This window comes from Phaseolus vulgaris, chromosome 5 (genome assembly GCF_051622355.1).
Source record: "Phaseolus vulgaris cultivar YP4 chromosome 5, ASM5162235v1, whole genome shotgun sequence".
NCBI lineage: Eukaryota > Viridiplantae > Streptophyta > Magnoliopsida > Fabales > Fabaceae > Phaseolus > Phaseolus vulgaris.
Genome location: NC_143502.1, coordinates 41,102,906 through 41,350,786, shown reverse-complemented (window position 1 = coordinate 41,350,786; position 247,881 = coordinate 41,102,906). Strand labels below are relative to the sequence as shown.

The 247,881-nt window shown below is 31.3% G+C and overlaps 29 protein-coding genes, 3 non-coding genes and 1 pseudogene across 92 annotated transcripts; 21 read left to right on the top strand and 12 right to left on the bottom strand.

The window, feature by feature from the left end:
- The first annotated feature begins 10,559 nt into the window (after positions 1 to 10,559).
- Positions 10,560 to 25,957, top strand: LOC137835810 (rab GTPase-activating protein 22). 19 transcript variants are annotated; one of them, XM_090302390.1, is made up of 13 exons: positions 10,560 to 10,873; positions 10,972 to 11,290; positions 11,869 to 11,967; positions 13,660 to 13,763; positions 14,124 to 14,905; positions 15,039 to 15,161; positions 15,280 to 15,368; positions 15,449 to 15,649; positions 16,551 to 16,988; positions 18,028 to 18,111; positions 18,703 to 18,950; positions 21,833 to 21,932; positions 22,550 to 22,891. In XM_090302390.1, the coding sequence occupies exons 2-11, from the start codon at positions 11,168 to 11,170 to the stop codon at positions 18,742 to 18,744; spliced, it is 2,085 nt and encodes a 694-aa protein (XP_090158516.1). In that variant the 5' UTR covers positions 10,560 to 10,873; positions 10,972 to 11,167; the 3' UTR covers positions 18,745 to 18,950; positions 21,833 to 21,932; positions 22,550 to 22,891. The 19 variants fall into 19 exon arrangements, with proteins under 19 accessions (XP_090158516.1, XP_068500609.1, XP_068500608.1 ...); XM_090302391.1 differs by having other exon boundaries at positions 10,566 to 10,873; positions 10,975 to 11,290; XM_068644500.2 differs by having other exon boundaries at positions 10,566 to 10,873; positions 10,972 to 11,302.
- Positions 22,866 to 24,862, bottom strand: LOC137835811 (putative peroxidase 61). The gene is made up of 4 exons (XM_068644513.2): positions 24,309 to 24,862; positions 23,757 to 23,939; positions 23,489 to 23,648; positions 22,866 to 23,397 (listed from the first exon to the last, which is right to left on the bottom strand). Exons 1-4 carry the CDS (start codon positions 24,555 to 24,557, stop codon positions 22,976 to 22,978), a joined length of 1,014 nt encoding a protein of 337 aa, XP_068500614.1. The 5' UTR covers positions 24,558 to 24,862; the 3' UTR covers positions 22,866 to 22,975.
- A 3,572-nt stretch (positions 25,958 to 29,529) lies between the features above and the next one.
- LOC137835809 (uncharacterized) lies at positions 29,530 to 35,104 on the top strand. The gene is made up of 7 exons (XM_068644493.2): positions 29,530 to 30,073; positions 31,134 to 31,233; positions 31,926 to 31,991; positions 33,207 to 33,321; positions 33,522 to 33,604; positions 34,537 to 34,598; positions 34,683 to 35,104. The coding sequence occupies exons 1-7, from the start codon at positions 29,919 to 29,921 to the stop codon at positions 34,795 to 34,797; spliced, it is 696 nt and encodes a 231-aa protein (XP_068500594.1). The 5' UTR covers positions 29,530 to 29,918; the 3' UTR covers positions 34,798 to 35,104.
- Positions 35,105 to 41,227: 6,123 nt separating this feature from the next.
- On the top strand, positions 41,228 to 46,423 carry LOC137835808 (uncharacterized). Its single transcript, XM_068644492.2, has 11 exons — positions 41,228 to 41,734; positions 42,047 to 42,162; positions 42,770 to 42,882; positions 42,964 to 43,163; positions 43,673 to 43,954; positions 44,044 to 44,102; positions 44,243 to 44,279; positions 44,369 to 44,440; positions 44,543 to 44,693; positions 45,529 to 45,672; positions 45,753 to 46,423. The coding sequence occupies exons 2-11, from the start codon at positions 42,054 to 42,056 to the stop codon at positions 46,149 to 46,151; spliced, it is 1,566 nt and encodes a 521-aa protein (XP_068500593.2). The 5' UTR covers positions 41,228 to 41,734; positions 42,047 to 42,053; the 3' UTR covers positions 46,152 to 46,423.
- A 2,843-nt stretch (positions 46,424 to 49,266) lies between these two features.
- Positions 49,267 to 53,949, top strand: LOC137835806 (RNA-binding ASCH domain protein). 8 transcript variants are annotated; one of them, XR_011085155.2, is made up of 12 exons: positions 49,290 to 49,569; positions 49,691 to 49,887; positions 49,972 to 50,032; positions 50,273 to 50,321; positions 50,991 to 51,045; positions 51,138 to 51,225; positions 51,448 to 51,566; positions 51,911 to 52,036; positions 52,198 to 52,285; positions 52,989 to 53,073; positions 53,156 to 53,310; positions 53,602 to 53,949. XR_011085155.2 is itself a non-coding variant. In XM_068644488.2 (11 exons), the coding sequence occupies exons 1-11, from the start codon at positions 49,377 to 49,379 to the stop codon at positions 53,659 to 53,661; spliced, it is 1,191 nt and encodes a 396-aa protein (XP_068500589.2). In that variant the 5' UTR covers positions 49,267 to 49,376; the 3' UTR covers positions 53,662 to 53,949. The 8 variants fall into 8 exon arrangements, 5 of the variants coding, with proteins under 5 accessions (XP_068500589.2, XP_090158224.1, XP_068500588.2 ...); XR_016520834.1 differs by having other exon boundaries at positions 53,156 to 53,366; XM_068644488.2 differs by lacking the exon at positions 52,989 to 53,073 and having other exon boundaries at positions 49,267 to 49,569.
- Positions 53,950 to 60,429: 6,480 nt separating this feature from the next.
- Positions 60,430 to 62,024, top strand: LOC137835805 (protein SHORT-ROOT). Its single transcript, XM_068644486.2, has one exon. The coding sequence runs from the start codon at positions 60,639 to 60,641 to the stop codon at positions 61,965 to 61,967; it is 1,329 nt and encodes a 442-aa protein (XP_068500587.2). The 5' UTR covers positions 60,430 to 60,638; the 3' UTR covers positions 61,968 to 62,024.
- Positions 62,025 to 69,122: 7,098 nt separating this feature from the next.
- LOC137835807 (Ribosomal L38e protein family) lies at positions 69,123 to 70,466 on the top strand. The gene is made up of 3 exons (XM_068644491.2): positions 69,123 to 69,273; positions 69,804 to 69,987; positions 70,244 to 70,466. Exons 1-3 carry the CDS (start codon positions 69,271 to 69,273, stop codon positions 70,264 to 70,266), a joined length of 210 nt encoding a protein of 69 aa, XP_068500592.1. The 5' UTR covers positions 69,123 to 69,270; the 3' UTR covers positions 70,267 to 70,466.
- A 5,532-nt stretch (positions 70,467 to 75,998) lies between these two features.
- LOC150027652 (uncharacterized) lies at positions 75,999 to 78,612 on the top strand (annotated as a pseudogene).
- An 8,726-nt stretch (positions 78,613 to 87,338) lies between these two features.
- Positions 87,339 to 91,931, top strand: LOC137835803 (protein CORTICAL MICROTUBULE DISORDERING 2). Of its 2 annotated transcripts, XM_068644485.2 has the most exons (5): positions 87,416 to 88,405; positions 88,485 to 89,226; positions 89,450 to 89,752; positions 90,147 to 90,238; positions 90,760 to 91,931. In XM_068644485.2, exons 2-5 carry the CDS (start codon positions 88,684 to 88,686, stop codon positions 91,625 to 91,627), a joined length of 1,806 nt encoding a protein of 601 aa, XP_068500586.2. In that variant the 5' UTR covers positions 87,416 to 88,405; positions 88,485 to 88,683; the 3' UTR covers positions 91,628 to 91,931. The 2 variants fall into 2 exon arrangements, with proteins under 2 accessions (XP_068500585.2, XP_068500586.2); XM_068644484.2 differs by having other exon boundaries at positions 87,339 to 89,226.
- Positions 91,932 to 93,705: 1,774 nt separating this feature from the next.
- Positions 93,706 to 94,010, bottom strand: LOC150027651 (signal recognition particle RNA). Its single transcript, XR_016521287.1, has one exon.
- Positions 94,011 to 97,625: 3,615 nt separating this feature from the next.
- On the top strand, positions 97,626 to 100,563 carry LOC137835802 (putative hydroxyacylglutathione hydrolase 2, chloroplastic). 2 transcript variants are annotated; one of them, XM_090302097.1, is made up of 9 exons: positions 97,696 to 98,133; positions 98,254 to 98,391; positions 98,671 to 98,853; positions 98,975 to 99,178; positions 99,305 to 99,428; positions 99,553 to 99,653; positions 99,826 to 99,900; positions 99,997 to 100,095; positions 100,280 to 100,563. In XM_090302097.1, exons 2-9 carry the CDS (start codon positions 98,377 to 98,379, stop codon positions 100,424 to 100,426), a joined length of 948 nt encoding a protein of 315 aa, XP_090158223.1. In that variant the 5' UTR covers positions 97,696 to 98,133; positions 98,254 to 98,376; the 3' UTR covers positions 100,427 to 100,563. The 2 variants fall into 2 exon arrangements, with proteins under 2 accessions (XP_068500584.2, XP_090158223.1); XM_068644483.2 differs by lacking the exon at positions 98,254 to 98,391 and having other exon boundaries at positions 97,626 to 98,133.
- A 4,526-nt stretch (positions 100,564 to 105,089) lies between these two features.
- Positions 105,090 to 119,712, top strand: LOC137835801 (flowering time control protein FPA). 9 transcript variants are annotated; one of them, XR_011085153.2, is made up of 8 exons: positions 105,109 to 105,573; positions 105,700 to 105,945; positions 106,664 to 106,705; positions 106,907 to 107,880; positions 108,483 to 109,809; positions 116,662 to 116,787; positions 118,440 to 118,497; positions 119,404 to 119,712. XR_011085153.2 is itself a non-coding variant. In XM_068644480.2 (6 exons), exons 1-5 carry the CDS (start codon positions 105,304 to 105,306, stop codon positions 109,795 to 109,797), a joined length of 2,847 nt encoding a protein of 948 aa, XP_068500581.2. In that variant the 5' UTR covers positions 105,109 to 105,303; the 3' UTR covers positions 109,798 to 109,809; positions 116,662 to 117,949. The 9 variants fall into 9 exon arrangements, 3 of the variants coding, with proteins under 3 accessions (XP_068500581.2, XP_090158222.1, XP_068500583.2); XR_011085154.2 differs by lacking the exon at positions 119,404 to 119,712 and adding an exon at positions 118,594 to 118,872; XR_011085152.2 differs by lacking the exon at positions 119,404 to 119,712 and having other exon boundaries at positions 105,090 to 105,573; positions 118,440 to 118,872.
- A 1,910-nt stretch (positions 119,713 to 121,622) lies between these two features.
- On the top strand, positions 121,623 to 125,049 carry LOC137835800 (Basic-leucine zipper (bZIP) transcription factor family protein). Its single transcript, XM_068644475.2, has 5 exons — positions 121,623 to 121,802; positions 121,893 to 122,614; positions 123,746 to 123,878; positions 123,973 to 124,057; positions 124,399 to 125,049. The coding sequence occupies exons 2-5, from the start codon at positions 121,956 to 121,958 to the stop codon at positions 124,809 to 124,811; spliced, it is 1,290 nt and encodes a 429-aa protein (XP_068500576.2). The 5' UTR covers positions 121,623 to 121,802; positions 121,893 to 121,955; the 3' UTR covers positions 124,812 to 125,049.
- An 899-nt stretch (positions 125,050 to 125,948) lies between these two features.
- On the bottom strand, positions 125,949 to 134,874 carry ETFQO (electron-transfer flavoprotein:ubiquinone oxidoreductase). Of its 4 annotated transcripts, none has more exons than XR_016520830.1 (18): positions 134,177 to 134,788; positions 133,982 to 134,058; positions 133,774 to 133,880; positions 133,113 to 133,194; positions 132,934 to 133,042; positions 132,556 to 132,602; positions 132,390 to 132,464; positions 132,090 to 132,206; positions 131,831 to 131,899; positions 131,121 to 131,213; positions 130,402 to 130,515; positions 129,917 to 130,041; positions 128,827 to 128,876; positions 128,644 to 128,710; positions 128,071 to 128,150; positions 127,269 to 127,397; positions 127,113 to 127,179; positions 125,949 to 126,167 (listed from the first exon to the last, which is right to left on the bottom strand). XR_016520830.1 is itself a non-coding variant. In XM_068644474.2 (18 exons), the coding sequence occupies exons 1-18, from the start codon at positions 134,562 to 134,564 to the stop codon at positions 126,084 to 126,086; spliced, it is 1,869 nt and encodes a 622-aa protein (XP_068500575.2). In that variant the 5' UTR covers positions 134,565 to 134,874; the 3' UTR covers positions 125,949 to 126,083. The 4 variants fall into 4 exon arrangements, 2 of the variants coding, with proteins under 2 accessions (XP_068500575.2, XP_090158220.1); XR_016520831.1 differs by having other exon boundaries at positions 130,402 to 130,488; XM_068644474.2 differs by having other exon boundaries at positions 130,402 to 130,504; positions 134,177 to 134,874.
- A 957-nt stretch (positions 134,875 to 135,831) lies between these two features.
- Positions 135,832 to 138,514, bottom strand: LAP3 (Calcium-dependent phosphotriesterase superfamily protein). The gene is made up of 4 exons (XM_068642563.2): positions 138,042 to 138,514; positions 137,193 to 137,477; positions 136,748 to 136,915; positions 135,832 to 136,370 (listed from the first exon to the last, which is right to left on the bottom strand). Exons 1-4 carry the CDS (start codon positions 138,419 to 138,421, stop codon positions 135,971 to 135,973), a joined length of 1,233 nt encoding a protein of 410 aa, XP_068498664.2. The 5' UTR covers positions 138,422 to 138,514; the 3' UTR covers positions 135,832 to 135,970.
- A 2,059-nt stretch (positions 138,515 to 140,573) lies between these two features.
- LOC137835796 (ENHANCED DISEASE RESISTANCE-like protein (DUF1336)) lies at positions 140,574 to 143,097 on the top strand. Of its 2 annotated transcripts, XM_090302095.1 has the most exons (4): positions 140,574 to 140,786; positions 141,402 to 141,520; positions 141,591 to 142,544; positions 142,891 to 143,097. In XM_090302095.1, coding segments are annotated over exons 2-4 (1,032 nt in total). In that variant the 5' UTR covers positions 140,574 to 140,786; positions 141,402 to 141,443; the 3' UTR covers positions 142,892 to 143,097. The 2 variants fall into 2 exon arrangements, with proteins under 2 accessions (XP_090158221.1, XP_068500568.2); XM_068644467.2 differs by lacking the exon at positions 141,402 to 141,520 and having other exon boundaries at positions 140,578 to 140,786.
- A 2,438-nt stretch (positions 143,098 to 145,535) lies between these two features.
- LOC137835795 (B-box zinc finger protein 24) lies at positions 145,536 to 148,119 on the top strand. The gene is made up of 3 exons (XM_068644465.2): positions 145,536 to 146,059; positions 146,778 to 147,077; positions 147,604 to 148,119. Exons 1-3 carry the CDS (start codon positions 145,877 to 145,879, stop codon positions 147,844 to 147,846), a joined length of 726 nt encoding a protein of 241 aa, XP_068500566.2. The 5' UTR covers positions 145,536 to 145,876; the 3' UTR covers positions 147,847 to 148,119.
- A 967-nt stretch (positions 148,120 to 149,086) lies between these two features.
- On the top strand, positions 149,087 to 152,642 carry LOC137835798 (uncharacterized). Of its 2 annotated transcripts, XM_068644472.2 has the most exons (7): positions 149,087 to 149,339; positions 149,420 to 149,529; positions 149,607 to 149,756; positions 149,830 to 150,071; positions 150,933 to 151,043; positions 151,283 to 151,327; positions 152,187 to 152,642. In XM_068644472.2, exons 1-7 carry the CDS (start codon positions 149,237 to 149,239, stop codon positions 152,344 to 152,346), a joined length of 921 nt encoding a protein of 306 aa, XP_068500573.2. In that variant the 5' UTR covers positions 149,087 to 149,236; the 3' UTR covers positions 152,347 to 152,642. The 2 variants fall into 2 exon arrangements, with proteins under 2 accessions (XP_068500573.2, XP_068500574.2); XM_068644473.2 differs by lacking the exon at positions 150,933 to 151,043.
- Positions 152,643 to 152,943: 301 nt separating this feature from the next.
- On the bottom strand, positions 152,944 to 156,241 carry LOC137835797 (putative fructokinase-4). Its single transcript, XM_068644471.2, has 4 exons — positions 155,634 to 156,241; positions 154,091 to 154,423; positions 153,377 to 153,493; positions 152,944 to 153,294 (listed from the first exon to the last, which is right to left on the bottom strand). The coding sequence occupies exons 1-4, from the start codon at positions 156,045 to 156,047 to the stop codon at positions 153,166 to 153,168; spliced, it is 993 nt and encodes a 330-aa protein (XP_068500572.2). The 5' UTR covers positions 156,048 to 156,241; the 3' UTR covers positions 152,944 to 153,165.
- Positions 156,242 to 164,314: 8,073 nt separating this feature from the next.
- On the top strand, positions 164,315 to 167,394 carry LOC137835793 (protein FAR1-RELATED SEQUENCE 6). 2 transcript variants are annotated; one of them, XM_068644463.2, is made up of 3 exons: positions 164,315 to 164,500; positions 165,716 to 166,284; positions 166,753 to 167,394. In XM_068644463.2, exons 1-3 carry the CDS (start codon positions 164,398 to 164,400, stop codon positions 166,945 to 166,947), a joined length of 867 nt encoding a protein of 288 aa, XP_068500564.2. In that variant the 5' UTR covers positions 164,315 to 164,397; the 3' UTR covers positions 166,948 to 167,394. The 2 variants fall into 2 exon arrangements, with proteins under 2 accessions (XP_068500564.2, XP_068500565.2); XM_068644464.2 differs by lacking the exon at positions 164,315 to 164,500 and adding an exon at positions 164,543 to 164,785.
- Positions 167,395 to 168,404: 1,010 nt separating this feature from the next.
- On the bottom strand, positions 168,405 to 171,869 carry LOC137835792 (serine/threonine-protein kinase-like protein ACR4). The gene has a single exon (XM_068644462.2). It carries the CDS (start codon positions 171,273 to 171,275, stop codon positions 168,555 to 168,557), a length of 2,721 nt encoding a protein of 906 aa, XP_068500563.2. The 5' UTR covers positions 171,276 to 171,869; the 3' UTR covers positions 168,405 to 168,554.
- A 2,295-nt stretch (positions 171,870 to 174,164) lies between these two features.
- Positions 174,165 to 176,846, bottom strand: LOC137835791 (uncharacterized). Of its 4 annotated transcripts, none has more exons than XM_068644460.2 (5): positions 175,820 to 176,641; positions 175,333 to 175,370; positions 175,056 to 175,245; positions 174,801 to 174,850; positions 174,165 to 174,686 (listed from the first exon to the last, which is right to left on the bottom strand). In XM_068644460.2, the coding sequence occupies exons 1-4, from the start codon at positions 176,489 to 176,491 to the stop codon at positions 174,836 to 174,838; spliced, it is 915 nt and encodes a 304-aa protein (XP_068500561.2). In that variant the 5' UTR covers positions 176,492 to 176,641; the 3' UTR covers positions 174,165 to 174,686; positions 174,801 to 174,835. The 4 variants fall into 4 exon arrangements, with proteins under 4 accessions (XP_068500561.2, XP_090158118.1, XP_090158117.1 ...); XM_090301992.1 differs by having other exon boundaries at positions 174,339 to 174,686; positions 174,992 to 175,259; positions 175,820 to 176,846; XM_090301991.1 differs by having other exon boundaries at positions 174,601 to 174,686; positions 175,056 to 175,259.
- A 299-nt stretch (positions 176,847 to 177,145) lies between these two features.
- On the top strand, positions 177,146 to 177,227 carry TRNAS-GCU (transfer RNA serine (anticodon GCU)). Its single transcript has one exon. It is a non-coding gene; the product is annotated as a tRNA-Ser (tRNA).
- Positions 177,228 to 182,983: 5,756 nt separating this feature from the next.
- LOC137835790 (calmodulin-like protein 3) lies at positions 182,984 to 184,277 on the top strand. The gene has a single exon (XM_068644458.2). It carries the CDS (start codon positions 183,062 to 183,064, stop codon positions 183,692 to 183,694), a length of 633 nt encoding a protein of 210 aa, XP_068500559.2. The 5' UTR covers positions 182,984 to 183,061; the 3' UTR covers positions 183,695 to 184,277.
- A 372-nt stretch (positions 184,278 to 184,649) lies between these two features.
- LOC137835789 (protein FAR-RED ELONGATED HYPOCOTYL 3) lies at positions 184,650 to 189,015 on the bottom strand. 4 transcript variants are annotated; one of them, XM_090302228.1, is made up of 5 exons: positions 188,830 to 188,993; positions 188,697 to 188,733; positions 188,533 to 188,593; positions 186,221 to 186,776; positions 184,650 to 185,231 (listed from the first exon to the last, which is right to left on the bottom strand). In XM_090302228.1, exons 4-5 carry the CDS (start codon positions 186,770 to 186,772, stop codon positions 185,019 to 185,021), a joined length of 765 nt encoding a protein of 254 aa, XP_090158354.1. In that variant the 5' UTR covers positions 186,773 to 186,776; positions 188,533 to 188,593; positions 188,697 to 188,733; positions 188,830 to 188,993; the 3' UTR covers positions 184,650 to 185,018. The 4 variants fall into 4 exon arrangements, with proteins under 4 accessions (XP_090158354.1, XP_090158353.1, XP_068500558.2 ...); XM_090302227.1 differs by having other exon boundaries at positions 186,221 to 186,779; positions 188,830 to 188,991; XM_068644457.2 differs by lacking the exon at positions 188,697 to 188,733 and having other exon boundaries at positions 188,830 to 189,015.
- Positions 189,016 to 190,114: 1,099 nt separating this feature from the next.
- On the top strand, positions 190,115 to 190,715 carry LOC137835788 (Ribosomal L18p/L5e family protein). Its single transcript, XM_068644455.2, has one exon. The coding sequence runs from the start codon at positions 190,169 to 190,171 to the stop codon at positions 190,538 to 190,540; it is 372 nt and encodes a 123-aa protein (XP_068500556.1). The 5' UTR covers positions 190,115 to 190,168; the 3' UTR covers positions 190,541 to 190,715.
- A 2,661-nt stretch (positions 190,716 to 193,376) lies between these two features.
- On the top strand, positions 193,377 to 203,579 carry LOC137835786 (protein SEMI-ROLLED LEAF 2). Of its 5 annotated transcripts, none has more exons than XM_068644451.2 (22): positions 193,377 to 193,622; positions 193,745 to 193,806; positions 194,061 to 194,221; positions 194,576 to 194,650; positions 195,505 to 195,620; positions 196,080 to 196,194; positions 196,429 to 196,557; positions 197,083 to 197,130; positions 197,305 to 197,492; positions 197,587 to 197,783; positions 197,878 to 198,170; positions 198,335 to 198,484; positions 198,574 to 198,894; positions 199,138 to 199,287; positions 200,038 to 200,113; positions 200,344 to 200,471; positions 200,638 to 200,832; positions 201,575 to 201,715; positions 201,793 to 201,921; positions 202,018 to 202,224; positions 202,834 to 203,111; positions 203,244 to 203,579. In XM_068644451.2, exons 3-21 carry the CDS (start codon positions 194,087 to 194,089, stop codon positions 202,981 to 202,983), a joined length of 2,943 nt encoding a protein of 980 aa, XP_068500552.2. In that variant the 5' UTR covers positions 193,377 to 193,622; positions 193,745 to 193,806; positions 194,061 to 194,086; the 3' UTR covers positions 202,984 to 203,111; positions 203,244 to 203,579. The 5 variants fall into 5 exon arrangements, with proteins under 5 accessions (XP_068500552.2, XP_068500553.2, XP_090158303.1 ...); XM_068644452.2 differs by having other exon boundaries at positions 193,483 to 193,622; positions 193,745 to 193,801; XM_090302177.1 differs by having other exon boundaries at positions 193,511 to 193,622; positions 193,701 to 193,801.
- Positions 203,580 to 205,540: 1,961 nt separating this feature from the next.
- LOC137835785 (endonuclease III homolog 1, chloroplastic) lies at positions 205,541 to 209,717 on the top strand. 5 transcript variants are annotated; one of them, XR_016520922.1, is made up of 10 exons: positions 205,541 to 205,873; positions 205,944 to 206,029; positions 206,217 to 206,253; positions 206,328 to 206,434; positions 206,917 to 206,983; positions 207,388 to 207,479; positions 207,679 to 207,816; positions 208,177 to 208,522; positions 208,825 to 208,908; positions 209,326 to 209,717. XR_016520922.1 is itself a non-coding variant. In XM_068644450.2 (10 exons), exons 1-10 carry the CDS (start codon positions 205,783 to 205,785, stop codon positions 209,384 to 209,386), a joined length of 864 nt encoding a protein of 287 aa, XP_068500551.2. In that variant the 5' UTR covers positions 205,541 to 205,782; the 3' UTR covers positions 209,387 to 209,717. The 5 variants fall into 5 exon arrangements, 4 of the variants coding, with proteins under 4 accessions (XP_068500551.2, XP_068500547.2, XP_090158351.1 ...); XM_068644450.2 differs by having other exon boundaries at positions 208,177 to 208,281; positions 209,330 to 209,717; XM_068644446.2 differs by having other exon boundaries at positions 208,177 to 208,281.
- A 381-nt stretch (positions 209,718 to 210,098) lies between these two features.
- Positions 210,099 to 210,170, top strand: TRNAP-AGG (transfer RNA proline (anticodon AGG)). The gene has a single exon. It is a non-coding gene; the product is annotated as a tRNA-Pro (tRNA).
- A 1,503-nt stretch (positions 210,171 to 211,673) lies between these two features.
- On the bottom strand, positions 211,674 to 215,088 carry FTA (farnesyltransferase A). 2 transcript variants are annotated; one of them, XM_068644440.2, is made up of 5 exons: positions 214,713 to 215,088; positions 214,403 to 214,512; positions 213,563 to 213,683; positions 213,356 to 213,451; positions 211,674 to 212,344 (listed from the first exon to the last, which is right to left on the bottom strand). In XM_068644440.2, the coding sequence occupies exons 1-5, from the start codon at positions 214,965 to 214,967 to the stop codon at positions 211,880 to 211,882; spliced, it is 1,047 nt and encodes a 348-aa protein (XP_068500541.2). In that variant the 5' UTR covers positions 214,968 to 215,088; the 3' UTR covers positions 211,674 to 211,879. The 2 variants fall into 2 exon arrangements, with proteins under 2 accessions (XP_068500541.2, XP_090158349.1); XM_090302223.1 differs by having other exon boundaries at positions 213,563 to 213,694; positions 214,713 to 215,060.
- A 594-nt stretch (positions 215,089 to 215,682) lies between these two features.
- LOC137835784 (S-adenosyl-L-methionine-dependent methyltransferases superfamily protein) lies at positions 215,683 to 219,524 on the bottom strand. 4 transcript variants are annotated; one of them, XM_068644441.2, is made up of 8 exons: positions 219,355 to 219,524; positions 218,660 to 218,816; positions 218,500 to 218,547; positions 217,948 to 218,014; positions 217,508 to 217,608; positions 217,169 to 217,213; positions 216,313 to 216,783; positions 215,683 to 215,962 (listed from the first exon to the last, which is right to left on the bottom strand). In XM_068644441.2, exons 2-8 carry the CDS (start codon positions 218,792 to 218,794, stop codon positions 215,789 to 215,791), a joined length of 1,041 nt encoding a protein of 346 aa, XP_068500542.2. In that variant the 5' UTR covers positions 218,795 to 218,816; positions 219,355 to 219,524; the 3' UTR covers positions 215,683 to 215,788. The 4 variants fall into 4 exon arrangements, with proteins under 4 accessions (XP_068500542.2, XP_068500544.2, XP_068500543.2 ...); XM_068644443.2 differs by having other exon boundaries at positions 218,660 to 218,841; positions 219,355 to 219,484; XM_068644442.2 differs by having other exon boundaries at positions 218,660 to 218,819; positions 219,355 to 219,480.
- A 3,886-nt stretch (positions 219,525 to 223,410) lies between these two features.
- On the bottom strand, positions 223,411 to 227,339 carry LOC137835782 (uncharacterized). Its single transcript, XM_068644438.2, has 3 exons — positions 227,235 to 227,339; positions 226,974 to 227,043; positions 223,411 to 225,953 (listed from the first exon to the last, which is right to left on the bottom strand). Exon 3 carries the CDS (start codon positions 225,934 to 225,936, stop codon positions 223,789 to 223,791), a length of 2,148 nt encoding a protein of 715 aa, XP_068500539.2. The 5' UTR covers positions 225,937 to 225,953; positions 226,974 to 227,043; positions 227,235 to 227,339; the 3' UTR covers positions 223,411 to 223,788.
- Positions 227,340 to 235,898: 8,559 nt separating this feature from the next.
- Positions 235,899 to 243,370, bottom strand: LOC137835781 (putative E3 ubiquitin-protein ligase ARI7). Of its 2 annotated transcripts, XR_011085144.2 has the most exons (16): positions 242,984 to 243,370; positions 242,297 to 242,421; positions 242,038 to 242,143; positions 241,820 to 241,910; positions 241,471 to 241,643; positions 241,033 to 241,137; positions 240,854 to 240,942; positions 238,536 to 238,643; positions 238,362 to 238,452; positions 238,147 to 238,236; positions 237,955 to 238,002; positions 237,347 to 237,418; positions 236,879 to 236,978; positions 236,668 to 236,794; positions 236,069 to 236,500; positions 235,899 to 235,979 (listed from the first exon to the last, which is right to left on the bottom strand). XR_011085144.2 is itself a non-coding variant. In XM_068644437.2 (15 exons), the coding sequence occupies exons 1-15, from the start codon at positions 243,158 to 243,160 to the stop codon at positions 236,230 to 236,232; spliced, it is 1,773 nt and encodes a 590-aa protein (XP_068500538.1). In that variant the 5' UTR covers positions 243,161 to 243,370; the 3' UTR covers positions 235,899 to 236,229. The 2 variants fall into 2 exon arrangements, 1 of the variants encoding a protein (XP_068500538.1); XM_068644437.2 differs by having other exon boundaries at positions 235,899 to 236,500.
- Between the last annotated feature and the right edge of the window lie 4,511 nt (positions 243,371 to 247,881).

The window sequence follows — 247,881 nt, the reverse complement described above, 5'->3', positions numbered from 1 at the left end:
TTAATTTTTTATAATTTTACTTATAAATTATGTAAATATTTAATTAAAAATTTCTTTAATTAGATATTTATATAATTGGTGAATTAATTGATGTGTATTTTGAAAATTCTAAATTTTGATATTATTTGATTGTGCAAATTTAGATATTATGAGTTGGCATGTTAACTAGATATTACTAACTTTTTATTTTATTAAATATGAGTAAAATTAGGGATATTATAGTATGATATAACAATACTACGTTAATGATGATAAAAGAAAAGGTTAAATAATAAATAGTATATGAAATTATTTCACCTTTTATAACTTATACTAACTATTTATTGAATTGTTTTAATTGAAACTTTTACTCATAACGTTTATTATGGAATTAAAAATTCATTTATAGAGATATATTAAAAAAATTATATTAATCTGAAATTGTGTTATATCTTATAATTGATGCAACATATATTTCTTAAAATATACGCAAATAAATTATTTAACACGCGTAATATATGATATAAAAATTTAAACTTAAGATTCTACAATCACATCAATTAAAATTATATTATGCAGAATATATTATGATGATTTACATAAGTTATAGTTAGTTCATTCCACTTCTAAATAGATTATAGAATGTTCATCCAAATTGAAAGATCAATGCAAAAACATCTTTACTTTACTTTTATTTTAATCAAATTTATTAAAGTACTTGCTTTAGAAAAATGTGGTAGATAGAAAATCGTATCATAATAATAATTTTTTAAAAAGAGACAGATATGAATTTTTGTTTTGACCTTTTTAATTATGGCAAGAAGGCATCTTAAGTCAACTTATAATTAATAATTTAAACAAAATATCTGTTCAAACTATTTTAATTGCATGTATTACATTTGTTCTGTATAATTCATAGTTTTTTATTCGTGAACATATTTACTTATAATAAAACATAATAATAGTTTTATTATGTTTCAGAATATATAGGTATATTATAAAAGTATAAAATATCGTCAAAAAATTGGTTTTTGAATTTTCTTAAAGTACTTTACTTTTTTTCACAAATAAGGTGAAATAAAACCATTTTTTTAAACATAAAATTATATTTTACACATATAATATAATATTTCCATAATATTTCCAGTTGAATGAATTTTAAGAGTTATTGCATATTCAAAATTATAAAAGAGATATTGAATAGTTTTTTTTTTTTTTTAAATAAAAGTTTTCATATTAGGTATCACTATGCCACTTAAGATCTCAGCTAGGCTGACACCTAAGATATTGAATAGTTATTTGAAATATGATTTATTTTTTAGAGGTAAGGTCTTAGTTTATGATTTATTAAAAATAAATATTTTTTTATAATCACTCAAAATTAACATATAGAAAATAAGTTATAAATGTGTAAGTAAATTATATTTTATAAAAATACAATATTATACCTAAATTATTGGATAAAAAATTATATCTATATTTTTATATATAATTTTGAAAGTTGTAATCCCTGGTCATAAAATATTAAAAAAAATAGTATATAAATTACAATTTTTTTTTTATAAAATTTAGTTAAATTTAAAATATTTAAAAATCTATCGTATTAAAAATTTCTTAAGTTCATTATATCACTCACTATTGAATTACTATAAGATTATTCATAAGTTGATTTTCTTGACATCTAAAATACAAGACATTATATTTATTATTTTAAAATTTTGATGTTAGATAGAGATCTTAGGTCCTTTGTTTGTCTGAATTGTTGACTATGCTAATTTTTTAAAAATTCAATAAAATATCCTTTTGAAATTATTCATATATTCAGAGTTGAAAATGAATTATGTTAAAAATTCAATAAAATATCATTTTGAAAATTTTCATATCTTCATAGAGTTGAAAGTCAACCATGAATGATGTGATTGTGCTTACAAAATGCCCTCTTTTTTTCATATTAGGGCACCTGCATTATGAGGGTGCATGTGATGTTGAGATTAATGCATTTTTAATTTTTATTTTCTATAAACATCAGTATCTTACGGCGTAAATGTTTGACAAAAAGAAGCTTCGTGTTTGAAGAAGCTACTTCACATATTGGGATTCACAATTATGGGATTCAATAAATATTCACTTACACCATCACAACTTTTTATAATAATATTTTTAACTTAAAAAATAAAATAAATATATTTATATAGATAAAGGGATCTAAATAGTATTTGAATTTAGTTGTATAGTTATTTACGTGTCCGATCATCCGAACATTTCTCACTTTAAATCTTTTTCTTTAATTTATTAGTATTCCATCAGAAATTTGACGGAAAAAGGATAATCTAACAATCAAGGTTTTTTTTTTTCACTAAATTCGACAATAAATAAGTAAATGGTTTGTCAAATATATATTAAAAATTGATTAAAAACATATCTTACATATACGTAAATTTAGTTATACTAATTTGTACAATTAATTTATTGAATTGTTGTATTTTTAAAATATTAATGTTCTATCTCGTTTTCTTCTCTGCGTCACTTGGCCACCCCAAACAGAGTTGTCAAAACAGGGGAAAGTTGAATGTTTAACGTTGTCACGATTTGTTTTGGTTGGAACAATATTTTTGCTTCAACAAAATTAGCTAATAAATAATGCTCTTCTTTAGTTTCTGATATTTTTTTTTCAGATATCTATAATATTTTATGTGTGGTTTTAATTTTTATTATATATTCAAAGAAGTATCTTGATTATTACTCAACTCCGACGCCATTGACGAATAACGAGACATGAAAAAGGTAATTTGATATATAGATATATTTGTCTTTATTTGAAAAACTCAACTTCTCGTGTGTGTCAAATTATTTCAATATCTTACATTTTTAATGTTTTTTAGACATTCATATATTAAAGAAAATTGTATTTGTTTTATCGTAAAAAAAAAAAGGTAAATGACAATTACACTAGTATAAACGAGAGAATTTTTACTTAATGTGTTGAGATAAACTTTATGAAACAACAAACGCAGATACGTGATAAAAATATTAACATTCTCAGAGTATTTTTGGTTTATTTTGTAAAACTTGTTTTTTGCAAAAACATTAGATCGCATAAATGTTTTTCATTAATTAATAGTAAAGAAATAATGGTTTATAAAATATAAATTCTTCCTACTAGGGAGATGAGATCTAAATAACTATTAAAGCCTTTGTCTTCTTCCTAAAGTCGGGCAGGTTGTTGGGTGATGAACTGGGATTCTTCTCGTCTCCGTGTTTCTCCTTCGGCTCTCGGTCTCGGATGAACATCAGATAGGGGTACTTGCGGAAGGCACTCCGACGCCCAAGTCAATAAAGCGGGTGATGGATACTATACAGTAATAAATGACGTACATTTCTCATTGGGATGTGTGCTATTTATATTATTTTAATGGACTTACCTTATTGGGCCTGATTAGCGGAATGGATATCGCTTAGAGTTGCATTACCTGATTCTTAATGACGGATTAGCTTCACTGACCTTGGTTTGAGCATTGACGATAGTATGGGTCAGCCGGCCAGGCCGACCGTGACGATTCCCCTCGTCTCGGCCAAGCTTTCATGGTCTCGACCAAGTATCTTAGGTCTCGGTTGTCTCAATCAAGTCTCTCGGGTCTCGGTTGTCTCGGTCAAGTCTCTCAGGTCTCGGTCAGGTAGATCAATATCAGTCAGGTAGATCAGATATCGGGCATCCAGGTGGGTCTAAGTTAGGGAGACCAAGTGTTGATCTCGTCCATACCGATACATAAATTGTTACTATTCGAAAGTATTATTTCCAAGTAAAAAGCTTGTAATAACTTTTTTCTCCATCATACTTCTCTCTTAGTATCTTGAGTTTTATGTTGGTTTTGGTCATCTTTAATGTCACAAGAAAAATATTATTTATTTATTAGTTTAAATGTGTACTAGTGTGTTCTTTGTAAACAGAATTATTGGAGCAAGTTATAAATTCTTAACCCTTCTCAATTCGTGATAGTTCCTTGAATATTTTCATTGAATTAACTTTGGTTAATTAGACATTTTATTATAAGTAAGTTGTGGGTTAGATAACTAAAAATAGTTATTGTTAACTTGGTTTTGGGTTGATTGAATGAAATTGACATGTAATTATTTTGAGGTGGATTGATTATTGAATTGTGTGGTGAAAGTAAGTTTTTTTGTGTTATGTTTTGGAAAAAAAAACATGTTTATGTTGATTTATATGTCTTAAGAAATATTTTTAATTTAAATAAATTTTGTCTTGACTGGATTGAAAAGAAAACATGTTCAATGACATTTAAGTAAGTTGTTTTAATAATGTGTTGTTCGATTATTCAACACATTATGTAATAATATTATTTATTTGTTAGTTTTATGTTCGTTTATTCATAATATTATTATATATCTCGTGGATTATGGTTATATGAATGGTTGATGAGAATAATAAAGTATTTTGTGATGTGATGAATTTTTGTGATATGAATAATTATATTTTAATATTAATTTAGAGATTGTTGGAAATCCCACGTCGACTAGAGATTAGAGCCTTTCATAATATATAAGTGGGTGCAAACCTCACCTCATTGAGCCGGTTTTATGAGGTTGGGTTAGGCTTAAAGCCCACTTCTTAACATGGTATCAGAGCCTATCCTAGCAAGCATTTGTTGGGTTTATCAGGCCACCCGCCATCGGGCCGTTATCGGACCACCCATAACATATATCTCCACGCACGAGTTGGTAGCCTCGGCGTGATATAAGTGGGTGCAAACTTCACCTCATTGAGAGAACCTTACCTCGTTGAGAGGTTGAGTTAGGCTTAAAGCTCACTTCTTAACAGAGATTTCAATGAAATATACATAGTTTTATATAATTAAAGTCATACTAACAACAAAATAATAAAAGATAATGCATATTTTTTACCATCTAGTTTGATAAAAATATATACAAAATTGTCACATCATATGAAATTATTGGATTAGATATCCAATAAAGTAAATAAGATTTGTATCAACATTTGAATCAGAATTTCATAAGAGTTATTTTTAATTCATTAATTCTAAATTTTGAATTCATGTTTTGAATCATTAGATTGGAAAAAAAAATTCACTGACTTGTATTTTGTTAAATCATCTATTTGAATTTTTATGATTAATTTATCCCTATTTTCTTTGTATGTTATACGAATTGTGGCAAATTCAATTTTGGATTGTAGTGGTAAGCAAGTTGTGGAAGCATAGGAACAATGTAATTTTTAATAAGGGTGTGGTTGATGTTTAAGAAGTTTTTGTCTTTGTTCAATTAAAGGCTTGGTTGTGGGTCACTGTCAAGTTTCATGTTACACTTTTCTCATTTTCTAACTGGTGTCTTGATCTTGTGATCTGTATGAGTATGATTTGTTGATGTTTTTTTCGAGGAGTTTGTTCTTTTATATGGGATCTCTAGGTCCAGTTAGGTGAATTGGTTTTAGAAATATGGTGGAACGATTTGGATTTGGGTGATAAAGGTTTGAGGCGAGTTTTTTTGTATACGGATTGAACCACTTTTAAAGTGGTTCACATTTATTGATTTTTTATTACCGGTAATTTTTATTTTTTTTTTCACAAATGATGTTTGTAATGTATAACAAGCATGTATAAATGCACTTCATGGAATAACTAAAGAGATGTTTTTATTCATGTAGGTGGAAGCAACTACTATTGTGTCTCACAATAGTAAAAGGTAAGTAATATACTTAAAAAAAAGTTGATATAACCATTATTACAATAAAAAACAATTACCAAAATATAAAAAGTAGAATTTTAATCAAATACATACACAAATATATAATCATACAAGTAATTTAATTTCTGTTCATTATTTTAATTATATAATAGAAACATGTTTTTTTCTTTACTTGTATTATGGGTAATTTCGTGTCTATCATACAAATTAAGAATAGATTAATAAAAACAAAGATGTAAAAAATATATATATATATATATATATATATATATAAAGATTTATTTTATTTGATTATAACGAGATTGTTAAGCATTTTTTTTTTATATTCCAATAAAAAAAATCGATATACTATGTTACTACAATTATTACTATTATAGTCAATACTTTACACTTTGCAATTAGGAATGACAAAACGAGTAAGTTCGGTCAAAAGCAAGAGTAAGCAGGCTGGTTGTCAAGGTTGTGTAGACTGAAAATAATAATCCGCTCTATCATAGGAGGGTTGATGGATTGGTTCGTCACTTTTCAATTTGTTTAATTTCATTTTGTAATTTTTTTTTGTTTTATATTTATTTACTTTGTTATAATCATTGATATATTTTTGGACAATAAAAATATAAACACCAATAAAATTAAATCAAATTTTAATATTCTAATGATATAAGATTTAATATCTAACAAACTAAAATAAATATCAACAATACTTCAATAAATCAAATGATGTATAAAAAAAATAATGTAAATAAAATTTTATATAAAATATTGATATCACTAACAATCTTTTTATATATAATAGTTTACGATGGAATAATAATATAAAAATATTATAATCAATACATAGTCAATTTTCTCATTTTGTATTCTTTCAATAATTAAGACAAACAAGTTTAGATCAATACGAGACTTTGCATTAGAGTTTCCCAAGTCTTGGTTTGTCTTATATTTTGGTTGGGTGACATACTTTTTTCAATTTTTTTAATTTAATATATATATATATATATTAAATCACAACTAATGTGTAGATATTTTCTAAGTTTTTAATTAATTAATTAATATTTCTAATTGACTTAATTAAAATTTATATTTAAAATTTTATCATTATAATTAATAATCATAATTTAATCAGTAAATATTAACAATTTAAATTATATATATTATTTTAATAAATATAATATAAATAATATCATAAATCAATTCAACATTATCATTCTAAAATTTAAAGTAAAAAAAAAAAACACAATCCAAAATTATATTGAGTTGTTCAACTGCATTAATGTTTTTTTAATCATGTAGCAGCAAACAATATGTTTGCTGAATTATATTTTATTTGAATTACCAAAATTTGCAATGCTTTGTAGCTTAATTACTTAAAATCAAATCCATGATAAACCAGATTAGTACATTGACCTATCAAAATAATAAAAAATGAAAGTGAATTATATAATGATGATAAGTTAATAGACGCTTATGTGTATAATCAAGAATCTTAACAAAAATTAGAAATTAATATTTAAATATATGTAAGTTTTCTGATATGGATATAGAAAATATATGCATACTACAATTAGTTATGTTTTATTTTTAAAACTATTTTTTATGACTATTTAAAATATTATTTTATTAGTTCTGTATTTAAAAGAACATAAATTGTTAAATAAAATAGGATCACAGATATTTAGATGAATATATAAATACAGTAGTTTTAATAGTGTTTCCTACATATACATATAGTAATCTTATATAGATATCAAATGGAAAGTTATAATTGAAGGTGGAATATATATTTGGAAATTCATCACAGTTTTAATTTTACAAGATGTATTAGATAATTAAGAAAAAAAATATATTTAAAGTATTTTTGTCTTGACTTTTAAATAATGTAAACTATTACGTATTAGATAATTAAAAAAAGAAATATATTTAAAATGTTTTTGTCTCAATTTTTAAATATCGTAGAACTATTGAAGGTACTAAAATAATTCTAAACTTTTTCATTTGAAATTATAAAGTCTATAAATATTGAACAATATTTAAAAGAATTGTGAATTTTACAACTTTTAGTAAAAGATCTAATTTTTTAAAACCAGAGTCTTGCAACAAAACAATATAGCTCTTGCAATATTTTTAAATTTTTTTAAAATGATAAGTTAAACCATTTCTTAAGACAATTAGTACTAACTTTATTATAAATAAAGACTACGTTTTTCTTTTAAAATAATGTGAGTAAATATATTAAATTTAATGAACGACTGACGAAATTATAGATATTAAGTATATTAAACACAAGTCAATAATAGATATTAAAATGTTTCGTTATTCTTTCTTATTTGGAGGGTTACTATTTATTTTTTTTGCTAAATGCATATACTTTCATACTCAATATAATTTAAAGATAATAAAGTGAACTAAATTGATATTTTGAATCTAAAACAAACACAAACACAAACACTCACACAAAGACCGATACCACTAACACAAACACATAATACGTATAATCTAAAAAAATTAGGACATTGGGTATGAATCTATATATTATATAATTATGAATTATATAAATTGACAATAAAAATTTATGTTCACTAAGCATGTTTTTGTTTTTTAGTAGAAAAATATTTTTCATGGCTGGTTCAACAAAATTTGTTCCTTATTTTTATAATCATAATAAAAATGTATACAATAAATTTGAGTGTTTAGGAAATTAATGTATGTTTCCTTTTAAAAATTGTGTTAGACCCATGCTATAATTATTAGAAAGTCAACAAATATTTTTTTAATTAGACATTTCACACGTCTTACGAGTGTTGGTGTTCGATATGTGTGTTCGACACAGACACTCGAACACTCCATTTAGACACTCCATTTTAAAATGAGTGTTTGAGCTTCATAACTCAGTCTAATTTTCAACATCGTAAATTACAGATTTGGACTAAATCACTCCTCCATTTTTTAAATAAAAATATAATTTAAAAGAATATAAATATAGATAATTTAAATTATTAATATTTTCTAATTAAATTGTGATTATTAATTATAATGGAAAAAAATTAAAATATAAATTTTAATTAAGCCAATTAGAAATATTAATTAATCAATTAAAAAACTTAGAAAATATCTACACATTAATTGTGATTTATGATATTATTTATATTATAGTTAAATATTATTTAGGATTACTATTTAGTGTTCATGTTTGACATTCATATAATTATGATATTTAAAATTATCATATAATTTTGTCCTTGATATACATATTAGTATGATATTTAAAATTATTATTAACAAATATTATATATATATATTAAATTAAGTGAATATAGTTCTTTTACCTACCAACTAGTAGTAGGTACAATTAATTTTTTTAAATTCACTTATAAATGAATTAAGTTGAATTGATTATCTAAATAACCAATTTTTAATGGATTAAAAGTAGGGTTGGATAACCTTTTTTTACTATATACTATTTTGAATGCTATAACTATTTTTCTTAACCTGTTTTCTTTGATAAATTCATTTATCTTCCCTCACTTAATTAAAGTAATAACTAAGTTCTGATTTAATTTCAAGAAATAACATAAATCAAACCAATTACAACTGTCATACACATTTTTTACTCTTGTTATTTTTTCATAAAATCAAAACCAAATTAACCTGTTTAAAAATAAATTGGCTCAGTTCAAAACTTTTGGTAGAATATTATTATAATATAACTGAAAAATTGTTTTAAAATTTAAAATATTTAAAAACCCAGTAAATCAAACCCAGAATTAAAGAAACATTTAAAATAAGTATGTCTTGTATTTATTTTAGACTATAACATTTTAAAAATTTGCTAATTTATGATTTATTTATAAATAATATTTTTACTGGTATAATAGACTATCGTATAATTATTTTAAGAATTTTTTATGAATGGATATAGTACACCTATCTATTTTTGTTAATATGAGTTTTGATTAGTTATTCTGTATTTTTATATTTTTTTTCTTTTTTTATGTGGTGACAAATGATTGTTGTTACTTGTGGTGATGTCAAATTGTACATTGATGTCTAACATAATTTTTTATTTATTTAACTTTTTTAGATATTTATGTTTATATTTAAATTTAAAAAAAATTGTAATCATGATTTTGATTATATTAAATATTATGAAAAAGTATTCATGCTTCACTAGTACAATACAACGATACATATAATCTTTTAAAATATAGATATATTGAATTAAAATATAGATATATTGATAGAAATTTATATATTATACAATTATAAATTATATAGTAATAAATTGATAATAAAAATTTATATATAAGTATGTTTTCATTTGTTTAAAAAAAATATTTTTTATGATTCACTTAAAATAATTTATTTTTTATTTTTATAATATAATAAAAATTTATATAATAAATTTAAATTTTTATAAAAATAATATATATTTTATTTCTAAATTTATGATATAACCGTATTAGAATTATCCAAAACTCAATAAATATTTTTTTAATTAAATACTTCATCAAAATACGTGTCATTCATACTTGACAGATAAACATTATTTAAGAGTATTTAAGAGACGTGTAACTTTATGCCCCTATGATAATTAATCTAATAACTTATTTTTTAAATATATATATATATATATATATATATATATATATGTGTGAATCTATAAAAAAAGAAAAAAAATGTTAAGTAAGATATAATATATTATTAACAAAACTACAAAACTTTATTCAATTCATCACGCGTTTTTGTGGGTGGTTTTGAAGCGGTGATTAATGGCTGCGTAGTTGTTTACTTTGTTTGAAAACTCTTAAACACGGTATTATTATTCATAATTATCAATTAAAGTAATTATTAACTCCTTTGAACGTACTTAGCATTTGTCCCAAAGCAGTGAGAAGAGATTGATCCTCAAATTATCGAAAGTATTTTACGGGGAAATGAAAACAAAACCGTCTTTTCACCTTTTCTCGTTGTTTTTCGAGCAAACGACGATGCACGCACGGAGGAGGTTCTCCTCAACCTGAACTTCAACCTCCACTCACTCCATCACTTCATCACTCTCTCTCTCTCTCATCGCAACTCAAACCCTTTCCGTTACGATCAATCAATCAATCCGTTTCACCGTCGTTTTCGATCTCTCTCTCGTTTCCCTCTCGATTCCACTGCTTGCATTTCGGTATGATTGCGATTCATGATTAGATTTTTTTTTCTCGCACTCTTTCTTCAGCGTGTTTTTCTGACCGTAGACTATTGCTTGTTCAATCTCTGCAAAAGAAGGAATATCTGTAGTCGTGGATTGCACCGTTCGTGGATCGAATTTTGAAATTGAAACGATAATGATAGTAGCAGCGTCAATAGTAATGTAACATTGAAGGTTTTCGTTCGGCATGCAATTAGGGGTTTGTTATGTGTGTAGTTAGATATTGACATTGCTGTGATTGGCGATTGCGGTGGAAGGTGAGTGGGTGTGATGTATTGTGGCGAGGAAGACAAGCAATGGAAATGTGGAAAAGCCGGGGCTGTCAGTTTTCGAAAAGTGACTTCCATCGTGCGCGACATTGGGGATCCCTGCCTTTTTCACTCGCCTGTAAAGGTTGTTGTAACTGTAAGACTACAACTCTACCGCGTTTTATTAATTGCATTGCTTATGCTCAAGTTCTGTCGATCGCATCATCGTACTCAGAGTGCTTGCACTGCACTTAATCTTTTGTATTTTTATACAAGACTAATGGTAGGCAGCATTTTGTTATTTGTTGGACGATTTTTTAGGTTTCTTTGTCAACATTGTTTATATTGTTAAGGATTGATGTCGGGGCTGTTTTGAATGCTATCCTTTGTGTAAAATGGGTATAGGATGATCAGTCCAAAGCAACTTTTGTAATTTGACGCTAGTTCATCAATTGACAATGCCCTAAAACTTCAGGATTGATTGCACTTTACACGGTTTTTTTTTAGCGGAATACATATTGTGATTTGATAACCCTCAAAATCCCCCTTTTCAATCATATATGTATATATGTGTATGTATGTATTAGTGGGGATTGCTCTATGTTTTTCATTTGAACAGTTGGGCATCTAAGGAGATCTTGTTGTTTATTATAGATATATAATCTTCTTGTAAGGTATTAAGGTGGCTTTTTTTTAATGATTTTATTAATCTTTATGGAACAGGTAAAGAGAATGCTAAAGCCAGACAAATGGCAAGCCATGTCAGATAGTGAAGGAAAGGTGTCTGGTTTCCGGAAGGCTCTAAAATTGATTGTGCTGGGGGTATGTTGTCATTAAGCCGTGATTATTTTTCTTCTTTTACTTGCCTGCACCATTATCCTTGTCATAACCTGTTCACCATAATCATCTTCTTTCAGTTTAGGATGATGCATGCTCATGAATTTGGTACACCCATTCAGTTTAGGATGATGCATGCTCATGAATTTGGTACACCCATTCAGTTTAGGATGATGCATGGTCATGAATTGGAGTAATAGATTTGAACAACCATGCCTAACTTTATGTAATATGTAGTTAACTTTTTACTGTCGGTAAGGTCGTCAATGTTTTTAGGTTTATGGTGTTCTTTTTCAGGGGTTGTCGTTGACCTGTTTTTCTCTAATTTTAATTTCAATTCCAAAGGTGCAAATTGCCAATTTGGCATAGGAGATTAATTTACATTAGGGTGCAAAAGTAAGAGAGTAGGGATAAATTTTGGGCATGGCACAAGGCAGAGTGATATTTTTATTGAAGCCATATTCTTGGGAATCAGGTCTCAACTTAAGGGCGGATTTATTTATTTATTACTTTTATGAAATCATGGATGTTGCTCACAACTCAAAGGTGGATATCTCTCTCTTTTTTTAATGAAATCATGAGGTTTCATGATGCCACAACTTGTTAATTTATTAGATGTGAAAGTCGTTTTAGTATATATAATAACTGGAAAAATAAGCTACAGGCATTTTGTCTTTATTGTTTTGCAAATGTGATAAAAAAGGGGTTTTCCTTAATTTTTACCTTCAAATTTCTAATGAGCTGGATGGTTTGAACCTAGTCTACATTCACTGTGCTGCATTCAATGTTTTCTTCCCATTGTCAACAAAAAGAGTTAGTTCAATTGCTAAATTTTCTGTTTTCACCATGGCATTATGGGGAAGTCTCGTGTTCCCTTGAATACTGATTTATGAACATAGCAAAATTGATATTCATATGACCATAACACCTTTGTTCATCATAGGGTGAGTTTGTTTTGCATTTGGGATACCATTGAGCCATTCTGCTGCCTTCAGATGATCTGCTCATGATGACAGAACCCTGGCTGTTTTAATTAAATGCTGAAAGCCTAATAAAATGCATTATGTTCATCATATTCACAAAACATATATAAAATGAATTTTATTTATTTTTCTCATTACTATATATAATGTACACCAGTGTCTTGCACATGTACTATTTAACAAATAGTTTATAAGTAATCCACAATTTCATTAAAATAGAAAAGAACTGCCTTAAGTCATGGTCTAGTGGCACAACTTCAAAAAATCCTATGTCGTGCGCTCAACTGACTCCATTCATTATCCATTTTACATCATACTAGGAATTAATCTCTAATTTATACCAAATTGGTAATATGCAAATCAGTTTGCATATATGGGATAAAATGTTGTTTCTCTTCTGTACTATTATTCCCACATATGTGTTTTTATTTATCAATACATCATACAAAGCTTCAAGTTATTTTTCCGAGTCTACCAATCTGGTTACTTTCTTGATGTGTTCTGAATATATTTACCGTAGATTACTTGATGTTTACTAAAATTTGTAATTTAATTTCTTTTTTCATCAATATGAATGTATAGATATGTACTCTAGAAGCATCAAACATTTGGGTTTCAAATATCCTAAATTTGAGCTAATTAATGAATTGTTGGTCTTCCTGATCTGTTACACCTTTTTACACATTTTTGTTAGGGTGTAGATCCATCAATAAGACCTGAAGTTTGGGAGTTTTTACTAGGTTGTTATACACTGAGCAGCACTACTGAGTATCGAAGAAGGTTGAGAGCGGCTAGGAGGTGTGGATCCTTCCACTTCCTTTTACTTTTTTCCTCTCATTTTGGGATCTTGTATGATATTTTTTCACATAATGAATATTGAATCTATGATCTTTAGCCAGGAGTGTCACAACTTAGAACTTGCTAAATTCAATATTTCTATCATGGATAACTGTAACCATATGGCAATGCATGTGTATCTACCTTCCTTTGGCAACTGGTTACTATCTGTGCAATTGTGTCAATGTTTGGAAGTGTTATTTGTAAAATGACTTTGGCATTCAATGGCCATATGATTTGTTTCAACTAGGGTAGCATATTTGTTGTATTCTTAATATGCAATTATTATTTATTGACTTCCACAAGGATCTGTCCTTGCAGGGAGCATTATAGTGACCTGATTAAGCAATGCCAAACAATGCATTCTAGTGTAGGTACTGGTTCATTGGCATATGTTGTTGGATCCAAAGTAATGGATATGCGCACTTTTTCCAAAGATCGACAGAAATTACAAGATGATACAGAAGAATCCACTTGTTATGATAATAACGTTGAAGTAGAAAAATGTTGTGATAGGAGCAATATCTGTACAGAGGAAAAAGCAAGCCATTGGAAAAGCTCTGATAATGGGGTTGACCTAGTTGATTTGAGAGTAAGCTACAATGCTGCATATGATTCTTCTGGTCAACGAAACTCCAGTTCCCCAAAGTTAGGGAGAGAAGAAGAGGAATCTGATTATGTAAGTGACAGTAGTTTGGATTTTTCTCATTCATCTGTCACTAACATGTTTGGGAATAGTGGTAAAGATAGACAGTCAGGCACAGAGCACAGGGATAAACTTCCTGTGCCAGAACAATCAAGATTTGAAGATGACAGTATGCATAGCTTTCGAATTAATAACAATGTAGATTTAGTTATTGAATCAAATAGCAAACAACCTCTTCCGACCTTACATCCCATGGACTCTGAAATTGGAATTGCTTCACCTGATGCGAAAGAACTGGAACTTCTGTCTAAGAATCAAGTTTATCAAGCACAGATGGTAAATCAACTAAAAATATCAGATGTACCTCAGCCAGCAATGATAAGATCCTCACTTTCTCAAGCATGGCCTGTCAGTGAAGAGAGAGTATCAGAATGGCTTTGGACCTTGCATAGGATAGGTACCTAAGTTGTATAGAGTGTTTCCCTCTTCCCCCTAGTTAAACATGGAGTGAGAGTTTATCTTCTCTTTTTGGTGACAGCATATATTTTGTCCTGATCTTCTTTCTAGCTAACGAGATTACTCCTTTTCAGTTGTTGATGTTGTGAGGACTGACAGTCATCTTGAATTCTATGAGGACACGAGAAATTTAGCTAGAATGTCAGATATTCTTGCTGTCTATGCTTGGGTTGATCCTGCTACAGGGTATTGCCAAGGTTATGCTTTTTCCTTTGTATTTCTTGACTTCTTACTGACGATTCTGTTCTATTAAGAGTCCTATCTCACTGACTCTGGATGCCAAAACTTATCTTTTCACTGAAAATTGGATTTTAGGTATGAGCGATTTGCTGTCTCCCTTTGTTGTAATATTTGAGGATAATGCAGATGCGTTTTGGTGTTTTGAGATGCTTTTAAGGAGAATGGTATTCGCAAACTTTGCTAAGTTTTCAACTATGTAAGTTATTTTGTGGTGACTGACTTGTTTTGTTTCACATATCTCTAGAGAGAAAATTTTCAAATGGAAGGCCCAACTAGAGTGTTGAAGCAGTTGCGAGCATTATGGCATATTCTTGAACTGTTAGACAAAGAAATGTTTGCCCACCTGTCAAAAATCGGAGCTGAAAGCCTTCATTTTGCATTTCGCATGTTGCTAGTTCTTTTTCGAAGAGAGTTGTCTTTCAATGAGGCTCTTTCAATGTGGGAGGTTTGTGATTCATTCCCCCCCACCATCTTCAAAAAAGAACCAATTAATTCAATAGCTACTTTTTTGGGGAACTATTTTTTTGCTTGTCTGCTTCTACTTCAACAGAAAGTCTAAAGATTATTGGATTACTGGAAAACATTGAAATGAATTTTAAAGGCCAATAACGATATATTTATGGGAAGGGATTAGTTTACATTGCTATATGTTATACTTTTATATAACTCAACGATGCTGATAAAAAAAATAAAAGTATAACTCAATGATTTTTTATCAGATAATTTTATTTTTAAGAAATCTAATGTTAGATTGAATGTTCTTGTCGTATATATATTGTATTTATAAAATCTTATTCCTCTAAAATTATTTCTTACTCTATTCATATACATCAAAATTAATGTAATATATATTTTTAAAATATATAAAACATAAAAACTCTCATTACATGCTTATAGGTGTGCAATTTTGAGAGAATTTGACAAAAAGAATTAAAATAAGAGGTTGCATTGGCAATGGAAAACAGTTTTACATGGTCATCCAATCATAAATCATCATGTATGGTAATTTTGTTATCTTTTACATTAACTACCTTCAAAATCATATCGTCAGTTATTTTTTATTTGTTGACCGTGTGGAACCGTTTTAAATTGTTAGTGTATAAACATTACACTCAAAATAATATATAACTATAACTCAAGGGTTGGATTAATGAAAACCATAGCGTTTATGAAGTTATTGATAATATAGTAGTTTGTGTACCTTATAACAATGTATGTGTGTATTTATAAGAATGTTGCCTGTAATTTTAAATTGACAATATTTTGTGCCATTTTTTAATCATCCTTTTCATACATCAATGATTTGGTCTGTCGGTACATGATCACAATATTCTTGTTTAGTTCAGATGATGTGGGCAGCTGACTTTGATGAATCCTTGGCTTATGACTTAGAAGAGAATTGCCTGGAAGCATTGGAGTTACATCTTCCTAGAGACTCAAGCAATGATATGAGAGAAGTAATTGCAGATAGCGATGATGGTAGTGTGAAGGGTAGGTCACAGTCAAATCATAATGAAAATGACAACACAAAAGCCAGCCCACATTCGAATCTTGAAAGAACTTATACCTCTGGATACAGAATCAAATTGAAGACGTTCTCATCCCATTCCTTTTGTGGCTTGGCAAGGAATATGTGGCAAAAAAATGATCGAGCTCAAATGAGCAGTGTTTCCTCTACAATGAAAGCAAATAATGAGTTGGCCATATTCTGTGTTGCAGCAATTCTGGTTTTAAACCGCCAGAAGATCCTTCGAGAAGCTCACTCCTTTGATGATATAATAAAGGCATGTGCTTTAATCTTTTGTTTTTATTTTTTATTCGGCATTTAGTTGCTGTTTCAAAAGTTATAACTATTTTACCATTCTTACTTTGTCTTCTATTTTATGCTTATAATGTTTGATTTTGGGTACCTTTGTTTGGATAATGGTTTTTGAAATTGCAGAAATTTCTATTTCTGGAAACGTGTATTCTTCCATGGACTTTGTACCTTCGTGACATTTTCAAACTAACGTTCAATAATTGCATCAGTGTTATTATTTAATGATGTCTGATGTACTCTGTTGAGAAAAGTTAAAGGAGCTTGTACCTATTTGATGGCTTTCTTTTCTTGCATCAACTTATGCCTGGTTCTGGTGTTACTGTATATTACTAAAACCCTATTGTCAATATATTTTTAGGCTTAAAGAGCTTTTTAGTCCCCATGACTAAAAGGTTGTTTTGTTTTAATTCTCTTACTTTTTCTCCTGTTTGGCCCTTGTCTTCAAGTGATGTTGTGGCTAACATAGATTAGAATACAGGCCTGATGATTCATAAACAATAGAGATTAAAATGAAAATTTTCACCATAATATTTCAAAAGTTTACGATTTTATTGGAAAATAAAACAATAACATTAAGGGCTTAAACGAAATATAATTGTTTAAAGGCACCCACCCAAGCAGGAAAAATTAGGAGGGACACAATAACAAAAAAAACATATATTATAGGGACCAGAAAGTTAAATAAAACTCTTCTTTTTCATTTATTTTATCATTTGACCATGGTTTGTTTAGGTTATTTTATTGCATCAAATTTTAAGTCCTTTTGTGATTTTCCATAATCATTTCTTGAAAGTTGAAACGAATTTATATACGTTCTTAATGAGATCTGTTTTTAACTGTGTTTTTCCTTCCTCAACCAATTTCTTTACCAAATGAGATCTGCATTCATGTTATAACTTAGTGTTCCTTCCTCAGGTGGTTCATTCAATTCATATATACCAAATTGAATCATTATTGATTATTGTGCGTTCTCTAACTTTATATACCAAATTTATATTTCATAGATCTTCAATGACAAGATGTTAAAGATCAATGTGAAAAGATGCGTAACAACTGCAATCAAACTCCAAAAGAAATATTTTAACAAGGTAAATCCTAAGTTCGTTATGTTCCTCTATGTGTTACTCATAGTTGAGGTATTAACTGCTTTTGCTAACCTTGTGTCATTTTTTATTTGGTGAATGCTTAATCATTGTTTTAGTTTGTTGGAGATTCTATATCGATTATTAGTTGTATATGACCGGAATAATGTATTTAAGTAGAATAGAAGATAACTCTCATCAGCTTATTTTTGGAGTTGAGTTAGGCGTAAGTCCAAATTGTAAGATGATATCAAAGTGCATCCTAGTAGTTGTTAGGTCTATAGTTCAGCAGTTCTTGAACCATCCGTCTATGTTCAATTTTGTGGTATGGAGAAAATAGTACATATAAGTGGTGGACAACTATCGTCTCCTGCTTTAGCTTTTTGGGTTGAGTTAGTCCTAAAAACTTGCATTCAAAGATAATCTCTTAAGGATAAAATTTTGTGGAAATATAGCTGGAATTTGCTATTCTAGTTCATTTCATTTTGATGCACTTTACTTGATACAAGATGGATTAAGTAATACTTAAAAAATGTATTTATTCCTTATATATTTCTAATATTTTGTTTTTGAAATTAAAATCTCATCTCTCGATAGGTAATGAAGAAAATGAACAATAGTGAGGAGAATGTGGACTAAGGTTGCCAATACTTGAGACAGAAGCTCTGAATCACAATAACTATCTCACGTATATGGCTCTGCATTTCCAAACGGGAGTTTGGTGTTAAAACTTTAGTCATTACTTGTCCACTTTGGATGGAAGACTTTGCAGCTTGAAGCGGTTTAGCTCTTGGAGGTTCATTCAGCTGCTGTATGTCGATTGTCTTCATTACTCTTTTAATGAGGTAATATCAATTTATTCTGAATTACATTTTATTAGTATGCTTGACTTTTTAAGGTTTCTATTTTGATTCCTGGATGGTCTTTTACCAAGGCATTTCTTCAGAGTGGTGCACTCAAAACTCTTTTCCCTTCCACTGGAAATTTTATGCAAGAATTATTAATGACCAAAAAATATTTTTGCCGGGTAGCAGCGAATACTTTGGGTATAACTTTTGTGGAATGATCAAAAGGAGAAGTTAATTGTCATCAAAAGCAACAAATATGTAGGGAATCAAATATAGGAGCAATGTCTTGTATATTTATATATGTGTGTATCTGTATGTTATTGCTTCTATTTCTTTAAAATTTATCGCTGCGAAAGTAAGACTGAGCAACGTAGAAGGTATTTTTGCTTTTATAGTTTCTACCATATGAAGAAAATTACATCCTGTAAAAGGACTCTAGGCATCAAAAAGATGCTTATGGGTCTAATAATATACTGAAAGGCCTAGATTATGGTAGGTCTACTCTAGGAAAAAGGGACTGGGCCCAGTAGTAGATGTTTATGGGCATAATATACAGAAAGATCTAGAATATGACAGGTCTACACTAGAAGAAAGAGAGTGGGGCAGGACTCTTTCTTCAGCACCTCCGTATGTTTTTCTGACATCCCGTACAAAATATGAAAATACTTTTTTATCCTTCTTGTCTCACTTTCATATTTCGGAGTACATAATCCATAATAGTATTCTGGATTATATAATCCAGAAGAGTATTATGGATTATATAATCCGGAAGTCTGAATTTGATAGTAGCTTCTAGATTATATAATCTGAATACGCATTTGAAAAAAAGCATCCAGATTACATAATCCGAAAGCTAGAAAAGATTTCTGGATTATGTAATCCAGAAACTAATCATGCATCTGAAAAAAGACTTCCGGATTATGTAATCTGGAAGTTAATTATGAATTTGGAGAATGACTTCCAGATTACATAATCCAGAATATTACATAGGGACATTTTTTAAAATATGAAAATTTATGGAAGTGGGAGGGAAAAGAACATATAGAGGTGAGGAAGGAAGAGTCTCTGGGGCAGGAGGAGTTAAAAGAAGGAAAGTTAGTTAAGTAAGGGGTGAGGTGTCATGAGGGATGTGTAGCTATGAAGCATAGATATACGGACAAAGGCACGGGATAAAGTTAAATTAAAGATTATAGGACTTGGGACATATATATATTAATTATATTATTTTAGGTTATTTTATATTTTATAGTATAATATATTATATATGTTATATTTGTTTAAGGTTATTTTATATATTTTTCATTTTAATTTGATTATTATAACAATTATTATCTTTAATATTTTACTTTTTTCTTGAGTAAAAATTTGATAAAAGCTTAATATTATCTTAAAATATTATTCTTTAATAAAACTTTAATTTATTATTTAAAAATAAATTTAAATTTTTAAAAATAATTTTATGTTTGTAATCTAAAAATAGAGTAAAATAAAAATATAATATTTAAATTATAAAAAAATACATAATATTATATAATTAAATAATAAATCGTATTTAAATTTAAATTGAAAAATATAAATTAAATAATAGTATTAAATTCAAAATTAAAAGTATGACTTTGGTAGGATCTCTCATCCTCTTTGTCCTGTCCCTCCCCTCTAGCCGCTGTCACCACAACCACAAAACTCCCATCCGCCACAACGCCACCTTTCATCTCCAAGGAAATTCTGGAGATCGTTCATGTTCCACCACTTTTGAAGGCGGAAGCCCATGCTGTCGTTGTATTGTACTCTAGTGGGGAGAGTAGGGGAACTGTGAGATTGTGTGAAACGACGTCGTCACTGCAACTCACGACGTGGTCTTTTCTTTTCTCGCTAGTTTTTTATGTGACAAACATGTCCAAGGAGGTGGACCGTGTCATATTCGGCGTGTCCAAAAGCTAGGCCGTGTTCGACCCAAGGAAGTGTCTCCGACACCGTGTCATGCATGTATCAGATACGCATGCGTCCGGAGTGCGGAAGCGGGGCTTCTTAGCTGTGTCGGAGCTTTATAAACGTGTTGTGGAGTTGGTATTTGAGGAGAGAGAGAGGAGAGTCAGGAGAATCAGGCTGGAGTATTTGGAGTATTGTTAGAAATCTGTAGGAGATAGGGATGGCAATGCATGCCGGTCCGTGTTTGGCCCACAAAAAGTGGGTTGGGTTAGCCTTTGGCCCGCAAAATTGGTCCCGCAAAATGTGGGTTGGGTTAGCTCTCTGAGTTTGGCTCACAAAAGTGGGTTGGGTTGGCCTGCAATAAGTGCAGATTTCTTTTAGTGACCTGCACTGAGGTAACTCGCGGGCCAATCCACAAAAGAAAAATATATTATTTTTCAAAAATTAAAATTTCATTAATTATAAAAAAATTTTATTCCTGGTGCTGAAAAATTAAAATTGTATCACTGTTACAATTCACTAAATTAAGATAAAAATATGAATTCAAGTATGATTTGTTTTGCATCTATTTTTCTTATATATGTATGTAAATATATGAGAGTATCTTGTCAAAATTTTGTTACAAAATATTTTAATGAAAATGACTAATTTTTTAACTATTTTATTGAAATCTCCCTTCTTAATATTATTTTTTTATTAATAAATTTTAAATATAAAACTTACTTAAAACTAAATTCATTATCACTCTTAATATTAACTCCTTTAGATGATTAAAATAAAATATTTTTTTTAGTACATTAGATATAATTTTTTTAAAATAAAATAAAAGAAAGATCACACTGGAATAATGCGTGAGTGAGGTATGATTTTTTATATATAATAAAATTTTATTTTTTTATTTATGTGAGCCCGCGGGCTAACCCGCCTCGTCTCTATGTTGGTTTGGACAGACACTGCAGGTTATGCGGGACGGGCCTAATTGGGTCAGCAGGCCGGCCCGCATGGTTCACCTGCACTGTCACCCCTATTAGGAGAGTATTCTTCATTCTGGTAAGAGTCTTGGACACGTCTTTTCCTAGAGTCACTGAGCTCACCGAGTTTTCAAATTAATAATATTATAGCCTCTCATATTCCTTTATCTATCAGGGTTCTAAGACTTAATTTACTTATTTCATATCTTGTAAGGGATTCTTTTTTTCTGCGCACTTGTGTGCTTTTGTTGTTTGTAAATAGTTTTTTTGTAATTAACACATGCAATATATCATTTGAGGATGCACGGGCTTCATTTCATTAGCACGGTTGATTATTGAGGAGCGGCCTCAGATAATTGATTACTAGAATTTTCAATATAAATTTGATTTTTAGTTATGTCATTTTTAAAGTGCTACAATTGATTATAAAATTGAACAAAGTGGATTACATGTAACATACTATACATACGTTTTTTTTTAAATATTCCTATTTAGCTTTTCTTGTCTATTAGGAGTTTGTTCCGTCAGCAATGCATTTGATTTTCTGAAGATCATATTAAAGATTGCTTTCCTTTTATTTTAGTATATGATTTTTTTTTCATTCCTTATATTGTATTAATATATTCTCTCTACTATCATCCTCTTGAAGCCACTAAAAAGATTGAAAGGGAACTTTTCATCTCTGGTTGCTCCCAGGTTGATCAATTTATATCATGGACAAGTGCACAGGTTATGCAAACAATTTATTTCTTTTGGATTTTTGGTTCAACTCATTTCTGGAGAAAATTGTACAAAAGTTTGTTACTACCCAGAGAATTTGGAGTACGGAAAGAGCACACGCTTACCAGTAGAAATAGAAGGTGGATATGTCATAGGAAGGATTGTTGAAAGATATGGGAACATGCAGTCAATTTTTGTGATGGTTTTAATTGACAGAAAGGGTTATGTTTATGTTTTATACATGCTATACCAAGATGATTTTTTTAGTGATTTGAATAATGAAACTCACAAGTTATAAAAGACAGAGGGCATTATTCATGTATTATTCTTTACCTTCAAAACACAAACAAATCCGTTTCAACTGGGCATATCTTAGTCCATCTAAACATCTGATTTCGCCTCCTACTTATTTGTGTATCGACAATTTTTGCGTATTTCACCTTGGTTTCCCGTTAAAACCTTGAAATTCCCCATCTGGTACATAGATACAGCAAAAGTTTTCCGAAAATCTTCAAATCCAATGCCAAACTCCTCGGCTGTCTGTTTAGTGTTTTCACCATTTTTTAATTGTTGATCAACTCCTAGGACAGCTTCGTTGGATAGGATCCTGCTGTAGTATGACTCTGTGAAGTTGTAATGTGATCCTGATTCTGGGTTTAGGTATACCAGAGGGTCTGTCTGTCCCTTCTTCCTTGGTGGGCAAAGTTTTCTCAATGACCCTAGTAGAGTGGCATTCATACTTGGATCAGGTTTTCCGGACCCACTGTAGTTGTATAGACGATCAACAATGTAGCTACAATGTGTGCGGCCCATTGTGTGTGCTCCTGTGTTGATTTGTGGCAAACACATTCATTCCGACCAAAAATTAGGAATATTATAGTATGTAATGTCTAGTGGAATGTAGGTTTTCCTTACCTAAAAGTGTTGTCATGTGTACTTCATTCAAGTTCCTCGATTTGAAATATTCTATAAGTTTCTGCAGCGAGATGGATGGTGATGGAAGGTCTACCGATGTAGCATCTGATATACCACCGTCCTTTCTTCCTGTAAAAACTGGGTAAGCTGGTCCACCTGCCTGTAGACATCAGTCCTCAAATCGGTTACTTTTACCCCTGCTTAAGTCATATACGAAGGGGCCAGTGGAAAGTATGCTTCTATATAGAAGTGGGTGTTGAGAGAGTACCAGATGAACAGCATCTCTGGTGGCGAGGTGGAGTATATCAGCACAAGAGACTTTTCCAGGGCATCGTGATTCGACAACAGCTTTGATCTTGTCAATGGCTACAAATCCTCCAAGCCCCCGGTTTTGTGCTGCATTTTTCTCTGGATTTGGTCCTTCGTCAAGCAGAATGGACCCATCACATCCCTAGGCCACAAAATATGATTTAAGGTTTAGAGGGGAAAAAGAACAAATGCATCCTTTCATCTGAAAGGTTTGTAAAAACAAATTATGCATTACGTAACTGTCATCGTATGCTTTAAACTCTAATTTATTAAACTCCATCTACCTAAATCAACAAAGTGATTTGGTTATTTTAGACTTTTGACAACACTACCTTTCTATGCCTCCTTACTAGGCAAAGTCTGGCTATTTTGTCATCCCTGCCTAAAGAGTCAAGTATTCGGCTGCTAAACCAGCAAGTTTTCCCTTGTGTTGGAAAGTTGAGAAGTGTGTAGAGAAGAAAAATTTCAAGCAGTACCAGAATAAATAAGGTAGAAAGTTAAGAGTACATACAGTGATAAAACAGTCCGAATAAACCAAGCGTAGAAGCTTTGGCGTAATGCTTCTATCATTATCCCAAAACAGTTTAACTTCGTGCCGGACATACTCCTCCACGTCGCGGCATGTATTGGTGATCTTGTAATAATGCCACTTCAAATATGTCGTCGGAGGTTTCACCTCTGCTGCATCTGCCATCCCATAACACATGTTCGCCACTGCAAAAACTACTAGTGGCAAAGCCACACACATAATTCTCTTCATTTTGAGTCACTACCACTTCCGTCTTACTCTTGCTCTTTGCATAAAACTATGTTTGTTTGTCTGCGGTACTGCCAGTAACGTGTACCCTCTTGCTGCTTATATAGCACACTGTCATAGTGGCATAACCGACCACAACATCATAGTGGAATATAAAATAAATAATCAAAATGATAGAAACTCATAGAATAATGAGTTTCTAATTCCATTTACCCCCAAATTTGAAATCTAATAATCCAAGCATTGCGGCACCGTGTGGCGGAAGAGTGAGGCATAGAGCAGCTGTTCACATGCACCAAGGCGTTTTCAACATCCTTCATTCCTTCTAAAGCTATTTAATGCTCTGACGTGGGTAGTAAGTAACGTGCTTTGCATGTGACCACGACTTCGATTTGGGGTCTCTAATGGTTCTTTTGTTGATCCAATATTTCCTACAAATCGATAAAACTGCAGTTTTCTAAGTGAACGATGACTATTATTATGGATTCCAGATGCTGCATGTGCTATCTTACCCTTATCTCATCGCAGTCAGGGTGGATCTGGTTAATTCTATTATTTTTGTGATGTTGAAACCAAAACCATATGCACTGAATAAACTCCAAATGTTCACTGAAACAACTCAATAATAGGCCATTTTTGGTATTACCCGCAGAGAAAAATAATCTATCATTCCTAGTCAAATGGAAACAAATAGGAGGTAAACGTAGCTTAGTTATTTTATGAATAATAATGGGTTTGTTCCTTCTTTAAACATACTTTACTATGCTTGCCTTAACGCAACTTGATTATAAAGCATTTGACTGTTTAATATGGAAAACACTTCAAGTTGGATCACACATTTGCAGGTGATAAAAGTAAACACTAGGAGGGGAAGGAAACACGTTAACATGTGAATTTGGGCTATGATCCTCGTATAAGCAGAGTAAGCAAAGTTGGAGCTGGTTTTTGTCGGCAAGAAAAAAAGATAAGTGTTTAAAATTTTGACAATAGAGGAAGTATAAATTATAAAACGAGCTTAATTGCATTTCAGCAGGCGAAAGCAAGCTTTGTTAAAGAGGCTTTTAATTTATATGTCAAGTAAATACTACTTCACCCTATAACATTTCCATCGCATAAACGTTTAACTGAGCATGCAATCATTCTTTTTTTTTCTTGTGAATGTGCTCTAAACACCGTGTAATGACAGTGATGAGTGGTATTAAAGCCAGGTCGCAGCTTGCAATATGCAACGCAAGAGGACAAACACAAACACGTTGTCTTGAGTTTAAGTAAGAACTCTGCTTGAGTGAATACGAAGTTAATTAGTTCGTAATAAAGGTTTATGATTTTGTTGTTAAGTTATTCAACATCAACTCTTTTTTATTTAATCTTCAAATGACGAGAATAATATTATAGTACAATACTCATACCCTTCTAAAATGAAAATACTTAATTTTCATTATCCTATCCATTAACTACTAATATGCTCATAATTACAATTATTATTCTCAACTTCACTGATGCATATGATTTTAAAAATATTTATTGTTCTTATCTTGTGGTGAGGATCTTGGTATTCTTCTGTGTGTGCATTTTCAGTTGGTCTACAAATAAAGAATGAAGTTCACCTAAAAAAGATAAGATTATTCAATGCTTAAGTCACTAAGAGCACACCAGTGTCAAATATGAGTATATAAGTGTATTAAATAAGATAAAATGTACTTAGGGAGAGTTTACATTTATAAATCCTTTAAATATCCTTTAGATAGTAGTCCTTAACCTGAAGTTATGATAGTCATTATAGTTTATAAATAACCGCTCAACAACAATTATAACTCATTGAATTGAGTGTTCAACTCATGATCTGATAACTAGAGTCCAATTAGGTGTAGTCATTCTCGACTTTTAAGTATATTAATTACAACTTAGTATTCTAAATTAAAAAACAATAATTTTTATATCATTTGATTATAATCATACAAGTAACATTAGGAATAGAGACATTCTTAAATATATATTGTAACTCAGCCTCGATTCCTTTAAGAAAATGAATAACAGACGAAATTAATAATATCGTTTGATAATTAAATGAATAAATAATCATATATGCATAAAAAAATTCCATATATAAGATATTTTATTTAAACAGTTAAATTATATTTGTATTGGCAGAGTGGATACGAGGCTGAATGATACTATGGTGCCTATATTTTCATCCCTTCCTATTAAATTCAATAGCTCAGTTTCAGTCTCAACTTATTTCCATTCAGCGAATATGTATCATATCTTATTGATAACATTATTAAGTTATGGGCATTATATATTTTCATTTTAAATAAAATATTATATTTTACATGACATATATTTTTTAAAAATTTCATTGATACTAATATCAGCTTAAATCTCATTATTAAAAGGTTAAATTTTAATTTTGGACTTATTGTCTTTATTATCTCTCATCAAATATTTTAAATTTTCTTCTTTCAGTTCTAATAATTTATTTTTTCAATTTTTTAGTCTTTAATTTACTCTTCGTATTTTATTTCAACACGCAACTTCCATGACAGTTTTTTTTCAACGCATTCTCTTTTTCTTTTTCTTTTTTATTCTTTACAGCGTTCTCTTTCTCTTCTTTTTTTCAGCGGTGATGTAGTGTAGTGTGAGAGAGAATATTTTAGTCTTTGTCTATTAGTAGTGAGGTGTATTTAACAATGATGGGTGCAGGAAGCAAGAGCCTTTCCTTAACTCAAAATTTTTTTTTTTTCATCTTTTGGGCCAATTTGTTGGGCCTGTTTTGTCCTCAGCATAGGCCCATGACTGTAACCACCGCCATTTACTTGGACATCCATAGAACATTACTGTATATAGTTTTACTTTTTCTATTTAATTTAAATTTCCTTAAATTTACACAAAATCTTAAATTCAAATTTCACAAATAGAAAATATGATTAAAACCAATTATATTTTTTTACAGAAATTAATCATTAATAAAGTCAATAAATACTACCTATAAAATCAATAATGTAATTTTAAATATGTAAATTTTCTTAATTTTAAATATATATATTATTTCCATTATGAAAAACATAAGAAAAAACAACTTTATTATATCCTTTTCAATAATTGTGAAGAAAACGACTTCTCTTATTTTTTTTATTCAAATAAACTCAAAAGCGTCTTTAGTTCTGTGATTTTATTAATTATTACGTTGAAAAAAAGGGTTTTGCTATGAAAAGCACTATGACCCAATAAAAGAAACACAATTTACGTAAGCTTTTTTTTTTGTATGAACTTTCATTTTAATTCACAAAATTAATTTTAATAGTTCATTTTGTTAGAAAAAGACATCATTTTTTTAACATTATAAATTAAGTTATGAAAATATAAATCGATCAGAAAAATTCCGTAACTTGTTATGTTAAATTAACAATGTTTATTATTTATTTGTAATATTTAATTACAAATGTAATTTTAGGGATTTGAATTGTTGAATGGAAATTAATGGTATCTGTTTCTTGGTTTTTTTCCCTCCCAAGTTCGTGTTCATGTTCTAATGCACTGTTGTGTTTTTTTTTTTTTTCTAGTCAGCATTTTTATTTTTATTTTCAAACCCAGAGATTTACTAAAAAAAGTTTTCTTTTATAATATTTTTATTCTAATTCCTGTTTCTCATTTTTTTATACATTTTTACATTTGAATAATACTAATAAAAAACAAAAAAGAAATGCCATTTCGATAAAAAAGAATCTAGACAATATTATAATGCGATGACGATTTATTTATTCGACAAAAGTGTCATGCGGCCGACAAATTATTACAAGATAAATATAAAAAATAAATAATATGTATTAATTGCGTAAGTTGTTTTATGTGAAAATTATTAATGGATAACAGTATAAAAATAATCATAAAAACTAAAAATATTTATTATCATTTGATTCAAAATTGTAATATGCAATAAATTTATCAACTGTTTAAGAAAATAAATTTAAGGAATTTTTGTTTACATTTATTCTTTTAATTAATACATCTAAAAATCATTTATTTTATTTCTTATTTATACAATTTTTTAGTTCGTATAACCTTAGATGGAAGGAACTAAAAAGATTAAAATAACATATCTGAAGATTAAAATAATTAAAATAACTTTTAACGATAAAAGCCAATTAATAAAGTTTGTATAGTTATATAGAAGTTAAATGAATAATTAAAGATGAAACTTGTCTGTAATTAATTTTTCTTTTGACTATAAAAGCCAATTAATAAAGTTTGTATAGTTATATAAAACTTAAATGAATAATTAAATAATTACATAAAACTTAAATGAATAATTAAATAATTATATAAAACTTAAATGAATAATTAAATAATTATATAAAAACTTAAATGAATAATTAAATAATTAAAGATGAAACTTGTATGTAATTAATGTTTTTTTTAACTATAAAAGCCAATTAATAAAGTTTGTATAATTATATAATAATTAAAGATGAAACTTGTCTGTAATTAATGTTTTAAGCTATGTAAGATAACTATAATTTTTAAAATATAAATACAAATCTATATATTATATAATTATAAAAATTTGTAATAAAAATTTATGTTCATTATGATTTAATTTTTATTAGATGTTTTTCTTGATTGATTTAAAATATTTATTTCTTATTTTTATAATCATAATAAAAATTTATATAATAAATTTAAGTTTTTAAAAAATTAATGTATTTATTTTTTTTTAAATTATGTCAGAGTTGTGTTAGAATTGTAAAAAATTTAACAAATAACTTTTGAATTGGAAACTTTATCAATATGTTTCCTACAAGTGTGTCATACATATTCGATACGTCTATCATATGTGTCTGACACAGATACACCATTTAAGAGACATGTTCGACCTCGTTTGAAGGGAATTACAAAGTAAATAGAAGGGTAAAAGTGACATTTTGCGCGTAGCATGAGAGTTCTTCCCGTACAAATTCTATGTATAGTGGCCCAGTGGGTAATGAGTTGCAGAAAATCTTAATTCCTTAAAAGGCAACTTTTTTTTTTCTTTTTTCTTCATTTTTTTTTTCAAAAAAAAGTTTAATACTCTCTCTCTCTCTCTGCAGTTTCATTCAATTCCACCTTCAATCAAAACCCCTCTCTGCTTTCGCTCTCTTATCTCTTCCATTTCCTTCCTTCAATCTCACCACTATCGCTTTCATCTCTTTCTCTCTCTGCCTTCGATTTTGATTGTGCCTTTTTTCCCCCTTTTTTTCATTTGGGTCGATGCTGTTTCGTGTGTGACGGTAATTGGCGGGAATTAACCGTCAATTCCGATAAGCCATAGGTGGAAAGTTTGAAACTTGAGGCGTTTGAAGAAAAGGGGTTATCGTTTCGTCGTCGATGGCGAACCCATCTGGGAACCATCAAGAGCACACGCACGTGTCGTCTTCTGCTCCAGAGACGTCCGGTGCGGCTCTCGCCATGAAGCACAACCCTGGTATCTCACTCGATTGGACTGCCGAAGAACAAGCCATTCTCGAAGATGGACTCTCCAAGTGAGTATATCTTTTTCTTTTCTTTTGTGTTCGGTTTTTTGAGGTTGTTTTGTTGAGTGTTTTTTTTTGGGGGTGTTTTTTGGTACCCTTCATATGCAATTGCTAAATCTTATCTTTGTGGTTTCATGTGATTGGAAGTGGGGTTTGATGGCTTTCTATGCTAGCTCAAGTTCATAAACAAATCGAAGCCGTTTTCCTTTTCTGAAACGAGTTGAATAAACTAATTTCCACCTTTAGTTTAAACATTAACTGAGTTTAATATTTTAGCCTCAATTCTACTATGTTCCGCCTTGTCACTTCAATTAATTAAGATTTCCTTTTTTTCACGATTCAGTCAAATTCAAAATTTAAATACTTAAATAAAAAATATTATTGCTATTATAATGTTTACTACTACTAGTACTACTACTGCTATTATTGTTAATTATAATAAAAAAATGGTGACAAGCTAACGAGTCTAATGTGAACTGAAAAGCTAAAGCTTGTTTGCAACGAGCCAAAATGCAAGCTGTCTCATGAATTCAGTAAACTGACTTCCAATTCGACTCATGGATGATCCTGTCAGCCTATGTTTTAAGTTTAATTGTAGAGTATAAAGAGGTCCTAATCCAATTTGAGATCTGGGTGTTCAGAGCTTTATTCATAAAATGATGTATTTTTTTTGTTATCATCTTGTAAATGGCTGCTTACTTCTGTTTGCACAAAGAATTACTGGAAACTAGGACAATCCAAAACTGAATTGTATCATATGTATCAGTGGAGATATCTTCTTTAAGTGGATTGTCGTCTCGTTGTGGTTGTGATGGCAGTTTGAAATCATTACAACATAGGAAACTCACCTTTTGAAATTAATATCATTGTCAAAATCTTTATCAGTAGTGATATTTAATTAATTGCTTAAATAAAAAGCTTGATTTGCTATGTAGTTAGATTGCATGGTAAATTCTTTTTTGTTGTCGTACTGTTTGATTCCTCCTTGATGAGAAAGTGGTATTTATGAAGTTCTATACGGGTAGTGTTAGTCATTAAATTAATGAAGATTTCAAATTTCTCCTCTTAGGTATGCCTCAGAATCCAACATAGTACGCTATGCGAAGATTGCCCTACAGTTACAGCATAAAACAGTTCGTGATGTAGCACTGCGAGTCAGGTGGATGAATGTAAGTTAAAACTTGTTGGTTGCTTTCTTGAGTTGTTTATGACATTCTGAAAACATATTCCCCCCAAGTTGATAAGGGTGATGTTACATCAGGCATAAGTGTATCTATGTGTATGTTCATCAATTTCTTATCTATTTGGATCATATATCTACAAGGTTGGAGGCTATCACTTATCATGATTCCTTTTTTAGAAGATTGCCATAAAAGTGTTCAAAAGTTTAATGAGCGTAGCTCATGCTTGTGCTAATTTCTTGTTTGATAGAGACGTCAAAATCTTTTCTTTGATATGTTGTTGCATGATAGATATCAACTAAATATTGGAACTATGCATTTATAAATTTGATCAAGTTTTGGCCTCTTATGCTTGCCCTTGTGAGTTCCTCATGACCTGTTCTTCAGCTTAGATGAAAAATTCTTAATTGGGTTTATTGAATTACCTAAGATACCTGATAAAATTCGTTAGGACTAACCATAATTTTGCTTTTGTAAAAGAAAAAAGTAAGTGATGACTGGATCCACCATTAGTATGGTGTGAGATATCTTTTTTGATAAGTTCTTAAAGACTGATTGCTCACCACCCTTTATATAATGCAAAAAGAAATAAAGAAGCTTACTGTTATTTTTGGAATTGCTTTATACTTAGTTTCTGTGATCACTTATTATAATGACTTTTATTTTTCATTTTCACGCAGAAGAAAGAAAATAGCAAGAGAAGGAAGGATGATCATAATTTAGCTCGGAAAAGTAAAGATAAAAAGGTACTGTTTTCATTAGTTGCATACTTTTATAATTATTGTATACATTTTTAGATTGTTTTGCGTTTCACTCTTTTTCATGCCTATAGTGATGCCTTTTTAAATGTCTTCTTCTAATCTATGAATGTTGGTTGTGTTTAAAATTTAAATCTATCTATGTGGATGAATATATCAAATTCTTGGTTTCTTTTGCTTGCTTATGCTGGGACCCTGGGACTCCTAATTTCAAGTTTCAAAATATACATATTTAAGTGAGAAATTTGTCTTTAATAGCCTACTTCTATGGTAAATTCTCTTGATAGTCTTCAGATTGGTGCATCCTTTTGCTATGTGGATCAAGAGCTGAGCTCTGGACACTTTCTTCTGTAGATTGCTTATGACTGTGGAGAATCCCTTTCCTTAGTTCATAATATGTCAAACAAATCATCTCTTCACCTGAGGCTGTCTGGCCTCCTATTTTCATTTCGTTTTCTCCTTGTATTATTTTTTCTAAAAACGGATGATGACAAACTCTTAGAATTCATATACGAACATATACACTTCATTACAAATTATTAGTTATTACTTTTTTTTATTTGTGTGGTGAGACAATTATCAGGCTTTTGAAATTTGTAAAGCTTATAAACTTATCTAGAAGCTCCTTTTCCCAAAAGCTCAAGAGAACAAAAAGAAGCTTTGCTGCATGTCATGATGACAACAAAGTGATATACTCCACTTCTTTTTACAAAACATTGTTAGCTTCTATCAAAATAATATCCCCTATTTTCCAAATCTGAATATTCAAAAAAGTATTTAAGCATTAGGTATTCTTGCACCTTCTATTGCTGGATTTCAAAATGTTTCATTTTTTAAGGACAAAATGTTGCATGAATATTCCTTTTAAACACGTGATGATTGCTCAACAAATTGCATGATGATGGTTATTATTATTGTTTTAGTTTTGGAATAGACAGTGTATTGTATGTGTTAAATATTGTAACCAGGAATGATATTGAATGGGATTTTGTCCCCTCATTTCTTTTGACTTTTAGGTGATGATTAAGCATCTTGGCTGTTTGAAATAATAAGAAAGTGGAACTAAAGAAAAGTAAAAAGGAAGAAAACTAACTAAGTGTTATTGGATTTGTGAAATACTGGAAACTCTAGGTTCTTTCTTTATTGTCTCTATGCATGTTGAATTGGACTTTAGATGCTTATCGAGTCTTATTTGGTTTCCAGGAAAGGGTTTCTGATCCTGCAGTGAAGTCATCCAGCTTTGCTGCTCGGTCCAATGTCTCTCCTTATGCTCCACCAATGATTACAATGGACAACGATGATGGCATCTCTTATACAGGTTCAGTGACTTAGTTTAATACCTTGTGAATTTTTTCTTATATTTGGATGTGGTGATTTACACCATGCAAAGATGACAATGGAGGCTTCTCTGTCTCAATGTCTTATATAGGCACTTCTTTCACCTTTGAAAAATTACTGGACTCCAGTTTTTTTTTAAATGTTCAAACTTCTGTTTTTGAATTTGGATTTTTTTTGCAGCAATTGGTGGTCCCACCGGTGAGCTATTAGAGCAAAATGCACAGGCCTTGAATCAAATCTCCACAAATCTTTCTGCTTTCCAGGTGAATTGAGAACAATTTTAACTGATTTTCCCTGTTGTGTGGCTGTCATAAATTGAATTCTGAATCAGACTTCTTATTAAAGATTTTGTATTCATTTTGTGGCTGTCAGTCTTATGCAATTTATTTTATCCTAGTTCTCTTGTGATATATTTTCTCTTCACACCCTTGTTTTAAATTCATTTCAAATTTGTGTTTTCTTGTCTTCGTCAAGAATTCTTAGACCTAGGATGTTGTCAGAAGCACTGGAAGCCATACTTGAGGTTTTGGTATGACTAGACTAGTGCGAAAAACCTGTGCTCAGGTTATAATAGAAAAGAATTACAGTCAAGAGTCGGGTTTCTTCAATTATAACTTGAAAGGCAATAAAACAAAGGGAAAATATATATGAACAATGATATACTTGAGTTATTTTTCTAATTGTATAACAATCAATGTATATTTTCTTCACGTGTCTACACAAATCAATAACTGAAGCAAAATTTATGAACCTGCCTTAATTCTGAAAGCAAGATCACAGATCCAAGTTAAAATACCAAATACAGAGAATGAAGTATTAATATCTTATATTAGCAGAGTGAGAACAATATTTCTATGCTTTATGTTATGGCTGTTTACGTAAATGCAAGTAATTGCACTCTGAGTATTTTTTTTTTATAAAAGCTCTCGTGTTAGGCATCTTTCCCAGGTGTGTAGATAGACTCTGAGTATGTTTGTTTAAATATATTCGCTGAAAATTTCTCTAATGTGTTTGTTGTTTCTTATCTTGTGTTAATTTAATCAACAATCTGGCATGATTGGTGTTCCAGTGTTTTTTTTTTATCTATTTTTGGATCCGTAAATGGTGTTCTAGTTTATTGTTGTTGGTATGGCTTCCATTCTAAGGGATATTTTTTGTGGTTTTAAAGCAACCTGTTAATGATTTTTGTTTCCAGGTACAGGAGAACATCAATCTTTTCTGCCAAACTAGAGACAACATCCTTAAAATTGTGAACGAGTGAGTTGTAATTTTTTGTTCATTTCTATGATTTTAGTCCAATTTGATTTGATGTAAAAAGCTTACTATTGTGTTTGTTTTCAGGTTAAATGATTCACCAGAGGTGATGAAGCAAATGCCACCTCTTCCTGTGAAGGTGAATGAAGAGCTAGCCAATTCCATACTTCCAAGAACAGCTCTCCCTCCACAATCATCATAAGCAAAATTCATTGGAGAATAACTTCCAAACGTCAATCAAGTTGACCCAAAATATTTACTTTTGGAAAAAAAAAAAAGCAAGAATGAATAATTGTTGATAATCATCAAGTTGAATTAGTTTCAAAATATTTTATTTTATTTTATTTTTCTATTGTTGATTTTCCTGCTTTTTGTTCCCTTGTTGGCCTAACTTAGCTATACTATAGGAATTATTTAGTATTCTTGGTATTAATTGAGTTAAATTTAGGCAATTAGGTCAATAAGTTGTGGTATAATTTTATTTATCGTTAGTTATTTCTGTTGGTACATTTCACTATGCATATTTTATTATATTCTTGTTAATAATGGTCTTATGAGAATCGGTTGTGAAATTAATAAATATAGGATTGTATTACAAATTATTTTGCGACTTCGGAGTTCATTATGAACATTGTATTATTAAATGATATTTTTTTTTAAATTTTAGTAGATTGACTTTCTCATTTTGGATGAATGTTTATGGTTTAAATGTGATTCTGTCTTGGTTTGTAATATATAAGGTTATATAAGGTTATGACTAATGTTTATTAGATGTTTTGTAATAGGTGAAACATGTTTTAGTTAATATCGAAAAATTAAATTTAGAGTTTTTCACATTTTTTTTTTAAAAAATGCTTGTATTGATAAACTTGTTAATTTAGGTTTTATTTTATTTATATAAAATATTTTCATAGATATAATAGATTTTTATTTAATTTTTTTTATAATTTTTTGATTAATAGGTATAGATCACCTATGTACCATTTTTGTTAATATTATATATTTTGGTTTAATTTTTTTATTTATTTTTTTTAATAATATTTTTTAGATAATTATTGTTACTTAATATTTCAATTTAGGTCTTCGTTTAGGCGAGTTTAATCGAGATGTCAAGTTTTGAGAGTTTTCATTAAAAAAAAAAGTGTCAAGTTTTGAGAGTTTTCATTAAAAAAAATGTGTAAAATGTAAGTTTGGTTTTCTATTGTAATAATTAATATATGAGGGGACATGGTAGCAAGTTGTATTGTCTCATTCTTCTTCTTTTCACTTTCTTTTTTATATACTCTTAGATTTTAATGTTTTGTGTGTTTGCCAAGTCCAAATTATACACAATTTTATTTAGTTACGTCTACTAAACTAATTTACAAAACTGCATGGTTAAGAAAATTATAATCTAAAGCAAATTAGACTTTTTTGTCGTTCAATTTAAATAAATTTTAACTTAGTACACTTTGAAAAATATTCATTATATTTAAAAAAAATAAAATATTTTTTAAGACATATTAATGTATTATAATTTATATATTAAATTATTATATGATAGATTTAAGCTTAAAAGCAATTGGTATTAAATTTGTCCTGTATAAGTCCAAACCAAGTAAGCCCATTACTAAGTGATTGCCAAATGAATTATGGATTATCATATCATATTATAACGGTCAAGTTGATAATGTGGACTTCCCAATAGTTAAATTTTTAAAAATATATATTTAATTTTTTTGTGTATTTAAAGTTATTCTTCAAATTTAATATAGAATTAGACCACGCTAAAAAAATATAATTTATTTTGAAAATGAACTATAATCCCATATAATTTTTCTATACATGCTTCACAATTAATTATATTACAGAGGAATCAAATTATTTTGAATTACTTAAATTTTAATAATCTAATAAATTTAAATAATTGAATTATTGTTAAAAAATGTTGTTTTTCTTAAAATATAATATTTTTATTTTTATTTTAATAACTTGTTTGATTTTTGTGCAAATGAAATGTATGTCATTATGTTTATGTCTTCTCTTCTCTAACTCACTCTCTAACTCGCTAATAAACAAAGGCCCAATTTGATTAGTAAATTAAATTAAATTAAATGTAACTGTTTGTACCAGATAAATCATATTACTCGGTTTTAATGATTAATGATTACGTCATTCATAACAAGATCAAACAACAAGGTAATTAAAAAATAAAATAAAAATATTTTAAATATTTAATATAATTTCTTAATAAAAAAATTAAATAAAATTAATTAAGTATTTATAGTATACTCAAAACCTGTAACAATTTGCAAGAAATTGTATTGGCTTTAAAATATAAACAAGGTTTGATTCTAGACAGCAATGTTTTGAAGGTTTGGAGATTGTTTTAGTCATACTAATAAATTAGCAATTAATGTTGCCTAACTGTAAATGCAATGGAGTTAGCAGTTTTATGTCATTTTCAGCAAAATTCTACAATTCTCATTTTTATTTAATAAATATTTAGTAAAACCAATATTTCTTTTACTTTCAATATAATCTCACATCGATTTGTTTAAGAATTTAGACAGATAAAAAAATAAAGTTGAGACTACAAACCATTTGTATATTTTTTTCTCCTTTAACCACTAAGATGTTTTTTAAAGACAAAATCGTGATAGAACTTCAACCTTCAAAACAAACAATACATCTAGTTGATTATATTCTAATGAAGATATTTCTTATATTTGTTTTTAGGTTTGGTTTAAGATTTAATATTGATTTTATTATAATTTATAATAAAAATTTAATGATACTCTTATCATTTTGATATTTTTTTCTGTTTGTATTTTTCTTTGTGACTTTTACATCTTCCTTATTTAAAAAATATAATGTATTTATTGATTAATGGGAAGCTAGATGAAAAGGTGAAATATAGTAAATTATTAATAATCGACTAATACAAGCAGCGGTCCACTTAAACTTCCATAAAAAAATAATTTAATTATCTTTAATATTTTCAAAAATAAAATATAATTGATAAAAAAAATAATTAATGCAGTCTTAAACTTTACAAACCAGAAATATTAAGGAACACCTTTTTCTCCTCCGGACACTAAAAACAAAATAGAGGAAGTAAAAAAAATCCTTATGATTAAATCTATATACTATCTTCATATTATTATTATTTTTACATTATACATGCATCTCTTTTAAGTTCTAAAAGCATTATATTTACATTTCTTAATAAAAGAGACTATTATAAAAGCAAAAAAGAGTAGATATAATTTTTAAAAAATTGAGAGCTATTATTGTAATATGTATTATGTTCCTACTAGGGAGATTAAACCTAGAAAACTATTGAAGTCTTCATCTTCCTCTTTCTTTTGGGCAGGTTGCTAGGGCTGTTTGAGATCCTTCTCGCCTTCGTGCTACTCTTTCGGCTCTATGGGGAAGGTACTTGCAGAAGACACTCCGACGCTCAAGTCAGTAAAGGATGTTCGGTACTCGGGTAGGTGTACAGAAATAATGACGTACCTTGCTTCTTGAAATGTGTGTTATTTATATTATTTTAATAGACTTACCTCATTGATCATGATTAGTGGAATGAATCACACTTATGGTTGCATTATCTAATTCTTAATGGTAGTTTAGCTTCAATGACATTGGTTTGAGCATTAATGGTTATATGTGTCGGTCGGCCTGACCGTGCGTGGTGTCTCAGCCAGCTCGATCAGAAAGAACGAATCACATCAGAGTGTGTCTTAGTCAACTCAGTCAAAGAGACCGAACCACGTCAGCGTGTCGGTTCATACATATTCTAAATTTAAACTTTAAAATAGAACATAAATTCTCAATTTAGAAACGGAATTAAAATTATTTTTTTTCTAATTTGTTTGTACATAATTAATCCGACAAACGCACTTCTGGTCTGAAATAAAGCACTTTCCGTGGAAGTCACTTTGATTGATTCTTTGTTTAAAGTTGATCTTTCATAGTTGCATAAACCATCTTCCACTTTGGCAGAGTTTAAATATAAAAAGAAAGAAAAAACACAATAAGGGTCCAAAAGCAAACACAGCCTCCACAATAGCAGTAACAATTTACAATAAATAATAAAGAGTTGAAGTGTTGAGGTTGTCCATCTTCGATGCTTTCACTTTTCCTATATTTCTGTCCATTTCCCACGTCACCATTGGTGTCTGCGTTTATAACTTTTTTTATTTTTTATTTGTCAAAAATCTTAATTTGACGGCAAAATAAATTATAGGTTTTACGGTTTAGGATTTAGTGTTAAAAACGTTAATTTGCCAAGAAATTTTACCTGTACTTCCGTATCTTTTTTTTATATATTTTTTAACTTGTTTGGAAGCTACAAAATCCAGAAAAAAATCCAATGATGTGTAAAAATGGAGTATAAAACTAAAAATAAATTATATTTGTCCTGAAGAACGAATACAACGATTTTTCTTGCTAACCCTCTCATACATTTCCCCGAACACAACTCACAACTTTCATTGTAATGTGCTCTTCAAAGAACAACTCTTCTCAAAATCTCAAAAGGTGTTGAGTTAGAATCTAATTCTAACTGAGAATTATTGTGGTTTCGAGAGATCCAGTTACACGAGAACCAGGAACAGAGAGCTTCGCCCGCCCTCTTTTTTTTTGCCTGACTCTTTGTCCTTAAGAATATAGTTTTTAAGAATGAGTGATTGTCCTTCTCTCACCCTTACTATTTAACCTGAGAGCGACTAAAAGATGATGGAACTACTTTCCTAAATGTGAAAGTGTAGCTGAAATTATTTAAAACAATAAGATTATATTTTATTTAAAGTTATTTATTTTTAAAAAAAAAAAAGTTAAAATCGACTTTTCATTAACATACATATGAGTAATTTTATTTAGTCAATGAATCATTACAGTTTATGTTCAGATAAAAATATAGAGAAATTATAAACAGTTTTTTTGTTGCCTTGTTTGACCCTTCATGAATGGTGCCATTTATTTCAGGGAGGCTTTTTCTTCCTTCATTTTTGACTTTTAAAATACCACTTTTAATTTCTCTAGTTTTTTCAATACTCAAACCTTGACCCTTATATAAGAGAGAAAATGTTATTTTTAGGAGCTAAAGTTTGGGTGCTATTTAAAAAAAATAAGAGACAAGAACTATTAATTTTGAAAATCATACATAACAATCGTATTTGATTTTTTTTAAGGATGAAAAATATCGTTTATTCGAAGGCAGAAAGTTTGGTATATTACTGCGGTTTTGGTAAATAAATAAATAAATAAAAATTAATTAAAGACTTTAATTAGTTTAATTATGGGTGTAAATTTTTATACTGTTAATTAATTAAAATTACGTTTATTTTAACTTTTAAATTAGTTACCAAAATAAACAAATTTACCTTAAAAGGTGGTTTACGATTAGGCGATAATATGAATAACTTTAACCCAATCCTTAAATCATATCACGTACGTGAAGTTATCAACTTTTGTAAAAAAAAAAAAAAAAAACTTATTTAAAGGACACGTTTAAAACGAATTCGTCGTTATTTAAAGATTATTAACTCACTATCAGAAGTATTTTACTTTACATCTGATGTATTTTTAATGAAAAGTTATATTTTTAATTTTGTAACTTTTACCTTATTTGAGGAGGTATATATATACCTCTTCAATTCCTAGTGATAACAAAAATAGTAAAAAAAAATAATTAATTGAAAAATTTATTTATATTAAAAATTTCTTAAAAAGTTGATATTAAACTTAACTCAACCACGTGAGATGTTTAACACAATCTTCATAGAAGACTCTTGCGTGAGACTATATATTTATAGATGTTTCGATAATGATCAAGTCAACTAGAAATACATTAATTTTTTTAAAACTTAAACTTATTGTATAAATTTGTATTATAATTATAAAAAAAAACAAATTCCTCTGAATTAATTATGAGAAACATCTTTCTGTTATGTTACAAAAATAAAAAGATACTTGTGCACATAAATTTTTATTGTCAATTTATATAATTTATAATTATATAATATATAAATCTATGTTTTCATATCTTACATTTTAAAGATTATACATATCTCCGTATCCGTGTATAAATAATCACAAAAAAATCATTAAAATAATAAAAAAATACATTTTAAAAATTATACGTATCTTCGTTCCGTGTATAATTAATCACAAAAATAATAAAAAAATTACATTTTAAAGAGTCTGTGTATAACTAATCACAAAAACGATCTATCAGACTCAAAAACGGTAAAAAAGAGAAAAGAAAGCGTGTGTCAAACGATGACATCAGGTGGCATGGTACCTTGACCAGAAAGTCATGCCTTTGCCATCTTTTGACTTTATGTGGGAAAACAAAGAGAAAACAAGGTTTGGGTCCAAACGCATTGTTTCAGCTTCATGGTTTAGACAAACTACAGTATCATTCGGTAACACATGTCACATATTTTTTTTCAAATCTTTAATTTGAAGTAGTTGTCTGTCAGGTCAGAGGTGGATTAGGTACAAAATTTTGACACTTTCTACTACTCTAAGCAAGTGTTTCACACGCTTTTCTTCACCCTTCTCAATTCACTAACCCATTTTTAACAATAATGATAAATCAAAAGTGCTCTAACCTCATTAGTTGCTGTTTTACTTTATCACTCATTTTTGGAGATTTTTTTATTAAGCAATTTGCTTATTAGGTAATTACTTTTACACACGATGGTTCATGAGCGTGTGTTAGCACCCGAAAAAGTTAACGTGTGAACTGCAAACTTCAAATGGGTGAAAAGAATGATCCAATTAATGCATAAACATTTGGCTAAAGAAACCAACCCATCCACGCTCTTATTTTGTTTTTTTCTGTCTTGAGAATTAGTTAAAGAGAGATAACAAAGATCCCATAGTGTTTCTGTTGAGGTTGGATTTGGCTTCTTCCTTCTTAAGAATGCCATTTGACTAGTCTGAATTGTTGTGATCCTACATATAAATATCCACACTTTTGTGCACCCAAATGTGGCTATTCAAGCTGAATCTGTTTTTGTTGGAGAGGATTTGAAAAGGAAGATTATTTGCCAATAAAAGGATTTCGGGTATGCTCAGGAACCAGTGAAGCTTCTTGCAGGGTTTTGGAGTGAATTTTCAGCACCTTTCGTATCTCAGATTATCGAGTAAGTTGTTTGGAAATGACCACATGCACTTCCACAGTCAAAAAATGTTCTTTCCTTGTACCCAACTCATTCTATGTGAAAGGAAAACTTTAAAAAGTTCCAAGCAATTGCACCACAGAAAACTGAAGAAGATTGCTTCTTCTTTGTATCTAACATGCATGTCCATATTATATCGTGAACATTTATTAGAAACTTCTTTCCTCTACCCTGGTTGATTGCGTATGTTTTACTTCTAGTTCAGTTACAGAACACAATGCTCAGAGTTGGATTTAAGCAGAATATGTGAACATTTCTTGGTTCTTGATTTTGCAGGTTAAAGATGGTCAAAGCTAACACCACCAACACCCTAGTATCTACTATAGTTATTGCAGTCTTGATTTCCCCATATGTAGCATCACAAGCCCTCTCACCCAGTGATTCTGTTGCAGGTAAGATTTGGTTTGCTCATAGATTCAATATATTGCCTCAGATTTTTTTCAAATTGCCATGCACTTAAGGGTATTCGGGTATATGTTGATTCTGAAAAGATTAGGGATATATGAACTTGTTAATGCTAATGATATGATTGGAAAATCAGTTCCTTGTCAAATCTCATGAATTGCCCAATTGGGTAAGAACTAAATAACGTACACGACTAACAGACGTAAGATGGAAAGCAACAACCTTAAATTGAATGCATGCATTTAAGGGAAAAATCAATTGGAAATTAGTCTATTTGATATGAATATGATATTCATTAACGTTTTTGTACCATTAATTATGTTGTCCTTCACGCTTTAAAAAGCCATTAAGAGCAGGTCCCCTACTGATATAGTAATTTTAAATAATCTATTACCTATTATAGAATAAACGTAGAGAACGCATGTATAGTGTTGTATTTGATGCTCCAAAGTCAATGATTATGCTTATCTTGCAGAAAATATGATACTTAATTTTGCCATTAAGTGACTGATAGATATAAGGTACAGATTCCACTTGTTCTGCTATTATCTGTGTTATTGACAATGAGAATTATGATGTTCATGCTTGATGCAGATAATGTGTCAGATACCATTAGACAATCGGATAATACTGTTAGAGTGGATCCTTTACATAATTTCGAAAAATACAGAGGAGGGTTTAACATCACCAACAAGCATTATTGGAGTGTAAATATCTCATTTTTTTCTTTTATGAATGTAATTTGTAACATCAAAGATGTTGTTAACATGTCCTTAACATTTTTGCAGTCGGTGATCTTCACTGGAGTATATGGATATGCAATTGGGGTGCTCTGCCTTTTGTGTGGAATTGTATATGGAAGCTTTTTGTTAATAACCTTGGTTTGCCAAAACAATGACAGAAGAAGGATTAAGAAGGTCTTTCCTTGTAATTACAAGAGTTGTGGTCTTTCAATTCCTTCGGCAATGTTACTCGCCACTTTTTCTATGTAAGTGATTCATCCTTGTCTCTCTAACCTTAGTAACAATGTTACTCCTGAATAGGAGCATTTTTTTATTTCCTTTCCTTCCAAACCTCAAAGGGTATAAACCAGTCCACATAACAGTAGTGAAAGGCTTATTTTAAAGGTTTTAATTAGTTAATAATGCAGAAAATTGTGGACAAATTGCAGCCGTGAAGACTCCAAAAGCCTTGAAAGTGACCTTTTTTAAAACTTTAGGCAAGAACTAAAATAGTCTTCCAAATTGAAACGTAATTTTCTTTAGCTTGAATTTACTACACACTAGTCTGTTATTTAAAACCACAACTTGAACACATTGGACTTTGTAATTCAAAGAAAGGCATGAACTTTGTAAATTAGTTCCATAAATTTAGTTTTGAAAGTAATAATGAAAATAACAAACTACAATAACTTGATTACTCATTGGAGATTGTTCCATCTCAAACTCCTGGTTTTTCCACAAGTGATGTATGTATGCATGGCTCTTGTTTCTGCAGAGCTGCAACTGGGCTAGTTCTTGCTGGGAGTGCAAGATTCCATTCTGAAGCTAAGACTGCTGTTAATATTATAATCAAGACAGCGAATGAGGCATCAGAAACGATACAAAACACAACAGGAGCATTAAAAGACATGGAAAGTAACTTTATGGAAGCCAATGTCACTGCTGAGACTACAGTAAATCTTGACTCCACCACTGAGAAACTTGATGATGCCTCTGCAAACATTGCAAAACAAGCCATGAAGAATAGGCGCCTTATTGACAAGGGCTTAAAACTAGTGTAAGATTCCCCTTTATCTCTCCTATTCCTGATGAATTGTAAAATGAATAAAGCATTTCGTGATGATAAGGGAAATCTTTTGATTGCAGGTTTGTTACTACCACAGTGATCATAAGCATGAACTTGGCTGCTGTAATAGCTCTATCAGGTATTTTCAGTTGTTCTATATGCTCAACATCAATGACTTGTATCTTTAGATCAATGACAAATTCAAATCTGGACATCTTGTTGTGATTTTCTACAGATGATGCATAATTCTCATAAAATGTTGGAAATTTTTGTGAACAGTTTCTGGAGTACTGAGGATACGGCGAGCAGTATACCTGTAAGCAAGTGTATTTATTTATGTATACATATATTTTTTGTGTTGCAGATATAAAATTGTGTTATTGTTTTCCTCTTCTTTTTTCACAGGCTTGTCATATTATGCTGGTTGATGACAGTGATATGCTGGCTATTCTTTGGAGTCTATTTCTTCTTAGAAAAGTAAAGAATTACATATTAAGAGTAAATTATTTTCCTGCAATAAATATGTTTAAAAGATGGAAGTTTCAGTTAAATATTAAGAGTTCTTTTTTTTTGTCATAGATTTTCTGGTGATGCATGCACAGCTCTTGACAACTTTCAAGAAAATCCCTATAACAACAGCCTAAGTTCAATCCTCCCTTGTGATGAATTGCTCTCTGCAAAATCAGTTCTATCTGATGTCAGTGCGGGGATCTACAACCTTGTTAATAAGGTAACTTTTACAAAATCACAATTCACAAACATCAGCTCCCTCCTCCCTCTTCTACATGATCATATAAATAAGAGTAAACATCTCAAATGACACAACCAATCAATTTGATAAAAAACAAGTCTAGTTCCTAACATAAACAAGTTGGTCAATTTCATCCTAGCACACACTAATCTCAAGAACCAAATTGACTAACCAACACTAATGTTACTACAAAAAATCGTGTAGTGGCAATTTTAATATGTTAGTTATTAAAAACTGTCACAATTATCTGTATAATACGACAATTTAATAACCGCCACAATTCTCCTTCAAAACGTGTCATTTTGAACCATCACAATTCTCTTTCGAAATATAGACCCTCCTGCGTTTTTGTTCTCTTTATACCATCCTCTTTCCCAATTTTGACTTGTTCTCTCTATACCATCTCTTTCCCAATTTTGACTGACATTAATTACATACAAAAAGCGCCACTTTATATAAAACGTTAAATGGCGGGTGTTGCAATGAGTCACATAAGAGTGTCATATTAAACTTTGTGACGGTCAGTTCTATGGCAATTTGACGAACCGTCACACGCGTATATTATGACGTTTATAAATGTCATTTTATACGAAAATAACCACTACCACATACATGTTTTTTTGTTTTTGTAGTGTGTTAAGTGCCCAATTGTCTTAAATGTTGCTAAGATGGATTTTCTCACAAATCAAGGACTTATAGTTGGTGTTGGAATCCTACGATTGCACTGTATTATTATTTATACAATGTTGGTGTTGAATCCAACGTAGCCAGCTGATGAAGGAGGACTAATGTTTTGGTTTTGGTCATTGTCCAGGTGAATGCAAACATATCAGCCATGCAGGCAACATCAGATGTGAATCTTGTTCATGTCTGCAACCCCTTCTCAGGTCCACCCAAGTACTTATACCAGCCAGAGAACTGCCCTAAGAACACTATAAGAATAGGAGACATCCCAAAGGTAACATTGTCTTCATGACTTCTATTTCTGCCCTTAATTACCAGACCAAGATATGCTAACACCTTCATTTCCCTGTCAAGGCACTGAAACCATTCACTTGTTTGAATGGCATTGATGGAAGCTGTGACAACTTGTACTACATAACAGGCAGCCAGTACACGAGAGTTGAGGCTTACACAAATTCAATTCAGGAAGTACTGAATGTGTATCCAAGTGTGGAACACTTGTTGGAATGCAAACTGGTAAAAGAAGCATTTTCTCAAGTCCTTGTCAACCACTGCAAGCCTTTGAAGAAATATGCTGAGATGGTGTGGCTAGGAATGCTGCTTCTTGCAGTGATCATGGTGTTGTTAATTGTGTTGTGGACTGTGAAAACTCGCCATGAGCATCGGTGCAATCTTTCAGATGGTTCTGTGGAGCCTCATTTTGCACCAACCGAAGCCTTGGAAAAAAGAACAGTTAAAGAGATCCAGATTTGACAGCATCTGAATTCATCAATAGTCAATTATTTGATTAGATTTGGTCCAAAAGAACTTAGGAACAGGGTACTAGAATGCAAATGCGCAAGCAGCTTCTGATAATCCTGTGTAGTGCAACATTTGTAGTTTGTACATAGACAATACACACACAACTCAAAACATAGACCAAAGGTGTCTAGAATGTCCTTTGAGGATTTCGATGTACAACAATCATCGTACAATAAATGAATGAATATTTTTTTTTAGAAGTGATATATTAACAATTTCTAACAGTCTATAACCTTGTTTTTTTTTTTAAATTTCAATTTTTGTTATGAAATAACAGAAATACCTTTTTTTTTATATCATGAATCAGAGATTTTATACTGCATCATTTGTCAATGTATTATTACTGTGTTTTTTCAATGAAAGGATCTTTTAGCTTTCAAATCATATAAATAGAAGTCATGTGATGTTATATGGATCATTTTAAGAATGACAACAAATTTTTCTATACTTTTTTATAACTGTTAAAAAGTTTTGATGATATTCAAAATATAAAAATTTCGGTGGATTAATTTTTAGGAAAGCTTTTTTGTAGATTTTTTGTTTTTTAGTATTTTTTGCAAATGACATATTTCTATGGTTGTACTATTTAAGAAAGACGAAATAAGAGAATATAGGATGGTTTGAATATGTTGATTATGTGTAGAAAGATGTAGGGTTTACCAATAGCTCTTTCGTTACTTAAGAAATGCGATTTGCCAAAAAAAACGTATTTAACAAATTCATATGGATTAATTGCTACATAATTGATTATGCATATGTTATAATAATGGTAGTGATTTTTTTCCTTGAAAATCACTTCTTTTAATGAGCTATAATTGTATTTTCTAGGCAACTTAACAGACTCAAATATATAGGTGTGTTTAAAAAATATTAGGTGCAAAAAGAAAAGACTCAAGCAGTTTCTAAGCCCAATAAGAGAGCATTATAAATAGATGTTCAACCCAAGAGGTAAGTAGAGTGAATTTATCTGATAATTATACAAAAATGATTTTGATTTGGCATAGGAGTGCATTGTAGATAGACCGAGAGACTCGGTTGATCCAGTCCAGTTAAATGAGTTTACCAGTCATCCAAACTCAATCCCAAGTCAAAGGAAGAGTAGACTGAAAGCCCAACCTAAGAGAGGAGACTGAGAGGATCAGGAAGACCGAGAAGTCAACACATTTTAAAGAAATGAGTTTTGTTTCTAGGCCCTTGTAAGAACAATAATAATTGTGACTATAAAATAATTAATTATACATATATATGTATTGTATAATGCTGAAATGTTCTAAACAAGGTCGTTAACTTTTCGGATATCTGGATCGAATATCACTCTAACTCTCTCGTTAAGTATACCTCAACAGGTTAGAGTTAAGATGATTTAAGCACAAGATTAACAATGAACTTGTATCTCATGTGAGACAAAGATAAATATTAACTTAGATATCCGTGTTAATTTAACCTCATTATCACGAGAGTCCAATTTATATATATAAATAGGTTGATCAATATCAAATCAATGTATAATAACATTTATTACCTCAACCATCAAATTTTGAATATTAACTTAAATGTCAAACGTTCTTTTACAGATATCCTACTAAATAGAAATTCGAGAACCACAAACACTAAAGAGTCCAAAAATTACGAGTGACGTGGAGAACAAAACCTTTTTGCTCTATACAACAATAGTTTATGATAAATCCAATAAAAAAATCAATTTTATTATAATCATTTTCTTTTTCTTTATAAATATTCGTACGCATGCCTTTCATTTCTTTATAATGTTGTGCTAATGAAATTCTAATAAAATTAACCAACGAATATACATTTTCATTTTACTAGATAACAAAAATCATAATTTTGAATTTATTGTTGAAACCTAAAAAAATAAACTAGAGAATTAGTATGAGAGATACGAAGTTTGAATTAATTAACTATTAAAATATTAAAAAATACACTGGTTTTACCTTTTTTTATCCCAACCTTATCAATTTGTTTTTATTTTTGTCAACTCTAGTATTTTTTTTCATCTTTTCCCTTTCTTTGATTTTGCATTTTTCAATTACTCCCTTCATCGAATTTGGAAATATATTTTTGAATTTCAAAATCTAAAAGTGAAAAAATAATTCCATTATTAAATCCAAAATAAATTTTCGGATTGTTGAAAGTGAAAAATTTAATTTCAAATTATATAATCTGAAATATATTTTAACTTTCACAATTTGAAAATGTATTATAAACTGTAACATCTAAAGTAAAAAATTCCACTTATAGTTTGTGAAATTTGTAATACAACACCTATTTTTTTAACTTTCTAACATATACAATCTAAGAAACTTTTGGATCATTCAGTCTAGAATTTTTCCAATTGAATTGTACAAAATAGTACTTTTGTCGTTTTTCATGTGTATTAAGGTGTAAAAAGAAAACATGGAAGTGCAAGAAACAATGCTTTACTATAAATTAGGCCGTCTAAAAATATATTGGATTGTACACTACTATATAGACTATGAAGTATAAACATTGATACTGGATACACGAATACGAAAATATGTATAATTTATAAAATGTAGAATATGTGAATACATATCTATATATTATATAATTATAAATGATATAAATTGACAATAAAGATTTATGTGCACAAATATGTTTCAGTTTTTGTTAGCAGAAGATGTTTAGTTCAAAATGATTTGTTCGTTATTTTTATAATTATAATAAAAATTTAAACAATAAATTTAATTTTCTAAAAAAATAATATATTTATTCTTTTTAGAATCGTGTTGGAATTGTCAGAAATTCAATAAATATTTTTTTTAATTGAACACTTCACCAATACATATTGTAAGAATGTCGATGTTCGATACATATATCCGACACAAACACACAATTTAAGAGACGTGTCTGAGTTTAGGGTTTAGGGTTTAGGTTATCGGTTGTAGATAATGTATAATATATTTTTGGATTCCAAAATATATTTTGAATATATTTGTATATTATGAAATCCAAAATATATTAGTAAGTCTGTAATTGAAAATCTAAAATAAATTTCTAAATATGCAATTTACATTGTTTATAATTTATGGATAATTTGGACTTTCTGTCAAACAGTAGGAAGGTAGTACGAGTTTGTAAAAATGAATTCCATGAAATAGAACACATAATCATTAATGTAATAGAATTGAGAGGAAAATGGAGAAGAATGATAGTGTTTACGATGAAAATGGTGATGGTGATGAGTGTTCGTTTCCGGTGAAGCTGGGTGATTGCTTAGAGGAACTTGTAAGGTTCAGTCTCAGTTCTCGCTCTCACCATCTCAATCTTTCTTCCCAATTCTGCTCCACCCTTCTCAAAGATGACCCAACACACCCATCATCCTTACATGGTACTTACATACTATTCTGTTTTCTATGATTTTGATTTGAAAATGTTGTTCTTTATGTCTGTATCCTCAAATAACCATCCAATCCAAGACAACCCATATGCATATTTTAACTGTTTTGCAGATTCTTTGGAAGGGGTGCCACCGTATCCCTTGTACAAGTGTCTGGCCTCAGCTCTGTTGAGGTGTATGCATTCTGAAACGTTTTGTAGAACAGGCGCCAATTTAGCCATGTGCCATGAATTTGAAGATTCTTCCGCACAGCAGAAACAACAAGAGTGGCACAAATTGATTCTGGAAAAGGGGTTTGAAATAGTAAATGTAAATAATGATGTGTTGACTCATCCATTTGTCCACTTATTTGACTGCATAAGCTGATTTCGTTGTAGTGTTTTGTTTCAACAGATTTTGAAGGGTGTTTCCTTTGAACTCCACGTCCAAGAGCCTTTCTTTTCGCAGCTAACCGGTATTTGTCAGTCTGTACTTTATTTGAATATGATGAAGTTCAATGTAATCAGGTCTGGAAATTATGTGCTTTTGCTTAACCGTGTTGCTGGGTAGAAAAATCATCTATTGCCACTTAAAGAAAGAATGAAAACTACACCCAAAGTACCTTGATTATCAGAATATGACATTTTCACTCCTACTGTGATTCATGTAATCCATGTGTACTAAGCCTTATGGAGTATGATTTTATCTCCTGCAGATGGCCTAAAAACAATTGAAGGGAGGTGTGCTAGTGGGAAGTACAATAGGTTCAATTTATTTACTTTTAATTAAAAATATATTCTTAGATATGCACATTTCCTCCACTATAACAGAGTGGCACACTATCATGCATGTGATTCAAATTGAGTTAGAGTTAGACCTCAAATTAAAGGTTGTGGTCTGAATTTTGGAACTGAGTCTTCTAGATGTAAAATACATATGAAAGTAGCATTGGGTAATCAATTGGAGGCAAACTTAACCAACTGAACAAACAGCTGGCTTATTTGTGATTTTTCATGTCAAGAAAAAAATTCGAAAGGGTTTGTGACTTCAACTAATATGGGCTGAATTCTTTAAGATTTGGTTGTGAACACGTGAAAGGTTTGATTCTCCCTTGGGCTACATATACCATCTAGGTGCTAGTCCTTCCAATATAACAAAAGCAAAGTGGAATCAAATGCCTTTCTCACCTGTCTAGGGAGCGAAATTATGTGATTTTGTTTCATTTTTTCTAAGTTCTATCAAAATAAGCTGCATAACAAAGTCCATAAATGCATTTAATACAATATTATATCATAGTCTCTGGAGCCATATCATATAGACTGTCCTTGGATATTATCTCTCAATATTTTTCTACCAATCTACTATGAACTATAGAAGGCCATTTTACTTTTAATTTTTTGATTTATCCTTTTAACCCCTAATTTGGTTTCCAGGATTAAATCAGGAAATCTGATTCTCTTTAACAAGTCTGTGGTGTTCGAAGTTCAGGTACTGCTTTGTGTGGTTAATAATATTGCTTCATTCTGTAATGGATTTGATTTGCATTTCTCTCTTAACTGCATCAATGCTTTACTGTGTAGGGAGTAAGACGGTATCCAACATTCTTTGCCATGTTAGAGGCAGAAAGCCTTGGAAAAGTTCTTCCAGGAGTTGAAAGTGCAGAAGAAGGTACTGAATATCCTTATTATATTGTATCTACTAGACAAATAGCCATTCTGAGAGTTATTCAATTCCAAATGAACAAACTATGTACTTGAAGTGGTTATTTGTTCTCAACATTGTGCTATAATCCAAAAAGGTTTTAAGATGAAAGAATCACCATTTATTCTGTGTTAATCAATTCCAGATTTATGTGGACTCTTCCAGAATAACACTTGGATAGCATTACAGGTGTAAAAGTCTACCGGAGGTTCTACACAGAGGAGCAGGAACATGAAAATGGTGTTCTTGCAATCATTGTTTCAAAATTCACCCATCAACCATACGATTCTTTGGCTAGCTTATTCTGTGTGGGTTCAATTTCCTTTGATACCATATTAACTTTTCTCTTATTGGATTTGAAAATCATCTACAACTCCTTTAAAAAGGCTGCTTCCACCTTGTTGTATACATGATTAACTATTGGTTTGATGTTGTCTTTGATTTGTAAAAGTTGAATACTAAACCCATGATCATAGTATTTATTTCATATGCAGAATAACAATGGTTAACTTAGTAATTAGTAATTATTCATTGATTTGTTGTACAGGAGTGACAGAAGTATTTGTATGCGTTCATGGTAACACCCAAGTGTTCTCATATAGAAATTCTCTAGTATAGTTTCTGACTATTGTGTTGTCCTACTTTTGTGTAGGGATTAAGCTATGAGGGTGTTCAAGGCCTTCTAGGCCTGATGCAGACCACAGGGACAATTTCTGATGCACTTCCTCCGCCAATATCAACTCTATTAGCCTCTTTTAATTTTCCCTGCAATCCAAATGTAAGAACCTTAAGAGCAACACTGCTCCACATTAACAAGTGTTAAGATCTGCAGAACTTTTCACTGTTTTCACTATAATAATTTTTTCTTGGTCTCTATAGGATGATGCTATGATGCTCTTTGTCAAATTATATATCTGCACTTATATGATCATTATTCAGGAAAATGGCTTGACTTATGGAGCTCGTGCGTTGGCCAAGCATGCTTGTAGGAGTATAGGTAGTTATTGGGGTTCTATAAATGGAAATGGTAAGGATTCTTTTTGTGAATTGAAATATTTCAGATATATGTTTGTGATTTCCTTTTGATTTCGATTCTGCCTTGGTTGTCTAGGTTTGTTGGCACATGGAATCTGTTTCCCATAGAAGAATCTGATAGGTTTAAAACTGGAACTTAATGTAATTCTATAGTACCCACAAATTTGGTAGATGAACTATCCAACCAGCCTTATCCAAGGCTCTTCTCTGAGAAAACAATTCTCAGCTCTGATTAGCAGAAAAACAAAATAAGCATGAGATATTGTTAATCATGTTTGGAAAACTCCCAACCAAAGGATTGATAATAGGAACATATACAATGAAAAGAAAATGATAGACACAACATTGGTTCGACACCTCTTGCCTATGACTATTTAAACACTCCAGTGAAAGTATCCTCTATGTCAAGAAGATTTTAAGTTTTGTGAAAACTTGAAAACCTTCCCTGAGTGTGTATTATCACCCTACTCACCTGAGTATCTCTTCACTCAAGAGTTAAACGGGATGATAAATAATCACTTCCTACTGTCAAATAGAAAAACAAAACATACTTTCTGTAACTACACCACATTCAATTAGTTAACTACAACATGATTATCCCACCTATTTCTAATTTTGGCCTGCAATTTTCTTATTTCTCCAATAGAGTACAAAATTCATGTTTTGAGCTTGCTCTTGTCTTGATCCAAAACCAGGCAGACATATTGACTTTGAGCTCTAACAGAATTTGTCTGAAGATGTTTTTCTGAGTTAGCTTCACTGTGTCTGCTGGAATGTTTAGTGAGTATATTAATAGTGTGTACTGCTTTCAAATAAATGGATCATGTTTTCACTGATCCTGTCCTTTTCAATGTTCTTATAGATTCTAATAAAAATATGCTTGCAAAGGATGCCATTAACCGCTTAATATCACATTGTTGTTGGCTGAATGTGCATACTGTCCCACCACATGGAGTTGTCTTTGAAATAAGGGTTGCTGATGGATATGGTGCACGCTGGAATGAAGATGGAAGTAAGGTGTGTGGATACCCACCAAATTCTGCTATTTTTCTGCTTCCATTACTGCTCAAAGCGTGGTATACCGTCCTATCTTGTCTCATAATTTGAAGTATGACATTATGTTCAACCTAAAGCATTTTGATGTAACCACTGTTGGACTCATCTAATATTCAATGGCTGGGAGTAAGGTTTAAACCTGGAGTATAGTTTTTACTTTTCAACTTCCAGGATTCATTTTTATCAAGCACTTGTCAATTTAAAATAAATTCTCAACGTACTTCTCTTCAATGTTTTTTCTTTTATTTTCAGTTTATTGGATTTTTAGAGCCTTACATGCAAGATGGTCACTCAAAGGGATGGAAGCACTAGTTATGCTAGCTAGACCACAGCTACTGCACCTTTGTAATTGAACGTCACAACTTTTCCTTTTTTTATCTTTTGATGGAGCTGTGTTATTGTATTGTATTTGATTTTTTATCTCCTGACTATAGCTAACACTCATATCTATATCTCAGAGTAATCTACTTAAGCAAACTTCTGTATATAGATAGATGATGGAGTCAGTATGAAATGTTACTTGTTTCATAGTGTACTTTTCAGAAAGAAGTGTCTGTTCAGCTCAGCTTGATCATTAAAAGTTTCTGACAAGTTCCATTATGACTCCTTCTTATTGGGTCCGTAAGCTCCTTTTTATCTTTATCCATATGACCTCTAGTAGTTTTGGGTCCTTGACATTGCCATATTGGGGCTTCATGGTCGGTTTCATATCCTGTGTCTTTTATTCCTTTTCTTGTCGGCGTTTGCATGAGCACGTGTTGTGAAACATTTAAAACAACGAAAGCCATCATTTCACTAGGTAGAGGTGGGTAAATAGATGAATTTTTTTCATTAAGCTCCATCAAAATCCAAAATTTTTACCCCCCTCTAAAAAACAGAACCTTTGATTTCCAATTAACTATTTTTCTGGGAATGAGATTCTTAGGAATAAGATTTTAGATCAAATTTATAAGTTGTATTTGACTATTATTCAACTCTGTTAATAGTAATATATTTACCGTTAATTACTTAGAGAAAGTTTATTAAAGGTGGGAAATTATATTCCCTTATTCATACATTAGCATTGCCAAGATTTGTTTTGATTTCTAAGTAGTGCATGACTTGTGCTTGAAAAGCATTGGTGCTGGTTGTGGTGGCAATTACTAAGGCACATGTTAAATCATTAGTTCATCCCAATCCATCAAGACACCAAATGAAAAAACCATGGCCTATGTTTGAAGCATTGGCATAACACAACAGCTGCAACCAATCAATTTGTGTTGTTCCAAACCTGTCACCATCATTACCTTTAACTCTGCCGTGGCTCACCCATTGTCCTGCCACTCCAGTGAATTACAGTTATACACAAGACACCACCTTCTGTTTCCTGCTTAAGGTTGTCATGCCTACAACTCTGCATAGGGTTGCACGGTTGTTGCAGTACAAGTTGGGAGGTAAACTAAGTTGTAGTTGTCTCTCTTTGTTTGCATGCATTTATGTGTATTTGTGTGAGGTTAGTTAAACTGTCTGTAGTGCTCTAGCTCCATGCATATAGACATCTGAATGAGGCATGAAATCGATGTCTTCTATTCTGAAATTATCACACTTCAGTGTCCTATGTGGTCGTGTTTAACTGGAGATTCTTGGAAATAATAAAAAAAGAAACAAAAGTGTGCAGTGAAATTAGAAAAGATTAAGGTAATTGTTGTGCATAAAGAATCAAGAGGAAAATAAAATTAGATTTGGAGACATCCCATTCTTGGATGTATCAATCAATGTTTGGGGGAAGTTAGTGGAGGCATGTAACGTCAGCCTCCTCAAAGTGCTGCCTCCATCTGCCAATCTTTGAAACAAGTCATGTGACTCCAATTTTCCATCAGCTTATGTAAATTATTGCTTGCATATGAAGCTAGAAGACTTTGATATGATATATTAAAGGTGTGATTCATAAAAGTTATTTTCAAAAATATTTCTTTGCATAAGTTCTATTGGGTAGCACATGGGTCACGGAAATTCATAGGGAAAAAAAATGAGTTTTGGGTGATCAAAAGTAATTTATTCATGGAATATAAAGGAAATTTTGTTGAGTGCGAAGTAAGAACAACCGTGGATGTAGGTTGCAGATTGGCGACCGAATCACGTTAAATTTTATGTTGTTTATTTTATGCAGTTGATTCGTGATTATGTGTGTTACTTTCGCGTGTGTTTTCCATCAAATTTTACATAACATGAGTAATCTCATGATTTGTTACGAAAATGGATAAAAATATATATTTTAAATATAGATAAATTGTACCAACCAGACATGATTTCTTTTCGTTAAAATCGTGTAAAGCTGAAATGATTTTATTTTGATAAAAATAAAGTTGTGTGAGGATAAAACGAATTTGGTTACCCATTGAAGTTCTATAGGATTAAGATGAATTTAATTAATATTTAAATAAAGTTTGAGAGATAAAAATGATTTTAATGCACTTAATTATGTTAATGACAAATATATTACTATTTTAATTGCTAATTGTTACTAATATAGTAATTTTTTATTTTTAAAAATATATTAAATATGCTTAATTAAATGATTCTTATGTGCATTTTACCTTTGAAGATTTATTACAACTTATACTTCGTAGATGACAATTGAATCAGATGGATGATCGATTTTTTGTCCAAAGTTAGAAATTTGTATGAGATGAAGTGTTACATAAGATCTTCAAAGCATGTGCAGTTAGTTAATGGCAGTTGATGAAATATTACATTTTTTAGAAGAAAAAAAAGTTTATGCTGATGCAAAAAATTTCTTTGTAGATTTTCCCCTTTTCTGTTCCAACACGAAAACATGGGAGCGAAGAAGCACAAAAAAAAAAAATCAAAGTATTAAAATACGAAAAACAATACAAAACTTGTTCTTAATTTTTCCTGCTAATATACGAAAAAAAGTTTTAATAACTACCCATAATCAATTATCATCAAAGAGATAATTAATTATATATACCAATTATGTTAAAATAAATATAGTAAAATATTTACTTTAAAATTGTAATATAATAAATAATTAAAATAAATAATATTATTATAATAAAAAAAAATTTAATTTTAATGTTTAATAATTAATTTGTAAGAACAAAATTTAATTAATTAATTCTTTATATATTTTAAATTGATGTGTGACATATAATGATTAAATATTTATAATATATTTTTATTACTATAATAAAATGAATAATTAAATTAAAATAATTAAATAATAAATAAAATAAATATTATTTAAATTTTGATATTTTTTTAAATAAAATATTTATCAATTACAAACTTTTTCTTTCCTTTCTACTCACTTTTCCTAACTCCAAATAATCTCCCAGTCTCTTTTTCTTTCTTTCCTTTTCCCACTTTATCTAAGTCCAAACACAGCCAAAAAAACTGATTGGTTTTTAGTGAGAAAAACAATTTCCAAACCCTTGAATTCGCTAATTATTTTGTTAGAGATTATACAATAATTAAGTTTAATTAGTCAAAATTAAACAGTGAATGACGAAATCATATGATCAACATTACGTACAAAACTGGAATTTACGAAGGTTAAGTTGAAAAATGATGTGATAAAGTATTTTACTTTACAGATTTGTGAGATAATTAAGTTGTAGAATATGATGAATAAGTGGACAAGGAAAAGTTGGAAAATCATGGACCACCATCAATAGGATCGCCCATAAACCCTTTTAACAAAGTTAAATAATTATTAAGAAAGGGATTAAGCTATGCCAAACACATTTTCTCCAATGATTAGATGGTAAGAGCTTTTCTCAACCTTGTCTTCTTCCCTAATCATTGCTGGGGAATCACTTCCATTTGATACCATTTTATTTTCAGCTATTGTTAAATGCTACTTCATGTATACACGCAAGGATGCTAAACTTTCTTATTAATTATAGGGTTAAATATGTTTTTCCTATAACACGAAATTGGTTTTCGTTCGTATCCAAATTTTAGATCATTCAGGTACTTGTAATATGAAAATGATTGAAATATGTGGTTCTTTATTCAACTTGAAGTTTTTTTTTATATATATATAAAAGCTTTCATGTTAGATATGTTTGATATCTCAGCTAGGTTGACACCTCAAGTAACAACAATCATCTACCATCACATGAAAACTTATATGTTAACAAAAACGATATCTAGGTAAACTATACCTATTAATTTGAAGTTCTACTTCATCATTGAAAGTATTTATAATAGGTATCTGCAATCAAAACAACGACGAATTTTGAAAAAAAAACTAACAATTACTTTAAATACCCATTATAATATTTTTATACCTAGGTTATAGGTAAACGATGATCTAAAGTTTAAATCAAAAACCAAAAATTTCATTTCATGTTACAGTGACGAAAAACATATTCAACCCGAAATTATAGGTATGAGATGTGTGGTTCTGAGTACTTTTTATCAGGAGTTTTTTAAAACAAGTGATAATTTTTCCTTGAAAAGCATAATAATTGTATTGTATGTCTCCTAAAGTTTACAGTTGAAGCTTTTTGAAAAGGATCTAAGTTCAGTACATAAAGAAACAACACATGTCCTCTTTTCTGTCTTCTGGCTTCTGATATTTAGTAAAAGGTTATGCAGAAAAAATTATGCAGCAATAACTTATTTGGTGTTCTGGAGTAGAATTAAGACGATGAAAAGATGAGTAATTTTTTATGCATGCAATAATAACTTGTTTTTGATATCTGAACTTTACAAGGTGACATAAACCCTCAAGCAGGAGGAAGGTCATCATCAGGCATCTATGTCGTTATCATCATCTTCTTATGCTTAATTTTGTTAATTAGTGAGCAATTCACAATACATATATAATAAGAACATATATGTATGAAAAAAAAAATCAAAACAAAACATTTCTTAAAAAAGAGAGAGACAATAAGAGAAGACACAATTAATCTGACAGCCATGGATTATGTACATATTTATGAGCAATTTAAGATTAATAGCAAAGTCAACAGAGTTTAAAATGTCTAAGAACAAACCATTATAAAAATGTTATATATATATATATATGTAAATGTATATATATAGTATTGATCTATATCCTTTATCATCATCTATTTGTTTGCATTCAGTAAAGAAAAATGTTGTTTGTTATTTTTCTTTTAGAATGATCTGATTGCCTTATTGAGTGATTGAGGATTCCTAACCCACATATTTTATATGTTGGAATTTATGTTCTTTCCCTTCCAAACCAACTTCAGGAATTAAACTAGACACTACCATGTCAATGAATTGATGGCTTCCTTTCCACATCTTAATTTATGCAAATTCCTGATAAATTTGTGATTATTTTCGTACAATTTTTGTTATCAGTAAGAAAAGATATATAAATAAGAACCATTTAAGAGATGATCCAACCTTTATATAAAAAAATTCAGAACTACCAGACATCACAAAACCTTCCAAACTATTACATATCAAACCCCATCCAACTAACACCGACACAAACAAGCTAAATCGAAAATAGACAAACCAAATGATCAAGACACCAATCAGAATAAGAGAAGTAAGTAGAGGAAAATTTAGAAGTAATTCAATACCAACTCTTCAAGTGAGTCAAGGAGAAAATTTCTGCATGATCCAACACGCCATCTTTAAAAATGATCTTATTCTTGTGACACCAAATCTTACTTATCACCCTTCTTAAATTTGTTTTATTATTGCCTGAAGTTAATTTCTCTCATGCTGCCTCCATTAATAGATATACTCAGATCATTTAATTAAGTAGAGTTTTATTTAATTAATTATGTTGCCACTGCCCTAACAGTGGTTATTTTCTATCATCAGGTTGAATTAACAGCGATTGATAGCAGCAATTTTCTGTTGCCCACAGATAATTTCTGTTTTGTTTTTCTTCTAATCTGCAAGTTCTTTCTTAAAATGATTTTAACATTATCTACAAAACTCTACTGTAGAAAACTATGTGGTCGTTTATATCACTTCACCCATCAAACACAAATGGAATTAACATGATTAAAATTATAAATATAACTTGCTATATTTTAATTTGTTCACCTAATCAATGATTTATTTGTTTCAATCATTAAGCTTCTTTTCTTAATTTTGCTCAAATAAGATATAAGATAAATATTCTATCACATAACTAATATATATATCTCATTGTTTTAGAAATGTTTGTAATTTTCTTACTTTTTTATATTTATAAAAAATTTGCCATACATCAAATAAAAAAAAGACTCTTTTTTAAACGATAATCAATTAAATTGTCAAATATTATATAAAAAATTAGAATAAAATAAGTTTACTTCCAATCGAACTAAAGGGCTTAAAGTTTACTTTTAACCCTTATAAAATATTTTGTTCTCCAAAAAAAATCTCAACTATTTTGTATTAACATCATTATTCAATAGAAAATCTTGATGTGATTATACGATAATAACACCAACAATAAAAACAAATAAAAAGAATATTAAGCTAAAATAAAATGTAATAACGGGTATTAAATCTTAGAAAACATATATCATCATACATACATAACCACATAATAAAGACAGCTGCTCAAAGTCAAAAAAGAAAAAACACAGCTGCCACATACACATGTATTAATTATAGAAACTATTTTCCAGAAAAGGCAAATAATCAAACAATAAATAAATATATATATATATATATATATTTAAAAAATTATTAAATAGAAACTAATTTTAGAGATAAAAAGTCATTAGTTTTTATATTGATTAAACTAGATACTATTTTATATAGACTAAAATTTTATTGATTTATTATGGATAAATAGTTTCTAAATTGGTATCTACTTAACTATCAAGACTTTTGCTACAAAATTGAAATTTAGAACTTAAATAATTTATAGTTAAAACATCAGTAGCTAATTAAATACTAATATAGAAACTATTTATTCATAATAAAAAGTAATTTAAAAACTAATAATTTTGTTAGTATCTAAAATAATATCTAATTTAATCAATATAATAACTAATTATTTTTAGTTTTTAAAATTAGTTTTTATTTAATCATATGTATATATACATATTCAGGTAACAAGAAAGAAGGAAGTGGCTGTAGTTGAAGAATATAGTGAGTATATGATTTATAATTAGCAGAAAGATATAGAGAGATGGAAAGTGATTAAAATAGTAGGAAGAAGCTATGACAAGTTGTGAAAAGGACCCTTTATATGGTTTTGTGTTGCCCATTTGAGCACAAAAGAGATTGGAATTAGCATCTCATAGATCCACCTTTTCACTTAGTCAAACAACTTCAACAACAACACCTTACACAATATGCACTTAACTCCTTACACCACCACCACCACTCCAAAGAAGCCATCACCACAATCCAACCACCACCACCACCATAATAACAACATTCTTCATGAACCACCACCATTAGATAACAACAACAACACCACCATGCATCGCAGCAACCAGAGCCACACTTCCACCAGCCGTTCTTCCGACTCCACCGAGCCCAACGATGATGGAAAATGGGCACCCAAGCTTCTCAGAGAGTGCGCAAAAGCAATATCAGACCGAGACTCCACCAAAACGCACCACCTTCTCTGGATGCTCAACGAGCTCGCTTCCCCCTACGGCGACTGCGATCAGAAACTCGCCTCTTACTTCCTCCAAGCCTTGTTCTGCAGAGCCACCGACTCCGGCCAGAGATGCTACAAGACGCTCTCCTCCGTCGCCGAGAAGAGCCACTCCTTCGACTCCGCCAGGAGGTTGATTCTCAAGTTCCAGGAGGTCAGCCCGTGGACCACCTTCGGACACGTGGCCTCCAACGGCGCCATCTTGGAGGCCTTGGAGGGAGAGCCCAAGCTCCACATCATCGATCTCAGCAACACGCTTTGCACGCAGTGGCCTACTCTGCTGGAAGCGTTGGCCACGCGGAACGACGAGACGCCGCACCTCAAACTCACCGTGGTGGCGCTGGCGGGGTCGGTGATGAAGGAGGTCGGCCAACGGATGGAGAAGTTCGCGAGGCTCATGGGCGTGCCGTTTGAATTCAACGTGATAAGCGGCTTCAGGGATCTCACGAAAGAAGGGTTGGGGGTTCAGGAAGACGAAGCGATCGCCGTGAATTGCGTGGGGGCGTTGAGAAGAGTGGAGGTTGAAGAGAGGGAGAACTTGATTCGCGTGTTCAAGTCGCTCGGTCCGAAAGTGGTGACCGTTGTTGAGGAAGAAGCTGATTTCTGCAGCTGGAGGGAGGATTTGGTGAAGTGCTTGGAGGAGTGTCTGAGGTTCTACTCTCTGTACTTCGAGATGCTGGAGGAGAGTTTTCCGGCGACGAGCAACGAGAGGTTGATGTTGGAGAGGGAGTGTTCGAGGAGCATAGTTAGGGTTTTGGCGTGCTGTGATGATTTGGAAGATGATGGTGGAGAGTGTTGTGAGAGGAGGGAGAGAGGAACGCAGTGGTGTGAGAGGCTGAGGAATGCGTTTTCGCCGGTGGGATTCAGCGATGATGTGGTGGATGATGTGAAAGCATTGCTGAAGAGGTACCAACCAGGGTGGTCACTGGTGGTGTCTCAGGGTGATGATCATCTCTCAGGGATTTACTTGACATGGAAGGAGGAACCAGTGGTTTGGGCTTCAGCATGGAAACCCTAGAATATCATACTATACTACTTAAATGTACTTCAATTCAATCAATAAATCAATCAACATGTATGTTCTATCTATAATTATTATATATATATATGTTTGTTACCATTACTATATATATATATGAAATGATAAATGATATATTGACCACCTATTCTAGTATAGTACTCTATTCAGTTTTTGCATGAAATGATGAAAATATAATTTCATCATATCATGCAAAAACTGAAATTTTCGACAAAGAAATGGAGTTGTATTTTGAAGCAGGTTGTCAATTTCTTCATATCATGCAAAAATTGAATTTTAAGGAATTGTATATTCGAGCAGGTTGTCAGTATATCATTTCTCTATTTATAGAGTAGATAGATAAAAGGTTATTAAAACTCATGGAGTGAAGAGAAGATGAGTGAAAATTAAGGTGCATGGTTGTGAGGATATATAGCAATAGGAAGTATGAATGAGATGGAGTTTATAGCAATGGATTTTTCTTTTAACTTTGTCTTGTGATTCTTGCATGTTTTGTAATCTTTCTCCTGTCAAACTCTCCTTTAAAGGGGTAGCTTTTTTGCTTGGGAGTTTGTGTTGTTAGACTTTAAACTTTTGTTATGATGATGAAGTTCAATTCATTGCTTCCTTTCTCTTGTTTGAAGGTGTTTGCACTTGTGCTCTTTTTATGAATTCCATGCCATGCTTCCTTCTCCTTTTTCTACATGGATTGTTTCTCTCAGCTTCTTTTCTTTCACTCTGCATTGGTACACCATGTCAGATTTCAATCAATAATGTTCTCTGCACAACTTATTTTATGCACATATATACAAACTTTTTGAAATTCAACATACTTGTATGTATGGAGAGATAAAAGAAAAAGAAAAATGAATGTTGGTGATGGAGTTATATTTTGTACATTCTGTTAGAAGTTTTGTCCATGGAACTACATTAATGGTGTTCATATGTATAACTACAACAATACTAATGTCACATACAATGTCAAAGCAGAGTAATTTCTTTTGAGTGACACTTATCTTGAAATTTTCCTATTTTTAGTGGATCAAGCACAATTCTTTTTAATAACAAAATAGGGAATGTATAATTTTCAATATCAAAGTGTTAATGTAGTTAACATTAAAATCAATACAAGTTAGCAAAAGGTTTGACTAAGAAAACTACTTTATAAACACTTTTAGAAAGAAAACGAGTTTATCTATAAATTAAAATTAATTTATAAGATGCAATTTAAATAAACTATATGTGAAAAATTTAGAAAAATTATATCTTTATAAATAAGTTAACTTATGAATTTTTTTATTTTATTTCATTTTATTTTTTAAAAATTATGGACAAGTTTTTTCGGAACAACTTTTACTAATATGGATACAAATTAAAAGTATTTTTTTATTGTTTCTTTACTTAAAAATGTAAAAAAAAAAAAGTATACTAAAAATTTACAAATATTTTCCTATCTTTTGTATCAAAGTAGACTCAGTTTTTATTTCCATTTTCAAGTAATACACGATTTAATGAGTAAATGAAAACTCTTATAGAGTATTTCTTCATATTAAAATTTTAAACAAATAATTTATTAATATTTATATTATAAAAAATAATTAAATAAAAATCAATTTAAAAAAAAATAGTTACCACATTGATTAAATTATATATTATTTTATAGACTCAAAAATTATTGGTATATAAAGTCATTTCTATTATTAATAAAAAATCATAAACTAATTTTTAAAATTATTATCTAATTCACCATCAAAATTTAACTACCAGTTACTTTAAATTATAATTTTTTTATTAATAATAAAATTATTTTAGATACAAATAACTTTTTAATCTATAAAATAGTATCTAAGTTAATAAAGTAACTAATAATTTTTTTTTTTACTCAAATTGATTTCTATTTAATGATTTTATGATTATGTTATAAGTTAATTACTTGTATATTATATAATTTTTATGTAGCAAAAATTAATTACAAATCATTAAATAAAAAAATTAATTAATTTTAGAGATAAAAATTAATTATTTATTATATTGACAAAATTAAATACTATTTTATAAATTAAAAATTATTATATGTAAAATAAATTTTATTATTAATACAAATTTATAAGTTAATTATTTTTTTCCTAAAATTAGTTTTATTTGATAATTTTTTAGTGATAGAAATGATACATCGTATTGTAAATACAATATATTTATTATATAATTTATATTAATTTAATATTATATTTAATTATCATTAGACAAATATTTTATTAATAGAACTACTTCTAAAGTTATTTTTCCATTATTTTATTTCTTGAAGTGTACAATGAAGGAGATTTTGGATTTTCACTAGTTAATTAAAATGATAAAAAATATAATAAATATTAATATGTCTAATAAATTATATATTTAATCCTGGTGACATGGTCTTTCTATCATAAAATTTACTTCTCTTTTATATATACATACTAGTAGAATCTTTAAATTTACACTTATATTAGTATATTGTAAAGTAGAAATGAAAAAAATTAAATACAAAATATTGCATTTTTATTTTTAATGTATAAATCTTAGAAGAACGTTTGCTACTAGTTAAACTTTTCATTTATGGGAATTAGGAATCCTAAAGAATATGTAATTCTTTGACATTACTAAATTTATTTGGCTGGTAATTTTAAAAAAAATATTTATATAATTTTCCTAAAAATAAAATGGAATATGCATTATCATTCAATTTTTTAATTCTTTGTAATATTAAATATTTAATAAGAATAATATAATATGTTTTTTAGAGTAAAAAATTTATTTTAACTCAAAAAAGTTATATTCACACCTCAGCTCCAATAAAAAAAATACTTTATGGAAAATTGTATCAAAATCTTTTTTTTAAATGAATGTTTATTGAGGATTTTAAATTTTAAAATATAAACATTTTAAATTTTAAAATGTAAATTAAACATGAAAAAAAAATTAACTATGAATTTTTTTAAAACTATAAAAAAAATTATTCGTAAATGATCACACTTTACAAATAATAAAGATCTTATTGGTGACAATTTGTATTATTATTTTTTATTTATGATCATTAATATATACCAAAATATCATTTATATATATATATATATATAAAAGTTGTTGTCTGTTTTGAAGGTTGATGTTTCATCACGAATTTGTTTTTTAATGAGTTGAAGGAAGAAGAAGTATATAAACTACTTTTAGTCTCAACTCCTCAACCTGAAACTATATTAAATGTATTGAAATAATATTAATTAGATAAAACTATAATTCTTTTTGTTATGAACTAAAATAGCACTTTACATTACAATTTTTTATCCGATTAAATTCAATTATCATAGAAGAAAAAGTTGTGAAGTGCAATAAGTTTTCTCTATACATTTTAATTTAGTTTCCCAACTAAATTTTCAGTGGAATTTAAAGAAAGATAAAAATCAAAAAAATTCCAAGAATTATAAATAACATGCCTATTGTTATCCAATTTCAAAGTAAACTAACAATAAAGCAATGATAATGACAACGGGTTTCCATTTTTTAAAATAATTTACACACTTCTACATTATAATTTATTTAATATGTCACTATCACTGCATTAATTGTAAAGTACTTTCAATTCCACACTGAACAAAATTAAAACCAAGATAAACTAAAGAAACCTAAAAACCTCCATTATGGGATGTAATTAATTTCTTTTTATTATAGGTAATAGTGTTATTTTTCTGCTATAGTTTATATGTGCATATCACTTAATAGTATTATATATTAATTATTGTAATACGACGACATGATATCTTCTTATTCTAAGATTTCAAAATGATTTGAAGGGAGCAAGAGAGAGTGACAAATAGCAATTATAAATTATAAACTTCTACTATTTTTACATACACTTTTATATATATAAAAATATATATATACACACTTTTTTTTATCTATCTTTCTTATATTGCTTATTTGTATTTTATGTAGATAATTTTTCTTATCTTCCTATTTCTTCTTCCTCCTGTGTTAATTCTTAGTTATAGCTAAAGAACACTTTTAAAATGTTTAGACAATTGTTTTCCTTAAATTATTTTTTTAGAGTAAGAATGACACTTAAATCTTACATCAACCAGATATAAGAACATTTTATAATATATAAGTATAGGTAAATCTTATATTATGAATTGATTTCACAAGGTTGGGTTATGTTTAAAGTTTACTTATTAATATAATATCAGAATCATTTATAATTCATCTTAACAAAAGTTTGTTAATCTCCACCCGCTATCGATTACTATTAGATCATGTATAAATATATAATCATATATATCATCGATTACTATTAGATCATCTATAAATATATAATCACGTATATCATCGATTAAATCATCTATAAATATATAATCAGATATATCATATATATCATATATCGTTTTGAAGTAACATAAAGAGAAATAGTGTTTTACACCTAAATATATATGATGTAGATGTGATCCAAAAGAAGATAATGTTGAATAAGTCTTTGGCTTTAAAGAAGCAAGTTGGTGAAAAGAGAGAAATGGATGAATTAAGTGGGAAACACGGAATCGTACATGTGCCATAATTTTCAAAAGTTATGAAGCTCTACAATTTCTTCTTTTTCTCCATGGCCCACTCTCATGCACACTCTTTCATCCCTTATATACCTATACATATATATTCATTGCCTCCAATTATGAGTAAACACTATGCATTTTAAGCATCAACTCAAGCATTATTTGAAAAACACCCTAATATGAATGATGTGTGATTAATTAATGAGGTGTTTAGAATTGGGAGGTAGAATGAAAAGGAGGAAGAAGAAGAAGAGAGGGGACCCATGAGAGAGCTTGGTGGGTAGCATGAGTGAAGTGATTTGATTTGAATAGCATATTTGCTTTAATCACTCACCTCTTCCCATCATGCTTTTTAGTTTGAATAGGCCAACATTACATAGTGGCAAGCAACTTTTTGGATTTAGATTGGACTTGTTGGTACTATTAGTACTCTTTTATACGTTACTTGCTTATCACACCCTCCCAATAACTTACATTCTTGGTTTCTCTCTCTCGTACTCATGCATATATACATGCACAACATCACAACCAACACAATCTTCTTTTCCTTTTTTCTCACCACTTTTCCTTCTTTAATACACTTCCATGCACTATTTCCATCCACTGTTCAAACACTATACCAACAACAACCACATCAAAGGAATTAATATGCAGATGCTTCAACACAAACTGGATCCAGGATATAAAGGAAATAGTAAATGCCCTTTTTATTCCCTTTTCCAAAACTTAATCACTAACAAAAAACTATAATGAGAGGATTTTAACTACAAAAGAAAACTAAGCTAATTTTAAGTGTTTGGTGCTTGTGTAGTAAGTGGACAGGGGAGTTTACAATGTACCATTGGAATGTGCAATCCCATTTTCTACAATTCAAACTTGGTTGGGCAACGCAGAAGATTAATCGATATTGGAGAAGTATGTGGATGTTGTAATTGTGATTGGAAAAATCTAGAAACAAAAGAATTTTTATCATTTTTAAGAATGGAAGAGTCGATAGCTCTGAGATTTTACTTTAGCTCAACTCAAGTGTGATCATGAATTACGTTACTTATGTCGAGTGGTATATATATCCATGTTTGACTTTTATTAAAATGAAAAGTTGTAGTTGAGTTTTTTTTCAGAAAAAAAAACTAATTTTAAGTACACCAAAAAATTAATGAAAATTATAATATTTATTATCAGTTTTAAAATTAATATTCTGGCTTTAAACTCTGTAAAATTATTTACAAACATTTTACATTTAATTGGTTCTAATATAAAATTATTCATAAACATTTTACGTTTATAAAGAACTTAGCATAATAGAATTACATTAAAATGCTGATAAAAAAAGAATTACATTAAAATAATACCATATTATTATGTAATTAATTAACTGCAAATCTACGGGAATTAAATAAATATTCAGTATGATTTAATGGTTGGATAAATCATATATGTTCGAAATAATTATTTGGGTCATCATTCAGTCCATTAATAAGAGTCTCAAAAGGGAGTTATGTTAATGCACCCCGTAACCTAAAATGGATCCCCATATAATTTGAGAATCCAATTTTACTCTTTAAGACTGTATTACAAAATCTACAATTTAAACTATAAAATATATATTTTGATTAAAAAAAATAATAAAAATAATTTTTTTTATTATATTAACTAAGTTATATATTATTTTATAAATTAAAAAATTGTTGGTATTTAAAATAATTTTTATTATTAATAAAAATTTATAAAATAGTTTTTAAATTGATATATAACATTAGTTATCAAAATTTTAGCTGCTAACTATTCTAGATATTAATTTATAAATTTATAAAATAATATCTAATTATTAATTATGTTTTGTTTCTAAGATTAATTGTTATTTAATTATTTTTTATTGTGTTGACTATATATTTCGAAATACATCTTGAGTATTTCAGAAATACAAAATTCATAATACATTTTTGGATGTTTTAAATCTGTTTTGTAATTTTTTTTAGAATCACTTTTAAACGTAATTATTTTTTTAAAATTGTAATTTTTGTATTTTAAACACAATATGTAAATTAAGTTTTTTTAATAATAAAAATATTTACTTATAGTAAATATAATAAATCATCATAATATCTAATATATTAATGATAAAATAAATTGTACAATATTACTATATCAAATACAAATGACAATTTTAAGTTTTCTTATAGTTTACTTTTGTGGAAGAACAACTAGTCCCCTTGTCATTGTAACTCAGTAGCAACAACATAAATTATATGCATATATCATAAATTGTTGCATTATGAAATGTATTTTCAAATAAAAAAGCCAAAGATAACACAAAAGAATAAAGGTAAAAAATTCACATAAACATTTACCTTTTCAATGAACACAACAGTGCAACGTAGTCGTTGAAAGAAGAAGGTAGGTTCAATATAAATATATGAAAGGGGTATTTTGGTCTTGTCACATATTCTATGGGTGCAATTTAAATTTATGGTGGTGCTGATTGCATAGTCCGTTCCTGAGTTAAGCGAGCCATATATCTTTGGGCTTAACCCGGATTAAGTGAGGCCCATTTAAGTGAAGGATATGGGTGTCATTTAATTGATACTTCTGGCGGAAATAGGTAGGGAAATTTTTAACCTAGGGTTTGGTTTATAAACCCTAAGCAGGTGGATTCTGAATCTCTAGTGTGAGAGCAAAGTCGACGGGGCAAGATCGAGCCTTCGAGGAGGCAATCGTAGAATTTCACTATGGTATTTTTTTCTATTCCGATTATCTTCCCCAATTCTTGTAGCATTGTGCAGTATCCTCTCTCTGTGATGGATTTGCATTTTACGAAGTAAAAACAAAGGCTTTTACGTTATCCCTTTTCAATTTCTTAGTAACGATCAGCCAACGCTCAATGTAGATTTAGTATATTACAATAAGTACAATTGTGATTATGAAGCTGAAACAGATTTTTGATTGGTACAGGTTGAGCCCTTTTGCTTGTGTAATTTTTTCAGCAATAGAGATTGGAATAATTAGAGATACCCTTTAATTTCGTAAAATGTTTGATTATATTGCATTATCACTGAAGCATCAGCCGTTAACCCAGTTAGATGACATTATGTGATCAGTTTATATGACTAATCTAGTTGTATAAGGCCTTGTTGTTACTGTTTTGTGTAGCTTGTGATGATTTGTAAGTATTGTGAATTTTACTATCATTGTTCGGGCTGTTCCTCTGGTTTTCTATCGTATTTTGGTAGTTGATGTTGAATGTGTTTGGTGCTTTGTGCAGCCGAAGCAGATTCATGAGATTAAAGACTTCCTCCTCACCGCTAGGAGGAAGGATGCACGCTCTGTGAAAATCAAGAGGAGCAAAGATGTGGTGAAGTTCAAGGTTCGCTGCTCCAAGTACCTTTACACCCTCTGTGTGTTTGACTCTGAGAAGGCTGATAAGTTGAAGCAATCACTTCCTCCAGGTTTGTTACTCAACTATACTATTTCTGCTGTTATGTTTGATGCTTCTATAGTGCTACATGTCAGTCAGTATGTATGTATGTTTTTTGGCTTTAGTTGGAATGGTTCTTCAAGATGGTTAAAGTAAATGATAAGATTGTGTTATGGCTAAGAAAATGAAACAAGTTACATTGCATGTCGCAACTGGGTCTTGTTTTTTTTCTTAATTTTGGATGAAGTGCTTTGTTTAAGTGATGATTTTACATGTATCTTTTGCAGGTTTAAGTGTGCAGGATGTGTGATTCTGACTGCTGTTGATGAAGATCAGGTTTTGCTTTGGATTTTGGGGATTCATATTTAGTAAAACGGCTGGTTTTTATTTTCTTTTTGCCTTTCCTTTTGGGATCATGTTAGTATTATGTTTAAGACGAATCCAACTATGTGGCTAGTTCATTGGACCCTCCTTAATTTGACTTCAAAAAGATTATGAGTCGTTTCTGCATTCTGGTTTTGGGCACCTCACTCTAAAATGGTAGTTATCTGGAAGAAAATTAATAATAGAAAAATAACAAGGGAATGATGTGAAAAGATTTAGAACTGTTCTTCTAACTGCCAACTTCCCACCTCGTTGTAAAAGTTGGTCATAATCACGTTTCAAATAAATGTTTTTAAACAAAGATCAATGGAGTCAAATTTACTTTGATCAAAACTAATGCTACGAAATTCATAATTTTTCAAAATTTGCAGAAACAATTATTTTCTTTTAAGAACAATTTCAGAAGCTAAATTGGAACATACTCAAAATGCATGTGTTAAAATTATAGTTTGAGGAACGTGGTATAAATCCAGAACACACTAACGACTGAAATTACACCTACTTTAATGAACTAATTTTGGTTTTTTGTTGTATAAACGTGAATGTTGGGTTGTAGCGAAATTTTCTGGAGTAGATTATATCAGTTATGGGCCTTGTTGCATTTGGCCCAAAGAGCGTTTTGAAGGAGATTTATCAAGTTTGTGTTCTGGTGTTGTTTCTTTTCACACCAATAATAAGCAATTCAGAATTATTTTGGTAAAGATATCACAATCTCATATCTTAGTTTTTAATCAATCGTTCTTGTGGCACTCAATAGTTTTTTGTGGCACCAGATACTTCATAAAATATTAAAAATATTTTTTATTTTATTAATTTTTTTTAAAATGGTTGATCCCTAAAAACTTCGAATTATAAAATCTATTAGGCTGTCAGATTCTAAAATCCAAAACTGAGTTTCTTAAAATAAATACATTCTGAATTATAAAATTTTGAAAGTATTTCAAGATTACAATATTTAAAAAGTATTTTTTAGATTTGGAAATACCTTTCAGATTCTGTATTTCAAAATACAGTTTCTTAAAACAAATATATGAATTGTGTAAATAGAAAAAAAAAATACATTCTAAATTCTTGGGATGTTATTTTTAAGGTCAAAATTTGGGGGTGCCTAAAAAAGTTATGCTGATGCAACAAGAAACAGTCACTTCGGAGTTGTCTGTTCAAAGCTTTTAACGTTTAATAGGTGTCATGAAAAACAAATTTTATTTATTTGAACAAATTTTACTGTGATGTTTACAAATAAGTTTTGTCTATGTACATCTAAAACCAATTGCCATTATTTAAATTTGAAGATCCAGTGGGTCAGAAAATAAATATCTAGGATGTTGACTTTTAAAATTCTAATTGCAACTACTTATCTTTGGTTCTCTCGTTTTCAGGATTATAGTATGTGGTCTGTGATTCTTTGTATTGCAAACATTATCCACACAGAAGACATGGTCAATTACTACTGCTTTATGTAAGGAAGCTTTTCAAGTTATTTGAAGAATTTAGTCTTTGTCAAAGTAACATTATACATTGGATTTTTCTATCTATTTCTTCAGTTTGATTGGGACAAGAAAGTAAATCAATATGAACTTTGATATTTATCGGAGATCCTACATCTATTAGATATTTAGACATTTATTAGAGATTAAGACATTTCATAGTACATAAATAAAGACAAACTTCATTTTATAAGTTGGTTTTATGAAGTTGAATTAGGTTTAAAGTTTCATTCTTAATATGGTATCAGAGTCATTTAAATCTTATCCTAACAAGAGTTTGTTAAGCCTATCGTGTCACCTGCTATTGATTTGTTATTGGATTACCCATAATATATATTTTCACGCACGAGTTAGTAGTCTTGGCATGAGGGGTGTGTGTAAGTACAAACTTCATCTTATAAACCAGTTTTATGAGATTGAATTAGACTTAAATTACAGTTGTTAATAATCTTTTATTCTTCTATTAGAAGTAGAGAATCACTAATATTGAACTAAATATGAGAGAAAGATGATGATATATGCATAATGTCTAAATAGTATCTGAATCCATCAAATCAGCTGATGGTTCCTTTACCTTCTCATTTCACCAAATTTGTATCTATATTGTCATTGGCCACCATGCAAGTTTGTTATTGATTGCTTTTGTTTAGGATTTACTATTTAGATTGTTTTTCCCCATCAGTCATTGTTTTGATACTGAGGTTTTCGTGTGGTATTTATGATCATCTTTTGACCATACTAGTGTAAGTTTTTTTTGTTATTTAGGGTTGAAGCATTATATTAACAGTATTTGATTATTGGTGTTCTTGACCATTCAACTTTCCACTTTTGTATTAATAATCAGAGTGAAGAATTTTCCACCCCATGTGTTATATGCCACTTTAAACAATACAACATTTTGAGAATACCATTCATGTTGAACATCCAGAGTGAGTTAAGAAGGAAAAAGAAAAATCATCACATGAATTGAACAAGTGGGAAATGGTAAAAGTGGAGGACCACAGAAGAGTATTGATACAAATTTATTGTGAATTTCGTAAGAAACAAGGATCTGAATGATATACTAACTATATCTACCGACACTATTCCCATGACGGATTAAATGGTAACCAAAGAAAATAAATGAATTTTTCTTTTAATACCATTTTTTTTTCTACACTTAAGTTTAGGAATAAATGTATTTTGGAGTACCAAAAATACTTCGATATGTGTTTCATTTTTCAAACATTCGATAAGTATTTGACAAGTTAAACGTAGATCAAAGTTCAGAATGTTAGATTGAGTCACTCTCTTGACAAAACAAGTTAATTTTAATGAGATGGACATGTTACGAGACTTGGACCCTCTTCTAAAATGGCGTGTTTGTGTCGAACACAAATAAAACATGTATCGGTGAAGTGTGTCATTCAAAAAATATTTATTAGATTTCTGAAAATTATAGTACAGTTTTAACACAATTTTAAAAATGAAAAATACATTAATTTTTTAAAAATTCAAATTTATTATATAAATTTTTAGTATGATTATAAAAATAAGGAACAAATCATTTAGAACCAACCATGAAAAACAACTTTTTACTCCAAAAAAATTGAAATATACTTGTGGACATAAATCTTTATTATTAATTTATATAATTCATAATTATATATAGATTTGTATCATTTTGTCTTACATTTTAGATATTATACGCATCTATGTGTCTGTGTCCGTGTCTGTATCGGTGTCTGTGTCAGTGTTTATGCTACATATTAGACATGTATTCGACTTAAAATAATCAAGGTTCCAAGGCAAAATTATAAATAAAAGAAGCAAGTTAATAAAAGGTAATAAATGTTGAACCCTAAATGAATATAATCATATCTAACTTGAACATCGGAATATCTTTGTAAGTACCTCCACTTCATCAAACAGGACGAGAGGAGGAGAGACTGAGTACTGAAAGTTTAAAAAGTTTGATAAGAGATATTTAATATTGTAAAAACACTATAATACACCACAACAACGATAAAATTGGGCATAGGATGAGAAACTTCAGACACTCATTGAAAAAAAATTATAAGAAAACATTCTTCATTATAGTTTTTCAACTTCACATTGATGAGCATATATTTATTCACACTCACTAGCCTTATTCATAGATTATTGGACTATAATAATAAATAAATCCATTGTTTTAATTAATATTCTTATAATTGGGTTTATTTGGGCCTTAACTATTATTATTGTTAATTTTGTGTTTTTAGAGTAAATTATCCGGAGGAAGCATCTACCTTTGTGAATGGGCCAAATATGCAAAAGTCCAAGTTGCTTCTTGAACCAAAACAGGAAACAAATTCTGAGGAGAAGAAAGAGAAAATAAAATCTACAATATCTCAGAAACAGAATTGGAAGCAAATCTTCTGCAAAATACAAGAATTATGGAAAGATAGAAACTTGGAAACGGTTAACAAAATATAAACTACAATATTCTCTCAAGATCCTTGGAGCAGAAAAGCCTATAAAAGGACACAAGCATCAAGGAGAAAAGAGGGAGCTTCATAGGGTTTTCTTAGTTTATTTTCTTCCTAGTAATTCTTTTGTTTTGCCTCCGCATGGAAGACTAAACCTTTTTGGTTGATTCTTTTGTAATTCCCCATTGAGTTCTGAGGTTTTGTTCAATAAAAGTTTTGATTTTTAATTCTCTATAGCAGTTGTTTTTATTGTCTAATCTCTTGGAAAACTGGTTTTTGTGAGAGGTTGTACTTGAACGCATGATTGAGAGTCTTCCTTATCTTAAACTTTGGTTTCTTAGTTAGTTCGCATTGTTCTAATTAATTTCTTGGGCGCATGATTTAAGGGAGAGGAGGTAAGCATTCCCATGGAGTATACGCATGGAACAAAGTGGGTATTGATTAAACTAGTAGACGCATGCTTTACTGGTGAGTTTCAGTTGAATCAGATCGGCGCATGTTCAATCTGGTTTAGCTCTGTTGGAGGATTGAGAAAAGATTAATCTTTAGAGAGCCTGTGAAGAATTCAATGGTGGAAGAACTAGGGATCAACCGCTTTTTATTTGCTATTTTAATCTCTTTTATATTTTTTGCACAACTATCTCAAACCCCCTTTTTATCTTTATTGTTATTGCTAACTTTTATTGCTTGCAGATAGATTTTAAACCCTGATCAACTGATTTTACTATTGGATTCGTTGGGAGACGACTTGGGGTCATCTGACCACAACTATATTATCATCTCTCTAGTGTTAGACAAGTCTACACTAGAATCATATTAATTTGACAGCAAAACGACAGCTATCAAATTTGGCGCCGTTGCCGGGGATTCCAATTTGATTTTGGTTATCAGGTTTTTCTTCTTATCTGTATAATTTTTTTTTTTCCTTCCTAATTTTTTTTTTTGCATATTTAAATTTTGTTTTCTTCTTATTAGTTTTTATTTATTTAGTATACCCTAAAAAAACAAAAAAAAAATAAAACTAAAAAATCTAATATTCAACTTTTTTTTTTAAACGAAAAAAATAAAAATAAAAATTAAAAATTAAAAATTAAAAAAATATAATATTCAGAACATCTTTTTTTTTATTTTTTATTTATTTTCTTATATCTTTTATCTTTATTTTGTTTTGATTTGTTTTTATTTTATTTCCTTATATCTTTTATCTTTATTTTGTTTTGTTTTTATTTGATTTGATTTTGTCTCTTATATCTTTTATCTTTATTTTTTTTGTTTTTATTTTTTTTATCTATATATATTCTGTTTTTAGTTATTATTTTTTTTTGTCATTCTTTATTTATTTCTGTTTCTGTTTTATTTTTATTATTGATCTTTTTATTTTTCCTATTTATTCATTTTTTTTCCTTGTCATTTTTTTAAGCATTAAGTGTAGCAATTACATTAGTTTTTTTTAGAATCTTGCATTTAGGGTAGACACTTCAGTTGCTACTCTTTGTTTTTTTTTATAAAAAAAAATGAAAGCAATTCAGAGAAGACTCTGGCTAGGAAAGACTTGGTATTTAAGTTTGTCCATTTGTGACTTGGGTTGTTTCCTTTTTTTTAAAAAAAAAAAAAAAAAGATTTTGCTCTGAGAGGTCTAATAGAATATTCAATTGAAATACATGTCTAGTACAACCTCGTCTTCTAGTTCATCACCAACTACTGTCGGAAGTCCTAACTCTGGAATTATGGACGAACGGACCCTCAGAGAACTTGCTGCTCCAGATGTTTCTTTCCAAACTATGTGTATCCAATACCCAGATGTGCAATGTGAGCTTAAATCTGGTTTGATACACTTGCTGCCTAAATTTCATGGCCTTGCAGGTGAAGACCCGCATAAACATCTTAAGGAGTTTCATACAGTGTGCACCACCATGAGGCCAGCTGGGGTCACAGATGAGCACATTAAGCTTAAAGCATTCCCTTTTTCACTCCAAGATGCAGCTAAAGATTGGCTATATTATTTGCCGGCAGGATCAGTGACTAATTGGGAAGGGTTGAAAAGAGTGTTCCTTGAAAAATTCTTTCCAGCATCTAGAGTCACATCAATAAGGAAGGAAATATGTGGGATCAGGCAACAAGATAGAGAAAGTCTCTATGAATACTGGGAGAGATTCAAGAGGCTATGTACAAGTTATCCATACCATCAGATTAACGAACAACTTCTAATACAATATTTTTACGAGGGTCTGATGGCTATTGATAGATAAATGATAGATGTTGCCAGTGGAGGAGCACTAGTTGACAAGACGCCAGCCGCTGCAAGACAACTGATTGAGATCATGGCTTCTAACAATCAACAATTCCACACACGTAGCAACTCTGCAGCACCTGTTCGTGGAGTTCATGAGATGACAACTAATTATGCGGCTGATCATGCTCAGATGAAGGCACAACTAGATGATCTCACATCCATGATGAAGCAGCTAACTATGCCTCAGATGGTTGCAAGGGTATGGGGAATTTGCACCGCTAACCATGCCACCGATGCTTGCCCCACTCTTCAAGAAGTTGAAGGAAGAAACAATGTTGAATGTCCTCAAGCTTATGTTGCAAACATCTTTAATAGTGGTTGGAGGAATCATCCGAATCTTAGATGGGGTAACTCACAACAACAACAATCATCCCCACCACCAACTTTTGTATCAGAAAAAGGTGGATCTTCTCTAGAGGATGTAATAAAGCAAATGGCTGAAGTTAATACGCAATTCCAACAGAGAACAAGTGAAATAGTACAAAGAACAGATGAAAGAATACAAAGAACAGAGGTAAGCATTCATAACTTGGAAAATCAGATTGGTCAGTTAGCCACTCGTATGAATGAGATGAATTCCAAAGGGTCTGATAAGCTTCCCTCCCAGACGACCATCAATCCACATAATGTCAGTGCCATCACTCTGAGAAGTGGTACTCAGTTGCAAGCACCTATGCGAAAACCCACCAAAGTAGAAGACCAACTGAGATCGTCTAACACCTCCAACATTACTACTACTCCAGAAAATGATGATCAAAGAAGGATCAACACAAGGAATAAGGACATGGATGTTCCTCCTAGACTGTCTCATGAAGTTGATATACAAGGAGGAAATACTAGTCTCGACAGACCATCTATTCCTCTTCCTTTTTGTTCAGACGAGCAGAAAAATGGAAAACACTGACAAGGAGATTCTCGAGACATTCAGAAAGGTTGAGGTGAACATTCCTCTACTAGATGTTATTAAACAGATTCCTAGATATGCCAAAATTTTGAAGGATTTGTGCACACATAAAAGGCATCTTAAAGGGAATGAAAAGGTAAACATGGGAAGGAATGTTTCTGCTCTCATTGCAAAGCCTGTTGCGGCAATACTTGAAAAATGCAAAGACCCGGGCATTTTCACCATTCCTTGCATAATAGGCAGTAACCTATTTGAAAATGCGATGCTTGACTTGGGAGCATCTATAAATGTTATGCCTTTATCTGTGTTTAGTTCTTTGTCTCTTGGTCCTCTTAAACCCACAGGCGTAGTCATTCAACTCGCTAATAGGAGCACAGTCCAACCTGCAGGACTTATTGAAGACGTCCTTATTCAAGTAAATAAACTTGTTTTTCCTGCAGATTTCTACATTTTAGACATGGGTGGAGAAGATTCAAATTCTAGTGCAACAACCATCATCTTGGGCAGACCTTTCCTGAAGACAGCCCGTACCAAGATTGATGTTCACGCGGGTACATTAACTATGGAGTTTGGAGACAATCTAGTCCAGTTCAATATCCTAGATGTTGTGAAACACCCAGTTGAAGATCACTCTGTGTATCATCTTGACATTTTGAATGATATTGTGGATGATAATGTGTTGGATTTTCTAGGGGACTGTAATTTTTCTGATTCAATTGATTGGACAGATGCTGAGATAGATGAGTTTATATCGTCTGATGTTCTAGATTATTCTAACCCTAATGAATTGCAGGTTGTTGAAGTCTCTCTAGGCACTAGTCGCCCTCCTGTGCAGCCACCACCACCTCCTAACATACCTCTCACTTCATCACCAACCCCAAGACCATCTACCATAGCTAGACAGTTTAGTCGATCCTTTAACCACCATCACATCCAACCTAGACCATCTTCAGTACCACTTGAGCATAACCTTCAATGCTCCAACTCCATCAACACCAATCCATTAGCTCACCTTTTAGGACACCTTGCAACACCGCCACCCCTAGACGATCCCATATCAGAAAAATCCATTAGATTGTCTACATTATATAAGTCTATCTCTTCCATCTATTTATCACACACCACCACCCATTCATGAAACCATCTCTACCCCTACATTCGCCCCCCTGACCCGTGCCAGTCATACCTTAATGCACAGAGGTTCTTAACAGTAGATGTTTTTCATGTTTCACTGTCTACACCAAGGTTTTGTATGCCATGGAAATATTTTCCAGCAATCATCATCTTTGTGCTACACTATACCAAGGCCCTTGGCTTATATTGTAGAGGAGATGGTTGAAGAGATTTGTTGCAGTTGCCACTTCCCTCAAGCTGAATGAGGGAGTACTTCTTCTCTCACTTTTATTATACACATTTATTTGTTGATTTTGCATTGAGGACAATGTATGATTTAAGTGTGGGGGAGGAGAATCATAGTTTAGGATTTATCTTTTGTTGTTTTATTTTGTGTTTTTTATTTGTTTGAATTTCTTTTTGCTTTTATTAAAATAAATAGCTCTTTAGGATCGTCTAATGGCTGGCATGTTTCATAATTCTAGCAAATCTTGGTTTCTTGATCTTTGTTGTTTGGATTTTCTTAAAAATTGATAAATAAGTTGGTTATGAGAAATTTTGGGTTGAATCTTTTGATAGAATGTCCCTAGTGAGTTTTGAGCCTTAATTGATATATCATTTAATACTATTTTTAGTGTATTTTCACTCATGTTTGCTTATACTCTAGAACTTAGCTTGATTCTTTGTTTTACAACTGTGATTTATGTGCATGAACTGATATGATAGAGGCATTCTTTGTGTAAATTAACCCACTAGCCATATTAGCCTACCTTTATGATAATCCATTTGTTAGCCCCTTGAGCCTATAACCTTTTTCTTATTTTTAACCCTCATTACAAGCCTCAAAACAGAAAAACCATGTTTGTCCCTACCTTAGAAGATAAAGGAGCTTTGAAATTATTTGGTAATAGGTTTTTGAATAAGTGTGGGGGTGTATCTCATTTTCATACTTTACCTCTTCAATTTTAAAGAAAAAAAAAGGGGTAGGAAAAAAAAAAAGGAATACAACAAGGAAAAAAAAAAGCAAAGCAAAATACAGAAAATAAGAGTGGATCCTCTAATATATTGGATTGACTGTCTACTATATGAAAAAAAATGATATCTTGAAATAAAAAGAGGAGTTGAATTGTTATAATACTTACACTTATTTTTAGACCTATCCTCCATTGCTCCTTTGTTTTTCTATGGTTTTAAGCCTAATTTCCCCATTTTACCTACCTTTACCTTAGCCTCATTACATCCCTTATGAAGTCCTCTTGATCTTTGATTGCATGTTTTTTTTTATTGTTGTGAATATTAGAGTCTTGCTAAGCATATGGTAGTGTTTGTCTGCATGAGTGCTGAGTGTAAATACAAACCCTAAACACTTGAGAGTATGAGAGTATCCAGTGAAGTTTTGTCAATTTTGATTCAACCTTCGATTTCAATTACCTGCTTGTATATTAAAATATAAGAATTTTCATTCACATTTTTCTTGATTCCTTGATTTCTTGAAATTATATCATGTTTGTCATTATGCATTCTTAGAATTTGCTATTTGTTATTTGCATTGCTTTTTCTTTTCTTTTTAAACCTTAGAGTGTTTTGCTCGGGAGTGCAAAAGGATAAGTGTGGGGGTATTTGATGAGCATATATTTATTCACACTCACTAGCCTTATTCATAGATTATTGGACTATAATAATAAATAAATCCATTGTTTTAATTAATATTCTTATAATTGGGTTTATTTGGGCCTTAACTATTATTATTGTTAATTTTGTGTTTTTAGAGTAAATTATCCGGAGGAAGCATCTACCTTTGTGAATGGGCCAAATATGCAAAAGTCCAAGTTGCTTCTTGAACCAAAACAGGAAACAAATTCTGAGGAGAAGAAAGAGAAAATAAAATCTACAATATCTCAGAAACAGAATTGGAAGCAAATCTTCTGCAAAATACAAGAATTATGGAAAGATAGAAACTTGGAAACGGTTAACAAAATATAAACTACAATATTCTCTCAAGATCCTTGGAGCAGAAAAGCCTATAAAAGGACACAAGCATCAAGGAGAAAAGAGGGAGCTTCATAGGGTTTTCTTAGTTTATTTTCTTCCTAGTAATTCTTTTGTTTTGCCTCCGCATGGAAGACTAAACCTTTTTGGTTGATTCTTTTGTAATTCCCCATTGAGTTCTGAGGTTTTGTTCAATAAAAGTTTTGATTTTTAATTCTCTATAGCAGTTGTTTTTATTGTCTAATCTCTTGGAAAACTGGTTTTTGTGAGAGGTTGTACTTGAACGCATGATTGAGAGTCTTCCTTATCTTAAACTTTGGTTTCTTAGTTAGTTCGCATTGTTCTAATTAATTTCTTGGGCGCATGATTTAAGGGAGAGGAGGTAAGCATTCCCATGGAGTATACGCATGGAACAAAGTGGGTATTGATTAAACTAGTAGACGCATGCTTTACTGGTGAGTTTCAGTTGAATCAGATCGGCGCATGTTCAATCTGGTTTAGCTCTGTTGGAGGATTGAGAAAAGATTAATCTTTAGAGAGCCTGTGAAGAATTCAATGGTGGAAGAACTAGGGATCAACCGCTTTTTATTTGCTATTTTAATCTCTTTTATATTTTTTGCACAACTATCTCAAACCCCCTTTTTATCTTTATTGTTATTGCTAACTTTTATTGCTTGCAGATAGATTTTAAACCCTGATCAACTGATTTTACTATTGGATTCGTTGGGAGACGACTTGGGGTCATCTGACCACAACTATATTATCATCTCTCTAGTGTTAGACAAGTCTACGCTAGAATCATATTAATTTGACAGCAAAACGACAGCTATCACACTCATTGAAAAAAAATTATAAGAAAACATTCTTCATTATAGTTTTTCAACTTCACATTGAACAAATGCTAACTATTATTCAAACATACCATTAATAGAATTTAGTGAAGAAGGTTTGAATGTGAACTACAATTTTCTTACTTTGAGACTTATATGCATAAGGTAAAATGCACCGTTTTTATGGATGAGAGTCACACTACAGATAAGGACCACACAATTAAGAGTCATCACACCTTACTCATACATCCTTAAATATTTAACTCCTTCATTGCCCTTTTAAATGTTTTTCGTTTACTTTTTTATTATATATTATAAATCAATTATTTTCTATAAATCAATTATTTTCTATAAATCAGTTAATAATTACTTACAATAACATTTCAATTATTTATAGTATATTTTTAATAAAATATGAAATTAAAATAGTATTATAAAATTTAATATAATCATATAATTAATATAAGAGATAAAATATCAAAACATAACTCATTTCAATTTACCCTTTTAATATTATATCAGTGAAAACACATGCCCTTAACCATATGTGTCCGTCATAATAATAAAAATATAAAATATTAGAAAAATCAATAAAAAAAATAAGTGGTCATAAAATATATATAAAAAATGTTTAAAAAATCCTCATCATTAATTGTTATGCAACTTTTTTACAAATAATAAAATAAATTAAGGCATAAAGGTAAAATGGGCTACACTACACATCAATTTTAATTAATGGTTATAAACCTTCATTCAACAGATTTTCTATTATTATCTACAACTCAATTAATTGAAATCGAAAATTTAACCTCATTAAGAACTACACAAAAACATTATCTTTTTGTTAAAAAAAAAAAATCTGTGTGGATATATTAATCAAAAAATAGCTTAAATGCACCTCATGTTGCATTAATAACTAGTTATTGGTATAGAGAAATTGATTATTTTTAATGTAAAGTAACATAAGTGACTAAATTTTAAAAATAAATATTCTTAAAAATGTTAGGATTGGTTGAGGGAAGACTTCATAAAAATGTGACATAAGTCAAATTGACCCCAAACATTAAGTTCACATATCTTCCATTTTGTTTGCATCCATTCAAAGCAAAGGTCAGAACAAAAAGACTCATAAAGAGGAAGCATGTTGTGGTTTGGTTCCCACACAAAAATGAAGAAAAAACCATGGGAGGGGTTAAAACTCATTGCATATTATGTTTAATATATGATTTTTTATATTGCAAAATTTTGTAAATAATTTATTTGAAAATAAAAAATATAATTGATAGAAGTGTTTTTTCACTTTTTATTATTATAATAATAAAATAATATTAAAAATAAATTAAACCTTTAATTTGAAATTATTAATAACAAACAAAATCATTTTATTTTCTTTCATTTAATTTAAATAATTTTACTTTTCATTATAATTTTATTTCTTTATTTTCTTAGCTACTGACTTTCCATAAAAAAACCAAATTTATAATTATGATTATTCTAATGGTCCAAATTAGTCATCAAGTCAATTTATGAACTATAGTCTTAGTCATTATGAATTTGATGGCAAGAAAAGACTTTAGAAAGATTGCCATTCAAAAGAAATCATACATAGAACACAGAATGTTCAATGACACCCAAAGAGGGAGAATGAAAATTCATTTTATATATGATAATATTTTTTATGTGTGAAAAGTTATTATATATATATATGAGAGAAATAAACTTATACAATTATATGTTTTTTATTAAATATTATATTATTTAATATTTTAATTTTTAGTTAAATTATTTTTTAAAACTTATATATATATATATAATATTAAAACATGAATATTTCATCATTTTCTTGTTTACTAATGTTTAATTTTTAAACAAATTTAATATGAAAAATGATGATCATGTTGATGGAGATCTCACATTGACTAGAGATGAGAACAATTTATTGTATATAAGTGAGTGCAAACCTCAACCTCATGACCCGGTTTTATGGGATTGAGTTAAGCTTAAAGTCCACTTTCGTAATATGGTATCAGAATCATTTCGATCCTATCCTAGACTAGAGATGAGGACAACTCATTGTATATAAGTGGATGCAAACCTCAATCTCATGAGCCGTTTTTATGGGGTTGAGTTAGGCTTAAAGTTCACTTCGTAATACATGTGAAATTATAACTTAATTATTTAATTAATAATTTTATTATTATTTAAAGATAGTAAAAATATAATATTTAGTAGAAGTTGTATCAAATTATATATATATATATATATAAACATATTTTTTGACATGAAAGGAAATATCTGTGTTGGTTGGAGGTTATTGATGAGATGGATTTGGAGAAGCATTGATCCTTTATGGGACCTCCATTAATCATTTTCTTCCTTCATCCACTCTTCATGCCTTCTAACTTAAAACTTGTTACTTTACCTTTAATTAACTTTCACACCAACTAATTACGCCAACTACTTTCGTATCATTCCTTATTTTACAAATTTGGTGCATAAATTGATTTCACAAAATATATTTTTTTTTATAAAAAACTTTCATGTTAGATATCACTGTGCTACTTGAATCACACAATAATTAATTCATTAGGTAATCAATCATACTAAAATAAACCAAAATTTAATCTTTATAACTCTAATTCTTTTATATATAAGGATGAAAAGAAGATACATATGGTTTCCAAAATGAAAATTTATTTATTTTTTAATTTTTATCTTTAAAACACTATGAAATTTGTTTTATTGATAATGGTGTATTTATACTTGATTTCGGATTATTTTAAATACTAATTAAATCATTTTCTAACAAAAGAATAAAAAAAAAAGTATGATATCAAAATTTAATGTAAAAATAACACATTTTTTATTACACCAATTGAATACTTGAAAGTGATATAAATCTCATATCACGTAAATAAATAATAATGAAAATATTAAAATAACATAAATTAACAAACACAATAATGAAAATAGAATAGATATGTAAATAATTTAAAATATAAAATATTATCTATGATGATACTTGTACCAAGACAGAAGAAATCTTCCATTAAAAATGTCAAAAGTTCAAAGAATATGCACCTTTCTTGCTAATCTAATTCTTTTTTCTTTCTTCATGTGTTAACTTAATCAATCAAATATATTCTCACCCAATCTTAACTTATATAACAAGGAATCACTAGTTCAAAATTAAAATCCCTTAATCTACCCAAAAAATATGAACTTAATTTTTAAAAATTACAAATGATTTTGTATTTTTATTCAGTAACATAGGGGACAGAAAAGTTGTAAGGAAAATAAAAGAGAACAGCATTATTAATAAACTAAAAAATATTTTAATATTATTATTATTATATGTATAAAACGATAAAAAAATATATCATCAAAATCATTATATTTAATTATACATTGTAATACTAATTATTTTGATCCTCTCTCTCTATATACTTTTTAAGTTTTTTCATTGACACATATATAAAAAAAAAAAAATTATAGCTAAATGACTAGAAATGTGTACTTATCCTGCTTCATTTTATTTGTTATTTTAGCAGATAATATCTATTTTAAAATATTAATACAATAGTTAAATATTTATTATATATGTTTAGTATTCATTGTATAGTTAAGAAAGTGCAGAAAACAAGTGAAAATGTAATTAGTATGGAAGGATATAAAAAAATATATTTGCATAATAGTTTTATAAAATGGAAAATTTTAATGGCATTTCTGAATTCCTGAACAATAATGTGGACGAATGTTTTTTCCCTCATTGTTAAATCAGAATAAAAAAGTGTCAACACGTTGATATTCAACTCCAATAATAATAGTCAAATATTAAAGAAATATAAACTAATGCATGAAATCTGAGTACCTTAAAATTCAATACAATAATTAGAATTAAAAAATAAATGTCATTTTCTCAAATAAAAAAAGTATTGTAGTTTTATTTATGTTATAATAATATCAACTATACATGCATACGCATAATAATAATATTAAAATATGATCTTTTGACTTTAACAAAAAAAACCACCCCTCTCTCCAAATATTCTTCTGTCAAATGTATTATAATTATTTTAGGTTTGCAATGAAAAATTTATATTCTTAATTAATATTTCATCTTAATTACTTATTAAATTGCTGGATTATTGGTCAACGGTTGTATATAATGTCATTCACGTGTTAGGTGTTAATAATGTCACAGGAATGTACATAACAAACGACAGTGTTTTATATCTAAAAAATTGTAAACTAAAAAAAAATATAAATGCAAGGATACACTTAACATTTGTAGTTCTTCAATAATATGCAATTTATGAATACAAGTACAATAATATGAAAAAAGGTATAAAATATATCCGCATTTAATAATTGTCAAATACAAAACATAATATGAAAAAGGTGTAAAAGTTATTTGTATTTAGTTATAGATAATCTACATTATTAAATATATTGTTTGAGTTATTCTTTGTATTAGAGTTTGATATTTCGTATGATTTTATTTTTAAAAGATGTTTGGTGGGTTGGAAAAGTAAAAAGTATATAAATTATCTTTAACATCGACACTTCTGAGTGATCTGCAACTATATTGAATATATCGAAATCTATATTTTTTGTTTTTTATACAAAATTATAAATTTTTTTAGTTTAAATTTTAGATTTTTTAAGTAATCTTTAATATTAAAATAAATTTTAATCTTTTCTTAGATAACTTTGAGTATGAATGTATTATAATATTATAAAATACACATGATGAATTAATTTGAAATATTTTAGTATTCTAGTATGTACTAATTTGTTTGTCACATAATTTTTTTTGACAAAGACTTAATAATAAAAAATCTAAAATTTGGATTGGAAATGAAAATCAATTTTACATATTTAACCTTATTTATTTTAAAATGTTTTGTTTTAATTTAGATAAAATATTAATTACTCTATCCTAAATACATAACGTTAGAAAAATATTATTGAAATCTATATACAACATTTGAAATACCTACAGATTCTAGACTTTCATGCAATCTTTTTTTTTTTCTAAATTTGCATTTAGAAAATCCATCTTTATCAACTCACTAATTAATTATACAAATAAAGTATAATCAAAATCGATGCTAGAGCAGTTTATTCCATCCAAATTTGTTAAAAATTTAAACAAACAATTATTGAGCTAATTAAAATTCTGATTTATACATCTGCATTAAAAGAAAATGTATAAACAATTAAAGATTTAAAGATAAAACTTAAAATTATTTTAAATGACTGTAACATTCTTACTTATATGAAACATTGGATACAAAAAGATTATAAAATAAAATAAAAAATGTGTGTGTTTGCATTAATAGTGTTGTGAGGCGTATTATGTTGGTAGCCGACAAGCCATTACCTTGGTCCTAAGATTAACGCTGCCTCCCACATGCACCCATTTCCAATCACTCTTAACCTTAATCTTTTATTTTCCCCAATGCCTAATTTTATTTTATTAAAAAATTAAATAAGTTGTAAATGCTTGATACAACTTTACTATATATTAGATAAAAATAATTAAAATTGTGCATAAATTTATTTGTCACATGATTTTAATGTAATATTTTAATTAAATTCGTCTTATCATAATACGACTCTAACTTCAAATTTTATAATTGAAATTATTTTTGTTGATCACGACTTCTCTGTATAAAATCATCTTTCGAGATACAACTTACTCAATCAGAAGATGAAAATAACTGAAATAACGCATGAGTGACGTAACTTTAAATTTAAGTATTTTTATATTTTATTAAATCGTATTACTTATACACAATTTTAATGTAATTTTTTTATTAAAGTTATCTTACCATTATAAATATTGACATTATTTTTTATCTTTTAAAATAAAATGATGCTTTGGAGACACAACTTACTAAATCTCATAATGATTTGTTTTTCACTTGAATAGTTATGAAACAAAATGACATGATTTTGATGCAAAAAAACCACCTTAAAGCTTTCACACAAAAGAAGAAAAACAAAGAAAGCATTCCTTGGTTAGATGTTGAGATAATTATAAGAAAAAGAAATGATGGTGAAAGAAAAGAGAATGAGAAATTTAGGCCATAGGTAGTTAACAAGGAGAATGCCCTTTTGTCCCTGATAGAAGTAGTTAGAAGGTTTGGAGTGAGTGGGTTGGGTAGAGAAAGCTCTAGCAGGCACAGTGGTGGCTCAGAAGTAGAATCTCTTGAATTGAATCCAAGCAAAAACAAAGGAAAAAGAGCGTTTTGTGTGAGTTGAAGACCATGTGTTTGTTTGTCAGACGCTGACACCTCTTTGCGTATCAATCATGCAATGCAATAACCCTGCCGCCAATTATACCTCTTCTCTTCACTCTTTTCTCTCTACTTTTCATACCCTTTTTCTTTCTCCTTCTCAAAATATTTTCTTTTCTTTTTCTCCCATATAATTTCTGGTAATTCCACCAAATATTTGGCGCAGGTTGTTGTTTGTAATGTTCTGTTCTGTACACCTACCTGTAGCGGTAGACTACAACAAACAAATTCCATCCCTTTATTTTATATTTTCATTTCTATTGGTCATTCGATATTAATTACGTTCTTGTTTAGTGATACTGTCATATTCGTTGTTTTTTGTTCTAAAATTTGCTACCTAAACTGGGCTATCCAAATCTGATTTTTTTCTTAATCTGAAAACTCTCTGTCCTTTTTGGTTAACCTATGAGTTAGCCTATATTTGTTAAAAGAAAATCAATTCCCGGGGTTAAAATTTGTAGTTTTGTGCCTGAGTTTGTTTGAATCGAGAGAAAGAAGAGGGTTTGGTCTTGTTGGGGATGCATATTGAGGGTGGTGGAGGAAACAATGGCGAATCTGGTTCCGGGGGTGCTTCTGAAGCTTCTGCAGCACATGAACACGGATGTGAAGGTTGGTGGTGAGCACAGGTCTTCGCTGCTGCAGGTTGTGAGCATTGTTCCGGCACTTGCAGGGGGCGAACTTTTCCCAAATCAAGGTTTTTACCTCAAAGTCTCTGATTCATCTCATGCTACTTATGTTTCTCTCCCTGATGAACATGATGATCTCATTCTCAGTGATAAGATTCAGTTGGGTCAGTTTGTGTTTGTTGATCGTTTGGAGGGTGCTTCTCCTGTCCCCATTCTGAGAGGGGTTAGGCCTGTTCCTGGGAGACACCCTTGTGTTGGAACCCCTGAGGATATTGTTGCAACTCATTCCCTTGCTTTCCTTGACAATGATAAGGACAAGAATGGGGTTTCTTCTGGTGTTTCTGACATGGATAGATCGAAGTCTCCGAGGAAAGTTTATAGTGGTGGGGTTGGAGAGAGGGAGAGGAGAGAGAGAGTGAGATCAAATGGTGTTGGTGGGAGTGGTAAGGAGGAAGTACAATCCAACAAGACTAGTGCTGTTTTTGGCAGGGGCAAATCTCAGCCTCAGCCAGTGAAGCCTCCACTCAAGATTGAGGTGAAGAAGGAGTCCTTGACTAGATTGAGGTCTACCAATTCGCGCTCCATTCCTTCGTCCCCAAGTAGCTGCTACTCGTTGCCGATCTCATTTGAGAAATTTTCCAATGGGGTCAGGCAACACCAGACTAAGGTTGGGGCTAAGGTGGGAGTGGTGGAGACAGGAAAGTTGGTTCGTGGAGTTAGTAGTCCTGCTGCAAAGAAAATTGCGAATCCGATTAGAAATTTGGTGCAGGGAATTGAGCTGGGAACAAAGGCTCTGCGGAAGAGCTGGGAAGGGAGTATGGAGGTCAAGACTAGAGAGTCCTCCAAAACCAGGGTTGCATCCAAGTTTGATCCTAAGCCTGAACTAAGTGTGAGTTGCCATTTCTTCTTTTCAGAAACTCTTAATGTGAAATGCCTAGGCTTGTTGGAGTAATTGTCCTTTTTTATTGTTTTCCTTTCGAAATTTTATGCGGAATAATCTGCTATTAAGCTTAGTCAGTGTCAGTATGAGAGACTTGGATTTCATTACCTCCATGGATTGAGTCAATTAAATGACTACATATATTTTTTCCCTTAATTTTATGTTCTACCAGACTCCTAGGAGGAGAAGCATTTCAAACGAAAAAGGACCATCTAAAGAGGAGGGGAAGATCAAAGCACCAACAAAACCCGCTAAGGAACAACACAAGACTCAAACGTCTTCAAAGAAGGCTAATGCTAATGGAACTACAGCAGAACCAGAAAAGTCGAGCAAGCAAAGAACTTCCATTGGAAAGAAAGCAGAAGTTTCTAACCTCCCTGGAAATTTGGTCAAAGTTTCTCTAAGTAATAGAAAAGTGACAGATGTGACTGTTCAATGGTCTTCACTCCCCTCATCTATTTCAAAACTTGGAAGGGTATATCTATTAAGAACTCCTTTACTTTCACACTGTACTTCTTTGGTTCTTGGCTGTCAAAGCATATATTGTCCACTGACAGTTGCAATAGAAAAGAGGAAGGAAGGCAAAGGTGTTTTGAAAATATTGTCTCCTGAATAAAAACAACTCAAAATAAGTATAATGTATACCATATAATAAGTGTGCTGTAGGTATAATGTTGGATCATGTGATTGTTCCAAATATATATCATTACTCACTGGATACATTATGCAGAATATTATATGACCTTACTTTATCTTCTGCTCAGATGAGAAATTCTTTAACCATATTGTTTCGTTTTTTATAAACTGGTGTGCAAAAGCATTACTAACCATATTGTTCCATTCCTATTCTCTGTTCACATTTGTTACAGGAAGTAATGATGCAGAGAGATGCAGCACAGATAGCAGCAACTGAGGCTATGCAAGAGGCTGCTGCTGCAGAGAGTTTACTGCAATGTCTAAGGTGTGAATATACCTGTATTTTCTCCATTACACATTTACGTTTAAGGGTAAAAATAAGACGTGGGTAAGTGAAGTGTATTTGAACTGACTTGTAAACCACATGTGGAGAATGTGACATTTTTAAATCAAAATCAGCCAAAGCTAACAAACTCCAAATCACATTCAGGATTCAGGATACTTTAATTTGCTCTCTAACTATTATGTGAGGCAGAGATTTCTTGGACACTTCTGAAAATATTTAGACAAAAAGAAAAGAAAGTGTGCACGAATGCAATCCATGTGAAATGCTATCAGTAGAACTGGTTTGTTGCTTGATTTAAGGGATAAGTTTGATAGACATATGATGTACACGTTTCACATTTTTAATGATGACTTTGTCATTTACCATGGTGAGATGCTGAATATATAGAGGACTTCAGGTTTATGCATAAATATATTTAATCCATATGAGGGACTATTATGTCAAAATGTTCTAATTCCTACCAAGTTGTTGCTGACGTTTGTTTGTGATGTTTCTGGCAGAACATATTCAGAGCTAACTAATTCTGCTAAGGAACAGAACCCACAGCCAGCAGTAGAGCAGTTTTTAACTCTTCATGCTAGCTTGAATAGTACCCGGATAATATCTGAATCCTTGTCAAAACCCATTCCAGATTGTTCATCTCCAGATTATGAAAAGGGTACAGCGGAAGAAGTACTAAAAGTAAAATCAGACAGACAAAAACAAGCGGCTTCCTGGGTCCAGGCAGCCTTGACCACCAATCTGTCATCCTTTGCTGTTTTTACAAGAGAATCTCAAACATCCAGGCCTCCAGCTTCAGGCAGCTCTCAAAATCAAAAGAATGTCGTGGGAAGTCAACCCATGTTAGTTCTACACAATTCAAGTGAAGATGCTTCATCAAAAGTTCCTGCAAAGACCCGTCTGACAGCTAATTCTAAGCATGCCTCACAAGGAACTCTTCGCAAACCAGGTGATGGGTTATTAAATGGGCAGAAGCAGCTTGTCCAACCACCCCCTGAATGGGTTAGAGGAAATAGCCTCAATGAGGTAGTTAATTTGGTCGAAATGTTGCAGTTACAATCCCGAGACTGGTTTTTGGGATTTGTTGAGAGGTTCTTAGACAGTGATGGGGACACTACCTTGTCAGGTAATGACCAAATAGCAGGAATGCTCACTCAACTAAAAAGTGTTAATGACTGGTTAGATGAGATAATTTCGAGCAAGGATGAGGGAGAATCATGCCAGATATCAGCAGAGACAATTGACCGGTTGAGGAAGAAAATATATGAGTATCTTCTTACACATGTCGAGTCTGCTGCTGCTGCACTCAGTGGTGGATCACAATCGGCACCTCAGATCCAAACAACACAGATTAAAGCTAAAAGATGAAGGAGTACATAGCTTAGCTTAACTATGCATAAGTAGTAGGGATGAGTGGGTGTAAACCTGGTCACTAAAAGCTGTCCGAGGTCCCCTTTAAATTTCACTTATTTTTTGTCCCCTCTTTCGTCTGTTTGTACATAAATCCTACATGGGGTTTGAGGTATAGATGGAATATAATTTTTACTAGGGGAGATAGAAAACATGATTTGTGAGGATACACTTTTCTTTCATTTTTCTGAATATTGTTCAGGTGAAATTATACAAATTGAAACAGTGGAAGATATAAGCTGACTTGATCTTTTCTAATGCCCTTCCTTGAGTTCTTGCATAGTTTCTAAAATCATGCAGGTGTCAATCAAATCACAGTTTCCCAGTAACCATTAAGCATATCCAACCATGGATGAAATTTTCATGAAGGGAATTAAGTACCAGTCTTCTGGATAAAATCATAATAGCAGCAATGAGGCATAAAACTGTGATCTAGTTAAGGATTACAAAGACGAATGAATTGTATGTAGCAAAACAATTAACAAGTTTATGAATGTAGAATAGTTATGCAAGCAGTGAGCGTGAAAAAGGTACTAATTATGCAGATTTTTTTTGTTAATGTAGGGTATAATAAAAAAAAGTGATGGTTCATATGTAAGCCAGCCTGTTAACCAATGGAAATGGAACCTAAGCCCCTTTTTGCTCAAATTCCATCATATAAGGGGCAGGCAGCGTCTTACGACCCTCCAATTCTGGATCAATGGAATCTTAAGCCGTTTTTGAGGTGGCTTCACAACCTCCAGTCTTGGCTTTGGAATGGACAGGCCAAACAAACAGAGTGCCTTGTTCCATCACCCTTTTGCCCTCACATGAGTTACAAGCTACGCTACAAAGCTCGGCAAATTAATTAGTGGAATAGGCGTTTATAAAGAATAAATTTTATATTAAACTAGTCGATGTGGGACATCCTTGAAAATAAAATTCCATAGCCCCTTAAGTTGTGTGTACATTGCACAGGACAAGTTGTGGACGATAAAGCATAATTTCTTAAAATAAACTTTGGTTATATTATATGATTTATAGAAGGTTAAAGTCAAAGAAGATAAAAATGCATGAATCTGATTTTTGCAAGAGAATAACAACATGGGAAATTGGAAGTTTATTTGGCTGACTTGAACTTGTTATGGGCAAATTCAGAGCATATTTTGCACATCGTGGATGGTTGTTTGTTGTTGATGACTCTGATAAACTAATTAACACGCAGGAGATTTCTCAACTTGAATTATTATTTTTGCTTAACGAAACTTTGGAAGAGAAAAAACAAACAATAATTTAACTCTAACAGTTACTAATATCCTTTAATTTCAAAACAAACATTATTAACGGAAACATTTCTGTAGATTTGTTAGGTAAGTCAAATTTCACTGAGTTAATTAATTAAATTGAAAAATTGTTTAATCAATATCGAGTTGAAATTTCATTTACAAGGCAAATTCATGAAATTCTTTAGATGATAAACTTGACACAATTAATTAAGAACATTAGCCTTTGCTCTTTCCATGGAATTTATTAATTGGATTTTCAATTACTGGACAAATTATGCTTAGCTACAAAATTTAACAGAATAAACTGATGCCCATACAATCCAAAATAATCAATTTTAATCCTCTATCAAGTTTTAACCGTTAATTTAAGTTTGTTTTCTACTAAAAGTACATTAACTCAAGTCATTTTTTTATGTAGTCAAAGTATATTAACTCAAATCATTGAAAAAAATTAAAGCACTACTAAATTGATTCACTCTTAATAAATCAAATAAGTCTTAATCTCTTTACATTCAATTCTATCAAGTTTCAATTGTATCTTTTATATTCTTTTTGTTCATATCATATATTTATTTAGTTGTTGATTTTCAATTAGATTATTCAAACCCAAAGTTGTATTAAAATTATAACTTTAAAAGGATATAAAATAACCTTCTCTACATACTATAATTATTAATAGTAATAAAATGAAATTATCATACAAAATAACTATTAACAAAATAGAAAATTAGATAAAAAAAAATTAATTTCCATTGATATAATTTTTTTAAAAAAAATGATGGTTCATATGCTTGGCACACCCAGTTGATTATGGGCCGAAGGTGCAGGCAACCCGTTATCCCTCCACTGCCAAGAGCCGGAGGTTATCGCTGCTCTGTGAAACCAGCCTCACGCATTACCCTCCAGTTTAGGATCAAAGAAATCCAAGCTTTCGCCCAAACTCCATTGACCAACTCCTGGCTTGGAGTGGGCAGGCAGCATAGAGCAACCCCCAGTCCAACTGAGCGTAGCCGTGGCTATGTTCCATCACCTTTAAGCCCTCACATGAGTTACAAGCTATCGCAACTTAGCTCGGCGAACTCATTTATTGATTACGCGTTTATATAGAATGATTTTTAGAAGAAACTAGTCGATGTGGGACATATTCCTTTCATGACGAATTACTATGACTTACATGATCTCAGACAAATAGTGCGTCATCCTTGAAAATAAAACTCCAAACCCACTTAAATTGTATGTACACCAATATCAAATTCAATTACAGCCCGCTGATTATTTCACAACAAAAACTAATTACTTTGGATACTGCCACCCTCTAAACAAACAATTAATTACTCATTCACAATTTATGCTGTTATTCCTTACTCCTAAAGTATGTTGCTAGATGTCCCCAATGGGGTTGGGATTTTCACTGATTAATGCACAATTTTATCAAATTTGCAGAACTGAACCACAACTACATAATCAGAAAGGTATTCAAATTTCATAGCAATGGAACACTTTCAAAAAATTGATTCGAACTTAGCTTCATTAAGTGTCTGAAGCCTGATAAAATTTAAATTTGAGTACTGGTTCACTTGGCTAAATAGCTACATTTGACATATTGATTCTGAATGATAAGGGATGATAAATATCAAAATAGAAGGTTATTTTACCTCTTCATTGTTTTTGTTATTGGCTGTAGTTCTATTTCTTTACCAGAAGGTAGCAACTACTCACTTTGTTCGTATCAAACTTTTTGGACAAATTTCTCTAATAGGAAAGAAAAAATAAGAATGAAAAGGAATTACTCTTCTGAATTGAAATTAGTTTATGCATGAATTAATTGGTAGAAGTTTTCTCATATGACATTTTTAAGCTTTTTTATGAACAAGTTAATTTTTGTTTATGGAAAAGTCATTCATTTTTTTTCTTTTTTTTCTCCCCTGAAAAAGTTTATAGAGAAACTTGTCCAAACACACTTGTTGGTTAATTTATTGTCCTGCAATTTTGTAACTTTTTTTCTTTCTAATATTTGGATTTTGGAGCAAAAAGTGATCTTGCAGATAGCATAGAATAATGTTGGAATGAGTAGATGACTAATGGAATCTCTCAGAAAGAGGAAGGAAGAAAGTTATATAGAATACAGTTTGGAACATTGGACTGGGAAGATGGAACAATACCAGTACTTTTGGCTCTGGAAAATGTCTGTCAATACATGAATTTATGCTCACTTATTCCATGACTTTTGACTTCTGATTCTGAAACTTGATCTTTTGCAGCCATATCCCAATGATGCACTTATGATTATGACTATGCACTCTCTCTTTTCTATTCGTGTGCATGGATCACAAAATACTTTATTGCTTTCCATATTCTTGTTATGATGTACTATCACGCATGGATTTTCTTACTAAAGACAAGAAGTTGCTCATAGTCCACTCGAGATGAGGTTGAGTTGGACCACTGTCCCCTGCCCCATAATTTACATGCATACCATTCAGAATCTTCCTTTTCCATAGGTAACTAAAATACAACCAAGAAGATATCGGTAGAAAGAAATGCATTAAGCCTGAAGAATTGTGACTCATGTGAAAGCCTAAGTCTATCAGTGAGACTTTATATGTGGCTGTGATGCACAACACAACCAAATGGCACACCAAAGAAAGAGGACCTTTGACAAGAAGATCAATTATAGAGTCTGATTCAGTAACTTGTAGAAATGGTAATATGCAGCAATGAGTCAAAATAAAACATTGAAGCACCATGCTATATTGCTTAAAAATCAACAATGTTTTGTGATACCTTGTTAACATATATTGGAGGTAATTGTGGCATTCAACATTATATCATAGTTTTACATCATAAAATTTGCTGCATTAAACATGTAAACTAGTATTAAAATGTGAATATCATATGTATTTGCTGCATTAGAAAGGTCCTAAAACCTGTCAAATTTTAGTTTTTCATGGCTCCAATATGCATTCCTTGGTCTTACAGAATGAACATTGAGATGTGCAGTATGATTGTAGCAAGTTGTCTGGTGCATAATTGAAGCAAGCAAATCTTTATTTCCATCTTTCATTGTGATGTGCATCGTAGGACCAAGCTGCAATTGCACTATCCGTGCCTAACTGGGAACTGTAGTAGATATCACATTAACCATAAATTGACTACAATCATAAATTTGTGATTCAGTTAACTTTTTCACTAACTATAGAGTAGGCTTCTCATTTCAGACATTTTCTGATGAAAATATTCCCTTTGCCTTATGATTTAATGCTTAATAAATAATAATATAACAACAAATTAAATTAGAATACCAATTTAAAAAATTCTCAACAAATGTTTATTAAATTCCAAATTTTTAATTTTTTTTTTGAAAATTTATTAGATGGGATAAATTTCCATTGTATTTTTATTGATAAAATTATATTGTTTGGATTCTGTGTTATAAATGAAACATAAATGAAGGGATGTGTTTATTCCTTCACCCCGCTTACGAAAAGAGTGGTGGGTAGTGTGACACGTGTGCCATGGTTTCATTCTCCAAATCCACTCACAATGTCAACTCATACAAAATTTAAGTCACAATTGGTATTTTAAAAAAAATGAAATCATCTCCAAAGCAGCTATACTCTTAAATTTAAATTTAAGATATACATCTTATAAGAAATTTTCTATTGAACATGTGTGGTATGATAAATATTATAAAAATAAATTATAAGAATAATTTTTTAGATTGTGAAAAATTGAAGTGCATATAAAACTTATAAAATATGAGTTTCAAAATTTTGTACTATTAAAGTAAAACTACGAAGATCTTAGCGAGATCACTTAAAATAAGATAAAACTTTGTAAAAGAATATTAAGAGCGTGTGTTATTAGAAATATCACCATTGGAATGGTTTGAAAACAAATTTTAAAAATATCTCCTTAAAACTAGATTTAAAACCTCTATAAACAAAGTGAGTATAGATAATATCAGAGACTGAAGGTACAATTATTGATATGTGGGTTGTTTTCCTACTTTTTGTTTCAAGTTTTCTCCTTTAATTATTGTGTTTGATCGGAATTGACCTGAAAAAAATACTCAAACAATCAAGTAACTATCTAGATTAAGAGTATATAGTGAAAGATGATTAAAGTGTACCTCAGAGTTTATTTATAGTGGTTAGTCATTGACCATTTATTGTAATGGGCCGAATCTATCAAACATTAGTATTAAATGATTTCTAGCATGATCTCTGATTTATAGAGAGAGATATTGGTATATTGAGCGTCTTTAATGTATATTAATGCGGTCAGTCAGTCATCACCGAAACCAAGTGACATAGCATGTTTCTTAAGATTGATACATTATCTTCTTATGATAAAACAACACGAGTAAAAATGGTTCAAAACTTTATGTAGTGTATGTTTTTACCAATTTTATCTTTTTAACTAATTTTTGAATATATGACTCGATTACAATTTTATCTTGTTACAATATGTTTTGGTAATTATTTTTCCTTTTGTAATAATTTAGTTTATTATTGTGCTTTCGTTGTTAACACGGTATTTAGAATTAATAAATTAAAAGAAAAATAGTTTGAAACCTTAATAAAGAATCAAGAAACAAATTAAAAAATCGATTTTTAATTTCATGAAATGTAGAAACCAAAGGGGCGAATGAGAGACTTCATAATCCAAAAGCGACAACCCTAATGATGTTTTCTTTGGTTTGGTTGGTATTGGAATTATTGATTTTGTTTTTACCCTTTGCAAGGAAGGAAAAATGTTGATCACATAAAGTAGAAAGGGGAAAAAGGGGTTGAAACAATGGAATTGGGAAAATTGGAGAGGATTAGGGAAGGTGAGAATAGGTATCAACGTGGCATGCATTAAGAAATGGTGTGTGGTGGTGTGATGCACAAATAAACTTGATTAATATCTATATGTCTTGGTGTTTAGGGTGCCATGGCATTGGATTGTTTTGCCACCTCAGAAAAAAATGAGTGAAAGTGAATAATGAGGAACATGAAGAAGGGGTGGTGGTGGAGGACACGGTGGTGCTAAGAGAAAGAGAGAAAAGCAACTTCCTTTTCAACCAAATAGTGCCAACGCACACTCTTAACTCTTTCCCTTTTCAACCATAACTACGCCACACCATACCATACATAGATGCACCAGATTCTCTCCAAGACTTCATCTGCTATGGCCACTTTTCCTTGTTCCAGGGTTTGTGTTTCTCTCTCTCTCTCTCTCTTCCCCCTCTTCTCTCCTTTCTTTTTGGGTCTTTGATTTCGTTTCAGGGCATAATTATCTTCTCAAATTTGGGTTTTTTTTTTTATCTGTTAGAGTTTCGGAGGAAACGAGGGAAAAAAAAGACAGCGTCCGATGATGTTTTTTATTTCTTGTCTAAAAAACTAAACCAAACATTTTTCGTGGCCAACGTTGTGTGTGTGTTTCTTCCGGCATTCAATGAATGATAAGAAGGTATTTTGCTTTTGATTTTGATTGCTGAAACAAATTGTTTGATTCGGTGTGTTATCCGTCTCTAATTCTGTGATTTGGAAGTAATTGAGTTTGGTATATTTTGTAATATAATTCTGAAGTTGGTTGCGTTTATGTGTATTATCTGTTTCTTTGCTTCTTGGTTTGTGATTATAACCCATCTTCCAAGGTGTGTGTGTGTCTGTGTTTTTCATGATACTTTGGGGAAAAGGTTGCTATTGAATGTTTGTTGATGGAATTTGATTATTCTGTGTTTCTTAGGTGAGAAGTGGGTTATGCGTGTGGCCAAATGTTAGACAACTTTGCTTTAGAAAAGGCATTCTTTATGGATTTATGCGATTGTTTTCTACACCATTGAAAACTCTGCGTGGAGCAAGTCGCACGCTGAGGGTGGCTCAATTTTGCAGTGTTGCCAATATGTCTTCCTCGTTGCAGATTGAATTGGTGAGAGGTCTCTTGTTCATCTTTTTCAGTTGACATGGTGCTGTTGGATTGGTTATTATGATAAGCTTTCTGAAGAAATATGCTGAAAGCCTAAATTTGTGGTGTTAAAAAAATTTGTAAGGTACCTTGCCTGAAGGATAATTATGCGTATCTTTTACATGATGTGGATACGGGTACGGTTGGTGTTGTTGATCCTTCTGAAGCTGTGCCTGTCATAGATGTCCTGAGCAGGAAAAATCGAAATTTAACATACATACTCAACACCCACCATCATCATGATCACACTGGTGGAAATGTAGAATTGAAAGCAAGATATGGGGCAAAGGTATTTTCTGTGACATTTTATGCAGAGTTATTATACTTTCTGTTGATAATCTGTGTACTTTTTATGTACTTACTGGCTACTACTTTGTATAGATGTTAACTTAACACTTACCATGCTGCAATGCAGGTGATTGGTTCAGGGACTGACAAGGAAAGGATTCCTGGCATTGATATCCATTTGAATGATGGTGATAAGTGGATGTTTGCTGGCCATGAGGTGCGTGTAATGGACACACCTGGTCACACCCGAGGTCACATTCATGCCCTATTTCCATTCTTGATTCTTCTTAATGGTGAAAAGTGTAAAAAAAATAATATCAGTTTTCTATTGTGTAACTCCATTTTTCTAATTTTGTTAATTGATTTATACTGCAGGCCATATAAGCTTCTATTTTCCTGGATCTGGGGCAATTTTTACAGGAGACACTTTGTTCAGCTTATCATGTGGCAAGCTGTTTGAAGGAAGCCCTAAGGAGGTTAGTTAAAGTGCACTTCTCCATATCTTAAATGGTGTATCTGGGTCGGACACACATATCGGACGTTGACACACTACGATATTTGTATGACACGTATCGGTGAAGTGTCAAATTCAAAAAATATTTTTTGGGTTAAGATCTTCAGTTGTTGACAATTTGATCCATGTTGCAGATGTTGTCTTCTCTTAAAAAAATCATGTCCCTGCCAGATGATACAAATATATACTGTGGACACGAGTATACATTGGTGAGTTACACGTACTCTTGTCCTTTATGTTCTTTGCTTCCTTTTCTTAGCCTAAGTGCTGTGAAATTGACTTTGGTACTACTTTGGTGTTGGCAGAATAATACAAAGTTTGCATTGTCCATCGAACCTGAAAACAAAGAACTTCAATCCTATGCTGCTCATGTAGCTTACCTTCGAAGTAAAGGCTTGCCCACAGTAAGTTTCACAATTGCACTTCCTCTTATCAATCTAAAACTAAAACAAAATAAGTTTTTTCCTAAGTTAGAAACTCTAAAATTCTCAGTTTTTTCTGTAAATGTTTTTGTATAAATTTGTCCAAAATCCAAATTGTAAATCATTGTTTGAATCCAAAATGAATAAGTAGTGTTTGTTTGTTCAGATTCCCACCACACTGAAGGTGGAAAAGGCTTGTAATCCATTCCTGCGTACATCCAGTGCTGCAATCAGACAATCATTAAATATTGCAACCACAGCAAATGATGCAGAAGCTCTTGCTGTCATCCGGCAAACAAAGGATAATTTTTAGATTTATTTATTTATTTATATTTTATTATTCTGAAAACACTTGTTCTGTATAGGGTTAGAGTATGAATCCATCTTTGGAATAATATATGCTTAATGCTATGTTCTCAATATGATTTCAGAATTTTGTTCTTGAGTTCATTTGGGAGTTCTGTAGTTGGTGCCTGAGAAAATAGTTTTGCTATTTTGAGGTGTAATTGAATTGAGGCATGTTCAATCAGGATAAAGTTGCTTTTGTGGTGACTTTATGTTCAAATTGAAAATTGAATCTCTATTTTTATTAGAATAAACATATACTACAGTTGTTAAAAAATTCAAATTCATTAAATATTTGAATAAAAAATTGTGATCATATTGGTGGACTGAATTGAATTGTATAACTATTTAGAATTCAAATAATTATCCACAATAAAAAAAAAATTACCTATGACAAAATTAAAACAATATTTCTTTTTCTAATTATTTTTAATAATTTAATAGTATAATTTTATTTTAATAATAATAATAATAATAATCCTTTTGTTAAAAAAAGTTGGATAATATTTAGGTTATTTATTCTTTAAATAATACTATTTTATTTTATTTTTGTCCTATTCAATACTAGGATATATAAATGATTTTTTTATTTTTTTTTCGGCGTGCTTTATTTTGTTTACTCCCAAATATATTATAAATCTATTGTATTTCATATAGACAAATTCCTTCGGAAGATTATTAATTGACGGAACTAGTGAATAGTACGTAGCAACGCTGAAATTAAAAAGAAACTTAAACTAAATGTATTAATTTGTAGATTAAATTATAAATTAACTTTTCTATCTTTTATGTTTATTTAATTTGATATTTTAAAAGAGTCAACTTAGTTTTTTTATATTTTTGAACTAGTTTAAGATAGTTTTTTATGAGCTTAAACAAATACCGTTACAATTTAAAATTAATTTTTAATCATAAATCTTCTTTTTTTTTATTTTTTATTTTTGTCATTTATCCGTCTCTACCATTGCACTTATTCACTTCAATATGCCTTAATTTTTTATTTTTTTTTCCACCACCTACACCTATTCTTAGGTTATATTTGTATGGTGTTGTTGCACTCTTAACGAGGAATTAGAGGCTTATAAGGAGGTTACCATAACAATTAAGATGAATATGAATATAGTGAACAATTCAAAAATCTAAAGTAAAAAATACTTTAGGTATATAGGTTTTGAGTATATTGTTGTTAATTGTCCGAGTAAAAGAACCATGACGGTTAAATTGGTGATAATCGTGATTGATCATAGCTTCCAATCATCTAGAGCTAGCTCCCATTCCTCTTCAAAAATCCCAAGTGAAGACGAGTGTGAAATCCTTCTTGTAGGTAACTTATTGGTGGTAAGACAAATGTTGGGAACAATTCAAAAACCTTTTAATGAAATCTAAAGAAAAAATATTTTTCACATCCGTTGTCTTATTAACAAGTTATGTTTCATGATCATAAATGGGAGTGGTTGTGGTAATGTGTCAAGTACAAGAGTAGTGGATAAACTTGAATTATCCATTATCTCTCATAAAAAAATCCTATAAATTACAATACCTTAGTGAAGAGGGTGAAATTATGGTCAATAAACAAGTCCTCCTAACATTTGTCATTGGAAAATATAAAGATGAAGTTTTATGTGATGTTGTGCCAATGGAAGTCACACATGTGTTTTTGGGAAGGCCTTGACAATATGATAGAAAGATTTTACATGATGGTCATACCAATAAAATTTCTTTCAACTTCCAAGGGCACAATATTATATTAAAACCTCTTTTTCCCAAAGAAGTTAACTGAGGATCAAAATAAAAATGAAAACAAAAAAAGAATATGAAGAAGGTGAGGAAAATAACAAAATGGATCTCCTCATCTTACCACATGTGGTGAAAACAGTAATGTTGACCCGTCCGAAAATAAATAATGTATGCCCTATTCAATACTCTCCTTCCTTGTCTTTGTCATCTTCTCATAGTTTTAATTACATGCAATATTTGTTAGAAAAAATTGGGGATGTTTTCAAATTCCTCCTAAAGGTTTACACCTTATAAGAGACTTTTTACATCAATTTTCTTTGTCCCTAAACATTATCTACAAATTTTACATGTATCTATAACTATTCCACTCAATCTCCAAAAACTCAATGAAGATAAGTTTGCTTCACCACGCATATCTAACATTTCTATTTGTAAAGTGAACAAGTTAACTATGTTATCTACATGAGTTCTAAATTCGATAACAAATTTCTTCCAACATGAAGACCCTGGTATGACTCAACTTTACAAGAGCTTACAAATAATATAGAATAGTCTTTGATTTGACTACCATTTATCACTGTATGTTCGATCTGGCCTGTAATTTTTTTTTTTTTTCAATACTTAACACATGGAACTCATTTATTTGTTATGTTGTAACTAACTCTTGTTTTATTTAAATTTGAATTAGGATGTTTCATGATCAATTTTATTTTTCCATCAACAAAACATCAATTATGTTTAAGACTACTATTCCATTCACCTAATAATAGCACATCAAAATTTTGGAATGTGATTTCTTTTTTCTTTAGGAACAATTTCAGAACAATTACAAAATACTAACTTCTTTTAATAAACATGGTTAATAATTTTAATTAAAATTATTTACAAAATTTTTTATATGAAATTTTATAAATAAATTATGGATATGATTGCATTGTTCAGATCATAATATTGATTGTGAAAAAAATATTAATTTTCTTATTTACAATTTTTGTATCCAAAATATATAAATACATATTTAAACCTATATGTATAAACATTTATTTTTATTTTAATTAAACTCTTTAACAATTTCAAGACAAGGGTATCCGACTAATCAAATAAATAACACATTTACTTTTTTTTTTATATTAAATTCACTTCAATTATATCATCTACAATATTTTTTCTTAAATTTTCTAATTTTTACCTATTTTTATACATTCAATCAATACAATTTTCCACTTTCTTTCTTCTCATTTCCTTTGCTTTCCACTTTCCACCTTCTCCTTAGTATGGGTACATGGTCAAGATTTTTTCCTATACATCTATATATTACAAGAAACAAAAGACTTTAAATTGTATAATTTACAATTAATATTTTTTTTGTTTTAGATTGAGTAATTCAATTTTTTTTACTTTGGAGTTCTGGAATTAAAAGATTTATTTTCTTTAATTTTACTCTTTTGATTTATCCGGATAAAAGCTTAAATATTTTCAATACAAACACATGTTTAATATTTTTTGATTAATCAGAAAGAGTGAAACCCATTGTTCCATGAAATCTATTTGCTGCATTTACCACAATTGCATCTATCAACACCTAGCAAGATTATCAGCAAAAATATGAAAATGACAAGAGATATAAATAACAAAGGATAAAATGTATATTTTAAAAAATTGAAGATGAAAGAAAATATGGAAATGCATAAAGTAATTGTGGATTTATTTTTAAAATATGCAAATAAAATCATGACACTTTTTGAGTCTTACTTATTTAACCACAAACTTTATAAATTTTGTCTGCAGGTTCATAAAGAGAGATTTGATAAAAATAGATAAAAAAAAAAACTGACAGAAAAAGATGAAATCATTAACTTTAAAAGTTAGTGAAGTTAAATTTAAACTGACACAATCACTATTTTAAATCGGTTTAAAATAAAAAAAGCATCGAATTAATTTTTTAGAAGGTTTAAAAATATAAACGAAAAAAATGTTTTTTTTTAAAGATAAATGTTACTATGACACTAGTAGACTAAAAGATCCGAGTTTATAATTATGATGTCATCCAATATAATTTAAGAAATTATTTCATTTTCTGTATCATTATAATTTAAACTTTTATTTGATATTTTTTATAATTTTTAAAATTTATCTTTTATTTTGGATTTAAAAATTTGAAATTAAAAGAATACAAAATTAAAATATTATTTTAGAAAAATAATTTCAAAATATCAAAATATATTTTAGAAAAGTAAATCTTGAACACAAAATCTGGAAATACATTCAATTTCTAAAATTTAGAAGTGTGTTAGGAAATTCAAGAAATGTATTATTGATGAGAGATTACGAAATTATTTTTTCATTTTCACTTTTTTTTTCCTTTAAGGTCATTTTCGTTATTTTATAGAATCATTTTTATCATTTTATTGAAAAATTAGATATAACTTGTAGCATAAACATTAACACATACACTAATACGATATAGATACAAATACAAAGATACATATAATTTATAAAATGTAAGATACAAGAACACAAATATATATATTACATAATTATGAATTATATAAATTGATAATAAATATTTATGTGTACAAGTATATTTAGTTTTTCTTCGTAGCATATGTTTTTCAGGATTCAAAAAGAATTTGTTAAATTTATATTAAAAATTTATATAAATTTAAATTTTTAAAAAATTAATGTATTTTTATTTTTAAAATTATATTAAAATTATTAAAAATTCATTAAATATTTTTTGAATTTGACAGTGTAATATGAATATTGATATTTGATAGATATATCCGACACACGTTTCAAAAAAACTTATTTCCTTTTTAGTTATAATTGGATGTAATAAACTTATTAGCATTTATTTAAAAGTAATTAATGCGGATAAGATAGTTTATTAGTCTAAGCTAAGAATTTGATGCGGTGGCGTGGGTCCATGCGAGCAGTGCAGAGAGCCGCATCACAAAAAACGAGGTTTCTCCAAGCAAAATCAAATTTCCATGTCTTTCATTTGTAGGGTTTGAAACGCTCTTTGCGATAATAAACTACATTATTTGGGGATTTTCCCCTCTCTGGAACCAAAACCTACTTCTCCATTGTTGCAGTTTTGGGATTACAATGCCGCCTCCTACAAAATCCCTCGAAAGCGAGGACTGGGGAACCCCAACCAACAACCTCTGGGTCGGAAATCTGCCGCCGGAGGTCGCCGATTCCGATCTCATGGAACTCTTCGCTCCCTACGGTTCTCTCGATACTCTCGTTTCCTATTCCCCTCGCACCTTCGCTTTCCTCTTGTTTGGACGCGTCGAAGACGCTAAGGCCGCGAAAACCAACTTACAAGGCGCGTTGCTCCGCGGCTTTCAAATCAGAATCGAATTTGCAGTACCGGTTCGTGAAAACTGACGGCGTTTATATTTATGATTTATGTTTATTTTTCATTGATTTCACAATGTGAGTTTTCAGTGAGAGTAATGATGGTGATTGAATAATGAAATGGACGTAATGTGTTTTCAGGCAAGACCGTGTAAACAGCTCTGGGTGGGTGGTGTTAGCCACGCTGTACCGGTGGAGGAATTGGAAGCGGAATTTCGTAAATTCGGTAAGGTTGAGGATTTCAAGTTCTTCAGAGACCGTCGTACTGCGTGTGTTGAGTTTCTCAATCTGGATGATGCTACGCGGGCCATGAAAGTCATGAACGGGAAGCGATTAGGTGGCGGCCATATTTTTGTAGACTTCCTTAGGTCACAATCTACGAATAGAGTAAGCTTCTTTTGATTAATTTGCTGTTTCGTTCATTTTCCATTTTTTTGTTAATTCGTTTGCCTGTTATGCTACCAGCATCTTGATGTGTCGTGGTTGTGTCTATAAAGCAGTTTCGGTCAGGTCAGTGGAAAGTGGTTGTTTTAAACTTGTGTGTAGAGAAAATGTTGTTTTTCAGTAAATGTGAAAGTTTGTTAAGATCGTGATTCTTGTACCTAAGATCGGGAAGGGTCATAGACTCAATGTGACTGCAAAATGAATCATATTATTCTAGCTTAAATTCAAATGTGCTGTCTCACTCACGTGTGTGTGCGATAGAGATAGAGTCAGAGTCAGGTTTGGCAATCTAAATTGAATTGCGGTGTGTGATCAGGGTGTAGATCATAAGGTCGCACAACCTCGCAAGGTAAATCTTAATCATTACAAATTTGATCAATATTACCATATTTCAGTAACTTCCTAAATCTTTGTAAATGGAAAGATGGCTTTGGTTGCTTTAATTTAAAGCTTTGTCTGATATCTTCAATGATGTCTGTTGGGTGTCAGCTATATCAGCTTCAACAACTTTTGCTTTCATGTTTTATATAGAAATTGTTGAGTTGGGTTGTTTCCTTGTAAATCTTTAGCACTTTAGCTACCTTTGTTTTTGGCTGTTTAATATTTACTCTTCTGCCTATTATTCTCATATGGCTAATGCTTCCTTTAATGATTTCTATAGGATTTTTTGGTTGACCAAGGGCAGTTTCAGGCTAGACCACAGGTTAGAGTTCCTAATTGAATTTGTTTTTAGTTCTGTTTATCTGTAATTAGATACATGCTATGTTTATGTTTTGGTAAGACGTGTTCCGTACTTTGTTAGGAATAGTGGGTGCATAAAATGATTACTGTTTTCACTTTTCTATATGTCTTTTACTAGGAACTTTACTAATGTTCCTTATAAATACTCATTCTTGTGTCACAGCATTTGCAATCTTCAATGGGGAGGAATAGTCAACCCAGTAACATTTTGTGGATAGGTTTTCCTCCTTCATTTCAAATTGATGAACAAATGCTCCACAATGCCATGATTTTGTTTGGTGAAATTGAGAGAATCAAGAGTTTTCCTTCTAGACATTATTCATTTGTTGAATTTAGAAGCATTGATGAAGCTCGCCGTGCCAAAGAGGGCCTTCAAGGACGGCTTTTTAATGATCCTCGAATAACGATTATGTATTCAAGCAGTGATCTGACACCTGGCAAAGATTACCCTGGATTTTATCCTGGAAGTAAAGGGCCTTTACCTGATGGATTAGTTAATGAGCATCCATTTCGACCACAACAAACGGATGTGTTTGGTCAAAATCGTCCTATAGTTCCAAATAATTTTCCTGGGCAATTGCCACCTGGTGGTATTAGTGGACCTAATGCCCCAATGCGACCTTTTGTTCCTCAAGGTCTTGAACCTCTTAACTCAGGTCCTGATTTTAATGAGATGGGCGCACTTCACAAATTTCAAGATGGTAGCTCTAGAATGGGTCCAAGCTGGAAAAGGCCATCTCCTCCTGCCCCTGGTATGCTTTCTTCTCCTATGCCTGGTATTAGGCCCACCTCTGGTCCATGGGATGTACTTGACACAAACCAATTTTCAAGAGATTCCAAACGCTCGAGGATAGATGATGCTATGCTTATTGGTGATGCTCCATTTCCTTTAAGAAATATTGATGACCGTGGATTAAGATTAGAACAACCATTTGCAATTGATCCAATTATTGATGGAGGTGGTTCTGGTCCAAAGAGTCACCTTGGTCCAGTCGGCACTAGGATCACATCTGGAGTTCCTGGTTCTGTCCAACCTGATATTGTTGAACATATATGGCGTGGAATTATTGCAAAAGGGGGAACTCCTGTTTGTCGTGCTAGATGTGTGCCTATTGGAAAAGGGATAGGCACTGAGATGTGAGTATAATTTTCCCTTTTCTTTTGAATGTCTTGGTCAATTTTTTAGAAATTCAAGGGATTGGATGAAGGAAATTGTATTGATTATCAGAATTGTAATTTTTAATCTCCTGTTTCTTGCAAGGTCCTCATGCAGCATATAATTTTTCCTTTGCATGTTGTTTCTTTACTGTGCAAAACCATGACATGAAATTTTCAGTGTTTTGCACTGCATGCAAGCTTTTCTGTTATATTGTATTGTTCTTCCTGCCTACGATTAGGGAGCATAGTCTGTTTATTGTTCTTGCAAGTGTCTTGTGTTCCTGAACTATGGTTTAAATTTGTAGAAATATAGTTTCACATGGTGTGTGCAAACTATAATCCAAGCATACACATAATAGTTTTGGTATGGATTTGGATGGCAAATTATTTTGGAAGTAATGCAAAGGGAAAACTATCACTTTATTCACTCTGTAAAATCTGCATGTGTACAAATGGACATTGTTGCCTTTCCTATTTCTTTAAGTCTACCTGGATAATGTTTTGATAGCCTCCTGACTCTACTTTTTCAGGCTACTCTTTTGCTGTTGTAATTAAAAGTTTGTTCTGTGCTTTTGCTGCAGTCCTGATGTTGTAGATTGTGCTGCTAGGACTGGATTGGATATGTTAACGAAACACTATGCTGATGCAATTGGCTTTGAAATTGTTTTCTTTCTCCCTGATAGTGAAGAGGATTTTGCTTCATACACTGAATTCCTTCGTTACCTTAAAGCAAAAAACCGTGCCGGTGTTGCCAAGTTTACTGATAACACCACTCTATTTTTGGTACCTCTTTCTGATTTCTTGACCAAGGTTTTGAAAGTCACAGGACCTGAACGATTATATGGTGTGGTTCTTAAGTTTCCATTAGTTCCAAGTAGCACATCTGTTCAACAAGCAATGCATTTTCCTTCACCCTCTACTCAGTATGTGCAACAGATTCCCCCTTCACAACCTGAGTATGGTTCAATCTCTATAAAGGAGCAACCAATTTTACCAATGGAATATAACAGATTGTTGCATGATGATTCTAAGCGTCTGCCAAAACCACTTCATCTTGCTACGAGTGTCACTCCTCCACCTCATTCTGTTCCTCCTGATTATGCTTCTACTTATACAGCTTCTGCATCTCAAGCGGGAGTTACACTGACCCCTGAACTTATTGCGACTTTAACTTCCTTTCTGCCTTCAACTATACCATCATCAACAGCTGGTGGCACAATGACTGTGGTTGGTCCTTCTAATGTGAAGCCACCTTTTCCATCTGTTGCATCTAATGATGGAAATCAATCTCATTTGTGGAAACAAGATCAGCAAACTGCAGAACCACCTAGTTATCATACTCAACAGTTTGGGAGTATTCATAATTCTCAATATCCTTATCCACCTGCATCTTCTACTGGGCACCCTGCTCAAGTTGTCTCTGGCAGTTCTCATTTCCATGATACGGCTTCATGTCTTCAGCAGCTAGGTGCTGTTTCATCGTCTACATCCTTGACTAATTTCATTATACCTTCTCAAAATGGACAGGAAGCTGCTCCCCCTCAAGTCGGTCAACAGTATCAGGTGGAAGTCCCCCATGGCTCTGAGAAAGGCTATGGAGTAGTTCAGGGAACAGATCCCTCTGTTCTATATAGTTCCAAGGCATTCCAACAACCTAATAATTATATTCCCTCATCCAACCAAGTTTCCAATGCTGCTTCACAGCAACACATGAATTCAGAGCCCCCAAATCAGCAACTTCAACCTGCTTTATGTGGAGCTGGCCAGGGAAACTCCGAATTGGAGGCTGATAAGAACCAGAGGTACCACTCAACACTACAGTTTGCTGCAAACCTTCTCTTCCAGATACAGCAACAGCAAACTCAAGGAGAGCATGGGCCTGGAAATCAGCAATAAGAATTGTTTTCCGTGAGTAATTATCCCATGACTAATTCTTTTAATTGTTCTTCATATTGTAATAAGATTAGGTTGATTATTTTCTTTATATCTAGGGATTGTGATCATATTGTATTATTTTCCCAAATCTTTTTAGGCACCAAGAATAAACATGTTGCTTGTTACCTGTTGCATAGCTTAGTTGCATATTTCATGAATAAATCATCTCTGGGTTCTAAATCTGAAAATCATCTGGTAGTAATGTGAGAAACAATGCAAACCTTGAGTATTTGAAGTTAAAAGGTTAAAATTATCACTTGTAAGAAAATACGAGTCTATGCTGTTGTCCAGTTCTGTGAGGATTTCCTTATCAGGGTATTTTTTTAGGTGGTTGGGGATGGAGGGATTTGAGGAGAAAAGGCAGGCTTAACTGATAGATTTTGTAGGTAACTTGTTGTTAGGCTGGGTGCTTCCTTTAGTAGTTTTTTTAGTCAATTTGTTATTTATTATTAGGTTGGGTGTGTTCTATATTGGTAGGTTTTGGCATATTTATTTACAATGGTACTTTTTCAATGTAGTTGTTGATAATAACATGTGGTACACAGTCCCAATTGGATGCAGTTTTCACATGTCACACTTTTTGTGCCTATATTCTATGTTTCATTTTGTGTTGCAGTACATATGATATATGAAAAGTTCTCCCTTTTGCTGTTCAGATGGATGGAAACTCAAAATTCTTTGTATTATTTATTTAGCCAAAAAGAAGGGAGCATGAATATAGTATTATTAGTATCAACTTATGCTTGTTTTGTACTATGTTTTCGTTTTTCTGCTTGGGACTTGGCTAGTAAGTTTGGGCCCAGCTCTTATTAGCTGGCCTGTGTGTCATCTATAAAAGCATACAACATAGAGAGACCTGCAAGCTATGATGGGTCACATGATCAGAGACTTTGTGCTGTATGAATAGAGTGAAAAGGAAGAGTGGAGACCTGCATGAACAACAGTGTATTTGTTGGAAAACGACCTGACAAAAAGCAGTGTAGGGTTGTCTGGAAACTAAAATGGGTGTCGTTTTTTTTATCAAAATACAGTTCAGCTTACACTAAGTAAAGTGTGTTGAAACAGAAAACCCGTGTTTCTTATGAAAGAAAGATCAGGGAAATAAAAAAAAGACCCTTAAAAATGGTTTGTAATGATAAAACATGGGGATGTAGATGGGCTTTTTATTTGTAGAGGATAGCTTCTGCAACAGCTCTACTGAGATAGTGCCTAAGATTATAGTCAAAACTGCTGTGATAGGAAATCACCACGTGACGTGATGTTCTAAGGCCACAATGGTTCATGTCGATGCAACCATTTCTATTGAATACCCCCTTCCTTTTAGATCTAATGATATAAAGTTATACACTCAAGTCCTACATCATTCGAAATTGAAATATATTAAGTCAGACTTTAGATTAGTTTAAAGTTGGCATGTGTTGTAATTTAGATGTAATTTTTGTTTTTAATTCATGGAAACATTGCTTTAAATACCAGATCAGACCTGTCAGTTTGATTGTTCAGGTGACCAGCATGTCAACTTAAAAATATTAGTTCATCTCAAATCAGATCTAGTGAGAACAAGTTGAACTGACCCAAAACCGATAATAGTTGGTACAAACCCGGTATATTCTTAAGTTGTCATTTTTAAAATATTTTTAATTTAATCTAAAACATGTTTACACCAAATAAATAACAGTACAAACCCGGTTTGAACTGGTATATTCATAATTTTTTTTTATATTTTTAACTTAGTCTAAAACATGTTTACACCAAATAAAACACATTTAAGAATTAAACATACTATAAATGATTGTGTCCTTTATACATTTTTACCTTATAAAACTTGTAATGTAGTCGTTTAGTATAATTGTATAATAGTATTTTATTATTTATAATATTAAATTATTTTAAGTTTAATTTTAATTACTGTCGGTTCAACTACTCTTCAGCTGCAGTGAACTACTAATAAACCATGAACTAGTACTTCCACTGTTTTGGTGTTGTGTAACATTAAGCGAAACTTTTCATTCTGAATACTAATATTGACTTATTTTTACTACATAAAATGTATTAATATGATACAAACTATGCTTGTATAAAGGGTACGCCTAAAAAAATGTCATTTGCTATTAATAATTATAGTTTTAAATTGCTTTTTTGTAGTTTGCCTGTGATCTATATTTTGTCTCCCCAAATTAGATCTTAGATGCAACTTTTCTAGAACACAAATAAGTAATGCCTTGCTTATAAAATGTAATCTACCTCATTTGTGGGTAGTGGTGTATTATACTATTAATGGGTAATTGCATTTTCCCTATATGGGACGGCATTCTAGTCCACCTCATTTGTGGGTAGTGGTGTATTATACTATTAATGGGTAATTGCATTTTCCCGATATGGGACGGCATACTAGATGTAATTATTTAGTTGAGGGTTATTCTATATAAAGTCCACTTGATTAAACTGTCAATTATTGTAATATATAATGTAACTTGGAGCTGTGGCTATTAACCTGGAATAAATGGACCTCAGAAATTGTAATGTCATCTATTTATGATGGCTTAGGTGTAAAATCTATAAGCAACAAGTTAGCTCACCTTTGCAAGTTGATGTGTTCTTTCAGGGAAGCATTCTATGGAAAGAACTTCGTGGTTTCTGCATGCTGTTTTCTTCCTAATTTTGTGTGCTGTGGAGATTCTTAATCTCTTCAGCAACTTGAAGGGCCAATTATGTCAATTTATTCTATTTTCTCTTAAAACTGAGAAAGAAATTTTGTGGGGGCTAAAATATTATATTGCAGATTTATTTTAATTTTGACTGTGGATTAGGTGCACATCTATTTGATTCTTTTCCAACCTTGTACGCATTTCTTAGTTTCTTTTTCTTTTACTACTATTATGCCAAAAGTCTCGGTTATTGTAGATGTCAACTAATGGTTTATTTTCTAGTATTTTTGGCAGGTTTAACTATGGTTATATTGGTCATTCTCTCTCTCTCTCTCTCTCTATATATATATATATATATATATACACACACACACATACATACATATATTATATATATGTATATATTTTTTTTTCTTGCAGTATCCCCTTTATTAATGATTATTAATGATGATAATTTTCTTACCATTTTGTAAAATAGATGTTTGATCCTTAATTATATTTTTTTTGAAAAAGAAAAACTTGAGATTTGAAAGAGAAACATTGTGGAAGAGTCAACTGGTAATGTAGGAGTAACGGGTGACTCATCGGTATACGCCTGAGTTCCCAAGCAACTTCCAACACCTATCAATTGTATGTCCAATGCAGTGACAATGATTGCATTTTTGGATGATTTTTAGAATTACCTATGCAAGAGCATCCAAAATTATTATTTTGTGATGCAAAGGTAGTGTTTGTTTTTTGAGGAATACAGAGGAGCGCATATCATGTGGAAGTCATAGTAAGGTTTACTAGTGATCTCAAAATTTGATCACGCAGACTCTTGTAGCAAGTCTTACAAGCCCTAGGTTATGTATTGCGGTTATAATGGTTGAAGGAGTTCATTAAAATCAAGTATGGCAGCATGAAGCACTCAAGATAAACATAGAAAATGTCGTGGAGTGAGAAGTGTTAAGAGATCTTGGCGCATGAGGCCGAAAGATTGAATGTCATTTGTATAAAGGGCATGAGCCTTTCTCTCACTCCTAATTGATGCACATGTCTATTAAGGGCCTGAAATAGGTTTTAGTGGATTTAATAACACTACACAGTTGAGCATCAATCTTTATCCATTGTTCTCGATTTCAGAATGGATTCAACAGTGGTATTTGTATCCCAATCCACTCAACCGTAACCTGATGTTGAAGGCCCAAGTTGAATAGTTAGGCCCCCGATCATCTTCTCAATACTAACGATATAGTTAAAAAATGGGAGAATCTGTTGTGGAGTTGGAAGACATTTTTTTAATGTGAAGCCGTAGGAAGTAATACTAAGGAAAACAATCTGTAGGTGGCACCAGAATAGTGAAAGAGAAATTGGGAGAAAATAAAAAAAAAAATAGAAATTCTTCAAAGATAGTGGGTATCAAGCCAACGCAGTTTTGAAACCATGTTAAACTCTAAGAAAGGGAGAAATATTGAGATGAAATTGTCTCTCTGAGACAACACGGGTGCTTCATTTATATTGAGAAAAATAAATCAATACACTGAATAGAGGATATTTGATATCCTCTTATAACAAAGATATGATACAAGAATAAATAAAAACATTCCTAATAATACATATTTAGTCTAGATATTCTTGATTATATAATCTCAATTCATTATTTCTATAATTACAACAATTGTTATCTTCGTAATTCGCTCTATATGCTTTTTCTTGCAGTACCTTTATTACTGATAATTTTCTTACCATGTTGTAAATTGATGTTTGATCCTTAATTATATCTTCTTGGCAAAAACCTTTAGGTTTTAATGTCCTGATTTCCTTTTATTAGTGTTTTTATCTTAAGATTTCTTCTTTTTTTTCCGGTTCTTGTAATTTTCTGAAATATCAAACTAAATTGTTATATATATAAACACTATTAGTTTTTCACTTTAAATTTTCTTTACCACAAGTTGAGAAAGACTTGTGTTGTTTTAAACATTATATATTATATTTTTTCTCTGTACATCTGTACAAAATATATTATTGATATGTGTTTACTATGAACCTTGTGAAAACCCCAAAGCTACCCATTATGTTGGAGGAGTCCATGTTGTATAAATCCCACATCAGAATCTCATAACTTGAATGTGCGGGTGAAGTCCTATTGCTTGCAGTTGGCTCCTAATATTTTCCTGCATCTTGAACCCCAACTTTCACATGAGCTGGTTGTCTACTAAGTCTGACTAGTTTTGGGTATACATACACTTCTATTATACTATAATCTCTCTTTTTACTCATTTGTATATAAGATTTGTGAAGCTCTAGAACCCAGTTGAGATAAACTTGTCAAGAAGTACTTGTAGGAAAAAGTTGAATTGAAGAACGTAAAATGAATCTAACTTTCCCCACTAGTTAAATCAACTTATGCATCTGAATGATTTTAGAAACTCCTTCATGTAACTTGTTCACATATTGAGGTGCATTAATTGATTTCACCTGTCAGAAAAATGATTCAGTGTACTTAAATTCTGTTTATTTTCTTTTCTGTTGGAAAGTTGCCTTAAATATGTTCATCCCTGCCCATCTTAAATGCTAAGATCTTGAAAGAATAATAGAATTTGCTTGAATCTCAACATTCCGTTTCTATACCCAACTTTGTTTCAAGCCTTATTCTTTCTCCTTCATTTTGAAATTGCCATTTTGTTTCACTATCATGAAATCATAGCTATTGTAGGGGAATGTGGCTGGTTTGGCAGATTCAGCCCAACCCTCTTCGGGCTTGCAGCTCTTGCAAGTTGGGGTTGTGTAGCTGACCTAGCCTTGGACGGCTCAAGACTTGCATGGATGCCTAGCGGGCCATGCTTTGGTTGGCCCAAGCATCAAGCCAACCAAATCAGGATAAGGATGGAAACATCAGATTGCCCTCCATCACTTGGCCAAGTACCAAGGCATCAATCAAATGAACTATGAATCGATTTGAGGCACTTAATCTGTCATGATTGTAAATAAGCCTTGTACATCAGACAATGTTGTTAAATGATGGCATGATACCGGAATGGTATGACGGATTACTTTTGCCAACCTCTAGGCCATTTTGTGAATGGAGACTGCAATGTTGTGTTTATATGTTGGAAATTGGGCCTTCTGTCTTTTTTCTCCATCCACCATTGATAACACTCTGACAGTAGTCTAGGATTACCTTCATGCACCTAAACCTAGTAGTCTGGGTAGTGAATTAGGCTATAAGATCTTTGGAATGCTTCTAAGAACAGTTGCCAATTCCAGATTTTGGAGTAGAGTGGTCAACCCCAAACATGACGTAGTAGTTGTAAGATGGTTGTTTTTCTTATGGTTTTTTATACATTAAAGTTAATACCATATGTATAAATGCCAAAAAATAGAAATACCCAATTAATAAACTATTTTTAATTAATAATAAAAACTCAGTGAACAAAGTATGAGTAGATAACAACAAAAGTCAATGAAACAACGACAGTTAACCTCTAAAGAACAAATAAAATTGATACTGGGAGGGAGAAAATGGAAAACATAGCACAAAAAGGAAAATGGATGTGAAAATCAGGTGTTAGAAAAAGTTTAGGGTGTTGCTGGAAATTGCAATGTGATTTCATCTGAGGGTTTTTCTCCTTTGAAGCTGAAGAACTGCCCCCAATAACTAATATGGATCAAAACATAAGGGCATTTCTTGGATTTCGACTGTGCTTCTCAGTAGTGTCTGCACTGCCTCTGATATTGTGTCTGCTATTCTGCTCTGGCACTAAGTATTTGCTGCTGTTAATAACATAGCTTGAAATGTTATTTTAATTCCGTTAATTTTGAATTCTAGGATATAAAAAATTGTTGTGTTCTTGTGGATAAATAAATAAAACTTTTCCAGACATGCTATTCTACTGCTAGGTAACAGTAAGTTTTATTTATAATTCCATGTGTACATTATGTGAAAATGAGTGTGGGTACATCTGTGAATATTATAAAATTTGTCATAATGGTGGTTGACCAATAAAATTATGCAGTTTTATACCACTTCTGTTCTGTTATTTTTTCTTTACACAATAAATAGAATTTCACTGTTAGTTATAGTGTGACATTTATTTTCTGCCCTTCATTGCTATATTTAGGAATGTGCATTTAGGCTTTGCATGATTGCCCTTTCTATATTTATATCTTATTTTGTCGATTTTTCTGATTACAGTTTTGCCCGTAATCTGTTAATAGTCCCTGGATTGCTGCTTGCTAAGTGTACATGTTCCTCCATCATCTTGGTTATCTTCAAGAGTTGCTATATTTCTCTCACTAACATTTGGAAAACCTTCTTCAGGTATGTTAAGAAAAATTTCTACCTCATTTCACAGTGCTTTAAATTTCTGTTAATGGTAGTCTTATATGCTGTTATGGTAAATTTCTGTTCATGAAAACCATTTCTGCAGCTCTATATTCTGTATCAAAAAGGGTGTAGGTTCTGTTTCATTCCTGTTAGATCTGTGTGTGTATTGTTATGTGCTATAGCTTTTCATATTGTTTTATTAAATATTTAAACCTAGGACACATAAATTCTGGTAGTAGAAATCATAGGCTGTGTTTTCGATTTTAATTTTTTTTTTCTGCTAGAATCTAAGGAAATAGATCATGATAGGTCCTCTATTTGTGGGAATGATTCAATTCAACTATTGGTGGATGATGATGTTATGGTTATGCCTATCGGTTTGCTCCTTTTCTTCAATCCCTTGTGACATTGTGTTTTAGGTTAAATGTATTGATTATGCAAATTTCTGTTAAATTGTCATCAATGAGAAGGGGCTGTCTGTTCGACTTTAGTTACTTTTAGGGGTTATTAGGAATTTTGTTGGGAGTATTGACAGCATTTGGTCCTTGGTACTGTCCTTAGTACATTCCTTAGTAGAACAATACCAGTTAATGACTTGTTCATACATGGTTTCATACACATATAGATACATCAACTATGTAACAATTTCCACACTACACATCTTAGAGTGCTTGCGTAATGATTCTGTTTATTTTGTAGTAGAGAGGTACTTCTGTTTAATTTTTTAACAGTAGCGTTAAATTTATCCATTATTATTTATTTATGATCTGTTTAAATTAGTTGTCTTTAAATTATAAGATATGCCTGATTCGTTTGATCTATTTCCAGTATTTGTCAGAGTGTTTGTGTTTATTTTTGTAATTGCATACATATCTAATCGTGAGAAAATACGGCATAATAATTAAGCCTTGAATTTCACTACGCTGCAATTGCATAGAATATTTTTTAAATGTTGTTTGCCATTATTTTTAAGCTGTAGTCTCAGAACACTTTCTTCCCCTAGAAGGTTAAATATTATTAGGGTTGGGAACTCAATCACTATAACTTATTTCAGAGTTGTAATTTGAACTATGTAAAGGATCTTAAGTGTGCTTCGAAAGATTATTTGAAGACACTTTCTGATGAAATTTGTAAAGTGAGTTACTGTTATTTACTGCTTTGGCGTCTAACCATTCTCATGGAACGATTAATAGAATCTAAAATTTTGGTACCAAATGCCATTTCTGACTTTCCCTTTTTTTTCTCCTACGCTTCCTTGTCATGACTCTTTCGTACCCAATATAATATGAAGATTGGTTTGCATTCATTCTACTGATTGCAATTGACGTGATTCAACCTCAAATTCCTTTCCCAAATTTAATAAAGGATATAACTTAATGCCGAATATTATACCTTAATAAAATTTAACACCTGGGCCGAACTTTTTTACTCTTTCTTAATACGAAGATTTATCTAAACAGGTAGTAGCCATTGCAATTCCATCTGTAATGCTGGTTGTTATCTTTGCCAGTAAAAATTCATCAGGATGACAAATTTGATAATGAATATTTAGGTATAAATGTTTCATGTCATTGGTATAAATTTATACTCTTATTTTCCTGCAAAGCAATCCAAGTCAATTTATTTGGTCTAATTATGAAATGTAGGAAAGTGGATCTGTGTGTGTTTGTGGTTTACTCCATAACCACCAATGTTGGAAAACAGGTATGGTTTTGATAATCGATTATATCCTAGAAGACGATGATTACTTTGATTTCATTTTAGCTTTATGATCCTGGAATTTCAATCTATTTTCACCAGCACTTTTCCTCGTTCTGCGTTGGGTAACTTTAAGGAATCTTGTTAAAAAAATTTACGTTTACTTCCAAAAATCCCTGGTCATCGAGATGCCGCCACATATTTCTGTTGAGTGTATTACTGCGGGGACACTGTTGTTAACCATGCTTTTGTGCTCCCAACTTATCGGAAATTCTCTATAGTATGAATTCATTTTGCTCATTCCTTTCTGTTTATCAAATCGCTTTCAAATCAGGAAACATATATATCTTAACGTATATATAAGCTGATTGGAGATTTTTTTTTTACAAAACTTAATTTTGGATTATTGTTTTCCTACTTGTTATTAATTAGTGATGTATCATTTTCTAGTATTTTTAATCGTATGACTTCCGAGTAGATACATATTTCATGCGCATGCTTTATAGATTCTGATGAGGTGTAGTATTACTGCAGATTTATGTCGTCAATTATTTTTAAAATGAGGAATTATGCTTCATTTATTCTGTGCCATAAAAAACTGTTAACCTGGTTTTATATTAATGATCAAATGTCACTAGTTTAAAAATCAACATTTCAAAAGCCGTTTGATTGCGCATTAATGGTGATGTAAGGGAACATATATGATCGAAAAAGTTTCAATCAGACTTAGTTATTATGCAGAAGACCCATATTTTAACCCAGATAAGGAAATACTATTAATAAATGTGAATTTCTAGCAGTTGAAATGCTGATAAGTGGTGTGATTTACTTGGTACATAATTGAAATTGAAATGTGATGAATGAGAAGGTTTGGTGCAATAATGGATATGACTCCTAATGTCCACTCTGTAGGTGATTGATTGCTGAGTGCGCAGTACTTAGGAGATGAACGTGTCTGTGCCGCATGAGGTGACCACCATATTTAATAAACACAACTTCATCATGTACCCATCTTTTTTTCATTTTTTTACTTCCTTCTACCTTTTTCAACCATACTAACTTTTCCTCCCAAATCTTGTTCTTGGCGAGATCCAGTGCCAGAGTTTTTGTATTTTAGAAAGGGAGGTTGTTTGTCGGAGGAATTGACCAATTTGTTTATACACAAATCTTCATTTCTGAGCCATGTGATTTAATGATAGAATTCTCAAGCATTCACAAATATTAAATTAAATAACCTACGAGATTGCTTGACAAAAACAGTACTTACATTTTACTAATAACCGTTGCTTCACTCAACTTTCTTTCGCAATAGTTTAATGAATACTTAAACCAACTTTCATTTATAGCATAATATTCTAATCATGCCAACTCCAAATATGTGCAATTGGTGTAATGGAATTATAACTTTTATTCATAAACTGAGAATTTATGTTATTATTATTTTTTGTACCGCTCTTTAATCAAATCAAACGAATTAATGAATTATACATGTAGTATAAAAGAAAAGAAAGGAAGTGAACAAATTGTTATTCTTTTTTATAAATATTTTGTCAACTTTGCAGATAATTGTAGATTTTTTCCAATCACTTTTAGGGATTAAACAAATTGTTATAAATAATTAAGATAAACTAAAATGTACTTTAAACATTAGAAACACTAGAGAATTGGAAAATTTAAATGGAGAAAGATATTTTATTAAAAAGAAAAACTTACACAGAACTATCTCAGAGCCCTTTCCCTTTAAAACTTTCTCTATCTCTGTATTCTATTTGAACTTGAAGGATGTCTCTTAACATAACGAGAGCCTCCTTAAATGGAAGATGAACTGTATGGATAACATTACTTCAATTGCTACAGTAATTGATTTACAATATTGGTAACGTGACCTTAAAAACCTTAAACTATCAGGATAATTGGTCTTCAGTGTGTATGTGTCTCTATATAGATATTTTGATTGGATATTTTAATGAACAAGAGAACATGAGACTAGGGTGGGAAAGGGGAGCAAATATCCCACGTTGGGAAACACGATTTATTCTTTGGCCAAAATGTTTTTTTAACTTGCGAGGTTTAGACATATTTTAAATTATGTGATTGTGTCGAATATTATACTAATTGGATACTTATGTATGTTTAATTAAAAAAATATTTATTGAATTTTTATAATTCTAATACGATTCTAATACCATTTAAAAAAAATACATTAGTATTCTAAAATTTTTAAACACCAAGCACCAAAGAAACAACCACATATCCAATTTCAATCACCATATCGTCATAAAAAGACCCAATGCAGAAGATTAATAAACACATAGATATGGAAGTCCTTTCTTCTTCATCCATTAAAGTGTGACGGTTTCAAGCATGAGAAAATATTAATGGGTTTGGTCTCCAATGAAACAAGGTGGTTGGGAGAAAGTTGGTTGCTTTATAGGTTCACTGCTTCTGCCTTCTGCTCCACTTTCATTGAAGCCACTGATCATCATTTGGAACTCAAGATTGCAGTGGGAACACCAAAGTGAACCTGAACTTATGGCGAACGCAGAGAAAAAGTGGTCGGAAGAGAACAAAAAAAGGGTAAATCGGGAAAGGAAAAGAGAAAAAAAATAAAATAATCCTAATACCAGAGGAAGCAACTCAGATAGAATTTCAACTAATTCTATTTTCTCAAGTCCTATAAATTTTTATAAAAAGTTCCAAAATTAGGGCTAGATATTTTCATAGAAAGAAAATTCCAAAATTGATTTTCAAATTATATAACACATTGTTAAGTTGCTTTTAAATTAGTATCCCATTATTACACACTCCAAATAAAATACTAGACTTACAACGACATAATAAATTATATAATAAAAATTTGAATCACATCTAAACAATTAAAATGTTAATTATGATAAGGTAATTTTCAAATTAAAGTTGAGTGTTTTATAATAGTTTTATCTTTAAAAAATGTTGGAAGAAATAAGAAATATATAACTGATTATGATCTCGACTTGAATATCGTGAGACTATATTTGAAAATTTTATTATTATTAATATAGTTTTAACAAAATTATATAATTTTAATAGGGTAGAGAGAGAGTTTTATTTATTTATTATTTAATCTGATTACATTCCGACATTTATTTATTAAATATTAGTGTATGAGAGAGTATATGTAATGTATTGTCCAATGCCTTAATGTCTAATGTCTTGAGCTGGAAGCTTCGCTTTCGTTCTCTCTCTTTCTCTCTTTCTCTCTCACAGATCTCTTAGGGTTTTCACTTTCACCGTTTCTGCTTCTTCCGATCTTCCACCATCTTCGCCTAAAGGTACCACCCTGCATTTCCTCGTTAACTTCAAACTTGTTTGTTTAATTGAATTCGCCGTTTTCATTTTTCTTTCTTTTCTTCTCTAATTAGATATTGCTAGCTAGGGTTTTGGAGTAGTGGATTAGACGGATTAAGATTAAGGATTCTGTCTGCATGGATAAGGACAAATCTCTAGGTCACGGTGGAGGTTTGCCACCTCCCTCGGGGCGTTATTCGGGTTTCTCGCCCACCGGAACTGTGTTTAGTGTGAAATCTGAGCCACCGTCGTCGTCGTATCCGCCACTGGCTCCGGGAATTTCCGCGCCGGAGTCTAGTGGGTTTAGTCATGATATTAGCAGAATGCCCGATAATCCGCCGAGAAATAGAGGTCATAGGCGTGCTCATTCCGAGATTCTTACCCTACCGGATGATATTAGCTTTGACAGTGACCTTGGTGTGGTGGGAGGTGTCGATGGGCCTTCCTTCTCCGATGACGCCGAGGAGGACTTGCTGTCCATGTACCTTGATATGGATAAGTTCAATTCGTCGTCGGCGACGTCAACGTTTCAAATGGGCGAACCGTCTAGCGCAATGGGAGCGTCGGGTTCAGCATCAGGGGCACCCACCTCTTCTGCCGAGAATATTGCTGTTGGTACTCATGAACGGCCCAGAGTTAGACATCAGCATAGTCAATCCATGGATGGATCAACTACCATAAAGCCTGAGATGCTGGTTTCTGGTTCCGAAGACTTGTCTGCGGCAGATTCCAAAAAGGCAATGTCAGCTGCTAAGCTTGCTGAGCTTGCCTTGATTGACCCCAAACGTGCGAAAAGGTACGTCTTACAATTTCTTGGTGCATTATTTCTTGTTCATATGTTGGGTGATTAATCAATTGTAAACATCATGTTTAGCACACCCATTCTCGAATCCCTTGCATTTTTGTTACCTCATTTCTTGTTAGGGCTAAACTTAGATGCAGAACCATAGGGTGGTACCTCGGTAATATGAACTCACATTTAAGGGAATACTTTATTACCCAGATTAGTGAGGTGAAACTCCATTGTTGATGGGAGAACAACACAAAATAGTATTTATGGTACTGCAGCTAAGTTTTGTTTTTCTAGTTAATGCTGCTTTGGATAAAATAGGAACTTGGGATTTAAAAAGTTTTCTTTTATATAACATGCTAGAATGAGATGATGTACAGGAATTTTTTAACCAGGACAATAAATTTTTCTAAAGTTAGAGATGTGTACTTTTAGAAGATAAGAGGCAGTAGTTACAATTGTTGATTAGAAAATCTATGCTTGAGGTTTTAAGTTCATTTTTTATTATTTATACATATATTTCTCACAATCACAACAAATGACTTTATTCATCTTTGGAAGTTCGTTCACTTTCACACTTTATAAGAGTAGCCAAGGTCTTTTCACGAATAAACTATTAATTGCTGTATATTTCGATCCTTTGTGATTGTCTGATTGATATTTATGTGCATTTGTCTTTTGAAGAATGACATTATGTATCTAGTTAGTTATCATTTCTCTTTGTGTGAAACATGCATAATAGCTGGTGGGCACTGTTAAACTCAATATATCAGAGGAAATAGTGAAAGATGGGAAGGCTTAAAGGTGTCAGTTTGTTTGAGTCTATCCTGTTGGCATATCTCTAATCTGCTATACAGAAGACCATGTTTTGGAAGTACTGGCACAGTACGTTACTTTCTAAAATTGTATTTTGGATCATGACTACTCTGTTTAAAATGTCCCATTTTTGGCCCTTTCGATCCTCTGTCCAGTGGGCCACACTAACACCCCTTGAGGGCATATATGCAGAGTCTGCTCATATTCCTTTAGTTGTAAATTGACATATCTGGTTGTCTGAATGGACCTATTTTGTATTATCTCTTGCACCTGAAAAATGGAATGACAAACATGCAAACACTGCTTTTAAATGTGTATCAGGATATGGGCAAATAGACAGTCTGCTGCGCGTTCAAAAGAGAGGAAGATGCGGTACATTGCTGAACTTGAAAGGAAGGTACAAACATTGCAAACGGAAGCAACATCTTTGTCTGCACAATTAAGTCTCTTGCAGGTACCGTGATTTACTACTGTATTACCATTTCACATTCCAATTGAAAATCTATTGGGAGGATTATCATTTACACATCATTGTTGATTATGAGCAGAGGGATACAAATGGCTTGAATTCTGAGAACAGTGAACTGAAGCTGCGGTTACAAACCATGGAGCAACAAGTTCACTTGCAAGATGGTAAGATCATACAATTGTAAATTTTTCTAAAGCTAGTGCTGATCTTAAATTTAACAATATGATCATTGAAAATATCTGTTGGTAAACTTTATGAAACAATATGATCTTTGTATGTAATATCTTACTTGCAGTGGATTAATACATATACTTGTCTTGGATGAAATTGCATTTTAGTGTATAGCTGGCATCTAAGTTTTGTTGTTGGGTTTGTGGTTCCCTGTATGATTAAAGGTGAAACTTACTGTCTTGCGTGAAATTTGATATGTAAGTTTTGAGCATACGGAATCTTTATCTTGTTTATCTCTAATATTAAGAAAATTAATTGAATCTTTTTCTTGTAGCACTAAATGACGCATTAAAAGAGGAAATTCAGCATTTGAAAATACTGACTGGACAAGCTATGCCACCTAATGGAGGAGGACCTATGCTGAACTTTCCCTCTTATGGAGGGGGGCAGCAATTCTATCCTAATAATCATGCCATGCACACCCTTTTAGCTGCACAGCAGTTTCAACAACTCCAAATTCATCCTCAGAAGCAGCATCAGTTTCAGCAGCTTCAGCAACAACAAATGCTGCAACAACAGCAGCAACAGCAACAACAACAGCAACAGCAGCAGCAACAGCAGCAACAGCAACAACAGCAGCAGCAACAACAATCAACCGACTTGAAAATGAGAGAAGCTTCACCTACTCTATGTCCCAAAGACAATGCGTTGTCAGATGTAAATCCTTCAGGAGTTAAGGACTGTTGAGAATTTAGACTGTTTATTGTCTTTTCTGTTCTGTTGCCTTGGTAGATTCCCCCTTGTCTTGTGTCCTAGTGAGTTAGATAATGGGCTGTCATTTTTTCATTCTTAAACAGTACAAATGGTCCTAGTTAGGGATTGAGAATAATACGTTTGCATCTTTGCTATTGTGTAACACTAAAATTCATTGATACTTGGTTAATTTCTATGGATATAGAGGGGTAGGTAAGGTTCATGTGGTCCAGTCTGCTGTCAGTTCCTGTGGCGTACAACTACATCAAAATAGGCTAACTTCTGTATTGTTGAGAAAGTTGGTGCAGGTTGTCCTGAGGAATTGTCTTCTTGTAGACCAACTTGTCACCGGAGGTACTAAGGAGATTTCGAATGTTCATTTGAAGCTCCATTTCTGGCTTCCTGTGAAGGAAGTAACTAAAAGAGGTCGTAAATAATCATTTGTTGAAACAAAGGGGGCCTAAACCCTACTAAAATCCATTAGGGAAACCAACAGTGTTACCATTCGCAGGCTTCGCGATAAACATATATCCAGTGTAAAGAAACAGCTTTCCCCTGAATGAGAGGATTTGCACACAAGGAAGAGTAATGTTCTTTTGCAACCTAACTTGAGAATAATAGCTGCTAATAAAGTGCCTACAACAACAATCACGATTCTCAACAGCTATCTTTAACATAAATTTGGAATTTGAGCCGTCAAAGATGAATGGCAACTTACTTGTACTGTTCAAGTTAGAGTTACGAAAATCGAATGGTTATACAATTAGTTTGCTTGATGCTTGATATGGAAATCACAGGTTAAACTGTTTGCTTTTTTCATCACTTGAATTGTTTAGTCATCATGAAATTTTTAAAATGTTTAAAATTTAAATTAAATTAGTGCCTTTATTAAGAAAAAGAGTGATTCTTGGTCCAAATGAAAATGTTCAAGTTGCAAAAATACATTAAGTGGGAACATATGCTAAATTAAAAAGGGTAATTGAGCGTTAATAATTTAAGGAACGATTGTGAAAAAGACTTTGATGAAATAGCTGCCAAGTGAAACTGAAAACACGCAGCTACGTGCCCTAAAACAAATGACGGCAAGGATAATCGCATATTTAAGGATGAAAAATACTCCAGAGAAAACAATTTAATAGAATAATTTAACGATCTAATTCATTTTATTGCTGCAAATATTCGTTTAATGTGTACCTTCCAACTTTTGGGGGAGGACATAAATATAGTGAATAAAACAGAAACGCATGGGATGACTACATTGTTGATCTACATGACTGAGTATCCTGGACCTCCACCTCCTTCAGGCACTGTCCACTCAATGTTTTGCTTTGGATCTTTGATGTCACAAGCCTGTATATTAAAGATCTGAATTAAACCGTGTAGGATACAAAGATAAACACCTAAACGTATATCTAAAAAGGTTAAAACCTGCCAGATCTCATCGAAGTATACACATAATAAATAGACACAGGTCATACAACATAGACTTCAACTCCGTTAAGCTACAACTGTTGTTAACAACTACAATTTCTCCCCTTTTACAGCAAATCCTATTAATAGTCATATCCGTGGTGAAGATACCATATTTATCCAGAATAGTAAAACACAATCAAAAGAAATACAAAATAAAGCAGATTATACATTGGAAAACTCAACCCTCAAAGTATGGGTATAACATTATTAAATAAGCAAGCCATCGAATCGTAATGGTAATTTTAGGTATTTATACGAGGACATAATTTCTCCATTATGAAACTGATTGTAAAACAAACAAATACTTCATGAGCGGCTGACTATATGATAATAATAACCATTGTTCAAAACAAATGCTATTTAATATTTAAGTTCACAAACAAGTTTGTATGTCAACTTCACCAGGGAATTCTAAAATCACAAATAAGCAGAAAAAGAAAAGGATTTAACCAGAATGCACTGACGTTAACTTTTTTTACACTGTCCTTTATTTATAAACAGGAACAAATTCTCTCCAATGAAAGAAAAAACAAAACAAATTGTTACAAACTCACGTTTACTATTTTAAACTAGAATTCCAACACAGAAATATAATATTATAATAAAATTATTAAAAGGCTATGAACACATGCAGTGGTAAAAAGTCACATTTAGAATATTTGTTAATTGTTTGATAATATATGCAAGTTTAGATGTATACACAACAGAAATAAGTTATGTAAATCTAGTACTATTTCTCAACTATTTAGTGCTATATCTTCTTGAGCATATAATACTAATCACTAAATTCAAGCAATCAACGAAATTGGTTTAAAAGTTTACCTTGCAATGTAAGCAATTTTGTGCATTAATTTGCAATTTCATCTGATTCTTCTCATCGGCAGCATATCTGTAATTGGGAAAAATAAATGAGTATGAAAAAATGATTAAAAAACTGAAAATTCTTTCAGAAACCAAGCTTTAGTAAATAGGCATTACTCGTATACTCGTGCAGGACAATATCTCGATTCAGGTGCAGCATACACTGGTAAATTTATAAGCTCGGGACTCTTCGGGTCTCTCAAACGAAGATGAGGAGGTTGATCATGCTCATGATTTGTGTTGCTCCTGTGAACAAACTAAATATAAATGCCTATAAAGCAAAAAAATGAACTACAAACTTTATTTGTTGACTAATAAATCAATAATTTCCGCCATCATTTAAGGCCTTAAACAGAGTTGACACAAATTATTACTATATAAATCCATGAACATTGATTTTATTTTTCATTCACAATATAAAATGAAGTGCCATGCCATCTTATATAACTAAAGTGGTTCTTACACAGTTGAGTTTACCCTCTAACTTTAACTGGATAACATTGTAATAGAAGAAGATATCACCCAACTCGAGTATCAAGCCGATTCATAAATGGGCAGAAAGTTAGCACTTTCTTATAGGATGAGGTGGAAGAAGAAATAGAAACCTATTTCTATAAGAAAAAATAGAAATAGTATTATAAAGGATTAAGTGTTTTTTTTTAAAAAGGATATTAAGTGTATTTAGCTATATAAATTAACTATTTGAATGCCACTCTCACTATGTTCTCTCCTTTTGTTAATTTCTTTTAATAATGTATTATTCTGGTACAAGATCAGAAATTCAACCATGTAACTGTCTATTTTAGAAACTAACATCAAAACAGCCTTGCTACCTTCCTCTGGTTTAGTTCTAATTAAAAATTATTGTTTGTTTCAACTCTCAACAGTAAGCAACGGAAAGGAGTGAGTCTTCGAAAACCTGTGCAGAGACGAAGGTACATCAAAGGACAAGACACCATCAGCCTTTGGATAGTGAATAGGAGAATGAAACCGAGCAGCCTGCATAAATGACAAAAGATATATAAATATATTACCCTGACATGCTAATTGCTATATTTGTTATTATTAGACAACAAAATGTACGAACAAGAAAAACAAATAGAATAAGCAAAGGTCACTAATATTTGCATATTCAATAAAGAAAGACTTCTAAAAAAACCTTTTCGATGGAACAAAAAGAAAACGCTTTATAACATATAAGAGGTAACAGGGAAAAAAAATCCTTGAAAATTATGTCATTCTTCTCCAACCATTCATAACAAATAATGGGATGTATTTCACACTACCAAAGAACCATGCCCTTTTATTCCATCCAGAATATCTAAATAAGGAATGAAATCTTACTCCAACTATGTAATTATCATGCATAATTTAAGATGTGAATAACAATCACCAATTGCATTATAATATAATCACTTTTCAAAAGAAAATAAGTAAAACTACACTATTTTTTTTTATGTGTACACCTAATTCCTTGAAAAATGTTTCTTACATTTGTAGCTTCATGATCAGGTTTACCATGCTTCAAAGTAAATGAGTGCCTCCCCTTGAATATGTAACTGAGAGGAATAACACAAGGTAGGTGAATTCTCAAGATGATAAAAGAATTGTAGAAAAGACTAGTCTACAGTGTTAAATGGCGAGGACAGAACACTTGAGAAAAGTTAGATCTTACTGTTCCAGACCACTTAAGGCCAATCCTGGAATAAGCCCGTATTCAAAGGCCTACAATGAAATATATAATTATAAGGGCAACAAGTAAACAATCTAAAATATATCATAATTTCTATATCAACAAATGAATTAAGAAAACTAAGTGGGATTAATAATAATAATCATGCATTGATCATTGTATTATTAATTTAGAATTTTGGAAAGTAATACTTTTAAGGATTTTTTAATCTTTATACATAAAGTAAGTCTCATGAGAACCCTACTCTTTTGCCGCCTATGTTAAGAGCATAAATGACTTTTCATATGATAATGCATTTTACTTCTTTCAGATTTTCATGATATTTTTGCCTTTCTTAAAAACCATTAGCAAGCCTGTGTCAGTTCTTACAAAAATAACATTCCCGCCTTCTGCAAATCTCCTCTCTATTATACACAGACAATACTTTATCTCAGATTTAGTTTTCACTTTTACTATCATTATTATTTTAAAATCAAACTAATACGTATTTTGTAATTAAATCATATCTTTGTAAAAAATAACTTTAAAGTACCAAAAACCGAAATTAAGATTATAAATATCTAATTCCTTTGTATGATATTTTATGAAATACAAAATATTAAATTAAAAATATTTTAAAAATTAATGAAAATGTAAAATTGATATTGTTGGTAACGAAAATAAGTTATAACATTACAATATATATTTGAATTTTTCCATTTGACTAATAATTAGGGTCAGATTTTCCTGGTTTATTAGAAGAAGAAATCCACGATTTTTCGGGATTTTTGCATGGGATCCTGACTGGAAATCCAGGTATACTCAGTTCAAATAGAACTGTAATTCATCTAATTTTTGCTATGAGAATTAATATCGTTATTTTACAGCAATCTTACATTTATAATGGTATAATGTACTCTAGATGTTAGCAAACTGATACATAGCCATCTAATATTAGTTTATCAGCTCAAGGTTTCCAAATGAAAGAGAAAATCACCATAAAATGGAATTTTTCGGTAACCTTCACCAAGGATGTAAGGGAGAGACAAAAAAGAAAATAAAAACGAAAATGGCAACGAATTGCTTCACTAACCGGCCGATAGTTCCGAGATTTATGTAATTCTTCCCAAATCCATGAATTCCTCAAAGAATCCCAATATGTATCCATATCTACGCCTTCATTAAGTGCACTAAATGTAACTTCGGCTGCAAGCATTCCTACAAAAAAGATGTATTAAATACATGTATTATTAACTATGAAACATTGCTATTATCATGTCATATGGAGATAATGATTAAGAATGAATTGATGGGATCACTTAACAAATGCAATAACCAAGATGGCTCTAAAAATGTGTTAAATCCTTAAAATTGCAGATCAAGATTTTACATCCATGTCAAGTACTGATTAATTTCTTGAAATCATGAATATCCCTATATATTATGATCATTGAAATTCTGAAACATTAACTGTAATGCGAGACTCCTTTAACCAAAACTACAAAATTAACTTCAGTAGAAAAATATTAATTAGTAATATGCTGAAAAATCACCCAGTAAAAGGGAGTGAGCCCCTACCTGATTTCATTGCTGTGTGAGTTCCCTTTATCTTAGGCACATTCATGAAGCCAGCCGAACATCCAATAATTGCTCCTCCAGGGAAAACTGGATATGGGATAGACTGAAATTTAACTATAATCACATTTATATCTGTATAATGTGGAATGAGTAAAGAAATAATATACTGCAGCAAATAATAGTTAATCAACCAACCAATAAGATAATAAACAGTGAACTAGCCTCCCTTCTATAAAAGCTATCTCTTCATGGGTGTAAAACATCATTGTCAACAACAAAGACATTAACCGACCCTTACATCATTGTAACAACAAGTAGATACATTGCCCAAGACAATGAAGCACAACACAACCATTTAAACAAAGACCGCTGTTGGGGTCAGACACAGTGAAACACTTCAGAAGTACTTGGATGTCTCTTGGACAATTTAAACTTTGTTGTGTTGTAAATTGTAATGTTCAATCCTGTTTTGCGTTTACCCAAGGATCTTTCCAATCTTAACTTCTTAATCTTCCACCATATACTATGCAATTTTACAAGTGAAATCTTAGAAGTTAGGAGTATTCATTACCCACGCTTCATTTTTGCTAGTACATCTGTAGCACTGGCGCAACATGTCATGAGTCTGGCAACATGTGGTACAAAGATAATTTTTCTCTACATTCTTTTATTTTCCTGTTTACTGCATATAAGAAAAGGGACAGTTATTATTGATGTACCTGAAAACCACCTTCATTTAAGGTGCGAGCTCCATACTGAATAACTGTTCCGCCTTCCAGAAATGGTTTAATTGCAGGATGATGCTTAAGTTTCTAGTGAACCAAGAGAAACAAAAGGGGAGAGAGAAGGAAGGGTCAAAGAAAATAATTAAACAAGTGTAGGGATCAGGGATTCAGCAATTGTATGTAACTTCACATATTCTTAAACAGATATTGTATCAAAACAACAAACCAGTAAAAGTTTCACAAAAAGAACCAAAACATAATTGTTAATTTGGCTTGTCAGATTATACATAATAATAAAGTCTACCCACCTAATTGCTGGGGACGAGGGAAGAAACTTTTTTGCTTATTTTTTGCAGTTTTGAAACATTTTTTAAAACCATTTCACAAATATAATACTCAAAAATCAATCTCATTCAAAACGTACAAAGTTTTGAAAATTAACAGTAGAAAGATATTTTTTCATTCCCTTTTTCTGTTTTCTTCAAGTGCTTTGGGAATGAGTTATTTCATATTCTTGAAGTCGCTACTTGTTAGTATCCTTTATAAAATAAAAATGTTCTTTGAAAAATTTAAACAAGTAAATCCTTAACCTTCCCTTTTTATGTTTCCATTTAAAAAAAAAAATATGAACCAAGGCCAATACCGAGTAACTTAGACTAGAAGGCAATATTTTTTAAACATGTAATGAGAATGATAAAAATTACCTGAAATTCCTCATACGGATTCAAAAAAGGGTTTTGATAGTTTAAAGCAACCACAAGGCCTATGGATATCTGTCACAATAGTAAATGAAATTCTTGAAATGATGAATATATGTCAGAAAAAATGAATTAAGAAACTAGTGGGTGAAGTTCAACTTCTGTAGTTCAGTCAAAGTCTGCCAAAATAAATGCACATGACTCCTTAATAACTTATAAGATGATACTTATTAAGAACACAGGGGGCAGGGAAACAAAGTCTTACCTGATTATCTTTCATGTGATACAGAAAAGATCCTCCATATGTTTTATGATCTAAAGGCCATCCCAAAGTGTGGATTACAGCACCAGGCTGATGTTTTTCCTCATCAATTTCCCAGACCTAAGAGTATAATATTTGGTTAACGAAAACAGATACCATATTTGGTTATTAGAACAGTCAGCAATCAATTATTCTTCATTAATGTATTAAACACATAAGCACAATCCAGATAGATTGCAGTTTTTCACAAAAAAATGAAGATAATTTTTTTAAGAATTTCTTTATGAAACACATAAATTTTACCTCTTTAATTCCCAAAGCATAAGTCTGGTGTTCTGCACCTCCCTTCTCTCTTAGGTTGTACTTTTTCATTATTTTCTGTAAGAAACACGATTGAAAATGTTGCTATCAAAACAGTAATTGACAGGAAAACTTGAATCTGTTCAATCCTAAAATTTGATTTTCAAACCTCTGACAATGATCCTCGACATCCCTCAGCCAGAAGTGTTATGCGGCCTGCATGTGATTCAATATTTACAGTTAACAAGTAAACCGCATAAATATTTAAATAACCATTTGCAAAGGCATAAATATATCTCATTAGATATTACGAATATAAGTATGGTTCGTGAAGCTTATAAGGGAAAGCAGAGAAATCATATGCTCGGAGAGTGAGCAATGAAATCTAGCAAATGCACAGTGCTTCGTTTCATATTTAAGATATCACATGCAGTGACTGCGTCCAAAACTTGTTTCTATCAACAACTAAGTTTGCCACTCCCGTTCTCAAAAAAGATAGGAACAATCACAAATATGTCTGAAAGAAAGAAACATGTGAAGTGAAAACCTTTGATCTCGACACCACGTTGAAAATTCTCCTTCTTTGAACCATCTTTTGCAATTCCCATATCATTCGTTCCAATACCAATAACTTTGTCGTTTGCATCATACAATATCTGGCCAGGAAAAATACTTGTAAACCGCAACAAACGTGGACAAACAACATCCAAGAAAAAGCAGAAATACCTCATTAGCAGCAAATCCTGGGTATATTTCCACTCCTAACTCTTCAGCTTTTGCTCCCATCCAACGTACTAACTGACTTAGGCTGTAACAGATGGTTCAAAATAAGAAGCTTCTTCAGAGTGGGAGGAATACGTGAAGAAAAACATTGCAAACCTAAAGATATGCGAAGAAAAACATTGAACAATCTTGAACTTTTCTTCAATTAACAAGAAAAACATTAGAAAGAAAGTAAACAAGGAAAAAACTATTCATTGACTAAAACGTAAAAAAGAAAATTAAAACAATCTGTTGTTCTTCTAGGACTTCACATCATCAAAGACAGATTACGGTTTCTGTTCCAGATATATTCTCCATTTCAAAATTCTAATTTTGCAACCTTACGCTATGCCTATAGTACACTCTCCAGCAATTTTAGTTTCTAATGGAACGTACCAACTGATCGATAAAAATTTAAAACAATGATTTTATTTTCAGGGAATAAACATTATTAAGCTTGAAACCATTATACATCAATTTCCAAAGAGAAAAAAAACACAGTTGCAAAATTGGAGATTCATCAGTCAATCGAGTAAAAATCAAAATTCCACAAAATTGATTCAGCACGAAGCAAAAAAAATATAGCCTCTAGCCGTATGGAATGAAAATAGAATACTATAGAAACCTTATTACATAGTTGCCTTTGTTGCTGAAAGGAGACGGAAGCGAAATTGCACTACCTTTGGTCAGAAACCAAAACTTGTCAGAAGAAACAGGAGTAGTGATCGGAGCCTGCAGCAGATAAAACACAAAACCTCAGTTCGAATCATCAATCAAAGAACCTACAAACTACTTCGTAACACAATCGACAATTAAAAACAAACCGAACGCACCTCTTGCTCCTTCCACTGCGGGAGAAGCTCATTCAGTGCGCGAGGTTCAAAAACGTTTCCAGAAATAATGTGAGCACCTAACCGCAACATCACAGAAATCGCAAATATCAACGAAGACGCATTCACATCAAGAAATAAAGTCACATAAAAAAAAATAATGAAAAAAATGAATTAAGAACGTCAAACGCTACTCACCGACTTCGGCACCTTTGTCGAGGACACAGACAGTCAAATCGGCGTTTCTTTCGCGGCACATTTGCTTGAGGCGAATCGCCGCCGATAAGCCGGCGGGACCGGCGCCGACGATCACGACGTCATACTCGATGGTTTCCCTCTCGGACGAGGCGGTGCAGAAAGTCCGAGAAGTCGGAACCCTAGAACTGGAACGTGCAGGTGGCGTAGAGAATGAGAAAGCGAGGGAATAGCGAGGAGAAAATAGATTATGAGAATTGTTAGCATTGGGAGTGTGAAGAGTGGTAATATGAGTGTGAAGGCATTGTGATGTGGTGGTTGCACGAAGAAGATAACCGGTGCTGGCGATTTTGGATTTGGATTTGGAGAAGAGAGAGTGAAAGTTTAGCATGATGCAGTTGCAGGTTGGTTTGCTGCTACCACTGTCCTCACTCAACTTTTGATCATTTTTTTACATTATCATATCAGATACATGAGTTCGAATAGAGCACGTAACACGTTGACGTGTTCCAACACTTCTTCTACCACCATTCCTCGCGGTTCAACAATCTTTGCACATTCATTTCGTTACTTACTCACTATTATGGATATCAACAGAGAATACAAAAACAACACAGAACTCATTTTTCTTCCTCATTCATTCATCAAATCTTTCAACAAACATTTTTAACATTCTTTTCCTTTATTATATTTCTTCTCACATTTTCTTACTATAAAATAGAAAATCAATTAAATATTTAAGTTTCTAGTGTAATAGTGATATAAAGTATACATAATTTATATAATTAATCTTTACCCAATGATTAGAGTCTAAACAAAATTGGCTAAATTCTTCCTCCACCTCAATATCTTCTCCCTCTAACTCCATACATTCCCTCCACTTTTATATCTTTTTTAATTACAATAATATCTTTACGAGGATGATGGAGAGTCTAGTGTCTTCTTGTTCATTTGGTGACAGTTGTTTGTGGTGATCGGTAGTAACCATGATTTAGTTTGTTTATATTTTTGAAAACTATAGAACCCAGAAAAAAAATCCAACTATATGCAAAAATAGAGGACAAAATTTTAAAAATTATTTTCGCAATGAGGAACAACAAATATTCTTGTCAATTCTCTCATACACGTTCGAATGATAAAATTTCTCTCTCAAACATTGCGAATAGAGAATATGTAAGTGCAATTGGAAGGGATGTATAAGAGTGCAACTGATGGTATTTTAAAAGAAAAGTGATATATTGACAACTTGCACCCGTCTACAACTCAATTTCTTTGCCTATTTTGCATGAAATGACGAAAATACTATTTCTTCCTATCATGAATCACAGGTTGTATACTCGAGCAGGTTGTCAAAATTTAAAAAGGTAAGGTTATCTTTCATTTAGATTATTTAAATTTTCAAAAAAATTAAAACTAACTTTTTCACAAAAGAAGATAGAGAAGTGGGTGGAAAATTTCCAAAAGAATTTCTTATATAATTACTTTTTAATTCATAAAACTTGAATACAAAATTTAGTGAAAATTGAATCCAAAGCCATTTGGTTTTACTTTTACTATAGTCCAATGTTATTTAGAGCAAAAGCTTTTTAGTTACTGATTGATGAGTGTTTGTGGCGTAAGAAGTAAAAAAGTGGATGGAAGAAAGCATAAGCAGAAGATGGAAGTTGCAAAGTGTATGTTATTGATTATCATTATCCAAAATAGAGACAGAGATAATGCAATTCCACGCTTAATCCTAATCCAAAATAAGAATAGGCTTAGAAATAAGAAATTAGTATTATATATATATGGTTGATTTTAAGGGTAAGATAAAGTGGCAATGTGGTTATGAGCCACAGTTCCAATCCAAAGCTTCCCTTGCTCCTCCCTCACTTCACTGACCAGCTTCATAACCTCACCTTCTCGATCTTCAAGAACTTCTATAACCTTTCCTTTGTCGTCTAGAAGTGAAACCACAGTGTACATTCTCATCCCCATTGCTCTAGCCAACAAGCTCATTCTGATGGGCAAACGGAAGTAAATGTTCCTCAACCATGGATTATGACTCAGAACTTCTTGTGCTGCAGTGCGACAACAATCTATTGCCACCCAGAATTCTCCTTTTCCATTCATTCTTACATTGTCTGGGAACCCCGGAAGATCAGCAAAAAGTTCCACACTTCCACTTCTAGGACCGTCTACCCAAAACTTCATTAGCCTGTCATCATGTCATTCCCCAATTACACATTATGACATATATGCAGATCTAAAATTAGTTTTTATTTAATGATTTTGTTATAGTGTTAATTCAAGTTTAACCAAATATTATACAGTAATAATGAATTTTAAGATCATTTTACACTCTCATTGCATAGTTGTTTATTCCATATGCACTCTTGAAACCAAGTTTTCAAATTTATCATCAGTTTTTAGATGGGACTTATTTAAGGAGGGTTAAACAACACCAACTAGGATGATTCCTATGATTTTGAAGGTGGTTGGTGTAATTCTTTGATTGCACCAATTATCTGCTATGAAACTGTTGAACAGCATATTTAGTTGTGTAAGTTAGACATGTTAGGCAGATACAGTTACCTGCAATTGGTGGTTTCAGTGAAGAGAAGGAAGGATTGGTCTTCAGAAAATTGCACTCCGTTAGGAAAAGCAAGGCCATCCAAGACAACATGGGTTGTTTTAGTTGGAGGATCATATCTAAGAAGCCTACCAGTAGCTTCTCCTTCCAATAATATAAAAAAGTGTTCCCTACAAAAACAAGTAATCAAGGCTACCATTACAACCTAAATCCATTAAAAACAATAGTCCAAGGATTCCATGAATATATATAACCAATCAAAAGATAAGTGATATATTGACAACTTGCACTAGTTTACAACTTCATTTCACAGTCTAAAACTTCAGTTTTCAAATACAAATGACAAAAATATCAAAATCATCAATCAAAAGTTGTATATTGAAGCAGGTTGTAAAAATATCATTACTGCTAGTGAAATATATAGTATATGACTGAATAAACGTTTACACTCTATTGTATCTTTTGCTGGTGTCTGTGAAGAAGATGGATCCGTTCCTATGAATGTCAAGGTCATTTGCGAAGAGAATGGGTTTTCCTTCAACATGGGTTGCCAATGGTGTGGCGAGTCCCCCATTAGGTCCAACTACAAGAAGGCCGTAGTATGCGTCTGCTATGTATAGATCTCCACTCTCTTTGTCAAATCTTATGCCCAATGGACGCCCACATGTTTTCTCATGCTTCCATTGCTTGTCAGTGGTCGAATCATTGCCCCTAAAGCAAAGCTTCTCCGTCCTTTAAAGCAAGACACAGACATATACTTATAAATAGAAACAACGTTTTCAGAATATGTTTAGCTAATGTAGCATGTGAATTTGGTATTTTGTCATTGATATGAGACCATATATGTCTTTCAGAAAAGACAATCTTATCTGGGTCAAAATAAACTATAAAACTCCTTTGAATATGAAAAGTATATGCATGATGGAATTGGTTTTTAGACCGAAAGAAATGTTGTATTAAAAAGTGAATTTTAAACCTAACTCAATCTCATAAAACCAATTTATGAGGTGAGATGAGGTTTGCACTCACGTATAAAGAATCACGTATAAAGAATGAAACATCCTAATTTATGGTCGATGTGAGATCTACAACATACTTTCTTATGCTGAAAGTGACAACTTATACGCATGACAACATATTATGGTTGTTCCGCCCAACAAACACTCGTTAGTATAGACTCGAAAATGACTCTAATACTATATCAATGAATGAAACATGCTGTGGTTTGTTTAATTTATGTACTAAATTTGGAGTTCAAGAAAAGTTGAGATGAAGTATGGTTTTGGTGATAGTTACCAGTTAGAAGTGACAACAGCAAATGTTTCCCAACCAAGTTCTTCTCCCATCCATCGAACAACGCGTCCATCGGCTAAACCAGAGTAAGGGCCACGACCCATGTTATCGAACTCGAGCGACTCTGGTCCAAAGACTTCATTATTGAATTCCGATTTCCCGTAGAGTGCTAACCTGCTCATGTTGTCCCTAGGCCAATTTTTCATGACTTGGTGGTATGGTGCAATGTCATGCTTCACGGGTCTGAATTCATGCTCAGACACAGGACCCAGATGAAAAGGGTCCATCATAACAAGGCCAAAAACCAGAACAAGAGTCAGAACAAAAGGGTGTTGGAGAAAGGTTTCATCCTTGATGAGTAGTTTTAGTTTTATTTTCTCCATGCATGGAACGGGAGAATGAGAAAGGGAAGCGGAGAAAGCAGAGTTTAGGTGCAATGGTGATGGTCTAACATGGTAGTAGAAGTAGAAGCACTTGGTGGAGTTTGGTATTTGAAAGGTTTGGGAAGTGTTGCAAACATGCATGGTTGATGATGACATTTATGGTTGGGAGTAGGTTGTCTATCGTTGTCCACGATGTTCGCATTGGAAAACAACAATTGATTTGTGAAAAAGTGTTGTGGTAGTTTATTCCAAATGTCATTTGTGCTGCTTCCTGAATCACAAAATAACATAACCATAAGGATTATGAATTTATGATGCTGTGAGCAAACAGTAACATGTAGAGTACTTCTGCAAACAACCATGCTTTGTTTTATTTTATCTTAATCTACCAACGACATTGAGAAAGTAAAACTGTGTTGTTTCACTCAGATTAAGATTCTTGGTGGATACATTGTTTCATAAGTAAGAACTTTTGTTCATAGATTGAGAAACTGGATTAAGTTGAGACTGAATCCTTTTTAGACTTCAAATTTATTGGTCAAGCCTACCTTTAAGTTGGATTCAGCTAGTTAGAATCAAGAAAGTGGTGCTGTTATATTAGATTGTTAAAGTTGTTAATAAGGTTCTTCAAGCATGAATTGTTAGTTCTAAACACTCAAAATCATATCTATATATATTTTACGTATATCTTCTATGTATATAGTAAGAGAATCTCTTATAAATTGGATATGATTTGTGGTTTTAGTTATTCATTTACTCGTCTACCTCTTACACAATTTAGTTTTAATATATTTCATAATCTTAATTAATCACATTGACCATGTTTAAAATATATCATCATCATTTAATTTTATTTACTTTGATTTTTTATCATGATAATTAATATATTTTATATTTTAAATTGTTCTCGAACGGGTTTGGGATCTAGAGAACGATTCCTCCTGCCTATACCTTCGGTTTGTCCTGATGTTCCAAGCTTCCTGCTTCGTCTTCCCTCACTTGGTCATCTTGTTTCACAGGCGGGGTGGTACCTGCAGAAAACATTCAAATGCTCAAGTCAGTCGGGATGTTAACACTCGGGTGTCAGGTAGATAATGACGTACTTTTCTCCTTGAACTGCGTACTATTTATATTACCTTAATGGGCCTTCATTGGTGGGCCGGAATAGAAGGCTGGTTCATGTTTAAGGTTGTGTTAAACAACCCTTAGCTATAGATTAACCCCGCTGGTCAACCCTGAGCTCGTCGCCAAGGGTCGGTCGGTCACATGTCGTCATGTGACCTTCTCACCATGGTTAGATGGTTAGCTGGTTCGAGTGTTTACCGACTCAATGAGTTGTCCGGTTGTGCATGCTGGTACATAAACAAATTTATTAGTTTTTTTTAAGAGTATTTTGATATATTTACTTTGATTATACAGTATACATATATTTATACCTTTTAATGATCAATAATTACAATAAAAATTATAACTAAATTTTACCATGTAATGTGTGAGTTAAAAATTAAGAAATTTTTTTTTCTAGAATTAAAAAATATCCCAAAATTGTTTTTTTTAGTTGTTTAATTCTCATATAATACTCTCTCCCTTATACTTACAAGTTTCAATTAGATAATTCATCAATATTATAAATATATTTAAATTTAGTTGATAAAAATGAACTTATCTTAAATGTTTGTAAGTACATAAGGAGTATTTTAATAAAAAAAAGTAAAAATAAAATATATTATGAATCATGACTTATAAATAGGAATAAATATCATTTATAGTTTGAGACTTATAATAGGTAATTAATAAGAGAATGCTATTAATATTTTATGAAAAATTTATGAGCGTAACTATTGGAAAATTAACTATTTAAATTATTGTATGACAAAACTATCTTATAAATTAGTTAATTACCAATAAACTAGCTTTTTAATGATAAATTTATAAGTTTTTGTCTGATATACTAACTTATTAAATCATAAGCGTTTAACTTAACTAACTCATAAATTAGTTAGTAAATATAAATGACATAATTAAAAAGATTTAATTTTATAAATATTTTTTAAAATTAAAATATATTAATATATAATTATAGTATTTAATTTGGTAAAAATATATTAAATATATAATGTATAAGAGGTGGGAGAGTCTACCAGAAGAAGAAGTGGATAGTGGATGACGTGGATTGTAAAGTTGAGTTCTTCGCCTCTTTGTTTGTCCGTAGTGTTCCCCCAACACGAAAACCTTTTCCTTTTTTTCTCCAAAAAAAAACAAACTTTGATCTGGGTTCTTCCTTAATTCAACTTCAACTAGAGGATTGTGCTGTTTTTTTTCTGCTTACCCTTTTGATTTCTCGGTTCAGTTCACAAAGACGCAGGTATTTCATCTCTATCTATCTTTCTTTACTTCTCATTTCTAAATTGGACTGTTAATGCTATTTCCTTCCTCACTCTTAACAATTTGCTCCTCTTCCTTCTCTTCAATTATTTTTTTTATTAACTATGTTTTTTCTTGAATTGTTAACCAGCAATTTTTATACACTCCATTGTTTTGCGTCATCCTATTCTCTCTTCTGTTCTTCCCTAAGGGTTTACATGTTTCCTAAAGTAAAGTAGAGTTCTTTTCAAATTGTATTCAGTTATGAGATTAATGTAAGCATCTTATAATTTCCAAATTTGATTTATCATTAGTTTAACATTTTCAACTGATGGTATAACTCCTTCTTCATCTATGGGTTATTGGCTCTTTGCATTGTAGTTGGCTGCTCAATGACACAAAGGTTGTATATTATGTAGAAAAAGTCAATGAATTATTGTTGTTCATCTGGTTCTGTTATGCTAGCAGAATTCAATGGAAGTCCATGATCATGGTTTGAAGTTTTAAAACCCTATAGGAGTTCTGTCAATGAAATTTACTGACAATAAGTCTACTTTGATTTCCGTATTTGGTCATGGTTGCTTATTGGGTATATGCCCTTTTTACTGGGAGTTAGGGATGATCTTGCCTTAGAGACAGATTCTGTCTATATTCAGCAATGCTTGTAAATTTTGGAGTTTGGATGATCTTGGGACTTGTGCATTCAGCATTCTTGTTTATCTTGCAATCATATTGGTAAAGTAAGAGTTTCCATTTTATTTTCATTACTATAAAGAAGCTAATATTGTTATTGCTGGGGAAGCAGCATCCACATGGCCAGCGTTGGTGATATAAAGGAATCTGAATGGATAGATAGGATAATATCTGAAGGGGCGGTTCCACTTCTTGATCCAGATAATTGTTCAAATGGTTGGGCTACCCCTCCTGGTGATGCATTCATGGTCAGAGGCCCTGAGTATTTTAAGACAAGGGTTAAGGTTCCTGCTGGTGATTATCTGCTGAAGCCTCTTGGTTTTGATTGGATTAAAAGTTCTGTGAAAATTGGGGAGATATTGAACGATCCAAATAGTCGAGTTAGGAAGGTCATTGATAATGAGTTTCCAGCAGCTGATAAACCCTTTGTATGGGCCTTCAATATTCAAGTCCCAACCAAGGATAACTATAGTGCCATTGCTTATTTTACAGCCACAGAGCCAGTTGTTGAGGATTCCCTAATGGACAAATTTTTGAAGGGTGACAATGCATTCAGAAACTCAAGGCTAAAGCTGATTGCCAACATTGTAAAAGGTCCTTGGATTGTTAGAAAAGCTGTTGGAGAGCAGGCTATTTGTGTAATTGGGCGTGCCCTTTCCTGTAAATATTGCACAGGGGAGAATTTCATAGAAGTAGATATGGATATAGGGTCTTCCATGGTTGCAAGTGCAATAGTTCATTTGGCATTTGGTTATATCTCAACTTTGACTGTTGACTTGGCTTTTCTTATTGAAAGCCAACTTGAATCAGAGCTTCCAGAAAAAGTTTTAGGTGCTTTCAGATTTTCTGATCTTGATCCTGCTTCAGCTAGAGAAATTGAACCATCATCTGCTGTCAATTGTGACGATGTACAAACATCTTTACCTACTAGATTGTGGAAGTCAATTGGACAGGGCTTTTCCCATATTCTTCATTCAGGTCCTCAAGAAGATGGCTCCTCTTCTGGTTCACAACATGCTAAACTTGTAGTAGATCACAAAGATAATCCAACTGACGTAAAAAACTGGTGAGTTTTTTGTAGTTGTGACATGATTATAAGATAACCCTTTTGATAACACGATTACAGATGCTTTATAAATGTAAGACCACCATCCAAATATTCTGTGTTAAATCTAGTTTTTCTCAACTTCCTCAATTTTTAAACATACAAATCCACTTATGTTTGGTTTCTCATTTTGGATTTAAAAGTGCCTAGGTAAGATTAGGCATTGTACATAAAACATGTTCCCAAATATAAAAACTATTAGGCCTAGTTAGCTGTTACCTGACTTTATATGGCCTTAAAGGCCCTGTATATATTTTCTACACGTTTTAATCATTTTGCATTTTCTGTACAATGATTTTGTCTGCAGATATATTGGAGGAACTGAAGGGTTATGGAGTTCCATTTGGGATGATTATTATTCTTTTAGCCATTTTTTTATGATTGAGTTCATAGCATCTGTTGTATTCCTTAATTCTTGCATATGTCAGTATATTGTAATACTACAGAAACTTAGAAAACTTAAGAATGGCTACATTTTTTTGGCTGGATTGTTATGTATATCTTTTAAAGTAAATTCCTCTGTTTATAGTTGACGAGTTACTCGTTATCTGGGGTATTTTTTCTAGTTATCTGAATAGAATTGCTTCAACTTAAAGTGAACTTCTTATTCTAATATTAAAATCATCTAAAATTTATCTTAATAAAAAAATTATTTAAAAAAATTACTTTAACAATTATATAATGAAAGATATTAGTTTATAACTGTAATGTTTTTTTATTAAGTTGTAATTTGGCGTAAGATTATCTAAATATTAATATTCTTTTCATTTAATACTCTTTTCATTTGTAAGTACCACCATAAGTAGCCACAGACTTTGGAGAAACTAATTGCAGTTATTGCTGACTAGAGTGAATTAATTGCAGTTGGTAGCGTTTATACCACGCTTCTGCAAATTTCAACAATTTTGTTGCTATTTGGCAAGATTTGTAAATTGTAATGGTTAAGTTGCAACTCCTTTTGCTTATTCCATGCACATGGAGAATCAAATTCAAACCTTGAAAACATAATCAGAAGAAGAACAAGAAGAAGAAAATAGTTAAATAGCATGTAACTTTTGACTTACGCTATCCCTTCTAGAAAGGAAAACCTCACTGCAAGTTTGTGAATCTCATTGCCTTTCAACGGTAGTTAAAGTTATCAACAATTTATAAGCATCAAACTTTGAGGATTTGCTAATTAATCTTGATCTTGGGTGTAACCAAGCTACCAACCTGGTTATATTAATTTCCATTATGGTTTAACCACTAAGCTAAGTTTATCTTAAATCAAACCAACATGTTACTAACTATATAAACCCTTTTGTTGCTGCTAATGTTTCTACACATCCACACATGTGGTTCTCATTCTTTCTTAGGACTTTTGTAATGCGACACTCCAAGGTAGGTCCAAATGAACCTTCTGATGAATCGCCCCATGTAGAACACAATCCACAACTCGACCATGGAGGGTGGTCTAGGCGTGGTCGTGAATTTTGTGAGGCAAGAAGAGCGTTTCTGAACAGTTACCATTTGAGTTTGGAAAGAAACAATAATGGGAGCTTCAAGGAAAAGTTGAAGAGATCAGTGAGGGAGGTGAATGAAGCAGCCATGGGAGTTCTTTTGGGCATGCATAAGGTGTCTAAGAGAAGAGTTAAAGTAAGAGTTTTTAGGATCAAAATGAGTTCACAATCTTTGGTTCTTGTTACCATGAGATGTTTCATTCCATGGTTGAACAAAAATGAGATTATGTGAACACTTTGTAATGTTGTTTAAATAAATAAAAAAAATCATCTCAATAATATATATTATCCTTCAATGTAAATTTTTAGTAGAAGGATTTCATTTTTTTAATTAAAGAATAAAACAAAGAATATTTTATATATTATATGTTGTTAGATTTTTTCTATGGGAAAATTTGGAGCTGATTCAACACTAATAATTAATAAGTTATGAAAATTTCATATAAAAAATCAATACATCACTTTCAATCCAAAAAATTTTAAAATTTTTTATATGTGAATTTTTTTCTTATATACTACTATTTAAACTTATTTTTATTTGATGTATTATAAAATATATTGATTAAACAAAATAATTTTAGTGAATTCTTGTTACTTTTAATTACATTATTACCTGTTTTTATTTTACTTGTTTTAGAAAAATATATATTTTTAATTATATAGAAAAACTTAAAAATATCTCTAAAGAAAGAAACCAAGCATGCATATAGTCTTGGATTGATTTAAACTATTAAGAAAAATTTGTATCAAGATAAATTCACCAAAGTATGCAGCCTTTCAATTATTATCTTCTTTAAAAGTTTAAATTATTATAAGATACTTTTTTTTAAAATAACAAGTTTTCTAAAAACAATGTTATATGTGGCCATGGCTGATTCTGATAACGATTCATTCAATCTAATTGAATATGTCAATTTTTTGACTGAAATATCAATGCATGATGGTTGAACATTTAATTAATCACACCGTCTTAAAATATTTTAGTCATTTTATTTAATTTTAAATTGATTGATGTTCTTAGTTTGTACTGAAAGGTTAATTTTTAATTTATTAAATTAATGTTTATATTTATAGTTAATAAAAATAATGTATTTATCAAGATAATAGAATTATTTTAATAAAGTTATTTAAAAAATAACCTATCTATTGTTATTTATATTTGTAATGCATGAACAAAAAAAATTAAGCTACAGATATTTAGGATCTGTTAACATTGGAAAATTGGGACACTGATTTGAATGTAAATTGTCTGATAATGAAGAAGACTAATCTACATACACAATTATTCAAAATAAGTAGTTGCATCAGATTTCAAAAGGTACAATGCAGCTGTTTTTGGTGTCTTATTATAAGATGATAGAATGAATATCTAGGAAATACAGTGTCCACTCAAAAATGGTATGTACTTGTTGATGCATCCACAGCCACAAAAACCTTTGACAAGGTGACCCCACTAATCCATGTTGGTTTTATTGTTGTTGCAGAACCTGATCTGCAATGCAACATCAAACTCCTTATCTTCCTCACATGCTCTCAAATCTCATCCAGACACTTCTTTTTCTGTCCTCAACCACATTAAATAGTACTTCTAATGTTAATTATGTTCTTTTTTTGTTCTCATCTCTACAACTTGTCCTAATCTTTCTACACCATGGTTCTCATTTTTTTTGGCCTTACAAACTCCTGTCTGCTAAAGGGTTCTGAGTATTTCTTTTTGTGACAATTTTTTGGTATATTTTTTTCTGATAAAGAAGGACCAGTTTCATTGTTGCTCAAGAAGAAAAAAGAACTAACATGAAAATTCAGTGTGATGTGTGTGAGAGAGCTCCAGCAACAGTGATTTGTTGCGCAGATGAGGCAGCTCTGTGTGCCAAATGTGATGTTGAAGTTCATGCTGCAAACAAGCTTGCAAGCAAGCACCAAAGGCTTCTTCTTCAATGTCTATCAAACAAGCTTCCCAGATGTGACATTTGCCAAGTAAGAACATTAAATTTCTGTGTCTTCTAGTTTTATAATGTCATAAAGTCATCTCTCAATAATTTGATGAGCTAGTTTTATGTTGATCTTGTTCGTTGTTACCGATAGACATGCTAATAATGATGTTATACCTAGGCCCAATCGAACCTATTAAACATTGGACAAGTATTATTTTATTTCTGAAAGACATATTAACATTTGATTAGACTTTCTGGTGGTGTGTGCTGAGATTGTCACTTGCTATTTTCTATGTTGTTCTTATTAGATGTATTATGTAGACACTTGTTGACCAAAGAAAAATCAGAAGTAATTCTCTCTCTTTGGTTTAGATACAAATTGGACACTTGCGGAAACAATAAACAGATAATAGAAAATAGAACAAAGTAGAATAATGACACAGAATTTTTTTAACAAGTTTCTTAATTTGAGAAGTAAAACTCATGGAAACTAGTCCAGAAAATGTCGTTCACTATGAAAGTAGGATTATACCAGAGAGGAAGAATTAGTTCTGATTTTTCCAATAGACACTGGAATCTTGAGCTAGGTTAACTGATGGGACCTGGTTTTGGTTATTTCAAAGTATAGTGTAAGACTTAATACCTTTGCTGAAATGGGAATACAGTTGTCTGATGGATCTGATGGATGTTGTAATTGTAAAAACTTTTTATGGTTGTTTTGTTGCTCATTTTTGTCTTCTTCTTTTAATCTCCACCAACAGGACAAGCCAGCATTCATATTTTGTGTTGAAGACAGAGCACTCTTCTGTCAGGACTGTGATGAACCAATTCATTCACCTGGAAGCCTTTCTGCAAACCACCAGCGCTTCCTAGCTACTGGTATCCGAGTGGCTTCAAGTTCGATATGCACCAAAGACAATGAAAATAGTCACTTGGAGCCTCCCAATAGGAATGCACAACAAGTTTCCACGAAAGTTCCTTCTCAGCAAGTGCCTAGCTTCACACCCTCTTGGCCTGTTGATGACTTTTTGGAATTAACAGGCTATGAATCACCTGAGAAAGTAAGAAGCAACTTTATTTCATAACAATTTAGTTGCATGTGTATATAATGAACTAACTCAACTAAGTAATTAGAGTGTTATAGTTGAAATAAATTAGTAGCATTTGGACATCTTTGAACTGCCATATAGAATAATAAAAGGGTTGTAGCCAATCATCATGGCACATGTGAACATTATAATCTGGTTTGATGTGGCTGGAAGATGTGAAAATTTCGATGCAAGTATCAGATAAGACACTTACTCATCTTTTTTGTTATGAAGAGTGATCAACACAGTTTGGTTTTCATTGATTCTTTTCTGATCAAGAGATTGATAAGGGCAAGAATTACATTGAAGAGTTTGTCTTGAATTAATGCTGCACAAAATTGTTTTCTTACTTATTTTGACACATGCCCACATAATCAAGCATTCAAATTTGTATGAAAAATAACCATATATTTATACAAAACTTTGTATTAAACTTGATTTCAGTTTTTTTTATCTTCCCTTATAATATTTGTAACTCTGGTTTTGTTACTGTGCTCAGAAGGAATCTCTACAATTTGGAGAGCTGGAATGGCTTACAGATGCAGGTATTTTTGGTGAACAATTTATTCAGGAAGCCTTGGCTGCAGCTGAAGTACCTCAGCTTCCAGTGACTCATAATAGCAGCAGTGTTGCCTCATACAGAACCTCCAAGTCCTACATGTCACAGAAAAAGCCTAGGATTGAAGTCCAAAATAATGATGATGATGATGATGAGTACTTCACTGTGCCTGATCTTGGCTAAGCACAGGATTCCATATAAGATGTTACATGCATGATTGGAAAGACTAATTATGGGGAAATAATTGTTTTTTTCTTTTGTAAAAGCTCTTTTAGTAAACTGTCGAGAAAGATTATTATTTTCTCAGAATAAACTATTCCAACCAGACATGTTCATATGCTGTATATTCAATTATTCATACTTCACTAAGGACAATAATTTTTGCAACTTGGGTGGAGTTGATAAGTACTGTACTTTACGTGTTTTGTTGCTGGATAACATAGAATTTTGTCCTTAGTCATTGTGTATGCTTCATGCATGATTCTCCCACGGCCACATCTTCCCAATTGATCCCACCAATTTGAGTTCGTTTTGTTTGTATGCAAGAAACAATGTTATTTTATTTTATTTATTATTACTAGTTAATCTAGTGTATAGGTAATTAGTAAATACTAATTTTTTGTTGAATGGGATTAAATAGGTAATTAGGAAAGATAGTAAAAATGGATTACTTATTCAAACTCAAGTTAGAATCAAAATCCCACATCTTAGTATTAACTCAGTTTCAATTTTGGTTACTCTTCCTTCTCTATCCTTATATACTCATCTTATGAACTCATATAAAATTTATTATCTATTAACTACAAAAATTAAAAACAGTAAAGAATCATTTTCATGAAATTAATAAATGCAAAATACAATTAAGAAAACAAACCATTTTCAAGAGCATCTTAGGATGGTTAAGAAACAACAAATTCCTCCCTCAATCTTCATACATTCATACTATACCTCCATTTTTTTTTTCCAACAATACCCTTTTGACTATGATGGGGAGTGTAATGTTTTATTTTTTATTTTCAAGTAGTGGTGGTTACTTGTGGTGGTTGGTGGTTAAGATAAGTTTTGTGGTGTTTTTATTAGTGGTGGTTGTGTTTTTTTTCGTTCACTAAAAAAAACAAATCCAGCAAGATGCAAAAATGAATACAAAACTAAAAAAATATTATCTACGCACTGTAATGTCGAATACAACGAATCTTCTTGTCAACTCTTTCACACAGGTTCAAGTGATGGAACTACTCTATCAATCAAACTCTACAGCTAGAGAAAAATGAAAGTATTGCCGCTAAAAGAAAAAATGAAACCGACTTTTCACATTTAATATGGAGGTGCGGAGAAAGTTACAAGGTGAAGGGAGAATTTTCCTTAACTAGTACGAGTGAGGGTGGGAGCATCATGGGCCTGATATGGGCTAATGGGTATCATGGCTGGGCTGGCCCAAAATCTAACATTGACACAGTAACTGCAGGAAGCAGTGAATGCTGTGGAATGCACTGCAGCCAACTGAAGTGAACTGAAGTGATATACAGCAGAAGGGTATCAGGAAAAAGGATATTGAATTGATAACAACAATCGAATGGAAGCTTCAGAATTGGACGAAGGGATGAAGGTGTTGGATTCGTGTTTAACCAATATCAATTGGCGCCTCAAACCTTCTTCCAAGCGTCGCTTGCAATTAGGTTTTCTTCTCACTTCTCTCTTTTCAATCTCCTTCTTTCTTTCATCGTTGATTCTGATTCCTTTCATGGCGTCGCTGCAGATATGCTTGCTCTGATCACAAGAATGCGACCGGTTGTAATGGTAGACTACGGCGGAATCATGCCTCAGCTCCAACACCACCTCTCTTCCCTCCTCCAACTCGCACAAACGGTGAATCCTCTTCTCTTATATTCTATTCTCGTTCTCTTATCTGTTGTTCGTTATCTCATCTTCAGTTCTAACTCCAGGAATCTCTGATTTTCGAGCATATTCGATTGATGGTTATTCAAGACATGATATACTTAATACACCTAACCGAACTAACGCACTTTCTCAATTCAACCTTCAACTCTCGCCAACCGTTGCTCTTTGTCGACCTTCAATCCGAAAACCCTAAGGTCTTCCTACTTCCGCCGATCTCTACCGTTTCTCATGCTTTCAGTTTCGTCAATCATTTTTGCGTGTCTTCAGATGGTGACAAAAATTGAGGAAAGCCAGTTAGCAATGCAGCTGGTATCGATTCAGAGGTTGTTTTTGACGATATTCTCTCCTGAGAGAACCACTGACCCCTCGCCGTCGCAAGAGGTCAAATGTACCGATGAAACCAACGCCACTTGTCAGAGTCAGAGCTTACCCTCTCGTTCTACTGCTGACTGCATTGATCTCAGTGACTGCATGGACAACACTGACATCACTGTCCCCACCTTGAATGGGTAATTCTAATTCCCTTTCAACCAATATATGTACATGTACATTTTCACCTCTCATTCATTTGAATATATTTTTCGCCCATATGGCACGTAGATTCGACTGACTCTGATTATAAGGATTATGCTAACCGGTCTCTGCCAATTTTCTGGTTTCGCATTTTGTTTTGCTATTTTCTTTATTGCTATCAGTGTGGTATGATTGCAAAATTGTGGTGGAGAAAGGATTGATTAGCCTTGTTCCCATTCTTCACGGAAGACTCTCTTAAAATTAAATTCTTGTTCCGCACAACTCTACTGACTATCCATGTATATGCTCTGTCTTATAAATAGTGTTCCATGTACATTGTACAGTTTGTGGCATTATTAGCCTGGAATGTTATGCAGCTTGCATGTTGTAATATGTTATAGCTTATACTTCTTTTTCTGCTGAATGGGTAGTTCATTGTGTCAGATTCTTAGCCCTTCCACTTCCAACACTTAACAAATTTCAATTATCAGTTTTTTTTTTACTATGTCCTACCTGATTCTTTCAATTCAAGGAGTGGGATGATTCAAATTCAAATAAAATTGGTGTCTGTCTACAGTCTACACTGGTATATTTACCCTGAATGCCAATGAAACTAGAAAGTTAATATTGTCACCTGTTATGGATAACTGGAAACTAGAGTAGTATGTCACGGTAATACACTCACTAAAATTAGTTTGTATGAAGGCAATTTGCATTTTCACCAAATTCGGTCTATTTGAGAAACCAGTATGAACTTATGCTGTCTCAACAGTGATTGATAGAATGGCATAGCTATTTTCATCTTATTCCATATATGTGATGGGAGTATCTCATTTTATTGTATTTACTTGCTTCAGATGGCTTCTAGGATATCCAGTGGTCTATCTGTTTGGCAAGGAGCATATTGCAGATGCCATTTATAATCTTTCGAATAAGTATCTTCATATTTTTCAAGTGTTTGTCTGCAGGTTTGTTTTCCTAGGCATTTGTTCATGCCTTAGATTATGAAACTTCCATTACATACTTGATGTAGAAACTGTTAAATTCTCCAGTATATCTTTGTTTTGGTATTTTTATCCATAAAATTGAGAGTATGATAAAGATTAAATAAGACCAAGATTTAATGTGATATTTGCTCGTCTGTTATCATTTACTTACCAAATATGTTGGATTAACTATTAAAATACTTCGTTTTGAGATGTTGCAGGAATAGTGCTCTCAAGAAAGGGACCCAAGCTGAAGAGCTGTTAAGGTAATTACTGCATTTGGATTTGTGAATATCATTTAGTAAATTAGAAGCTTTGGCAATCGATCTAGAGGTATTGCTTTAGTGACAAACTGAACTCCATATGGGTAGATTTAGTTGTATTGTATAGATTTGAAACCCACTGAAAGCATATTGTGACCTGGGCCAAGCTAAGACCCAAGCTGGAATTTGTCCCACATTCAAAAGGTGTGGGGAGGAGACCTGACTTTACCAAAAAAAATAACAATGATCTAGGGCATTTGTGTTGGATGGCTCTTTTCTACTTTAAATTTTTGTAAACTTTGGTATACACAAAAGATGCTTTAGCTTGGAAGCAAAAGGTGGAAAAAGTGACCATTGTACCGAGTATTGCAATTCCCGTGATTTTTTTAAGATGAGTTTTTTATTTCATGTATGCGGCTGAGATAGAGAAAAATCGAATTTTTGCCAAATGATTTTAACAATAAAAAGGTGGCGATGCATATTGTACTTTACACCATGGCTACTGGCCTGAGATTTGAGAACTAATATACAGGAATTAGGTTGATACCTTGGGCTGATAATTGTCTTGCATCTCCCAACCCCCTAAAGAGCTTGTCACTGAAGAATGTGATAGTGTTATACAACATGCACACATTATTACTTTCCACTCTTAAATCACCTCTCAACTTCACGTTCTGGTCATAGCTCCCTTGCAAATATAATATTTTGTTTTATGTTGGACAAGTCTTGATGGTCGCATTGTTCTGGTCATACCTTCATGGTCGCATTGTTGTCTTCTGTTAATGAATAGAATTTCGAGTCATACGAATGTTATATTAAGTCAATCGGGAGATATCCTAACATTTTAAGCACTTTGAAACAGTTTTTCAGTGCCTTATGATCTAAGCATGAGAGGGAGTAATGAACAATGGGCAGAAGCTTTTCTGGCTCACATACAGGCTAAGTGGGAAAGATGTGCAAGTGCTTGGAAGTCGTTAAAGATGGAGGTTAGTGAATGTCATCCTCAAGCTATCGTCCTATAGATGTCTTCTCTACCTGCCAGAATAGAGTTGAAACCCACCAGGTACAGGGCGAGGTGTACTTAATAGAACTTATTTAAGTAATCAAACAAAAGGAAACATCAGAAAATATCTTCCTTGGAGAATAGATCATTCCCACATGGATTATATAATTCGGGCATATTTACAAGGAATTTCGAACCAAATGAGCATGTTTTGTTTTGTAAATCGTACAGGAAGCATTCATTTACCTAAAGTCCACTCTAAGAAATAAATTGATCTCCTCACGCACATGGAGTGATGATTATTTGTCACGACTATACTTCGCGCACTATAACACTACTTTATAACTAAAAAGTTGTAACACTTTGCCCTCGTGGACTTTAAATTCCTGGAAAATTAAAAGAATAAGTCATGTACCAAACAAATCCTAGGTGTAATAGTAAAACGAATTGGCAGGTTTAAATTCCTTTTAAAAGATGAATGCATCCGTGTATGATTTTTGTCTGGGTTACTAATGCTTTTGAACTGCGTAAAGACGTGAACAATATAGCAAACTCGAACTGAACAAGGCAAGCGATTAAAGTAAATGGCGGTTTGAGTTGCAACTGTGGGCCGAGCTTATGATTCAATATTTGATTTCATTGCTAATTCTCAAAACTTGATAGAAAACGTTATTTGGCAAAACCTGAAAACCCATGATCTCGCCGTCAGTGCATAGGAGGAAAAACAAAAAGTACTAAAGAAAATCAAGAGGCATTTCCTCGTAAATTGATAGCAAGCAAATCCGACAGAAACATTGGGGGGAGAAAACGAAATGATTGAGTATTTTGTCCAAAGATTCTATGCCCCTTTGATGATTTTGAGTGCATCCTCCTCTTTGGGAAGGGCGGGAATTGCTCCCTTTTGGGTAGTTGTAATTGCTCCACATGCGTTAGCAAACTTTAGTACGTCTCTTAACCTTGGTTCATCCTGCAATCAGTAAGTGAGAAATTGATCAATTACATCTATCACTTTAAATTAGTATCAAGTAAGTTATTTAAGGGATGCTCACTTCAAGGATGGACTGATCATCGACAATCTTGGACAACAGAGCACCAACAAAGGAATCACCGGCACCAGTTGTATCAACTGTGTTCACATGAAAAGCATCTACTGATCCTTTGAAACTCTGGTTTACGCAAAAATTAACAACTCATTAGTGTTTCACAACAAAAGACATTCAAGAGACAGCACAATTATTGTAAATTGAGACCCGCTTACACCTGCAGACATTAGATACCTGCCTGAACAAATTCTTCAGTTTTAAGGTAAAAACAATGAAAAAACTGAACGCACACAGTTCAATCTTAGTTTGTAGGTGAGAAATGGCTCATGACAAATAACAAGCCCTTTTGATGTGCTCTCTATTGCAGGATATTCAAATTTTAATCATTCCCAAAAGTGGGCTGGAAATTGCAGAGCTACCCTTAATGACGTAACAAGTGAGAATAAAGCAAGCACAGAGAGGTTGATATATTTTGATAAAAAGGAGGGAAAGAATGATGAGAAGCAGAAAAACACGTGGTGGCCCCGGCCCAGCCTGAAAGCAACTTGTTTACAACCCTATCTTACTTGCAAAGCATTCAGAATGACCATGACACATCACAGCAAACCCAACAAACATCTACGGATCTACCATACTGTGACAGCATTAAAGCATCCAAGATTCAACACAAAGGTAAAAGACACAAAAGGAACAGGTAATTCAAGTGAAGTTATTTTTTACCTTGGTGTAGTATCTGGAACCCTGTTCTCCCAGAGTGACAAGGAGCAACTTCAAATTGGGGTGCCACAATGACAAAGCAGAAGCATCATCAATCTTGTCACTTCCTGTGAGGAACTCAAGCTCCACATCACTGACCTTGATCAAATCAGCCTTCTCCCATATGCTGAGTATTTGCTTACGAGCTTCATCGGCCGAGGGCCACAAGGGGAGACGGAGGTTGGGGTCATAGGAGAGCAGGCAGCCAGCTTCTCTGGCAACTTCCATTGCCTTCAAGTGTGCTGATCTGCATGGCTCCACGATCAAACTAATTGATCCGTAATGGAAAACTTTTGCCTGCCATGTCAAGTTTCAGTTTAGACACCCACCTATCTCACTCTGCTAAATGCTAAATCACTTTACAATTATCAATAACCTACATCACTACATAATTGATTTCATTCTACCACGCATGATGCGGGCACTGAATCATACACTTTTTTTATTTGTTTTTTTGTAATTATAATCCTTACTCGCTGTCATAGACTGTAAACTATGGACCCACAGTCACAGCCCTCATTCACAAGCTAATGGATATATATATTATAATTAAATCACCGTTGTTTTACCCTTTGGATTATTTCAAAAATATTATACTGACATCATTTTATATTTTCATAAAGAATGTTGCCGTCTAATTATATAAACAAGAAAATCATATGCAATCTCAAAAACTTTGCTTTTTTCATAATGATAGGAATCAGAAATTAAATGTGTATACACTTTTAACAGTTCCACCGATCATTGCTTACATTTCGGGATTCAATCAAACACCAAATTCATTGTCCTAAACATTTTCCTTAAACAGTAAAATCCATACTATTAATTACTTAAATCAAAGAAAACAATCAGAAAAAGAAAAGAGAATAAATAAAGGCTTGAATCGCGTGGAGATGTTGGTCAAAGCCAACACAGCATGGGTCATGACAGCACGAAGACTAAAGAAACACAACAAAAAATGATCTTAGCAATAGTCAAACAGATAACAACACAAATCCCACACTCATCCTAGTGCGTGCACAACCACGAACGGCAAAGAAAATTCATACAAAAAAAAAACTTGAATTGCGCAAGAATACTTATTTGTTTTGTTGGATCGAAAGGAAACAGATCCATCTCCAAATGGATCTAGCACGTGACTCACGTGCCGTCATAATCCACCAACCTCCACCCACCACCACCACCATTATGGGTGTTGTTCGGCGATATTTCCTATTAAAGAAAATGATCGATTTTCGAAAACTTTAACGTAACGAAAGGATGGTGACTCCTACTCGTGAATCCTAGATCTAGTGATGGACCCCACTGCACACAAACCTGACGTGGCAACATCTCAAAACTCACGCCCACGTGTACTCCCATGCGCGTGACATCACGGTCTCTCTCCACAGGTCACGCATCTCAATCATGAACAGGCGCATAAAACAAAAGACTTGGTTTTACGGGAAAAGGCGAAGAAAAAAATTGCCAGAAAGTAAACAGAGAGAGAGAGGGAAAAGTTGCATACAGATCTGATGAGTTCAAGGTTGAGTTCTTCGGGTTTGAGGAGCATGTCGGCGCTGGGGTTTCGGTAGAACATGAACTCACGCTCTCCGTCGGCGCGTAGGGTCACGAACGCCAGCGCGGTGCGGGCGCCCTGATCGAAGGTGATTCCATCGGCGCGGACTCCGTTCTCCTTCAGGATTCCGGCGAGCATGTGGCCGAACTCGTCGTCGCCGAGTTTGCCAACGAAGGCGGCCTTGCCGCCGAGTCTCGCGACGGCGATGGCGACATTAGCGGGGGCGCCGCCAGGGGCCTTCAGGAAACCAGGAGCCTCCGCCAGGGAGACGCCGGAGACGGTGGGAACGAAGTCGATGAGCATCTCGCCGAAACTGGCGATGAGGCCGGTGCCGGTGGCAGGGACGCCATTGTTGAATGCCATGGAAAGAGAGAGAATGTGTTTGGACTTTGAAACAGTGTTTGAGAGAAGACGAAGAGAAAGAGAGAGAATAAGACATTGGTTTTGGTGGCGATTATATAGAAGGAGTTCTGCATTGAAATTTTCCCTTTTTTATTATTATTATTATTATTATTTATTATTTATTATTATAGTAAGAGTTTAATAATGGTCATTGGGTTTCAACCAACTAATCTATTAAATATTGAAATTTTTAGAATAATCATAATTATTATCAAAATATTATTTATGATTTAATATATGTTTGTGATTCAACGTACCATTTTCAACCAACGTTCTCAGAGTGCGCTAATGGTTTCTGTTAAGATAGTGGTTTAAAATTCTAATTATGATAATAAATATGATAATATATCATTTTGAATAAGAATTGAATTATTTTTTAACAAACTATGATATATAAAAAAACAATACAGCATACATTAAAAAAAGTGCGATGATTTTAATAAATGATATGTTGTTGTTTATATTTTGTTCGAAGAAAATTAAAGTGGAATTATTGTAAGATGGTGTGTAGCTGATGCGACACGGACACGAAAATACGTATAATATTTAAAATGTAGGATACGAGACACGGATCTATATATTATATAATTATGAATTATATAAATAAAAAATAAATATTTATGTGCACAAGTATGTTTCAGATTATTTTTTTTAGTAGAAAAATGTTTTTCGTGACTAGTTTCTTATTTTATAATCACAACAAAAATTTATACAATAAATTTGAGTTTTTAAAAAATTAATGTATTTTTCCTTTTTAAAATTGTGTTAGAATCGTATTAAAATTGTCAGAAATCCAATAAATATTTTTTAAATTAGACACTTTACGTTAAGTATTCTGCAAAATGTCATACGAGTGTCGGTGTTCAATATGAATATGCGATATCGACACGCTATTTAAAAGAAGTGTTTGAAATTTATAAATGTAGTCTTAGGAATTAATTAATGGAGCAAGTTGTTGAATTTTGGTGAGAAGTGATTGGTTTGTGTTGTGGCGTGAATGTTGATGGATTTGGAGTCTACCCTCCTTTTAAATTCAAACTTCCTTTTCTCACACTTACCCCAATTCTAATATAATTAAATTACTAATACTTTTAGCTGCCACATCAAATTAACAATTACAACATGTATAAAGATTCAATTATTTCATATTTAATGTGTCAAAACATATATGTTAAAAGTCTCATATAGTGAGTGGGACTCATAAACATTTTAAATATATCTTAATTCTTTTATTAATTCTGATAATTTATTTTAAATATATGTGCAACGAATTATTATTCTTTCAATTCTTTTATAAATTTTGATTGGGAAATTAATAGTTTAATCTTACTTAAGAATCAAATTAAGATAAAGATTAAAGATAATTTATATATATATATATATATATATATAAAAGTTAGAATTGGCAAAAACTCGAACTACAGCAAATAAAAAATAAAAGTATATATATATATATAATTCCACTTATTGTTCTTTGATTATTGATGATTCTATGAGTTTTTATATATTTTTAAAAAAATCATAAAAAATTAACCTACTACTTTTATTTTTGTTGATTATTTCTCGACAAGTATACCGAATCAACTATAATATAGTATTCTTTAAAGTACGAATGTCGAACCCACAGGGAACAATTCTAATCAAGATGTTCTGTTTTAAAACTCATTAAGTACAGAAAATAATTTTGAAACTTTGTTCATAACCAAATTAAAGATTTCACAAGAACTCAAAGATTTAGGGTTTAATTCTGGATGTAACAAAACCAACTTATCAAATATAGAGAAAAATACTTGGGATTGAATTGTGTTTATCTCAATCATCTGTATTTTGAATAATACAATATATAATACTCAAAACTACTTATTCTTGATGCTTAATTTAAAGTCATTCATCTTGATTCCTCACATATGAAATTCATAAGATAATTTCTCAAACACTAATTCCTCATATATTTAACAAATCATCCAGCTTTAGGAACAAAATTATAATGCAATCAATAACCTGGAATCTATTCCTAGCATTACAAGTTATCAAGTATTTTCGTTTATTTCAAATCCTTAAAGGTACTTTCCAGTTAAATTTAAGGATCAAAATCAAGACTCTATTGATCAGACAGAATCAAGCAATAAGCATAAAACGAAAATACCAAGAACAAGTATAAAAGAAAATTTTATATATATATCACCAAGAATACATTTGATCAAGATAAATTACATTCAATCCCAAGTTAGAAAGAACTTAGCCACTCATGATAGCTCCTCCAATCTTCATTCTTGATCTGGATTGCATAAGAAGGGCTGATCTGAGCAAGTTCTTCTCCTAAGAACAGAGGTTTCTTCTCTTTCTCTCACTAGTCTCTCTCTAAAAAACCCAATCTGTTTTCCACCGCTGGTTTTGAGTTATGTTTCAGAATTTATATAATCAACTTTAGCTCAAGCTAGCCTGTTTTAGCTTGAGCTAGATCTTTCGGTGCATTTTTAGCTTAAGCTAGCGATTCTAGCCTGAGCTAGATCAGTAATGCACCTTTAATCAACTCTGGACAATTTTAGCTTGAGCTAGCAATTCTAGCCTGGGCTAAAATTGTACTGCACCTTTTATCAACTCTGGACAGTTTTAGCTTGAGCTAAATCCTCTAGCTTGAGCTAAATCTTCTTGTGATCCAATTCATTTTTTACTTTTTTTTCTTTCAATGCCAGCTTAAATACATTCTTTCAATGCTTCATATTCATCTGCAATTTACACAAAAATTGAGATTAAATTTCTTCATTTGTTTCTTGGTTCAAAAAATATATAATCAGATTCAATAATTTTAAAATTAGGGTAATTTTCTTACATTAAGCAACAATTAAGTTCCAAAGTGTTCAATTTTCTCAATCATAAAAACTACACATTGGCTCTTATCAATTTTCTTAAATTATTTTATTAATAATAAATATTAAGGTATATTATTAGCATCATAATGTATTTGTTTATATTTTTATGTAATTCAAATGTTAACCACCAATAAAACTGATTTTTATTTAGTATTGTAAAGCTATGGTATTATGTTTTTAATTTTGTTTTTTCTAGCTAGACTGTACCTTTGATTATTTTATATTATCTCTAGTTTATTTTTGTCTCCCATTTTTTAAATTATTTATTTTAAAATTTTGATTAATTTGGTTTACTTTAATAAAATAATAATGATAACATTTAAGTGATGTTTGAACTTTAAGACTCATGAACTCATAGATCCGTTCATTTTTTTCTTATTTTTTCTCTCCTTTTCCCTTTTATTTTTATACAAAAACAAATTACATGTTTTCCCTTTCTCTCTTCAATTCTTTTTTTTTCTTTGATTCTAATTCCAACTTTCATCTCTTTCATATAAGATCGTATTATTTAAACGGTAGCAAAACAAAAAATATATTCATTGGATTGAATTTTAAAATAAAATAAGTTTATTTTATCATGTATCTTTTAATTTAATTTGCATATATATATATATATATATATATATATATATATATATATATATATATTCTTTGTTAATTGAGAATCTTGACTATCTCAATTAACTGCTACAATACCTTTAAAATTTTATTTTTGTTCTATTTAAAGTTGAAACTTATACATGTTTTTTGATTCTTAGAGTTTTAGTTGTTTGGTATTTTTTTCTATTCCAAGCAAACTTCTAAGTGAGAGGTTAATTTATTTCTTTCTTTTAGTTGAGTTAGAATTTTGGTAGAAGTTAAAGTATATTGTTATAGAGTTGAATTAGTATTTGATTAAACAAATTTTTTAAATGATAATATATGTTGTTTTTTAGTTTAGGGATATAAATTTTGGAAGTAGATCATTTAGATAGGTTATTAATTTGATATGGATATTATAAGTAAAATTTGATGAAGTTGATAAGTTGATAAATTGATAAAACTTAAATAGATTAGTTTGCTCTTTTTTTTTAATAACTATTTGGAATTTGAAGGTATTATTTTGAGTCATAAAAGCAGTTGTGAATGTTATATATGTAAAAATAAAGATACAATTATGTATGTTCTTTTATTGAAAATGTTGTGAACTATTTTAGATTTATTTTATAGATTATAGAAAGTTTTATATTTTTTAATATACTTTGTTTGGTTTATTTTTCTCAAGTAAATATAACTCATTTAAAATAAAATAAAATATAGATATAAAGACTTACTATTGTGGATTTTTAACAATATTTTGTTTAATTAAAGTTTTCTCGTTCAAAAGAGTAAGACAATAATTCATTATTTTGTATAAGAATCGATTGATGAAATTACTTTATTCTCGAATCTTGGATTTATTATTGATCAAAGTTTTAGATTTAAATATTTATATATAGTAAAACATATTTAATACAAATATTCTACAGCATATTTATATATTAATATTTATCTAGTATTAGATTATGCTTAGATTCACTATGCATGATGTACTGGTAGGCACCGGACGAATGTTATTGGCCGACCGGCCTTATACACAATAAATGGAAACGAACGCACGTGGCCGACCGGCCTTATACACAATAAATGGAAACGAACGCACCTTCCGACCGGCCGTATACACAATAAATGTAAGGGCATTTATGTGACAAGCTAAGGTGGTTAAGATACACATCCGAAGAATAAGGAATATGCGTTTAGAGAAGATATGTTCCCCGGGTATTCCGGAGCACGATTGACAAGACATATCCATAACCACGCTGAGCCCAAGGGATAGAAAGCCCATTAGGCAATCCTATAAATACTGTGCTCAAGCCAGAGAAAGATACGTTTTCATTCACTTACGAAACTGCGCTTAGAATCTCATACTTACTTGAGCGTCGGAGTGTCTTCGCAGGTACCCTCCCCACCGATCGAAGTGGATAGCACGAAGGGACGACCGACCAAAGGAGACAGCAAGAAAGGACAATCGATCAGAGGAGAAGAAGATCAACACGTCAGCAATTACACCACGTCAACCGACCGTGCCTGGGCCCCATCTCTCCACTGAGGGACACATGAAAATTATTAATCTCTTTACTACAAGACACTTTAATATATTTTTTTTTTGTTGTAGATTAATTTAATTTTCAATAATTGATAGATTGTTTTGATTTTTTTTATGATTGTATTTATTGGTACATGTTCTCTTCTAGTAGTAACATTAGACAAATATAGATTTTCCATATAAATTTGTTAATAAATTATATAAAATACGTATTGATATATTTTGGTCAATACATCTATTTTATAATTAACATGTTTTGTGGTACATTAGTATTTTAAGCTTTATTCCATAATAGTAATAAAAAATAATATTTATTTTTTTATTTTACATGAAAAAACTTGATAAACATATAATATTTATAAAAAAAACTATTAATTAACGGAAAATGAATTTAATTTTCACGTGGGGTATAAAGTAAATGTGAAACTTATTCGAGTTGTCGTTTGTAGCAATATATATCATATTCTATTATTGCATTGACGTTATACCATACCTACGTTTGCGTCACACGTAAGCATGCACGTTTTTTCACTTTATGATTTAATAATTATAAACTAATATATATATTAAATTATCTTATAAAACCTATTTGAGATAAATGTCAAATATTTTTATCCATATTCAAATAAAATAGTTTTAAATTATATAACTTTTTTAAACTTATATTTTCACTCTAACATTTTATTTAATTTTATGTCATTTTTTCTATTTTTATCCCTTAAATCGGATTAGAAACTAGCTATCATTACAAGAAAATCATGAAATAAAAATCAATTTTTAGAAACCAAAATAATTAATTGTAATAATAACTAAATTAGAGACATTTTAGAAACTAAAAAAATTAGTTTCTATTATTGTTAAATAGTTTCTAAATTGGTATTTAATTAGCAACAAAATTTTTAATTATCAATTATTTAGTTTTAAAATTTAATAGCAAAAATCTTGGTTGTTAATTAGATATCAATTTAGAAACTATTTAATAATAATAGAAACTAATTTAGAAACTATTTTTTTTTTAAATTGTCTCTAATTTAGTTATTATTATAATTAATTATTTTGATATTTAAAAATTGGTTTGATGATTTTCTTGTTATATATTTATAAATTACTACAAATATGATTTTAGCATATCAGGTTTTAGTTGATATTTAATATCTTCTCATTTCTAATACATGCATAATTAACACAAACACAATTCAGCTTTTGAGACATAAAAATTGCATGATTAAATCTTGAATTTTTCTCATGCTCTTCTGTAAATTCTAATTACAGATATCCAGAAGATGATTTAAGATGGCAAAGAGAATAAAAGTTGTGAAAAAGGGATAAACAAAAGTGTGGTGTTAGGTACTCCTATTCGCTCTTTCTACTTACTTTACCTAAACAAATAACAATTTGGGTAATCAGAAAAAGACTAAGAACGCACACAAAACAAAAACAAAGAGGGAATAAGACAACAAAACTCAGGCTGTATCACACTGCAAAATATTTATGCACTTTTTAAGTTTCTCAAAATATCATAAACTCAATAGAGTACACACACTAGGTTTCGAGACACAACAATACATGTTCCTTTTAATATTGTTTTTTAAGACACTTGCAATATTCAAAATATAAACATAAATTTACTTAGTGTTTTATTTTTGGTTTGAGAATGTCTCTTTTACTCTGTTATAAGTTATAACTGAACTGTAATCTCTTAGGTATTTTCTATGAGTTTCAATTATTAGTTGAAATATCATAAAATATTTGTAAAAATATCCGGACGTTCAAGATATAGTAATCCATTTTGAATAGTTAAGTGTGAAAAATGTTAATAAATGTGTACTTTGTCATGATATTGATAAGTTTATTTATAGACATGAGTTGGATTCTGGTGGTTGTGAGTCTATATTAACACGATTTTCATAATTAATGTTTTGAAATTGTATATGATCTTACTTTTTTTAATCATCCTTTAACTTGTCATTAAAATATTTAACTGTATATGACGGAGGGGTCTCACTTTCAAACTATACACTTAGAAAATAAGTTTAAATCTAATTTATTCTTCTTGATATAAATTTTGTTACCTATATTCTTTATATCCAAACATAAACATCTCATATTAAACTAGATATTGATGAATAATTCTATCTCCACTAACACCATAAAGTGAATAGATCTTAATAGGAAATGTATTAAAAGAAGAAAAGCCATGAATCCCAAATGAATTTCGAACATAAAAGCACCTCTCGTGCACGTACCATAAAATTGGCATAACTTTAGGTAAACTCAAGTTCACTTACACGGATCGTCCATGCATGCATCTTTTGACCTACCTTTCCAAACTCCATCACTTTTTCACAATTAAACAAAACTTTGAACAATTTTGTAGTGTATTTCGTTTCTTGTTAAAGTGCGTCAATTTGAAGCTTATAAAAGGGGAATCAAAGAATGCGTGTATAATATAGAACAAATCTTTGCAAGAGTGGTAATAATTAATTGCGTTTTGTTTTCGAATTCATCTTTCTCCAAAAACAGAACAACAAATGAATCAGATTCTGAATACAAACCCATATAACTAAAATACTAATTGACTCCGACTAATTCCGTTGAGATAGTATTGATAGGATCAATAATCGCATCTAAGGTATTGTCCGTTTTAAAATTTGTGAGTTCTGTTACAATTTTATCTTTAAAAGACGTTTCAAAGAGTTAAGGGAGAAGATGTATTTAAATTGCTTTTGACTTTGATTCTTAAGCGATGAGACTGTATGTTGATTGTATCGGAACAACTATTTTTGTGAGTTTAGTAAAAAAAAGTGATAAAATTACTAGAGAGAAATAAAAGTGAGTTATTTTTTACTATTTTTTTATTCGTATTTATATATTATTTTTTATTCTTTTCAATCAAATACATTTTTATTTCTGTCCATTTTATTTATTTATTTTGTCTTCCAAAATACCATTAAGCCTGATTCCAGTGATTTATTTTGGTTTGTAATGCATTCTAAGCAAAATAAAAAATTATTATAATAATAGTGATGATATTTAATAACTAAAAACTATTCCAACAACTAAAAAAATTAAAAGAAATAGAAGAGAGTTGAAAATGGCGAAAACTATAAAGACTAACACGGGTGGGCTGTGAAATTGGGCCGAGTCCCAATCACACGGGGCCTGGCCCGTGTCCACTTGAGGACTTTTAAAATTGACTAAAATGAAAAGGTTGACTTTTGACGGGATTCGAACGAGGAATTGACACGTAAGGTGAGGCACACGGGAGGGTTGATATGGTTGTCCTCAGGCGAACCCTCCTCCTCTGTTCTGAATGAATCTGCTCTCTCTGCACGGAACACAAAAACATAAAAGTAAATTTTCACAATCACGGTCGCTTCCTACGACAATCGAATTTGCGTCAGCCTCAATTCTCAGTAAGTTTTTTTTTTAACCACTTTTACGACTTCTCCCTCTTCGCTTTGCCCACTCAATTGCTCCAATTCCATTCCGATTGGGTTTTAGGGTTTTCCTTCTTCCGCTTTCTTAAACGACAGCGTTACCACTGTTGATTGAACCGCTTCAATTATTCTTCCTTGTAATTATAATTTTTGTAATGGGAATGAACCGAGTAGCTGACTTTGCGAGTTTTGTTTGAACTGTAGTGTGTGTAAAACTTTAGCGGAAGACCTGCAAATTCCCTTTAATGCTCTGTTTCACGGGTGAGAAAATTTGGAAAGAGGGCAAAAAAATCCATCTTTTTTTTTATCTTTTTGGCTGGGACGTGAAACTTCGACTACTACATTGCATTTCTTTAGGATGATGGAATGTTTTGGGGTGCAAAAAACTTTATTCTGTTATGAAATGATGGATTCTTAAATATGTTAGTTAGCTTGTATTTTTTTTTTTCTCTCGTTTTCTTAGAAAATCATTTGCAAATTTCAGTGCTTGTTAACTCTTGGATGAGTGAGCGGTTCTTAACAGTTGATTCCATTTGATATCAAACTCAAAATTCTGGCAGTTTTTTATATGTGGTGTTATTGGTGTTCGATTTACAATAAGCTTTGGAGAAGTGGAAATAAACAGAGAATGTAATTTGGAATGCTTCTTTTGGTATATTATGAGTCATAAATTTCTCATATTTTTTTCTCTGTTATTCTATGGAAGCATAACTTTTGTGTACTAAAAACAAACAAAAAAACTTGTTTGAAGTTGACTGATGTTTTCTATATCATGACATGATTGTTTGTCATACTTGAAAGACACATTCTTCCTTCACATTGACTTTGTTAAAAGTCTCTGAATTAAGCTTGGTAACTGCCTAAATGGTAAATCCATTTTAAACTGTTGTAGTTTAGAGGAGTGTATTTGTCCTGTATTAACGACTTTTTATGGCTTTCTTTCTCTGATACTTTGTTGTACTTATTACATTATATGACGTTTTGTACTCAGTTTATGTCCCTCTGCTGTTAAGCTTTCTTCTTAAAACAAAAACATCACTTAAGAATTTTGAAATTAGGACAATATTGTTCTCATTTTCTTTCATAATTATTATCTTCAATGGAAGAGTATTTTTTTATCAATTTCATACACTGTTGGGTAGCATGTCACCTGGCACTGAAAATCTTATAGAAAATATTTTGTTGCTGCAGTGGAGTTTGGGATTGATGGCTCCATTAATGGTGAGACAGTAGGAAATGTTACTGTAGGGCAGATTAACTGTTGCAGCACAGCTGATGAAAACAAAGTAGGTTGCAGCTCTTTCAATCCTGCTTATAAACATGATCATGATGATAATATAACTCAAGATTCTTCTGGAGGGGACACAATCCCATCAGGAATTCCTGCAGTATCGGTTGTGTCAGCTGATGAGCCCTATGTGGGACAGGAGTTTGATTCTGAAGCTGCAGCACATGCATTCTATAATGCATATGCTACCCGTGTTGGATTCATCATACGTGTGAGTAAGCTCTCACGATCAAGGCGTGATGGATCTGCTATTGGACGGGCTCTTGTTTGCAACAGAGAGGGCTACAGAATGCCTGACAAACGTGAAAAGATTGTAAGGCAAAGGGCAGAGACCAGGGTTGGCTGCAGGGCAATGATTTTGGTGAGGAAAGTAAGTTCCGGTAAATGGGTTGTTACTAAGTTTATACAGGAGCACGCACATCCTTTGACACCTGGAAAAGGTAGAAGGGATTGCATTTACGAGCAATACCCGGTGAGTTAGTGTTCTTTACATCACTGAGATGCAATACATGGTTAGGTTTATTCTGCTAGTGGTTACTTTATCCTTGATAGATCATAGATTAGTCACTCACTCATTCACTCACTCACTTGGTGCTATTGACTGTCTAACGAACCCATCATTACAAGAGTTTGAATTTTGCTTAATAGAATTCCCACCTTACACAAATTACCGAAAATTGCTTTTGGGCCAAGCATTCTCAAATGTAAAAATCCTTGATGTTTATGCCTATTGGCTATTCATTGCAATTTTAGTTGATGTTTGAGTTTCTCTGTTAAGATGCATGGAAAATATTTTGACAACATCTTCTGTTTTGCTTATATGCTTCTGTTAGTCCTTGTGAGACCTTGTGTGAAGAGTAGCTTGAGAGCAGTTTGATGATGGTCTCGTTGAATTGAGTTTTTCCCATCCTTACATCTTTTGTTCTATTGCAATTTCCAGAATGAACATGATAAAATTCGAGAACTATCTCAGCAGTTGGCTATTGAGAAAAAACGGTCTGCAACCTATAAAAGGCATCTTGAATTGATATTTGAGCACATTGAAGAGCATAATGAAAGCCTTTCAAAGAAAATACAACACATTGTGGAGAGTGTGAAGGAGATGGAAACCAAAGAACAACAGAGTCAGAGATAGATTCAGCTCAGCAATTCAGTCTTTCTAATTCTTTTTCACTGGATGTAATGCAGAATCAACTGTCCGGGTCAAAAGTGCCGCTAGAAATGTCGTGCAATAATATAGTTGCTGACCTAGATATTTACTTCTTTAAGCTTTAGGTGTCAGGTGAGTTCTGTAGTTCAGTTTTTTAAGTTCAATGGAACTTAATAATTCATTAGATTGCTTCATATGCTGTGAGATTTTAGTTGTAGAAGAAACTAGTTCAGTCAATGTACAGGTCCTTTGAATCCATTCTTCTCAAGTTAAGCTAACAATCTTCAACTCATAACAGGCATGCAAATGCCTTGGCAGAATTAAATTGTTCCATTGTTGATGTTGTAAAGTTTTATCCATGGTTGTCTTCTTTGTATAGCATTCAAATAATATTGAGAATGAACAGTCCGAATTCAGTTTATTATTGCCAAACTCCATCAATGAATTCATGTTATTATTGGCCACATTGCATTACCATCTGACACAACAAGAGTTAAATCCAGCATTTTTTCGGCTTGAATCCAATTGATATTAAAACTAGTATGAACGAATTAATTACTACTTTATTGGATATGATAGTCTAGAATAAATGTATAAATTTGGTGCTGCATATGACTAAATCACAAGTATGAAGTTTAAATTAAGGGATGTTTATATTTCGAAACAAAATTCCCTAATGTTATGTAAAAAGTTAATAATATAAGTGAAAAAGTCCTTATTTAGTGCAAAAGTATGTCTTGAAACAAAAAATATAGATGTTTTTGTTATCTATTTATGCAAATTATTAGTAAAACAAGTGAAGAAGTCCCGAAATATTTATAACTAATTGATAAAAGTAAACTTTAAGATGTTGTAAGACACTCGTGCTAATTTGCTGAAATTTTTAGGTGAACTTCAAAATAAAATAAAATTAGTTTAGTGCTGTGTTTGAAGACTGGAAAATGAAAGAAAGAGATTGGAAAGTGAAAGAAAAATAAGTGAAAATTGATTTAATTGATGTGACATGAAATTTAATTAATGAAGTAACTATTTTATAAACTTAAAAGTAATATTAAAATAATAATATACATAGACATAATAAAATATTTACACGATTATAAATATTTGATTAATATTTATAATATAATTGACTATGTGTTTCAACATAATTAAATTGATTGTATCTTTCTTATAATTTTATGAGAATTTAAATGTAAAAATATGTTTGCTTTCGTGAATGTTTTTTTTTTCTTCTACTTTGTGTTTCCATAGTTATACAAGTTAATTTTAAAATTACTTCTGTATTATTTTTTTTTCAAATAAACTTATATTTATCTCATGTATAAATTAATTTTAGTTTACAGAAAAGTCTTTTGAAAAGTCTCTGATAATCAGATCCTTAATTTGGTTCTTACTAGATAATGATCCCAATATTTGACTGACTCAAATACTGCCAACAGTAATGACGTGAAATTATGGTTTGACAGATTCTGTATCTAATGAAAAAGGAACCAATATTATCACAGAATTGAATACAAATGACAACTCCATGAAAATGGGAACTGAACAATTCATGATGAAACTCAATTACAAAACAAAACAAATCAAAAAGGTTAGAAGTTGTGTTGCAAGAAGAGTTTCTCTCGAGGAGAGGCAAGACCAATCTCTTCCTCAAGACTTTTTAGAGCATCACCACCACCTCCAACATTGCCCAAATTCCTCACTTCTATATTTTTTCCTTCAACATCAGCCTCAGAGCCTGATCTTCTTTGAGAAGAAGTCACACTGGGGAAAGTGATCCATGAGGGTGCTCTAAACTCAAACCTCTGATCCTCCACATCAGTGCTTTCTGAGGCTGACCTGTTTGAAGACCTTTGAGATGATTTTTTGTGCAGTCTGTTGCTTCCTAAAACCACCTCAGTTGGCAAAATTGGCTGCTCAATGCAAGGACTCCCCATCAACTGTGCAAGAGCTCTCTCCAAAACTGTTGTCACTTTGTCCATTGAAGGCCTATCTTTCCCTCTCATTCTCACACTTTTACAAGCCACATTAGCTATTCTTCTCAATGCATCAATATCATTAGGAGGCTTCAAAACTGGATCCAAGATTGAAGCTATATCTCCTGACTTGATCAGAGGCACTGCCCATTGAACAATGTTACCTTCTTCATATTGCATGTCAATAGCTTTTCTGCCGCTCAATATCTCCAAAAGTAGAACTCCGAAGCTGTATACATCAGACTTTGTGGTAAGGTAGTGAAGCCTATAGTATTCAGGATCAAGATAGCCAAGAGTCCCAGCTGGTAGTTCGGCCAGTGGGGAGCTACTATCTGCAGGACCAAGTAGTGACAAACCAAAATCAGCTACTCTTGCATTGTGTTCTTCATCAATGAGGATGTTTGAAGACTTTATGTCTCTATGAATCACTGGTGGACAAGCATAGCCGTGCAAATACTCGATTCCCCTAGCTGCTTGGACTGCAATTGTTACCCTTCTCACCCAATCCATTTGCTCTTTCATCACTTTGTTCCCATGAAGGTGTTGATGCAATGAGCCATGAGCCATGTACTCATAAACCAGGAGTCTCTCTCCACCCTCTTCACAGTAGCCTAGTAGATTGAGTAAGTGTGCATGGTTCAGCCTAGAAAGCAGGTCAAGCTCAGTGTGAAACTCCTTGGAATTCTTCTGCACGTTGGGATACATTATGGCCCTTTTAACAGCAACAACACTCCCATCTTTGAGAACCCCTTTGAACACACAAGAGAAACTTCCCTTCCCCACTATGGACTCTTCTTTGAATCCACTGGTTGCTCGTTCAAGTTCCTCATAGGGGAACATCTGTGCTCTCCTAATCTTGAACTCCTCCAAGTCTGGTCGGACTTTGGATTTCTCCTTTTGGTGTGAGGAGCTCCCTTTTAGTTTCTTCCCCTTTGACCCTCTTGCTGAAGAAGAACACTCACAATCTCTTAGCTTGTAGCGAACATACAACACCGCAGTTATGGACACAATACAGACAAAGAAAACAGCAAAAGCTATCTCAGCAATAACCACCGGCAGTTGAAGAGACCAAAATCTTTCACTTCTCTTGGCAGAGGCAGCATTGGAATAGGAAGAGGAGCAATTGGAGAGGCATTCAGGTGACGAACAGAGAGAACAGTTATATTCACAAAGCATGTCAGATTTCAAATTGCATCCACTTCTCATATACATCTCAGGAGGACAAGCAGCACTGCATGGCATGCAAACATGGGAATCTGGTGACTTGCAAAGACCATTTTGTGAGGTTTCAAAGAAATCTGGAGGACATGGAGTAGACCTACACATTCTTGGTGAGACAGGCAAAGGGAGAGAAGTGGGGAAGCCAACACCCCAACAAACAGGCATATGGGATTTCTCAACAACTACTCCACAGGTAAAATAATTCCCAGCACCAATCTCAAAGGCCCTAATCCCACTAGGAACTCGGGTGCCTGCTTTGAAACTATAGCCCCAACAAACCACTCCACGATCATAGCTCTTAATGCCACATGCATGGAACTTCCCTCCCACCACAGAAAGCATTGCATCACTGGGAGCCAATTCAACGTTACCTTGTCCTTGTCCTGAACGTGTCAACGAAATTGAAAGCTCTTCCCCCAAATCCACCAAGCTCCTCCCCCAACAAACAGCTCTAGAATCCACCCCTTCTAAGATTCCACACACATGGTACCCTCCAGCAGAGATCTTCTGGAACCTCATGCCTCTAGGGACCATGTTAATAACTTGGCTACTTGGCTCGTCCCCCCAGCAGAACACACTTCTGTTCTGAGAAAACAAGCCACAGTTGAATTGAGAGCCTGCTGAGATGGATTGAACCTGCCCTTCAAACACATAGTTATTTGTCATGTTGTAGCCCCAACAATCAACCAAAGAAGTGTTCCTCTGTCTTCCAGTCAATGGTTTCCTCAATCCACAAACGTGGTAATCCCCAGCACTGATCTCTAGGTACTGAGCTCCCTTCACCATAGGTTGTGGCACACCCATTTCAACATGGCTACTGCTACCCCAGCAATACGGTTGACTAGAACTCATCAAAACCCCACACACAAAGCCATCACCGGCTGTTAGACCAAAGAATGGAAAATGAATTGGTGTTCCATAAATTATGGCAGAGTTCATCCCATAACAGTTTACAGTGTGAGATCCATCCGATTTCAAGCCACAAAACGCAGACCCTTTGTCGCCATAAGAGACGGCAATGGAAGACATGGAGCCAAGGCTTGAAACTTGCAACCACAAGCATGAGAAAACCACAACCTCAAGCAGAGTCCCAAATCGGAATGGCCATAGGTTCATGTTCAAAGAGTAGAACTGAAGAAAAGTATAATTCTGGCTAATGATGTCAGCTGGAAACACCTTATGACCACTCAGCAAGAAACACAGTTCAAAAGGAGGGAACAAGTCTAACAATCTTCATATAACTAACAAAGACATCGTTACCTCATGGTTTTTCACTCTTTCATGGATGCAATGCAAGGAGAAGAGGCCCCAAAAAATGAAAGAAGAGTGGTGGGCACATAAAATAGCTAGTGGAATGAGGCCATTGTTGTAGCTGGATGTGAAATAGGAAGCCAAATCAGAATCTTGATGGTGGGTTTGTATGCATGAGTAGGCAACAATCAGCAGCAGCACAGAAAGCAAGGAGTTTGAGTGGATCTTCAGTCCACTTCTGATGCTTACAACAGAGAAGATGTTATGCCTTGGTTGTTAGGTGAAAGAGAAAAATTTAGCAGAAGAAAAAGCAGGTCCATCTTGTGTTTTGAAAACTGTCATGAAATGAAGAAACGGTCATAATAGATCAAGAATTGAAGGTATTGGAGGTTGCAAGAAGAAGAGAAGATAGAATGAGGGAGATGAAGGTGCATTAAATGACACAAAACTGCTACTTCTGAATATGTGGAAATGTAGGTGAAAGCATTAAATAACACAGTTAATGCATTTTTGATCTTTCCATGGCAGATTTTCATGAATTTTACTTTCATCAAGAGAGATATATTTAACATGCCATGGGAACAAGAACAATCCTTTCCTCAAAAATATTTCCCATTTCAATTCTTTATTCTCATGCCTTCGTGCATGGTGAATCATAAGTTTTTTTTTTTTTTCACCATGCACCGTTGGTAAACTTTCTCATGCAATTTGCTACATTTTTTTTTTGTGTACAATAAAATAAAATGTATTCTATTTTAATTTTAAGAAAATGAAATAAAAAATGAGAGTAAAATAACTTATACAATAATCTAACACGAATAATCGTATATAAATATAGGTTTGTTACTATTTACTGTAATTATATATCTTAATTATGATTTATGATTGAAGAAAATGTAAAACTAAGTATCGCAATTATCACTATTTTTTAAATTCATTATTTAATAATTGTATTAGTTAATTTTTTAAAAACATTAAAAATATGAAAAGAGATAATTAAGAAAAAAATAAACTTATGATTATGTTTTTCATTAAATATTTTGAATACTTTGACCATAGTTTTAAGGCTAATGAAATTGGTGAGTCAATAATTTGACTACTTTAGGTTGAGAGGAATGTGGTTCAAAGGTTAAAGTACAACAATAATGACCATTAATTACAAGATCAATGATGCTATTATAATTAATTATGGATTTTTGTTAAATAATGTCTCTTTGATTCTCCAATTAACAGGTTGTAAATGAATTTGATCACAATTTTGAATCGTTGATTGATTGTTAAATATATAGTCAAAAAATTACTATATTTTGTGGGGACCTTTTGAAACTATCATTTTACAAAACAAATACTAAAACAAGATTTTCTATTATAAGATTAAAAAAAACAAAAGAAATTGTAAACTAAACAAGATTTTTCAAAAAACCAAAGTTTTTTTTTTTCAAAATACAATCTTATTTCTGGATGTATTTTGAAGAAAAAAAACAGTTATAATATTATTTTTGATATATCAAATTTTATATTAACGTCTAACATAAGTTTTTATAATAAAAAAACATGATAAATTTTTAAAACTTTATTAAAGTATATTTTATTTTATACCTAGTTAATCCACGTATAAATAGAGAGAGAATAATTAATGTTCTTGATTTGTGTTGGAGAAAAAACTTACTAGAGACAAAACAAGATCTTTATTCTATAAAAGAAAGGGAGGAAAAGGACAAATTATGTTATGGGTTCGAGACACACATTAGAAACATCTTACACTTTAGTTAACTCAAGAAAGATCATGTTTTGAAAATGAAATGAAACTTAATATTTTAAATTATTTACTAAATAATAATATAGATTTATTTAGAGAAGAACATGTTTGTAGTGTCTCTAGTTTTTTTGTCAAACTAGGTTTAAGTTCCTATATTTTTGAACCAATATATTAATTAGTCCTTCAAATTTTAGAATATGTAAAATTATTTTTTCTCTGTATTTAAATTTAATATTTGCTAGTGAATTTTTACTGCTACAATGCTTTGAAAAAAAAGGACTAAATTCACTTATTTCCTAAAGTTTGAGAACTAATTTATTGATTTGAAATATATAAAAAAATACAAATAGACTAAAACACAATTTTTTCCATTTATTTATAAACACGCCTTATATTTTTAATTTTTAAAAAAATACTAGTAAGATATGTAGCACAGATACGGATACTGATACGACACGGATATTGATACGACACAGATACGGACACAGAGATACGTATAATATCTAAAATGTATGATATGGAGACACGAATCTATATATTATATAATTTTGAATTATATAAATTGAAAATAGTTATTAATGTGCAAAAGTATGTTTCAAATTCTTTTGGCAGTAGGAAGATATTTTGTATGACTCGTTCAAAAGAATTTGTTCCTTATTTTTATAATCATAATAAAAATTTATACAATAAATTTGAGTTTTTAGAAAATTATTGTATTTATACCTTTTAAAATTGTGTTAGAACCGTGTTAAATATATTTTGAATTGAACATTCAATAAATGTCCTACGAGTGTTACGTGTGTCTGACATGGATAAGTCATTTAAGAGATGTTTATTATCCTGATAGCTATAGCTAGTAAGTTTTCTTCATGTACTACATACATAATTAAAAGTAAACAATTTTAAATTATTACAATACACTTCCTCATAATTTTGAATTAAAAAGTCATTTATTGTGAACCCTACCATTCTTCCTCGAGCCCACAAATCGTTTTATTAGAAGTTCAATTTCAATTGATGAGTTCAAGGTACAATAACGTTAATAATTTCTTAACTCGTTAAACAAAGAATGAATAACAATTACCTATATTATTATATAGGTTAATTGTCATATATATTTCTGAGTATATTTCTTCCAAAAGAATAATAAAGCAACAACATGCACAGTAACAGAATCATCTTAAATTTTAATTAATGATATTGAACATTTGTCTCAGGATATAGTCCAGATGCAGAAAATTCTTCAACAGGGAATTCATGTATATTGATTTCAAATTTTGTTGTTGTGTATGCCTCAGAAGAACAATCATGCAGAATACAACTTCACCTGCAGCCATCAAGTCAGAACCAAAAATTCAAGTTTTTCATCTAAACTGATGTACAAGTTCAATTTCAACACCTGTCTCACTAATCCTTATGGTCCTCAAAACAAGATGAAGTGATAGTTCTATGAATCTCATAACTCTGATTCTTTAAGAATTCTGGAAGTAATGCTTTCAGATAAAGCATACAAGCACCTGAACAGGAACAAAAAAATGTGATAGCATCAAATGAGTAGAAAAGACTCCACAGAGTAATTTATGAGTTAGTAACAAAAAAAGTATGAAGAAAGTCTTCCACAAGCTAGGTACCTGTGCATGGTATGTAACCAGGTAAATTGAACAGGTTATCTTGTATGTTTCTGTAAAGAGAAAGGGTTGGAATGTATATCAATATGGCTAAGTGTTTCAATTGGGAAATAAAGAAGTTCAGTAATTTGCAAATATAAAATACACAAAAGAGAAATTTCCAAGATGTTCACAATATAAAGTAATTACTTTACCAATAAATAGGTTTATTTCAGGTTTTGTCAATAATTGTATTTAGTGCAGGAATTGTTGTAGCACCTTGGAGATTAGCCGTGTGGATCTTCTAGGCCAAACTGTCACAGCTTTCTTCATGCTTCTTAAGAACCTTCCAACAGGTTTATCAGTGGAACTTTGACCTTCAGAGTGTCTGTGTTTTCTGTTCTTGCTATGTTTCTTCTTAGATTCCTGATCACCAACCTTCTTAAGCGGCTCATCAAACTGGTAGCATCTGGAAGAAACAGACTATGAGCATGCTCAAATCAGTTACATAAAAACTTAATTAACTAAGAGAGATGTTGCAGAGAGGAGTAATTACTCTGAATTCTCCTTTCCCTTAACATTTTTGGCCACCTCCTGCAAACAAAGGGATGTTTTATACGTTCAACACAACTGAATTCATAAAAGGAAAGATAAGTATTGGTCCCATAGAACTGTTTACACTGTCAATACACACAAACCCTATACTTTATCCTCTTCTCCAACACACAAACATAAAAAATCAGAAGTTGTTTTCACAGGTATGTTACAAAGGATTAAGAAAGTGCAAAATAGAGGATAAGATACAAAGAGAGCTGATCTACACTAGAAAACAACTAGCAAATAATGAGAAAATAAAATAGCACACAAATACCTGATCAAACTACAGTGAAAAAGATACCAAGATGAATAATAAGCTGAAGTTTACAAGTACAAAGAGTTAGGAAACTGCATTTAGTAAGAATATGCATCTTTCACATATTCAAACACAAATAGGCCTTCAAACTATACATTACATATCTGGAAGGCCAGAGATAGCACCATACCCGTTCTTCAGCTAATGATGGCAGATTCTTCCCATCAGAGTCCAAATTAATCTCACTTGAGTTGCCCTTTTCCACAACTAAATCGTTCTTAGGATCAACTAAATCAGGGAGTCCATCATTTGCACCATCTTCAAAAATTTCATCACCGGGCTTTGAATCATGATGCCTTAGTGTGTCAGGAATGAATGGAGTATCAATAGCATTAAGGGTTTTCTTAGATACATCTTTAGCACAAGATTCAGCATCAAAACTATAGTTGTTTGGTGCAGCAAAACTAACTAAAGCTAAGGCAGTGGATTGGCCTTCATTTATACTTTTTCCTTGTGTAGAACTCCCTCCTAAGCAACCAAGATTCATCCTACACGCATTCTCACTCACACATACCTCATTTCTATACCTGTTAGCCCAATATGATGGGGATGAATTCAAATCGACACAGAGGTTAATCCCCTCCTCTGACCACCCATGATACTCAAAAGAAAGAGGAGGAACATCAGTAATTTCCATTGGTGAAGAAGTGAAATCTTTTTCTTGTGAAGAAACACCAGTTTCCACATCTCCACCACAGTTATTCTGATGAAAACTTTTCTCTGTCTTGTGTCTTGTATTGCGTAAATGAATATCAGAGTTTCCTCCACACAACTTTCTCTTCTCTGAAGCTCTATCAGACATTGTATACACAAGGTGCTCCTGTAATTGATGAACACAACTTCATAAGCATCTTGTTCCAAATGATCGTACCAGAAAAAGATGCAATCAAAGGTGGAATAACTCAGTATACGGTAAGTTGGTAACAGACACGATGTGTAACTAACTACTGTCCAATCCATAGTACAAGGAAGGATGAACTTCTTTAAGGTTCAAATCATATTCTTGCAAATTTCTTTTCTTTTCTTTCTTGGTTCGTTTTTCATAGCTAAGAGAGCTTATTTCTCATTGGTGGCAATGAGATTGAAGCACAGACAAAGAATTTGGAGAAGGAAGAGAAAATAAAAAAACGGTTTTTATTTTATATTAAAGAAAGTAGAAAAAGAGAGAAAGAGAAGGAACATGAGTAGATAGTACCTGATACCAAATCTTGCTGAGAATGTCAGACTCAGCTAAAAATGGAAAATAAAGTTTTAGAAAGGTTACCTTTAATAGTTTATTTATATTTATCCAAAAAATAAATATTCTGATATTTCTAGTATTATAATTAAATGATATTTTTTTTGGTAATTAGCTTTAAATGTTTAGATAAAATAATATTTTCATATATTATTTTACCTAATATTCCATATAAGATTTATATTCTTAATATTTAAGCTACGCATGTTATCATCGAATGTCGCTTTGGCCGAGTGGTTAAGGCGTGTGCCTGCTAAGTACATGGGGTTTCCCCGCGAGAGTTCGAATCTCTCAGGCGACGTTTCTTTTTTACATTTCAACGTTTCTTTTTTACATTTCAACGTTTCTTTTTTACATTTCAACGTTTCTTTTTTACATTTCAACGTTTCTTTTTTACATTTCAACGTTTCTTTTTTACATTTCAACGTTTCTTTTTTACATTTCAACGTTTCTTTTTTACATTTCAACGTTTCTTTTTTACATTTCATACAATAAAAGAATAATTAATATTATAAAACTTTTAAACAAAAATTTACCATTAAGATTATCATATTTTATTTTCACTATTGATTAATATGCATGTTTTTTTGTTTGCAAGCCTCTTAATTCCACCAATGATAGTATATTTTTTTAATTACGAATTTGATGTTCTGGAATAAATTCACATCTATATCCATTTTATTTATAGTTTTTTTACTATCTTTTACATATTTCTAAGTATTTATTTAAACTTTTTTTACATATTTTATAATCACATTAATGCCATTTACATTTATAAATATCCATTTAATATGAGAAATTATAATATTTGTATCCTTCCTATTGTACTCACTTTGGTCATTATGATAATAATTTAAAAATTATTCTTTATTTTTTAATCTCTTGATTTAAATTAATATTCTTGTTTCGTTTTAACACAAACATATTTTAACCATGAAATGAAAAAATGAGTCTTAATAGTTGAAAACTCGTATGAAGCTAATGATTGAAGATTCATACGGATGTGTTGCAAAATTATACAAATTTATTTGAATAAAATTCTGAAGAAATGCAATAAAAAAAACTTAAAAAGCTCATGCAAAATTTGATATGAACAAGTTTCTATTTGAAGATGTCAATAATGAAAATAAGGAAAGGAAAAAGTTGATGGAGTATGTATCAAGTTTTTTTAAAAAAAATATTAAGAGAATTTGTATTTAAAGGATAAAATACACTTAAAAATGGAGGGTACATTATTTTATGGGAAACACATTAGACATGTTTTATGTTGAACTTTTATGTTTTATGCCGAAATTTTGGTGGATTTATAGTGTATGTACTACAATATTATATCATTGTTTTGATTAAAAATTCTTTTACTCTCAATAACCCTAATGTACAACTTCAAAAAATCATTTTTATTTTTATTTTTATTTTTAATTTTAATTTTATTTTATTTTATGTTTTATAAAAGGTTTCATATTAGACATCACTATGTAACTTGAGATCTTAATTAAACTGACACCTCAAGTAACAACAATCATTTATCATCACATAAAAAAATATTATTAAAAAAATACAAAAATATGGTTGAACTAACCAAAGTCCATATGTTAACAAAAACGATACATAGGTAGATTATATTTTTTCATAAAGAATTCTAAGAATAGACTAGATGAAAGCCTATTATACCAATGAAATGATTATCTATGAATAAATCATAGATTAACCAACTTATCAACATATGCATTCCCTTCACGCAAAATATGAGTAACTCTAAACCTAATTTTCCCACATAAATTAAGACAAGTATTTCATCAATTACGAAGTATCAACGAAACATTAGTACTAAAAATAAACACAAATGAAAGTAAAATCACATTTAAGTCAGACATTAATAAGTCTCATCTTTATTTTAATTCAATAATTACTAATGAAATTATCTCAATATGCACATCAATGAAACAAATAATTTTTCATGTGCAACACACATTTCCCTTGCAATGCTCTTTTTTTTAATGTGAGAAATTTTGTAATTATTTTTACCTTTTTCCTTCATGATTTTTCAGCATGTAGGACTCCAATGTCAATATATTTTTATTATTTTTAGAGAATAAAAAATCTTAAAATGTTGTTCTCATTACATCATTAGGTGCTTCTTTGTATTGTAACAATTAGTTAATTGGAAAAATTAAGGACTAACACATTTAAATTTGAAGAATTAATAGTCTAACACACTAACTGAATATTAAACTCATATTTAATAATCACTTCACAAAATTTAATATTACTATGATTAATGTGACTTATTACATTTTGTCAATATTACTAGGATTAATGTGACTTATTACGTTATTATCTTTTGAATAAAATTTTTGCTTTTACAAATCTTCTTAGCATTTGATGAACAAAACTTCAATAGAGCTACTTTTTTTGGTCATATGCATTATACTACCCTAAGAGATACTTAATAATAATGAAGCAATCATTTTTTGTTGTATCATTTTTCAATCTTTCATCATATGTAGTATCCATTAAGTATCTTATATTTAATGTTACTTGTTTACATGCTATTTTCATGAGTTGGGACTTCACAAATTTGTTCTACTCCTATAATCATATAATTAAAAATAAAGATAATTGAAAGTTAGAAGAAAATTAAAATATTACAAGAAGATAAATACAAAATAGAAATTTAACATGTTCAATATTTACAAATACTTGGAATTTGTTATTATTTATAAAGTAAACTTTTACTTTTCTTCTAATTTTGTAATTGTTAAGATTCGTGTGAGATTGTCCCAAATTAAGTAGGAATAAGGAATATGTTAAAAAATAATATATATAAAATAAAAACTCACAAGATTTGAGTTGAAAGTAATTTCTTAACTTTTATATAAAAAGATCATGATTTATTGAGATCAAATTTTTAATTCTTATATGAAATACTTAAGACTGATTAATTTTTTACCAATTTTTTTTTAATAATGATATATCCACTTCTATATCATGTTTCATTTAACATATATGAATGATATGAGTATTGTTTAAATCTAGCTTAGTATTAGGTTGCAAATGTAATTTTAGTATAATATAATTAAAGTATTTATGTTTTCTGAAATAGACTATTTGCAATTTGGTGGGAACCAAATAATGTTATTGAATTTTTCAAAACGAAATTTTAATTATGTTTTCTGAAATAGACTATTTGCAATTTGGTGGGAACCAAATAATTTTATTGAATTTTTCAAAACAAAATTTAATTATGTCTTCTGGAAATAGACTATTTTGCAATTTGGTGGGAACTAAATAATGTTATTGAATTTTTCAAAACAAAATTTTAATTATGTTTTCTGAAATGGACTATTTGCAATTTGGTGGGAACCAAATATTTTCATTGAATTTTTCAAAACGAAATTTAAATTTTTTTGGTTAAAATATATGGTTTAAAATCATTACACTATTTTTAATTACAAATTTTATTTGTTTTAATAAAAAAAATAAGGAGTCTTGTGTTATTAAAAAATAGAATGTTGACAGTGATGCGTTGCACTTAACTAATTCAACAATAATTAATAAAAGTAAAAATGAAAGATTAATAAAAAATTAGGACGGAGTAATAGATTATACCTAATTAACAGACCAACTAACTTATTATAACAATAATAATAATTATTATTATTATTATGTTATACAAACACTAACGCCAAAAAAATATTAAGCCAGAAAGATGCCACGTGTTGGCGTGGCACCCTACCAAAAACGCGCAAACAGGTCTTTGAGTGTAAGTCACCGAAAATAATAATAATAATAATAAATAATAATAATAATATAGTTAAAGTTTCTCTCTCTTTCTCTTTCTCTTTCTCTAATAATAATAATAATAATAATAATAATATAATTAAAGTTTCTCTCTTTCTCCTTCTTTTTAATTTAGGTTTTAGATTTTAGATCCGTTATCAACGCTCTTTCACTCACCCCATTGCTTCTTAAACTCATATTTCTATGTTACAACCTTATTTAACTCACTCACTTTTATTTCTTACTTCCTCAATGTTTTTTTTTTTTCATTTAAGTCAAATTATCTTAACCGGTGTGTCTCTGTTAGAGACTATATATTAACATTCGTAAGATATTTATAGAAGTGAAGTGTCTAATTAAAAAAAATTGTTAAATTTCTGACAATTCTAATAGTTTCAACATAATTTAAAAATAAAAAATATATTAATTTTTAAAAAAACTCAAATTTATTATATAAAATTTTATTATAATTATAAAAATAAAAAACATAATTTTGAAAAAAAAAGTTTAAAAAAAACTGAACATATTTACACATGTATATTTTTATTATTAATTTATATAATTCATAATTATATAATATATATATATATATCAGTGTCTCCGTGTTCTATATTTTTAATGATTATACGTATCTTTTGATGTCTATGTCTATGTTGTATCAGAGTCTACACTACATAGGTTCCAACATATATGGGTTATTTGAAAAGCCTGTTTATTAATAAGAAAATTAGAATAAAAAATTCCCATCAATAAAAGAGAAAAAATTCAATAAAAAATGCAGTGGTGCACTTAGAATTAAAATTTAAGATGAGTAATTAATTTATAATAAGATGTTTGAGTGATAGCAAAGATATTTAAAGGAATTAATACATATAGTAATAGTCATATTAAGAGTTTGGATCTGAGATTCACCTTTTAGAAAGATTTTACCTGGTCATTGAGTCTGGAAGAGAAGAAGAGTTCATAAAAAATAATAAATGTTGGGGTTTGAGGCATTCAAGAGTGGAGAGGGTCTGTGTTAATTTATTGTGTGTGATGGCACCACTTCCACTGTTCAACATTATTAATAACTTCATTGTAACTTAAATTACAGGTAAGCCAACAAACACCATTCATGGCCCCTTCCTTCCTTCCAAACACATTATTTAAACTTCAACGCGTCTTTCAACAACCAAGTTCCAACCATCATTATGTTGCTTTCTCAAACCAACCACATATCACTGCTTCTATTCTACTGCAGTAAAAAACTCTGCATCTGTAATAAATTATGCAACACCACCTTTTGTATACTCTATGTATCAATAAAATATGATTCATATGGTGCAAAGTCTATATTTACAAGATTAACACTAGTTTACAATTGCCAAAACTTTATCTCTTTATATCCCTCACGTCGAGGTTATCAACTCGTATATATTGAGTGGTTCGATAACGATCTGATAGCGGATGACATGATAAACTCAACAAACAATTATTATATGTTCAAAATGACTCTGATATCATGTTAAAAAATGAATTTTAAGCCCAACTCAGCCTCATAAAATCATTGTACCTACAATGAAATATCCTAATCTATAGTCGATGTGAAATCTTCAACACACCCCTCACGCAATATATGTTATGAGTGGTCCGATAACGGCTCGATAGCAGATAACACAATAGAGCCAACAAACTTTTGATAGGATAGACTTTAAATGATTTTGATACCATGTTAAGAAGTGGACTTGAAACCTAACTCAACCTCATAAAAATGATTTAAAATATGAGATTTGCACTTACTTATGTACTATGATCCAACATATTTTAACAAAATATTATTTTTCTTTCCATTTATAATCTGGTTTAGTATTGTCAACTTATCACCATATTTTAATAATTGTTGGAGATCTTATATGGAACTCTGATCGTTTTGCACCCATTTATATACTATTAAATATCTTTATCTTTAGTCGATGTGACATCTCCAACACCTTCCTTACATCGAGACTGTCAACTCGTGTGCATGAGAAACATATAACGAATGGATCCTATAGTAAATAGTTTAAATATAATTGAATTGTAATATTGCTGAAATAGTGTATAATCTAACTCTTTAATGATGGAAAAACGCGTGAAAGATAAAGTGAGTGAAAGGACAGAGAGCTCTTGCATGGCTCCATGAAGTGTGTGTGTGTGAGTGTATGTTGTGGAAGAAGAAGAAAAAGGTAACTAAAGTGTAGTAGTTGGAAGTGGTTTATCTTATGTGTGTATATATATATATATATATAAATGCAAATAATGAAGCTATTTGCCTAACCTAAGAAGCCTTTATTTAGAACCCAAAAATCTCTCTTCACCCAACAAACTCCTCTTTCGATGCCAACTATTTTGCATAGGTTTTTTCTTCTTTACAATCTCCTACACCCATTTCTCCTGTTTCTGGTTCCCAAGAAGGTGCGAGCCATCCTCTCCCCTTCTTGGTTCCGATCAACCACCACACCACCACCACCCTCTTCTTCTTCCTCCTCCAGGCTCATCACCACAATTTCACCACCAATGGACCCCCACGAGCTCAAGCGTGTCTTCCAGATGTTCGACCGCAACGGTGACGGGAGAATCACGAAGAAGGAGCTCAACGACTCCTTGGAGAATCTGGGCATTTTCATTCCCGACAAGGAGCTTACCCTGATGATCGAGAGAATAGACGTTAACGGAGATGGGTGTGTCGACATCGATGAGTTCGGGGAACTCTACCAGCACATCATGGACGACCGTGACGAGGACGAGGACATGCGAGAGGCCTTCAACGTCTTCGACCAGAACGGCGATGGCTTCATCACCGTGGAAGAGTTGAGGACCGTTTTGTCCTCGCTGGGGTTGAAGCAGGGGAGAACGGTGGAGGACTGCAAGAAGATGATCATGAAGGTGGACGTTGATGGAGATGGAATGGTCGATTACAAGGAGTTCAAGCAAATGATGAAAGGGGGTGGCTTCAGTGCTCTCACTTGAAACCTCATCGTTCCATCTCAGCCACTTTCCAGATACTTTATACATCACTTTGGTTCAATTCCCATGTTGTAAATAATCTGGGGAGAAAATTATCACATGATTTAGGATTAATCTTCATGTGTCAGGTAATTCAGTTATGTATACATGTGTGTCGTGAGGATTAGACCAGAGCATCAACATGTGACGGTTTTTCTTTATCATGGAAGTTTAGACCAAACCCATCTCAATTCATCTTCTCCTAGGTGTGTAATCTGCGCCTGTGCCTCCTCCTACTCACCATGCATGTCATGTTTTTATGGTTTTGGAAGAGGCACATGTGCAGGAGTGTGTTTTTTTTGTTTTTTTTCCAATGGACTTTTTGGAGGGTTAGCACCTGGTTTGGTAAATTGAATGAGATGAGCCTTGCCTTGGTAATGCTAGAACTTAAATTTTTTTTCTTGACCTTGGAGGAAGGACACTGGAATCAGGGAACCACTACTACTGTTACAATGTGTTGTGTTTGTTGTTGAAGTTGAGGCAGAATGATTGATTCCATTTTTCACTCTGTATAACTGTGCTGGATGATTCTGTTGAATTTTGATCACCCTTTTGTTTTTTTTTATAAAGTACAGCGTGGATTTGGGATATAAATTCACGGAAAATAAGGTAACATGGCTTTGATTAATTATTATTTGGCATGTTTGGTAGTTGGTAAAGCCTGCATATGCATGAATAATGCCCTGCTACAAGCTGCATGTTTATTTGGCAGTATGTTCGTAAGTCAACTTCAATGGAATAGAAAATTTGCGATTAATGTTTAACCTTAGCATGATTATCTTTTAACTGATATCTAACACGAAATGACAAGATAACAACAAATAATAACTGTACACCAGAAAATGAGATAAATTTGGCTTTATTATGAAACTGAAAAGTGATGATTAAATATGCAAGCAGAATGCAAGTAGAGTGATAGTTGATGTAAACCATGATCTTACAAACTTGGAAATGGTTAAGTGATCACTGAGAATCGAAAATTTTTAGTCAAATGGAAGAATGAAATGGCTCAGTTATACTCACCGGTTTTCGGCAAGAATAATAAATCATGTATGAATTACACTTTAAGCACCAACATAATGCACGACATGGTAAACACCAGAAGATGAATTTTCGAGTAAACTTATGCTGCCTGAAGTTTAACTTGAACGCTACATGATACAGCACACTGCTTCAAGCAAAATCGCATCTAAATGCCGACAGAATAATGTTAGCCTTCGATACCTAGAAGACTTAACAATCTCAACCAGGATGTCTCCAATGAGGAAACAGGCTATAATAGCACCAACTACCCACCATCTGAATCTGATTTTTCCTCCTCAATCTCTCTTATACTTCGTACTACAGCAGCAACTTTTTCAGAAATATGTTCGGTGTGCTTCTCTAAATCATTCAGAATCATATTTAACTGCTCTTCATATGCAGCACAGCGTCGTTTGCACTTTTGCCTTTCATTGTACAACTCAAGTGATAGCTCACGGATTCTCTTATCCTTCTCATCCTGCGATACTAACAATGAAATCATCAAAAAACTTATCCAAGCAGCTTGAGATGTGTTTTCAATGTTATTTAACAAACAATTTAATCAATCAGATTCACAGCTTTTTTTTTTTTTTTCTTTCCTGGGTGCTGGGGGAAGGGACTCATCCTTTTATGTAAAATCTCAATGCAGGTCAATGTCAGGTAATAATTGACTAAGGGGAGTGTAACAGAACACTCAATTATTGGTTAAAATTTCGGAAAACTACAAAATTATGGCGTGACTCATTTATTTTTGGAAAACAAAAGTTGTATTTTTTTAATAAATTTCAACCAAAATAGTTTGTTAAAAGTTGCTGCCATATCTCATTTACTAATTACCAAATCTTCGTGATGTAATATTGACAGAACCCCCTTATGGTCTTAGGAATATATAGGAAGATGTTTAGGAGAATCAATGAATCCAAAATCCTAGGCAACATGGGAAACACTGCCTTCAAATAACTAAAAGCCTACATGACAGGAATGCTAACAAGAAGGTTTTGGTTGGACTAGTTGAGGATATAGATAAAAACAGAGGCACCAGCGAAAAGGCAGGAAATCTGAGTAAATGGTTGGGGCCGAGACATAAAAGACGAAAGTGATAAATGTTTTGCAAACTCGGGGACTATAGTAATCGACATTTACAATTTCAACACAAAATTAAGGATTTACTTGTATTTTGCTAGACAAGCTCGTTTTGTTATGTCTATTTGAATCCCTCCAAAACTGATGTGAATCCCACAACATTAGGAGTGGAGATCTTATCAGTTCAATCAAAACATACTTAAATTGTTCATTAAAAGTGCACTGTTTGACTGACCTCTTTGCATTTCATTCCTTTGACGACAACAAACAGAATAACAAATAACAAAGGAAAAAGGATTTGGGAACTGTGTATTCAACTATAGATCATATATCAGTTCTTAAGAACCATCTAGTCACATTTGACATTGTCATGGAAAGACATACCTCGCTAATCAAGTGCTTCCCAGATCCTCGCCATGGAACTTTACTGGGACTCATTAGCTTATGATTATGCTCCTTTACAAATTTGGTGACAACCCACTTCCCTCCATCCCGTAAAGCCAGTCTTATCATGGCCTGACAACCTTCTCGAGTGGCTGGTGGTGGAGGCAGCACTCTATCTTTTCTGTGTACATACTTTTTTGCCCGAAAGCCTTCTTTTGAGCAGACAAAATCTTGACCAATAACCTGGTTATTTACTCTCGAACGACGGTTGTGGTGTATTCGTACTGTAAACCCTATTCGCCTACCATAGGCAATGTAGAATTCTCTCGCTTCCTCTCTTGAATTGAACTCCATGCCAATGAATGGTTCAACAGCTTCTATATCTGTTGAAATTTCTGTTGCAGGTAATTCGACAAACTTCTCATCTTCACTTCCACATAATTCTAGGTTTTTTGAAAATTCATCTATTTTCCCGTGTTTCTCACTAATTTCTGCTTGCATATCAAGTTCACTGTCATCTGAATCAAATCCCTGGCCAGATTCGTGATCCATAGCCCTACTATGGCAGAAGAATTACACAAATAATTAGATTATCCTTCCGAACCAGTCTACCTAATATAAAAATATATTAAAAAACTATTCATGACATATGCATAACTTTAGTACTCTTGACTGACGCAACAATCATGTGACATTTCAATTCCATAATAAACACAAAGTAGCAAACCAAAATAATAAAGCAAGATAGTACATCATTACTAAATAAGATCAAAATACACAGATGACCAAATCATAGGTAAATTCATAAAAGAAATAGTTCTTACACTGAAAACATTTCAAAAAGAGTTAATTTCTTTACATCATTTAAGTCATAGTAAAATTATACATATATGTTGCCTTCAAAAGCAGTCATAGCATAAAACACTGACTTTGGGTTCAATAACTTTCTTATTGACTTGAGAGTCTATACAATATTCATAGTTCTGCAAGTTTACCAAGTTTCTCCAAAAAAGAATTTGACACGTTAACTCATTTTCTCTACACATAATTGTGAACTCATAAGAGTCTACGACTTAACTTAAAGGTTTGATTTGACAAACAATACCTATTTGAATATCTAACCATAAATATTGATAACAGTGTTCAACCAGAAAAGAAAACAACAGACCCGAGGAGAATTTCTATGTAGCATTTCTTATCATATGACGAAGTTGTTTGACAAAGCTTGTGAAAATAATTATTAATCCTCCATCAAGTTTTTTTTTAGCTTATCAAACAAGTTAAGGTAGTATTTGACCTTATTTCTTTTTGGCTTCCTTTCTTTTCAAAAGAAAAAGCTCCTCCAGTTATACTCTAACTTTCCGATTTCAACTTTCCCATCATAAAAACTACTTTGTTAATTTGTCTTCAGCTTAATTTTTCCATTAGAAAGAAGAGAAGCGTAAAAGAAGTTGGGTCAAACATTATCTAAAGGAGATAGAAGGAGGGTATGTGGTGGGAGAGTTGTAACAATAACCTATCAAAGTAACTTCATTGGATTGAGCACTCACAAGTTGAGACCTCAAAAAATGAATTTGGGTTCAAATGTGCAGTTTGCACCTCAACTTCCCAAAGCCATTATACGCTATAGACTATGTGAAATGAAGAGTGGGAGAGAGGACTTCGAGTAGAATCAAATAGTTTGTTATGGGCAGAGAACTTAGGTTCTCTGAAGGAGCGTAGGTCAGTGGCAGTATGGAAGTTCATTCCACTGAAGTTCCTATTGTTTTCAGAAATAATACAGACCTTATTTTCCATAATCGATCTATTTTCTTTGTTAATCGCTACTGTGAGATTTGGGTTCGTAACATCATCCCTTAGGTGATAAGCTCTTACTGAATAAGCATATACTCAACTTTTTTATCCAAGCTTCAAATCTAGTATGTTAGGGTGCTAACACCAAAATAAAAACTATATGTGGATGTTGTCCATCCCATTTATTCAAAATTAATGAATAATAAGATATTCGTAGCCTTAATTATAACTTATATTATAAGCAAACAGAGATACACATTTCACTAACAAAAATCACAATTTAGAGAGCATTGTGCATGACTTTTCTTTCACCATAGCTGCAGGTAAGATACCTCTAAAACCCTAGACTAAAAAAATAATTGGACACAGGATAAGCGTATATTAGCACAGTACATTGATGAATTTAACTATTCTTATTTTGTCCAAGTAAACAAACAAGAGCATGGTAGCTTTCATCAATTAAGAATATACACAGAATTTTTCAAAAATGCGAGAAGATGAAGACAACAGTTTACTACCTGTCCAGCACAGAACTACCGGAGAGAAAATCAGCCAGATTTCAACATATTCCTGTAAAACCTGCAAGAAGAACATGCAAGTTATAATGATTGCATTACAGCTTCCCTTACACCCATGAATGCCCCATCTAAATTCTGAACTGTTTGTCAAATTGACTTCTCACAAAAACTAGTGTTTCCTGATGGAATGTTTCGACATAGCTGAAAAAATATTAGAAAAAAAAAATTGGTTTTCTTGATGAATGCAAATTCGGAGCAGAAAAAAGCACGATGAAGAAAAAGTTGGAGAAGCCTTACTCGCCCCTCCTCCTCCGATTAGGTCCAGCAACCTAAAGTGGTAAATTTGGATCGGGTCGGGTTTATGAGCGTGGGTCTCTCCGAATCCGATAGAGTCACAAAAACTCAGTCACCATTGATGTACGGACGCATGACCAGAGAAGAGTGACACCATGGACTGATGCAGTAAACGCTCGCTCAGGTGTTATTTATTTATTTCAAAATTAAAAAATAAACACGCAGTGTTCAAATTACTATTCCCACAACCTCACTTCTATTTGAACCCCCATACGCCTTTAAATGACCTTCTTACCCCCACACTCAACGGAACGGAACCCTCTCACAAACATTTATAACTAGTATTGTAACCGGTAAATGAAATACTATTATTTAAAATAATTTCTATATAATAAAAAAAATAAAAAATCATAATAATTAATTGCTATTACTTAACTAATAGAAATAAGTATATAAGTACAAATTAATAATTTACTATTGTTAACGGAATTTGATAATGGTAAGGTTTTAACTAATAACGTGGGTTTAGGAGTTATATGTTTAATAATTTTGAGAAAAATTAAGTGCAAAATAATTAAATTCAAATATTTTAATTAATATGTTAATGTATTTTACTAATATTAGATGTAGATAGATATGTGAAAATTACTTTAAAACTGTAATTTTTTTTAATTTCCAGATAAGAATTTTTCTATCTCTGGATAATATATTTCATACAATTAAAAAATTTACATATAAAGCATGGACAGTCTTACTAAATGACGTGTAGGTGTCGAATATTTGTATTGAACATCGACATTCATCTGACACTTGTATGACACATATCCATGAAATGTCTAATTCAAAAAATATTTGTTGAATTTCTGATAATTCTAGTGCGGTTCTAACACAATTTTAAAAAGAAAAAATACATTAATTTCTAAAAAATCAAATTTATTGTATAATTTTTTATTATGATTATCAAAATAAGAAATAAATCATTTTGAGACATTCATGAAAAAACATATTTTTGCTCTATACTTGTGTACATAAATCTTTATTGTCAATTTATATAATTCATAATTATATAATATATAAATTTGTGTCTCCTTATCCTACATTTTAAAGATTATACGTATCTCAGTGTTCGTGTCTATATCCATTTCTGGTCGTATCCGTGTTAGTGTCGTTGAGCATATAACCTATTTTTTATTTATTAAGAGTTGATTAAAAAAATTGTTATAATATATAACTAGAATATGTTAATAATTACATGTTAAATAGTAGAATAATAGTTATTTTGTAATTACATGATCTAATAATGTCTTCAAACTAACAGAAATTGTCGTACGGTGCGAGAGAGATGGCGGGTACATACCGGAACAACCACCGCCACGTACTGCAGCTGGTGCTGTCGTGCCGGAAAATCACCGCCCAGGTCACCAACACCACCACCTCCTCCATTATAGCCATGGCCTCCTCGTCGGAGCAGGAATTCGCGGCTCACTACCGTGCACAGCTCAACCGGTTCCCCAGATCCCAGCGCTTCTGGGACGGTAAAGTGGCCTCTCGCGTCGGGGAAAAGCTAGGGTTCCGCCTCAGAGAAATCGGCGTCACCACCGTGCAAATTGACCCTCGCGAGGAACAATCCCGTCCACCGCACTACCGCGTCATTGTCTCTCCCTTGTTCCATTCCATAAAAAACGCCGGCGTCCACGTTTCCGGCGTCCACTGATTAATTTACCCCAAATTGTGAGTTTCAATTGAGAGTTTTTCATTGTTGAGCCAATTCTTCACCACACACAATAAAATTTCGACTCTGAGCCGCTATTGCATTTTGCTATTATTATTACTGGAATCACAAATTGGTTAGAAATTGGTAACCATTTTTTGTTCTTTGCTCGTATCAACATTAGTTGCCAGATTTTTGTTTGTTTTGTTATTGAATTGATGCTTGTGAAGTTGTGTTCGATGTCCAAATGGCGATTGGCCTAGTCGCAGAATATTCTCAATAAATTCATTATTCTTCATTGCTTGAAACGGCATGTTCACATAATTTTGTGATTTGAATTGAAATTTTTAATAAACTTCATACTAATAGATGAGTTGTTATTGACTTTTCTCAAGATTACAACGTTATTTCCAATGTAGAAATGTGTTTACCAATACAAGAAAACTTGGATTGGAACATTTGACTAACCATGAAAATTGAAATACTTGGGAGTTGTTATGAACATCCTTCATACTGCACCAAGAAAATTAAAACAACATATTTTTGTCATTTGGTGATATTTCCTCACAAAATCATTATCAATCTAAATATCATGGACCACCTTATGCATTTTACACTAAATTTTGTTGGTGTAGTAATTAAAAGTTTTATGTACTTATGATACCAATGTAGTACTTAGTTATGAACCATATTTATGTGAGTAATGAGGTTTGGTCACATGACATTAAGTGTCTCGTGTGGAAATTCAGAGCTTTTACAGTGGAACATGTGGATCAGTAAATGACTAAGTTGTGGATATCAGTTTTTTTGGGGTTGACTCGTGTGAACAATGGTGCCTTGTGATGGTGGAACATGAAGGTTGCATTTAAGCTCTTACCAGCATCCATTCATATAGGGCATCAATTTTGGTCTTGTGTTTATGTTGATTCATGTCGAAGATTGTTTGGTTTTGTGGGAAAAGAAAATGATGGACTTGAAAAAAAGGAGAAATTACAAGATTATAATTTTGTGTTTACGACGATTAAAACTAATTACAAGATAAATTAATTTACCTCTAAATTTACATCTAAATTTAAAATTCAAATTAATTAAATCCAATAGATTTGTTTCAAATTCGATCTACTTTATCAGATTTGATTAGATATATAAATTATTCATACTAAAGTAATTGTTATAGAAGATTTTTAAAATTAACATTAATGTTATTAACATTCATTTTGTTAATGATTTAGAACAAAGGGAAAATAACAACAATAATAAATAATAATACACTATTCTTGGATTAGATAGAGAGAAATATATGAAATAAAAAATTATACCATTATTTATTAAAATATGAAAAGCTTTTTTTTTTTCTACAAATATAACTTTTAAAGGTATATAAAAAAAATAAGGGGAAGTATTGAATTCAATGTAGGTTCTTACATATTGTTAAAAAAAATGCATAATTGATTATGTTTCAAAATGATTTAGTGTATATTTTGCATGTATGTAAAGTAAATAATAATTTTATCTCATCACTCGAACCTAATTGACTTTCACATTATTTCTTTACTCACAACATTTTTCACTTTCCTCATCTTTTCGCACTCTCATAAATGAATCTAAACAACAAAAACTCTCTCAAATTCACTTGAGTGAACAATATTAATTCGGAGACAACATAGCATACTCATTTTAATAATATTGAGCTAATTTCAAAATAAAAAACAACATCCAAAAGCAAAACCAATTTTTATGCAAGTTACACAAAGCATAAAACAAATTTAATTATTCTCACACATTAACCCATAATATTGTTTCGATAATATCTTATTGATAATTCTTGTATATAAATTGGAAAAACTATAGTATTGTTTAAGATTTTTTAATTTCAACAACAATAGATGGTGTTGATTGAGTGAGAGACATGTGCAAGCAAAGCGTTGGCAAAAAGATGAAAGAAATGATATGGCGTGAGAATATAAAAGTAAAAAGAAAAGAAAAGAAAATAATGGGGTCACTTTCCTTTCCTTCTTTTCCAATTTTACTTTCTAAAAATCAAATTCCAATATAAAAAAAAAAGCACCAACCCATAATTTTCGGGACAGTTGGAATGATCATTTCAAAACCCTTTTAATCCATCACCTAATAATTTTTATCCTTTAATTTTTTTTTTCATTAAAAGCATAAACTTTACGCGTGATACTATGAAGTTCGGATACTCCTCTCAAACTTAAATGGCGTGTCGGTGTCTGATATCGACACTCGTATGACACCTATATGATATGTATATGTGAAGTGTCCAATTCAAAAAGTATTCGTTAGATTTCTGACCATTTTAGTATGGTTCTAACACAATTTTAAAAAGAAAAAATACATTAATTTTCTAAAAATTTAAACTTTATTGTATAAGTTGTTATTATGATTATAAAAATATGAAACAAATCCTTGTAAACCAGTCATTAAAAACATCTTTCTGTTTCAAAAATTAATTTGGAACATACTTGTACACATAAATTTCTATTGTCAATTTATATAATTCATAATTATATAATATATAAATCCGTGTCCCGTGTCTTACATTTTAGAGATTTTATGTATTTCCATGTCCTTATCCGTGTAGTATAGTTTGTGTCAGTGTCTTTGCTACATAGCTATAAAGAGCTTCATGCGTATTTTTTAGAGAAAAAAAAACTCAAATTATTCACTTGATATAAATTAAAGTAATTTATTTATTTATCAATATATTAATAATAATTCATAAATAATTAATACCTGTATATAAAATAACAAAAGCGTTAATTCTTATGAAAAAATCGATAGCATGTGATGATGAAGAGTTGTGAGTGGTCAACTTCACATCAACGGTCCACGATGTGCGATGATGCTATATTAGCGTAATTTGTTTAATAAATAAAATTTGATGCAATATATTATATGGAAAAATTAATAATATTGGTGATAAATGACATGTATGGGTTCATGGTGGTTTAATTATAATGCGCATTTTGGTTGTAAGAATTAAAACGTTACATTTCATAATAGCGCCAATGGCAGGGGAAGAGTTGCACCTCTGACCCCAACCCCATTGCCATTTTCCCTGGTAATTTTTTTTTTTAATTTAATTTTATATGGTTTTGTTTTTCGTTGGATTTGATCGAGTTCATACAACGATTTTCAGTGTTCGATTGTTTTTCTGTTTTCGTGATTTTGTTTTCTGCATAGATCGCGATCGCGGACGCTTCATTTTGCGAAGGAGTGGAAATTGTATGATTTGAATAGGTTAGGTACGTTCCTAACAAACAATCCTCGCTGCGAATTGTTGATGATGAGTTAATTCAGTATGTAGCTCTCGTTTGCTCCTCAATTTTGGAGCGTTCGTTTGTTATTGTGGAAATTGGTTAAACCCTGTGCGGGCGGGCTCTTGATCGAGCTGAATTGGATTCGCTTTGTGAATTCGTAGGAATTTGAGTTCTGATTACTTTAATGTGAATGGTTGAGGTGATTTGGGAAGTGAATTTTGTTGTGGAAAATGTTTCAGGGCAGGGTTTGTGAATTCATTGCAAAATGGGGGTTATGTCCAGGCGGGTTGTGCCCGTCTGTGGTAACCTCTGTGTGTTTTGTCCTTCTCTGCGTGCAAGATCAAGGCAACCGGTGAAACGTTACAAGAAGTTGATGTCTGATATATTCCCACGTAATCAGGTGAGGTTTTCAGCTTTTGTTGTTACACAGTCTTTGCTTGGTGGCTATTAGTCTCACGGGACCCAAGAATTATAAGTTGACTTGGTAAAAATTGTTTGCTAATGCATGCATCGGGTGGTTTATTTGTGTAGTTTTTAAACTAAGTGGTACCATCTTGTGTATTATTACTATTGCTCTTAGTGGCTGGTGCACTGTTATGTTAAGATGAATAATGATAAATGCGGGCAACGGGGTGGATTTGACCTGTTTCTTGTACTGGTTAAGGTTATTTGAATTTAGCGAACATAGAATGTTCAGGAGATCTTCTTAGCCCTGTTCTGATTCATATCTGGTGATGATTACTGTGATTTTCAGGTTGCTGAGCCTAATGATAGGAAAATTGGAAAGCTATGTGAGTATGCTTCTAGGAATCCATTGAGAATTCCTAAGGTAATTTATTCTTAATAATCTCCCCCTTGTTTTCATCTCTTCTAGGCTAGTTTGTTTCATTCAACCAGAACATTATGAGATGGTGGAGGAAATTAGATATAATCATTCTCGTAAGAAACTGTTAGATTTGATTAAATTAAAGTATTATTGTAGAAGTTCCAGTTGGATGCCATTCAATAAACACTTGTTTGATAGAATTGATGTTACAATATATGAAAATATTATATCATATCTTAAAATATCTAGTTATCCCCTAAAACTAGTTTCCCTATTTCCTCTTAGTATAAATTACCACATTTCCTTATCTTACCATTTGTATCCCTAATTAGCAAGGATTATGACTAGTATAAATAAGGGTTAGCAATACGTTTTATGAATATAATAAATATATCAATACATTCAAATACATATAAATTATTAGTTTACTAAGTTAATATCAATCTAGTATATATAAGTTTATAGTGTTTCTTATATAAAACTATATAATTTCAACTTAAGCACTGAGATTTACAGTGACAAAATTTGAAGCACTGATCCGTAATGCTTCACAATATTTTCATAAAATTCTGAATGTTTTATTGAAGGAAAACTTGATTATTTAATATTTTGAATGCGGCTAAACTAAAGGAAATCATTTCTATTTAATACTTAAATAAAGAAACTGATACTGAATGTATTTATAAGCCTTTCCATGTGCTGAATGTATTCAGTTTTTCTTCACCAAAATCTTATTTGGAATTTATTTAATTTAAAGAGACACCATTTAGCCACTTTAAGTCCTGAATCTTTTCATTTTCACTGTTGATTTCTGATCTCTGAAATATCTAAATTTATTTGCTGTTTTGTCTTGGCAGATTACTGAGAGCTTGGAGCAAAGATGTTATAAGGATTTGCGTAATGAAAACTTTGGTTCGGTGAAAGTGGTCTTGTGCGTATATAGGAAACTGTTATCGACATGTAAGGAGCAGATGTAAGTTTTCCACAGTATAAGTTAAGTGCGTGTTACTTGGATTTGATTATTATTTGTTCCTGATCAAATTCATTTAAACACATTTGGGTGTTGGGGGAAGGACCTATCTTCAAATGCGTAGATTCAGGCATCATAAATGTATTACATTGCGGAGGCCATTTTGAAATTTATGGACATTTATGAGTTCTTTGTGTCCAGGTTTCATTCATGTAAACACTTTTGTCTGTATGGGTACTTTTTAACACATGGTCAGGCTTAGAACTCTTGTTTTTTTTCAATTTTTTTTCTTAGTATCCTTAAGCAGGGTCTTTAAGTGTCAATTTGTCTCCTGTAGTCCTATTTGCTATTATCTAAAGCATCTTACCATAAAGTTCTTGTTCATTTGATTTATTTCGTTGTTGGATGCTACTCTTTACTATGGTAAGTAATGGTATTCAAACATGCTTCTTAATCTTGCAGGTCGCTGTTTGCCAATAGTTTATTAGGGATCCTTCAAACGCTTCTAGAGCAAACTCGTTCACAGGAAATGCAGATCTTAGGTTGCAAGACTCTTGTAGAATTTACAGATTGCCAGGTATTTGGTTAATCAACCTTTTGGACTTGTTAGTGTTAAAATTACAGTAGGATTGCTTCAGTTGGCAAGAGATTTTCCACCCATTTAAAGCAGTTTTTCACCAATTTAGATTTAACTTTAAAGTCTGTATTATTATAGGTTATGGTACTTAATATATTGCATTTTGCAGATCAAGTTTTTTTTCTACTTTATATGCTATAAATTTAGTGATATTGACCCTTTGTGTTAAAGTAGACAAATGGTACATACATGTTCAACTTAGAGGGTTTTATACCAAACCTATGTCAATTGGCTCAAGAAGTGGGAGATAATGAACAAGCTCTGCTTCTACGTTCAGCTGGCCTACAAGCGCTATCCTATATGGTACTTCTCCTTCTCTGGTCCATTGTTGTTGCAGTATTTGCTTTTGTATTCCTGTAAATTTATAATTGCAAGGACTTCTCTGTTCTTTTTTTTATCAATATGTCCAAGAATCTGCACATTTTGATGATTTTTATGTAATCAACCCCCCTGACTGAAGAGTATGACAAGGATGGTTACTAACAGTTTTAGTTATTTGTGATAAATAGTCATTAGATATTGAACTTCTTCATACTGATAGAAACTTTCTTTAACTAATATTCTTAAAAAAATTAAAGCCGTTGTAATCTAAATAATGAAATGAAAATTTCTAAAATTAAAGAGTGAAAGTGGTTTTTTTAGTAATTTAAACTGTAGAAGGCTAGAAGCTTTATTTTGGGAACAAAATTGTTAGAGTGGTACATTTAAATCATTCAAGTTGTTTACTGGTTACCCTGTTCCTACCACAGTATATTTGGTTAGTTGTCTTTCAAGGTCACTTATACCTTCACTGGATGCCTTTTGTTCTTCCTCCTTATGTTTGTCTAGGTGAAGTTCATGGGAGATCACTCACATCTTTGCATGGATTTTGACAAAGTAAGTATTATTTCCCAACTCTTCTTATTCGTTGATCCTGTCAGAGATAGACATTATGCAAAGGCTTGTATTAAACATGTAATTTAGTTTGTATGTATTTATTTATAACCACAATTCAGCGTTTGACTTTTGACGTTTGTTTATACTTGTCTTACTTTAAACGTTGTTCTATAGATTATATCAGTGATTTTGGAAAATTTCACGGATCTCCAATCCAAATCCAATCTTGCCAAACTAGAGAAATTGAATTCACAATCTCAGAGCCAGTTGGTCCAAGGATATTCCAAAGGAGGAGACCTACATTCTTTATCAGAAATCAAGGAGAAGAATGGTGTGACAGGAACTGAGACAGAATCCAAGTTGTAGGTCTTCTCTAACTGTTTTCCTATCTCCGGCTTGGTATAAAGCCAACATATGACATCCGGACAACCATTTTTTTGTTCACTGTTTTTACAGAGATACTGCTAAAGATCCTGCTTACTGGTCAAAAATTTGCTTGTATAATATGGCCAAATTGGCCAAGGAAGCTACAACTGTGCGGCGTGTCCTTGAACCATTTTTTCACAATTTTGATGCTGAAAACCACTGGTCTCCTGAAAAGGGAGTTGCTTCTTGTATTTTGCTGTATTTGCAATCCCTTCTAGCAGAATCAGGTAGCCTTGTAACATTCAATGTTATAACTTTTTCTTACATATGCAGTTTTTATCTAATTTTCTATATAAATGATTATCACTTTTTGAACACCAGGAGATAACTCCCATCTTCTGTTGTCCATTTTGGTCAAGCACTTGGATCATAAAAATGTTGCTAAGCAGCCTATCCTTCAGATTGATATTATTAAAACCACCACGCAGCTTGCACAAAATGTGAAGCAGCAGGCTTCAGTTGCAATCATTGGTGCAATATCGGATCTCATTAAACATTTAAGGAAATGCCTGCAAAATTTAGCTGAAACATCCAGCATTGGAGATGGTACATATAGGTTGAATACTGAACTTAAGTCTGCCTTAGAAATGTGCATATTACAACTTTCAAAGAAGGTATTTGTGCTACATTATGTATCACCTTTTTGTTTGTCTTCCTAACTTTTTATTATCTCACACTTGGCATCATACAGAAGGGCCTTAGCTGTGATTTTTTAGTAAAGTTTCCTGGATTCTAGATATCCACAGATCCAATTTGATCTGTTCTACTATAACAACAGGTTGGGGATATAGGACCAATTCTTGATTTGATGGCTGTGGCACTGGAGAATATCCCAGTTACTACCATCACAGCAAGATCAATAATCTCTGCTATCTATCAAACAGCAAAATTAATCACTTCCATTCCAAATGTGTCATATCACAATAAGGCAAGTCTTCCTACTTGGATTGGAAATGGGATTTTATGCTTAGGTCTAGTAAATATCTAAACTTTTGGGTCACCTTTTGACTTATCCAGGCTTTCCCTGATGCCTTGTTTCATCAATTGCTCCTGGCCATGGCTCATCCTGACTATGAAACACAAATTGGAGCACACAGCATCTTCTCTATGGTGCTTATGCCATCCATGGTTTCTCCTTGGTTGGACCACAAAACAAAGATTGCTCATAAGGCACAGAATGACAGCTTCTCCACTGCACATGAAACTTTTTCTGGAGATGAAAACTTTAACGGGAAACTGGAAGAAGGAAAGACAATATCTGGTGTCAATGGGAAGAAATATGCAATTCATCCATATAGGGGCTACAGTTTTTCTCCTAAGCTAACTGATGGAAATGAGGTAAGAATTTGTTTATGTATCATTATTAATTGTATGCATTTAATAGTGTGTTTTTGGTTTGGAGAGGGAAAATAATTTGCAATTCATATTCATTGTAATTTAATTTTAACAATTGTTATTTAGTTCAATTATGTTAAATACATGGTTGAGTTACTTAGGCTGTTTCTTTTTTCCTTTTTCCAACAATAGAGACCCTTTATCCTTCATTGTTCTAGTTCCAAACTTTGAGTCTGAAATTTTCAGGATCAAAGTTCTCTTAGGCTAAGCAGTCATCAAGTTAGTCTTCTGCTTTCTTCAATCTGGGTCCAGGCAACATCTGTGGGAAATGGCCCTGCAAATTATGAGGCAATGGCACACACCTATAGCATTGCTTTATTATTTAGTCGTTCTAAGGTGAGTATGGTTTTTAGCGTACTTAGTGTTCTGATTGCTTATAAAGACCTATGATCGGTAAAGACTATTGAAGTTACTTTACTCATCTTGTTTAAATGTTATTCATTTATAATTGTATAAAGACATATGCTAACTAATGTCATTAAAAAAATAAAGAAATAGAAAGTTTTATTGGGAAAGGAAGTATCTATTCTATTAGAAATACAGAATATTATTTAAAACTTACCTTTTTTAGGCAACTAGAAATGTTTACTAAGGTATTTAATGCTACATAACTAGTTCCTTTAGGGCACTTGTTATTAGAATAAAAAGAAATTGTATTGTGTGATTGAAAATCAAAAGCCAAAGTACATGAGTTATGTCAGCTATATATTGCTGATCCAGAGAAGCTAACAGAATGTATCTGACTAAGAAGAATGTCCTAACAACCTGTAAGTAACTAGGAGTTAGTTTACCGAGTACAGCTATCAAAGTAGTACACCTGTCAAGAGCTTAACACAAAAGAAAGGGTCTATTTACAATAGGAGTAAAAGTATACTCAAATGGTCGTTAACAAGAACCTTGTTTAAATTGGTAATTGATTTAGTGACAGTGGTTGTATTATTTTGACAGGAATTTTTATCTTGTCAGAAATGAAGAAAAAATTGTGCATATTACATATGTTAAAATTAATCTTAATCACTTTTAAGCCTTGTAATAGTACATGATTGATTTGCCTTAAGTTCATGAAGTTCTAATTGTTTTTCGCAGGTGTCTAATCACATGGGTTTAGTAAGATGTTTTCAACTGGCATTTTCCCTCCGGAGGATCTCTTTGGACCAAGAAGGTGAGATTTTACAGACAAAATTTTACTCTGGATGAAGGAAAGACGTTGAGAAATCTTGTCCCTATGGAATCAAGGCTTGAGTAGTGGAATAATCATTCCTTGACTTTTTTTATACAAAACAAAGAAATGTTCTCCAAATGTTCTGCTACATATATAGGAAATCATCTTAATTGAGAATAATATTTTCTCTGGTGAAACTTTTCTGACATTCTTTTACGTGCTTGTTAAAGGAGGTCTACAACCATCTCGTAGGAGGTCCCTTTTTACCTTGGCTTCATACATGCTTATCTTCTCTGCCAGGGCTTGCAGTCTCCCTGATCTAATTCCAATAGTTAAAGCTTCACTGACCGAGGCAACAGTTAATTTCTTTACCTTACCTCTGGACTTGATCCACATTTTTCATTCCCTCATCTTCCTTTTAAAATTGAATGTCACAAAATTGAGCGTCACAAAATTGAGTGTCACTACATACTTTCACTTTTTACTCTTGATTAGATTGACTGGTCAAAGTTATAAATCCACAGGTAGATCCTTTTCTTGAATTGGTTGATGACATCCGACTGCTGGCTGTCTGTAAAGAATCAGAGAATATAATTTATGGATCTCAGGAAGATGAGGTGGCTGCTTTGAAGTCTCTTTTAGCTGTAGAATTGGATGACAAGCAGTTGAAAGAGACTGTAATATCGTACTTTATGACTAAATTTTCAATATTGTCTGAGGTAATGTGAATTTGCTTGGGTTGATTAAAGAATACGTTGATATGCTTGGAAAATTAATAGTATACTTTTTACCTATATTAATAATCAGTTAATGATTTGCTAAAGAAATGTGGCTTTGATACTCTTTAATATGTATTGACATACAACCCCTCCAAATGCAATAAGGAGTAAGGAAAAATGAAGGTTAATAGTGAGGACACATTGTATTTTGATTTGCTTCACTATTTTGAATGTAGTAGGGTAGGATTTAAAGGAAGATAGAACATACTATTTCAGAGAGAATTTAGAGAACGTAAATGCTTTATTGTTATTCAGTAGGGTGTAATATTTTACATAGGTTCTGCATATCACCCATATTTATAGTCCCTTGAGAAATACTTAGTTGAGGGGACTATTTCCTAGGCTGCTATTAATCAAGTGCTACGTCGTAGACACTAATGCCCATAAGTGCTAAATGCATTTTATTGTGTGATACATGATTGAACATAGTAATTACTAGAGTGATAAATGATATCTGGTGTATCGCCATTGAACTTCTGAGTAGCAAGGATGTGGAAACTATCAAAGTATATACTTTTATATTTTAGAAAATAATACTTGTGAAGCATGCAAAAATGTGGACTGTTTAGCAGAAGTTGCAGTACTGTATAAAAGTATGTGGGCTGAGGGCTCAATTTGTGGCTCATGTACTGGTGTACAAGTATGTGGGGAGATAACTAGAATTGTTTTCCATATTTACCAGGATGAATTGTCTAGCATAAAGAATCAACTTCTAGAGAGTTTTTCCTCAGATGATGCATATCCATTAGGACCTCTGTCATTTATGGAGACATCAAGACCATGTTCTCCTCTTGCTCTGGTTGAATTCCCAAGTTTTGATGAGGTAAAAGTCTCCAAAGTTGCATCTAAAATTAGTGGCTTGTCAAACTTGTGTGCCAAATGCTGTAATTGGTTTTTCAGATAATGATTCCGGGTGATTTGATGGGGGAAGAGACTGGACCTGAGCATAGTGGAAGCCAGTCGGATCATAAAACATCACTGTCAACCAACTACCCTGATGTTCTAAATGTTAATCAACTATTAGATTCGGTAAAAACTTGTCTGCTTTTGTTTGTATGATACCGGAGAGAGGATATTTTATTTCTTCTTTCCTTGAACATACTATGGACATTATTTTATGGATAGGTTTTGGAAACTTCACGGCAAGTTGCAAGTTTCTCCACTTCTTCAAGTCCTCTACCTTATGACCAAATGAAGGACCAGTGCGAGGCACTTGTAGCAGGGAAACAACAGAAGATGTCCGTCATTCAGAGTCTCAAGCATCGACAAGAGAATAACGCCATAATTCTTTCAAGTGGAAATGAAGTTACAGTTGCCCCTCTACATGCTAAGGTTAGCATTTTTTTACAGAAGTTTAATTTTTCAGTCAGGAATGTACATATTTTGAAAAAAAATTCAGGATCTATTTGCCATTCAATTGGTTATTTTTTTTTTTAAAGTTTGGCGTATTGACTATCGTGGTTGAGTACATTCAGGTAGGGTTTGAACTAATTATTAACCAATTATATATTTTTGAAAATTGAAATGCACCCATAAACTTAAAGACAATCATCTGTGATAATATTCTCCATAAATTTATTTTCATGAACTCTGTATTTCTATTAGAAATTTATTACCGAGTTTGAGATGGTATGAACATATATTTGTTGATGACTAAGACTAGCAACACAGTCGTTGGTATAGATCACATATCATGTAAAGACTGGAACAAAGAGTGCACACACTCTTCGTGAGATCTCAACGACTGACAAGGAATATTTTAGGAGTGTCATAAGTGTATCGCAAATATTCTTTGTTTTATATAATTGATGGATGGGGTGGTAGGACCATTCTGTCAGTCAGGTTTTGAATCCATGATTTGTCTTGTGCCATGTTTTAACTTATTTGTGGACCGATGTATTACTCCCAAAGTAAACAAGAGTAATTTCGTTGATTGTATAGGCACTGGAATATTCACCAAGTGATTTGAAGTTAGTAACTCAGCAATCATATCAAGCACTCGACCATTCTCCTGACTATGGGCTGCAACATTCTCTGAGGCTACCTCCTTCCAGCCCCTACGATAAATTTTTGAGAGCTGCGGGATGCTAATGACACTAACCTGCAATACATGCCATTTTTTCATTCTTTGCAATGCTGCTAAAATGTTTCTTCATGGTTTCTACGCCCGAACTACGTGAAATATGCAGGAGAGTAAATTTTTTCTTTTGTTGGGAGAGGTGAATATTTGTTTTCAGCAAATGTACGATTTTGTCTATAAATTATAGTAATATTTGTCAATATTTTTTTTATAAATAAAGGGTTTTGTTGATACTTTTGGTTTGCTGAAACCGTTTTCTGTGGTTCTCTAGTGTGGACCAAATGCTTGAAGCTCCTGATGATTCATGAGTCGTGAAGAATGAATTCCTGTGCGGCTGCTCCGCTTTATCCCTATCCCTACCCAATTCCTGATAAAGCAAGCTCTGGCGTATTGCTATGCGTATATTATTTTTTTTTTAATTTTTCATACATATATTAATATCAAATATGTTATATTTATTTCACATGGATCACGTATACTTCATTTTTAGTGTGTATGGGTGTAAGAATTTCTTTTATAGATGTGATAATGTGATGGAAAATAACGCGATAGGACGAATATGAGATGGAAAGAAAAATTTAATACATGATCATAATTACTCAATTCATATCTATCTCTTTGATATCACTATATGTTATTAATATAAAATGTTTGAAATTTAATGTTTTATTTAATTTTATTCTTTTAAATATTTTGTTTGAATAAATCAATTATTTAATTTGGAATTGCTAATTTTAACAGGGTAAATTTTAATATTTAACTTATGAAAATAAAATTTAAAAATCTAAATTTTAATATTGAACTTATCAAAATGAATATTATTATAATATTATACAATTAAAAAATATTGTTAGATAACCTTGTAAAAAATAATAAATGCAAATATTAATATTGATAGAGATGGAGGAGAAAGAAGAAAGGGAAATAAGGGAGAGAGTAGACAGGAAAAGAAAAAGACGTAATAGAGACTACAGAACGAAAAGGGAGTACGAAAGTTTTAAATAGCAAATTTGAGTTATAAAAGTGTTGACTAATAAAAATATGAAATTTTTAATTAATATATTTTAGGATTAATTGAAATTTTGATCCTAATGTTTTTTAATTATCTGCAATTTTAGTTTTTTTTTTTCTTCCATAATTTTAGTTTTTGCATTTCTTTTTACACAATTTTAATCTTTTACACAATTTAGTTTTGAAATAATAGAAATTTTGCGTATAATTAATCTGAAAATTCAACAAAGTTACATGTAACTAAAAAATAAGGGATTTTTGAACCAAAAATTACGAATATTTAAAATTAAGTAACTATAATTACATGAAAAAGAAAACCGAAACCAAAATTAAAATTAAGCTTACATTTTTCGTCAAAATTAAATTTTATCAAAAATACATAATTATACATTAAAATAAGAAAACCTAAAGAAATATAATAAATAATCACTTGAAATTGCATTAAAAAAAAATCTTTGATTTCAATAAAAGAACCTCAAACAATTACAGAGTATATAATATTTAGTGTTTTCAGAATCATAAAATGCATTTAATTTGTTTACAGTGTGTGGGAAGATTTTGTAGAATTATTTTATGACAACTTTTTTCTATGATCAAATATTGTTCGGGGAAAAAAAATACACATTTTCAATATCATAATGGTGAACATTTTATCTTTTTATTATTTTCATTGTTGGAATGATGTATTCACATATAAAAAAATAAACAAATAAACGTGTATATATACATATAGTGTGTGCATCTATGAAGTTTAGACACTTCTCTTAAATGGCGTGTTGGTGTCGGATACTCATATCGGACACTGACACTCGTATGACACTTGTAGAACACGTATCTGTGAAGTGTTCAATTCAAAAAGTATTTGTTGAATTTCTGACAATTCTAGTATAGTTCTAACATAATTTTAAAAAAGAAAAATACATTAATTTTATAAAAACTCAAGCTTAATATATAATTTTTTTTAATGATTATAAAAATAAGAAACAAATCCTTATGGATTAGTCATGAAAAACGTTTTTATGCTCTAAAAAATAATCTGTAACATACTTATGCACATAAATCTTTATTGTCAATTTATATAATTCATAATTATATAATATATAAATCCGAATCTGTATCTCTATGTCCTACATTTTAGATATTATACGTATCTTTGTATCCGTATTCATATCGTAGTATTAGTGTATGTGTCAGTGTCTCTCTGCATAGATCATATAAATATAAAAATGTATGTGCAGTCCCTGAAAGTGAGCAGTGTATTCAAAACTAAAACTTTCTCAGCCAAAATTCATTAAATTTTAAAACTTATTTCAAGAAGAAATTTTAAAAACAAAAATTCAGAAATGACCTGAAAATATTTCTAACTCTATTCAATAAAATTTGAAAACTAAAAAGCCTTTCAAAATATAAATCAAACACACCATTCTATGAGAAAGCTTATCCATCAAAAAAGTAACTGCAGTTTCCTTAATATTGTTACTTGCAGTTAACAAAACCAAGAACCTAAGGATATTGTTTCTTTAACAAGATTAGCTTGGAATCCACCTTTTGAGAGGTACCATCAAATTTATAAGCAAGTAATGTATATGAGAATTTCATAACAATGGAACACCAACAAATAAACCACCTAGTGTCATTGAACTGCATAAGGATGAACTCAAAATAGCATGTGTATATGGAACACATAGTTAAAGATTAATAGTGATACCCTCTGATTCAGAAACAAGATAAATTGGTAGAAGCCAGCTGTTCTCTTCACCCCAAAACATAAACATCTAAAAGACAACATTTTTCCTCAGATGTCGGTCGTTTCTGTGTTTGGTTTGGGCCGAATCCATGTCTCCCTTTCAGCCAAAACCACTCAATCTTTTTCCTCAAAATCTCATTCAGGTTTTCTAAGAATAACTCTTTTTTTTCATCTCCATCACAAATAAACTTCCTACTTTTTTTTCTGCTTCAGTGTCTCAACTTGGAGCCTCTGTGATCAGCAAAAGAACCAGAAAAAGCTTGCAGCTTCAACAAATTGAAACGGAAAACCATCAGAAAGTGAGAGATTCATTGTTGTTTGAGCTTTTCTGACCCCCGGAATTTCAATTTTCAATCAGAACTTTTGAATCCTTTTAATTGGTCCCATTTGTGAAAACTCTTTCACTTGTGATATGAACCTGTTAACTGCATCTTTAAGAGTAAGTTTCATTCTGTTGACGTGTGATGTGAGTTTATTCCCATGCAGGAGATCCCAGGATTTGCAAATGAATTGGTTCCAAGAGGTGAGTGAGTGTCTCTTTCTTCCAGGCTGTGTCCTTGGTTCAGGAAGCTTAAATTTTGCAGTTCATATATGCAGGTGAAGCCCCTGAGAATTGGGAAGAGGTTCTTCAAGGGATTCGCCAAATGAGGAGTTCGGCAGATGAACATGAACCAGTTGCACGCGAGGAAGCTGCTGATAATAGTGTACCTCCTAAGATCTAGCACTGTATCCTGCTACTGTTTAGAAATGTGATTATGAAGTTATAAATTATAATATATACTTTCTATAGCATTGTCTCAGTTATAATGATAGATGGAATGAGATGAAATTGAATAAACTTATCCTGACTTTGGTTTGATATTCAAGGGTTGGTAAGGAGAGTAGTGAAAACTAAGTTGGTTTCAGCCTTTATCCCAAAGTGGGGAAAAGAAGGATATAGTTATTCCATCACAGAATTTGGGTCAATCATTAACCATTATCATCGAACTAATCCATAACCTATTTGCTGGCTCCTATTAGAATTACTCATCAATACATGTTTTGAATCCTGAATTGGTTGGATTTTCACAGGGACTTTCTATTAACTACTGTGATTATTAGATTTTCTTCTAATTTCAGCATACTGTATGAAGCATGATTTTATGGAGAAATTTATCCTTATGTAAATTCTGATGATTACAACCAGGAAAGAAGATTTGCTGTCCTGGCATCTTCCCTTTTATCAAGCCAAACTAAGGAGCATGTTACTCGTGGTAAGTATGCATGCCTTCTACAGTTTTAAGGACTCTCTTGGTTTTCTTTTGTTGTTAGCTTGCATTGCAGCATACACAGACTCATTCTAATCTAAGGAAAAAGATACTAATATTATTTTTTTTGTTAGGAATCAAAGTTTGAGTTCGAGTCTCATATCGAGTAAAAATGAGAAAGTTGGCTCATAAATTCATTTTCTTAAAGTTTTTGATTGAAAGTGATGTCATAATTTCTTATATGAGTTGGTTTGATGTTGATCGAGATACTTGTGGTTAAAAATACTTCTGCTTGACACCCTCCTCCCCAAATCATGTTAAATCACCTGCTTTCTTAGTGTGATCATATTCAAGTTGCTTATTTAAACTGTTTTAGATTTTTAATTACAAGTGTCTACTTTTAAGAATAGGAGCGACTCAACGTCTTCGTGAAAATGGCCTTCTTACCGCTGAAGCAATGAACAAAGCTGATGAAGAAACCATCAAAAATTTGATTTACCCTGTATGTTCTTTGCCAAAGTATCTATGGTAGCTGCAGGAAACCATTTTCTCATGTGATTCAAATAATCTGGATTTGGTGGCAAATGAAGGATGCTGCTACCTTTGAGGCATCCATTATTTCCATAATTTTCATGTTAGCATGTCAAATTCTTTCGTTGTTATGTACCATATGCTTATACTTTATAGTATTCTTTTTCAAGGTTGGATTTTACACAAGAAAAGCCAGTAACTTGAAGAAAATTGCTAATATTTGCCTCATGAAGTATGATGGAGACATACCTAGCTCAATTGGGGACCTACTCTTGCTGCCAGGAGTAGGTCCTAAGATTGCTCATCTGGTACATACAAAATGCTTTTCTATTTCAAACAACACTTTTCCTTTTAGTTTTTGTTAAAATAATCATTCCCTGTATGAAACAGCTCAAGTTTTAGTCCTTATAAAGGTGTGCAGGGACTAAAGTTTATGTTTTTTAAGAACTAAAGTGTGAAATAGAATGAAATCACCAGGGACCAATGTTTATTAACAGGATAAAGAAACTAAAACTTATGTATCTTTTTTTTTCATAGTAGGACTATTCCTAAATGAGTGTCACCTATAGTGACAAAAATGATTATTTATACTTTTTAAGCTCATTTTATTAGTGATAACAGTGTTCAATTTTTTCTTCTTTAAATTCACTTTGTTAGTGGCAATATAGGTTATGATTATGGGATGGAACAATGTCCAAGGGATATGTGTAGATACTCACGTCCACCGCATTTGCAATCGTCTTGGGTGGGTTTCCAGATCAGGCTCAAAACAGGTTCATACAACTTTGGTGGCATCACATCTTTTGCTTCTTCACTGATTTTCTGAAATTGACATTCATATTGAAAAATATGTTTATTATAATATTTTTTACTGGTATTACAAAGTGTTACTAGTTTCGTTTCTTATTCAAAACTTAGAAGCCAACTGTCTAGTATTATTAGCCTTTGTTGCATGGTTCATTGTCTCCCAACATCTAGCCATCTAGGTTCTGATACAGACAAGGCAATTAGGAGGTAAATATTTGCGAAGAATTCCTAAGAATTCAGGGCTTATATATCTTATGTGATTAATATTTATGTCAGAAAGGGAATGTCACTGATTCACTATCACACCATATCACTTGTTAACTGTGATATCTGTTGGAGATTACACATCAATCAGAATTAAGAACATTTCATAAGTTGAGTACATTTTTTAACAGTATCTTTCTTAATAGTATCTGAAAGTTGCTGCAATTATGAGTATGTTCAGCAGATAAGAATTTTTGCTTCTAGTGTTACAAATTGAAAGTTATTAATCCTCTTCCATTTGCTAGAAAACTTTGACACCAGAAGAAACCAGACAAGGGCTGCAACGATGGCTTCCAAAGGAGGAATGGGTTCCAATAAATCCTCTTTTGGTATGCTAAGCTCATTTCTTTTGGCTGATAAAAAAAAAGCTCATTTCTTTTGATTCTATATCACTCTCAACAGATGCCCTATATGGTTACTTTGGGTGCCATACTATTCTGTTTTTACTGCATTATAACAAGCATGTTGCAGCTTGTTTAATCCTTTTCTATCTTATATTCCAACATTGTGTATACTGATATCAGAAAATATATTTTATTTCACTGCTACTCTTCTGAAGGAAAATATAATCTCTCTAAATAGTCTTACAATAGACTTCTCAAATTCATATGTTCTGTAAAATGACATTCAAAACCAGAATTAAAGATAATAATTATTGCTGATTCAAATTTCCACACAAAACTGATAATGATTTTGAGTTTAATACTTAAAAGATATAGATCATTCTCTGACTTGAATACAAACAGGTAGGATTTGGACGATCAATTTGTACTCCTCTACGGCCTCACTGTGGAGAGTGTCTTGTAAGTAGCTTCTGTCCATCAGCATACAAGGAGGCTTCAAGCTTTTCCAACTCCAAAAAAATTACATTGAACAAGAAGCCTTAATCTACCCTATTGGAGCTGATCAACTTTTTCTGAGGTTCATGTGGAAGGATTTGACTCCTTTCAAATAAGAGAAACATAAGTAATTTCAATCTGGATAAGAAGAACATCAAGTATTCACCTTCTAACACATGCATGTACATGTAATATCAAGACTTGATATTCTGAAATTGTTTATTTCATTTTCTAATGTGAGAGGAGCCAAGATCTTCTGATTATAAGATAAAACTTTACTATCATGTTAAGACTGCAAAATCTTCATTCTACAAATTTTGAAAATAATACTTATCATACATCTCCAAGAACTTTATTCATGTATTTGATTTATTAGATGTTGTTTTTTGAGATCAACTTAAAGAAGAATGGACACATTGTTTTTGTAAAACATTAATCATAATTCCCTTATAAGCTGTCTATAAAAGGATAGTGTTTCCTGTATCTTAAACTAATTTTACTTCACATCTTCACCTTTACCATAAACCATGCAAGATATATTATGCTGTTTAGATCCTAAATCTAATTATAATTAATAACTTTTTATGGGTATCTTGTAAAACAATAAAATTTCGTTTTATATATAAGAATGATTAATTAAACTATAGTATTAATTATTATATACAAGCCTATAAACATATGGGCATTTGGTCTAGTGGTATGATTCTCGCTTAGGGTGCGAGAGGTCCCGAGTTCAATTCTCGGAATGCCCCTTTTTCTAAAAGTAAACCTTAAAAATGTATTGGTTTTTGTTTAGAATATTTCTTTTTATTATTAGATTAGTTCTTTTAATTCATTTTAAAAATATTTTTAGACTTTTTTTCTTTGATTTCTCAGCTAATTTTTTATTGTAAGAGTCTATATTTTTTACAGATAATAGAAAAAACTTAATAAATATTATTTTTTAATATGCATCTCAATTTAATATATGTAATAGAACTTGTGCAAGTAATAGAAAATACTTAAAATTTAAAAAATTAATTTTGTAAACACTCGATTTTAAAAAAATTATGGATAGAGAAAAAGATATATAATAATATGATTTGAGATAAATAATTATCTTTTAAATAAAGTATACAAATAAATTGATTGATGGTAACTTTTATTGTGAAATTTGTGGGAGTCACGTGATTGGGTGAAACAGAAAGAAGGTGATAATAATTTAAAAGTGAAGTTTTTCAACTGCCACAGGTTAAGAGACCAAAAACAGAGAAGAGAAAGGCTAAATACGATTTCTGTTTAAAACTAAAATAAAAAAAAAATCTACTATAAAGCATACTTTGTTCATACAATTCTACTTTTATTTTAAAAAAAAAAACTAATATGAAATCGCATTAACAAATAAGTTTTCAGTTTTTTAATTAAAAAGTGAAATCATAAGTTCGAAACCACCATTTGTACATTTTTATAAATATTTTAAATTCTTTCCATTTCGGTAATTTAAAAAAGAAAAATCACCAAACTTACCCTAATGATACATGTATCTTGTCCCTGCATCTTAGGATTATTTGAAAGCAAACTTGATATTTTTTTGTTAACAAATATTATTCATATACTATGATGATTTCAAAAGTATTTTTAATAAAAAAAGTATTCTTAATTTATATATAGTTGTATAGTTTAAATTTATATTCATTATACTATTTAGAAATACTCACTTCATGTATCATTTATAGTTTTTATTTCTTATAACAATTAAAATCTCCATTCTATGTTTGTCATATTGGAATAATCTTATATTCACTTAAAAACGAATGAAAAAAGAAGAATAGTAAAACAGATGAAAAAAGATGAAAGATCTTCAATCGTGATTAAATAATAGGGGGGTAAAAGTAAAGTAAAAAAATGGTAGAAACGATATCAATATTTGTAATATTTGTATAACTTGATTTTTATTGATGCATATTTGTATATCCTTATCAAGAACTCAAACGAAAAATATATTACAATTATCCATTTTATATATATGTTATGTCTTCAACAAAATTTCTAAGATCACATGTATATCATAAAAAAAGTTAACACTACCTATCAGTTCATAAGATCCGACTGATTAGTTGGTTTTTTCAAATCAGAGGTAATCTCTGGCAGGCTCTGCTGCTTTCCTCGTTTTGTACAAAATTTTCTTTGTTGAATTGCGCAATGTTAATCTAACAATACAAAGATCCTTCACTAAATTTATATATAGATAAGCTAGGGATGATTTATGGATCCAATTTGAAAAGCAAAGGAAAAGACTTAAATTTGTTATTGTGCAGAGACTAAACTATATTTGCCTTTCAATCCATACACTCAAAATGACAGTAATGACATGAGAAAAGTAAATAAATGTGCACTGAAAGAAACAACATGAGGCATCACTTCCAACGAACTCAGATAAAAATTACACATGACATAGAGCTGTCCTTAAATAACTTTGGTACTAGGCTGACAGAGGAAGCCTGCTCTTGCGCCAAATCCAATAGTTGGTTCTAATAGGATCAACGTGTTCTAGGATAGAACAAATATTTCGTGCTATATTTAAATTTTGATGTTCCCCTCTCCCATTATCATCTAAATCCTGTTTATCCATATCTACTGCATTTACACCGTCAATGGCATTTCTCATGTCTTCATTTGGTTCATAACCAAAGCATATAAGATCCAAAACAGTGCCAAGAGCAAACAAGTAGTTGCTCTTAGTTCTCAAAATCTTTAAACACACAGAAGAAACTTGTGGATCATTTACCCATGAAGTGGTTTCACCTTTATAAAGTCCTCGTAGATATCTCCACGAGCTTTCATTTTCAGGGTGGGATATAATGGCTTCAATGGTGTAAAGCACTTCAGACTCTCTCATAGCTTTTAGCCCCCCCAAGAAAGGAGACCTTGTTATGACAAAATATCTCTGTAAAAATTATTAAATGTTAACTTTCTAAAGTAAGAAAAAAAAAAAGGAAGAAAACTTTTTAAAAGTAAAATGGATTTTTCATGAACATTAATAATTTTACCCCTGAGCATATTATATTACTCAATGATTTTACTTCTTCGTTAATTAATTAGGCAGGGTAAGAAGACAAGAAGGTGTCAAGCACAACATGTGGCAAATCTTTCTTTTTTAACAGTTCTTATTGCAGAATTTAGTTGATTCACACCCATATATTAAATTTGAGACCTCATTCTTTTTTCTGAAGAAGTTAAATCATACCCTTCCTTCTGAGGAAACCTCATCATATGCAACCCTTTCTTCTTAAACAACATTTTACATGCAAATCTTTATTCAGATAAAACCATGAATTTCTAGTAACATGTGTTATTAGTTACTCGAATAAAGAAGATTTTTACTTTCCATAATTCTATTAATCAACACTTAAATTTCTTCAATCAACAGTAAATATAACAATATGTTTGTGAATCATCACTAAAATATTTTTTTGTTAATTAGAAGAGTTTAGAGATTTTAGAAATTAAAAAAAAAAATCTATGCTTATTAGATATTTGCCATTGAAATAATATGTCAATTAATTTAATTTTCCAAAATATTTTAATTTAATTTCTTACATTTTTATAAAATACCTGGGCATTGCATTGAATTCTTACTAGCTAAATTATATTGAAGAGATTGATCCTCAAATCAATTTACTATTAGAGATCTAAAGTTTGTAAAAAGCCTATAAGAGAATAACGACTCTCATTAGCTTAAATTAGAGTTGATACGGAACTTTGACAAAATACAAGGAAGATACTTATTTTTCAATTGTAATTATTAAAAATTAGAAATGTAAGATTAGGGGTACGAGGACGTGTGAGAGAAGGCGTCTGACCTCAATTAGTTAGGTAACAATCAAGCAAATCCATGATGAGTATTTATGACATGGTCCTGTTCAGACTAAAGATAACAGGTAACATAGTTGCATACCTGATTCCAAGCAGAATTATTAAAAATGTCTTGTTCAAGAAGTTCTGAGCAATAATTAAGCTCATCTTCCCATCCTCCAAGTGCTTGAAGAACCCACTGTCCACGCAACAAAAGAAGGGTTTCAATAATTAAACCACGCCTCAGACAAAGATACAAAAGCTAAAATTGTGAGCATTTAGATTTGTGGTGACAATAAGAGAAACAAACCTGTCTATGCGACCATGAATGGTAATGTTTGGCGTCATTAGAGAGTATCTTTTTGGTGAACTCCAGCTCATCCTTTCTAGCTTCAGGTCCTAACTTCTCAGCAACCCATCTTCTATGATGCCTACAAAACATCTGGCATGAAGATCAATATGATGATGTATGTACAAAAAGAAGTTATACTCAGAAGCACTTCAATTCACGACTGCCAAATACCAAACATAGCATACAGAAGAATCATGGTAAAAATGATTTTGTGCAACTGGAATGGCTAATTATTATGAACAAAAGAAGCATTTCAAAGCACCTGCTTCAAAGACACCACAGTTCATAATTTTCACAGTATAAACCCTTTTTTAAATAAACTTCTTTATAGGCATTTAAGAAAATAAGAAGATAAAATGAATTGTGCTTCTCGTGTGAACTAAAATCAACTTATACCCTAACTTTAGTAGCACTCTTATTTACTTTAACTTATCAAAACTAAAGTGCACAAGTTGATTTAAGCTTATGAAGAAGTTCTACCTTCTTATTTTCTTCTCTTACATAAAGAAGTTTATCAAAGCAAAGTCTACGACAAAATTTACTTATATGAAAAGACAAATAAATACTTATGTGATTCCTAACTACTAACAAAATCCTTATAAGGTTCGGGAGAAGTCAAACAACCAATCTTACGGAAACAGTAATTGCAAGTAGATTTTAGTTTACGTGAAAATTTTGATTCGACGTTATTTTCTAATCTTACAACAGTTGTTGAACAAGCTAACAGGATTGCCAATCGCAATAATGAAGTAGCGGCAAAGTAACGAACAAAGAGCAGAGCAGAGCAGAGCGTCTCACCACATCTGATAATTTTTGGAATTTCCAGCTGCCATACGCTCCACAAACTCCAGTTCACTCTGCAAGTCAACTTTAAGCGACTCAAGTAACAACCGCCGGAAATGCCACACCTGCAAAAAATAAACACAGACAAATCAGTTCAATCGTCATACGCAAAATGCAATCGGAAGCATTAACTTCAAATATGATTATACGACACACATATTAGTGAGGAATGAGTAATGAAGATTTACAGCAGAGGAAAATTGAAACGCGATTCGAATTATTTAGGTTGTGATATCGAGAGAGAGAGAGAGCTAGATAGACGTACAGTGTAATTGCCGGAGTTGAATTGGATAGCTTCGGCGGTGAGAGCGAGGGCGCGAGGGGAGCGTTCATCGGCGAGGTAAACGGCGCGAAAGTAATCCATAACTTCGGCGAAGTCTTGCGTGTACTGGATCGGAACGACGGGGTTGGGGCCGTCGTTTTGCGGAAGTGGAGTAACATCTGACCACTCCGGCCTCTCCCTGAGCGGCACGCGTTTCAGCTCCTCCTCTTCGCCTTCAACAACACTCCCAGATTCCATCCTTCGATACTCTTCTTCACTTCGCTTTACTTTCTCCCACGCACCCTCAATTTAGATTGGGGTTTTAACTTTTGCTTCAAGACCCTTCTTCTTATGGGCTTGCTTTTATTAGCCCAATTTAAAAGCCTGTTTGACGTTTCATCTGAATGTGATTCCTTTCTTTTGGCATTTCATTAAATTTATTTATTTTTAATTATTATAAATTAGTTGATTGGTTCTTGCTAAAACAATTAGAGGAAATAGTATTTCAATATTCTCAATGCAACCTTCAATGTCATCACACACTTTTTTACTTACCCATCGCTGTGACTCGCTTCTATCGCTAAAGTTATTCCTTCCCTCTAATATTAAGTTTCGTCACCATAAATATATATTAATATTTTTTAATAAAACAAATCTTACTTTTAGTTCTTTAACCAGTACCTTTAGGATACCTGTTAATATTTTTTGAAATTTTGCTTCCTTCTTTTCATGTATAGGATTATTTAGCATACATGGATTAATAAACATTTGTTTAATGAAGATCTTTAAAATTACTGTATTCGTTTTCAAACCTGGTGGTCGATTAATGTCGAGGATTAATCAAAGAAATCTCGAGGATAAATGTGCGAATTAATGAGGCAGTTTCACGCTGATGATCACATAAACTGATCATTCAAATTAGGACCTCCATTATTGATCACATAAACTATAAGAAAAATGGAGAAATTATAGATTTAAAAAACAAAAGAATGCCTGTGATTCACATTATAAAATGTATGGTTTCATTAGAATTTTTAACGTATGTCTGCCAAGGAAGTATCTGGTTTTCGAATTATGGTTTACTTGTGAAAGAACTTCCAGATATCCCTGTCAGCCAAATCCTTGACTAAATGTGCTCCAAAAACGCCCTCCTCGTCTATCAGACTTCTTAGTTGTCGTACTCCATTACTGAATCCAACATAGTGCCTCTTGGTAGGAGCTAGATATACCACACCATATGGGGGCCTCAAGCACTGATATCAAAAGGAAAATAAGGAAGAGGAATTAAAGTTACGCGGTTACAATTTGAAACTCGATTTAATATTAATAATTCGGTTAAAATAGAAAAGGAGAAACTTTGAAAATCAGGGCAGAGGCATAGTTACAACTGCATCATTATAAATACGCTGCTACTGCCCAAGGCTAAAAATAAATCAATCAACAAATGAGGGTGGAAGACACAACTTATATCCAAGCACATCATGATCAGCCACTTGTCTAATAAACATATGCCACATGTGCGATGTTTACCAAAACAACAGAGTAAGGAAAGCATATACAAGATTTTCAGTAAGTATAGACAACCAAGCATAGGAAAACAAACCTTCTTAATAAGTGCATACAGCTTCTTCAAAGAGGTAATGGAGTATGGAATCTCTGTCATTAAGATAACATCATAGCCACCCTCTCCTTGATCCGCCTCACTGCCTCTTTCCCATGCTCGACTTCCTGAGAGCTTCCTAGACCGTCTTGAGTAAGATTCATGGCCAATGATGCTACCATCTTGGCTACTACATCCTTCCATAAAATCTTCCTCAGAAAAACTCAAACTCATTCCAGGCATAACTTCATATCCATCACTTTTCACAATAGACAGCACGGTTGGTAATTCTTCCCAGTCCCCAGCATAAAAGTTAACCGATGGTGCCAGAGTCTGTCTTGAAGGAGTAAGAGGAGATTCAGGCTGTCGACTCTGCCTATCACGGGCTTGCTTGAGATTAGCAAGGACATTTGGTATAGTTGTGCATCTTATAGTTTCTGCACTCTGATCTTGAAAATGCACCACAGAAGCCCCCTGTTAAATAAAGAACCAAATAGAGGAGAAATCAAGTTATTTCCAAAGAGTGTATTTCTTTGAATGAGGTAAAACTGTTACTCGTTGCTAATTATTCTCCCCAAAACACTACAAGTTTCTCGTATTGCTATTTACTTGATTGTCTGTATGTAATATTATCCCAAAAAAATTGAAACTCTTGGCAATCACACCAAGAAGACAGTGTAATTCAAGCAATCAAATGACAAATAACCACTGCCTGCACAATTTAAATTTCCGTTCGTGTCCATCAATTTGCTGTAGGAAAACATCTACCTAATGTATTATTTCCAGCTTATACATAATAGACTAGTGACAAATGAACCAGCAAAAAGATCAAGGGATACCCCAACCCAAAACTGCATACCTTCAAGCAAGCGAAAATTCCAGGCAGTCCATAGTTGCAACTGAGCTGCAAAATACACGAAAGCAAAGAGATTTGTAAATTAAAAATGATCAAAACTACCTTTAGTCCTTTTTATAAGAAATAAGCTATAGTGTTTTTAACACACTAACTTGTTTTTTATATAAAGGACCAGGGGGAATAGAATAAACATGATTGAAAGAATAGGGATCAAGGAAGAACAAAAGAAGGAAGTTTCATAGATGTAGCTAATATTTTGAGCATTTGAAAAGTGAGGACAGGACGAATGCAGTGCAAGAATTGAATAAGATCAAGGCAATAAAATGTTCATGCACAATATACCTCAAGTACTCTTTTTCCTCTGAAAGTCAGTTGCCCATCACGAATCTCATGCTTAAGAACACTGACAAGATCAATGGAACTAGTCCAGGATTTCAGAGAACCTACAAAGTCAAATGAGTAAATTTGATATTCACGAGACAATAAATTACATGTATATAGCAAAAGCATAACTGTTAAAAGACATTTTCCTCAACACGAATCTTGTCATTATCTTTTTTTCTGATAAAATATGGATTTGGAGCTTGGTTAATTTTTTTAAGATGATCATAAGCTAACCGTAAAGATTTGTCACTTTCCTTTCATGCCAAATAATAATTTGGTTTAAGAACTATTATAACATAATAAGGATGTATGCTGTATTAATTCTCAAGTATGTTACTTTTATGGAGGTATGAAATTGGAAGAAAATGTTTGTTCGCATGAAAACATCAATTACATACCGTCAGGTTTCAAGGATATTGCCTCCGAGCCACTGAATCCAACAATATCAGCAATACTGACTAAACCCTGTCAGAGGTTTAAGAGAGCATCAGCGTGAAACTATAAAACTGTAACGTTACCTTAATCTTGTTGAAGATAAGATTTCCACGAGGAAATTTAAAAAAAAAATAAACGACACAGTGTTCAAGAAAAAGAAAAATATTAGGTGTTATTAAAAAAGATTGAAAACCCATCGTGGAAAACACTTCAAAAGCATACAATAAACCATGAAATGTAACCAAAACATCTTATTTCAGTATGACTTAGCAGACAAATTCTGTTATCGAAGCAAAATCTTTATGAAACCAATGCCTCCCATACATCAATGTCAAGATATAAAACTCACATCCACTGTATTGATATTTATTACAAAAGAGACAACAACAAAAATCTAAAACCTTTTTCTATAACACCAATCTGCCATAAAGAATTGTATATTCAGGAGACAAGCCATCTGACTCAGCCATCCTTCACAAAACAAATACTACAATACGAACCACACTAAGATGTACCTTAAAATAATCCATATTCTCCCCATTATCCTTGTCATGGAGAACTGCCTGCAAAGCATAACAAATTTAAATCAGCGCCACACTTTTTAACCACAACATTTTTCAGGGAGTTGAGTGGTTCTGGTGATAGGATAGCCGATTCTAGAAACAGGAATTGTACCTTGGAAGGGAGAATCTCCACGGCTGGTGATGGGAGATGAAGATCTTTCTCAGGAACGGAGGATATGCTGAGACTTCCACGATCATGGGGCACTAATCCAGGTAAGCACTGTGCAAGCAACGCCGGTGCACGCATTGCAGTAGATACTAAAAGCAATCTGCTGCAACAACCGATAAGACGAGCTACTCTAACATGTTCAAAATTTAAATATAACACATAAAAATAAAAACAATAATAGCAACAATCACAAGCATTCAGTGCGTTTTACTGCGACCGAATCGTGCAATCATAAAGCAAGAAACAAAATCATAACCATCTTTAAGCCAATTTAAAAGAAAGAAAGAGAGAGACTATAATTTATGAAGTTGAAACACAGTTTAAGGAAGTCAATTAAATAGAAGGATGCAGAGAAATTGAAGTTCTGTTCCGTCTCTGAGCTCAAAAGAGGGGAAAATTCACGGGTGGATAAAAGGAAAAGGCAGTAGCAGGTAGCGAATTAGCACGAGCTTCAAATCGGAAGTGGCGCGGGTAGTAAGAAAAGAAACTTGTGAATTGAAAAAGCGAAATTAAACAACGCATTAACGGAAATTGGAAGCGGAATCGCAGGAGAGAAGGCGGAATAAGAGACGATCAGGAACAGAAATGATTGAGGGAAAAGGAGAATTGAAGGAGAATCGCGCGAGAGAGGAGAGTACCTGAGAGAGAAGAGGTCAATGGCAGTGTGAAAGAAGAGAGAGGATTTGGATTTGGTGAGGAAGGAAAAAGAGCCAAAAGTTGGAAGTAGCAATTTGTAAAGAAGAAAGAAGAGCAGAATCAGAGAAGGTTCCAAGTTAGAGAGAGGCCTGCATCATTGCACGTATTTCCCAAAATGCCCTTTCCATGTATCTACGTTGTATGTTTTGGTTGGACGTTTACGGGGTGGGGCCAGATCATATCACACGCTTGTCTCTAGACTATATACCTTTTTTCACTTTTCTTCTTTTTCCTAATTAAATTAATATTTAATTTAATCTCTAATTCATTTTTAACCCAGGTTTAACATAATACACTTTTAACTTTCTTTTCGGTGCACTCTTTTATATTTATTATATTATATTATTATTAGTCAGATGGTGTGCTATCGAGTACTGAGATAAAGATATTTCATAGAGTATTGTTGAGTCCATAACTGATGATATTTTGTAGTGTGCTATTAACTATCAAGATGATGAGGTAATGTATTTTATTATTGAAGTGTTTGAGATGTCGAGATCTTGTAGTGTACTATTCGAATGTTTAGAAGATTTAACTCGACATTCTGAAATATCTCGACATATCATCAACATATGCGATAAACATCTCCTAATCAGAAAGAGGTGTTTAACTACACAATTATCAAGAATTGTACACTAAATAATCTACAAATCATGATTAATGGTACTTGAATCTAACTTAGTTATCCGTATAATATAAAAAATTAATATTATTAGTATAAATAACTAAAAAAATAATGACATGTATTTTTGTCTAGAGAGTTCAGAGAGTAACTTCTCAAATAATTGAAAGAGTGCCTAAATGAAAAACTTAACTCTGGAATAATTTTAGACAATTTGATGTACTTTAAACTAGTATTTTTATAATTTTTTTTAAAATAAAAGTTTTTATGTTAGAAATCATTATTCAACTTGACATCTCGTTTATGTTGACACCTCAAACAACAACAATCATTTATCATCACATAAAAAAAGTATTATTAAAAAATAAAAAATAAATACAAAAATATGGGGGACTAGACCAAAACTCATATATTAACAAATTGGTAGACTATACCTATTCATAAAGAATTCTAAGAACAGACTATATGGTAGCGTATGATACCAATGAAAAGATTATCTATGAATAAATCTAAAATTAACCAAATTATCAGCACACGCAGTCCTTCATGAAAAATATGACTAACCATAAATCTGATTTTTCCACCGTAATTAAAGAAACATGTCAATGATATTTAAAAATATTATATTAGAAAATCACATTGCTATTTTGAAGTTGTTGCTTGTGAGATTCGTTGATTATCTTCTCGAGACTTAAACATGTATAGTCTATACTTCTTTATCTTCTTTTTCAATGAACTCTGCCATTTTTTTATTTTTCAAATTTAGGTAAGATCTGTGTAAGGATCTTTGGGGCACTAACCACATGATAATCGTTTATATATATATATATAAAAAAAAAACTTAGTTATCTATTGTTTTGGTATAGGGCTCAATTAGTTGTTCACACTGTGTTCAGTTTTTTTTAGGTATATTTTATTTATGATTGGAAACTTTAACGAAAATCCACAATATTTAAAACTATGCATGGAATATTTTTCTTTTTAGAGAAGTTATATATATATATATATATATATATATATATATATAAAATATTCAAAATATCAGCGGAGTTTAAAACTAATTACTATTTCTAAACATCAATTGTTACGAATTTTAGGATATAGTTTAATAAAAACGCATTATTATGGGGCTAAAAACTGTTATTTAATTTTGTATACGAAAACCTTTTCAGGGTAACAAGTAAAGTTTTGTAGAATTTTTAACCATTATTATATAAAATTATTAACAGCATTAATTATGGATTACATTTAAAAATAAATAATTAAATTGATTTTTTAAGATATGTATGATATGAAATTGTTTTTAAAATGAAAAACCTAGTTAAATGTAAATAAAAAAGGACTATAAATAGAACATAACATTTCAAATATCTTTTCAGCTTAAATAACTAAATATATCCTTTTAAATTTATCAATTATTTTTTTCAAGTAAATTTTATCAACTAATTTTAATTTAATTAAAAAGTTAACTTATAAGAATCGAACTCTTATCTTAGGTATATTTTATGAGCTAACTTTTCAACTACTTTCTACCAAATACATAATTAAACATGTTTGTTAGTTAACTTTTTTTATGCAAGTTGTTAATTAACTTAATGAGTTAATTTTATGAAACATATATCCTACTCCGCAAATGGTTTGGTATTTTTGTCACCTTACTTTATTTGTACCAACCATTTATGAAAAAATAAAAAATAAAAAAACTTAATCATTTATATTTAAACACTGTGTATATTTATCATTATTAGTTAGCATAAGTAGTAGGGACTTATGTCTCATAACTGAGTAACATAAATTTTGATTTCAATTATTACTATTATTAATAATAATAAAAACTATAATGACATCCGACAATAAACACTATATTTATTTAATTTTGAAATTTGTATTATGTACGGAAAATAACATCACAAGAAGGATTCTTTATTTATTTTTTATTTCTACTCAACTATTAGAAGGCAAACCCTAATCCAACAAATTTGAATTAATTTTAGGAAATTAAAAAAAATATCATAAAAAAATTATACTGCAGAAGATATTCTTATAAAGTTGTACAGGTATCATGTGAACATCGGTTTAGTTTGTTCTTTAAGAAAATAATTTGAAAGTTTTAGAAAGATGAAGATTAACGTGATATTAAATTGGCTCAATTTAAAGAAAAAAAGTATTAATATTTTTTTTTTGACGAATAAATGAAAAGATAATATAAAAGGGGTTGTTGTTGAATTTTATTCTTGTGTTTGCATTTATTTACCTGCCGAATCCATTCAATTATTTAAAGTTGTTTTTAAAAAAAAAAATTGGGGCACATGACAATGAGTTGACCTTAAATATAGAAATGAGGCTCGTGGGGAGGTCAAGGATCTGCTTATCTCTCATTTTCTCTTATAAAAGATATAAGAAAAATTGTATATTATTAAAATATTTTTTTCTGATTTATTATATACGTAAATGTTATAATATATTACTCATACCAAACATTATAATATACTCATTCATACTTACTTATTATTCAGATAAATGTTATAGTCTCGTTAAAAATTTGTTTCTTAAGTTAAAAAAAAATCAATAAAAAATTATTTTAATAATCTCCTTACGTACAAAAAAAAAAATCTACAGTTTATATTAGAAACAAAAATTATTTTACTTTATATTATAAGTAAAAAAATATATTTAAAAAAAAATAATGGTTGAATAACTATAAAATGGAGTTGTTTCATCTTACAACCGCCCCATGCCAAAAATAATAATATTTTATTTTTATTGTAGGCCAATAAAAATGTTTTGAAAAGATTTAAAATTTGGATTGTTAGGTTAGATTCTAAAATTAAATTAAAAGAATTCGGTCTATCCAGGAAGTGTAATGTGGATTATAATCAGGGTCATCACATATTCTTACTAGAATTATCGTATATTTTTATTAAGGTTATCTCATACTGTCGTTCTCTAAGTTGAATGAATTTTGTGGTTAATTGACATTGTCCTATACTCATAGTCTCTAAAAACCTGATTTAACTTACTTTCTTCTTACCTCATGCCCACTCCAACTAACACGAACACTCACATGACATTTTTAGAAAAAAATTTCTTGAATATGTGAAAAAAAAAAAAAAAAGTGTACACAGTGTATTAAACTCCAATTCTTTTAATCTAATTTCACAATTTAATCTAATCAACAAAATTTTACATCTTTTGAAAAAAAAATCCTAAAGAGAAATAAAATATTTTTTTTTTTTACACATGGCCGGTGGACGGTTGGATGCTGGAACAACTCCTTTGGAGTTGTCTGAATATGGGACCCTATCTAAAATACCAAAAACATGTCTAAACTCTAAACTCAATAGTTAATAATGCAATTAGCATCAGTACAGCAATAGATCAAAATTAACCTGAGAGGTAAAATTAACTGCTGATGGCAATATTAGATAAAAGTGCCTTACTGTCTCATGATGTGATACAAACCAAACAACAAAAACAAAATGAAGAAACTGTGAAAATACATGAGCATGGTCAAAAGTTTAGCCACTAACCTAACTATTTCTGCTGGAACATCATGTGACCTATCTGTACAACCGTGCCTAACTACTTATGTTGTCGAATTAGGATAATACATACTTAATCAAGACACAGAAAAACATTAGATCATATAAACAGGTAAGGTGGGTTAACAACCTAAGTCTTCTGATATGGTGATTTACTATAGTAAGTTGCAGTCATCTCACTGTTCATAAGGTTAGGAAGGTTATAGCAGATATTACTCGTCCACCACAAAAACATCATTGAATTCCGAATCCAGAAGAAGCCCCTCATGTCCATCAAATTCCTTCAGCCCCACCAATGTCTCAATGGGTACCTCTTCACTCAAAGAAAAATACTCCTTTTTGTTCACACTGCACAGACCCTCATTGCCTTTTTCTTCATTACACTTCTTTGAACTGCTTGCTCTAGAGTTCAATGTAAACCTTCTCCTCGGGGAGGTACAAAATGAACTCCAAGTTTCCTCAGAATTCCAATTCACTTTCCCTTCCAATGGCCAGAAAAGTGGTTCATCAGCACTGAAATTTTCTTCTAATCCTGCTGTTTCTAATAGATTTTTATCTTCTGAGTCGCCAAAGTTTGAACAAGTAGAGACTGAAGGAGGAACCACAATGTCCCAACTAGTTGAATCTGAGAGCCACTCAGAGTCTTCATCTTCCAGAATGAGCAAGGAATGCAAGTAACTTGCTTTGTCCAAATCTGAAACATCATAGTAAGAATCCCACTTGGAGCTAAGAGGAGTTGAATTCTCGGATGAACATTCATAATAAGATTTACAATCTAAGAGCCGGTCAGAGTTTTCATCTTCAAGAATGAGTAAAGAATGCATGCAATATTCTTTGTCCAAATCTGAAATGTCAGAAACATCATCAAACTTGTAGCTAAAAGGAGTTGAAGGGTTCTCAGATGATGAGCATCCGAAAGACTTGGAATCTGAGAGCCACTCTGACTCTTCACCTTCAAGATTGAGTAGCGAATGCATGTAATTTGCTTTGTCCAAATGTGAAATCTCAGAGAAAGCGTCAGTCCTGTAGCTAAGAGGTGTTGAAAGGTTCTCGGGTGAACATGCATAAGGCTTTGAATCTGAGAGCCACTCAGAATCATCATCATCATCGTCTTCAAGACTTAGTAAGGAATGGAAGTAACCTGCTTTGTCCAAATGTGAAATTTGACCCTCGTATCTAAGAGGAGTTGAAGGGTTCTCAAATGAATATTCAAAAGATTTCGAATTTGAGAACCACTCGGAGTCTTCATCTTCAAGATTGATTAAAGAATGTGTGTAACTTTCTTTGTCCAAATCTGAAATCTCAGAAGCTAAATCAATCTTGCAGCTAAAAGGAGTTGAAGGGTTCTCGGATGAACATTCATAAGACTTCGAATCCGATAGACATTCAGAGTCTTCATCTTCAAAGTTAAGTAAAGAATGCATGTAAACAGCTTTGTCCAAATCTGAAATCTCAGAAGCAACATCAAACTTGTAGCTAAAAGGGGTTGAAGGGTTGTCAGATGAACATCCAAAAGACTTAGAATCTGAGAGCCACTCAGATTCTTCATCTTCAAGACTAAGTAAAGAATGCAAGTAACTTTCTTTGTCAAAATCCAAAATCGCATAATATGAATCACTCTTGTAGCTAAGAGGAGTTGAAGGTTCCTCTGATGAACGTTCAAAAGACTTCGAATCTGAGAGCCATTCAGAATCTTCATCATCAAGATTGAGTAAAGAATGAATGTAACATCCTTGCTCAAAGTCCGAAATCTCATAGTAAGCATCAGACTTGTAACTAAGAGGAGTTGAAGGCTCCTCAGAGGAACTTCCACAAGGCATTAAATCAGAGAGCCACTCAGAGTCATCATCATCTTCAAGGCTGAGTAAAGAATTCATGTAACATGCTTTGTCCAAATCTGAAATCTCAAAGTAAGCATCACACTTATAGCTGTTCATGTAAGAAATTCTATGAGAGCACCCTGAGCTCTCAGAAATACTGAGATTATCATATGCAGCGGTTGCATCATTCTTCATGCTTGCATTTGAGACAGTACTGTCAGATGAAGAAACTTTCTGTGCATGTTTTTCTCTACAACTGCCAAAAGTATCGACACTTTTGCGCAAAAGAAAATAAGAGCTTGCCACCAAGAACAACAAAAAAGCTAACACATTCACAGAAGGAAGAAATGCATTAGCAGGATAAGATTTGTCTTCAACAGATAGCGAAGGCCCTTTGGTGTTGCTGTCTGATGATACTTGCAGGCAAATATCATCCACTTGGTTTCTAAGCTTACATAAATGACTTGTCATTTTATGTACAGTTCCCATGCAGAAACCAGTTCCATTTGCAGGTAAACTCATTCCAGTTGCTATCCTCATTAGGAATCAATGCCACACTGTTACATTGGTTTAACAAGAAAAATACTATGTTGAAAATCTGCATCTTATTACAATGTAAAAAGGAAAATACTGATCAAATCACTGCATCTTATTACAAAGTAAAAAAGATTAACATTGATCAAATAACAAAATAACAGTTATAAACTGATGTGTAGTTATCAGAATAACATTTTCTTAATATATTTAGAAGAAAAAAATGTCACTGTAAAAAGATTTCCCTCCCCTCTGTCACTAAAGTAGAGCTTTGGTACTGCTTCTTTAAATTCACATTTCATCATCCAAATTCACATTATTAAATTACCAATTATCTTGTTTAGTTTCACACAAAAAAATGATAAAAATCCATGATTGAAATAAGTTTAGATGGGTTTTGTTTTGGGTGGATTAGAAACACTATACAAAATTTTAGCATTTATTTGTTCCTAGAATAAAAACATATAAGATAAAATCTCTATATTGTAAAATTAATTAATTTAAAGCAAATAAATTTAATAAAAAATAAAACTTTCAAAAGTTTTCCTAACAAGCAACCCCAATGGAAAACAGATATCAAATTGGAAAACTTGAGAAGAAGAAGAAATTGAAAAAACATATTTTTTAACCAATGTTTAGATTTTGGTTAAAAGATAACTCAGCTATTTTGTACCTCCAAAGTAAAAATTTCTTTTCATTATTTTGTGAATTGAAATTTGTTAATCTCAAGTTTAAACCAAATGCAGCTCATGATGATGAAGAATTCAACTATATCATTTCATTGTTAATATTTGAAATGAGGAACAAACAAAAAGAAAATATCAAATATGCTAATGAATGAGAAAGGCACATCATGTCATCACAGAAAAAAAAGGGCTAAAACCTAAGAAGAGTGGACAAAGCTTAATTAGCAAAAGTTAGGATAAACAAACATATAATACATCACATCACATGCAATCAGATAAAATAAACACCAATATACAAAACATATATTTATTTCTAAACACTCTTCTCTTTCCATCACTTCACATAACCAACAATACCTTCAGATATCATTCAATGTTTCAGTGTTCATCTATCACTTCTCCAAAACATGGATCCAATGGTGTAAATCTGAAAATTAACGATTGAAAATTGAATAATAGAGATATAATACGTATAATTCACTAGAGATTATGATAATGGGAAAACGAAGAATCGAAAAATGAAAAAAAAAATGGTAGAAAAAAAAAATATATACACATGAAGAAAAAAAATAGTGTAAGAAGAAGAAGGTGATGGAGAATTGAAAGAAGAAGGGTTACCTGTAATTAATTTGAGAGTGGCGTAACGGAGTTTTGATCATAAGGAAGAGATTTGAGAAGCAGAGAAAAAGGGATTAGAGGAATGTGTTACGGAATAGGAAGAACAAATAACGCCACTAAAGTGGTGATGTGTGTACTAAAAGGTCATAATTGGCGTTTAATATCAATTAATTCAATCTTAAGTAAAATCAATGCCAAAACAAACACGGTAGCTTCGCGCTTTGGATTGGAATAATAACCAAGATTTAAAACTTCAATAAAAATACACGATTATTGTACTAGATAACTATGATATTATATTTTTTAAAAATATTTTTTTATTTAATGAAAAATCATTATAGTTTTTATAATGTTTATCTTTAAAATGATAGCTACAACTTCTTGTGGACACTTTTTTTTTTAATTGATGTATATATAAACTGATTCAAATAGTTTTATCAAAAACGATTTTGTTTGGTTAAGTTTTAAAACAAAACGTTTACTTGTATAAAAATATAATCCTTGTATGTTTGTTAAAATGTAAAGGAATTTATTATAATTTTTTTTTTTATGATTTCTAAAAAATACAAACTCTAAAAATATAAACTAATATATAAATATAATAATTAAAATGTTTATAAATATTCCCATATATCTTAATTTTCCATTTGTTATTTGTATGAACTTATTAGGGTTGAAAGATGTTAAAATTGAAGAGTAAACACATCTGGCTTCAAAGTGATTGAAATTGAAGAGAACATGTGTTTTTTTTTTTTTTTAATAATATATATTTTTTCATGTGATGGCAAATGATTGTTGTTACTTGAAATATCAGCATAACATGTCTTTCTTTGTTGTTAAAAATGTCAGCATACATATATAATATTCTAATCATATAATTAAAAATGTTATAAAATATAATTAATATATTTTGAATATTTTCATATATTCTAAGCAAGATATTAATTATTTTATCTATTAAATATTATATATATATATATTTATTTGATAGTATTATTAAATAATATATTTATTAAATTTAGTAAAATATATATATATATATTATTGGTTTCATTGCTGATATAAATCTATATATGTGATAAAATTATTATTAAATAAATATATAGTAATTTATCTTTTCACTGTTAATTTTCTTTTAGAATAAAAACGTAACATAAATCACATCATTTTAAAAAATTAAGCAAAATCAATTTTACAAAACATTTTATTTTTCAATATCATTTATCAAATTCACCTAGTCACACACTTTATATTTTTCAAATAAATGATGTAATTAGATTGGTCAGATTTGTTCTAGAAGTTAATGACTTTTGGGAACAGAAATGGTTGATTTCTTCAACGATTTTATGCATAAGTTGTATTACCCCTTAAATAATAATTTTTTTTTTATTGTTAATAGAAACATGAAAAGAAAGGTTGCCCTAAAAAATAATGAAAAAAGGGAATAAATGAAAAGATATATGATATAAAATCAATCTTTTATTAATATTTAAAAAAAACAAAAGAAAAACCTAAAATATGTGAATAAATGAAAAAGCCAAAAGATTGGGCCAAATATAAACAACAAATAAAGTTATGACATAAGTTGATTTAATAGGTTAGATAAAAGGAATGGAATCAATTCAACAGTAATCTAAGCCAAGAACAAACACACTAGGGTTTATAATCAAAATACATAACTATTACTTCATAAACTCACAACAGATAATTCCCAGTGGAAAAAAATTAGAAGATAAAAGCAAAAGCAACATATATCAGTATATAAAAAAAATCATTCTTTAATATTTTAATTTACCATAGAAAAAGAATATGTACACAATTTTTTTATCAGAAAAAAATATATAAAACATATTTACGAATGTTCCAATCTTATAAGTATACATAACAACAACAAAAATCTCTACAAAACATAAACAACAGTCCCAACAAAACAGTTATACAAAAAAGATCTAAAACTTAATTAATCTAACAATTAAAGTTGTACAACAGAAATATATAATTCGAAATCATACTGAATTCAGCATAGTTAAAAAATAGTGAACAGAAGAAAGACAGAAAATAAAAGTTCAGATGAAGAAGTGAAAGGGAAAATGGTTACCTTGATTTGAGATGCAAGTGATGAAGTTGAGTTGACTAAGAGATTTAATTAGGGAGAGAGGCAGAGAAAAAGGGATTAGAAACAACAAAATAAAAACCATAAATTAGGGCATAGAATACATAACCAATATTAATAATAATAATAATAATAATAATAATAATAATAATAATAATAATAATTGGATTTAATCTTAAGTAAACCTAATGCCAAACAAGGTAGCTTCGCGCGCTTTCGCGCCGTACAGTATTTTGAGGTTATAGAATTAATTATTATTTTATTAAATATACACAGAATTAGGGTTTAAGCTTTTTATTATAATTAAATATTACAAATTAATTTATCCAAAATTATTTTTATTTAACTTTAAATCAAAACATATATAAACTCATTCGAATCCACTTAATGATACAGGAAATTCGAGGAATATATTAGAGGTTACAAGTTTTAATTTTATATAATAATGCAATTATATAATATATATTTATATATAAAGATTAAAAGTTGTAATCTCTTGACTCTTACTTGAACCTATATCATTATTTGTGTATTTTAAAAAAAAATCACAGACTAATTATTTGTAACAAATATATTAATTCCAAATTCTTAATATAACGTGATACAATCATAATTATTGAGCACTTGATTTGTTGTCTCTTAATCCCAAAACAAGTTCAATTAGTCCAAAGAAGTTGCACTAATCTGGTCTTCATTTTGTTTTTATTGTGTTTTTAATAAAAATGATATAAAAATTAGATAAAAGTAAGATAACGTAAAGTATGACAAATTCTTATACTAATTAATGTTTGATGAATGTTACTTGAGAGGCAGTAGATAAGTAGTAGAATAAATTTAACATATTTTGTCATAGGTGAATAACTAATTAAAACATAATAGTTTGCTATGAAATTATAAAATGAAACATATATTTATTTTTTAAAAATAATTTAGATATAAAAATATATTTATGAATTCAAATTCGTTGAAAAAAATTGTTCTTTGTGGAGATGTTTGGTAGAAATAAAATTTATAGTTTGATGGGAATTAAAAATGAAAACTCATATTTAGCTTACTTCCCAAAAAAAGAACGTTTTTAGAAAATATTTTTTTTGGGTAATGATATTATATTAAGTTTTTTTAAAAAAAAAAATCATGGGAGATTTGATTGTAACTTTCCTAAACTGAAAAAAAAAATTAATGAAAAATCATATTATGTTATTCTTATTAAATAATTTAATATGATAATTAATTAAATATTTTGGTAAAAATAACACTATATTTAATTTTAGAAGATTTATATAAATATTTTGAGTAATACTTTTTATTAACTAAATAGAATTTTATCCTTCTTAAAAATCACAATTATCAATATTTATGATTGTTACTTACATGAAAAAATTTATCTGATACAAAAATTTCTTCGTAATATTTTTATAAATATGTAAATAAATAAATCTTATCCTTAAATAGTTTTACTATTTACTTAATTAACAAATATATTATATTAGTTTTTATAATATTAAATATTTGACTTTTCAAAAGAATATATATATATATATATAACATTTTTTATTATATTATTAATGAGTGTATATATTAAATTTAATATATATAATTATATTTAATTGAAATTAAATAGAATGTATTTATTAAGTTTTAGTTAAATATAATATAGTATTTATTACATGTATAACTTTGTAGATAAATATATAAAAAATATTTTCTTGATATGTTATTATTGTATTTTAATTGTATAATGTTGTTAATTATTAGTTCTGTCAACATCTTTGACATTTTTAAATACAATATATAGTTATATTAATAATATGATTAAATGTAATGCTTTTATTAATTTTAGTAAATGCTTATATTAATATTAATAAACATAGTATGTATTTATTAAAATAAAAGAGTAGTCCACATTGGTATCTTTGTTTTAGGTTTGACTTCTTAGTAGTTATCTATAATTCTTAAGGAATACATTTATTGAATAATCTTATTTATAGGAATTAAAATTAGAAGAATATTATGTTAGGCAAGTATATCAGCTTTGAATGAATTAGGAATTTTGAAGTTTGTTGTGGTCTAAATTTAGTTGAAATATCATTAGGGTCAATCACTACATCTAAGATATTGTTCACTCTGAAACTTGGAATTTCGTCACGGTTTTATTCTTAAAAGACGCATCAAAGGGTTAAGGGAAGAATGTGTATTTAAATTGTCCTTTACCTCGACTCCTAAGTGATGTGAGACAATTAGGCGTACCAGAACAAGAGGGAGGGTTAAGGGAAAAATGTGTATTTAAATTGTCTTTGATCTCGACTCCTGAGTGATATGAGACAATTAGGCGTACCGGAACAAGAGGGAGAGTTAAGGGAATAATATGTATTTAAATTGTCCTTGACCTTGACTCCTAAGTGATGTGAAACAATTAGGCGTACTAGAACAATAAGGCTGAGAGAACGAGAGTTTGTCTATGGAACCACTTTTCCATCCCCACAAATTGCGCTAATGTTCTAGCCTTAAGTTCGTTGAGATAGCTTCATTAAGGTCAATCACTGTATCCGAGCTATTGTTCTTTTTGGAGCTCAAAGCTCCATCACTATTTTGTCCTTAAAAGACACCTCAGATGGTTAAAGGAGAAAAATGTATTTAAATTGTCTTTGGTCTTGACTCTAAGTAATGTGAGACTATTAGGCGTACTATAACAAAGTTTAATATTGATTTTGTTAAGATGGTTGAAAGTTAAGCTTAATAATATAATTATAGTTTAAAAAAAATTATGATTTGATTATTGAAGGTTATTTGATCCTACTAAATTTGAGAGATGGTAAATTGATAAAGATGTAATTATATTTTGAGTTAGAAATTTTGAAAATATGACTGTTATTGATTTTTGACATGGAAATATAACAAAATTGGTTTTGAAATATGATTTATATGTTTGGTGATTATTATGAGAATTGAAAGTCAATTTGGATTAAGATGAGGTTTGGTTTGGATAAGAAATGAAAAGGATGTGTTTTTGAATGGGAATTTTTGAATTTTATTTCAAATTGAATTTCTTTGCATTTTTTATATTTACTCATTTTGTTCAATTGTTTACGTGTTACTCTAGTAATAAAAAATAGATTAATGTTCTAGATTGTTCTAAATAGCAATTGTTCTAATAAAAAAAATAGTTCAATTAATTTTATTTTATTTTTTACCATGTCATTCTAGATTAATGTTGTAAGCAAGGACAATATTGCATATTATCTCTTTCTTATTGAAAAATATCATTTCTTACCCAAAAAATACTTCTTAGTAGTCAAGAACTTAATTTGACCCTTTATAAATGGTTTACAAATGATAATTAATGTGTTAAAACATTTTTAATGGGTGATGATTATTTGATTATTCTATATGAAAATATGTACATTATTATAGTGATATGGTAATATAAGGTGTGAAAAGTTAGTAGTTATCAAAGTTAAATTGCTAAGTGAATGATGTTTAGTACAACTATTAAGTTCAAGAGACTTGGTGATATATAAAAAAATTGTTATTTTCTTAAAGGGTAACTCAAGTGCCATTTCTTTATTAGTAATTTTTTTATATTTATTAACTTAATTATTTTATTGTTGATTGATTTAAATTGAATATTTATTTATTCTAATGTTTATATTTAATTATGTGAGTTGAGTGTATTATGAGTGGATTGAAAATGTTGATGTGAATCAGAAAGTAAGACTAATGATTAATGAGTTTATGCCACATATAAATAAATGTTTATATTTAATAATAATTTTTCAAAATCATTAATTTATTATATATGTGTTGTTAATGATTTAAATAGGTGCTTTATGTGTAAAGATATATCAATGTTGTTTTTTTATATGTTAAAATTTGAATTTGTGACTATATGTATCAACAAGTTATATATTATAAGAAAATTATTAAATAGTAACTAAAATTATATATAAAAATAATTAGTCATTATATTGACTAAATTAGATATTATTTTATAGACTAAAAAATTATTTAAGTGATTTCTATTATTAATAAAAATTTATAAAATAATTTTTAAATTAGTATCTAAATTAGCTATCAATATTTTAACTATTAATATCTTAAATTCTAAATTAGTCTCTAAAAGACTATTAGAGACTAATTTATAATACAAAGTAGTAAGTAGCCAAAATTTTGGTAACTAATAATTAAAAATCAATTTAGAAACCATTTTATAAATATTTATTAATAATAGAAACTACTTTAGATACTAATAATTTTTTTATTTATAAAATTGTCTATAATTTAGTTAAATAGTAATAAATTATTTTGATTTTTTAAATTAATTTTTATTTATGATTTTCTTGTTTTGTATGGTACGTTTTTTATATTAAATCAATGATTGAGAAGCAACATACACTATATAGAACTTTCAAAATGTATGACATGAATTAGGAATGAAGGAAATAGAATAACTACAGGTTTGACTGTACTTATACTTACAATTAGTTAATCTGAATATTTTTTTTCGTTGCAAACAAAATTCAGATATTTTCATAAGTACTAATTTATTTATCATTCCTATTATAAATATTATATTATTTATAATTTATACTTATTTTTGGATATGTATTCCTAAACTGTGTTAAATATGAAAACGAATAAATAGTATATAGATATATGTTTATACTTTATTTATAGATTTTGGAAAGTTACAAGTTGATAAACCAATTATATTATAAGAAATATTCTAAATATCGAACATTAGTTTGTTAATTAAAATATATTTTGATGTGGTTGTTTCTGAATTGTGATACATGCACCTTGTTGTGTTGATGTTTACCCAGAGATTCATGATTGAATTGAAAAATGTTTGGAATTGGAATTTAGGGCAAGTTGGTGGGAACATACTTCCCCCCAAACATAGGGACAAGATACACATAATCTTAACTTAATCATTAAAAAATCTCTGTCTCATACCTTTAACTTCTATGTTTATATAACTTCAAACACTCCATTTCAGTATCATCTCTCTTTCTCTCTCTTCTAAGTGTTGATTCATGTCTCAAGAAAGCTTCACAGAAGACAAATATCTTTGTCTTGCAATTTCTGTATTGGTGGGTTTGTATGTGATTCTACTAGCCTTGGATTCTTCATGGACCAACAAAAGATTTTCTTTGATACTGCAAGATTGCAGTTTCCCGATTCTCACAGAATCTAGCTATGTCATCACCAACTCAGAAGAGGGGATGGATCCTGGAAGCAAATTGGGGAAGCCATAGATTTTGTTCAGTTTTCAATATTTGGTTATTTTTGTTTACTTTTTTTCTGTTATCTGCTAGATGAGTGGCAATATCATTCGCTTACTGTTTGTTTAATTGTAAATATATAATGGTTTATACAAGAATAAGTAAATTTTGCATGTTTTTTTTAAGTTGAGGATTAAACTCGTGAGTTTATGTTCAGTTTCTTAAATTCTACAGTCATGGTATAGCATAATACATTTTTGAACTTCTGCTTTTGTTGGTGGGGGAATTGAAAATCTTCATACTCTTTTTGACTTGAGTAATTGATTAATTGAAGATGTTCAAGATTACCTAATTAAAGGGATTTTGAAATAAAATTATTTTCAGACTTCTAATTTAGTCATTGGTAGGTCCAAATCTAACACCTCCAAGTCAACGACAACATCGTCTTGCTTCCTTCTTTAGGTGGAATCTTTCATTATTCTTTATCTTGCTGTCGTTATGTCAGAGGATTTGCAGAATCTGAGTAACCTTGGTTTTGGTTAAGCATTTACAAAGTTAATTTTGAATTAAATTGTTTGTTACGCAACATAATACTATTATCTTTATCCTTATTACTACAGTATATCATTACTTCTAGAGAGAGAGAGAAAATGAATCGTAATATTAATTTTACAAAATTCATATAATTTTAAGAAAAAAAAAGTAAATAACTCTATAAATAAAGTATAACTTTATTAATATTCATCTATATATTATAACTTTTTTATTTAACATTTTGTCTTTATATGTATTTATATTTTAAATATTTTAACACGTAAATTTAAATTATATAATTTACTAGAATATTAAAATTAAATACTAATTATGTAAATAATTTTTAAGATGTTATTTTTACAATATAAAAGTGATTATATAAAGAAAATATTACTTTATAATTTCCGTCGTTTGAATAAATATAAATTATACTTAACTTAAAAATTATCATTTGAGTATATTATTTATTATATTATATTATTATTATTTATTTTATTACATCTACCTGTTATATCATCTACTTGCATACACTAAACATTGAATATATTTAAAATTTATAATGTTAATTTATGTTTTATTATTATCCTATCATACATATCCTTAACGTGTTTTAGTGTTTGACAAGATAAAATGTAGCATACATTCCATGGCTTGAAAGAAGTGTGAAACAAGAGCTATAAATCTGCGTTATACGTATATGTATTTGTGTGAAATGGTCTCTTACTGTTGGAATTTAAGAAAAACAAGTGGGGCTTATACAGAAGTGAAGGTAAAAGTAAAGAAGGTGCAGAGAGATTTAGAAGAAATCAGGACACAAACAAGCACATTTGTGTTCATCTCCAGTATGTTCTGTATATGAGATTCAGTTACAGAAGCCTGTTGCATAAACCCAACACGGAAAGTTTAAGATAAAACATTATATACATTAAATTGTGATGTATCCAATAGGAGTGCAAGAGGATAACCTTTCTTACGCGACTTAACCCCCTTTCCCTTTCACATTAAAATAGCCTTACAAAACGGAGCCAGAAGATGATATAACAGGAAGTAAAGACTCCATTTAAGCTTTTGCTGCATTGGCCTGACTGAGGCAGAAGACATTTGTTTCTAATGGAGGATCCAAGTTTCATCGCCGCTGTTGATTGCACATCTGGCATGTGGTGGCAGACCTAACATTTGCATAGGTACAATGTTCACAAGACCAATGATTGTCATCAGTCATTCTGCCAGATATGCTAGTTCGAATAGTTGTTTTTCCTCTTCCTCCTCTCCCCTTGCTGCTCCCTGCTCCATTTTTGGAACTCGTTGCTTTGCTCGAAGCAGCCCCATTACTGTCCACATCGGATAAACCATTCTCCAATGCCCTCACCAAATTCTCAAAGTAGTTTCTAGTCACACTGCCAAAACAAAATGAATTACAGAACATACATAACTGCACACTGGAACCAAATTGATAGACCGAGAGAACCGACATTTTCCAGAATCTGGACACTGATATGGATCTTGGTATCAGATGTATATAAAATATAGAAACGTGAGCATCTATACAAACAGGGGCATCTACCTGGTCAATCCAGCTAGTTTGGTGCGGAAGTCATTGAATTCTCTGGATGGGCCATCGGCATTTAGGAATAACTGTAGTTCCTTTTCAGCACATTGATGAAGTCTCTCCAAACCAGATTCTGCCTCACCTGGTGGGAATAAAAGTATCGTTTGTAGAGGGAACAACCACAAATGCAAGACATTTCAAATTAAATTAAAGGTGATAAACAAACCTTGTAAGTACTCAAAGAACTGCTTTTTAGCATGTTCATGCTCCGGTAAATAGTACCCGTATGCATATGTCCATTTCAGCACCCTCCTGCATTCAACAATCTGCCAACATGAAATTCAAATTAGAAGGCCTTCCAGTTTACAACAGTTGAAAACATTCTCATCATAAGACCATCATGAGTCAGAAAACTTGTTTGAAAGAACTTTTCCAATTCTAGGAGAAAAAATAAAGAAAAATTAAAATTAACTACTGCATAAGTTAATTTGCAGAAGTTTTTTCATCTAACTTTTCTTAGGTTTGTATTTTTAAATTGTGCCTTTTTATTTTTTCTCTCTCATGTCTTTATAAAGAAGGTCGTCTAGACATGTTCCTCATAAAAAACTACTACAGTCCAAAAACAATTGAAAGTTTCATAAAACAATCAGCAAATTATACAATTTATTATACCGAATCATTAATATTCATTTACCTGTAACCAGGCCTCCGTTATGAACTTAAGCTGCGATTCAGGCTGGCACTGTGTGTCACTAAGCTTCTCAATCTGCCAAAGGAAAAAAGGACAATTACTACACAATTTTACAGTTCCTGAAAAACATATATATTAAGCTCTAATTATAAGCAAGAAAATGCCAAAGCCATACAGGAGGTATATTTGTTTTTTTAGTTTTGAGAGTTTATATTGACAAACAACTGACAGTAAAATAATCAAAAGGCTAAGAAAGAAGCAAAAAATAAAATAAAAAAGTGCAGCCATGAGGAATGCAGGAAAGACCAAGAACTTGGGTAGTTATTTTCAGTCTGTTTATTCAACGTTCAATTCTTTGTTATTGTACAATGAAAGGATGAATAAATTAATATTTTTACTGTGTCAAGTTGAGGAACTAAACATATTTTGCCTTTTGCAATTTCACTTTCCATTATTCCTAAAAGTTTCAAAGCACGTTTAAAAATCAGCTTTCCCTAGTGCAAAAAATTATAGTTCACTTTAGTTGTCAAAACCACATGGAAGCTAATTGGAGGGAAGAGGAAGGAGGGATAAGATGGGAGAAAACAAGAAATAAAGTATGTATAACATACATGAACAGTTTGCATCTGGTGTAGATCTGCAAGAGCTTTTTGCCTTGACTGATAGTTACAGAAAAATAAAATTAGTTATATGTCATTAACCCAAAGGAATTCAAGCAAAATAAAAATTAAACAGTGGATGCGGAAATTGTAAATAAAAAATCATAATGATAATGAATAGAAAAAGTATGGAGTTGTGCATACAGATTGGTTGCTGGCCCACCGCTCATAATAATGTGTGTACCTCTCCAACGAATTCTTTGCCATTTCTCTTCTTCTTTCAGTTTCATCATACTACATGCAACAAGATTAAGTTAATAAGCAGATATCATTATCAAAATATATGCCAGGGGTAGTCAGATAATAGTATAGCCTGAAACCTGAATCAAGAAAAGTTAGAGTATTCCAAGGTCCCTTACCACTCCCTCTTGTTTAGCTGCTTCATAACGATTGCAAGCATAAAAACCGCCCGTCCTTTCACCATGGTCTGACCATGCACCAAGGCATAGCCTATGCAGATAAAAAAAAATATATCAAGTTTAGTTAAAAGTTTAGTAGAAGCATGCAAAATAATCCGGTAGGAAAAAACATACCAGCAAAATTCAAATTTACAAGGTGGCGTACAAGTCATATGCATGCACCCTTGGTTTTTTTCAATTGGTCGCTTGCACTTAGGACACGGCTTTGAGTTAGCAAGTATCCTGAAAGACATTAATTAATAGTTGGTTTAGTGCATCAAATCTTGAGTCTCCAAAAATGATACTATAGTAGTGTATAAAAATGGACACTGGTCATCATATATCAAATCATTATTCAACCTCTGAATCAAGAAGCACAACTTTTAAGTGCGAATCATAAATTGTAACAGATCATATCATTCACAGAAGCAATGAAGAGTAGCTTGAAATATATTACAAATTTGATGTATAGTTATATCTTATTAACAAAATGTGAGACATCTATCTCTCAAAAACAAAATGAGGATTTATGTACAGAATGAATCAAAGAAAAATTACAAAGCAAAAATTCAAAATTATTTTATGTGCAAGCTATGATCTGAAATTTAAAAAAAAAAACACCGACCCCTATTTATACTCTATAACCTAATCAAATCAAATAAGGAAAGAAATCATGAAGAGTTATGAAAGTCAATCCTAAGCTAACACCTAAGATGTTATACAATATTTTAAGATATATTGATAAGAATATCTTTCATATACTTATAGCTCAAAACCAGTAGGTAGCCAAGTAGTCCAAATCTGAACTCTAAAGTTTGTTCCTAGCTCTGTTCTCAGGTATAGTTGAGGACAAATTGGCAGAAAGAGATTAACAAAATAGGTTTTCTTCCTACATACTAATGTGGAAACTGCACATTATGCATATCTGTCCATTTTTACTTTTAGTTTAAGTGTCTTTTCACTTCATCATATCACATTGAATCATATTGCAGAAACTGTGTTGCCCACACAATTTACAAACCTACACAGTGAATCAGTAGTACACAGCAATTCCAAAAATCTGAGCTGTAGCAAAGCAATTTCAGGTGCCATGTTATTGGCTCCTCAATTGAATCTTTTGCATCCCAAACCGTATTGAACAATCAAATAAAAAACATGAATTGCTAGGTTTCTACACTATGAACTTCACTGCATAGCATAGAGCAGTGCAATACATGAATACTCCATGGATTAAAAACTGATACAGTAAACATGTAAATAAAAAAAGAGAGTAAAAACACAGTTTTGTACGGTTCATTTTCTGTTTTTTCATTCTTTCAAATTAAGGATTAACACTCCTCCAGCTTATCATTAAACCTAATTTAAGTATAAAAATCAAATATTCGCAAAGGATCACCAGTTTGTAGAACATTCTTTAGTTTTGTAGCGGAAAACCATCACAAAGGAATCATTTGTCATATATAGGAAAGTTACAAGCAATCAGTGTTGTATAATGTTGCTCCCCTTTAGCGTTCTGTAATGTGTTCGTTAAGGGGAAATTGCATTTACCATATTGAGGTTATGCTAAATAATTCCCTCTCTCTAGTTTTAAAATAGACATCCACCTTTCTAAAATGTTTTTAATAAAAGGGAATTCATATCCCCTCTAAAAGAGAGGTTCATCCCCTTATAGTTTTGATAAGTGACACTCAACTCCCTTATTTTATTAAGAGTATCATATTGACTAAAAGTTAAATAAAAAATTATGAAAATTAAAAAAATTATAGCTTTAAAATATAGAAATTAAAGATTTTTTTATAAACAAACAAATAATTAATAAAATAAGGGAGATATACGAGTGTCACTTTATTAAAAACATATGAAAGGTAAATGTCATTTACTAAATTCATGAAGGAGGTGAATGCTTGTTTAAAAATTATAGGGAGTGTGGGTGTGATTTTATTAAAACATACGGGAGGTAAGAGTCTATTTTAAAACTACAGAGGATGCAAGTTTAATTTAGTATAACCTTAAAGAGGGAAGTCCAATTTTCCCTTTAATTAATATTGTGTCATCAACTTCTATCTATCTATACACACACACATGTAAAGATTCAAAAAAACAAATGGATTGTAATTTGACATTAGTCTTCACAAAAATGAGTCTAATGAATATTATGTAATATATTAAATAAAATTAGAATACTATATAGATACCAGTTCGAACATGGTTGAGCCCTTGAACCTTGAACCAGTGTGATAATAGGTTCAATAACCAGTCCAGTTTATTAAATATTGATAAATACACACGTATAAGAAGGCATTGATAAATACACATTTATAAGAAGTAATAAAAACTCCTCGACATAAAGTAGGCATAAAATGCTATAAATTTTATTGCAAACTACAAACAGGGACAATTAATACAGCACATCAAGAAGCTAATATCTACAGATTTCAAAATATATTATGTACCAGTTCATATTTTCGGATTCTGCACTATTTTTCAAAATCCACTTTGACACAGTGCCACAGTCCACTGGGCGGTGAGCCTCCTCTGTGCACTGTAGATCCAACAACACACCAGTTAGTGGAATATGAAAATTCTAAAATGTAATGCTATAAAAATCTAAAACAAATTATATATAACTTACATTCCAGCAAAAGCTATATGAACAAAGGCAAGATACATCATAATTTCCACTTCCAGCATCAAAAGTAACTGCGTACTCACAACCTGGAGCAGGACACCACTTGGTCTACATAATACAGAGAGCAGGATTAGACAATGAAATAGAGAAGGATGTCAAAAAGTGTAGAACATCAATGATCATAAAAAATAAGCATGACTTAAATAAGAATGGTAGGGGAACATTACGTGTTCACTAATGGACCATTTATCATAAAATGTAGGAATTCATAGTCATTTTGTAGCCGCACAACAGTTAAATCAACATGTGAAGAATTATGAATGCATAATTTGGACACAAATTGTCAACAAATTAATACAAGATTGCAGTTGGCAGTACAAAAAAATGTATAAATTCCTTTACCATCATCACCAAAGCCCAAATTAATAATCTACAACATACCTTCTTATTGTCTTCAATATAGGACCTAAGAAGGTAACGGTCATACTTCGCTTTATCTTCATCAGATGCTAAAAGATTAATCATATCTTGACCAATAGCAGCACCACAAGTGGGATCTGGACATCTCAGCCCCAAACATCCCGGACCATCATTAATTGATGTGCCAATATATCCTAGCATGTAAAAAAGAATAGAAGAACGTGATTTAACACAATTATTAAAAATAAGGAAAGAATATTGATGTACATGTATTGACACTATAACCAAAGAAAAAGACAACAGAGCAAGGCATGATTAAATAACAATGTCAAGACAAGCAAAGAACAGAAGGATGACACACAGGTAATACCTGCCCAGCACAAATAGCAGTAAGGATGACCACAAGCAGCAGATTTAACCCGTGAACGAGGATACATTTCAAAACAGATGCCACAAGTAAGCTGACCACAAGAAGAGGTAAATGTGAGATAATTCATGCAGTGAAGATTAAATGAAACCCAGACAGCATATGACAAGAAAATTTAAAATTAGTTGACCTGTTTTAAACCCCAAACAACCACGCCTCACCTCTCTAGCATTAGAATACTGGTAAACTGGCTTATCCAACAAACCAACTGTTTTTCGAACTTGATCTTCATCAGCAAACCAAGCATCATGCACCTTACTAACACTCCTGCATCGCCAATTCACTCTCCTTCAGTATACGAGTAAACAATAAAAGAGACAAAACCTTACATACCATACAAGGCAGCTTCAAACTAAACGTTTACACAAAACTGCAACAGAAAACAAAATCAATACAAGGTCAAAAGGTAAAAAATTTGACCAATTATAGTGACGAAGTAGGATGCTCGCAGAAACCCGCGGTATTGAAAGAACTGCCGATACTCTTGTGATGTCATCTTCCTGCCTCTGCCGGATGTCCAATTCCCTCAGTATAGTAAAATTTTGCTGAAATCCAAACAGGGATCCGTCAATCGGACAGGCATAACATGATTCCAGAAAAAAAACAGAGACACCAGTAACACAACAGGTCTTGAATTAGAAACTAGGGCACTCGTGATCATATCCATAAGACAACCAAGAGACTGCATGTTATAATCCATTCGATGTTTTTCATTTCCAAGAAAACAGCAAAGAAAAGGAGTGAAAATCGCCTCCACCGTTTAAACCAACGTCCTCCTGATACATCAACCGATTACAGCGATTGATCAATACCATGAGTCATCGAGATCAATTGAGCGCAAATTCCGGCACTACCAACCACACACTCCGGTGTAGTTCCAGAATTTATTCAAACCAACCACGTATCATCGCAAAGCTTGAACAGTATCCTTTTCATCTGAATACATCGACGCTCGAGTGAAGCAAATTACTCCGGCGCAACAGTGGAGTTACGAGCCTCCATCACTCGAATCACTTAATACTTGACAGTAGGTAAAAGCAGGTGATAGAACATTCGGAGCTAGAAAAGAGAAATGAATCAGAAAAGTGAGTGGAAGAATAGACCTACCTCGGGGCGGCGAGACTCCATCCGGTCAGAATCATCGGCGTCTTCGAAATAGTCGTCGGCGACGTCATCGTAGTCACTGTAGTAATCCATGGGAGCGTCCTCGGTCTCGCCACTGTAGAAATCGTCGTCGAGTGACTCCATGTCGTTGGCGTCGTGCATATCGTCCTCGGAATCCATAGAAACCCTAGCGGAAGGTGAAGGGTTTGGAATTTAGGAACGATCGAAAGTGTTGAGAAGTGATAGAAAAAATCTAGGGCACAGAACCCAGGATTAGAGAGGAAGGTGAAGGAGAAGGAAAAAAGTGTCTTGCTTTATGGTTTCTTCCTTCGATCCTTTCTCCTCCTAACTAACGAGAGGTTTGGAAAGTGGAAGAATAATAATAATAATAATATAATTATATCTTTATCTCTATATATAATTTTAAATAAATAATAATACTTTTTTTTAAATTAGATTTTAAGATAATATTTTTTTCCATCAAATGTTCTATAGATAACATTTTTTAGTAGTAAAAAGAAAAAAAAATGGACTGAAAAAAAGTTTACGGTTATTAGATTACTTAATGTGGTAATGAAATAAATTAATATTTTCGGAAACATTAATTAATATCTTCAACGGTATTTGTAGTTAACTAAGTATATATGATTTTAAAAATAATAAATCTTATAAACTATTATTTTCGATTATAAAATAATGCAGTAACAAACGTTTCCTAGTATCACAGACAACTAAGTTTGAATGTTTTGTTGTTAATTTATTATTTTAAAAGCAAAATAATGGGACGGTTTAAAAAATTAAAATATGTTTCCATCCCCTTCCATCACCCTATTTTTTTTTTATATAAAACGGAAATTTTTAGCTCTGAAAACAAGAAATGAATATTGTTAATTTTTTATTGTTGGTTTATATTTTAAAAATAACATTACCAGTTATACTTCAAAATAAACATGTTAAATAAGTAAAGTGTACATTCAATTAAAATTACCGATATGCATTTTTGAACAAAACTAAAAGTATATTTTTAAAACAAAATAACAAATGTAGTAATACTGAAATATCAATTTATTTTTTTAAACAAGTCTAATTCAACACAAACTAAACTTATACATATTTATATATTTAATGTATAATTTATAAGGTTCTTACACGGTGTCAATGTTTCAATCTTAATCTTAAATTTATTGAGTTAAGTTATGATCAATTATTATATGTTACAACTTATAGTTTCGTCATAAATTTATTCTTAAAAAACACATTGAAGAATTAAGAGTGAAAGATAAATATAAATTTTTATTGATCTCGATTTCGAAACGATGTAATAATATATTAAAAGAAATATCTAAATGATATATAAATACAATTATCAAGATGTGCAGATGAAATATTTTTCATATTAATTCGTTTTTTATTATGTTTACTATCCATCTTACTACTTATCTAAAAGGGAAATATATGGAAATTATAGCTTTTTTTAATGCTGTAATACATGTGGTGAATATATTAATTTCGATGATAATCATCCAAAAATAAAGCCAAAATTGTTTTGAAATGAATTAATAATGCAAAATCTTTGATACTACCAGTGCTATGTGTTAAAATATAATTAGCATTTTTTGTTAAAGTTAATCTATTTTAATATACATACCTTTCTTTTTTTGTACCCTAATCTCTTTTTTTCCCTCTTCAACTTTTGACCTGTTCGCTGAGTAAAAAACCTAAACAAGAGTTGGTAAAACGAAACTAGTCAGAACCACACTCAACTAAAATAATAATGACAAAAACCCTTCCAAAAGCTAAAAAGAATAATTGGTGGTGATGCATCATGATAGAATAAACTGGTGTAGAAAGGGACCATGAAAAGAAAGTTACTGAGAATTAAGATCTTACTGAAACTTTTTGATGGAATCCAAATGGTTTAGGCTTTGAAATTGCATTTTTTTCACTAATTTCCTTCTTCATAAACTAATTTCATTCACGGTATTGTAATTATTATTATTAAAATTATTAAGGAGTAAATTTTAACGATAACTAAACTTTATAAAATCGATTTATGAAATAAAATTTAGGGTCCATATTATGCTTTAATCTTTTGTCGATGTACACTATAAGAAAATCATTAAATAAAAACTAATTTTAGAGATAAAAATAATTAATTATGATATTAACTAAATTAAAACCATTTTAGAGACTCAAAAAAATTAGTTTCTATTATTGTTAAATAGTTTACAATTTGTTATTTAATTAGCTATCAAGGTTTTTACTACCAAATTTAGAATCTAAATAATTGGTAGTTAAAACTTTGGTAGCTAATTAGATACCAATTTAGAAACTATTTAACAATAATAGAAACTAATTTAAAAACAACAAATTATTTTAGTCTCTAAAATGGTTTCTAATTTAGTCACCATAACAACTAATTATTTTTTGTCTCCAAAATTAGTTTCTATTCAATGATTTTCTTGCAGTAGTAGGATCTCCAACACACATTCCTTACATCGAAATTGCATAATTATGGATATTTTGATAGCAGGTGACCTAATAAGTCCAACAAACCTCGTTATAATAGACTTTAAATGATTCTAATATCATATTATAAAGTAAAATTTATAAGATCGACTCATGAGGTAAGATTGACATCCACTATATATTATGAAATGTTATGATCTCTAATCGATGAAGGATCTTCAACACAATTACTTTGACAAATTCTGACATGATATGAGTTGAAATAGGGCATATTGTATTAAAAAATAAATTATAATAGAGTGAAAGGAGAAAGAATTTATGAGTTGAAGATGCAAGTGGGAGGGCATGAAAGAATATAAGAATATATGGAGAATTGAAAGTTGAAAGTATGAGTATGATGGAAGAAGGCTTTCAGGTGTCTTTGTCGTGGACAAATATTCCGCGATCCTTATGTTTTAATCAAATGGTTTTCATATATGGTTTAGATGCTTTTCGTTGATTTCACCATATCAAAATTATTTTAATGATTAGGACAAAATGATACTTATACATGTCCAATCATGGAATTGCAACCCCCTTTAACACTCTATAAAAGATATAATCTATTTTGAATATGGTTAATCTATGTGTTTAATTTGTATATGTGCTTTTTTTATATATAGGGAATAAAAATAGAGAAAAAAAAATACAAAAGTTACAACACTTCTTGTAATATATATCATTCATAACATTTTCATTTAAATTAAGATGTTTTTTTTAAAGAATTCATAAAATTAATTTTATAATGAAGATTGATTATACTATAAATTTCTCTTAATATAAAATTGTTGTGTATAATTCATTCATCATATTTCGTCTCATCACACGTGTATCATTGTCATATGTTTTAAGTAATAGATTTTAAGTCAAACTAAACCTTACAAAATTAATTTACAATGTGAGGTTTATACTACACTTCTATACTATAATTTAGTCACATATTTGGTTGATAAGATTGATGTATTTGTATACTCGTTTAAGCGTCACTCAATCGACAACTTAATAAATAAATAAAAATAACAACAACAATTTTTACTATAATATATTTATGACTCCAAAACAACAATAACCATAATGTTTCCACTACTATCTTAATTTTTCTTGTTTTTATAGGGTCTTAAAAACAATTAATTCATTTTCCTCTCGACTTTTCAGTCTTTTGATGTTGACTTTTTTGGTTATTGGATCTGCTAGTCTTTTGATGTTGGGCTTGTTATCGACTCATCACTCAGTTATTGGATCTGGTTCAACTCTCAACTTTTAGGTTCAAGATCAATCTCAAGTGGATTTGTGTATGCAATGGGCTCCAATGATAAAGTCAAAATCAATTTGTTTGATTATCAAATAAAAACACTCTACTTACTTGTTAGACTTAACAAATCACCCATTTATAATGGTCGTTGTTAGACTTTAACTTGATTGAGCTTTTACTTTTCACACCTTGCAGTTACTAAGTATATTTTTAGTGTTTTTGACCTAATTATTGATTTTTTGAGTTTTGATACCGTATTATTTTATTCTATTATTATATTATTTTAATTTCAATATTCTTACGGTCTTTTGGACTCTCAACATCTCGGCCTAATCAATACATTTCCATATGACAATTAACTCCTTAATTATAAAATAAAAATATAAAAAACTTAAAATTATATTTACTTCTATGTGTCATATAACAATATCATGAAAAAAAATGAATATATAAAAAGTATAATTAGGATGAGCAAATAAAGAAAGTTAACAGTTGAATGTGAAATGAAAACACACATTTATGGAAATTTATAGCAACTCACTTGCATTTGATGTTCACATGCTTAATTACTTTTTTTTTTCTTAAAAAAATATTAAGAGATAGATATTAAGTAAAGTTAAACTTTATGGAAATTTCATGTACGACCATGAGAAATCAGAATGATGAAAACAAATCATATTAGGCTGAGATTGAAATATAAACACAGAGGATTGCAAAACTTTGGTGACAACGAAAAGGCAAACATGCGTGTTGAGTTAACTACACTTTTACCCTTTTTGACTTTCTTAATTATATGAATGCAATAGAAAGTTGTTTATGTACCTTCTTTTTCTTACTAAATATTCTGATTTTCAGCACTAATGTTTCTTCCCATCATATTTTCTGATTCTGTCTCAATTCAATGAGCTAACTTCTATTGCATTTCAAATTTTCAATTAGTTTGGGAACATGCCAGAGACTAATAGAATATGCAAATCAAGGATTTCTCAACACACTCGTACCTCAACTCTATTATTCATTTTCAATGTTTCCTATTAAAAAAAAAATTAACTTCATAAAATGGACTTACAAAATTTATATTTATTTATATATTATAAAATATCTTAATTTTTAATCGATATTTTTCACAAAACTTTCTTAA

Coding starts and splice junctions, on each gene's coding strand:
- LOC137835810 (XM_068644499.2), top strand. CDS start 11,168: ATGTATTGTGGCGAGGAAGACAAGCAATGGAAATGTGGAAAAGCCGGG. Junction 14,906..15,038: donor TTGGACCTTGCATAGGATAG/GTACCTAAGTTG, acceptor ACTCCTTTTCAG/TTGTTGATGTTGTGAGGACT. Junction 18,112..18,702: donor AAAAGAAATATTTTAACAAG/GTAAATCCTAAG, acceptor ATCTCTCGATAG/GTAATGAAGAAAATGAACAA.
- LOC137835811 (XM_068644513.2), bottom strand. CDS start 24,557: ATGAAGAGAATTATGTGTGTGGCTTTGCCACTAGTAGTTTTTGCAGTG. Junction 23,940..24,308: donor ATTCGGACTGTTTTATCACT/GTATGTACTCTT, acceptor TTTGTGGCCTAG/GGATGTGATGGGTCCATTCT. Junction 23,649..23,756: donor CCAGAGATGCTGTTCATCTG/GTACTCTCTCAA, acceptor TGATGTCTACAG/GCAGGTGGACCAGCTTACCC.
- LOC137835809 (XM_068644493.2), top strand. CDS start 29,919: ATGGCGAACCCATCTGGGAACCATCAAGAGCACACGCACGTGTCGTCT. Junction 31,992..33,206: donor GGAAAAGTAAAGATAAAAAG/GTACTGTTTTCA, acceptor TTTGGTTTCCAG/GAAAGGGTTTCTGATCCTGC. Junction 33,605..34,536: donor CAAATCTTTCTGCTTTCCAG/GTGAATTGAGAA, acceptor TTTTGTTTCCAG/GTACAGGAGAACATCAATCT.
- LOC137835808 (XM_068644492.2), top strand. CDS start 42,054: ATGGTCAAAGCTAACACCACCAACACCCTAGTATCTACTATAGTTATT. Junction 43,164..43,672: donor TTACTCGCCACTTTTTCTAT/GTAAGTGATTCA, acceptor TTGTTTCTGCAG/AGCTGCAACTGGGCTAGTTC. Junction 44,103..44,242: donor TGCTGTAATAGCTCTATCAG/GTATTTTCAGTT, acceptor TTTTGTGAACAG/TTTCTGGAGTACTGAGGATA.
- LOC137835806 (XM_068644487.2), top strand. CDS start 49,377: ATGGAGAAGAATGATAGTGTTTACGATGAAAATGGTGATGGTGATGAG. Junction 50,033..50,272: donor TTTCTTTTCGCAGCTAACCG/GTATTTGTCAGT, acceptor TATCTCCTGCAG/ATGGCCTAAAAACAATTGAA. Junction 50,322..50,990: donor GCTAGTGGGAAGTACAATAG/GTTCAATTTATT, acceptor TTTGGTTTCCAG/GATTAAATCAGGAAATCTGA.
- LOC137835805 (XM_068644486.2), top strand. CDS start 60,639: ATGCACTTAACTCCTTACACCACCACCACCACTCCAAAGAAGCCATCA.
- LOC137835807 (XM_068644491.2), top strand. Junction 69,988..70,243: donor GAAGCAATCACTTCCTCCAG/GTTTGTTACTCA, acceptor TATCTTTTGCAG/GTTTAAGTGTGCAGGATGTG.
- LOC137835803 (XM_068644484.2), top strand. CDS start 88,258: ATGGCGAATCTGGTTCCGGGGGTGCTTCTGAAGCTTCTGCAGCACATG. Junction 89,227..89,449: donor ATCCTAAGCCTGAACTAAGT/GTGAGTTGCCAT, acceptor ATGTTCTACCAG/ACTCCTAGGAGGAGAAGCAT. Junction 90,239..90,759: donor AGTTTACTGCAATGTCTAAG/GTGTGAATATAC, acceptor TGTTTCTGGCAG/AACATATTCAGAGCTAACTA.
- LOC137835802 (XM_068644483.2), top strand. CDS start 98,077: ATGCACCAGATTCTCTCCAAGACTTCATCTGCTATGGCCACTTTTCCT. Junction 98,134..98,670: donor CCACTTTTCCTTGTTCCAGG/GTTTGTGTTTCT, acceptor TGTGTTTCTTAG/GTGAGAAGTGGGTTATGCGT. Junction 99,654..99,825: donor TTGAAGGAAGCCCTAAGGAG/GTTAGTTAAAGT, acceptor TCCATGTTGCAG/ATGTTGTCTTCTCTTAAAAA.
- LOC137835801 (XM_068644480.2), top strand. CDS start 105,304: ATGCCGCCTCCTACAAAATCCCTCGAAAGCGAGGACTGGGGAACCCCA. Junction 105,946..106,663: donor GGTCACAATCTACGAATAGA/GTAAGCTTCTTT, acceptor TGATTTCTATAG/GATTTTTTGGTTGACCAAGG. Junction 106,706..106,906: donor AGTTTCAGGCTAGACCACAG/GTTAGAGTTCCT, acceptor CTTGTGTCACAG/CATTTGCAATCTTCAATGGG.
- LOC137835800 (XM_068644475.2), top strand. CDS start 121,956: ATGGATAAGGACAAATCTCTAGGTCACGGTGGAGGTTTGCCACCTCCC. Junction 123,879..123,972: donor CACAATTAAGTCTCTTGCAG/GTACCGTGATTT, acceptor GATTATGAGCAG/AGGGATACAAATGGCTTGAA. Junction 124,058..124,398: donor ACAAGTTCACTTGCAAGATG/GTAAGATCATAC, acceptor TTTTTCTTGTAG/CACTAAATGACGCATTAAAA.
- ETFQO (XM_068644474.2), bottom strand. CDS start 134,564: ATGCTAAACTTTCACTCTCTCTTCTCCAAATCCAAATCCAAAATCGCC. Junction 131,214..131,830: donor ATCCGTATGAGGAATTTCAG/GTAATTTTTATC, acceptor TTGGTTCACTAG/AAACTTAAGCATCATCCTGC. Junction 130,042..130,401: donor TCACACAGCAATGAAATCAG/GTAGGGGCTCAC, acceptor TCTTTTTTGTAG/GAATGCTTGCAGCCGAAGTT.
- LAP3 (XM_068642563.2), bottom strand. CDS start 138,421: ATGGAGAAAATAAAACTAAAACTACTCATCAAGGATGAAACCTTTCTC. Junction 137,478..138,041: donor GCTGTTGTCACTTCTAACTG/GTAACTATCACC, acceptor CTTGCTTTAAAG/GACGGAGAAGCTTTGCTTTA. Junction 136,371..136,747: donor ACTGAAACCACCAATTGCAG/GTAACTGTATCT, acceptor ACATGATGACAG/GCTAATGAAGTTTTGGGTAG.
- LOC137835796 (XM_090302095.1), top strand. CDS start 141,444: ATGCTTGTAAATTTTGGAGTTTGGATGATCTTGGGACTTGTGCATTCA. Junction 141,521..141,590: donor TTTATCTTGCAATCATATTG/GTAAAGTAAGAG, acceptor CTGGGGAAGCAG/CATCCACATGGCCAGCGTTG.
- LOC137835795 (XM_068644465.2), top strand. CDS start 145,877: ATGAAAATTCAGTGTGATGTGTGTGAGAGAGCTCCAGCAACAGTGATT. Junction 146,060..146,777: donor CCAGATGTGACATTTGCCAA/GTAAGAACATTA, acceptor CTCCACCAACAG/GACAAGCCAGCATTCATATT. Junction 147,078..147,603: donor GCTATGAATCACCTGAGAAA/GTAAGAAGCAAC, acceptor TACTGTGCTCAG/AAGGAATCTCTACAATTTGG.
- LOC137835798 (XM_068644472.2), top strand. CDS start 149,237: ATGGAAGCTTCAGAATTGGACGAAGGGATGAAGGTGTTGGATTCGTGT. Junction 149,340..149,419: donor CAAGCGTCGCTTGCAATTAG/GTTTTCTTCTCA, acceptor GCGTCGCTGCAG/ATATGCTTGCTCTGATCACA. Junction 151,328..152,186: donor CAAGCTGAAGAGCTGTTAAG/GTAATTACTGCA, acceptor ACTTTGAAACAG/TTTTTCAGTGCCTTATGATC.
- LOC137835797 (XM_068644471.2), bottom strand. CDS start 156,047: ATGGCATTCAACAATGGCGTCCCTGCCACCGGCACCGGCCTCATCGCC. Junction 154,424..155,633: donor ACCTTGAACTCATCAGATCT/GTATGCAACTTT, acceptor TTGACATGGCAG/GCAAAAGTTTTCCATTACGG. Junction 153,494..154,090: donor GTTCCAGATACTACACCAAG/GTAAAAAATAAC, acceptor TGCGTAAACCAG/AGTTTCAAAGGATCAGTAGA.
- LOC137835793 (XM_068644463.2), top strand. CDS start 164,398: ATGAATCTGCTCTCTCTGCACGGAACACAAAAACATAAAAGTAAATTT. Junction 164,501..165,715: donor TGCGTCAGCCTCAATTCTCA/GTAAGTTTTTTT, acceptor TTGTTGCTGCAG/TGGAGTTTGGGATTGATGGC. Junction 166,285..166,752: donor GCATTTACGAGCAATACCCG/GTGAGTTAGTGT, acceptor TGCAATTTCCAG/AATGAACATGATAAAATTCG.
- LOC137835792 (XM_068644462.2), bottom strand. CDS start 171,275: ATGAACCTATGGCCATTCCGATTTGGGACTCTGCTTGAGGTTGTGGTT.
- LOC137835791 (XM_090301990.1), bottom strand. CDS start 176,491: ATGTCTGATAGAGCTTCAGAGAAGAGAAAGTTGTGTGGAGGAAACTCT. Junction 175,371..175,819: donor CATCATTAGCTGAAGAACGG/GTATGGTGCTAT, acceptor CTTTGTTTGCAG/GAGGTGGCCAAAAATGTTAA. Junction 175,246..175,332: donor AAGGGAAAGGAGAATTCAGA/GTAATTACTCCT, acceptor TGTTTCTTCCAG/ATGCTACCAGTTTGATGAGC.
- LOC137835790 (XM_068644458.2), top strand. CDS start 183,062: ATGCCAACTATTTTGCATAGGTTTTTTCTTCTTTACAATCTCCTACAC.
- LOC137835789 (XM_068644457.2), bottom strand. CDS start 186,772: ATGGATCACGAATCTGGCCAGGGATTTGATTCAGATGACAGTGAACTT. Junction 185,232..186,220: donor GGAAGCACTTGATTAGCGAG/GTATGTCTTTCC, acceptor TTAGTATCGCAG/GATGAGAAGGATAAGAGAAT.
- LOC137835788 (XM_068644455.2), top strand. CDS start 190,169: ATGGCGGGTACATACCGGAACAACCACCGCCACGTACTGCAGCTGGTG.
- LOC137835786 (XM_068644451.2), top strand. CDS start 194,087: ATGGGGGTTATGTCCAGGCGGGTTGTGCCCGTCTGTGGTAACCTCTGT. Junction 197,131..197,304: donor TTTGCATGGATTTTGACAAA/GTAAGTATTATT, acceptor GTTGTTCTATAG/ATTATATCAGTGATTTTGGA. Junction 201,922..202,017: donor TTAATCAACTATTAGATTCG/GTAAAAACTTGT, acceptor TTTTATGGATAG/GTTTTGGAAACTTCACGGCA.
- LOC137835785 (XM_068644446.2), top strand. CDS start 205,783: ATGTCGGTCGTTTCTGTGTTTGGTTTGGGCCGAATCCATGTCTCCCTT. Junction 206,254..206,327: donor AAATGAATTGGTTCCAAGAG/GTGAGTGAGTGT, acceptor TCATATATGCAG/GTGAAGCCCCTGAGAATTGG. Junction 208,909..209,325: donor TTCCAATAAATCCTCTTTTG/GTATGCTAAGCT, acceptor GAATACAAACAG/GTAGGATTTGGACGATCAAT.
- FTA (XM_068644440.2), bottom strand. CDS start 214,967: ATGGAATCTGGGAGTGTTGTTGAAGGCGAAGAGGAGGAGCTGAAACGC. Junction 213,452..213,562: donor ATTCATGGTCGCATAGACAG/GTTTGTTTCTCT, acceptor TTGCGTGGACAG/TGGGTTCTTCAAGCACTTGG. Junction 212,345..213,355: donor ATAATTCTGCTTGGAATCAG/GTATGCAACTAT, acceptor TAATTTTTACAG/AGATATTTTGTCATAACAAG.
- LOC137835784 (XM_068644441.2), bottom strand. CDS start 218,794: ATGCGTGCACCGGCGTTGCTTGCACAGTGCTTACCTGGATTAGTGCCC. Junction 216,784..217,168: donor GAATTTTCGCTTGCTTGAAG/GTATGCAGTTTT, acceptor TTTATTTAACAG/GGGGCTTCTGTGGTGCATTT. Junction 215,963..216,312: donor TGTATGCACTTATTAAGAAG/GTTTGTTTTCCT, acceptor TTTTGATATCAG/TGCTTGAGGCCCCCATATGG.
- LOC137835782 (XM_068644438.2), bottom strand. CDS start 225,936: ATGAGGATAGCAACTGGAATGAGTTTACCTGCAAATGGAACTGGTTTC.
- LOC137835781 (XM_068644437.2), bottom strand. CDS start 243,160: ATGGATTCCGAGGACGATATGCACGACGCCAACGACATGGAGTCACTC. Junction 238,453..238,535: donor TGTAAATTTGAATTTTGCTG/GTATGTTTTTTC, acceptor TTATCTGCATAG/GCTATGCCTTGGTGCATGGT. Junction 238,003..238,146: donor GGTGGGCCAGCAACCAATCT/GTATGCACAACT, acceptor TGTAACTATCAG/TCAAGGCAAAAAGCTCTTGC.